At 38.3% G+C, this 288,358-nt stretch overlaps 2 protein-coding genes across 13 annotated transcripts; one reads left to right on the top strand and one right to left on the bottom strand.

Moving 5' to 3' along the window:
* The first annotated feature begins 71,297 nt into the window (after window positions 1-71,297).
* On the top strand, window positions 71,298-218,523 carry SNAP91 (synaptosome associated protein 91). Of its 11 annotated transcripts, none has more exons than XM_073893573.1 (29): window positions 71,298-71,351; window positions 72,746-72,905; window positions 128,437-128,579; window positions 129,213-129,288; window positions 130,059-130,161; window positions 131,871-131,964; window positions 132,891-133,002; window positions 141,509-141,615; window positions 145,766-145,807; window positions 151,599-151,669; window positions 155,986-156,013; window positions 159,722-159,831; window positions 161,895-162,013; window positions 171,195-171,209; window positions 171,357-171,524; window positions 177,415-177,522; window positions 178,155-178,394; window positions 178,610-178,687; window positions 178,860-178,931; window positions 179,370-179,453; window positions 180,725-180,808; window positions 188,907-189,041; window positions 190,686-190,835; window positions 194,758-194,788; window positions 195,693-195,804; window positions 207,730-207,813; window positions 208,457-208,561; window positions 212,780-212,882; window positions 214,755-218,523. In XM_073893573.1, exons 2-28 carry the CDS (start codon window positions 72,776-72,778, stop codon window positions 212,870-212,872), a joined length of 2,694 nt encoding a protein of 897 aa, XP_073749674.1. In that variant the 5' UTR covers window positions 71,298-71,351; window positions 72,746-72,775; the 3' UTR covers window positions 212,873-212,882; window positions 214,755-218,523. The 11 variants fall into 11 exon arrangements, with proteins under 11 accessions (XP_073749674.1, XP_073749677.1, XP_073749669.1 ...); XM_073893576.1 differs by having other exon boundaries at window positions 71,299-71,434; window positions 190,701-190,835; XM_073893568.1 differs by having other exon boundaries at window positions 71,299-71,434.
* Window positions 218,524-224,837: 6,314 nt separating this feature from the next.
* On the bottom strand, window positions 224,838-241,234 carry PRSS35 (serine protease 35). 2 transcript variants are annotated; one of them, XM_073893567.1, is made up of 2 exons: window positions 234,698-234,740; window positions 224,838-229,526 (listed from the first exon to the last, which is right to left on the bottom strand). In XM_073893567.1, exon 2 carries the CDS (start codon window positions 229,505-229,507, stop codon window positions 228,269-228,271), a length of 1,239 nt encoding a protein of 412 aa, XP_073749668.1. In that variant the 5' UTR covers window positions 229,508-229,526; window positions 234,698-234,740; the 3' UTR covers window positions 224,838-228,268. The 2 variants fall into 2 exon arrangements, with proteins under 2 accessions (XP_073749668.1, XP_025716555.1); XM_025860770.2 differs by lacking the exon at window positions 234,698-234,740 and adding an exon at window positions 240,877-241,234 and having other exon boundaries at window positions 224,839-229,526.
* Between the last annotated feature and the right edge of the window lie 47,124 nt (window positions 241,235-288,358).

The following is a 288,358-nucleotide window of genomic DNA, read 5'->3' as shown; positions in this document are numbered from 1 at the left end:
ATGCATTTGATATTAGAATATTTCATGACAGTGGAGGTAATTAGCCTTTGGGGGTTGTTTAGCATTTATAGAAAAGACAGACTAAAAATCTGTGCTTAAATTTTACTGGGTTAGCCAGGTCAAATGTCAACCCAGATGCCATAGTGTGACAGTTCTTTTTTTTTTTAATTTTTTATTGTTATGTTAATCACCATACATTACATCACCATGCTTTTATTTATAGAGTCTGAACATCTATATGATAGGATGTGACCTATGACAGGCAAGAAATTTATAGGAGGTAATTGTTATTGGATTAAGACCAATTCTTCCCCTGAGATGGAGTGCCTGTAAATTTCTGGATGACTGAATCATCATATAGTATTTTGTTTCCTGTGCTAATCTATATAGTATCCATTTTTAGCATGAATTTGTCAATTAGGGTATTTTTGAAAGCTTATCAGTTTAAAATGACTCATTTCCACCATGATTTTTTTTATAAGTTAGAGATAATAACTAAAGTACTTCTCTGAGAAGTGATCTAAATATAGAGTCTATTTGCAGCTAATTAAATGTAGAAACTTGATCTGGGTGTCTATATGGCAAATTCTTCAATTGCTCTTGGCTTGTGCCTTAAGATAGAACTGCCATGCAGATGATTAAAGCTTCTATAGTAAGCTGAATGCTACATAGCTTGGGCATTTTATTAGCATTGGGGGCGGGCACTTTACCAATCTCAGGTAAACAATATTTCAATATTTTTAATGATTTTTCAGAATTTGTTTTCTGTGTATACCAGAAACTAATAAAAATCATGTTACCCTCTAGCAACATACTTGATTTCACATGAACACGTATAATTTAGATAGCATTGTTTTCTTTTTTCTTAACTGACTTTGTTCTTGAATTAAATTTTATTTAAATTTTGATTACACGCTGTCAGGCACTATATTGACTAAATCAACCATTTAGCTTAGTATCAAGAAGTTAACCACAGAGCTCATTTTGTGAAGTTACAGACGTTAATAAAACCAAAAAAGAAATAAGGAATCACCAGAGTATGATCCTAGCATTTACATACTGCCCAGAGCTTATTAAGTATGAATAGCTATTATTTAAACAATGACTGAAGTTATGATTGAAATGCACTTAGGTAGTAGCATGGTGAGGTAAAAGCAAACCAGAATGGAAATATGTGTGTTATTTGTAGGATAAATTATGTACTCTATGTTATTTGATTTTTCAACCTTCCAGTGTTTTTTAATATTGTCTCCTGGACTGGAGGGTGGGGTTTGTAGAGACAGTTCAACACAGGAATGTTAGCACTACTCAGGAGGACTGGGGGACCTACTGGAAAGGGGAATTTTAAAACAGATCAATGTTCTCTTTCTGCCCAGATAATGTAGTAAATAAGTTTAGCTGTGGGCAAAGAGATGGACTTAATCATTTCTCAAGGATGTTTTCATACCCCAACATTGCTCCATTAAGCGGAATATATCTCTTGTATGAATTTTAAGAAGTAAGAATTGGAAATTGTTAGAATTTACATATATTTTAGTATGGCTTAATAAAAAACCTTAGGTGTATAGATATATTTAAATCCACATATGTTATATATAATATATATTTAATGCAGTATTAATAATGAGAAAAAACATGTGGACAATGATTTCCCATGCTAACCTGAAGATATAATAAGGACCCTGACAGAATCTATCTATACCTGTATTTGCTTATCAAAAACAAAAGCACCTATATTGCAATTAGGCATTCATTCTTGTTATGAGTACCATAAACCCGCCATCAAGTACTGAGTTCTAAAGATCCAAAAGAATGTAAGCATCATAAGCAAAAGGGAACACTCAAAGAACATTCTGTTGTGGTCCTTATTTGCCTGCATTATGTTAACAGCATCTAGTGTTCAGTTTTAACAGGGTTAAAATGACCTTCTTCTGAAGTGAGGACAGGACTTTAACATAAATATACTCTAAATATTCCACAGATTTTCCAGGGCCTTGAAAAATAGTCTTTCTACTTATGAATAATACAATCTTATAGGTAGCATCAACTCATGAACAAACCAGTAAAGTAATATTTGGCTGACCTCCCAAGTTTATAGATGAGAAAGTGGATACCCTGACTGTGGTTGGCTTCCCTAGTCTCCCAGCGGGCTAGGGAAAGGGCACAGACTAGAATGCAGATCTCTTACCAACCTCAGTCCTTTCTGCTTTGCATCCTTGCACAGCCTCATACCTGTACTGGCTATTGGTGTTTTCTTTCTTTAAAAAACACCAAGGAACCAATATGTGCTATTTTAAAAGAGAATTGAACTAGAAATATCCCATGCTGGACTGTCCCTGATCCCTGAAACTTATTGGCAGAACATGGCTATTTCACATGATCTCATGGTACTGCTTCATCCTAGAAGAGTTCCATTTTGGTTTCTCTCTCTTTTTTTTTTATTATGTTATGTTAATCACCATACATTAATTATCTGACTGGTGAAGACATAGTTATGTGTAAGTGGCTAGTTAGAAGTTACGATGTATCCAGTGGCCCAGGAAAAACTAATCATAACATCTAGTACCATTTCATGTACACAAAGCCATGCTCTGTAAATATTTGATGATAATGGCGTCTAACATCTATGTGAAATGTTCTCAAAGTGAACATAACATGCTTATGTGGAATGGTTCACATCCTCTCTCCTTCAAACATATGATTAGGGTAGAAATCTATCTTCTGGATTATCTTGGGTGAAATGCTAATTAGAGGCAATGGAAGGAACTGCATGTCTCCGTGTCCTTTCCAGATATATGCTTCTCTTACTCAAAAAGTTCTTCAGCTTTTTTCATCGTGAAACTGTCATAGCTTTTTTTTTAGCTTCTTTCTGCCTCTCCGAGTCATGCCCCACCCCCTCAAAAATGGTGGGAAAGAGTTGGAAACAGGACCATTTGTAATTCAAGTAGACCCCACTAGAGTGCACCATATGATCCAAAAAGCTAATTTAACACGTTTCTAAAGGCTTGGAATGGAATTATAACTCTAATCATTAAGGAATAATTTCAGAACATTTAAGCAACTATGCGCATTGACAAATAGTGGCTTGGAAGACTATTTAGAACAAGACTACAGAATTTATGTTTACTGAATTTATAGCTCTCTGCACCATGTGAGTCAGCTCCAAGGAATGCTCATGTTACATTTTTCAAAGGTAAAAAACATTTTAACGTTTTTGTGTCAATAATAACCAAGCACAGACTACATTCTCGAATGTGGGATACCACAGAATCTTACACTAAGAGTTTGATGGGCATCTGTTTTCTGTTCTGATGAAACAGTGAGGAGAGAAAAATTACCTCAGGACAGAGTAAACAAGAGCGAGCACCAGGAAACCTGAACATTAAAACAAAAATCATGGAAGACTAGAGCATCTATAGGGACTCAGCATTAAAACTTGGTTTATGGTTATAGATGGTCTTTAATGAGAAGATAAAGCTCCCAGAGCCCTTGAGGGAAAAGGGAGGGAGGGAAAATGAGAAACCCAACTGCATGAACACTGTCAGGATTGTGAGCAATGGGTACAGCTCAGGAGGAGCAGAGGCAAGGAGGACCTTGGAACACGTCATCCTCCGAGCTCTTAGAAACCTGTGTCATTCTCAATGTTAATAATGACAACAAGAAAATCGATATTGAGAAACTATGTCAGAGCAGAAAAAAAAGGGAGAGAGACATTTGACATTTGAACTTTAAATGCAAGAAAAAGATGGCTGCTACAAAGCCCAACCCAAGAGGTCTTTACACTCTTCATGTCTCTACCAAGTCACTGACATCCCGCTCAAGAGGCAAAGCATATGCCTGGAAGCTACTCCTCAGGAAGAGGCAGAGTGTGGTCAAGGCTCGGGAGGATATAAAGGGGAACTGAGAGAAAAGCCTCCCTGGCTACAACATTCAAAGGAGCATTAAAGAGAATCGTGGCAGCTAAATATACCAGTGCTGGAAAAATAACCAGAATTTATAAAGAGTATCAAAGAAATGAGAAGGATGAACATCACAAGCATAGGCCATTTAAGAGGAAGTTTGTGAGTACAGGAGTCATAAACTCATAAACAAGTATTAAATTAATTCTTATTTTAAAAATTACCTTTGAATGGCTGAGCCACAGAATTCACATGCCTGAAAGTAACCATAAATCCTCAAACCTTTGTGTTTATTCTAAAACACAGTGCAGTATTTCACTGCAAGGGGCTTTAGGTCAGTCATGTATGTAAGAAATAAATAGCCCAATTTAACTCCCATAAAGGTAGCAGAGTGATATATCACAGACGTTGAACATAGTCAACTGGCCAGGAGAATTTGGAAATATCGAAACCAAGATTGTATTAAGAAAAGAAAACATTTGGTATCTGGTAGGAAAAACATAATTTAGACAAGAATTGAAATGTTCCAGCAATATTTAAGAAGGTGTCAATAGAATTGAGTGAGGCTGTAGACATCTGCCTGAGCTTTGTGTTCTACTGAGAAAAGCAGTAATTCCACACCGGAAGGTGGGAGGCCCCATGGTCAGGATAAACTCCAGGTAAGGGCGTGGGTGGGAAACAAAACACAGCTCAAGAGGCCTTTTGTGTGGGAACATCTGCAGCAAATCTCATGTGGTGCATCCATCACAATGAGACTGACCACATTCAGTGGGCTTCACTGCCTGGAAGAACCATGAATGTGATTTCGGGAATCACTCTGGGTTACTTTACTTGGGCCTGTATTTTCACAGAATGCATGCCTTCTAGGTACTTCCTGCATATTTCACCCATAGGAATACAATTATGATAGCAATTTATGAATAATTGAAGTTGAATCAAAGTGCAAGTCTCAAGAGCTTATGAGACAAGTTGGGACCTGGAGTGGTTTATTTTTATTGCAAAATCAGGAAAACATTTCAAAATATATTAATTATTTTGTTTCAGGCTCAGACTTCTCCAGTCTCCGTCATTTTGCTTTTGCTTTCTTTGCCTGCCTTGACAATTTCTTTATAAACCAAATGAACTTAGTGTGAGGCTGTTCAAAACACACTTTTAAAAAACTGTATCAGATAATTCAAAATAACTGAATGTACAAAAGTGAAGAGCTGTCAGATCATTCTATGAAAGGAATAGGGCAAAAGAAAAGAACTACTTGAAAGTGGTTCTGTTAAAGAGATCTATGACATACTGTTGCATGAAAAAAAGCAAACTGCCAACTGTATGTACAGTCTGATCTCATTTAAAAAGAGATAGAAAGATAGATAGATCACATGTGTACGAGGTTTAAAGTATAAAAGATACACCAAAATTATTTTATATTAACAATACATATGTACAGGTGGTATATTTGAGGCTGATTCTTGTTTCCTCATTTGACTTGTTTGCCTTTTCCTAATTTTCTGCAATTACCATGTAAGAAAATAATACCAAACATATTTAAAAATAAAGCGACTCATTTTCATATAAATGCCCCTGGCATGGTTCAGGATGTCAGAATGGGTGACTCAGAAGGGTACCATTGGATGTGACTGCTGTATTTTGGGATTTTTTTTTTTCTTTTCATGAGTCATGGCAGTTGACTCAGAGTGAAATAGGGCAGAAGGAGCAGGGAGGCATTTGGCTGGTGGAGCTCATCACTTTAGGCTCTTTCCTCACCCTACCCAGATCCTCAAGGCTGAACCCAAATCATTTAAAAGACTCCTACTGGCCCGAGTCTTTCATCAGCTTGGTTTGTTTTGTGCAGAATCTGCTGTGCAGCCAGGCCTCGCCCCACCTCGGCCTGATCTGTCTTGACCCCCCTCTCCCAGCTGGGCCTAATCAGTTCCTGCCCGTTATTAGATAACCTCCACCTAGCCTTGACACCTCCATCTCTCAGGTCATGTCTCGTGTCTTCCTGGCTGGTTTGGTCATGTTCTAACTAGACGTTGCACCTGATATTCTGCTCTTTCTGAAGATTTCTGGAGCCCTCTTTCATGTGGCAAAGGATTGAAGGGATGCAGCTCCTGGCCTGGCTGACCTGTTTCAACAGCTCGCTCAAGCAAATAGTCAGCACAGGACAGTAGAAGTCTCAGCTGTAATGAGATTTCTCAGCAGGCTGATGGAGCTGCCATGGTGATGAGGACAGCACTGGTGGGGAATAGCAGGAAGCTTCACGGGTGGGTAGTGGTTCCTGGGGAAATGTGTCCACGGGACCGAAGCTCCAGCTACTGGGTCAGGCTTACAGGACAATCGCCAATCTTGAGGCAAGAGTCAAACGAGAGAAGGGCAGAGCCCTGGTACTCATCACGGAGCCGGTGAACTAAGCAGGTGAGTGGATGAAGGTCTCAGAATGGGGACGGATGCTAAGAACGTGGGCTATAGGTGAGCTCAAGCTCAGGACCCCCGCTCTCAGAATGCAGATACTACAAGAAGCAAGTTGCAACTCTAAAACCATTTCAAGAGCTTAGGAATTTAGTACCTAGTCTCACAGGAGAAATAAGGCAGATAGTTTTGGCTCAGGAGCTGGGAGAGAGCAAAGAGCAATCCCAGGGAGAGGCTTAGATAATGTGCAGGGAACCCACACTGAGACCCCAGGAAAAATTAAAAGTGGACCCAAATCAGAGAATTCTGAATGACAGTTATTGAACCGTATGAATTCATTAAGTACCCAAGTTTAAGTACCCAAGTAACATAAATATATATTTTTTGTAAAAATTCTAAATTATTACAGATAAGATTAAAGTCCTCTTTTGATGCCGTTCCAACCTGGTCCACTCCCCACCCCTCTTCAGTGATATCACAGCTATCATCCTTTCTGACTTTGTATGAATTTATATAAAGATTTTTTAGGCTAAAATTATCCCAAAGATCTTTCCAAATTCTTAGCAATTCAAAAGTGACAAAAAAGAAGTCAGCTCTTTGCCCCCATGTTGAATGGCCTTTTAAGAGGCTGTCTTACCAAAGTTGTCCCTAGAAAGCAAGCTTGTCCTCCAAGCCACGTGTGCTGTGCTGAATCGCCAAAGGCATCTTCAGAGATAAGCAGAGGCTCAAAGATAATGACAAACCATATATTTGAAAGTATTTACTATTGATTTTAAAACCGATTCAAGCAGAAACTATTAGAAAAGCCAGAACTTTGTTGAACTCCCTGCATTTGTTTTATAGTTTGATATTCTTATTTGGGAGGGCAATATTATTTCAGTGCTTAGAGTCTTGGAGATACAAATCTGCATACATGAAACAGGGGTCACTGGTATTATAATGTGATGTCATTGATCCACATACCCCTCCTTTTTGCACATGCGCACCACCCCCAACCAAACTAACTTGAGAATTTCTTGCTATAAATTTTGTCTATTTAGTTTAAAGATTGGGTTTTTATAAAATGCAAATACTTGCTAAGATGAGTTATATGATGAAGCATTGTCCCCCACAGAAAGTGGGAAGGGAGCCATGAGGATGCTGAGAAAGAAGCAGAGGAGAAAAGGAATGAGCCCAGAGCCAGAGATGAGAGCCCCAAAGACAAATGTGGCTCTTTTTCATGATTTGCCTATGACCAATTCTACATCTTCAGAATGAGCTTTATATTTCCTGCAATTTCTTTTGAAAAAGAAATGCCCAAATAATTCCTTTGGCTCCCCTGTGGCTTTGAACAACTGATCTCAAAATAATTTTACTTCACAAGGAAGTAAAACACATGATAGTAAGCAAGCAGTGAACAATTTCTTGCTGTATGCAGAGAGTGTTATCAGAATTTCCTATTTTAGAACCCATACACGAAGATACACATTTATGTATATATAAAAGCTAAGACTTGAGAATGGGGATATTTTAAGGAAAGAACAATGGGGAATTGGAGAAAATACTGAAATTCAGCATTTTCTTATTTAGCTTCTTAGTAAGAACCAAGGTTTGTGGGAGTAAAGGCATAGCACATTTTTTTTCTTCTTTTTTATTCCAAGATTAACTTAACGTGTATCAATTCATTACCTGTTTACATGTTTGTGTATAACTTGAGAGAGACTTCAATTTCTCTGTGAATTTGTTTCTTCAAGTTAAGAAATTACAGCATATCTTTGTCAAATGCAATAAATATTAATAGTCATTGTGCCAGCAAAGAGCCTTGAGTGTAAAATATCATTATGAAACTCAGAAAGGACATCCAACTGTAAAAAACATTGAGGGTTATTTTGGGCCAAGTATAAATCCTTCAAGGGTATTTAGGAAACATTACTTTACTTGTAGAATTACCAGCAGTAGCTATCAGATAAAATCTTGGGCTTCTGTGAAGAAAACCGATTCTCTCAAACTCTTATCTTTATTTTAAAATCGAAGTATGGAAGGTATGAAGGAGTATATTTCCACATGTGTTCAAGTGATCCAAATTTTAAACACACAAAAGTATACATTTATTAGTTATTCAACAATAGACTACCCTGTCTTATTTCTCAAAGCTCTTTTCCGCATATGGTTTTAAACTCTAATACACCTATGAATGTTCTTTCCATAAATCAATATGCCCCTGTATACACTCTTCAACTCAATAGTTGTCTCATCCATCTAAACAAAGTCCTCTGGTCCCTTAAGAATTAAATATGATTAAGAGTAACTACTCACAGGACTCTTATAAAGATTGAGATTAAATAATACGAAGAATTTAATGCAAACCCTTGAACTAACATCCTAATATAAACTTGTGAACCCTTGAATATGGCAATGTTGGGTTTTGCCCTATAATGAACTGCCTCACTCTTTTTTTAAGCTTATATTTAAATTCCAGTTAGTTAACATACAGTGTCATGTTAATTTCATGTGTATAATATAGTGATTCTACAGTTCTCTACATTACTCTGTGCTCATCATAACTGTACTTTTAACCCCCCTCACCTATTTCACCCATCCCCCCCCACCTCCCCTCTGGTAACAATCACTTTGTTCTCTATAGTTAAGAGTCTGTTTCTTGGTTCATCTCTCTGTCTCTTTTTTCCCCATTTGCTCATTTGTTTTGTTTCTTAAATGCCACACATGAGTGAAATCATATGGTATTTGTCTTTCTCTGACTGATTTCACTTAGCATAATACTCTCTAGCTCCATCCATGTCATTGCAAATGGCAAGATTTCATTCTTTTTTATAGCCAAGTAAAATTCCATTTTATATATTTCTTCTTTACCCATTCATCATTCGATGGACACCTGGGCACCATAATTTGGCTATTGTAGACAATGCTGCTATAAACACTGGGGCGCATGTATCCCTTTGAATTATTGTTTTTGTATTCTTTGGGTAAATACCTAGTAGTGTGAATCCAGGATTATAGGGTAGTTCTATTTTTAACTTTTGGGGAAACTCCATACTGTTTTCCACAGTGGGTGCACCAGTCTGCATTCCCACAAACAGTGCAAGAGGGCTCCCCTTTCTCCACATCCTTGCCAACACCTGTTGTTTCCGGTGTTGTTAATTTTAGCCATTCTGACAGGTGTGAGGTGGTATCTCATTATAGTTTTGATTTGCATTTCCCTGATGATGAATGATGTTGGAGCATCTTTTTGTGTGTCTTTTAGCCATCTGTATGTCTTCTTTGGAAAAATGTCTATTCATGTCTTCTACCCATTTTTTAATTGGAACTGCCTCAACTCTTAGTGACTTAAAATAACCACCAATTATTTAGCTCATAATGGTGAGGATCAGTCATTTGGACTGAGCTCTACTGTGCCATTACGTTGATCTGTGCAGTCTTGACTAATCTCTACTGGGGGGGTCCCTCTTGCATCTGCAACTGGCTTCCAGGTCATATAGCAGTCATAGCATTCCAAGACCAGCAATTGGAAGCTTGCCAAGCCTCTCAAGGCCAGGCTCAGAACTCACATGATATTGGTTCTGCCATATTCAATTGGCCAAAACAAGTCACAAGTCAGCCCACGTTTTACCTCTTGATGGGAGGAGGTGGGAAGGATTGTGGCCACTTTTGCACCCCACCACAGTCTTCAATTTTCATTTTTTCTCTTCCTTTTGTTATACTCTAGCAAGGCATATATATATGTATATTCTTCTCAAATTGGTGGATTAATTTGAATTTATTAATTTGAAACCATGCACTTCCAGGACATACTTTTTGCTTTCTCTTCCTGTATTTCTCCTTTTTTTCTTGAGATATATTTACATAACACTTTGGCATTATAAAGTTCATCTACCAAATGGGTCACTTTATGTAATGCTCACAGCAATCACTGAGGTAGACAAAGGAAGTATTTTAATTTCCATTCAATAGTAAGGGAATGAATGGTAACTCAAATAGGTTAAGTTGGGTATTTGAGCTGACTTGACTAGGCTTCTGAGAGCCAATTGTTAAATTTTTAGGAGTTTTGGGAGTCAGCTGTTAAGCACAGTCATTATTAAAAATTAAATTTTATAAATTTACAATTAAATAAACTATATTAAAAATAAAAGTAATAGATACTCAAAACACATCACTGTCTAATTGTTTTACCATTATCTTGAGGTTATTTACATCTGTTGTATCTGAATAATGGAATTACCATACAATGGTGTGCTACTTACTACGAATGTCTTTCCACCTCTGCATCCAGCAATCTTATATTGGTAGCTTGAAATTGGCTATGATGAGAGTATTTATACCATAAAAATCAATATTTATTTATTACTGTGTGGATTGCCTACACTTTGAAAAGTGATGAAGAAAATGCTAATAAAGCATGTTAAATTTAAAAATGTGTTATATCGGGGTGCCTGGGTAGCTCAGTTGGTTAAGCATCATGACCTGAGCCAAAACCAAGGGGTCTGATGCTTAACCAACTTTATTAACACACCATCGTATGGTAATCCTAATAAGGATGAGAAAAATACATGACAGGAGATGGAAAATTTAATCTGAGGAAAGGGTGCCTAAGAAGAAAATGGACGATGTAACTGTCAGAAGGGAAAAATTTATATATATATATATTTTTTTTCATTCTGCTATTATTACTGAGCTTCTAATAAAGAATTTCCTGGATATAGGAAATATGAGCTATAGCAGTTGATATTGTCTTGCCAAGAGTTAGCTAATTTGGGGTAAGTTATCATAATAACAAATGATGTGGAAAATAATAAGCAATATTCACTGCAATTAATTAAGGAAAGCATGTATTCTGTTTCTTTCCTAACATCCCTTAATTTAAGTTACAGGAAGAAAAAAAAGCATTTAGTCAAGCATGACTTACTCTGCATCACTGCTTTTCTGCCTCCAGTGATGTCTAAAACAGTGTCTATCCTTTGTGAGTGCTCAGTGCTTGGTGACTAAGTAAGCCCAGGGCTTCCCTGAGGCAGCATCTTAAGCAATTCACAGTACAACAAAATTAAATTCTTTCTCTTTTCAAAATATGATTTGTTTTTTGACACAAAGAAATGCAAGCATCTGGAGGGTGCTCTGGATGGGGGTCCGGGGACCTAGGTCCCTGGTGTCTGGCCCTTTAAAGAGCATCTGGTCTTGAGGGGCCTGGGTGCAGCTGAGTCAGAAGCTTCCAGAGGCACTGAACCAGTGAGGAGACAGTATAGCCCTAGCGCACTGGGCTTCCATTCGCCATATCTAGCTTGTTTCATCGTCACTGGCCTTGCCTTGCTCAAACCTCTTTCCAGCCCTATTTCTGTCTCCTGGCAGAAGGCTCTGGCTTCAGCTCTCTCAGCAATCCCTTCACCACTTTGCATGTGGTTGGTATCCGATTTTCCATTCTTGCCCTGTGTCAGAATGACTTTCTAATTCCTTCTATGTTTGACTTCTTTGTTTCAGGCCTGCTAAGCTCCTCAGATCCCATAGTCCACCTTAGCTCCTTCCTCCTTCCACTGTCCATATTCCCCCCAGCAGTGGTCTGGTGGTGGGCTTTTCTAAGGGCTCAATGCCCGTCTATTTAATAATCTATGCTAGAATTTTGCCAGGTATTGACCTCAAGTTCATTGATCTGTATTTCCAAATCCATGCTTCAAAATCTAACTTTTTAGAACTAGTGGCAACATTTTCCTATTTCAGGCATCTGAACTTTACACTAGGAACCCCCAAGCTTACCTACAGAGACCCTGTGATCATACCTCCAAGAATCTTGGGTATATATAACAATGACATATAGTTAATTATCTCTCAATAAATCTTGGGGTGTGGAGAATATGATTTGTGTATACCTGTAGCTTTAAACACATTCCAAGTAGCAAATTATTTTCAGTGATTACCTTCCTGAAGCTGGTCTTTTGTGTCCTCTGAACTACACTGACTTTATGAGTCCCAGTTTGAATACCATTTGCTTCACAGAGAAATAAAAAGAGAGTTCCAAAGTTCTGTCTTTTCTCTTTCATCTGTTAATATCATACCATCTGCCCCAAGCCTTGACCATGTCTCTTTTTTATTGTTCTTGCCCTGAACTTAGCTTAAAAAAAAGGTCACTGGAAACCCTTTTAGAAAGATTGTTAACATTTCCACAAGATTCAGCATATCCTGCCCTGGAGCCTTGCTGATATTATTCTCCTAGATTTATGTCGCTCTCACATATTGATCCTTGAAATTTTTAGATCGCTTTTATCTGTTCATCGAAATACACCCTGGGTAAAGGAAGTGGCAGGAGGCACAAAGGAGGATCTGCTTTGGCTTTGACTGGCCCCAGAGTTCCCCTCTTGGACATTATAAACAGGATTATAATGTTCTCCAAGATGGGTATCATTTTCATTTAACTGAAAGTTTTGTTGCAGCTTCATGATACATGTATATTAGAAGTTGCTCTTTTTTTTTAAATGATTTTATTTATTTATTTATTTATTTATTTATTTATTTATTTGACAGAGAGACACAGTGAGAGAGGGAACACAAGCAGGGGGAGTGGGAGAGGGAGAAGCAGGCTCCCGCTGAGCAGGGAGCCCGATGCAGGGCTCGATCCCAGGACCCTGGGACCATGACCTGAGCCGAAGGCAGACACTTAACGACTGAGCCACCCAGGCACCCCTAGAAGTTGCTCTTGTTGCTGTCTCAATCTTTTGTGATACTATATTGCTAATAGTAACAGATTTAGCGGATGTTCTTCATTGAATTTCAAGAGCCTCTCAGGAGCTGGCTGGACAGTTGTGGACTCCGTTGCAGTCATAGCTGCCCCTGTATGCGAATCATCAGTCTTTCCTCTTCTCCATCTAACTGGACATAGTGTGGGAAACTTCACCATCCCACTTTGGTTGTCTTCCTTTTCCTCTCTCCTTCTCTTTTCACCTCAATGCCGTCCAAACTATCACCCTTCACAATCACAGATTTCCACATGTTTATACCTGCCCCTTAGGTCCTCTCTGCTTCAGCTGAGCTGGCCATGCCCTTCCATTGTTTGATTTTGGCCTCAGGTGGCACTCTGTCATATTAGGTGATAATTATAAAATCATCTTTACCTCCTAGTGCTGATATTTCAAACCCTTGTTCTCCATTCTCCATGATCATACATAACCCTAGCCATGATGATAAATGCCCTATATACTGGTTTTATGACTCCTTCTTTCAGCACTTCACTTATTTGTGAAACATAAGGAATGGCATGGAGGACATTAGGAGAAGGAAGGGAAAAATGAAGGGTTGGGGGAAATCAGAAGGGGAGATGAACCATGAGAGACTATGGACTCCGGGAAACAAACTGAGGGTTCTAGAGGGGAGGGGGGTGGGGGGATGGGTTAGCCCGGTGATGGGTATTAAAGAGGGCACGTATTGAATGGAGCACTGGGTGTTATACTCAAATGATGAATCATGGAACACTACATCAAAAACTAATGATGCAATGTATGGTGATTAACATAACATAATAAACAAAATTATAAAAATAAAAAAGAATAACATTATATTTCTAAAAACCTAAATATTAATTACAGCCATACCCAAACCACCATTTTTGTTAAACATACTTTAGCATACTGATGAATGCTATCAAGCAATTGTGTTTCACAGATCAACTCGTTTCTCTGCTCAGTCTATTTTGTGGCTAATGTTCTCTGACACAGATACTAGCACATAGTAGTGCTCAAAAATGTCTATTGAATATAATAGGTTGGTAAGTTTACATTTCTGCACAAACAAATACACGAAGAGAGCTCTGTCAGGATTTAATCAGAGTAACCATATGAGGATATGAGTAAGGACCAGAGTAAGTCTTATGAGGTTACATGGACATTAAGAGAGCTCATAATTCCAATCTTCAAAATCTTCTGCACCCAAGACTTTTCTCCTCCATTTTTTAAATTTTATTTATTTATTTATTTATTTGACAAAGAGAGAGACAGGAGAGAGGGAACACAAGTAGGGGAGAGGGAGAAGCAGGCTTCCCGCTGAGCATGGAGCCCGATGTGGGGCTTGATCCCAGGACCCTGAGATCATGACCTGAGCTGAAGGCAGCTGCTTAACTGACTGAGCCACCCAGGTGCCCCCCTCTCCTCCATTTTATGATCAGAACCTTGGTCTTAAAATAGGTACCCATTTATAATTTTAAATAGACATGTGATTTGGAGGTGTGGCCTGGGAAAATTATATCCTTATATAGAGATCATTCATCTATCCTCTCCTTGTGAAGGTTGGAGCATGCCTACATTAATGTGAAATTAACCATGAATATCTTTCCCAAATTTTACTGTGGAAAATATCTTTGCCAACTAATGAACATCTTCTTCCCTTCAATAACATACCTATTTATCAAATATGATGATTGCTATATTTTATTAATGTCCTAATAAGGAGTTTGTCACAAGAGAGATTAGCTATTTCAATGTAATATGGGGCTAATTTAGAGGGAAATCAGAGGGTATTCTGTTGTCTTCCAAACACTAGTAAGTGAAGTCCACTTATGCACCCTCCCATGAGCCCTCGGGATGTGCTGATGTTCTATTATCAAGTTAAAGAGACTTAGGCTGTTATTGGGCCTTTTACAAAAGAAGCAACTATATTCAAAGCAAAATCACTTGTCAGATAATGTCATATCTAGTGTCTTTTCTGGGGAAGAAGTGAGAAATAGCAATGAACTCAATAAGCCCACAGTCCCCTAACAATTCCAAATGTATGCATTTCAAAGACACCTATGTTGGAGACATGCCATTTTTAGCCCACTTACAGGAAGGAGTCCATTTCCCTGCCCTTGGCCATCAGTTTGTCTCTTTAGTGAAAGGCCATGGTAAATGGCAGGGGATTTCAGAGCCTTCATTATCTCATCAGTTTTGGTGTCATTATTATCAGAGAGATAGATAAGATACTCCTGGGGAATATATCTGGACAGTATGCATAGGGGTAAGCCTCTAAGCTCTGGAAAACGACCGCCTATGTTTAAATCACAGACCAGCTGCTGAATAGATAGGCAGTCCTGAACAAGTCCCTTAACTCTGAGCTTCACTTTCCTCAGCTATAAAAGTGGTAACAATAATTGTATATATCTCATAAGATTATTGAAAGGATTAAATGAACTAACAGTCCTACAGTGCTTTACAGAAGTGCCTGGAAGAGCCAGTGTGTCATAAACATCAGGCATTATTAGTATCAAAACCACCCCACAGAGAGGGCTCACCACTGGGACATGTACTGCCACAGCTTGTGATAAGAGCTCACTCTTCCACCAAACTCAGAGAAAGGCTCCGGGTCATTCTGATAGAGCCCTAAACATAGGACTTCATCCAGCCCCTGCCATCTGACCCCGAGGAACCCTCCATTTCCAGGCATGGGCAGCTAGAAATAGTGCTCACTCGAGAGCACACCCTAAACATGCATTAGGAAAATAGTCAGCAGAAGGATTTGTGGTGGCTTTCACGCTGTGGGAGGCGAGCTGCCTGACAGAAATAGAGAAGGCAGGCTCCATTTGGCAGGCTGGGAGACACAGAACTCCTGTTTCAGGGGGAGATCTGGGTGCAGACGTTTAAACTTCAACAGCAATCATGTAAAATGCCTCCCTTGGATAAGACTGTGACTGGTCTTCCACAGAGGTTTTGTCTGTAAAACGATCCCCTGCACTTTACATCCTCCATCCCATGTCCTTACATGAAGCTGATTTTAAATCAGTTGTGATAAAGAGGGCACCAGGCTTTATACCCAGAGCCTTAAACAAGTCAAGACAGGAGACTTAGACACTATCCAGAAGATCTGAGAAGCACAGATGGGTAAAATATATTCATCAGCTGAAGTTCTCTTAGCATTTTCTTCACATCTGCAATAGGGCTACGCATGAGTGATGGAGAATTCATGCGATTTTTTTTTTTAAGAACAAAATGTTAATAGGTGAGGAAGATACATAGGCAAATGATTACAATAAATTATAATAAAAACAGGATAGGTTTGGTGTTAGACTAATTTTCAAGTAGATACAAGCATAAAGAGAAAAAGATTAAATGCACTTCCCAGAATTATGTAACTGGTTAGTTGCTAGGGTTGAGTCTAGAAGTAAGTGTCCCTGGCTTCCAGTCAAGCATCCGTGCCTCAACAGCACCTAATAATAATTTGATACCTTGGATTTACATTTACACTATCTTGTGCTGCAAACACAAATTGCTCTCACATAAATGATCTCACTGCTCGTGAAACAACTGTGCTTTTTCTGGTTTGGTTTGCTGGGTTGTGGGTATCTGCACACAATCTCCATGTAACTGCTTTAGTGAGGCATGCACATTGACCATCAGTGATAAGGAGAGGTGGTAGGATAATCATGAGTGTATGGAGGGGCGCCTGGGTGGCTCAGTCAGTTGAGCTCCTGCCTTCGGCTCAGGTCATGATCTCAGGGTCCTGGGATCGAGCCCCGCATCGGGCTCCCTGTTCAGTGGGGAGCCTGCTTCTCCCTCTGCTTCTCTCCCCACTCGTGCTCTCTCTCTCCCTCTCAAATAAATAAATAAATACATAAAATCTTAAAAAAAAAAGAATGTATGGAAGGAGAAATGATAAATTTTAGCAATGACCAATAGAATACAATTTTTGCCACCTAAGGGTTTTTCAAAGTTATTTGTATTCCTGGTGTAAATTCTTCATACAGAAGTATGAAGAAATGAGCGAATGCTCAGGGAAGGGCCCCATAGTTCAGCAATATCAGGGACAGTGACACCGAAAAAGAATGTTATAATGTTTCATCTTAAATGATGAAAGGAATGTTTACCTTTAGCATTGAATTTTTCAGATGTGATAACACACTTTCAAAATGCCAATATTAACTTACACAGAAGCAAGGGATAATTAGTGGGGGGAAAAGTCAATACGCTGCTTGCCTGTGCTACTCCATAGTGAGTATTGGTTCTAAAATCAAAGTTTTTTCTATGGAGGAGTTGTCAGGGGAAAAGTTAGAATTAGAATAGCTGTTGGAGGACTGAGCAAGAGAAAGAAATGTCATGCAGGTAGATTCAAAATATTTAAACAGAGTTCAAGTTAGGGAGCCTTCAGCGTTGCTTTTCCACAGAAATTTAAAAAAAAACTTAAGAGAAGTTCTCGTATCCATTTTATTACAACATGGGAAGTAAATCAATGAATTGAGTGTTGTGAAAACAACAATCAGACATGTGAAGAAAGTCATCTTAGGGGAAGGACACGTTGGAAAGCTCATGTACGGAGAATAATTTATGATTTGCTGGTCCCTGGTGAAGATGCATTCTACCTGTGAAAATTGATTTACGCACTGATAAAAATACCATTTCTCTTCTCTGGGACCACAAACAGCTACCATTTTGTTTATTCCTCTTCTCACAGCACTAATGATTTTGACGGGGTAGATATTACATACCAAATGGAACATAATGCACCAAATATAATCATCACTCAAAACAAACAAATACTACCTTCACATTGTGGTTTGGGAGAAACCACAAAACAGCATGTCATTAAATATTCAGCATATGTCCTCACTTCTCTTTGTCAGGAACTGAGTACTCTTTTGGAGTGTACTCAAAGTGTAAAGTCACTGTGTTTTCCCTAGTAACACACCTGTGCTCTAAATAGAGCTGGCTTCTATTTAAGTCATATCCTGCTATAAATTCTTTGTTTCTTTGAGTTATGTTATAGTGCATTGCTACTGCAAGCAAACGATACCAAGTCCAAGAAGGTTTGAAATGATGCCTTAACTGTTTTTGATCAAGTCAGTAATCCATATTGCTCAACATTTTAACCGGTAAAAGCTAAATTGGCAAATATTCTCACATTTCCTTTTTGAGACCAATGCTTTGGATTCTGTGAACTCAGAACTCTTTATTTCTGGAGTCAGAAAACTGGATTCTAGTTGCAGGTTAGCTGCTAACTAGCTGTGACACACTGGTCAGGTCACTAAATTCACTGCCACTCAGTTTCCTAACCCGTAAAGTAGGGTGTTTTATGAAATGCTCCCTAACATCTTTCCTACTTCCAAATTCCTGCTCAGTTCATGAAATTGTAGTAGAACACATTCGCGCAGCCTTTCTGTGACTACACAAACAATAATCAAATATTGATCAGTTAGAGGTATTTGCAGGTCTTGTAGTAGAACATGTAAATTGACAAGTAAACCATGATTTAGGTCTGGATCAAAAATATTTTGAGGCCTCTATCAGTGTCAGGGGAAAATAAATTTGCACTAGATTCAAAGACTAAATTAATGCTAAATCACTCGGTCATGATTTGATTTGAGTTGTTGAATTCCATCTGGTCCTGTGGAGGTTTTCTAGTGAAGAGTCTGTAAAGGACAAATTTCTGGTAATTAACATCAGCAAAATTATTGTGCATATGTGAAAACTGCTTGTCTAAAATTTCTCAGGACTTTTCTCCAAATTCCCTCTGTTAGAGCTAGTGGGGGAAGAGACAGGTTTGGAGACTGGGGCCTTGAAAATCAGCAAGAAAGGGACTGGTGATGGCAAGAGGGCTATTTTCCCTAGACCTGTTACAACATGTCATAGAAACAATGTGCTATCTCTCGTGCTTATTGAATAAAGGTCTCTAGTCAGTTTTTTTTTTTTAAGCAATGAACTTTATTTTTTAGAGCAGTTTTAGGTTCACAGAAAAATTGAGTGAAAAGTACAGAAATTTCCCATCTACCTGCTGCCCCCACATAACCACGCACAACCTCTTCCATCTGCAAGCATCCCACACCTGAGTAGTATATTTGTTACATTTGATGAACATATATTGACACATCATTATCACCCAAAGTCCACAGTTTACACTAGAGCTTATTCTTGATATTATAAGTCTATGGGTTTTGATAAATGTGTAATGAAACATATCCATCATTATAGTATCATACAGAATAATTTCACTAGAAAGCCCTTGGACTCTGACTATTCATCCTTCCCTCCTCACAAATTCTTGACAACCACTAATTTTTGTTTGTTTGTTTGTTTGTTTTGTTTGTATTTATTTATATGTCAGAGAGAGAGAGAGCAAGAATAAGCAGGAGCGGCAGGCAAAGGGAGGAGCAGGCTCCCCGCTGAGGAAGGAAACCGACATGGGGCTCAATCCCAGGACCCTGAGATCATGACCTGAGCCAAAGGCAGATGCTTAACCAACTGAGCCACCCAGGTATCCCAACCACTAATGTTTTTACTGGCTCCATAGTTTTGCCTTTTCCAGAATGTCACAAAGTTGAAATCATACAGTATATAGACTTTTCAGACTGGCTTCTTCACTTAGTCATATGCAATTAAGTTTCCTCTATGTCTTTTTATAGCTTGATAGCTCATTGATTCTTAGAGCTGAATGATATTCCATTGTCTGGATGTACTATGGTTTATTTATTTGTTCACCTATTGAAGAATATGTTGGTTGCTTCCACGTTTTAATAATTATGGATAAAGCTGCATGTGCAGATATTTATATGAATATAAGATCTCAATTCATTTGGGTAAACACCAAGGAATGCAGTTGCTGGATCTTATGGTAAGAGTATGTTCCATGACTATACCATTTTACAACCTCACCAGCAGTATATGAGAGTCCCTGTTGCTCCACATCCTCACCATCATTTATGTTGTCAGTATTTTGGATTTTGGTCATTGTAATAAATGTGCAATGGTATCTTGTTATTTTAATTTATAATTCTCTAATGACATGATATTGAACATCTTTTCATATGCTTAATTACCATCTCTATATCTTCTTTGGTGAGGTGTTTGTTCGAGTCTTTTGATCATTTTTTAGTTAGATTGTTCATCTTTTTATTATTGAGTTTTTTGTTTTGTTTTGTTTTCTAATTTTATTTTATCAGTCACCATACATCACATCATTAGTTTTTGATGTAGTGATCCATGATTCATTGTTTGCATATAACACCCAGTGCTCCATGCAATACGTGGACCACTTAATACCCATTACTGGGCTAACACGTCCCCCCACCCTTCTTCCTTCTAAAACCCTCAGTTTGTTTCTCAGAGTCCATAGACTCTCATGGTTAGTCTCCCCCCCCCGCCCCCCGATTCTGCCCCCTTCATTTTTCCCTTCCTGCTATCTTCTTTTTTTTTTTTTAACATATAATGTATTATTTGTTTCAGAGGTACAGGTCTGTGATTCATCAGTCTTACACAATTCACAGTGCTCACCATAGCACATACCCTCCCCAATGTCCATCACCCAGCCACCCCATCCCTCCCACCTCCCACCACCCCAGCAACCCTCACTTTGTTTCCTGAGATTACAGTTTGTCTCCCTCTCTGGTTTCATCTTGTTTCATTTTTCCCTCCCTTTCCCTATGATCCTCTGTCTTATTTCTCAAATTCCTCACATCAGTGAGATCATATGATACTTGTCTTTCTCTGATTGACTTATTTTGCTTAGCATAATACACTCTAGTTCCATCCACATCATTGCAAATGGCAAGATTTCTTTTTTTGATGGCTGCATAATATCCCATTGTATATATATACACCACATCTTCTTTATCCATTCATCTGTTGGTGGACATCTTGGCTCTTTCCATAGTTTGGCTATTGTGGACATTGCTGCTATAAACTTTGGGGTGCATGTACCCCCTCAGATCACTACATTTGTATCTTTGGGGAAAATACCCAGTGGTGCAATCGCTGGGTGGTAGGGTAGCTCTATTTTCAACTTTTTGAGGAACCTCCATACTGTTTTCCAGAGTGGCTACACCAGCTTGTATTCCCACCAACAGGATAGGAGGGTTCCCCTTTCTCCGCATCCTCACCAACATCTGTTGTTTCCTTACTTGTTAATTTTAGCCATTCTGACTGGTGTGAGGTGATATCTCATTGAGGTTTTGATTTGGATTTCCCTGATGCCCAGTGATGTTGAGCACTTTTTCATGTGTCTGTTGGCCATTTGGATGTCTTCTTTGCAGAAATGTCTGTTCATGTCTTCTGCCCATTTCTTGATTGGATTAGTTGTTCTTTGGGTGTTGAGTTTGATAAGTTCTTCATAGATTTTAAATACTAGCCCTTTATTTGATATGTCATTTGCAAATATCTTCTCCCATTCTGTCCGTTGTCTTTTGGTTTTGTTAACTGTTTCCTTTGCTGTGCAAAAGCTTTTTATCTTGATGAAGATGAAAAGATAAAATAGTTCATTTTTGCCCCTGCATCCTTTGCCTTTGGTGATGTGTCTAAGAAGAAGTTGCTGTGGCTGAGGTCGAAGAGGTTGCTGACTGTGTTCTCCTCGAGGATTTTGATGGACTCCTGTCTCACATTTAGGCCTTTCATCCATTCTGAGTCTATTTTTGTGTGTGGTGTAAGGAAATGGTCCAGTTTCATTCTTCTGCATGTGGCTATCCAATTTTCCCAACACCATTTGTTGAAGAGACTGTCTTTTTTCCATTGGACATTCTTTTCTGCTCTGTCGAAGATTAGTTGACCATAGAGTTGAGAGTCCATTTCTGGGCTCTCTATTCTGTTCCATTGATCTATGTGTCTGTTTTTGTGCCAGTACCATACTGTCTTGATGATTACAGCTTTGTAATAGAGCTGGAAGTCCGGAATTGTGATGCCACCAGCTTTGCTTTTCTTTTTCAACATTCCTCTGGCTATTCGGGGACTTTTCTGGTTCCATACAAATTTTAGGATTATTTCTTCCATTTCTTTGAAAAAATTGGGCTATTTTAATAGGGATTGCATTAAATGTGTAGATTGCTCTAGATAGCATAGGCATTTTCACAATATTTGTTCTTCCAATACAAGAGCATGGAATATTTTTTCCATTTCTTTGTGTCTTCCTCAATTTCTTTCATGAGTATTCTATAGTTTTTGAGTACACATTCTTTGCCTCTTTGGTTAGATTTATTCCTAGGTATCTTATGGTTTTGGGTACAACTGTAAATGGGATCGACTCCTTAATTTCTCTCTCTTCTGTCTTGTTGTTGGTGTATAGGAATGCCCCTGATTTCTGTGCATTGATTTTATATCCTGCCACTTGACTGAATTCCTGTATGAGTTCTAGCAGTTTTGGGGTGGAGTCTTTTGGGTTTTCCACATAAAGTATCATATCATCTGCCAACAGTGAGAGTTTGACTTCTTCTTTGCTGATTCGGATGCCTTTTATTTCTTTTTGTTGTCTGATTGCTGAGGCTAGGACTTCTAGTACTATGTTGAATAGCAGTGGTGATAGTGGACATCCCTGCCATGTTCCAGACCTTAGGGGAAAAGCTGTTTTTCCCCACTGAGAATGATATTCGCTGTGGGTTTTTCATAGATGGCTTTTGATATTGAGATATGTACCCTCTATCCCTACACTTTGAAGAGTTTTAATCAAGAAAGGATGTTGTACTTTTTTTCTCTACATCTATTGAGAGGATCATATGGTTCTTATTCTTTCTTTTATTAATGCATTGTGTCACACTGATTGATCCGTGGATGTTGAACCAACCTTGCAGCCCAGGAGTAAATCCCACTTGGCCATGGTGAATGATCCTTTTGATGTACTGTTGGGTCCTATTGGCTAGTATTTTGGTGAGAATTTTTGCATCCATGTTCATCAGGGATATTGGTCTGTAGTTATCCTTCTTGATGGGGTCTTGTCTGGTTTTGGGATCAAGGTAATGCTGGCCTCATAAAGTGAGTTTGGAAGTTTTCCTTCCATTTCTGTTTTTTGGGACAGTTTCAGAAGAATAGGTATTAATTCTTTAAATGTTTGGTAGAATCCCCCTAGGAAGCCATCTGGCCCTGGACTCTTGTTTGTTGGGAGATTTTTGATGACTGCTTCAATTTCCTTACTGGTTATGGGTCTGTTCAGGTTTTCTATTTCTTCCTGGTTCAGTTTTGGTAGTTTATACATCTCTAGGAATGCATCCATTTCTTCCAGATTGTCTAATTTGCTGGCATATAGTTGCTCATAATATGTTCTTATAATTGTATTTCTTTGGTGTTGGTTATGATCTCTCCTCTTTCATTCATGATTTTATTTATTTGGGTCCTTTCTCTTTTCTTCTTGGCATGTCTGGCCAGGGGTTTATCAATCTTATTAATTCTTTCAAAGAACCAGCTCCTAGTTTTATTGATCTGTTCTACTTTCTTTTGGTTTCTATTTCATTGATTTCTGCTCTGGTCTTTTTAACTTCTCTTCTCCTGCTGGGTTTAGGCTTTATTTGCTGTTCTTTCTCCAGCTCCCTTAGGTGTAGGGTTAGGCTGTGTGTTTGAGACCTTTCTTGTTTCTTGGGAAAGGCTTGTATTGCTATATACTTTGCTCTTAGGACCGCCTTTGCTGCATCCCAAAGCTTTTGAACAGTTGTGTTTTCATTTCATTTGTTTCCATGAATTTTTTTAATTCTTCTTTAATTTCCTGGTTGACCCGTTCATTCTTTAGTAGGATGCTCTTTAGCCTCCATGTATTTGAGTTCTTTCCAACTTTTCTCTTGTGATTGAGTTCTAGTTTCAAAGCATTGTGGTCCAGAAATATGCAGGGAATGATCCCAAACTTTGGTACCAATTGAGACCTGATTTGTGACCTAGGATGTGATCTATTCTGGAGAATGTTCCATGGGCACTAGAGAAGAATGTGTGTTCTGTTGCTTTGGGATGGAATGTTCTGAATATATCTGTGAAGTCCATCAGGTCCAGTGTGTCATTTAAAGCCTTTATTTCCTTGTTGATGTTTTGCTTAGATGATCTGTCCATTTCAGTGAAGGGGGTGTTAAAGTCCCCTACTATTATTGTATTGTTGTCAATGTGTTTCTTTGATTTTGTTATTAATTGGCTTATATAATTGGCTGTTCCCATATCTAAGGGCATAGATATTTACAATTGTTAGAACTTCTTGTTGGATAGATCCTTTAGGTAGGATATTGTGTCCTTCCTCATCTCTTATTACAGTCTTTAGTTTAAAATCTAATTTGTCTGATATAAGGATTGCCACCCCAGCTTTCTTTTTTTTTTTGTAAAGATTTTATTTATTTATTTGAGAGAGAGAGAGAATGAGAGAGAGAGAGAGCATGAGAGGGAGGAGAGTCAGAGGGAGAAGCAGACTCCTTGCCAAACAGGGAGTCTGATGCGGGACTCAATCCCAGGACTCCAGGATCATGACCTGAGCTGAAGGCAGTGGCTTAACTGACTGAGCCACCCAGGCACACCCCAGCTTTCTTTTGATGTCCATTAGCATCGTAAATGGTTTTCCATCCCCTCACTTTCAATCTGGAGGAGTCTTTGGGTCTAAAATGAGTCTCTTGCAGGCCGCATATCAATAGGTCTTGTTTTTTATCCAATCTGATACACTGGGTCTTTTGATTGGGGCATTTAGCCCATTTACATTCAGGGTAACTATTGAAAGATATGAGTGTAGTGCCATTGTATTGCCTGTAAGGTGACTGTTACTGTATATTGTCTCTATTCCTTTCTGGTCTATGTGACTTTTAGGTTCTCTCTTTGCTTAGAGGACCCCTTTCAATATTTCTTGTAGGGCTGGTTTGGTGTTTGCAAATTCTTTTAGTTTTTGTGTGTTCTGGAAGATTTTCATCTCTCCTTCTATTTTCAAAGACAGCCTAGCTGGATATAGTATTCTTGGCTGCATTTTTTTCTTGTTTAGTGCTCTGAATATATCATGCCAGTCCTTTCTGGCCTGCCTTGTCTCTGTGGATAGGCCTGCTGCCAATCTGTTTCTACTGTTGTAGGTTACAGACCTCTTGTCCCGGGCTGCTTTCAGGATTTTCTTTTTGTCTCTGAGACTTGTAAGTTTTACTATTAGATGTTGGGGTGTTGACCTATTATTGATTTTGAGAGGGGTTCTCTGTGCCTCCTGGATTTTGATGCCTGTTTCTTTCCCCAAATTAGAGAAGTTCTCCACTATAATTTGCTCCAATATACCTTCTGCACCTCTCTCTCTTTCTTCTTCTTCTGGGATCCCAATTATTCTAATATTGTTTTGTCTTATGGTATCACTTATCTCTCGAATTCTCCCCTCGTGATCCAGTATTTGTTTATCTCTCTTTTTCTCAGTTTCTTTATTCTCCATCATTTGGTCTTCTATATCACTAATTCTCTCTTCTGCCTCATTTATCCTTCAGTTAGAGCCTCCATTTTTTATTGCACTTCATTAATAGCCTTTTTGATTTCAACTTGGTTGGATTTTAGTTCTTTCATTTCTCCAGAAAGGGATTCTCTAGTATCTTCTATGCTTTTTTCAAGCCCAGCTAGTATCCTTATCATTGTCATTCTGAACTCTAGTTCTGACATCTTACTAATGTCCGTATTGATTAGGTCCCTGGCAGTCAGTACTGCCTCTTGTTCTTTTTTTTGAGGTGAGTTTTTCCATCTTGTCATTTTGTCCAGGGAAGAATGGATGAATGGGAAACAAAATGCTAAAAGGGTAACAACAACCCCAGAAAAATATATACTAAACAAATCAGAAGAGACCTGAAATTGGGTGGGGGGGGAGAATATAATCAGGCTGGTGAATGGAACAGAACCACACACTAGATTTTGGATGTGTTTTGGTCTGTTAGAAGAAACTGCTTCCCAAAATCTTAAAGAAAAACATATATATATATACACACACACACACACGAATAAGGATAAATACGATGAATGGATGGAATATGACTGTAAAGATGAAAATTTAAAAAGATTTTTAAAAAGGAATTGATAAGATAAAAAGTTGGTTGAAGAAAGAAAGAAAACATTTAAAATAAAAAAAAGGGGAGAATGTGATCAGATGGGAGACTAGAACAAAGCTATACACTAGCGATTTAGGGTATATTTTGGTTTGTTAAAAGAAACTGTATCCCAAAATTTAAAAGAGAGAAAAACTTACATATATACAAAAAAATAACGTTAACTACAATGAAGGGATAGAATATGACTCTAAAAATGTAAATTAAAGAAGTTTTTTACAAAAAGGAATTGATAAGATGTTGGTTGAAATAGGGAAAAGGGAAAATTTTAAAAATAGAAAAAGAAAATTCAAAAAATTAACTTTGAAAGACTAAAGAATCATGGGGGGAAAAACCATGAATTCCACGTGCTGTATTCCCCTCGCTGTGGGTTTTGCCATTCTCATTGATCTGTAAACTTGATCTTGGCTGGGTGTTCTCGCTAAGCTTCTGGGGGAGAGGCCTGTTGTAGTGATTCTCAAATGTCTTTGTCTGAGGCGGAATTGCACCGCCCTTGCAGGGGGCCAGGCTAAGTAATCTGCTCAGGTTTGGTCTCGGAAGCTTTTGTTCCCTGAAAGCTTTCCTACAGTTTTGGAGGACAAGAGTGAAAATGGCAGCCTCCCAATCTCCACCCCAGAGGATCCGAGAACTCGGGGCCCCACTCCTCAGTGTGCCCCCAGAGACAAGCAATCACTCCTGTCTCCCCGGTTTCTGGCTGCACTCCGTGCTCACCCTGCCTGTGACCAAGCGTTTCTATCTCTGGCACACGACCCCGTTTGGAGTCTCCAAACCCAGCAGATTCTGGCAGTGCACTCTTGTGCTGCTCCTCCTGGGGAAAGAAGGGGAGTCTCCCCTATCTGCCCCTTGTGGGGTCACTGATGGAAGCGCAGTGGCCCGACTATGCTGTGGATCATGGTTTATGGGAACCCCAAGCTGAGAGTCCACTCCTTGGCTCTGTCTCTGCAGCTGGCTTCCCCACTCTGATACCTGGGAGCTCTGCCACACACAGGCACTCCCAGTCTTTCTGTGACCCCCGAGGGCCCTGAGACACACTGTCTCAGCGAGGGTTCCACCCCCCAATTTAGCCACTGGAGCGACGTCCCTCAGCAGAGCAGACTTTTAAAAGTTCCGATTTTGAGATCCACTGCTCTATCACTTGCCAGTAGCCGGCTGATGGAGGCTCCCTGCCCCCGCAGTCTATCTTCCCAAATATCACCTCGGATTCACTTCTCTGCACGTCCTATCTTCCAGAAAGTGGTCGCTTTTCTGTTCATAGAGTTGATGCTATTCTTTTCTTCAATCTCCTATTGAGTTTGTAGGTGTTCAGAATGGTTTGATACCTATCTAGCTGAATTCCTGGGACCACACAAAATTTAGGTCTCCTACTCCTTCCTCATCTTGCTCCAAGAAATTATTGTTGAGTTTTAAGACTTTTTGTATGTTCTGGATAACAGTGCTTTGTCAGATGTTTCTTTTGCAAATATTTTATCCCAGTCTATGGACTGTCTTCCCATTCTCTTGACATAGTTTCTCACAGAGCAGAAGTTTTTAATTTTAATAAATTGCAGCTTATCAGTGATTTCTTTCATGGATTGTGCCTCTGTTAATTGTATCTGGAAAGGTGACCATACTCTAGGTCACCTAATTTTTCTCCTAGTTATCTTCTAGGAGTTTTATAAGTCTTGCAGTTTACATTTAGATCTGTGATCTATTTTGAGGTTTTATGTATGTGTGAAGGAGTTAAGGTCCATGTTTTTGTTCATATCTTTTTTTTTCTTTTGCTCATTTTTTTTTACATGTGATGTCCAGTTGTTTCAGCACCATTTGTTCAAAAGACCATCTTTGTTCCGTTGTCTTGCCTTTGCTCCTTTGTCAAAAGTCAGTTGACTCTACTTATGTGGGCCTATTTCTGGGCTCTGTCTTCTGTTCCCTTTACCTATCTGTCTATTCTTTTGCTAATACCATAGCATCTTGGTTACTATAGCTTTATAGTAAATCTTGAAGTCAGGTAGTTTTCGTCCTTCAACTTTGCTCTTCTTCTTCAATATTGAGTTGGCTTTTCTGGGTCTTTTGCCTCTTCATATAAACTTAAGAATCAGTTTGTTGGTAATCACAAAATGACTTACTGGGATTTCAATTGGGATTTCATTGAATCTGTAGACCAAGTTGGGACGAACTGACATCTGGACGATATTGAGTCTTCTTATCCATGAATATGAAATATCTCTCCATTTATTTTGTTCTTCCTTAATATCTTTCATCAGAGTTTTATAGTTTTCCTCCTATAGATCTTGTACTTATTTTGTTAAACTTATACATATGTATTTCATTTTTAGGGTGCTAATGTACACGGTAACATGTTTTTAGTTTTTCTTTTTTTTAAGATTTTATTTATTTATTTGACAGAGAGAGTGACAGCGAGAGAGGAAACGCAAGCAGGAGGAGTGGGAGAGGGAGAAGCAGGCTTCCCGCTGAGCAGGGAACCCAATGCAGGGCTCGATCCCAGGACCCTGGGATCATGACCTGAGCTGAAGGCAGATGCTTAATGACTGAGCCACCCAGGCGTCCCACATGTTTTTAGTTTTAAATTCCATTTGTTCATTGCTGGTATATAGGAAAGTGATTTAACTTCTGTATATTAACATTGTGTCCTGCAATCTTGCTATGATCACTTATTAGTTCCAGGAGTATTTCTGTCAATTCTTTCAGATTTTCTACATAGATGATCATGTCATGTGCAAACAAAGCCAGTTTTATTTCTTTTTCTAATCTATATATCGTCTGTTTTCTTACCTTATTTTAATCTGTTAGCTAGCAGTAAGATGTTGTAAAGCAGTGGTGAGAGCAGACCTCCTTACTTGGTTCCTGATCTTAGCGGGAAATCTTTGCCTTGTCTCACCATTAAGTATATTAGCTATAGCATGTTTTGTGGAGGTTTTGTAGATTTTCTTTATGAAGTTGAGAAAGTTCTCTATTCTTATTTACTAAGTATTTTTACCATGAATGTATTTTGGATTTTGTCAAATGTTTTTCTGCATCTATTTGTATGATCATATGATTTTTCTTCCTAGCCTATTAATGTCATTGATTATATTAATTAAATTCTGAATGTTAAACCAGACTTAGATATTTGGGATAAATCCCACTTGGTCATGGTGTGTATAATTTTATAGGCATATATGTTATTGGATCTGATATGCTAATATTTTTGTTGAAAATTTTTGCATCTATGTTTGTGAAGGATATTGGGCTGTCATTTTCTGGTAGTGTCTTTTTCTCATTTTGGTACTAGGGTAATGCTGGCCTCATAGAATGAGTTAGGAAGTATCCTCTCATTTTCTCTTCTGGAAGAGATTATAGAGAATTGGTATAATTTCTTTCTTAAATGATTGGTAGAATTTACCAGTGAATCCATCTGGTCCTGGTACTTTCTGTTTGGGAAGGTTATTAATCATTGATCCAATTTCTTCAATAGTTGTAGGCCAATTCAGAGAGTCTATTTCTTGTGTGAGTTTTGACAGATTGTGTCTTTTGAGAAATTGGTCCGTTTCAACTAGGTTATCAAATCTGTGGGCATAAAGTTGTTCATAATATTCCTTTATTATCTTTTTAATGTCTGTGAGATTTGTAATAATGTCCCTTCTTTCTAGTCAGTTTTTAAATGAGTGATTGGAACAGAAATGTTCCAATCTAAAAGAAATCAAGTCATTGTTTTTTATTTTTATATGACCCATAGCTGATTAACATTGAGAAATTAATGGCATTTAACAGAGAAATCAGTTCTTCACTTACACTTTCTATAAGCAAGAATAGTATATATAATTTGCTTTGTGTATACTGGCCATAGCCTACTTAATAAAGAATAATATAGTTAAAATGTTCCTGTAGAAAAGAGCCTACCTCCTTAATTCATTTCTTTGTTAATTAAAGAAACTATTTTTTTTATTTTAATTCCAGTGTAGATAACATATGCTGTTATTTTAGTTTCAGGTGTACAATATAGTGATTCAACAGTTCCATATACTACTCAGTGCTTGTCAAGATAAGTGTACTCTTAATCCCCTTCACTTATTTCACCCTTCCCCCCACCCACCTCCATTCTGGTAACTATCTGTTTGTTCTCTGTAGTTAAGAGTCTGGTTGTTTTGTTTTGTTTTATTTTGTTTTGTTTTTTGGTTTTATCTCTCTTATTTTTTCCCTTTGTTCTTTTGTTTTGTTTCTTAAATTCCACATATGAATGAAATCATACAGTATTTGTCTTTTTTTGACTGACTTATTTTGTTTAGCATCATACTCTCTAGATCCATCCATGTTATTACAAATGGCAAGATTTCATTCTTTTTTTTTTAAGATTTATTTATTTATTTTAGAGAGAGAGAGTGAGCCCAATGTGGCAAGGGGCAGAGGGAGAAGGAGAGAATCCTCAAGCAGACTTCCCACTGAGGGCAGAGCTAGACATGGGGCTCAATCCCAGGACCCTGAGATTGTGACCTGAGCCAAAATCAAGAGTCAGACCCTCAACCAACTGAGCCACCCAGGCACCCCAAGATTTCTTTCTTTTTTACAGTTGAATAGTATTCCATTGTGTATATATATACATATATATATACACACCACTTTATTTATATATTTATTTATTTATTTATATTTCATGTTTTTATTTAAATTCCAGTTTGTTAGCATATAGTGTAATATTAGTTTCAGGAGTAGAATTTAGTGATTCATCACTTACATACAGAACCCAGTGCTCATCACAAGTGCCCTCCTTAATACCCATCACCCATTTAATCCATCCCCTCCCACCCTGGCCCTCCTCCCCTCCAGCAACCCTGAGTTTGTTCTCTATAGTAAAGAGTCTATTTATGGTATGTCTCGCTTTTCCCCCCCTATGTTCATGTTTCATTCCTTAAATTCCACATATGAGTGAATTCATATGGTATTTGTCTTTCTCTGACTTATTTTACTTAGCATAATATACTCTAGCTCCATCCACATCACTACAAATGGCAAGATTTCATTCTTTTTTATGGCTGAGTAATATTCCATTATGTGTGTGTCTGTATGTGTATGTGATGTATTACATTTTCTTTATCTTTTCATCTACCAGTGGACACTTGGGTTACTTCCATAGTTTAGCTATTATAAATAATGCTGGAGTAAACATAGGGGCCAATATATCCCTTCAAATTCACATTTTCATATTATTTGGGTAAATACCCAATAGTGTGATTACTCGATCATAAGGTAGTTCTACTCTTAATTTTTTGAGAAACCTCCATACTGTTTTCCATAATGGCTGTACCAATTTGCATTCCCACAAACAGTGCATGATGGTTTCTTTTTCTCCACATCCTCACCAATACTTGTTTAAAAGAAACTATTTGTATCATATGATCTCACTGATACAAGGAATTCTTTATCTCAGGAAACAAACTGAGGGTTGCTGGAGTGTTGGGGGGTGGGAGGGATGGGGTGGCTGGGTGATAGACATCGGGGAGGGTATGTGCTATGGTGAGTGTTGTGAATTGTGTAAGACTGTTGAATCACAGACCTGTACCTCTGAAACAAATAATACATTATATGTTAAAAAAAAAAAAAGATAGTAGGAAGGGAAAAATGAAGGGGGGAAATCGGAAGGGAAGACAAACCATGAGAGACTATGAACTCTGAGAAACAAACTGAGGCTTCTAGAGGGGAAGGAGTGGGGAGATGGATTAGCCTGGTGATGGGTATTAAAGAGGGCATGTATTGAATGGGAGCGTTGGGTGTTATAAGCAAACAATGAATCATGGAACACTACATCAAAAACTGATGATGTAATGTATGGTGTTTAACATAACATAATAAAATTTTTAAAAAGACTTAAAAAAATAAAAGAAACTATTTTTAAAATATATTAAATTCCCAGACCTATGGAAGGGGAGAGAATATTTGAAATCATGTATCTGATAAAGGGTGAATATCCACAATATATAAAGAACTCATACAACTCAATAGCAACCCCCCAAAAAAACAACTGTTAATAAATCAGTTCAGAGGAACTAGATAGACATTTTTCCGAAAAAGACATAAAAATGACCAACATATACACGAAAAGGTGCTCAACATCACCAATCAAAGTAACAATGAGAGATCAATTCACACCTGATAGAACAGCTATCATCAAAAAGACAAGAGATAGCAAGTATTGGCAAGGATGTGGAGAATAGGGAAACTTTGTGCACTCTTGGTGGGAATGTTGGTGGGAATGTAAATTGGTGCAGTCACGGTGGAAAACAGTATGGAAGTTCCTCAAAAAATTAAAAAATAGAACTACTATATGACTCAGCTATTCCACTTCTGGGTATGTATTCAAAGGAAATGAAAAGAGGCTATCAAAGAGGTATCTGCACTCCCATTTCATTGCAGTATTACTCAAAATAACCAAGATATGGAAATAACCTAAGTGTCTATGAATGGATGAATGGACACAGAAAAAGTGGCATATGTATTAATGGAATTATTAAGAATTGTAAAATATTAATTATTAATATTAATAATGGAATATTATTCAGCCATTAGAAAGAAGGATAGCCTACCATTTGCAATAACATGAATGGAACTTGAGGGCATTATGCTAAGTGAAAGAAACCAAAGAAAGAAAAATACTGTATGATCTCACTTATATGTGGAATCTAAAACAAAAAAAAAGTCAAACTCAGAAACAAAGAGTAGAAGAGTGGTTGCCTGGGGCTGGGGGATGGGGGGAGTAAGGAGAGATTGGTAAAGTGGTACAAACCTTCAGCTCTAAGATCAATAAGTTCTGAGGATCTTATGTGAAACATAATGGCTATAGTTGATAACACTTTATTATAGAACTGAAATTTGCTGAGAGTAGAACTTGAATTTCTTACCCAAAAAAACCCCAAAAGATAAATATGTGAAGTGATGGATGTGTTAATTAATTAGATGGTGGGGATCCTTTCACAATGTGTATGTATATCAAATCACCACAATGGACACTTCAAATATCTTACAATTTTATCTGTCAATTATACTTTAATAAAGCTGAAAAAATATATGGAATTCCCCAAAGGACTCATTAGATTTTACACGGCACACTTTCTCATTCTATTTAGGAATTTTCTAGCTTCTGCTTTTTATAAAGAAAAAATTCAAGAATTAAATGTGAGTCTTCCTCTCATTTAACAGTCAAAAACACTTCTTGGAAATTTTGGTCCTTTCCATACAAATATGTTTGGGGATTTTTTTTCCCCAAGTCTTTCCATGACATCTTCACGTAGCTAATGAATTTCTGCCAACATCTAACACTTTATCATAAATCTTTAATTATTTCCTAAAAATTTATTAAAATATTAGTCATTCTCCCAACTATAAGCAAATCATTATTTTCTTCTATCCTATCAGTTTTTTGGAGTCTCACATAATTATATTAATTCTAATTTACCAACTAGTATCTGAAAATATTTTGGGAGTCCTTGCAAGACAGTCTTTCAAGATAATCCTTTTGAGAAATCCATAGAATAGTAAATAAGAACTCTGTTTCTTAGTATTATAGGTCATAGTGTTAGTTTTGCAACAATAAAACAATTGTTCAGATACGGAATTAGAAACAAAATCTTTGTCTTTCATTTATCACTTCACAACTTTTCCCTGAAAGCATTAATATTTGATATTTGCATATCTTAAAAACATTTAGTAATCAACTTGCTAAAGCCAAAAATGTTTCTTGGTTGCATTTACTTTTGCTCTTGAAGTTTGACTTTTATGAGTTACAACTGAAGTTCAATAGAGTATTTAACATGTTTTACCTCCTTAATTAATTTCAGCATGTCAGCATCAGGGATTTACAATGTTCCCTCAGACCTCTGTTCATTTGCACATAATTCCCAGTGACAATGCACAGAGCAGCAAGCAGGGTGGAGCCCACAGGAGGGAAAAGATGATGGCTATGTGGCCCCCAGGGTCTGGGCCAGTGGACAAAGGAAGAGTTTCCTTGTTCCTTTCTGGCTTGAACTAAATCCTGAAGCGAGCGGAGAAGCTTGGAGAAGAGGGAAGCCGGTGGTCTTGTTTTATTCATTTCTTTCCTTCCTGTAATTCTGGTCACCAATTCCAATGTGTGGGTGTTTTTCCCATACCTCCAAGCATGTCTGTAACAGCAGCTGAGTGTCCTACAGTTCCTCTCGATTCTGGCACACCCTACCTCTAGATAGTCAGATTCCATGGGGCGAGTCCTGCAAGACTAAGGCTGCCTCACTCCCCACCTCCACTACTGCAGATGCCAATCACAAATCCAGGCTGTCGCCTGTGCTTCGGACCCTACAGCTATAGGTCAGAGTTTCCAACCAACCCCTCCTCGGGTTTGATTCACTTGCTAGAGTGGCTCGCAGAACTCAGAGAAACATTTTACCCACAAGATTGCCAGTTTATTATAAAATATAATCCAGGTACTGCCAGCCAGAAGAGATGCCTAGGACAGAGTTTGCAAAAAGGGCACAGGCTTCCAACCACTCTTTCCACATCTCCATATGTCCACCAACCCAGAAGCACCAGAAGGAGGCTCTGTCTGCCCTTTCAGGTTTTTATGAAGGTTTCATTTCATAGGCATGATTGGCCATTGGTGACTGATTCACCAGCAGTCCCTCTCCCCTCTCCTCTAAGCCTGGGGGTTGGTTTTCCAGGCAACTAGCCCCCACCCTGAGACAAGGGCCAAAAGTCATCTCATTAACATAACAAAAGACACCTTTGTCACTCTCATCGCTTAGGAAATTCTAAGGGTTTTGGGAGCTCTGTGCCAAACACAGAATGGAGGAAGACCAAATATATATTTCTTATTATAAATCACAACGTCACATCTCCTCCCTTCCCCTCTCCTCTCCTCTATCTCTGTTTCCGGTTAGACTCTTACTTACAATGAACAGAATTTATTCAGATTAGTTCCCATAAAGATTTAATGTTAGAATACAGAGAATCCACTCCTAGTTGGGACTCTGGATGTAATAGGAACTACAGAAATCTCTTTGTCACTGTCTCTCATTCTGTATTTCTCTCTCTCTCTGGTTATAGGACTTCTCTCTCATGACATCTGTTTCTCTTTGTGCATCTGTTCCATTTGCATCTCTCTATTAAGTGACTTCTCATTACTATAAGTTCTGTATCCACCACGTCTGTGTCTTGACTCTATATCACACCTTCAGCATTGTTTCCCTTTCCTGATTCACTCAGTTTCTCATTCCCAACATGGAAGCCCCAGGAAATGAATTTGTTTGGCTCTGCTCATCTTTACAAGCCATACTGCTGATGGTCTTAATCCACTGGGGCTGAGGAATAGGATCACATGATGTGGAAGGGCTATGGGCAGGGTGGACAATGATCAACACTCTGGTATGGTCTCCTTCTAGTTTTCTCTCATTTATTTCTTTATTTTTTCAAATAGTTACTGAATACCCACTATGTGCTCATTACTGTTATAGGCAACAGGGTTTTAAAGACTCAGTCTCTGCTTTCAAGAAGCTAATTGTCCATAAGGAACGAAAAGCAAGCTAGCAACAGCTATTAGGGGTTGTCATAATGGCTACAATAAAGAGTGCTAAAGACGCACTCAGAAAGAGCACCCCAATGATGGTGATGCCAGAGAGGTTTCTCAGGTAAGATGATACCTGAGCTAAATGTAAAAGAATAAGTAGAAGTCACCCAAGTGATGGGAGTGGGAGGTCGGTGAAGGGGAAGAATGTCAGGGATACCTGGCAGAGGAAGCCATTTATACAAAGGCACAGTGGTCAGTGACGCTCTGTAAACTCCTGGGGCTGCAAGAGGTTTAGTAGTCCTGGGTGCCTGGCGAGAGATAGACTGAAGAGGTAGTCAGGGGCTAGAGCATGAAGTGTCTTGTGGGAGTTTGGGAGATAATGACACCACTGAAGAATTTTTAATAAGGAGGTAATACAATCAGATTTGTGTTTTATAAAGATGTCTCTGGTAGCAATGTTGGCAGTGAATTGGCAGGTGTTACTAGAAGCTGGAAGATAAGTTAGAAGGTCACTCTAATCTTCAAGGTAAGAAATGATGCGAAGACCAGAATTAAGGCACACCATTGGGGTGGAGAAGAAGGGATGGATTTGAGAATCCTTAAGAAAATAGAATTAATATATACATGCAAAGGGCCTAAAAGGAAAAGGAGCCAGGGAGCTTTACTTCCCTGAATACTCTCCAAAGTAGGTGGAACCCCTAGATTTTCTTCCATGTCTTAACACTCTTGTGCATAGTGGGTGAGAAGATGCAGGGAGGGGATTAGGCGTCCTCTTATACATCCAGGGAGAACATTTTAACAACTCTTCAACCCCCTTTTACAAAACCTTATTCACTTTCATCCCTTAAACCCCTTCCCCATCAGACCCCTCCACCTCCTAGCCCATTCTTCCATATTCTGTTTTCCTTCCTTGGCCACTCTGCTCTCCCACCCTCCCTTGACTGATATTGGCCAGAAATTCCTTATTCATCTATTCAATCAACATTTACTAATCTCCTGTTATAGTCAGAGAGGAGAGAGCGATCAAAGAGCAATCCTTCCATGACACCACAACCAATTCCTATAACTTCGAGACAGAAGATCAGGGTGGGAGTATGTGAATGTACCGGGATTAGCGATAAATGAACCCATCAGCAAGGCTTTAATGAACTCAGAGTGGGTCACACTTCTACTGGACTTCACTCTGTAGGAACCAGAGAGGAGTTGATATCAATTTCCAGATTTTACTATCTATGGTCAATAGCAAGGCGAGGAACAGATATAATTTGGAACTGCTTCTTTTAGAGGACCCTCTGGCCTTTCTCACCTCCAGATCTCTTAGATTTGTTTTCACTTTCCAGTGTGTAAGCAATAAATAAAATTACTGTTTAAGGATGAAAGAGCTATAACTTCCTCAGAGTCACCAGCAGTTACCAGCCCCCACCCTCACCCCCGCTTTAGAAGCATGGTCACTGTATTCTTCCAGTGAAGTTTGATCTTCAGTCATAATGACTCCCTCCCTTTTACACTAGAATGGCCACCCTGGGCTCAAGCAACATCCCTCTGTTTCATGAGGCACGATACCTCAAAAGGCTGAGCAAAGTATTTCTGGTTCACTCTGGAAAGGAATTGAAGCTGTGTGTAAATTCAGGTCAACCAATGAGGAAGAGGCCAGAAGAAGAACAATGGCAGAGCATGCTAGCATCTGCTTCATGATGACTAGCAAACAAGGCCGGGCAGGGTATCAGCCCATCTAATGGTCTGATGAAACGCTTCGAGGTTCCACTGAAGTGCAGTTGTGAACAACTTCACGTAGTTGTTAACAGCTGGGAAACACTAAGATCTGACTGAAGCATTCCGGAGGGTGATATCAGGGCCAGGGTTTTTCTGTTTGGGCAGTAGCCAGGCAGAGGCTACAAAGAAGGCAAAGCTGTAGATCTTGCTGTAGAGGTCCAGACACTGACGCGAGGTTACCCGTGGAATTCTCACAGCCAACCACATTGGACTTGCCGAGAAGCTTGGTAAATAATCTCTGTCTTGGCTGCTATGGTAGGGCAATACAGGGTGACCAAATGGTTACCAGAAAAGCTTTTTGCAGTTTCACCCAGGTTACCTTCTGCCTCTAACCCCCAGAAAACCAGATGTTTCCCCTGAAGAGAACTTGCCCCTTTAAGCATGATCCCTTCAGCTCTCCTACGGTCCTCTTCCGCAGTTGTCCATTCAGCTCTACAGAATACACAAACATTTCGCTACACGTAAGGCAAATGGGTTACAGCTTTGTGGATTTGTATCAATACATTCCTTCTGATGTGAGTTGACATATGCAACTCCATTTTACAGTCATTTCACAGGCCCCCTCCTAACTTGCCTGTACTTCCATCTTCCTTGCACACCAGAAACATTTCTTTCAGCTTCCTTGGTTAATGAGAAAGTGAAATTGCTTCTCTCTGAGCTTACAGATTCACCTCTGTTTCCAGGTCATATTCACTTACTTGCTTGAATCCACTTGAACTGTAACTTCATTTGCTTATAAAATTATCTCCAATTACATACTCCTGGGTCAGAAACTCAAAGTAACCCATGCTGTAACCACTTCTTCCTGTTTTAAAACCTTCTCTAAAAGCTCCCAAGATTTCTTCTAATTTTTCCAATGATTTTTTTTCATCATCTAGGGTCCCCTCAGAGCCCTTTTCCAAGGCCTACATCTGGTTTGCACTTTCTCCTCAATAACACATAAAGCATCTTCTGAGTACCTCTTCAGACTGCCAATTTGATTTGTTTTACTGTCTAGCCTTCCTTTGATTTTGTTGGGAGATAGGGGTTTATTTTGCATTACGTGGTTAAGCTGTATTGGCAAGATGGACGGGAGTCAGGGAGGTCCAAGGAGGTGAAATGTAACAGAGAAAGTCAAAGCTGTTGGAGAGGGGGAGAGAGAGAGAGAGAGAGAGAGAGAGAGAGAGAGAGTCTGTGTAGAAAATTCCCACCTGCTGCAGTTGTTAATACTTTCCAAGTCACTTAATATAGTGCTTAGTTAATGGAGGCATCAGTTTTTCCCTTCTTCCTATTAACAGTTAGTGATGATACTTGTTACAAACCTGCACAGCCTGTCTACTTATTCTCTACTTCTCCCCTAAACCAGACTACAGTCCAAAACACAGCTCTCACAGTTCAACAGAGCCAAGCCATTTCATTTGTTTAATTACAATGCTTATTTTTTACCAACACCCAGAGGCCTATTAGTGAAGGTACATTTTTGGAAATGTAACAAATAAGCAAACGCATCCTTAGATCACAGACACAGTGCTCCTATCTTGTTTTGTACAAAAAAGGAAAGCACTTATCACAGCTACACACTATTTTTTTTTCCTGTTTTCATCCACTTAAGTGTGTTTTCTGGAGAAATGACATCTGATTCCTGATTTTTAAAACCATAACTTGAATTTCCTTATTGGGCATTAATGCAAATAGCCTCTGAAAATGTTCTGTAATGATATTTAGTTTCTCCTTTCTGCTTTTAAATGGCTTTATAACAGAGCAAATAAGGAAAAAAAAAATTAAGAAGTCATCGGCATACTGGAGAATAACTGGAAAGCTATACCACTAACCCAGCAGGACTTTGATTTGGGGAACTCCCCAGATGGCATCACTGGTTAATTCTTTCCAACCTTTAAGAAAGAAATAATACCAATCTTACACAAACTTTTTGAGAGTAGAAATAGGAACCATTTCCCAAATTGTTTATGATGCCAGTATAACCCAGATAACTAAATTTGACAAGAACATTATAAGAAAAGTAAATCATAGCCTAACCTATCTATGAACATAGGTGCAAGAAAACTTTTAAATAGGGCGCCTGGGTGGCTCAGTCGGTTAAGCGACTGCCTTCGGCTCAGGTCATGATCCTGGAGTCCCGGATCGAGTCCCGCATCGGGCTCCCTGCTCGGCGGGGAGTCTGCTTCTCCCTCTGACCCTCCCCCCTCTCATGTGCTCTCTCTCTCTCTCATATTCTCTCTCTCAAATAAATAAAATCTTTAAAAAAAAAAAAAAAAAAGAAAACTTTTAAATAAATGGTTGGATATACATATGGGGAAAAAATGAATCTTGACTCTTAATTCACACTAATTCCAAATGGACTGTAGACTTGCATGGGAAAGCATTGAGAATAATAAAGCTGGGAAAGTAAAATGTGGACTATTTAATGGCTATAGAATAGGCAAAAATTTCTTAAATAGGACACACAAAACACTAATCATAAAGGACAACAATGATAAATTAGATTTCATTAAATTAAGAAATTCTCTTTATCAAAAGACAACAAAAAAATGAAATAGCAAGTCACAGAGAGGGAAAAGCTTTTTTCAATATGTATATCCAACAGAGGACTTGTATCCAAAATATATAAAGAACTACTATAGGTCAGTAAGAAAAATGCAAACAATCCAACGTTTAAATGGGCGAAAACCTTGAATAGGCCCTTCATTAAAGAGGATATTCAAATGTCCAATAAGAACTTGAAAAAAATGCTCAGCATTAATAGACAGTAGGAAAGTGAAATTTAAAACCACAATGAAATATCATGGCATATCTGCCAGGATGATTAAAACATTTTTTTTTAAATAGCACAGGTCAGGGACACCTGAGTGGCTCAGTCAAGTTAAGTGTCTGCCTTCGGCTCAGGTCATGATTCCAGGGTCCTGGAATCGAGCCCCGCATCGGGCTCCCTGCTCAGCCGGGAGCCTGCTTCTCCCTCTGCCCCTCCCCCTGCTTGTGCTCTCTCTCTCTCTCTCTCTCTCTCTGGCAAATAAATAAAATCTTTAAAAAAAATTGTACAGTTCAGAGAGCTGGAACTCTCATGCACTGCTGTTTGGAACAACCACTTTGGAAATCTGATTGACAATATCTGTTAAAGTTAAACGTGCAGAATCTCTATGAGTCAGAAATTCTACTTCTACATATCTACCCCTCAAAAATGAGAACACATGTGTACTCTAATACACAGACCAGAATTCATCATATCGCTATTACATATGGTAGCCCTCAACAAGAAACATCCCCAATGTCTATCAACAGAAGATGATAAATAATTTATGATATATTTATACTATGGAATGTTCTACAGCAATAATAAAGAATGAACTATGATAATTTCGAGGAAATAATACTAAACTTAAAAAAGTGGCACAAGAGTAAATTGCGTATTCTTCCATTTTATAAAGTTCAAAGGAAGACAAAACTAATCTGTGATGATAAATTTTCTTTGTAAAAAGCTCCCAAATGATTCTAATGTGCGTCTAGGTTTGAGAACCACTTATATAAAGAAGAGATAATTGAAGTCCCGGAAAGTAAGATGATTGGCCCAGTTCTCTTGATTCCTGGCTTTGTTTTATTTGTGGGAACAATACTGTCTCTGACATTTGGGAAAAAACAGATTCCACCAGAACTTGATTATGTGTGCCTTACATGGAATTCCAAATCTTAAGCTTTTTATACTCCCCTCAACAAACCCATTCAGTGTGGTTTCCATGGGCTGCCTGAGAGATCGCTTTCATTTAAGAGTAAGTCAATGTTTCTGTCTCCTCCCATAGAAACATCCTTAGATAATTTCTATTACTTTAAAATGACAAGTACATAAATGTATCCATTAACAATATGAAGGAAGTGGTATTTATTTCTCTAAGTGTCATTTTACCTCCCTACCTGGTACTGGTTAAACCGATGTTCTGATACCTCCAGTGTTTACATTTCAATTTTTTTTTTGGCTTTAACCTTCTGTTCATTTTAAAAATTATTTAGAAAGATTAGGGGCACCTGGGTGGCTCAGTCAATAAACGTCCAACTCTTGGTTTCTGGTCAGGTCATAATCTCAGGATCATGAGATTGACCCCGTGTTGGGCTCTGCACTCAGCGTGGAGTCTGCTTGAGATTCTTTCCCCCTCTCCTCCTCCCTCTGTTCATGAGCTTTCTCTTTCTCTCTCAAATAAATAAATAAAATATTTTTTTAAAAATCGCTTAGAAATATTCTTAAAAGGCTCAAGGAAATGAGAGTTTCTCCATCAGGAGATTGAGAAACACAGTTTTTGGTTCATTACAAAATGCTAATGAAGAATAAATTTAGAGGTATCATGCTTCCTGATTTCAAACTATTTTATAAAGCTATAGTAATCAAGACAGTGTGGTATTGGCATAAAAACAGACACATAGATGAATGGAACAGTCCAGAGAGCCCAGAAATGAAAACAAATATATACGGTCAATTAACTTAAAACAAAGAAGTCAAGAATACACAATGAGGAAAAGACAGTCTCTCCAATAAATAATGTTGGAAAAACTAGACAGCCACATGCAAAATTATGAAACTGGAACACTGTCTCAACCATACACAAAACCCAAGTCAAAATGGATTAGATACTTGAATGTAAGACCTAAAACCATAAAATTTTAGAAGAGAACATAGGTGGTAAGCTTCTTGACATCGGTCTTGGTGATGCTTTTTGGATATGACACAAAAATCAAAGGCAGCAAAAACAAAAACAAAAATAAAAAAGTGGTACTGTGTCAGGCTAAGAAGCTTCTGCACAGTAAAAGAAATCATCAACAAAATGAGAAGACAACCTAATGAATGAATGGGAATATTTGCAAATTATGTATCTGATAAGGAGTGATTCAAAATGTATAAAGAACTCATACAACTCAAGAACAAAAAGAATAGAAAACAAACAAACAAAAAACCAAAACAATCTGAATTTTAAATGGGCAGAAGATCTGAATAAATATTTTTCCGAAGAAGATGTACAGATGGTCAGTAGGTACATAAAAAGGTGCTCAACATCGCTAATCATCAGGGAAATGCAAATCAAAAACACAATGAAATATCACTTCACACCTGTCAGAATGGCTAGTATCAAAAAGACAAGAGATCACAAGTATTGGTGAGGATGTGGAGAGCAGGGAACCCCTGTGTACTGTTCGTGGGAATGTGAATTGGTGTAGTCACTATGGAAAACAGTGTAAACGTTTTTCAAAAAATAAAAAATAGAACTATCATATGATCTAGCAATTCCATTTTTGGTATTTGTCTGAAGAAAATAAAAACACTAACTCAAAAAGAAATATATACCCTCTGTGCATTGCAGTATTATTTACAATAGCCAAGATATGGAAACAACCAAAGTACCCATCAAAAGATAAATGGATAAAGAAATATTATATATAATATATAATCCTTATTCCTCTGAAACAAATAATACATTATGTGTTAAAAAAAAAAAAGAAGATTGCAGGAAGGGAAAAATGAAGGGGGGCGGAAACTGGAGGGGGAGACGAACCATGAGAGACGATGGACTCTGAGAAACAAACCGAGGGTTCTAGAGGGGAGGAGGGTGGGGGGATGGGTTAGCCTGGTGATGGGTATTAAAGAGGGCACGTTCTGCATGGAGCACTGGGTGTTATACGCAAACAATGAATCATGGAACAGCACATCAAAAGCTAATGATGTAATGTATGGTGATTAACATAATAAAAATATTATATATAAATTATTTATCTGTATAGAATTTATATATATCCGTATATATATGGTATTATTCAACTACAAATAAGATGGATATCTGGCCACTTACAACAACATGGATGGACCTTGAAAGCATTATGCTAAGTGAATTCTATATGACAAGATGATAAAGGCAGAAAAATGCTCGTATTTTTGCTTTTGGTGTGATCAGTGTAGAATGCATCCAGATAAATGAAATTCAAGAGTATTGCCAATATAAACAAAAGAGATATATTATCACTTTGCACATCTAGTTATTATCAACCATGACAAATAGCTTAATAAAGTTTGACACATTCATGTATATAAAGGATTTGAATATTCATAGCTGAAATTCACAAATGTAGATGCAGATAACTCCTGGAAAACACAAGGAAGTATAGGAAAGTAAGAAGGACTAACAAGGAGAGTGACCAACAATAATCAGCTTTGTTGCTACAAGTTATATTGGTGCAGATAACTTTTCACACTTTTTTCTTTTCTGAAATCTTTATCTAAACTCCTTTTTCTTCTGCTTCTCCTCCTCCTCTTCTTTTTTGACTTCCAGAGTGTTGTCACCTACACAAAACACTCTGTGGGCTTAGAAATATGTTTTCTTACCAGTTTATCTAAATCCTAACTCATTTTTTTTTTTGAGAGAGAGAAAGAGCAAGAGAGAGCGCACGTGCCAGGGTGCAGGAGAGGGGTAGAAGAAGAGGGAGAGAGAGAGGATCTTAAGCAATCTCATCCCCAGCACAGAGCCCGACACAGGGCTCGATCTCAGAACCCTGAGATCATGACCTGAGCTGAAATCAACAGTCAGATGCTCAATCCACTGAACCACCCAGATGCCCCAATCCCAACTCATTTTCTATTGGTGAAAGCACTAGTTCTTAACTTATAGCTTTTATCTTCTAGTACATCAGTGGTGCTAAGCGATAGCCATTCTGTGCTATTTTCTTTATAGTTACTATTTCCTCGTACTTTTCAACATGCTTGATATATTGCATCTACTAGTGAATTCCTTTCTAATAGTATACCATCCTAATTCACAACCAGAGCTAGGGGCTATGTTCCACTCATCACCAGTATTGGAGTCCTCATTGTCAGCTAGACATAAGTGATCCAGCACGGAAGCCGTATCTTGTTGCCTGTGTTCTAGAACCAGTCCTGGTATTGTCTCTGGATGCAACAATCAGCAGAGGTGTAAGGGAGGGGTGGGGGCAGACTGAGCATAGGGAAATGCCAAACTATGACACAGGATGACAAAGCCTCAGCCACTCCCCTGGGAAATTAGAACATATCCTGTTCATCATCGTGATGCCTCACTGGGCCTTTGTAAACCTGCTACCATCAGCCCCTGGATGTGGATGTCTAGGAAGGGTATGCCATTGAGGGAGGTACTGTCTGCAGCTGAGGCAAACCTAGAAAGGTGCTGATAGCTGGGGCATCATGTTCTTCCTGGAAGGGGGATGGTTTCCACCACAGAGATCCATGAGGACAGAATGCAGATTATGTCAGGTCTGAAAAAGATCCCAATCCTTCAAAATGACCCCAGATTTCACTTGAAAGACTATAGATTTCATTCAGGACTGATCTTATTTTGCAGCCTGGATTGTGTGCCAAAACTTCCCCATTTACTCTGGAAAATACTCTAAAATCTCACTGACCTGAGTATTTGGTGCACTGTTAAGGTCACTAGGAAGGCTTTTTAAATTGTACTTTTGAAAGAGAGTTCCAGTTTGGTTTTCAAGAAAGACTGAATATGAAAAAAGGTTTTGGAGGGAAATGATGTAACTCTAAGAAAAAGTGATTTAATATCAGCAGGGGAAGAGAGAACTCATAGAATCTCGTTAGAAGTATGTTCGACCTTAGGCCATGCTTTAGATACTCACTTCTGAGCCTGTAAATTTCAGCCAGATTCATTTCCCAAAAACCTCTTTAGCCTTTTCCTGTCTCCCTAAATTCAGACCAGGATATCATGAGTCTAAAATTTAAATTCCATTCAGGGCACTTAAAATCTTTAGCCATTAAATCAGGTAAACACTTTAAAAGTCCTAATTTGGGGGCATTAATCCTACTCTCCTTTAAGGGTTTTCTTTGCTCCGCCTTGAGAGCAGCCCAAAACAGAAGAAGGTCCACTAGGCAAAGTAAGAATGTTATCTAAGGACACCAGAGATTTGCTGTGAACTAAATTGAAATCAGTTTCCTATGCATTACGCTTCTGTGCATTTTTTATATCTAGCCAATAAAGGTACTTTCAATAAGTTACAACACTAGGAATGCTAAGCCCTTGTTTTCGGTTGCCTTACAAACTGTCAAACCAAATTCCTTTATTTCTCTGGTGGCCAATAAAAATTGTATCAAATCTATTCCTTGAAATAAAAAACAAAAAATAGTTTAGTATTATAAATTTAGAATTTGTGTCATTGATTAATAATCCCATTACTATGATTTGTTCCCATCAATGATGTACAAATGGAGTATCACCCTTGTCATATGAGTTCACATTTCATTCGGGAAAGGAATGGAGGGTTTCTTAGGGTCTATGTCTTGTAATGAAAATAAATGTTCTCCATCAGTACTAAAGGTATTCTTGGAACTCTTCCCTTTGTTCAATTAGCTTGATTAGGAACAATTCAGGTGCAATGTTTTCTCTTATTAAATTCATACCAACCCAAAACTTCCCTCAAATAAAGCAAGGTTAACATTATGTCCTTAGCCCATCAAAATGACAATATCCAGATTCTTCTCGCTTTTCTCTTATTGCTTCTTCTCCTTTTTTGTTGCCTCCTCAACCAGAGCGTAAGCTCCCCCACAGAAGAAAATCAAGTCTGCTTGTCTTCTATTGCCTTCAGTGCCTGGCACTAGACCAGTGGGTATAAGAGTCCCCAGGGCTTGGAAGAGTGGGACAAGTAAATGTAATTTTACAATGTGGCGGGGTTGAAGCTGTATCAGGTATCAGCCTGATGGGCCTATTTAATTAGTTCCAGTGAGAAAGCAGGAGAAGGACACAGCATCAGTAGAATAGAGCTCTGTCAGCAAATGTGACTCCTGTCAGCTCTCCTCCTCCAGCCACTGCCACCATTCAACCATCTTTTCCACCCTGATGGTCCCAATCTGGCAGGTGTCTCTTTCCCACTCTGCCCTCCAGCCAAGACTCAAGTTGATAAAATTGTTGGTAGGGAGAGGATGAAGAAGTGACCCTTTGCAGCATAACTCACCCCAAGTCCCACATTTCTGCAGAAACCACCATAACAGGAAGTGATGAACCATGGTCCTCTGAAGCCACTGGGGGCCACAAAGGTCTCTAGAACCCTGCTACTAAAAACAAGTGTTAGAGAGCAATGCAGACTCTCAGGCTCCACTTCCTTCACACTGACCCAGAATCTGTGTTTTGACAGGATCCCTAAGTCATTCACAAAAACTGTGAAGTTTGAAAAGCATTGGAACATCCTTCATTATGCGCATCAGAAAATGAAGCCCTGCGGAAGCTAAGTATCTAAACAAAGTGTGTCAGTAAAGATTGGCTGATCAATTAATTCATTGACCCTGAAGAAACAATACCTAATAATAACATTAAAATATGTAATAAACATTACCAAGAGAAGGGCTTCAGCTACCAACAAAAGATCCACCAATAATTGGAATGAGAAATCCAATTACATGACAATACAAGGGAGTATAACTCTGTAGTTCATTAATCTTTCTAAGCACCATCATAAGGACTACTCAGTGAATACTTGCATAAAATTAAATAAAAATATTACTTTTGTTCTTGCGTTTGTTGCATTGTTCTGTTTTTGCCTGGTCTAAGTCATATACACACTAAAAGGCAGACAAAAGTCTCAGTCATCAGGCAAGACTTAGAGGAGTTACTGGGACTTCAAAAGTTGTTACTTCCTTTATCCTTGAACTTTCTACCTGGTCTGTTATTCCACTCCAGCCACATGCAAATTCTTACTATTCATTTTTTTTTTTTGTAATTACTTGTTAATAAAAGGGAACACATGCTCTACACGGAGAACACAGCAGAGTATTTCAAAGAATACAAACTAAATTACCCACAATTGCAATCCAAGAGAAATAGAGTTAACATGTTCATGTATTTTCTTCCAATTTTTTTATGTAGTTAAAATGACATTGTATTTATAGCTCGGTAACTGATTTCTTTTAAATTATGACACAGTATATTATCATGTTATTACCTGGAATATCATCAAAACTTCATGTAATCATACTGTACTCTCAGAATATAATAAGATCCTTTATAATCATAATGTTAATGATTACATATTTTATTGGGTACCATAATTTGATTAGGGAAAATAAAATCTCATTGTTTAAATAGAAAATTGTATTTATTTATTTATTTATTTTTAAAGATTTTATTTATTTATCTGACAGAGAGAGAGCAAGAGAGGGAACACAAGCAGGAGGAGTGGGAGAGGGACAAGCAGGCTTCCTGAGGAGCAGGGAGCCTGATGTGGGGCTCGATCCCAGGACCCTGGGATCATGACCTGAGCCGAAGGCAGACGCTTAATGACTGAGCCACCTGGGCACCCCTAAATAGAAAATTTTAAATTTATATTGCATTTCTTCTTCTGTGAATAATTCATTTTTCCAATGCTCATTTATCTACTGAAGTTCACAGCATTATTCTCATTGTTTTGCATGTGATATGTATAATTACAGATACTGTCTTTATTTCAGTCTACGATAGTATTGTCTGTTTCTGGACTATATTTTTTGAATGAGCAACAGTTTGTATTCTTGTGGCTCTGTGGTATGCTCACATACCTGATTGGCAACTCTTTTCTTGCTGTTTTCCAAAGTTTTCTTATATATTTTCATATATAAGGGCCACCCAGGTGCCCCTGTTTTCCTATATGTTTTTGAGGTTTTGGCTTTTTAATTGTTCATTTCTAATAAACTGTTATAGTGAGAGAACTTGATGGGTATTACACTGATTTTTTGGAATTTACTGGAATTTCTTCTTGCCTTGAATGTTTTATAAATGTTCCATGTGGGCTTGAAAAGAATGTGTATTCTCTGATTGGGAAGTATGGTTTTATATGTATATCTATTAAATCAAACATGTTATTTCATCATTAGTAGGATATTCCATATCCTTAATTTTATGTCTGCTGGATCTATACATTTTTGAAAGCTATGTTAGATCACCCAGTATGATTGTGGACATGTCAAATTTGCTTATTATCTTCTTAACTTGTTTTTACATTTTTCATGGCAATTTGGTTAAGTACTTAACAAGTTTGTGATTTATGTTCTTGATGAATTTTTCTTTCTCTTATTATGCCATGGCTTTTGATCCCTAGTAATATCTTGGCTCAAATTCTATTTGTAGCCTTGATATTGCTATTAAAGTAGCAATAGTGTGTTTATCTTTCTCCATCTTTTGATTTTCAAATTTTCTGTATGTTTTTGTTTATATTGTGTCTATTGAGAGTAGTATATTATTGGATTTAAGAATCTAATTAGATAATTATTTTTCTTTTAATTTATGAAGTTTAATCCATTGGTATTTGCTTTAATTATTGATATATTTGGAATTCTTTATACACCTTATTTGGGGCTTTCTTTTTATCATTTTTCTATTTACCTCTTTTTCCCTCTTTTAGTGTCTCTTTTGGAGTTGATATGTTCCACATTCCTCCTTTTATCTCCACTGCTGATTTGGAGGCTATAGACTGTATTTCTAATTTTTTGGTGATTATACTTAAATGTTTATATATGTAAATATTTCTAACAAAGATTACTTTTTCTTAGTACTTCTGTCTTCCCCTCAAGTTCAATTTAACTATTTATTTATTTATTTTTATTTTTTTAAAGATTTTATTTATTTATTTGACAGAGACAATGAGAGAGGGAACACAAGCAGGGGGAGTGAGAGAGGGAGAAGCAGACTTCCTGTTGAGAAGGCAGTCTGATGCGGGGCTCGATCCCGGGACCCTAGGATCATGACCTGAGCCGAAGGCAGATGCTTAAGGACTGAGCCACCCAGGCGCCCCCTATTTAACTATTTATTTCAATTTATTCAACCACCAACCTACAATCTTGTTAATATTATCCAGAATTTTATTTTTCCATCTTAAATGCAAAAATTATCAATTAGGTTTAAAAAGTCAATTACATTTAATAGGTCCTTTTATCATTTTCCGAGCTCTCAGTTGTTTTCTGGATTCCTTACCTCCACTCTCCATTCAGTGTTATTGACACTTCTATAATATAGAAAGAGTCTATAGGGGGTAGAGTCTATAGGGGGTAAACTCTTCTTTTCTGCATATGTCTGACTTTCTTTTTTTAGTTTTACCCCACCTTCTCATACTACTTTCACAGTGTACATAATTTTAACTTGGCAGGTATGTTTCTTCAGCACTTTAAAGATATTATTCTATTGTTTTCTAGCATCTGTGGATGCTGAGGAAAAGTTTTGCCAGTCTCAAAGTATTTCCGTTCAACAAAATTCGCCTTTTTCTCTGGTAATTTTAATAATTTTATTTTTTCTCTGATGTTCTACAGTTTCACTATGATAACCATCTTGCTGTGAATTTATTTATCTTGATATTCATATTCTGTTTTGTTATGGGAACTCATATCTTTTTTCAGTCCAAAATGAAAACACTTTCTTCAAAGTTATTTTTCCTCCATTCCCTTCTTCTGGAACTTCATGCATTAGAGCTGCTTTACATATGTCTCAACTGCTCTTTCATGTCTCTTATCACCTTATCACTCTGAGCAAACCCTTCAGTACCATCTTTCAATTTGCTAATTCTCTCTTAGACAAGGTCCAGTCTATTTTTAGAGTCACTAATTTCAATGACTATCTTTCATTTTCATAATTTTTAAAGCATTTTTATGTCCATTTAACTTTTTTATTTTATCTTTTTATATTTTATTCTTTTACTACTCTGATTCCTTCATTTGTCTCTTTGAGCATTCTACATATCTTTATTTTAAAGTTTTTATCCAACTGATATAATACTATTTGAATCTGAGGCCAATCCATGTCCTATGGTTGATTTTGTCAGATAGAACTTCTAAAATTAAATTTCTTCACACAGTACAGAAATTTGGTCATATTTCTGAAATTAATTTTCTTCACATATGGTAAAATTTTCGTTTGTGAGCTCGTTTTGAATGCAAAGTTTTGTGGTTTTGTTTTTTTTTTCTCAGTCTCTCTTTTTAGCTATTTACTTGCTTTGTGTATTACATTTTATCTAGAATTTCTCTATGTTCGAAATGGGTGGGATAGGGAAATAGGTCCTAGTCAGTTAGTTCTGTCATATGTCATCTCTTTCATCGCTTTATCTACTTTAATATTGATATAAATTCCTCCAAATTTCACAGAGATTGTGTTCAGATATATTAACATTTTAAATTAATTTGGGAAGAATTGATATCCTATTTAGACTTCCCAACCAGAAACATAGACTATGTGGATTTCTGTTTAATCAGGTTCTCTTTTCTCTCTCCTTGTAAACTTTCATACTCTAATGCCTTTTGGAATAGTTAAATCCATATTTCTCAAAACAGGGTTCCTGATCAATATGACTAATTTAAAATTCCTTGACTTTAGCCAGGATGCAGGAACATTCAGACTCGATGCTATACTTCTCCTTAGTCCCTACAAGATCTCCTCTATCAATTTATGCCACTCTTTATTTGTTTCTTGCCATCAAAGGATTCCATGGGCAGTACTTCAGGCTCTGTAAGGACATGAGTGCACTTGTCTCCCTTGGATTGCTGGCTATTTTGATCATTTAGACCTACATCTTCTTGGACTAGTTTCCTACAGTCATCTGTTTCCTTTTTTAAGGACAATGTCAAGGCTCAAGGCCAGAAACACTTGGCTGTTAGCCAAGAACAGAATTAGTCTATAGGGTAGAGCACCAGCAGTTGTTGATATAAGGCATGTGTGGGTGTGTTTGTGTGTATTTGTGTATGCTAAGAGCACCTGTTTATAAATCTTTGAGAAAGAAATTTTATAATTGTTGAGCTCTACTTCCTTTACCTTGCATTTTGTTGATTATAAAGTATTTGTTCTGAGGGCTAATTATCTAGCTGGTGGGGGAGGGACAATAGTAATCTAATAAATAAATATGCCATATTGTTCATATTTAATCCATTTAGATTTGACCAAGCGTTTACTTAGCAATGGGAGCTTTCAAATGTTTTTGGTTACCAGCATGTTATACACTTGAACCTAATTAACTCCTTTCATTCTAATTTACTTATATCTGCTATCTTCAAAAGAAATGTTACTTGGCCTAGCACTCACCAAAGAAAACTAGATTTAAAATATACATAATCTGATAAAAAAATGTTTACAAGATAGAGTAATTTCTGAACTATTTCTTGAAATGACAAATAATGTATACCTCTATGTGATATATACATATATACATATGTGCATATATATATATATAAAATCTTTTCTTTCAAAATAAAGATCCAAAGTTTAAACCAAATCAAAGTTTCAAGATCTACAAAATTCTAATGACAACAAAAAACCAAACCAAAATAAAACAAAGCAAAATCTCATTAGACAGGAAGGACAAAGCCAAATTGTCTTGAAATGAAATGTGTGCTACATGGGTTACCTGTTTTGGAGCCACAAAATCAATTTGCCACAAGATAAAATAATTTCAATCAAGCATTTTTAATTAAACTAGTTTACTACGGCACCCCATTACCCGAATTAAAGAACTAAATACAGTATTTATAGACACTTCTTAGGAACTTCAAAAATAGATAACAACAATTATACTTAAAATTCCACGTTAAAACAAAATCCTAATACCCAACAGATTAAAGTAAGTTATTAAAGAAGGAACTCCACAATGTTCATTGTTTTTTGCTGCTTATACTGTGCAACATTTCAAGGGTCATGAGAAGACAAACCAAAGAGATTGAGAACATTCCTTTGGCTGAATTATGTCCTTGTAGTTTCCCACAGATCATTCAATTAAAGCAAAAAGCTTTGAAGGATTACAATAATAATCTGAATCTTTGACTCTGTTTATACTATTACTCCAAAGAAGTGAATGTTATCCTATGAAAATCAATGACATAGGAAGCAATAAATATGCTATTATTTTGGACATTTTTGAGACTAGGTCTTTAATAATCAATCACAGAAAATTCCTAGCTCAAAAACCATCTTTGCAAGAATAAAAAAAAAGATTCACTTTAAAATATGTGTTAAGTATATCTTTCATTCTCAAAGACCAGAAACTGTGAGTCCATAGCTATTTCTCCAGGTTCTGTAATGTTCCTTCAACATTCCTTCTGAGGATTTAAATGGATTTAATTTTTACTGGAATGAAATTTAATAAAACCATTCCTCATTGCAAAATGTCAGTTATTGGAATAGTGATCATAACACAAGCTTTCCGCTTTTCATCCAACTTTTTATTACTAAAGGATTTGATAGTAACACGTTTTTCAAGTCAGCCCTTTCATCCTTAAAGAGCAACTTTCCTCCTTTCAGCTGTCATTCTAACATCTCACCCAGCCCTTCCTCATTCCTAAGCATAGCAGCCCACTTAATCATAAGCATGTTACAAAAGAGAAGTAACAAGTAGGCTCTGCAGATTCGAAAGCATGCCAAGTTGTGGATTTATTGAGAAGACAATTTTAGTTATTGACCTTCAGAATTGGGCTAGGTCTTAACAAACATCGGTCCAGACTCTGACCTCCTCTGTAATATCCCCCACAGATCATATCAGCAAGCTAAACCAGTCTAATTCTAAGGAGTTCATCATCTTTCGTGACAGACCATTTTGCTTTGAGTAGTACGAACGTATATTATAAATTATGTTAATTCTATCAACTTAGATCTGCTTTTCCATAATGTTCACTGATGGGGACTCCTGGATCTACACAAAGAACGTCTATTCCATCTTCTCCAAGACAGCACTTAATAGTTTTGAATATAAATATGCTATCCACCCATCATCATGTTGCCTTTCCCTTTCCAAATTAAACATTGGCACCTTATTCAATTTCATTCCCTCACCCTTTCTTATGTAAATGTACTACAACTTGCCTATATCCATCTTAAAAAATGTGGCTTCCAGAACAAAAGAAGATTCAGACATAGTCTGATCAATGACAACTGAAAAAGGGCTGCCACCTCCCTATTGTAAATCCTCTTCTTGTAGTTTTGCTCCTTAATATGGGATTTGCTTGCTGAGGAATGATATCAATTTTGAATTTACAGTTAATTCAACTCCCTAGGCTTTTTTTTAATCTGATATGTTGTCAGTACAGTCTCTTTAATCCAGTATTTATTTTTTTGGCCCTATATGAAGAAATTATTTTCTTTTGTATTAAAATTAATCAAAAAAGAATTGGGAAAATGCTTAAATACCCACAATTTCACCAATCTAAGCATGTCAAGCCAACTCTTTAAATTTTTCCCTAAGTCTTTCCTATATGCTTAATAGTAACCATATCACAGAGGCCATCTTGAACTATTTCATTTTATATTATGTCATAAATATATTTCCATATTTCTACATGGATTCCAAAATTTTCATCTTTTTAAAGTCTTCCACAAAAATTTTCATCAAGTTGATACGTCCCAGTTTCATGAAGCATTTCCAGTTTTTATTATTATAAATAATTCTATTTCTTTCCTTAGAATAAACTCCCAGAATTACAAACTTGGATGAATCCCTCTATGAGTCTATAGTGCTACTGCTGAACTGTTTTCAAAATAGGAGATGCTTGTGCTAGTTTTCCCTAACTCTTCAGGAATGAACATTTAAGATTACTGATTAATAATCCCCCTCAGATTACTGAATGAATATTCTGGATATTGAGTTTAACTTCTTTTTTTTAAGATTTTGTTTATTTATTTTAGAGAGGGGGGGGAGCAGGGGGAGGGGCAGAAGGAGAGGGCAAGGCAGAGGGAAAGAATCTCAAGCAGACTCCGGGCTGAAGTAAAAAGCCCCACATGGGGCTGGATCCCAGGACTCTGAGATCATGACCTGAGCCAAAACCAAGAGTCAGATGCTCACCTGAGCCACCCAGGTGCCCTGCCCCCCATGAGTTTAACTTCTTAATGTTAGAAAATAAAAAGCCATTATTGTCCTTTTCTACTTGATGCCGAATTCCCCAGCAATGCTATGCAAGTCTCTGTTACAACCTGGCCTCAGATTACCATTCACCGGTCATCTCCTCCTGGCCAGGCAGGATTAATAACCTCCGCCTGCCTCCTCTGTGTTCTGGATAGCCCTTTGTACATGGACCATGGGTAAGAGAGCTTCAGTAAGCATGAGTAAGATACACAATCCATCACATCATTTCATAATCATTGTCTACACCTCTGTCTCTCACCTAGACTGTAACTAAGGTTTTCAAGGGAAGTCTGAAGTGTTCATTTTTCTTTTCTTTTTTTTTAAGATTTTATTTATTTATTTGAGAGAGAGAGAGAGCACAAGCAGGGGGAGCGGTAGGCAGAAGGAGAGGGAGAACCAGGCTCCCCCTGAGCAGGGAGCCAGATGTGGGACTCGATCCCAGGACCCTAAGATCATGACCTGAGCGGAAGGCTGATGCTTAACGACTGAGCCAGCCAGGCTCCCGGAGGTCTTTGTTTTTCTATCACCACTACCTACAAGTGTACCTAACAAAAAAAGTTAGTGTTTTATGACAGAATAGAGGAACATACCCATTCCATCTTGTCTACAATGGCCTTATTGTTATAATGGTATCCTGTTATTTTTTTCAGATGTATTTTACTGGTTATTATTAATATTGAGTATTTTCCCATGCTTATTCAATCATTGAATCACCTGTTTGTGGTTATCTATGTCCTTTGTCCATTTATATGCTGAGATAGGCCTTTGTATCTCTCATCAATTCGAATGTTCCTTTAATTTCGTTTAGCAAATAGTTACAGAGCATTGATTATTTGCCATGTATTGTTCTAAGTGCTTCACAAATATTAGTTCATTTAATCCTTGCAAAAACCCTTTGAGATAGCTGTTGTCAGAGGCACAGAGAAATTAAGTAGCTTGTCCACTAGTAAGTGATAGAGCCAGGATATGATTCTAGGAACTTCAGAGTAAGAAATAGTCCAAAGTGGGCCCCAGACATCCTCTATGCACTGACTCCTTCCCACCCTCTCCCCCCGTGCAATCCTGACTGTGGAAATTTTACCTTTGTTTCCGGAAAGTAATTTATTTTCCCTGCTCGGACTGACATTCACTTATCTATAGGACTGACTTTCTCCACGGCTTTTTCCAGCCTCCACTGCTGGGGATTATGCTACTCCGTCAGCTAGACAGCCAGCTTACCTCCTTCAGGCCACCTGGGTGCTAGTAGGTAGACTGTACCCTCCACTGGGAAACTCCCATGCCTTGTCCCAACTATAAGACAGAACACTTAGCGACAATAAAAACTTTCTTCTGATCCTGAGCCTACCTCACCTTTTGGGTGTCACAATCTTAAACTGCTGTTTACACCTGCAGAGATCACGGTGTCCCTTAGAGTGTTAAGGCAGACCCCCATCCTCCAAGGCACAGCATAGGGAGACACAAGCTTCCGCCCCCACCCCACCCCCAACTTTAGCATCTTCCGCCACTTCCTGGCATAGTTCCCATTGGCCATTGCCCTGGCTTGTTGCACTGAGAGAATTTATTGGTCTTTTTCTTCATGTTCTGTTCTCATTTTAAAGTTTAGAAAGTTGTCAAACCTTGAAAGACACTAGGATGGGAAGGCAAGTGTCATGTACCTCCTTTAAAGTTCAATCTCATTAATTTTCACTAATTAATCCACCTTTTGGCATTCTTCTGACTATGAATTCCGTTTTTCAATATATTCACATTAGTAAGTTTATTATCTAAAACTTGATAAAAATGTCTCTTGTGTTTTCATCCAAATTACTGGCTCAAAACTACCCAGGGTTTCCTATCTTATTGGAACACCTATGGGTCTATGCACCTGTCCTGTAACCCAGCCCACTCTTCTCTCTCCCGTCCATTATGCTATCATAAGAGATTTTGGAAAATGCCTTCCTGAAATCCAGGTAGATTGTTTCCACAGATGTGCCTGATAAAACTATATTTGTGTTTAGAAAGGAAAAAAAATGTCCCCAGGGATTTTGCGATCTATATGTTGCATTGCTTTATCTTAATTGTATTTCTCTTCCATATTTGGAAGCTGTAAAGTTGGTGTGGGATATCCCTAAATGGCTATTGATCTTCATTCATCCTAAAAGTCCCTGTAGGTTTCAGAAGTAGGGCTATCTACTTACTAAGGTCCCCAGTTTTACAGTTTCCCCAAGGTTCCTCTAAGTCTGGTAAATTTTCTCAGGAGAGCCATAAATATTTCACAAGGTAGAATTGACTGTTACCTTTTTTTTTTTTACTCATCAGATATTTCTTGATGACTAGATTTGCATAAAAATAGCTTTCCAGTAAGTATTATAAGGAGGCAGATTATTTCTTTACAGTCATCAAGAAATAGTAGGAATGATTTTGAGAAGAATACAATGGAGACTTTTTTGAGAAGAATTTGAGAAGAATACAATGGAGACTTTTCCTTTTTGTAAAAAATAGTTTTTGCTGCTTTCACAATTACATGATTTCAGTTGTTTATAAAAATAGATCTCTTTCCACTTGATCCAGGGGGCTTCTGTCTTCACCTGAAAGACCCTCACTATTTCCACTCCTTCATTTCATTGACCTCTTTAAATTGACATCAAGTAAAGCTGGAGGCACAAAGTTCCAAGTACATTTAACTAACAGATCAGTGGTCTAATCACTTACAGAATTCAATTCTGCCTCAGACATTACTTTGTATTATAAAATAATTTTTCAGTGGCTCAGATATAAGAAAGTAGTTTCACCACCAGATCTTAAAATTTAGAATGAAAGTCCTGAAGTGATTGCATGTAAAAAAATTCCATCTAATGTTAACCCTAGCAACAGGGCAAGCATAACAGAAATGAAAACCTTTTACCTCCTCTATGAAATTCTTGACATTTTCCCATTGCTATAGGGATTTTCTTAGCTGAATGCACACAAGCAACTTTAAAGTAGTGTTTTCCCTTAGCAAGCTCTCATGATATTTTTCTCTAGTGCTCCAGAACTAGAATTGTTAGATTAACCCCTCCCTTTTCAGAAAATAGAATCTAATTCAGATTTCTCCTTTTAGTCATATGTCATTTTAGAGTCACGCTTACCCTATTCGTCCTGACTTTTGGTAACCTCTCATTCCGCAGAACAAGACTGAAAAGAATGAATATTTTGTACTTAGGAAATTTAGTAACTACCCCCATGGACTACCAGAAAGCTTAAAATAAGAAAGCTAGCACGGGTTTTAGTTCCTTAAATGCAGTGTTGGGTTTTTTTTCCTGTTGATTCACTGGCAGGACCAAGTGAACAACTGTTTGCTGGTATGAAAGGCATCCTTTTACTTTAACATGTCATCAAAAGTAACATGTTCAAAATGCACTCTCTTGTTTTTAATTGTCAAGTACTATATCGTTTGTGTGTTTTCATGTATTATGTATTGTATTGTGTATTGTGTGTAATCTTGGCCATTTTCCTTCAAAATCCAATCATAAAAGTAAACTAGCAGCATATATGCCTAGCTCTGTTGTCACACCCATTCGAGTTCAGTTTAGTGATGCTCAGAAATGGGCAGTTAACACCTTTGCAAACTGAGCTAAAGAGCCAGTTTCATTGTGACATTAATCGCAATTTGTCATAATTTTATTTTAATGTAGGCATCAAGCAAAGAAACAAAATGAAACACACTGTCAAAAAGTTATTTGTGGACGCTTTAGAAAACATGAATGGTTCTATTTATATGCATGACAGTGAGGAGTGCAACAGAAAATGTTAAATCCCACACCGTAGTGCTGAGTACATTTTACCCTGTGGCAATACCAATGGCTGGATGAAACAAATGTGCCCTTTGCTGTGCACTAGCAAAATTACCGTGTCTTCATACGCCAGAATTAGTGACACTTCACACTCTTGGGAAGCTTAGAATAAGAAAGCTAGTGGACGAAAGAATATTATCTAATGTACCAACGATTCAAACGCACACGTGATGAAACCATTCTTGTTAGCGTAACACACACAGAATGAGATCTTCAGAATTCCGCAGTAGCAGGTGTCCAATATATAAATATACATCCAGAACTGTACCTTTGGCTTCTCTCTAGTTGTTTCCCCTTTTCTGTTACTCTTCTTTTTTAAGGCACTGACCTTACTGCTTATTCAAGAACAAGGTACCTGAAGTGACTATCGTGTTCTTCAGATTAGAATAATAAATGCATATTGTTTTGTGCTACTATGAAATCCATTTAGAATGCCTTTTAAGTAGATGAATTCTTTTTTCTTAAATAGATAGCTTTTTCCGCCGTAAGAGCTTCATCTATCTGATTATTTTGGATATAGAGTTCACTGCCTAGTATACAATCCTCTGATTAAAATAATATTTATTTTAATATTAAAAAATAAAAAAGAAAAATAAAATAATATATTAAATGTATTAAAAATATTAATATTAAAAATATATTTTGTGCAGTTGTACTTCTGACAAAATCGCTTATTGACTCACAAGGGTCATTGTCAGCTCCTAAACGGGATATTTTGCAAAAGTTGAGAAGTGTCATATGCCAGATAACCAAAATAAACATCTCCTCATTCATTTCATTTCGAAGACTTAGAATATCACTTTATGGTCTGTACTGCTCTCCCACATGCATACTGATTGGTAAGACTCACTTCAATGATTTAACACTGTTCAGAAACTTCCAAATAAATTCTGATTAACTAGCTCAAGCTAGGCTGCCGGTACCACAGAGCAGGACCAGATCTACTTACTTACTATATACACAACATTTAGGATAGGCTCTGGCACATTACAGGATATCAAGAAAGGTATTTGGTTTGTACACAAAAGTTACTTACTTATGATTGTAATAAGGATTGGGAAGGCAAAAATGCTGTGCAATGAGAATCTAGGAAGAGGAGATAGTTTGGGAGGTGGGATGGATGCCTAGTTGGGAAGTCGGTCAAGTAAAATAAATAAATAAATAAATAAATAAATAAAGTCCAGGGAATGGTTACATGCTGAGAGAAATGCCTGTAGGAAGGCCTGAAAGTGGGAAAGCCACCGGTACTTGGGAGGGAATTAAAATAAATCCAGCATGCCTGAAGCAGAATAAGCAAGAGAAAGAGGCAGGGGGCTAGAGGTTGAGACAGTGGTGACATCGCAGAAGTTGTCATAAAACAAATTAAGGACGGACATTATCCTAAAGCAACAGGAAGTCACTGAAGTTTTAGGCAAGGGAATGACATCATCCACATAAATATATTAACATATGAGGGCTGTTCAAAAGGACATTTACAAGAGTGATTATCAATGTATTGTACACCAGTGGGTCATTCACTTCTTCAAGTCTTTACTCAAATGTCCCTCTTCCATGAACTTCCCACCTTTGACCATCCTAAGAGTACATGACCACTCCTCCCATACCAGTTTCCAGATCCTGCTTACTCTTCTTTTTTCCTGTAGCACTGTCATATTTTAACATTTTAGACAATTGTCTTACTTATTAGTTTATTTTCTGTCTTCTCTTGCTAGAATGTAAGATCCACAATGATTGTTTTTTCTAGCAAGTGCCTGGCAGATGAGTTTTCAACAAACATTTGTTGACTTAATGGCACATCACATTATTATTTAAAGCTATACTGTAAGATGGTTCATCTCTCAGTGTTTATGATTCAACACACTCAGTTTAAAAAAACGGTTTCCTAACTATGCAGTCCTAGGCAAAGCGTATACTGTAATTTAATTCTTAAACATGAAAATTGCTGCTGCAGCAGAAATTCATCATGTACTTATTCAAGTTTATGGAAAAATGTTTTTAGTTGATTTTTTAAATTGAGCAGATTTTAAGAAAAGATTGTGAAACTTGGGTCAGGAATCATGAGTCACAGTGACAACTTAGCAATTTTACAATGTTGTTGCATATCCCTATCAAAATGTACAGCTATGCTGACAAACTTACAGTATTTTCACAACACAGCAGTGATTAACCCTTTAAACCTTTACTTTTGAATGATTGTAACCTTACTTGACCGTGTTCTAAGGACTGATATGCTGTTGGTAAGTTACTTGTGACAATGTCTAGAATTCTTTGGAGGAAAGCCAGTTGATTTGTATAAAGTGCCAGGCAGTCTGCCTTGAATTTCCCTGTGTGTCTGACCTCATCTAATCAGAAGAACCCTTAGAGTTTCCTGGCTTATTTCACAAATTAAAATTTTCTGAAAAATCCATTCTTTTCATCCAAGTCATTATTATCCATGATTCCCATCCATTCATTAAACTCATTTATTGAGCATCTACTATGTTTTAGGTACTGTGTTGGTTATCAGTCCATTCATTTGTTAGCTCACTGGCCACACTTATTTATTTGTATTGGGGGGAGACACAGATTTTAAGAGGTTAAATGGGACAATTACATAGTCAGGAAATTAATTTATCTGTAAAAATGTGAGAAGAGTTAAGTAAGTAGAGAAAGACATATTTGATTTCTATGAAAAAAATACGCCTCGAATTAGCTCCAGTTTTAAAAAATTATTTTGGCTGTAAACAAGGTTGAAAGCAAGAAGATGAGGTTATAATTGAAAATCTTCTTTGTATTAAACATATATAGATATATGAAACCAAATATAGAAATCAAAAAGTAATATTATTTCAATTATATGTTTAGCACTAGGAGGAAATATGTTCACATATTACTAATAGTCTGCTTTCTAAACCACTTGAAGACAACTTACACATGAAACCATAGTGCAAGATAATAAGACTAAAACAGGGCAGAGTTTTTGCTGAGCTTGATGTCTTGCCTCTGCACTCATTTTTAGAAATCGGGGTACTTTGTTCATATTTGCAAAATCAGTGCTATTCCAAGTCTGAATCAAGCCAGGTAGTATTTAAGAATGACTTTTAATCGCTGTTCTAGAGTTTCTCTTACCAGCTCTCCTACCAATATTAGAATCCTGCCTCTACCCTTGACCTGCTCTACCCTTGACTGGGCTCTGCTCTGCCCTGGAACACTTGTCTGGATAACCAAGTACTGTCTGCTTGGTCCGGCTCACCATGGCTAATAGACACTAGCATCTTCTGGCACATTGTTACCCTACTATGTGCGATTTGGGCTTAGGCACCTGTGTCTTGAACCCTAAAGGTCCCTATCCCATTTTTTTACTCTTCTGTAGCTGGAGCAGCCAATAAGACATCAGAATACGTGTTTTCAGCAACAGTTAAAGCAATCTATTCTACATAGACTTGCTCATAGTTGATAAAAATAGACATAGATTGTACCAGAACATCCTTCCACACCTGTAAGAAAATCTTTCATTCCATTAGCCCAGGATATCCTTCAGCATCATGAAGGTAGCTCATGTTCTTTTATTTCTCAAATAATTCTGCTTAAGTGCTGTTGTTCCCATGCAGAAGTTCCATGCAGAAAGAAATTTGCTAACTATGGCATGAGCACATCTCTACTGACCCAATTTCACACAAGCCTCTGCAAGGTAGCCTTATCACATTCAGGACCTCTCATCCACTCTGTGGGGCTGGAAGCCATAGTGTATTGTTTGATGATAGGTGCCTTGGCTTTCTAAATGGAGGAGGCCAAGATGAAGCTGGTAAAGTTTAAAACTGGCAAGGTATCAAGCTTCAGAGGTATCTGTCTAAACTCCTGGATGACAGTAACACTTAAATCTATCATAAATGTCACATCCAGCCTTTGAGATGGTCACAACGGAGAACAAAGTGGTAACCATGACTCTTGAGCAATGAGTTCCTTGACTGTGGACAGACCTCTGTCATTAAAATGATTCCTTATACACACAGCTGTCGGAAATGAAGCAGATGAGGGTGAGGATATGGAAATGCTGCCATGATTGCTAGCTGAAGCTCAGACAACTGCAACTAGAGAAAGCACACGAGATGTTTTAAGGACATACTGATGCCTGGGGGTAAGTGGCAAGGCTGTGGGCTGCTGGGGGACAATAGCCCCTGAAAGATGATGTACTTGAGCAGATGTAATTACCATCAAGGGCTTATGAGCAAGAGATTGTGTATCTGAGGCAGGGCTCAAACAGAAGCAGCCACACCAGCCATTACTGTAGTTGGAAATCAATCAACAATATTTATATACACAGTTCAGAATGGACTATGGCTCCCTAATAGGGACCATGTGGGAATGATAATCAATAACATCTCCAACTGCAAAGGACAGCAACCAGCAATAAACCATGCAGCTGCCAAATAATGTCCCTCACTGGATATCACCAGGCCAAGGACTAAAACTCCCAACAAAACTTCGAAGATGCAAACAGCCATATGTATATCTCCAATATGCAATGAAATATGTACATCTTCAAAATTTTGTGGTCTATTAATAAGAAATATTTTGATGATCCTAGGAAATAATGCTACATAAATATTAAGTGTATCGACTTACTCAGTTGATTCATATTTTATTGCTTTTGCCCTCAACGTGGAAGTTTTAGGGTTTTCTTCTAATGTCAATGTTCATTCTTACTTAACAGCAAAATCCTGAGTGACGTTAACATGGTTTGTAGAATAAAGTCAGTAACAATGATAAAAAATTGGCTGTCTCTTCACATCTAACAGATGTAAGAGATGCACCACTGACATTGATTCAGGTGTCATTAAACCAAATGTTCATCTTTGATAATGCCCGTTTAGAAACATCAATACAGAGACATAACCACATCCCAAGTCCATACGTGATAAGCGATGATGCCAGACAATTTCCTGAGTTTTGTTTTTATGACTACATCTAAAATCATTTGCAATGACAGTAGAATTAAACCACTTTTAGATTAAAAACACAAAATCTTAAGGGGAAGTTTTCCATTGGTCAAGTCAATAATGGCCATAAATTCTGGGAATTACAACAATCAACTCATCTCTAGTTTCTCCATAGGAAATAATTGGTACTCTAGCATTTTTTTTTAACCTATTTCCTACCTCAAAGTGAAAATGTGGGGATGGCTGGGTGGCTCAGTCAGTTAAGCGTCCGACTCTTGGATTTGGCTCAGGTCATGATCTCAGGGTTGTGAGATGGAGCCCCGCATCAGGCTCCGCGCTCAGCGGGAGTCTGCTTAAGATTCTTTCCCTTCCCCACTCCCTCTGCCCCTCCCCCCCACCCTGGCTTTGGCTGTCTCTAAAATAAATAAGTAAAAAAATTTTTTTAAAAAGGTGAAAATGTGATCCTCTCTTGAAAATTTGGTTCTCCAAACTAACATTTTTTTAAAAAAGGAAATTATGTAATTTATTTCATTACACTTTTATTTGAGGGTTAATTTGGGAACATTCTAGCATGAGGCTAACATAAGCATTAGAACAAACTATATATGTAGAGTCCTCTAATTTGCTAAACCTCCCACGACAATGCTCTGTCCTTTATAATGACTCTCAAGTGGCTAAAGTCTAAGTCCTTGGACAAAGAAAAATACTCAAGGCAAGTAGAAAAACAATATCATTAAATGGATTATGCTTTAAAAAGAGTAAGGCCTTCCTTGTTCCAGTCAAAATTAGTTTAAACAGTAACACAGCCGCTCATTCTCATCTGGTTATACTGAACATCAAATAGCCTAAACTTTCCATTTCTCTTTAATGTTGTCTTTACTGGAGACACAGAAATGGTTGACTGATATAATTATAGTTGATAATTATATAATTATGATTGTAGTTGATCTAAGTAATGATTTTTGCAAGAGAACTTTTAACACCGGCCGGTAATGCATATATTCTAGTTACACAATTGGATGAGTGTGAGAGTAGCAAGTCTTCTCCCGCACACTGCTGTGTTCCCAGAGCTGTATGGAGACAAATGCGTGGCCTTCTACACACTCATGCAGTGAATTATCAGACGGAGCCCGAGTCACTCACCCTAAGCAGCCCAGCACTCACCCTAAGCAGCCCAGACTGTAAATTGAGCTGTGGACAAATACAAACAACAATCAAAAATAGAGGAGAAAGTAAGATCATGAGAGGAAAACTTAAAGATGATACACTTCTGGAAGGTGAGGCACACTGGCTCAGCCCTCACATGTTTTTAAGTTAGAAGTTTATTTAGGAAACTTCCTTCCCTAGACAGGCTCTCATTTCTCAGAGAAAGTTCTTCTCACTCCCAAAAATTTCCTTGAAATTCTCTCTCTAGATTGGGAAAAGAGACAGAAGGAATGGCTGTTTGCTACAGCATTATTGCACAATGACTATGTGTATGTGCATGTGTTTTCTACTCTTTTTCTGTGAAAAATAGGAGCTCAGTCCAACCCATGATGATATTTGAAGTAATCTGGTTTTACATCTCAGGATCTAGATAAATTATTATTTTCTCACTTTAGAAATGATACTAGTAGAATAATGTATTTGTCAGAGAACTATATATAGTTCCAAATAATAAAATAAGATAATAAAAATATAATATAATATAACCTTAAGTTAACAAAATAAAAAAATTACTCCATCAACAACTACTCACTGAGTACTATTAATCACATTTATTGGACTTTCATTGTGTACTACACACTGTTACTGGCTTTATATGCCATTTTCACATTTGATGATAATAACAATCCTTCGAGGTAGATATTATGATTGTGCCCATTTTGTAGATAAGGAAACTCAGCCTTAAAGGCTGCAGAATTTGCCTAAAGTCACACACCTAGTGAGGGCCAATGCCAGGAACTCAAACCCGGACTTGTCCAATTCTAAACCTAAGATATTAGCTACCATGCTTTCTAGCCCATGCATTTTAAAAAGGGCTTTTCTGACTAAGGAGCAAATTAATATAATGAAATGAGAGTCTAGCATAACCTTATATCTTTATTAGAAGCAATGGGTACACTGCAAAGAACACTGGATTAGAAGTTTGACAACTAGAGTTTGGGACTGGTTATGCCATTACCTCAGTGTGACAGAGGGAAAGTCACTTAAATTCTCTAGTCTTAAAGTTCCTCATCTGTAAAAAGAAGGCTAAAATAGAGGATTTGGGAAGGATTTGCAGATTATGATATAACTTGCTATGAGGTCTTGAAGGATGAGTAGTAGTTTACCTGGTATGGGAGAGAATATTCAAACCAGAGTAATTAATTCATTATATTATTTTAATGTATGCTCAAGTCATTTTTTAAATCATTTTCCAATTATTTTTCAGTAGTTCTCAAGGAATCTTAACCTCATACTTCTGAGAGTACAGGTTTCTCCTTATAGGTTTTTCACAAAGTTTTACTTTTGTATATCACTATGGTCATTGGTCTTCCAATGAAATTCCCCATAATAGTCTCCTCTCTTTAAATCTGGGCTAGCTCTGTGACTTGCTTTCAGCTGAGAGAATATGACAGAACTGATGCTGCATGACCTTGGACTTAGGTCATAAGAAATCTTAAACTTCTACCAAGGTTTCTTGGAACATTCTACCTTGGGATGTTCCCTCTTGGAAGCCACTCACCATGTAATATATGTGACATCTCTGGACTCTCACATGAGGAGCCCAAGCCACATAGAGATGCCCTATGTTGGTGCTCGGCTCCAAGCCTCAGCTGAGCTCAGTGAGCAGCCAGCATCAACTGCCAGACATGTGAATGAATAAGTCATCGTGGGCAGCCCAGTAGAGACTTCCAATGATTACAGCCCTGGCTGTCATCTGATGGCAACCAAATGAAAGACTTCAAAGGAGAAATGCCCAGCAGAGCCCTGTTAATTCACAAAATTGTGAGAGAGAGTTAAAAATTATTTTTTAAGGGCACCTGGGTGGCTCAGTTGGTTAAGTGACTGCCTTCGGCTCAGGTCATGATCCTGGAGTCCTAGGATCGAGTACTGCATCGGGCTCCCTGCTCGGCAGGGAGTCTGCCTCGCCCTCTGACCCTCCCCCCTCTCATGTGCTCTCTCTCTCTCTCTCATTCTCTCTCTCAAATAAATAAATAAAATCTTTGGAAAAAAATTATTTTTCAAGACAAAATTTGTTATAGGTAACCAGAACAATAATAGGAAACCAGAACGGCCATATTAGATTTAAAACAGGGAACAAAATGAAAATATCATATTTAAATTATTTTCATTATTATACATTTAAAATGTACATGTTCCTTCAAATATGCCGATTGCCATGGAATTTATTTATTTATTTATTTATTTATTTATTTATTTATTTATTTTTAAATTTTTTATTTTTTTGAGAGAGAGAGGCAGTGTGCGCACACGTGTACAAGTGCAAATAGGGTGGGGAGGGACAGAGGGAGTGAGAGAATCTTATGTAGGCTCCATGCCCGACGCAGGGCTTGATCTCACAACCCTGAGATCATGACCTGAGCCAAGACCAAGAGTAGGATGCTTTACCAACTGAGCCACCCAGGTGCCCATCCATGGAATTTATTTCTAACCTGACTGTTAGGGGGAATAAAACTTAATAAATATGTTTGTCCTGACTTGGAATATACTGTCTCTTCATTTACTTTTATTCTTAAATAACTTGAATGGTTTCATGGATGAAATGTTATACTTCTCTAAGATAATCTAGTTGTTTGAATCTCAATCTTACTGACATTCTATGCAACCTACTACTTTCTTGCTACATTAGAATGTTCATCAGTTTTACAGTCTCTTTCATTTGTCTCCTTATAAAAGTGAAGCGATCTTTTCGTCTCTCTACAAATGCATTCAGGATATCAAAACTTGCTTTTTGTTGCCAGTTGCTTTTAAGTTTGGATAGGCCTGTCACATTTATGTTTGGGGATGGTATATTCCAATATAGTTATTTTTGGACCTCATGGTTTTTGTTTTTTTTTCTACTCTGACAGAAAATATCCCTGGAATAAAATCACCCTGTAAATTATCTTAAGAAGGACATTATCAGTTTTAGACAAAAATGTGAATTTTCCAACACCACCTAAGTTTGTTGCCTGAACAAATCAGGAATTAAAGTTTCTTTTACTCCTGTTGTATCTTACAAATAAACTGAAACCAAGAGCTTGAAGACATTTGCCTTCAGGTGTTGATATAAATTGTGTCTACATGTCATCATTGTTGGTTTGTTTTTTCTGTATTAAATCTGATACTCAGAAGAAAACATAGGTATTAAATCAGATTTAGAAAAAAATCTGGGTGGTGACACACATGTATATTGACTCAAAAAAATTTCAATATGTATTTTTAAAAGCATGTTCTGAATATCTGTTGTATATAATCTCTTCTGATCACTGAGAGAGATCAAAAGATTTTTCAGTTTGTAAAAATATTGAATGTCATTGCTTATTCCTTTTTTTTTAATAGACAGAGAGAGAGCGAGCAGGGGGAGGGGCAGAGAGAGGAAGAATCTCAAGCAGACTCCACACAGAGTGTGGAACCTGATGTGGGGCTCTGTCTCACAATCCTGAGATCATGACCGGAACTGAAATCAGGAGTCAGACGCTTAATCGACTAATCCAGTCAGGAGCCCCACCAATGTCCTGCTTGACTAAAATTTATTGAATGTTATTTATTGTGTTCCTGGGCCTTCAAAGGGAATATACTGATAAGGAATCATTTTTCTTCCTCTCGATGTATTTCTACCTTTTGATCAATTTTCTTTCCTTCAATTTCATATACAACATTCACGGTTGTATTTCTGGGTTTTCCTAGATAGAAGAACCTGGCATTTCATTTTTTTTAAGATTTATTTGATTTATTTTAGAGAAAGAAAGGGTGCATGCAAGTGGGGGGAGGGAGAGAGAGAATTCTCAAGCAGACTCCCTGCTGAGCATGGAACCTGACACAGGGCTTGATCCCAGGTCCTAACACCATGACCTGAGGTGAAATCAAGAGTTGGCCGTGGGGCGCCTGGGTGGCTCAGTCGTTAAGCGTCTGCCTTCAGCTCAGGTCATGATCCCGGGGTCCTGAGACCAAGCCCCACATCGGGCTCCCTGCTCTGCAGTAAGCCTGCTTCTCCCTCTCCCACTCCCCTTGCTTGTGTTCCCTCTCTCACTGTGTCTCTCTATCAGATAAATAAATAAAATATTTTAAAAAAAGAGTTGGCTGCTTAACCGACTGAGCCATCCAGGTGCCCCAAGAACCTGGCATTTCTTAATCTTTGCCACTGCAAATATGTTATTATTTTCAAAGCTCAGTAAGACCTTCTTCCAAAACAATCAATAACATTTCAAAAGTTGGTTCTACATTTGACATAATTTACTAATTTGTATATGACACTTTTATAGTTTGCAGATTTTCAAATATTTTTCTGCTACTACCCATGACAGAAGGATGTCCATGTGTGGGTTACCCTCCCATGCACAGCAGCAGAGACATGAGCAGTACACCAGCGATATACTATGGCTTCCCATACTTTACAGTGCTATCTGTACATAAGTAACCACATGTAATTTCAAACTGTTATAGAATTGACTGTGAATCTACTCCAATTTAATTTTGAAAAGTAAATCACTTACAGATTATATTATTTTGACCATTATTGGAAACATGTTACTTGCTCCAAACCTCTTAACTAATATCAATATATGTGACATGACATTACTATTGGACTATTGGAGAATCACTATTCTACACTATTTCCTTATTTGATGAAAATTGTCTAATTTATCTGCATAATGTTGTTCATAACATTCTCTTATCCTCTTAATGTCCATGGGATCTATTCTGCCTTTCATTCCTAACACTGGAAAATTGTGTCATCTCCTTCTTTCTTTGACTAGTCTGGCTAATATTTTCCTTGATCAATTTCATTTTCAGAAAAAACAGCTTTTGGTTTCATTGATTTTATCTATTATTTATCTATTTGCTTTTTCACTTTTATTTTTATTATTTCCTTCTTTCTGAAGGAAATTCTGCTGAATTTAATTTGTTCTTTTTCTAGTTTCTTAAGATCGCAACTTAAAGTTCTTTTTAGGTCTTTCTTCATTTTGAATGTAAGAATCTTCATGCTATATATTTCCTTCTAATCACTTCTTTACTGGCATCCTACAAATTTTGATATGTTGCATTTTCATTATCATTCAGTTCAAAAGTAAACTTTCCTATGGGAAAGTTAGGCGCATGGATTATTTAGAATGCATTGTTTAATTATCAAATATTTAGGGATTTGCAGATATCTGTTATTTTTAGTTAAATTCCACAATAGTAAGAGAATACAGTTTGTATGATTGTAATTCTTTTAAATTCATGAGACTACAGAATATAGTCTATCCTGGTGAATGTTCCATATGTTCTTGAAAAGAATGTGTCTTACCAATGTTGGGTGGCGTTCTTTATAAATGTCCACTAGATCAAATGTTTATATGGTTATTTCAAGCCATCTATACTCTTACAGATTTTCTATCTACCTGTTCTATCAATTACTAAGTGTTGAAATCCTCAAATATAATTGTGGATTTGTATGTTTTTTCCTTTTAAAGCTCTTAGTTTTTGCTTTAGCTTATTTTTTTTTTTAAGATTTTATTTATTTATTTATTTGCCAGAGAGAGAGAGAGAGAAGGAGAAGCAGACTCCCACTGAGCAGGGAGCCTGATGCAGGACTTGATCCCAGGATGCCGGGATCATGACCTGAGCCAAAGGCAACCATTTAATCGACTGAGCCACCCAGGCGCCCCTGCTTTAGCTTATTTTGAAGCTCTGTTTGTAGGTATATAAACATGTAGGATTGCTATATATGCTTGATGAATTTGTATCATTATGAAATGTGCCTCTTTATCCATACTAATATTCCTTCCTCTGAAGTCTACTTTATTAATATTGTCATTCCAGCTCTTTTTATCAGATTTATTGAGGTATAATTTACACATAATAAAATTCACCAATTTTAAGTGTATAAATTGATAAGTTCTGAGAAATTTATGGGGTTGTGTAACAATCATCACAGTTACGATGTAGAACATTTCCATCACTACGACAAGTTACCTTCTGTCCCTTTGTGGTCAGTCTCTTCTCCCCACTCCTGACATCTGATATGCTTTCTGTCCCTATTGTTTATCCTTTTTCAGAATGTCATATAAATGGAATCACAACATGTAGCATTTGGAGTTTGGGCTTCTTTGATTTAGCATAATACATTTTCATCCCCATTGTTGGTTTGTTCTTTGTTATTGCTTAGTAGCATTCCATTGTGTGGACAGACCACATTTTGTTTACCCACTTACAAGTAGAAGAGCATTTGGGTTTCCTTCAATTTGGGGCCATTCTATAAAGGTACTACAAAATTTGGGTACATGTTTTTAAATGGAACTATCTATTTCTGTTGGACAAATATCTAGGTGTCCTATTCCTAGATCATATGGTAAGACTAGTATCTGAAACCCAAGAATGGTGGTCTTAGGCTATCTTTCTTTACTCATCACACTTCTAATTAATGCTAGACTCAGTCCCAAAAGTTATGAAATCATGACTTCATAATGAACACTGTACCAGGTAAAAGGAGTACACCACAAAACTTTGATATCTATAGGTAGACATTTTAAGTCCATAAGGCCCAATAGAGGCCACCTGTAGCCAGAAAAAAAATGTCAAGAAAATTCACAGCTTAGTTCTGATCTTGATTCTACTTTGAGAATGTAAGTTTTTCAAGATTACAATAAGTAGCAATCTTTGAAAATGGGAACACCTGAAACTACTAATCCAGTCCAAATCCCCGTTTAAGAAATTCATGTATGCAGTTCAAATCTAAAGACATTCAAACACTATATTAATTGGTAGACGTTACTTTTTAAGGATACAAAGAGTTTTCTCTACACACCCAAATAATTACTGTGAATATAATTTGGGCCTTGATTGATGGCTTTGTTCATTATTCACACTTGGAGCAGACCTCTGTACCCGTTTAAGACCAACGTGGCTAGAGTTACCTGCCCACCCCGGCTCCCAACTGTAACTGAAACAAGTAAAGGAGCTCCAAGCTGTTGAGGCACAGGTAACGAACGGCACGGTTGGCTTGCAGAATCTGCCATTTAAATGGCCCTACCCTTCCCGGCCACGGCTGCCTTCGACAGCCGGTCGTGTCAGAGACAGAATGTAGAGGAGAAAGGGCAGGGCTTTGCCCGGCCGCGCGCGACGACGCCCTAGCCTTGGCCTTCACAGCAGCACTTGAAAAGCCCACTGGCAGGGCTGCTCCAACGCCCCCGCCGCCCTCCACGAATCCCGCAGTAGCCCGGCAGGTGTGCGCGGTGCGCGCGCACGCAGTGCGTGCTGGGTGCGGGTCTAGCCGGCGGAGGGGCTGCTGAGAGCCTCGCGGAGGGTGGTTGGCTGGTGGGTGTCGGCCTCCCTGTCATCCCCGCCTCCTCCTCGTCTCGCGCTGGCCGGGGATGCTAGCGCGCGGCGCCCCCTTGCCTGTAAGCTGGCGGTCCCGGGGAAGGGGGGGGTGGTAGCGTGTGTGAGTAGCTGGGAGGGGGCCGCGAGGCGCTCGGCAGAGAGCTCGCCCGGGTTAGTCCGCCGCCGTCACCTGACTCGTTGGAGCAGCCACAGCTGAGGTGGGGGCGGGGATGGGAACGCGGCGCGGATCGCTAGAGAGACCCGGCAGCGCTGGCGGAGGAGGCGGCGGCGGGCGGGTACAGGCTATCGGGGCCACGAGCGGCGGGCGCAGGGACCCCGGAACTGAGGGCCGGCGGGGGGGGGCGGCGTGCGGGCTAGGGCTGGAGGCATCTCGCGCCGGGACACCGGGTCCGCGCGCTGTCGCACACACCCACCCGGCGCGGCTTCCCTCGGCGGCCCAGGCTCCGCTCATCCTGCGGCGGGAGGCGCCGCTCCTGGGGCGGGGTGAGTACCCGCGGCCCCGGCTCGGTCCCCTCCCCCGCGCCGGGGCAGCGCGCGGCTCCGGAGAGGATAATCCTAGGGCGCAGAGAAGGGCAGCGGCTGGGTGACAGCTCCGCGGCGCGCTCGAGTGCGGGCGGGGGGCTGGGCTGGGCTGTCAGCCCGTCTCTGCTCCACTGCCAGGAAGGGCGAGGCGCCGAGAGACTCCGGCGCCTCCGCAGAGCCCCCGGGCGGCCCCTGCGGCGGGGATTGGGGGCGAGGGGAGGGGACTCGGGCGAAGGGCCTCGGCGGGGCTTGGGAGGCGGCGGCGAGGAAGGCAAGGGAGGCGAGGGCATAATATGGCGCAATGCTAGGATAATCTCCACCGCGCCCGAGGGAGGACGAGCCCACTGCTGCAGCAGCGCGAGGAGGAAGAGGGAAACGGTCAGGGCTTGGGTATCCGATTCAGACCCCGGAGCCTGCGGGCTACTGGGAAGAAACGCTGCGGCGGGCAAGCGAGAGGTGGGCACCCGGTGGGCGCGGCGCCCAGGGAATAGCCCCGACGCACGCCGGGGCTGGTCCAACACGCGGGGATCAGGTTGCAGGCGAAGTGCTGATTGACAGGGGGGTGCCGGAGGGGTGAGGCGGGCGGTAGGGCGAGTGGACCGGGACGGTGTCACGAGGCTGGGACCGGATCCGGTGCTGGGGTTCGGTGACGGACCTACTCTTGTTGAAGACCCCCTAGATCGCGTCTCACCACGGGGGTTTAGCGCGTTGCTGGCTCCTAGATACCCATCCAGGGCGGGGACGGAGGAGAAGAGAGCCGCCGTGCGGCTGGAGGAGGCAGGGCCGGGGTGCTCGGAGGGTAGGGTCTGCGGGTTTAAAGCAGGACCATCTCCCCTCCTTTCCCGCAGAAGAGGAGGTGATAGACGCGGCCGGAGAAGATGTCGGGCCAAACGCTCACGGATCGGATCGCCGCCGCTCAGTACAGCGTGACAGGCTCCGCTGTTGCGAGAGCGGTCTGCAAAGCCACCACTCATGAAGTGATGGGCCCCAAGAAAAAGCACCTGGACTGTAAGCATCTTTTTATATAAGTGGGACATGCGCACGGCAGAGACGCCCTGGATGCCGGCGTGCGGCCTGGGCTTGCTGTCGATAATGCTGCAGCTTTCAGAACTCCCAGCTGGGCTGCCCCTGAGCTCGAAATCTCCAGACGTGGAGGTGTTGCCTTGGGTCAACCCTGAAACCTTGTTTGTGTAAGAGCCATTTTTTTTTTTTCTCCTGTTGACCTCCAAGGTCTTGGTGGAGAAAAAAAAAATTCTGTATATATCAATAGTATAAAATACTGAGGAATTGTACATTCCGGATTAGACACGTTTCACCTCTTTTTTTTTTTTTTCCTTTCTCCACACACCACCACTTTGTCCAGGTTACAGGAAATCAGGGGTTGCACAGTCATACAGCCCCCCAAAGAAAATAATAAGAAAGGTGAAATCATAAAAGGTCAAACTTGTCACCCTAGTTTTATAAATATATTTTTGAGTAGTTTTAAAATAGTGTCTTCTTTTTCAGTGTGGCTGCTGAGATTTCGTGTGTGAGTGTGGGTGTATGAGTGTATGTTGTATGTAACCATACCAAACTGAAATAAATTCAAGCTATTGAATGAGGAAATTGGACTTCATAGATAATGGCGATTTCATTTCACACATCCTGGCACACTTCTTTGTCCCTTTCTCAGAAACTGGTGGGCAGAATGACTATGCTGTGGTCACAAAATGGATGTGCTTTCCCAGCATTCGAGATAGTGCACTTTTACAAGAAAACATTTCATTCATAATGCCTTTTCTTTATATTGGTTATTTGATGGGAAAAGGCTTTAATCTAGTTTGGAATCTATGTATTTCTAATATAAATTTTTCATTGGATTAACACAGTAAATATTTTGTTACTGAAGGACAAATAGGGACTTAGAAAAAGGCTTTCACTGGCTTTAGGTAGTGAAGCTCTTTATAGCTAAGGCTACATCAGAATATGTTCTATAGCTGCTGCTCAGTCTTTTTGACCTGCTTGGGACCCGCTCTGCTATGATGTTTGTTGGTAAAGGTCAGTGTTGGCATAAGAGACACAAGTTTAGCCATACCCATTTCCCATCTGGCTTCCTTTCCCCATTTTCTGGGTTTCTTTTGCTTCAGGCCTTCTCCAGTGTCTGCCTTTTGCAGCTGAGAAAATGGCCCTAGTGTTAGAATTGACTTTAGTCCTATTATCTGTATAAGCACAGCTTGATGAAGCTTACAACTGGACATTGTAAGGGTTATCCAGCCTTGTGAGGCTGTTGTGTCATAAAATTGAATAATTTTGCTTCTAGAAGCTTGTCTGAGGGGAGAACACCATTACTCCTTCCCTGAGGGAATTTTTAACAGAATTTGTTGATGTGGTATCATGTGTTATATATACAGTACAGGATGGAAGAGCCCACCAGGGCCAGGGCACCTAACAGAAGTGGAAATTATAAATTCATGACCAGTTTATTTTGCTGCAGCATGCTGAATCATTTAGCCATCTTTCCATCAGTTTCCCCAACTCTGGAAAGATGACTCATGTCTTAAAGGTATGTGTCAGTCTAGCAAATATTCATAATAAAAAAGCTATAGGTGATGGATTTGCTAAATGCTATGAAAGTGGTAGATCAATATATCGATACATTTCATAGAACGTTCACAGATTTGAGCATTTCATTAAAACATTATTCAAATATAGACTCTTCCATATCTAAATATTTAGTCGCCTTAATCTTTTAGATCTGGATGGTCTTTTAAAAATTTTCAAGGTGGGAGGTTTTCCAGTATTTCCAGCATGTTAGTAAGTGGGGTGATTTTGAAGATGTAGAACATAACAGGGAGATTCTGTATTTAGAAAGCAGATAAAGCAGGAATTGGTATTGAATTATTAATGAGAATAATAATAACAGCTAAACATTTATTGAGCAGATACTATATGCCAGGCACTGGGCTTTACATTATTAATTTATCGCTGCTTAACAGGTTCAGGGAAGGTAATTAACTTTCACAGCTTTTAACCACTGCACTTAACTGTTGTCTGTAGTTTATTTAGTCATATTTTCTATTGGAGGGGGGAAGGAACAGTATTAGCCTGAATGGTTTAATTTACAAAATACCCATCCTGTTTGTATGGCTTTGTGTGAAATCAGGCAGCACAACCCACATCATTATTGCAATCTCTATGATATTCATGAAGAATTTTAAATTCAGTCAATGAAAAAAATGAGCAAAAGATAAGCCGTGAAGAGTATTAGTTTTTCTTTTTGACGTTTTACTTTTTGAGTAAGTAATAAAATAAATTAACTGCACTTAAAAACAACCTTAGGGCAGAATTTGGAAAGACAGATATCACATTACTGAAAAAATGATATGGAAAATTTGAAAATAGAAATACTGTTGTGTTTATATGCATTGTAAGAGGGCATCTTTGCTTGGAATTCCTTGTGAAGTTCTTTGAAATAACAGTCGACTACCTTAGTAATTCAAAGGTTTTCAGTAACACCAGTTATAAAGTGAATCACACCCATTATTAGAACATGCAAACACATAACTGACTTTCCCTATAGGCGCTGAAGCATTCTTAAGTAATGTTTTAGTTTTGAAAATATTAAATAGTAGTTGGGAGGAAAAGAGCACAATGTAGAGTTGGGAATTTGAGACCAAAAAAATTTAATTTTTAATTTGATTGGTGTATAACTTTTGGGTTTGGAGTTTAGGTTGGAAGATTATAAGATTAAAGTTTATGGTTTTGTGATTTTTTTCCCCAGATATTGGGTTAACTGAATGGGCTTCAAATATTATTTATTTAAAAGGCTGGTTGAAAAGATTTTTTTTTTCCCTCTGTAGGTTGATAGGCCAGGAAAATTACTGTTAAGTCTGGTGATTTATAAAATTATGCTTAATGATATATGATTTAAACATTTACAGGAATGATTAGTTAACATCTGGGGGCAGAATTATATATGGTGAGAAGGTAGAGATAAAGAAACTCTAGACATACAGTCTCAGATTTTTTTCCCTTTTTTTTTCAATAACAGTTTCTTAGAGGAAAAATATATTCAGAAAAGCTTCACCATAATCAGCAGTTACATATTGAATTTAAAATAATATTAATATTTTTAATATTCTAAAAAATGATTATATATCTTAAGGTACTTTTGAATTATGTAAAACTTCTATTCTGTACTCTACTATAATAATGTTACCACTTGTACATGAAAATTAACAAACACCTGACCATTGTTAGTTTGACATTAGTTTCTTGGGGGCGCCTGTACATCCTTGTTTCCTTTTCCTTGTAACTTTGTATACCTATTTGGTAACACATAAAACATCCAGGATTCAGCAAGTATTTACCTTCTTGGTTACAACTGTTTTACATTTCAGTTGCTTTTTTTCCTTTTCTGCTTTGTAGCTGATGGCCTAAAGGATAGCCCAAGTCAAGTAATAAAGTAATAAGATCCAGTAACGCACCTAGTATCTACCCAAGTGCTGTGTCACCATTAAAGAACAACCAAGAAATAGAGTTGACCCAACATAACACCTGCAGAGAGAAACTTGGAAAGTTTGGCAGCTCTAGTATAAGATTCATTTCTGTTAGTAGCTTTTACCAACAATTTCTATATATGCCATATTGTTTAAAAACAACAACAACAACAACCTCTTTAACATCATCAAAATTCAAACTTAGACATTACTATTACTATCAGACCAAACCTTGTGAAAAGCCAAATTGGTTATCAGTAATGCTATTTTTTTCCCATTCTAAACCTCTTGAGGGTTTTTAAAAATGAGCTTATGCCACATAATGAGCAAATAATTCAAGTTCTGAATCTTATGTTTGAGGGATCCTAGCTGGTATTTTATAAAGGATTCCTATCCTCCCAAATTAAGAAAAAGTAAGATTTGGGGCACCTGGGTGGCTCAGCCAGTTGGGCATCCAACTCTGATTCGGCTCAGGTTATGATCTGAGGGCAGTGGGATTGAACCCCACTTCAGGCTTCACACTCCACAGGGAGTCAGCTTGACATTCTCTGTCTCTGTCTGCCCTTCCCCGTGCTTGCTCGCGCTCTCTCCCCCACCCCTAAATAAATAAATAAATAAATAAATAAATAAATAAATAAATATTTTTAAAAAAGAAAAACAGGATTTTATTTCTTACTAGAATATCTGGTAGAAGTAATGGGAGATTTGGACTGTGTTTTGATTGAAGGCAGATATTGGCCAATTACCACAAAATACCTGCTGTTTTAATTTTATTCATAAAATATCTGTAAAGCAAGAAATTTTGTGAGTAAACAATGTAAATTTAACCCTAAATTTTAATTAATTACAATAACTTTAAGTTTATTTTCTATACCTAAGCTTGCTTAGTATAAATAAAATATATTTTGATTTATAGAAATGCTATTTGCACACCAATTCAGTTGATACCATATCTATATTTGTGATAAGTTAATAAAGCTTTCTATAGTGCACAAATCCAAAAAACAGGCAGAGATTATTGAATAAAATTAATTGGATCAATCTATAAAAGTTTACTGAACACTAGAGTAACTTTCAACATTTCAGAAGTGTACTGATTTGTTGTAAGTATATTTTACTTTTATTCCAGTTGTTCTCATTTCACTATTTGTTATTGACTAAATATACCCTCTCATTCTTCTGTATGAAGGCATGCTCTGTTCCTTCTTGATTTCACCAGAAGACCCAGCACAAGCGTGAAGATGGAGATAGTATTTTTTAGGCAATCACGAAGAGCTGGGGGAAATACACTTTTGGAAAAGCATTTGAGTCCATGATCATTGATACAGCAAATCTGTAAAGAATCCAGTCTGTATGGTCCTGTGACATTCCCAGACAACACTCAGCATGCCAGAAGAGGGGGGCAGAGAGATCCTGTGAGGTTCAGGGGTTGGCAGGAGCATGCAAAGCAGAAGAGTGGCAAAGAGTCTCAAGTAACAGCAGGGAGCATGTTTGAAAATGACTTAAAATAATTAAGCAGACTTTATATCAGCTAGTGGAATAGTAAGGATTTTTTTCTGGATCTTTTTATTTCTATATTTTCAGAGAAATCTTTTTTTTATGGTATAATGTTAATTCTGTTTGGGTCACTTTAGATGTTTTTTTTTCTCCTTTGGTGATCGGTATGGTTAGCAGATACTTAACTTAGAACCAGTATAAAATTGGTAATTCAAATCAATTTTTTAAATGTTGTAAAAATTGAATATATGGAAAAAATATAAAATTATATACAGAGTAGGTAAATTCACATCTTAATTGTAATATTAGCTTGCAGCATTTTAGATTAAAATCTCGATTTTTGGTACATTGCCATATGAGTTTTAATGTTTAATAAATGACTGCTAAAGTCTTAATTGTAAATTTAATCTGTGCACTTAGTTGCTATGGATCCATCTCTTAGCTTTTCACAAATAAATATCCTTTAGATATCTTCCCACCTCCCTTCAGATTGATTGATGCTGGGATATGGTGTTTTTGGAGCTTATCTAGGTTTCAATACTTGGTCAAGAAGGTCCGAAGTGACATATAACCTTCTTCCCGGATGACCTAGGATGCTTTCTTTACAGAGGTTTGTTTTCAGTGACTCAACTCCTGAGCCAGTTGCTACTGACTAAGCCTTCAAATATAATCATAGTTAAGTTAAATAATTTGAAAAGCCACATTTCTTGCCATTAAAAATATTTATTCTTCAGTTCCACCTTGTTGGCAAATGTTTTTCTCTTCACTGAGAAACATTGTTTGCTTGTGAAGGGAAATGTTAGCTGTCTGTTTTTTCTTAGGTGTTTATGTAATGTGCTCTAGGTTTTGTTTCTCATAAAGGAGAGAATAGGAGAATGGCATACAAATGTCAGCTGCATGATGAGCTGTAAGACAGGATGGAGTCTTCCTAGGAGCAGCTGGGTGAAAGCACAGGCCAGAGGGAGAATTGTACCCCGAAGCCCACAGCCTTCTTAGAACTGGGTTCCTGCTCTCTCTTTGTTCCAAATGTGTGAGGATCCCTCCTGCCCTCCCATGTATATGTAAACTTTCTCAATTATGCATCTTTAAGAAAGATCTAATGTTTCCTAAAGGATTTTGTGATATGCCATTCCTGGCTACTCAGGAGAGAGAGAGAGAAGCTGCATCTTTGTCTACTTCGTGTGGTTTTGCTTTTTGGCCTGATCATTAATTATTTTCCCAAGGTTAGCACTTTTATTTTAAATGATAACTCTCCTTCTTTCTATATTAGCTATTCTGTCATCTGTATTTTTAAATTCTCCTTCTGTCTCTCTTATAAGCATTTTCAAGTATCTTCATTTAAAACAAACAAAGCCACCTACACACAACTCTCCTTGGACTCTGTAACCTCTTCCAGCAACCAACTATATTGTCCCTTGTTTTTCTTTCACACCCAAGCTTCTTGAAACAGAATTTCACCATTCCAAAGAAAACAAACACAAGTCTACCCTTCTTTGGATATTCTGTGTCTTTGGCTTAATCCGTGCATGAAGTAATAGGATTGCTCTTAGGGGCCAGGCATTGCCAACCCAATTGGGCAAGCCACTAATTTGAGAGTTATCCCTCATCTCTCACATCCAGTGGGTACTCAGTTGTTAAAAACTCTCTGAAATCTCCTCCTTAACTGTCTCTGCTTTGCTTTAGATCAGTAATAAACCTCATTTGTAAAAAGAAGTTTAGCAATAGTACCTACCTCATCTTTAGTGAGGAATAAATGAGATAATGCATGTAAAACACCTAGCTCAGAGCTTGATTCACAAATGTGCAATGAATATCAGTTATTACTACCACTGTTACTGTTAACCATTACTCCTACAATTGCTGTTGGTGCTACTCTTGCCCCTACTAGAATCGTTACTGCTACTCCCACCACTGTAACGACAGATATGATCACTAGTGCTTTGCCATTACCCCTTCTCCATGCTTGTATTTGCTTCCTGCTTTCAGTTGCTTCAGTTTTTTGTTGTTTTTGTTTTGTTTTTTTTTTTAGTTGCTTCGGTTTTTACATTAATTCCAACTTTCTCTTTCTACAGTTTGGAAGTTTAAAATCTATATTATTTCTGTTCTTTTAGTGATCACCTTGAAAAATTTAATATGCCTACTTGAAGTCTAAAGTAGAACAGTATCTTTTTATTTCCTCCCAAAAAAGAGAAACTTAGAAACTTTACTCCAGTCACCCACTTCTTACTTACATGCTGTGCTGTCTAGTGTTTTAATTCTACCATAGTTTTAACCCACAAAGCTAGACATTGTTATTCGATACAGGCAAAGTTTATGTCGGTAAATCCTCCTTGACTTCTTTTTTCACCATTCCTTCATTATGCCTAAGATTTTCCTGAACTGTATCCTTTTGAAACTCCTTCCTTCAGTGAGGTTCTTTAGTAGTCAACTCTGATTTTGTCTTAAAAAAAAAAAAATTATTTTGCCCATATTTTTGAAGGATAGTTTATCTGTGTACACAATTCTGGATTGACAGTTATTTTTCCTTTGAAGATAATTTCACTCTTTTGGCTTCTGTTATTCCTTTTAAGAAGTCATATATGAGGGGTCCCTGGGTGGCTCAGTCATTAAGCGTCTGCCTTCCCTTGGGTCGTGATCACAGGGTCCTGGGATCGAGCCCCGCATCGGGCTCCCTGCTCGCCGGGAAGCCTGCTTCTCCCTCTCCCACTCCCCCTGCTTGTGTTCCCTCTCTCGCTCTCTCTCTCTCTGTCAAATAAATAAATAAAAAATCTTAAAAAATAAAAAAAATTTAGAAAAAAAAGTCATATATGAGTCCACCTGCCCTTAGGTAATCTCTATTTTTGTGGCAGCTTTTATAATCTCATTTGTCTTGTCCTTCTTTAGGGTGTGTGTGTGTAGATGTAGCTTTCTTTTTTTATTTTCTTAAATTTTAATTTCAGTATAGTTAATATAACAGTGTTATATTTATTTCACATGTACAATATAGTAGTTCAACACTTGTAGACATTACTCAGTGCTCATCATGGTAAGTATACTCTTAATCCTCATCATCTATTTCACCCATCCCCCTACTCTCCTCCCCCCGGTAACCATCTCTGTGGTTCTCTGTAGTTCTCTCTCATCTCTGTAAGAGTCTATTTTTTAGTTTGTCTCTTTGTTGTTGTTGTCCTTTGTTTTGTTTCTTAAATTCATATATGAGTGAAACCGTATGGTATTTATTTTTCTCTGACTGACTTATTTCATTTAGCATCATACCCTCTAGATCCATCCATGTTGTTGCAGATGGCAAGATTCCGTTATGTTTTATGGCTGAGTAATATTCCGTTGTGTGTATATATACACCACATCTTCTTTATCCATTCATCTGTCAGTGGACACTTGGGCTATGTCTATAATTTGGCTATTGTAAATAATGCTGCAGTAAACATAGGGGTGTATATATCTTTTTGAATTAGTGTTTTCATATTCTTTGGGTAATTAGCCAGTAGTGGAATTACTAGATGATATGGTAGTTTTATTTTTTATTTTTGGGGAATCTCCATATTGTTTTGTATAGTGACTGCACCAGTTTGAATCCCCACCAACAGTGCAAGAGGGTTTCTTTTTCTCTACATCCTTACCAACACTTACTCTTTCTTGTGTTTTTGGCTTTAGCTGTTCTGACAGGCATGAGGTGATATCCACTATGGTTTTGATTTTCATTTCCCTGATGATAAGTGATGTTGAGCATCTTTTCATGTGTGTGTTGGCCATCTGTATGTCTTCTTTGGAGAAATACCTGTTCATGTCTTCTGTCCATTTTTTATTTAGATTATTTGTCTTTTTTGGTGTTGAGTTGTGTAAGTTCTTTATATATTTTGGATACTGACCCTTTATTGGATATGTCATTTGCAAATATCTCCTCCCATTCAGTAGGTTGTCTTTTGGTTTTGTTGGTTGTTTCCTTTGCCGTGCAGAAGCTTTTTATTTTGATGTCCCAGTCGTTTATTTTTGCTTTTGTTTCCCTTGTATCAGGAGACACATCTAGAGAAATATCACTATGACTGATGTCAGAGAAATTACTGCCTGTGCTTTCTTCTAAGATTTTTATGACTGCATGTCTCACATTTAGGTCCTTTAATCCATTTTTTAATTTATTTTTGTGTATGGTGTAAGAAAGTTTCATTATTTTGCATGTAGTAGTCCAGTTTTTCCAACACCATTTGTTGAAGAGACTTTTTTCCCATTGAATATTCTTGCCTCCTTTAGTTGGAGATTAATTGGCCATATAGTCATGGATTTATTTCTGGGCTCTCTATTCTGTTCCATTGATCTATGTGTCTGTTTCTGTGCCAGTACCATACTGTTTGATTACTACAGTTTAGTACTATCTTGATATCTGGGATTGTGATACCTTTTATACTTGTTTTTCAAGATGCTTTGGCTATTCGGGGTTTTTTTGTGGTTCCATATACATTTTAGGATTGTTTGTTCTAGTTCTGTGAAAAATCCTGTTGATACTTTGATAGGCATTCCATTAAATCTGTAGATTGCTTTGGGTGGTACAGAAATTTTAACAATATTCTTCAAACCCATGAGCATGGAATGTCTTTCCAGTTCTTGGTGTCATCCTGAATCTCTTTAATCAGTGTTTTATAGTTTTAGGAGTACAGGTCTCACGTCCTTGGTTAAGTTTATTCCTAGGCACTTAATTATTTGTGTAATTGTAAATGGAATTATTTTCTTAATTTCTCTTTCTGCTACTTCATTATAACTGCATAGAAATTCAACAGGTTTCTGTATATTGATTTTGTATCCTGTGACTTTACTGAATTCATTTATCAGTGCTAGTAGTTTTTTGGTGGAGACTTTAAGGTTTTCTTTCTTTTTTTTTAAGATTTTATTTATTTATTTGACAGCGAGAGAGGGAACACAAGCAGGGGGAGTGGGGGAGGGAGAAGCAGGCTTCCTGCTGAGTAGGGAGCCTGACGCGGGGCTCGATCCCAGGACCCCAGGATCATGACCTGAGCTGAAGGTAGACGCTTAATGACTGAGCCACCCAGGCACCCCTAGGGTTTTCTATATATAGTATCATGTCATTGAAAATAGTGAAAGTTTTACTTCTACCTTGCTAATTTATTTCTTTTTGTTGTCTGATTGTTGTGGCTAGGGCTTTCAGTACTATGCTGAATAAAAGTGGTGAGAGTGGAAATGATCTTGTTCCTGATCTTAGGGGAAAAGCTCTCCGTTTTTCATCATTGAGTATGATATTAGCTGTAGGTTTCATATATGGCTTTATTATGTTGAGGTATGTTCTCACTAAACCTACTTTGTTGAGAGTTTTTAATCATGAATGGATGTTGTACTTTGTCAAATGCTTTTTTTTTTGCATGTATTGAAATAATCATACAGTTTTTATCCTTTTTCTTGTTGATGTGATGTATCACATTGATTTGCAAATATTGAACTACCTTTGCATCCCAGGAATAAATCCTACTTGATTGTAGTAAATGATTTTTTAACGTATTGTTGGATTTGGCTTGGTAATATTTTGTTGAAGATTTTTGCATCTGTGTTCATCAGAGATATTGGCCTGTAGTTCTCTTCTTTTGCAGTGTTGTTATCTGGTTTTGGTATCAGAGTAATGCTGGCCTCATAGAATGAATTTGGAAGCTTTCCTTCCCCTTAGATGTAGCTTTCTTTTATTTCTCCTCTTTGGAACTTTCGGGTTTTCTGAATATGAGAATTCATTTCTCTTAATCAGGTCTGGGAAATTCTCAGCATTTCTTATTATTGATTGTGACCTACATCCATTTTCTTTTTTGTTGTCTTCAAATATGATTATATATACATTAAACTTTCACATCATATCCTTGTATCTCTAAATATACCTTTTGTAGTTTTAAATGCTTGCTTTACTGTTTAGTATGCTTTGTTTTTCAGATACTTCCTATTTATTAATTCTCTCTTTAGCTATGTTTTATCTGCTTTTACTCATCCTTAGTTTTTAATTTATTCACTTATATTTTTTATTTTTGAAGTTTTTCAAATTTGCTCTTTTTTTGGTTGGCATATATTTCTTACATTCTTGAGTTCCTCTTTTGTTTCTTCATTTGAAACGCAATTCATTTCATATTCTGTATCTCACAGATCTCCATTACATGAAGCTCTGTGTTTGCTATTTTTGCCTGATCCTCAATCATGAAATGTTTCCTTTTGTGTTTGTAATTTTGGACTTCATCTGTGGGAATCCTGAGAACTTAGGATTACCTAGAGAGGATTTGTATTTGCCTCTGCCAGATCCCACAAGTGCTACCGTCATGGGAGCACCTTAAGTTGATTTCTGCTATTGGAGTTTCCCCTCTAGTGCAAGTCTAGGTCCATAATTTCAAAGTCTAAAGAGAAGACCAAAATTCTCTTTTGTAAATCATTTGGTAGCAGAATTTGTACTACCTACCATGGAAGTTTTTATGTTGAACTACAGAAATATTGTTGTATTATGATATGCTGTCCAGAGTAGACTGGGGTGTTACTTAATATCTGGGGTATGTACCATATTACTTTTGTAAAATCTGAACAATCAAATTCTGAAACACATATGGCTCTGAAGGTCTTGAATAGAAAAGTGTGAATATGTAGTCTAAATATGAGTCAGAAACTTGGGCAAGAGGAAAGCTATGATTACAAAAGCTCTAGTGATTTCTTCTTTTCCCCCTTCATTTCCCCAGAACCTAGACTAAGTGGGACAAGCTTTTCTGTTGTCTTCCTTTGCTGGAAGGTGTTCTTTTTTGTTTTTGTTTTTGTTTTTTCTACTGATTTTACAAAGGGTTGTAAACCCTTTGTAAAGGGTTTGATGGTCCCTTTGATGGTCCCAGCTTTTTGTGAAGGTCTTTATTCCAACTCGCCACCTTGCTTAGTCTCAAAGACCTTGTTCTCTGTTCCCCGTAGGGCTGTTAAAATCTAAGCCTTCTGGCCACTCAAACTAACACCTGGTCTCAAGGAGCCTTCTCCTCCATATCACTTTACCATGTGTTTTTCTGTATCTTCTTTATGTTTTGGCCTTGAGGATCACCTTTTATTTTCTTGTGAGTTCACCCAAATGAGTAGAAGGATGCCAGTAATATTTATCTAAATTATCAGGTGTGTTTTTTTGTGTATGCAGCCTGTTTCCAATCCACTGTTCTTTCCTCTCCCTCCACTCCCCATACACACCACAGTTCATTCCTGAGAAACTGAAATTCATTAGGTTCACTATCCTCTGTATTACTTCTGGGCCTTTGTGCTGTGTCTGTGTTCTAATATATTTTAAAAATCTCATTTCTAAAACCTACCTTTAGTCATTCCTTCTCAGGACTTCAGTGGTCCCCTATGCATGTATCCCTGTCATATCATTCACGGAGCTTTAGTGGGATCCTATTTAGTGATATTTTTTTCCTCTAGTCTGCAGTTTAATTGAAGCTGCCTTATCCCTAACACCAAAATAGCATGGAAGCAGGTTTGGTAAACATTTGCTGAATGATTTTTTTTTGTTACAGATTTCATATTTCCCAAATTTCAGAACTTTTTGTTCTTGTAAACTTTTTCTTGCTAACCTTGCAGAAGAGCAAGGAGTTAAACTTGATCATTTTCTCTCAAGGTTTTCAAAGCCATAGAAGAGTAATATTGAAGGAAAACAAACAATTAAAGGAAACATTATATTGCTTAATGTACATAGCTGCCCATTTCTTGATAGTCTTTCAACACTTGTATCCTTGTGACATGATAGAAATTTCATCTTGGGGGGCCACCTGGGTGGCTCAGTTGGTTAAGTGTCCAACTCTTGATCTCAGCTCAGGTCTTGATCTCAGGGTCAGGGGTTTAAGACCTGCATTGGGCTCCATGAAAAAAAATTTCATTTGGGGAAAATTATATCCTTGATACAAAAAGTTTTTTTGGTTGTGGATTTAAAGCATGTGTGTATTTCTCTTGGTGCATATCATCAATGATTAGATTGTAAGTGATTATTAATATTAGAGAAAATTCTTCACTAGCATTTATTGTGTGTATATGTGTGTACCCATTTGATTTAGTTTGTTTTGAGTTGGATACAGTTAGGTAGCACTGTTTTTTAATATCTACTTTATAATTCACAAGTACATACATTGTGAGTGGTAGGGATAGTTATGGAAGAAAAACATTATTTCAAAGTATATACTCTTAATTTTCATTAAAATGATACTATATATATGGTGATGATATTCACTAACATGATAATATTACCATTAGAAACATGAGGGGTTTAGAAAAGCCCTGAGGAAGAGGGACAAGCTTAAGCTAAAACTTTGGGTTGTTTTGCCTTTGCAAAGAGAGCAATAAACGTTAGCATATTTAATTTGGCTTTTAATGACCTGTTTGTAGAAATTAGAAATTACTTTCAGTATTGGGGCTTTCAATAACTTATTTAGCACAGTGCCATTATTTATTCATTTAACAAGTATTTGGGTATTTACTAAATGTCAGGAATTGTTCCAGGAGGGAAGGATACCATGGTGAACAAGGTACAGCTCTTGGAAACTTAGTAGGGGAGACAGAAAATGAAAGAAATAATTACAAGTGGCTCAAAAAGAATTGAGTGTTAAGAGGGGAAGTGAAGACTCCAGTGGAGGTACTTTGCAGAAGTTATGTTTAAACCCCAACCTGAAGAACGAGTGGACTACCTAGGTTAGGTGCAGACAGGAGCTGCTGAACACTGTTCTAAGAAGAGGTTCAGAGGGGACAAGACACAGTTTAGGAATTTAAAGAAGTGAAAGGTTACTGGAAAACTGAATTTAAGAGGACCAAGAATGTTAAGCAAGACCTGAGTTGTGAACCGGGACCAGATATGGAGGGCCTGCTAGGCTGGAGATAATCTTCCTTTTCACAGATGAGGAATCTAAGTCCTAAAGAGGCAAAATCACACATTCTGTATGGGTTAATACTGAATAATTCTTATCTGTCTTCCTTGAGCAGGTGCCCTAACGGGTCATTGCCTTGGTCACCTAGTTCTGATTGCTGTATTGGTGCCAGGAAATATCTGGGCGAGTCATGTGAGAAATGTAAACATATTTAGGGGCGCCTGGGTGGCTCAGTTGTGAAGCATCTGCCTTCGGCTCAGGTCATGATCCCAGGGTGCTGGGATCGAGCCCTGCATTGGGCTCTCTGCTCGCAGGAAGCCCGCTTCTCCCTCTCCCACTCCCTCTAATTGTGTTCCCTCTCTCACTGTCTCTCTCTGTCAAATCAATAAATAAAATCTTTTAAAAAAATGTATATACATACACACACACATGAACTTTGTCTGAAGTCGAACTCACCATAAATGCAAACCAAACCCAGGGCACTTCTGACACAGTGGCCAGTCAGGAAGCAGTCCCTAATGGCATTCCAGGTTGCATCTTGCCAGCCTGACCTCTTTTTGTCTTTTCCTTCTTGTCTGTTGCTTGGTTCTTGGGTCATAGAGCTAACACCAGAGAATGCTGCCTATGCCGTTGGTGACAGTGAAGACTAAAAAGATTACAGACTCATGTAACTTAGTTGAAAGTTTTCTAAAAAGTGTGTAAAATGAACTTTAGAGGCCATTTAGTTTGGTCTTATTATTTGGTGACATAATTTATAACATTCCTTAACTATCACCACTGAAATAATAGAATTTTATAATCAGGCTTAATTGTTAATGCAAAACAAAAAACAAGAGTAACCCCCCCTCAAATCATGATATATACTAAGTATATCTCAGTATGTCTATGCCGTACTTCATGGTTTGTTAGCCTGTTAATGCCCAAGAAAAAAACATGTTAGTAAAATTGAGATTGAGAAAATAGCCAGGTAAAAAATTTTCTTTCTCCTCTTCTCTCCAAAGCTAGTAGTTGCCACTTATCATCCTCTGTAATTCTTTTCTTTTAGTATTAAAAATATCAGAAAATATCACTATTTTTTCTTAAAAACTGAAATAGAATTTTAGAAAACTTCCTATAATCCCATTCTCAACTTGATTAACTTCAGACTGTACACTTTACAGATCCTCCATCATCTGACTAAACACTGAGACCATGGCTTAACAAAGGTTTGTTATTTTTGTCTCCCTACCTCAATAGGGTTGCAGTGTGTTCATGTTTTTCTGGGCTCTTCATTAAGCATTTTAACATTTAACGTTCTGGTTTTTGTCTGCCTTGAGTGAGCATGAGTGCACCCTTGGAAGGTTCCATGGAAGGCTGATTTTAGGCTGTGCTAAGGACCAGGCCGAACCTACTGTTTACCACCTGCATCTCCTCATTGCTTTGTGGTTCTGTACTTTTTTTTCCCACCAGGGAGCTCATCATAGTTTCAGAGGAGTCACTTAACTTTTAGTTATACTTTATTGCATTTTATGAAGAACTGTGTACTGCAATAACATTACTCTGTCAAGGGTCTGTTCTCTATATCTCGGTGGAAGATAGGGACTTTGGCCTTTCTGTGGACTATGCTAATCATTTCATGCAGTAATGCTGTGAACTCAAAGAAGTGCTTCCTCGGTTGAGTTCAGCATTACTTTTTCAGATGGATGAAGAAGAGTATAAATTGGGCACTCAACTGGTAGGAGTATAAGTTGGTACAAATTTTTGGGAGGGAAAATTGGCAATATTACTTAAAACTCTTAAAAATCCCAGCAATTTGATGGCTATAAATTTATCTCTGATAAATAATTGGCAAACTGCCGAAAAGTATGCATCCAGAGGTATTTGTTGCAGCAATGTATGTAGGAATACAAAATTGAATACGCCTAAATACTTGACTGAAAAATTGTGGGGTATCCAAACAATATGATACTGGGCAACCTTGAAAAACGACATTGTTAAAGTCTATCTGACATGTAAAGGCAATTTATCAGATGTGATCTAATTTTCTTTAAAAAAAAAAAAAAGTACTGTACGTATATGTTCATGGTACATATTTTGGTAGAGTATATGCCAAAATGTTATCTGTGGTTTATACCCATATTAATCATGTTTTGATTATGGGTTATAGAACTATAGATCAAACTAGTTTGGGCAAAGACAGGATCATTTTGGCCCTTGTAACCAAGCTGAGGGAAAGGCAGGGTGAATGGGTGTCTCTGGTGCTTGCTTAGGATTCTCTCCCCACCTCCTATTTCTCTTGACCTAGAGTTTTACAAATTCATAGGGAAGAATTCTGATATGCCTTGCTCGGGTCATGGTTTATCTTTGTGAGTATGTGGCGTGATACTATGGTTGTGGATCTTAACCAGAACTACCTTGTTGGGCATCCCAAGAGCTAGTGACTTGAAACAAGTTTTATGTCTTGCCCACATCTCAGTCTGCTATGGATGGCTCCTTCCGTCTAGGGATTCTATCACAGGGATTCTTTCAGAGTCCTCCACTGGATTCTGTGCATCTATCTGACAGAGGAAAGAGGACAGATTGGGGGATGGGGTGGAGGAAGTATTATAGGGGAAGATTTACGTTCAGCCCTAGACATCATTTAGCCTGTATTCCATTGGCAAGAACTCAGTGGCCTCATGAGGAGAAGGTGGGAAATGAAGACTACCTGTGAATCCAGGAGGAGGAAATGGCATATGATCACATAGTGTTGACTCTACCATGCCCATGGAAAAAGAAATTGGATTATGGCCTGTCACCTATATCTTAAAACACTTATTGTATGCCACTTAGATGTCTAGGGATTTTGCTGCTATAGTCATGTGACCGTTACTATCTAGTAATCAGCTAGCTGTTAATTTTTCTTTCTGTGAGACCAGATGATTCTGGAAATGGATGACTAATAGCCAGCCAGTAGACTCACTGCATACTTCTCCGGCTTGGCAGACATTGCAGATTGATCCTGGCACAATTTTCTTCAAAGCTTTGATTTGGCCTCCTAGTGCATCCATAGACAATGCTTTGGATTTCTGCTGTCAATTATAGTTGGCACTTAGGATGAGACACATTTGCCATCCCTTGTCTAGGCAGTTTATCCATGCTAGATACTAAGGCAAAGCATTTGCTGGATTTACCTAGAACTCCAGATTGGCATTCAACTTGGATGTTTCCATGCCCAGAATTCATCAGACAATGACCTTGTCTTTAAAATCTAGTAATTCAGTGATTTGTGTGATAGGCCATGGGGAGAAGTTCTTCTTGCTCTATTTAATTGCCAAAGGGTGTTGTTCCTGGTTTTATATTTTGCATTAACAGAGAATGTTATAGCTAATGTGAGACAGGGAAAGGATGCTTGAATTTTTGCATTTAAGATCTAACCTTCTTTAGGCATCAAGTCTGAAATTAATTGCCTTAAAATATGTTATACAAAGCATATTTGAATTTTAGTACCAAGAACTTTTCTTTGAGTTCTTACTTAGGTACCTACATGAATATGGTTTCTTTTTTAATGTAAGATGTTTCTTTATTCACTTTCTGATGTGTAGTACATTAACTGTCTGTCTTTTCCTGTAAGATTTAAATGAAGAAAAATAAAGGGGCTCTCTGGAGTGAAGGAGAGGCCCACACATGAGCATTGTATGTTATCGATTGCTGCCATCCTCACAAACCCCTGTGAGATAAATACTCTTATCCTTACTTTACAGAGAAGGAAAACAAGGCCTGAAGAGGTTAGGGAGCTCACCCAAGGTCCCACAGATAATGAGGGGAGAAGTCAGGATTTTATCAGAGGTTGTAACTGTAAAACTTATGGGGGTATTTTCCTTTGTGTCATGTTTTTTGCTTGTTGTCTGTGTCTCTAGTGCCACAAGTAGCAATAATCCAAAACAAAACCAGTTAAAGCACCATGCAAATGTTTTAGGGAGAAAAAAAGGGGGTGGGATATAAAGGCGGTTCATTAGCAAATTAGCTAGATGGGCAAAACCCCTGCCAAAAGCCACCCTCTGGCTAATGGGAAAAAAAGGTGAAGGGGCTGAGTTCAAATGACTGTTCTTGTCCCAGTCTCACTCCTTATCAGTTAGGTCTTTTGATGACTTGCTACTGAAGCCTTTACTTTATCATATGTGTTAAGTAAGGACTTTGGGAGGTGGTGGAAGGTACAGCAGAAGGAGCACTGATTTGTGATCAGAGCACCTAGTGTAATACTGGGCTCTGTTGCTTTCTGGCTATGATCTGGCTACTGTCCAGATTAACTTCGTTTCTTTGGGCCTCAATCTCTTTTTTTCTAAAGCATCCTGGGGATATGGTAACACTTAAATTAATAGATTTGTTAAAAACAGGAATAACAACAACAAACTTTGACCTTAAATTACTCTACAAATTATTGTTATTAGAGGCAAAAACCTTTTGGGTCCTAACAGTTATCTTCCTAAGTACCTTTCAGGTCCTGTATGCAGCAGTAAATATGCCAAAGGAGCCCAGCCTCCGTTGCTCTGTGCTGATCTTGCATTACTTGAGAGATAATAGTTTATTCCTAGAAGATATGAAAAAGAAATGAGGCAGTTAAACCCTCATTATCTGGCTTCATGATCTTGTTTTGCTCTGTTGACAAATGTTAATACTAATTATAAAAGTATTAGTGTAACTTATGTTTGATTAAAATAATCTGAAATATATTAAGACCCGGTGGTATAGGTTTAGATTTAGCATTTTTTAGATATTAAACTTCTCAAATACAGTCTTTTAGAAAAAGAGGATTTAAAAAAAATAAGGGTAATTGTCCATGGAAATGTTCAAGAGCTAGGAAATGATAGAACTAAAATATGTGGAGTGACTTTATTGTTGGGCCTACATTCTTCATGGTTAGCAATTTGCACTGCTCTCGGATTATGGTTGAAGACTTGAGTAGAAATGGAGAGACTCTAGAGAGACTTTTTTGCATTAAGCATTAATGAATTGCCCTTGAGGAAAGATATTTTTGGGTTTAAAGATTTATTTATTTGTATTAGAGCACACACGTGCACTAGAGTGAATGGGGGAGGGGCAAAGGGAAAGGGGTGAGAGAGAATCCCAAGCAGACTCTGAGCTGAGCTCAGAGCCTGATGTGGGGCTCGATCACACAACCTGAGATCATGACCTGAGTTGAATGTTCAACCAACTGAGCCACGTTCCCTGAGGAAAGAGTTTTTTTAATATTTAGAAAAAAATTTTTGAATTGATAGTAAAATTGATTTTAAAGTAAGATCAGGGGGCACCTGGGTGGCTCAGTCGTTAAGCATCTGCCTTTGGCTCAGGTCATGATCCAGGGGTTCTGGGATCGAGCCCCGCATCGGGCTCCTGCTCCGAGGGAAGCCTGCTTCTCCCTCTCCCACTCCCCCTGCTTGTGTTCCCTCTCTCACTGTGTCTTTCTCTGTCAAATAAATAAATAAAATTAAAAAAAAGTAAGATCAGTTTTCATGGTGAATCTCAGCTTATATTGTATATACTAATCGTGAAATATATTTGAAGGACTTAGACAACTTTTAATACTAATAGGTGAACAGGACTTAGTACTATGCAGCAAAATTTAATAACATTTAGGATATTGTGTTCATTTTTTGAATTGACATTTTGGAAAACTGGTAGCTGAATAATTGAATCATTTAAAATTTTGCATGTAAGAATTTCATCCTTCTAGCTAACAGTAAGTAAGCTGTATGGTTGTGGTTAAGAATTTATAACTATTAATAAACTAATTGACCAGATACATAAAACTTTAAGGAAGTTATAGTTCTTAGAGTTTGTCAAAATCTTAAATAGATTATAAATATGAGCTATTTTATTTTTAAACATTTTTTTGTGTTTTCTGTTTAATTTCTTAAACTGCTAAACTTGGCCAGCCACTATGAAAAGTGTGAAAAAGGCAAACATTTGCCTTGACTCAGGAGTACCATTCTTATTTATTTATTTGAGAGAATGAGCAAGGGGTGGGGGAAGGAAGGCAGAGGGAGAAGCAGACTCCCCGCTGAGCAGGGAGACCCAGGATGTGGGGCTTAATTCCAGGTCTCCAGGATCATCACCTCAGCCAGAGGCAGCCGCTTAACTGACTGAGCCACCCAGGCACCCCAGGAGTACCATTCTTGAGTTAAATCTAAGAATTAATTATCAGTAGTAGAGTATTGGAATTCAAATGCATAAAAAAAGAATATTAGCAATTTTTACATCATAGTATGATCCATTATGTATATTAAATACTGGTTATCTTATGTAAAAGTCAATTATATTGTAGTTTAAGTAGTTTTCTTTATACTATGTGAAAGTTTTTAGAAGAATTAATGCCTTTCCCATACTAATTTAACAATTATTTTTGGACTTAATTAATATGGGAACCAAACTACTATCCATCTCAGTTTTCTTATAGTGCATACAGAATAGATAAAATTGAAGGGTGTTAGGGCATGAGATATAAGAGAAGAAATTGCCAAAATTGTAAGACTTACTTGTCCCTCTTGAGCTAAAGATTCACTATCCCTATTTCCAAACTTCTATGAAAATACATAGGGTTTTATAACATTGGCCCTCTCTTTCTTTGGAATCAACATCAATCAATATGGATATAACCAAACAAAACAACTTGTTCAGTGTATCTATTGCTTTAATAGAGAATTGAGTATTTTATTATTAATGTATAACTGAGCTGAATTGCGTTTTCTTAGACCTGCAAACCTTCATTCAACAAGTGCTTCCTAATTTTGGAAATCTCAAAATATGTTCTAGTCTTTTCTGAATTATACAGCAAAAGAAAGATAATGAGATGACAGGTCTCTTAAAAAACTGTACTAAAGGAGAGGTACTTTAGAAATGTGTTGCATTTGTTTTGAATAACGGTATTATTTATTCCTCAAGGAGAGATTTGTTCATTACAGTAATATTAGGAACCATTCCCTGGAAAAAATTAAAATTATCAAATTAAGTTATTGTTCTTTGTCCATAATCATTGGAAAAACCCTCAATATATGAGAGCCTATTTTCCCCTTATGTATGAGAAAACTTACCTGAGAGCATTTTTATATTAATCACAAATGCAAATAAAATTTTAATGAATTATTTGGAGGTAGGGTAGAGGAGATAGGAGGAAACTGTTAAGATTAATAAAAAATTGTAATATATTTGATGACAATAAAGTAAATGATGAGAAATGGAAAGGAAGTAAAAAGGGAAAAATGAAGATAGTTATAGTAAATCACTGAATATAAAATTTTATATCCTGAAAGAAATGTGGGGAGTTAAGTGTCAGAATGTATAGTACAGAAAATAAAGGTGAAGCACCTGTCATGAAGAAATGGGAGGTTTGGAGACAAATATTTGACATAGTTTAATAGAAAATCAAACATTTGATATTTATATCCATACCTTTTTGAGGATTGATGTCAAAAACTATTTTCCAAATTTGAAACCTCATTTTTTTCCTGTCTCCTCTCTTGATCTTAATTTTTTTAAAAAATTTTTATTTACTTGAGAGAGAGAGAGAACACAGGGGGAGGGGGAGAAGCAGACCCCTACTGAGCAGGGGGCCCAGGTGGGGCTCAGTCCCAGGACCCTGGGATCATGACCTGAGCCAAAGGCAGACGCTCAACCGACTGAGCCACCCAGGCACCTCATCCTTTCTTGATCTTTAAACTTAGAGTAAAGGGAGCCCCATCATATGAAGTTAGGTTAATATTTGTCATATTTTTAAAATATTTATCCCAAAGTTACTTGGAAATTTCCATTTTTAGTACTTGTTTTGTATTTATTTTTTCTGGTAATTGTTTTTGTTTTTACCATTTTTTGAAATTTTTTTATTATGTCTAGTACATTTTTATTGTTATGTTAATCACCATACATTACATCATTAGTTTGTGATGTAGTATTCCATGATTCATCGTTTGTGCATAACACCCAGTGCTCCACGCAGAACTTGCCCTCTTTAATACCCATCACCAGGCTAACCCATCCCCCCACCCCCCTTCCCTCTAGAACCCTCAGTTTGTTTTTCAGAGTCCATCGTCTCTCATGTTTCATCTCCCCCTCTGATTTACCCCCCTTCATTCTTCCCCTCCTGCTATCTTTTTCTTCTTTTTTTTTTCTTAACATATATTGCATTATTTGTTTCAGAGGTATAGATCTGTGATTCAACAGTCTCGCGCAATTCACAGTGCTCACCATAGCACATACCCTCCTCAATGTCTATCACCCAGCCACCCCATCCCTCCCACCCCACCCCCACTCCTGCAACCCTCAGTTTTTTTCCTGAGATTAAGAATTCCTCATATCAGTGAAGTCATATGATACATGTCTTTGTCTGATTGACTTATTTCACTCAGCATAACACCTTCCAGTTCCATCCACATCATTGCAAATGGCAAGATCTCATTCCTTTTGATGGCTGCATAATATTCCATCGTATATATATACACCACATCTTCTTTATCCATTCATCTGTCGTTGGACATCTTGGCTCTTTCCACAGTTTGGCTATTGTGGACATTGCTGCTATAAACATCGGGGTGCATGTACCCCTTCGGATCCCTACATTTGTATCTTTGTGGTAAATACCCAGTAGTGCAATAGCTGGATCATATGATAGCTCTATTTTGAACTTTTTGAGGAATCTCCATACTGTTTTCCAGAGTGGCTGCACCAGCTTGCATTCCCACCAACAGTGTAGGAGGGTTCCCCTTTCTCCACATCCCAGCCAACATCTGTTGTTTCCTGACTTGTTAATTTTAGCCATTCTCACTGGTGTGAGGTGCTATCTCATTGAGGTTTCGATTTGGATTTCCCTGATGCCGAGGGATGTTGAGCACTTTTTCATGTGTCTGTTGGCCATTTGGATGTCTTCTTTGGAAAAATGTCTGTTCATGTCTTCTGCCCATTTCCTGATTGGATTATTTGTTCTTTGGGTGTTGAGTTTGGTAAGTTCTTTATAGATTTTGGATCCTAGCCCTTTATCTGATATGTCATTTGCAAATATCTTCTCCCATTCTGTCGGTTGTCTTTTGGTTTTGTTGACTGTTTCTTTTCCTGTGCAAAAGCTTTTTATCTTGATGAAATCCCAATAGTTCATTTTTGCCCTTGCTTCTCTTACCTTTGGCAATATTTCTAGGAAGAATTTGCTGCGGCTGCGGTCGAAGAGGTTGCTGCCTGTGTTCTCCTCGAGGATTTTGATGGACTCCTGTCTCACATTTAGGTCTTTCAACCGTTTGGAGTCTATTTTTGTGTGTGGTGTAAGGAAATGGTCCAGTTTCATTCCTCTGCATGTGGCTGTCCAATTTTCCCAACACCATTTGTTGAAGAGACTGTCTTTTTTCCATTGGACATTCTTTCCTGCTTTGTCAAAGATGAGTTGACCGTAGAGTTGAGGGTAAATTTCTGGGCTCTCAATTCTGTTCCATTGATCGATGTGTCTGTTTTTGTGCCAGTACCATACTGTCTTGATGATGACAGCTTTGTAATAGAGCTGGAAGCCCAGAATTGTGATGCCGCCAGCTTTGCTTTTCTTTTTCAACATTCCTCTGGCTATTCAAGGTCTTTTCTGGTTCCATACAAATTTTAGGATTATTTGTTCCATTTCTTTGAAAAAAGTGGATGATATTTTGATGGGGATTGCACTGAATGTGTAGATTGCTCTAGATAGCATTGACATCTTCACTATATTTGTTCTTCCAATCCATGAGCATGGAACGTTTTTCCATTTCTTTGTGTCTTCCTCAATTTCTTTCATGAGTATTTTATAGTTTTCTGAGTACAGATCCTTTGCCTCTTTGGTTAGATTTATTCCTAGGTATCTTATGGTTTTGGGTGCAATTGTAAATGGGATCGACTCCTTAATTTCTCTCTCTTCTGTCTTGTTGTTGGTGTATAGGAATGCCCCTGATTTCTGTGCATTGATATTATATCCTGCCACTTGACTGAATTCCTGTATGAGTTCTAGCAGTTTTGGGGTGGAGTCTTTTGGGTTTTCCACATAAAGTATCATATCATCTGCCAACAGTGAGAGTTTGACTTCTTCTTTGCTGATTCGGATGCCTTTTATTTCTTTTTGTTGTCTGATTGCTGTGGCTAGGACTTGTAATACTATGTTGAATAGCAGTGGTGATAGTGGACATCCCTGCCGTGTTCCTGACCTTAGGGGGAAAGTTCTCAGTTTTTCCCCATTGAGAATGATATTCGCTGTGGGTTTTTCATAGATGGCTTTTATGATATTGAGGTATGTACCCTCTTTCCCTATGCTCTGAAGAGTTTTGATCAAGAAAGGATGCTGTACTTTGTCAAATGCTTTTTCTGCATCTATTGAGAGGATCATGTGATTCTTGTTCTTTCTTTGGTTAATGTATTGTATCACGTTGATTGATTTGTGGATGTTGAACCAACCTTGCAGCTCAGGGATAAATCCCACTTGGTCGTGGTGAATAATCCTTTTAATGTACTGTTGGATCCTATTGGCTAGTATTTTGGTGAGAATTTTTGCATCCATGTTCATCCAAGGATATTGGTCTGTAATTCTCCTTTTTGATGGGGTCTTTGTCTGGTTTGGGGATCAAGGTAATGGTGGGCTCATAAAATGAGTTTGGAAGTTTTCCTTCCATTTCTATTTTTTGGAACAGTTTCAGGAGAATAGGTATTAATTCTTCTTTAAATGTTTGGTAGAATTCCCCTGAAAAGCCATCTGGCCCTGGGCCTTTGTTTTTTGGGAGATTTTTGATGACTGCTTCAATTTCCTTGGTGGTTATAGGTCTGTTCAGGTTTTCTATTTCTTCCTGGTCCAGTTTTGGTAGTTGATACATCTCTAGGAATGCATCTATTTCTTCTAGGTTTTCTAACTTGCTGGCGTATATTTGCTCATAATATGTTCTTATAATTGTTTGTGTTTCTTTGGTGTTGGTTGTGATCTCTCCTCTTTCATTCATGATTTTGTTAATTTGGGTCATTTCTCTTTTCTTTTTGATAAGTCTGTCCAGGGGTTTATCAATCTTGTTAATTCTTTCAAAGAACCAGCTCCTAGTTTCGTTGATCTGTTCTATTGTTCTTTTGGTTTCTATTTCATTGATTTCTGCTCTGATCCTTATTATTTCTCTTCTCCCGCTGGGTTTAGGCTTTATTTCCTGTTTTTTCTCTGGCTCCTTTAGGTGTAGGGTTAGGTTGTGCATTTGAGACCTTTCTTGTTTCTTGAGAAAGACTTGTATTGCTGTATGCTTTCCTCTTAGGACTGCCTTTGCTGCATCCCAAAGATTTTGAACAGTTGTGTTTTCATTTTCATTTGTTTCCATGAATTTTTTTAGTTCTTCTTTAATTTCCTGGTTGATCCATTCATTCTTTAGTAAGGATGCTCTTTAGCCTCCATGTATTTGAGTTCTTTCTGACTTTCCTCTTGTGATTGAGTTCTAGTTTCAAAGCACTGTGGTCTGAAAATATGCAGGAAAAATCCCAATCTTTTGGTACTGGTTGAGACCTGATTTGTGACCTAGGATGTGCTCTATTCTGGAGAATGTTCCATGGGCACTAGAGAAGAATGTGTATTCCGTTGCTTTGGGATGGAATGTTCTGAAAATGTCTGTGAAGTCCATTTGGTCCAGTGTGTCAAGTCTTTATTTCCTTGTTGATCTTTTGCTTAGATGATCTGTCCATTTCAGTCAGGGGGGTGTTAAAGTCCCCCACTGTTATTGTATTGTTGTCAATGTGTTTCTTTGCTTTTGTTATTAATTGCCTTATATAATTGGGTGCTCCCATGTTAGGGGCATAGATATTTACAATTGTTAGATCTTCTTGTTGGATAGACCCTTTAAGTAGGATATAGTGTCCTTCCTCATCTCTTATTACAGTCTTTGGTTTAAAATCTAATTTGTCTGATATAAGGATTGCCACCCCAGCTTTCTTTTGGTGTCCATTAGCATGGTAAATGGTTTTCCACCCCCTCACTTTCAATGTGGGGTGTCTTTGGGTCTAAAATGAGTCTCTTGCAGACAGCATATTGATGGGTCTTGTTTTTTTAATCCAATCTGATAGCCTGTGTCTTTTGATTGGGGCATTTAGCCCATTTACATTCAGGGTAACTATTGAAAGATATGAATTTAGTGCCATTGTATTGCCTGTAAGGTGACTGTTACTGTATATTGTCTGTGTTCCTTTCTGGTCTATGCTGCTTTTAGGCTCTCTCTTTGCTTAGGGGACCCCTTTCAATATTTCTTGTAGAGCTGGTTTCATGTTTGCAAATTCCTTTAGTTTTTGTTTGTCCTGGAAGCTTTTTATCTCTCCTTCTATTTTCAATGACAGCCTAGCTGCATATAGTATTCTTGGCTGCATATTTTTCTTGTTTAGTGCTCTGAATATATCATGCCAGTTCTTTCTGGCCTGCCAGGTCTCTGTGGATAGGTCTGTTGCCAAACTAATGCTTCTACCATTATAGGTTACATATCTCTTCTCCCGAGCTGCTTTCAGGATTTTCTCTTTGTCTCTGAGACTCGTAAGTTTTACTATTAGATGTCGGGGTGTTGACCTATTTTTATTGATTTTGAGAGGGGTTCTCTTTGCCTCCTGGATTTAGATGCCTGTTTCCTTCCCCACATTAGGGAAGTTCTCTGTTATAATTTGCTCCAGTATACCTTCTGCCCCTCTCTCTCTTTCTTCTTCTAGGATCCCAATTATTCTAATGTTGTTTCGTCTTATGGTATCGCTTATCTCTCGAATTCTGCCCTCATGATCCAGTAGTTGTTTATCTCTTTTTTTCTCAGCTTCCTTATTTTCCATCATTTGGTCTTCTATATTGCTGATTCTCCCTTCTGCCTCATTTATCCTAGCAGTTAGTGCCCCCATTTTTTATTGCACCTCATTAATAGCCTTTTTTATTTTGACTTGGTTAGATTTTAGTTCTTTTATTTCTCCAGAAAGGGTTTCTCTAATAACTTCCATGCTTTTTTCAAGCCCAGCTAGTATCTTTAAAATCATGATTCTGAACTCTAGGTCCGACATTGCACTAATGTCCATATTGATTAAGTCCCTGGCAGACGGTACTACCTCTTGTTCTTTTTGTTGGGGTGATTTTTTCCGTCTTATCATTTTGTCCAGAGGAGAATAGATGAATGAGAGAACAAAATGCTATCAGGGTAACAACGTCCCCAGAAAATATACTCTAAACAAATCAGAAAAGACCTGAAACCAGGGGAAAAGAAAGGGAAAGAACGAAAAAAGAAAGAGAGAAAAAAGAAAAAGATAAAAACAAACAAAAACAGAACAAAATAAAAAAAAAAGAATATGATCAGATATGATCAGGCTGGTGCATAGATCAGTGCCACACACTAGATTTTGGGTGTATTTTGGTCTGTTAGAAGAAAGTGCCCCCCAAAATTTTAAAGAAAGAAAGACTTGTGTATGTACAAAATAAGGGTTGATACGATGAAGGGATGGAATATGACTGTAAAGATGAAAATTATAAAAAATTTTGTAAAAGGAATTGATAAGTTGTTTGAAAAAAGAAAGAAGAGGATTTTTAAAAAAAGAAAGAAAAAAAAGGGGAGAGTATGTGATCAGGCAGGAGACTAGAGCAGAGCCATACACTAGAGATTTAGGGTATATTTTGATCTGTTAGAAGAAACTGTATCTCAAAATTTTAAAGAGAGAACAACTTATATATATATGCCAAAAATAAGGGTAACTACTATGAAGGGATAGAATATGACTCTAAAAATGAAAAATAAAAAATTTTTTTAAAAAAGGGATTGATAAGATGTTGGTTGAAAAGGGGAAAAAGAAAAATTCAAAAAAAAAAAAGACAGTTAAAAAAATTAACTTTGAAAGACTAAAGAATCATGGTAAAAAAGCCATGAATTCTATGTGCAGTATTCCCCTAGCGCTGGGGTTCTGCCATTCTCATTGATCGGTAAACTTGTTCTTGGCTTCCTGGCTGTTCGTGCTGATCTTCTGCGGGAGGGGCCTATTGCCATGGTTCCCAAATGTCTTTGCTGGAGGCGGAATTGCCCCGCCCTTGCCGGTCCGGGCTAAGTAATCTGCTCGGGTTTGCTCTTGGGAGCTTTTGTTCCCTCCAAGCTTTCGGTACAGCTATGGAGGACGAGAGTGAAAATGGCGGCCTCCCAATCTCTGCCCCGGAGGGGCAGAGAACTCGGGCCCCGCTCCTCCGTGCGCCCCCAGAGAAAAGCAGTCAATCTCTCCTGTCTCCCTGGTCTCCGGACCACACTCGGTGCTCACCCGGCCTGTGACTGATCATTTCTATCTCTGGCACCCGACTTGGTGTGGAGTCTCCAAACCCACCAGATCCCTGCGGTTCGCTCCCATGCCACTCCTCTCTGGGGGAGGAAGGGGAGTCTCCCCGGATCTGCCGTTTGTTGGGTCTCTGCTGGAGGAGAAGTGGCCCGACTGTGTCGCCGATCACAGTTTATGGCACCCTCGAGCTGAGAGCCTGCTCCTTGGCTCCGTCTCTGCAGCCGGCTTCCCCTTTGTGATACCTGGGAGCTCTGCTGCCTGGGAGCTCTGTCGCACTCAGGCACCCCTGGTCTTTCTGTGACCTCAAGGGTCCTGAGACCACCCTGTCCCACAAGGGTTCCACCCCTGGCTTAGCCACAGGAGCGACATCCCTCAGCAGAGCCGACTTCTAAAAGTTCCGATTTTGTATTCCGCGGTTCTATCACTTGCCAGAAGTGGCCAATGGAGGGCCCCTCCCCCGCCGTCTTTCCTCCCGAATATCGCCTCAGATTCACTTCTCCGCATGTCTTACCTTCCAGAAAGTGGTCGCTTTTCTGTTCAGAGAGTTGTTGCTACTCTTTTCTTCAATCTCCTGTTGAGTTCGTAGGTGTTTGGAATGGTTTGATCCATATCCGGCTGAATTCCTGAGACCAGACGAAATCCAGGTCTCCTACTCCTCCGCCATCTTCTGTTTTTACCGTTTTTTATGTGAGCAGAATGTATTAAGGTTCATTTATCATTGCTGTAAATGTTCAGTAAAGACCGTACTATAATCTGCTAGGGTTTATAATTTGGTAGGAGAGTCAAAATGGAATTTTTAATTTCTAAGATTTAAGTGGATGATTATTTGAAAGCTGTGCCATGTAGTCTCATAAGCATGTACTAAAGACCACAATATATTCAAATATTAAAGGCTCGCTGACAGTTTGTTGCCATGATGGCTGCTTTGTCATCAAGCTGTTTTGCGCTGCTACCAGCTTCTCTTTCTTTGGACAGTCCTAAATGTCTTCATCACCAATGTTGCAGATAGAATGGGAGAGGATGTTCCAAGCCCCACCCTGAGCCATGAAGGGTGGCACACTTGAAGTTGAAAGATCTCAAACAGGTACCTTTGAGCAACACTTAATTCCCTCAGGAGCTCAGTAAGCAGAGGGTGTAAATTAGTGAGACGTGGAAAGCAGGGATAAGACAAGCAGCCTCTACTGAGAGCCTCATTGGATAGCCATATAAGCAAACCAGTAATGATTCATCATTAGAAGTGATACAATGAAGGTATGGTGGATATATTGGGAGAGCACAGAGGAGGGAGTGGCCAATTTTGCCTGAAAGTTGTTGGGAAAGGCTGTTCTGAACTAATGATGGTTAGCTGGATATTGGGCGATGAATAGGAGTTTGCCAGACAAAGAAGCATGACGAGGCAGGACATTTAGTGTGTAGTGAAAAGAAAAGACAAGTAGGGTGGAGCAATGTAGTAAAGAATCACAGAAGCCAGCCCTAAGTCTTATTTTATATGGTAGTGAGAAGCCAGTGCAGAGTTTTAAATAGGAGTGTACCATCATCAGATATATTTTTTAGGAATATACATCTGATTATGTAGAAGACAGCCTCCTTAGGAAGAATCAAGATCAGATAAAGGTACTGGAGGGAGTCAAGTGATAATGAAGGCCTGCACAAGGACATTACCAAGGGAATAAGATGGAGAGGCTAGGGGGCGTCTGGGTGGCTCAGTCAGTTAAGTGTCCTGGGATCGAGCCCCACATCGGGCTTCCTGCTCAGTGGGGAGCCTGCTTTTCCCTCTCCCTCTGCTGTTCCCCCTGTTTGTGTTCTCTTGCTTCCTCTCTCTCTGTCAAATAAATAAAATCTTAAAAAAAAATAAAGGAAAGGCTAGAAGGGAAAGGAATTCTGCTACAGAAGCTATGATGTGGGAGATACACACACACGCACACACACACACACATACACACACACACACAATGGAATATTACTCAGCCATCAGAAAGGATGAATATTTACCATTTGCATTAATGTGGATGGAACTGGAGGGGATTACGCTGAGTGAAATAAGTTAATCAGGGAAAGACAATTATCATATGATTCTACTCATATGTGGAATATAGGAAACAGCATAGAAGATCATAGGGGAAGGAAGAGAAAACTGAATGGGAGGTCATCAAAGGGAGAAAAACCGTGAGAAACTCTTAACGGTAGAAAACAAACAGGGTAGGGGGATGGGGTAATTGAGTGATGGGCATTAATGTGGCACACATTATCACAAACACAATAACGTGGGCACATGATGTGATGAGCACTGGGTGTTATACGCAACTGATAAATTGTTGAACACGACCTCTGAGACTAATGGTGTACTATATGTGGGCTAAGTGAATTTAAATTAAAACAAAACAACAAAAAAGAAGCTATGGGCTTGTATCTGAAGGGGAAGGAGAGCTAGGAGACCAGGATAACCTAACATTTTTAGCTGGGCAAACTATGGAGGCAAAATATATGAGTTTGAAGACATTTTCAGACTCTTACACTCAGCACATCCAAGACTGGACTCTTCATCTTGCCCCCAAACCTGGTTAATCTCAGGTCAGTCATCTGAATCTCAGCTGACAGCAACTTCATCCATCAATTTGTTTGTCATTAAAGTTATTCTTGACTCCTCTTTCTCTCCTACCCCATATTCATTTAGTCAGGAAAACCTGTTGGCTCTGCCTGTCTGCAAAACATATATAGATCCAACCACTTGTCATCACCTCCACTGCCACCATCCAATCCCAGCCATTTTATCTTACCAGGATTACTACCATAGCTACCTAATTCTGCTTCTGTTCTTCCCCCACCCCCAACAGTGTATTCTCATCACAATAGCTAGGGTGATCCTTTTAAATGTAATTCCGGTCATGGCACTGCTTTGCTCAAAACCTCCATTTCACTCACCCCCAAAACTAAAAGCCATTGTAATGGCCTTCAAGGCCCTGTAGGATCTAGCCTCTGTCCCCTCCACCTCACACTGGGCTCTAGACACATTGGTGGCCTCTTACTGTTTCTGAGCAAGTCAGGGAGGCCCCTATATTGTCACCATCTCTTCCCTCTGCCTCAAATGCCCTTTCCCCAAGTATCTTCATGGGATAAGCATGATGGTCTCTGCCTGAGACGAACTAACAAAATAGTAGGAGAAAAGGAAATATATGTAGAAAAAATATTATTAACCATATTATTATATTTAAGTTCTTGGTCTATTTACATTATTGGTGATACAGGTATGATTTGGAAGTTCTCACCACAGTTACACTGTAGCTGAATTTCAAGTGAACTTTATAACAGACATTTGACCCATTTAGGATATTATTATTTCATGAAGGGCATGGAATAATTTGCCTTTTTTTTTTCTTAAAATGATATCTTTCCTTGTCACAGTTTAGGTAAAAACAGCTAAATCCATGCAATATACATGTTCACTTGAAGAGACTGATATTTTACCATAGATCCCCCAGAACATTTCACTCTCCTTATATTATGAGAGCTCATCAAACTCCAGTATGAACTCAACAAGCTAAAGAGTTAACAGCTAGGGGCGCCTGGGTGGCTCAGTTGGTTAAGCAACTGCCTTCGGCTCAGGTCATGATGCTGGAGTCCTGGGATCGAGTCCCACATCGGGCTCCCTGCTCAGCGAGGTCTCCTTCTCCCTCTGACCCTCCTCCCTCTCGTGCTCTCTATCTCTCATTCTCTCTCTCAAATAAATAAATAAAATCTTTTTTAAAAAAAGTTAACAGCTAGCTTAAATGAAGCACAGAATATTTGGCTAACTACAATCAAATCAGTCATGTGAAATCCATTCTTCAGTATCAAAACTTGATAAACTTGACCTTTATCGATGACTTAAGTGTTTACATAAGAATTATTATCCAAGGGCGCCTGGGTGGCTCAGTCATTAAGCGTCTGCCTTAGTCTCAGGTCGTGATCCCAGGGTCCTGGGATCGAGCCTCACATCGGGCTCCCTGCTCTGCGGGGAAGCCTGCTTCTCCCTCTGCCTGCCGCTCCCCCTGCTTGTGTTCCCTCTCTCGCTATGTCTCTGTCAAACAAATAAATAAAATCTTCAAAAAAAAATTATTATCCAAGAAAGCCAAAACCTAGTGAACATACTTTATTATTAAAGCAAGACACTGTATGTATCTAAATGGACTTTTATGCCCACCAACAAAAGGAAAGACATTATTGTTAATTAGCCAAATGTGCAGTTGTGAACATGCTGGTAAAAGTGCCTCAAGTTATTTCTTTTGGGGGGGGGGGACTAACACACCCTTTTAATACCTTTTTAAATATTTTTAAGGTTTAAAAAGTGTTTAAAGTTTGTAATTCCTAGTAGGAAAACATTATCTGAATGAATACCCTAATGGCAAACCACTATAGAATGTTTCAGTTGCATGTGGGGCAGAGGGGTAGAGATTCTCTCCACAGCACCTCAGCTTTCTACATGAGAAGGTTAGAAGTACACTGGTTTGTATTATTGTAACATCCATTAGGTGATTGTTGCTTTTCCTTCAGCAAGGGCTCTATTTGTCAGAAGGGCATTATGCTTGACCTCCAAATTTGGCTGACAATTTACTGATGAGATTCATAACCTTTGGATTGCTCTATATTTTGACATATTCGCTGGATTCTGGGCCATATCCTAGAAGGCCACCATAACTTCTGGATCCTGCATGGCTGCGAGAACCTCTGGATCACTAAGAATTTCATTTAGCCCAGGCATTCCTGCCATTCCAGGCATTCCCCCTGCCATTCCAGGCATTCCTCCAGGAAAATTACCAGGCATTCCCCCAGGAAAGCCACCTGGGAAAGAGCCATACTGAGCTCCTGATTGTCATCTGGCTTCTTCCTCCCTCTGGGCTCTCTCATGTTCTTCCTGAGCCTTCTTAACCCTTTCTATTCTTTCTTTGATCTCTCACTCTTCATGTTTTCACTCATACTTTCTCCGCCTCAAGTTATTTTTAATCTCTATGGAAATTGGCTTTCATCTCATCTTTACTCAGTTGTACCCACATGTTCAACAGCACTAAAGAAAAGTTTGATTAAGCTCTACTAATTGAAATTAGAGTTGGTAAATTTAGTGTCAGCCATTGAATCATTCCATTAATCCAAATGGTTGTAGTCATTGTCCTAAAGGATGTTTAGGCTCTAATATATTATGCCCGAAATTCAACCAGGCTACCTAAAGACAATATAAAAGTAAAGTATGAAAGTGATTTTACCCCCACTTAATGGCCTGGACCCAAATTGGGCTCTAAATTTAAGTAATTTATTTGCTGAATTAGTCACTAAAGACCTACTAGCCACAGTTTAAGCACAAAGCTTTGTCAGTTCTTTGAACAAGAGATTCTTTAACATTTAAATTCTGATGAACTCATTACACTCTACCCCTGTTGTTAAATACCTCTGTGGCGAGTAACTTTTTAAAAACTAAATGGTGAATTTTGTTATGAGTTATATAAATATGACCACCTTATTCCAAAGAATACTTGATGTAATAAAAATAATGGTTAAGTAGTTGGCTTATACCTGAGAGACTTCACCTGATTTTGAAGAACTTTCATAGGCCTGATACAGGAAGAAACTAAGCAAAAGGCCTAAGGAAAAAAAATCAGTGCTGACTATAGGATATGAAGGAAAGCTAGAATAGGGCAGTTGAAATCAAGGCAGAGTGCATTCCAGGTTCACAACAAATATTTAACGAATACGTCTACTCTACATTATTTTAAATGCCTAGGGGTATGTCTGTGAACCAAGCAGATGAAAATGCTTTCCTCGTAGAATTTATATTTAAGGTGGGAAGTAAGATAGTCGATAAGCAATACACATAATAGGTAAATTGAGCAAGATGTTAAAGACAAAAAATTCTATAGAAAAAGAGAGAGATGAAAGCACAGATATAGGGAGGGGTGCCTGGGTGGCTTAGTCGGTTAAGCGTCTGACCCTTGATTTCGGATCAGGTCATGATCTCAGGGTGATGAGATGGAGCCCCGTGGTGGACTCTGTGCTCAGCGGGGAGCCTGCTTGAAGATTCACTCCCTCTGCCCCTCACCCCACTCGCATGCTCTCTCTCTCTCTCTCTCTAAAATAAATCTTTTAAAAAAATAAAAAGAAATCACAGATGTAGGAGTTCATTAGGTGAGGCCTTGAGTGTAAGATAAAATTGATTCTCTCTCTTTGTCTGTGCCAAGCAATACACATTAGGCATTGCTCCAACTGCTTATAGCCTCTGCCAGAAATAAGATGTCTTCCAACATGGAATGAGCTGGTGCAATTCTCTGTATTTGGGGATGGCCAGAGGGGTTTCCTCCCCACCAATAGTCATGCTTTGAGGGCTTTGAGGGCATGACCAGGCATGTGTCCCTGTTGGGTGTGTTCTGATCCTTATTATAGCTTTCTTGAAAGCATAAATTTTGGGCTTCTGGCATCCAATCATAATTCTTGCCTTGTTTACACAGCTAGGGACAAGTTTTGCTCCTTTTTGTAATGGGAACTTAGAGCAGCAAACAGGTATGATCTTTAAAAGGAATTATAGCAAGGCCTATGCAGATATTACATGTCCTCCCCCCCCCCTTTTTTTTTGCCACATGTTAGTTATGTTCTGGAAAAGAGGCACAGATCTTGGTGTAACTCATTTTAAGAATAATTGTCATGGGTTTCTCCCTCCATCTGTTCATTTGAGAAAGAGGAGTCATTACATGGTGACTCAAGGGTTTCTTGTAACTGTTTTTAACATCAATGTGATATTAGTTTCTTATTTTTTTTTAAATAATGGATAGAGCTCCAAGAATTTGAGTATCTAACACAGGTTTTGGAGTTAAGGAGAAAAGAAGCATTTATTATGATTCTCTCAAAAAAGTTTTGCTTTATATCCACTATATTTCAGGAATTTTGCTGGTGATGTCTTCCAGAGCTCACATTTTAGTAAAGCACACAGATACGTGAATAAACCTGCATGATATCATAAGATGAGCTCTAAAGGTGGGTAAAGAGACCATGGAAAGGCCTGTTTGGCAAAGTCCAAGGAAGCTCACAACGAAAGTATTGTGTGAACATCCAGCATGAATGGGAGCTCTAGAGTAGACAGAAAAAGAGAACGCCAAGCCTGAACAACAGCATATGCAAATACAGACAGGTGTAAAAGAGTGCAGGGGTCTCCCATTTTTGGAGGCAGTCTATGTGTGAAGAAGTAGCAGGATATGATGGAGGTTGTACAGCAGGAGCCTGTGTCAGCCTTTCTCAACCAGGGTTTCTCATCTGAACTACAGAACACAGATCATGATTTAAGTACCTATTTCCTCAACTCTCCCAGTGATGGTATATAACTAATACCATTCCAGATGCATGAAAGGTAAGTCGGTTTGTCATGTTACAGTGGCTGCTTTAGAATATTGAGGAACCTGGTTGAGAAGGACTTGACTATGCAAAGCTTATTTGTTTCATTAGTAGAGTGACGTGCTCGCATTTGCATTTAGGAATATACTTTGAGAGCCAATTAAAAAAAATGCACTGCATCGAAAACTGGTGAGGTGTTGTATGGTGACTAACATAATATAATAAAATAAAATTTAAAAAAATAAAGAAAAAATGGGTATGGGAACAAGTTATAAGATAAGTCGGATAGTGTTCCAAGGAGAAGATAGTAAGACGATTAAGGCAGAGCAGAGAAAGTTTCAGAGACATTTACAAGGCAGGATCTGTACGACTTGGTAATTGATAGAATATGGAGGACAAGACAGAAGAAGGGAAAGTGCTGAACTAGAAAGCTGAGGTGCCTTTGTGAATGGTGGTGCCATTTTCTGGGCTAGGCAAAGTAGGTTTGGAGAGAAGGTAATGATTTCCATTTTGTGTTCTGGTCTCTTTTAAATTATCCAGGTCTCGTGGAAGTAGAGGCATGGAAAAGGTTGCTTAAGAAGAGAGTCTTGACTGAGAAAGGAGGACTGAGGAAGTAGTCTTGGGGACACCCATTATTTAAGGGATTGGAGGAAGAAGAGCCTTGATGGAGACTGAGAAGAAAAGGCAGAGAGGAGGAAAGGGCCAGAAAAGGGTGGTTCTCCCACATCCCAGAAATACAACTTTGAAAATGAGATCAGTATTGTCCAGTGGCACTGAAATGCATTAGGATGGAAACTAGAGACTATCCATTGGTTTGGGCAGTTTAGTGATCACTGCTGACCCTGGAGCAGATTCAGTGAGGATTACCGTCATTTCATGGAGGCTCGTAGGAGCTGACCAAGTTGTAGTGGATTCCAGAGGTGAATGAAGAAACAGAGAAGTTCTGAGTTTAGGGAGTCTAGAGTATAACTCAGAGTCAGGAGAGGGATTTCATGTTTCTTTCTCCTCAGAAATGGACTATATTAAGCAGTGTGTTTAAAAGAGACAGAGGAGGGGCGCCTGGGTGGCTCAGTTGGTTAAGCAACTGCCTTCAGCTCGGGTCATGATCCTGGAGTCCTGGGATCGAGTCCCGCATTGGGCTCCCTGCGCAGCAGGGAGTCTGCTTCTCCCTCTGACCTTCCCCCCTCTCGTGTTCTCGCTCTCACTCTCTCTCAAATAAATAAAATCTTTAAAAAAATAAAATATACAGAGGAGAGGGTATAATCAAAGAATAAAGATGTAGGCAGTAAGTAGGGAGAAAGGCCTAGGAAGGTGGGAGCCCAGAATGAGCTGTGGCTAGAAAGGAGGAGGGAGGGCTCATCTTTCTCCAAGGCTGAGGAGAGAGAACAGGGAGCTGTCATGTCACCAAATGGAAGGGAGGTGTAGAGGGTGTCAGAGTTCAAGGGAACTTTGGTTATCCTGTAACTTAAAAGCACATTGCGGTGTGTTTGTTGCTCCCACTTCTCTGACTCGATAACGGGAGCTTTGTGACCCATAGAGCTCCACAATTAAAATCTGTATCTCGAGGATTTTTGAGTCCAGGATTCCTGCCACTACTCCCTCTTTTAGACATTTTGGGGGAGTGGTAGACCATAATTAGTCATCTTTGGGACAAGTTACTGGTTTCAGAGTTGATTGTTGATTGATGGATAACCCTCTAACCTACCTCACAACACTTGCTGTCATCTGTGATAAAAATTGCTGCTCAAAGTGTATGCCCTTCAGTTATCTGTTTTCTCTAGAATTTTTCACCTCCAACAAGTGCAATTCTTTTTTCTTTCCTCATCTGTTTTTCCTTTGATGCTGTGTGTATGTGAGAGAGAGAGAGTTGGCCAGTAATATTTGTCATATTGCCAACTATAGATGAATCTTCTGTCTTTTGTATATACAAAGACTCATCATTTTTCTTTATTTTGGGAATCTACACAAATAGGAGAAAAGAGCTGAAGAGAAAAGTGGGAAAATAGGCATCTCTGTCCTTGGACTGCAGGATCAAAACAGTTCTGAGGCTGTGTGCATATCGTTCCACAGGGTCTGGAGAGGCGTAGAGCCTCAACAGAAGCAGTGACTGCTCTTGGTGAAAATGAAAATGAATTCAGTAGTACCCAGGGACCTCAAGAGAAAAAGGAGACAGCAGGGTTAGAATATTTCAATAGGATTTTGTGGGAACCTACCATTGCTACAGAAAGAAATTACTAGGTTGAATTATATGAAATTGCTGATGTTGTTAAGCCTTTTTTTTTTTTTATTACTGAGACAACAATGGCAATTTTGGATAGTTCAACTGAATGTATTCTTGATTCTAAATATACTTGTAAACTTTTGGATCATAACCCCTTCAAGAGCTGGGGACTGCCATCCTTGATTAAGTGTGAGTCTCTTTTCTATAAATATTATTTGGTTATAACAGTAAATGCTAACAGTAAATGCTGTATATTCCTTTCTTATAGACTGTTACTCATATAGCATGGTCATCTGCCCACAACTGAAACTGAAGAAAATATTGATTAAAAGCTGGGACAGCTTTTCTGGGGCCCTACTCTAGCCTGACCTGATCTCCTGAGATCTCCAAACTCCTGTTCTAGACAAGCGGTCCTCAACAGGGGGCAATTTTGTCCCGAAGGGGAAAGTTGAGAATATCTGGAGATGGTTTTGACTGTCTTGACTGGGGGAGGGAAGGTGCTACTGCCATGTCATGTGTAGAGGACAGGGGAACTGCCAACCATCCTGCAACACACAGGCTAGCATCCTCCCCACCCCTCTCCAACCAAGAATTATCTAGCCCAAAATGTCAGTAGTGGCAAAGCTAAGAAACTTCTCCTAGACTGAGCACCAGGGAACTTAAGAAAACACTTGCAAAGTTATATATCATATTTCTTGGTGGTGAGCCTAAAAAGTTTATAAGGAAATGGACCAGAACTGAGAAGAATTAAATTTGGAGAGAAAGGAGCGAAACTGATGGCCAGCATATCCTACATTTGGGAAGCTCCTTGTCCGCAGAGCATGCTTAAAGCATTTAGACATGGAGAATTTTAAGGAGTTGGACCACCAAAGAGTGAATTTTCGGTGATAAATAACAGGGCCAGATTTTTTATACCATATGAGTGAAGGGAAATGAAAATGAGATCAGAAGTTATAGAATAGGATAAGAAGTAGCTACAACAGAAGGTTTGAAAATTTAAAGCCTTACTTGTTCCTTTTAAATTGTATAGTGATGTGTCTGTTACTGTGGTTACTAATGTGCATAAAGTCCTAAACACGGATTGTGGTACAGGTGTGAATGGCAAAAAGAACTGTGGTGTGATAAACTCTTTGGTCCCAAATTTTTAGACTTTACTGACACACATGAGAGAGGTTTAGCTTTTTTGTGACATAAATTAACTGTGTGACCCAGAAGATTTTATAAATATATTTGACTTGGTTGCTCTTAGCTCTGAGTGCTAAAGAGATGTTAACGTGTCTTTATAAAGAGCTATTAAGAATGAGTAATAATAAAGCATTGTCTGTGTAATGGGAAAGGTGGTTCTATTTTGATTTAGCTTATCTAAAGAAATGGACATGAGCAGTATATAACTTTTTGATGCCAATTATGACATTGAAGCTTTGTAAATCCTAAATAACACCTTCCTGTAGAACAGTGTTCTGGTTAGTATTTAAGTTCCCTAGGTGTCTCACCAGAGCCTGTAGTAATCATGAGGTACCTGAAGTATAGTGAATCATAGGACTAACCTACCAAAGAAACTAACTGTTGCAATATTTTTAGGGTTAAAGATAGTGAATTCCACTATGGGTCATCAGAAAGATATTTCCTTCCTGGCCCCCTCATCTGTTGTGGAACCAGGGACTTAATTCTTTCTTTCTGGCCACTGAATGGAAGAGAGTGGTCTCCATTGGCCTGGTGGGGGTTCTCTGCGATTCAGGGCTGGGAGCAAAAGAGATAGTGAGAGGACCCGGTCTTTCAGGAGTCAGCTTACTGATTTACCTTGCTGCTGCTCCCATCTCTTACATCTGAATTTCTGATCATTCATTACTTCCCCCCCATATCCACTAATCAGTAAATGTAGTCTCAACCAACTCCTGTTCCATGCCTCTAAAGCAAGCGTAGAACCCTTTTGCAGTTTTTCCTCTTATTTTTTTCCCTTTGGAATTAAGGAATCTGTATGGAGGAGAGGCTTACATATTCTTTTCATTTCACTTTAATATTGTTTTTCTTTCTTTTACTGCAGTAAAGATAAAGTTTTATATTTATATAATAAACATGTATTAAGAACTAAAGTATTCCTTGGTATTTCAGAAAGAAAATAGAATTAGGTGTTTTTTGGACATTTCGTTCTAGGAAATTTGGTAAAGTGTTCTGAAAAATAAAAGTAAGACTTTGGGTCAGGTCAAGGAGATAGGATAATGTTGGGAAGTGTTGCCAAGGAATCCTGCCTAGGGGAGGAGCAGGAATGGAAGGTGGATAAAATCCAGCCTTGTACTAGCCATGGAGTGAAAGATGGATATGAATTTGGGAGACATTCTAGAGGGGAGGCTATAGCTGCAGCAAAGGGGAAAAGTCTTGAGTGTCTGCAGCAGGAGTTGCCATTTTGGGATACTGTTTATTTTTAGGAAACATAAGCTGCACATATGTTGGTAGGGAGCTTGATTGGAACAGAAAACCGATGCCTTCTTTCTGCTGTTTGGGTCCTAACTATGAAATATTGCTTTTCTTAGTGGCCTGAGAACACTCTAAAAGGAGGTGTTGAATATAAAGAGTTAACTGAGGATGAAGTGGCTCATCCTTTCTGAGGACAGAATAGGAAGTGATGGGCCATGGTCAGAGCATGAAACTTAAGTTAGATATTTAAAAAGACATGCAGGGTTGATGAGTGTTGGGATATGTAAATTTACTAATGTGGCAAATTCTTCTCGAGAGACCCCTCGAATACTGTTCTGTGGTCATTTAAATGTACACCCCTTGTGCTTATTTTTGGACCTAGGCTCTGTGAAAAAACAAAAACAAAACTTAAGGTCATGAAGTAAATGGGACTTGAGTGAATTTACCTGACGCACCTGAAGACTAGACACAGGTCATTGATCATCGTGTGGCAGTAGAAGGAAATGAGAAATCCACACCACACGTATCTTCTAAAATCTCCCTGGCAACGAAGTCAGCGAAGGCCATCCTTCCAGCAATTACTGCCAGCTTAGAGAACTGGCTTGAAATTCTTTGTGGATTGCCCAGAACACCAAGATCTTCTGTTTCAGTGGCCTGTTACCAATGTCATCTTCCACCTCTATAGTGCTACCTGCTTTTTACATGTCCTTTTAAAGTTCTGTTCATCTAAATTGTCATCTGGTTCTTAAAGCATAGAGTTCTTTTGAGCACCACATGGTGATTTATAAGAAAACATTAAGAAGAGAATGAAATGTCAAAGCAATGTAGTATGATGGCTAGTGGACATATGTGATTATTTCTACCTCATGGATGAAGACTCTAGGCTAAAGAAATCCAGGGACTTACTTAAAGGTTACATTGTTAATGCCAGAGCAGACTGTGTATGAATCCTAAAAGACAAAAGTATAAACTTCCAATTTTTGTCCTAATGATTTTCTTTTTTCAAAAAGATTTTATTTATTAGAGCACGAGGGCCTTGGGGGTGGGGAGAGGAAGGGACCCCCAATGCTGGCCAATCCCAGGACCCTGGGATCATGACCTGAGCCAAAGGCAGACGCTTAACTGACTGAGCCACCCAGGCGCTCCCGTCCTAATGATTTTCTACCACCAGAGTCTTAACCAGAGTTAACTGAGGATGCAGTATTTGGCACATAGACTGCTTACCTATTTCCCAGCCTGCATGCAAGCTCACACAATAGTGTGGTACATGGCCCTAGACTCAGATTCATGCAGGCAGGTGGTTGGGCACTTAAGCTGGCTCCCTGAAGCTTTGTGACTCATGATGCTACACTAGGGAGGGAGCATGGTCAGTATCTCCTCTACTCCAGTGGGTCAGAAGAATCATAGTAATTTATAACGTTCACTGAAAAGTTGCTGATGCCTGCCCCTCAAACTGACCCATGTTTAGAACACTTTTGGGTATAGTTTGCCATGATACCTAAACGATTGACATAATTCTGTGGACATCCTTTTATGTGTTCCACAAACAACAGACATACCTTTGGGTGTAGTTCAAACATTACCCAAGTCAAAGCAGAGAATGTCAGAGTGGGGAAAGTGGTAGAAAGAGAAACAACATACATACAAGCACATGTCTCCCCTACACTGCTTCTATTTCCTTCCTTGCTGCGTTTAGGTCTCTTTAAATGTTATTTCCTTCAGGAGGCTTTTTCTGGTCACCCTATCTGAAACAGTACCCACTATTGTTCTCTATCCCCTTATTTTATTTTCCATCACAGTACTTATCTCTCCTGGGCACGTGATAAGCATTCAGTGAATATTTGTTAATGAGTGAGTTAAATGAATTAATTAACAAAGTATGCCAGTTCTTTTTTGATATAGGTAGCCAAACAGTGAATCTAATTATAATTGTGTATATATGTATCCATCTCTTTTAATGTACACTACTATGTGTATAGTAGAGTATGTATATCTCTATATAAATAGGTACTATTTATATACTGATGGATTTATACCCATTATATTGTTATATGTATTAACATATGTATTTATATATTATATATAGAATATATATTTATGGATGCTTTGATATCCATCCCTTATGTCTCAGGCTCTGTACTAGATATTTTGCTTGCCTTACCCACTTTAATAAAACAGCTGTCAGATAGGTACCATTATTATCTCCATCATAGTAATGCAGAAATGGAAGTTAAGAGAGGCAGCCTTGCTCAAGGTCACACAGTTACTAAATAACAGATGGTAATTGAACTGGATGGATCTGGTCTGGCTCCAAAACCTTAAATGAGTGACTTAACTATGCGGTATACTGCATCTCCTTATTTCGAATCTGCCAGAATCCTATAGAAGAACAAACAGCATAAGAAGGAGGTTTCTGTAGTACACATTTCTACAAAGGACTACAAAAACGTTACAAAGTATACATGTTTTTCTTTGAGATGAAAAAAAAAAACCAGTTTAGAAATAGTTTACCTGGTTTAGAAACTAGGTTACATTAAAGTTCACATTGTAGTAATATAAAAATACAAAGTTTTTATGTAGCTATATTGACTCAAGTGAAAAAATTTAAAAGCTCACTCACATTTTGTACCTTTTTATTTAAAGGAGAATTTCTTTGAAGAAGGATACTGTTGTTAAGTTCTGTAAATACTGTTCATCATATAGGGTACATTTGCAAGCTGCCCCCCCCCCCCGCATTGATTTCTGTAAAGCCGCGGGTATTTATTCTTTTATTTCCTGCCGTATTCAGCCTTGTTGTCTACACTTAACAGTTGAGGGTCATCAATTCTCACGCCTGCTCTCCCACCTTTGCTGCCATTTATGCAGCTCTCAGCGCCTCCCCGGTAGGCATCACTTCCACTTCAGCTCTCACGAGGTCATTCCATTCTACATGCCCAGCCCTGCCTAGACTGGCCGCAGTTCTCCCAGTGCCTCTCCTCAACCTTGGGGATGTCCAGCCACCTCCTTCATATTTTCGTTCTGATTATTTTTCAGTCTTCCCCATGTCACTTCAGAAGTTCTATCTACAAAATTTGTATTTCATACAATTATTTCACATTGTTAGGTCTTCTTTCTGCATAGGAGAAAGATATTCTCTTTCTCTTTCCCAAAATGTGATCCTTTCATCCATGCTCTTTATCCTAGTTCCTATAACCCAACTCACCTGAAACAGAGCTTCTACACAAAGGACCCCTTATCTCAAGGGAGGGCACTGCTGGGGGTTGTTGAACTCTGTAAAAGGGCAGAAACAATATGATTCTGAGGGGCAGGGAGATGCTCCAATGATATTAGAGCTGGTAGACACTGTAGAGGTCATGGGCCTGGTTCCTTGGTTCCTTTTGTGTTTTGTTGTAGTTTGTATCACTTAGGATTCTTTTGGGTGCAAGTAACAGAATACCCCAAGTTCAGAATTAATAAGCTAATTTACCATCTTCTTTAACAAGAAGTCTGGAGCTGAGGCAGTTCCAGGGTTTGATTAGCAGCTCAGCAGCACCACCACAGACCCAGGTACTTTTCATGTTTCCCCACTGCTGGCTCCAGCTTGCTGAAGTCTATCCTCCTGTCTCAAGATGACCGTGATGTCCCATGCATACACAGCTGCATCCATTGAAGGAGAGGAGGCATGTGTCCACTTTGTTAATTATACAACACTGTTTATTTCAAAGGACTGCCCTTCGTATGTCCATTTCTAGCTAAAGGGAAACAGGGATGGCACATATCCGGCTTTTTTTTTTTGCTTTTCTGATGGGTGGGCCAGGCAGGGGGAATGGGTGGCATTTGCTGGTAAGGAAGAAGAGAGAAGGAACTAGGTATTGGTGAGGAACCATCAATGTCTGCCATTCATTCTGAGCCCAAACAACCTCAGACTATCGGCATCATTATCTTTTTGTATTGCCCAAATTGGAAAGATTATCTTCTGTTTTCAAATGTTTGAACTCTCCAATGTTGTTAACTAGTAGGAGGGAAGGGAAAGAGTAGAGAAGGAAGAAAAAAAAGATACAAATTTAAAAGAACAGTTAATAAATTTACATATAAGTTCATGTGGCAAATACCCTGAGATGTTAATGTTTCAAATCCGTGTATTAATCTATCGCACTGTCGCTTCTCATTTTCTTTTTTTTTTGGGGGGGGTAAGTTTAGAAGATGAATGTAAGATAAAGGAACGACCAATCTTTGTTCCCCTTTCTGGCATTCAGTCTAAGGAAAATTGCTGTTCCATTAGGGTATGACAGAATCTTGTAATTAAACTTAGGGAGAGACTTAAAAATGGAATATAAGTTCCCTTTCTAAATTTAAGCTGCTGATAAAAGTATATATAAATCAGTGACATAGAAAGTAACTCTTTCTGTCTAATTTGGTGATTCAGTTGCATCCAGTAAGAATTATGGAAAGAAATAGACCTTTAATACCAACTATCAGTTTTAGTATGAAAGTACTTTATATTGAGGCAGAGAATGCTAGCCCAGTCTTAGCCGTCTCATTCATTAAGTGTCTTTTATATGCCAGGGCCTGTGTTGGGTACCAGGGACCAAAAGATACAGATAATGACCTCATTCCTACTTACTGGATCTTGAGCTCCAATAGAGCAAAAACGTATGTAAATTAACAATTATAATTTTATGTAATAAGGACTATAATGAAGATGTGTAAAGATTAGCACAAATGACAATGTCTGTCCTGTAAGGCAGTTAATATTACTCCCATTTCTAGGTGAAAATATAGAGCCATAGAGTGGTCAAGTTAATTTGTCCATAAGTAGCAGAGTTGGGTTGTAAACCAGATCTCTGGCCCCAAGTCCAGTGTCCTTTGCCCCACTCTGCATGGAAGAGAAAACTATGGCCTCTTCTCCATTTGAGGGCAATATTAGAAGAGACTTCTTGGAGGTGATAGTATTTAAGATTGCCTTAAGAGATGAGATCTCAAAAGAGTGAAGGCAGAGATGTTCTAGGCAATAAGGGCAGCATGAAAATGTATCAGTACCATAGTGTTGGTGCACAACTCACAGCAAAGAGTAGGAAAGTAGCTGTGCCTTCTGATAAAAGGCCTTTTACTGAGGGTTGAGGTAATTGTGTTTAATTCAGTGGACAGCAGGAGGCCCCAGGGGGGTTTTGAGCAGGTGAATGCCAAGATCAGAAGTGTACACTTGGGCAGTTATTTTTCCACAAGTATATCTAGTTGGGCTGGAGGTGATCCAGAGAACAGGTTACAGAGCAGTCAAGGTAAGAGGTAACAAGGGCCCTGTGATGTGCTACCTTTCCACATGGTTGAAGTGGTTGAGAGTCTCATGTAGTAGCGAAAAAAGACATAGGTGATCAAGAATTTGAGAGTTAATCAGGTTTGTTGCTATTTTCTTATTTTAGTGAGCAATTATTTACAACTCTCAAAGGTTAAAGTTCTTTTTCTACTTGCATCTATTTCTTTTATTCTCTTATTTTTGTTATATTATCTTTCTTCAGAGGAATTTTCTAATATAGTTTCAATTGCTTAAAACTACCAAAAAGATAGACTTATACTTTGTGGCAAGATGGAGTAACAGGGTCTATGTTTACCCTCCTGCCTGAAACAACTGAGAAACTGGGCAAAGTATATCAAAGAACTGTTTTCAATGTATTGGACATCAGGCGGTAGAACACAGTGATCCCTGAGAGATGGAGAACAAAGTGAGTTCTGGGATTATCCCAGCTTACCGTCAAGAGAGAGGTTCCAGGCTGTAGCATGAGGTGGAGGAGCCCACCTGAATTGGAGCTTCCTCTGGAGCTTCCTCTGGAGCGGAGTCTTTGGGGAGATTGATACAATTGAAATGACTTTACCCAGAGTGATCAGAAAGAAAAAAAAAGACATAAATTACCAGTATCAGGTAATTTTGAGATGACATCACTACTGGTTCAATAGATGTTAAAAGGACCATATGAGAATACTGCTAACAACTTGATGCCAATATAACACCTTATATGAAAAGGGCAAATGTTTTGAAAGGGACAAACTACCCATGCTCATTCAAAAATAAATAAATAACTCAGACAGCCCTATATCTATTAAAGAAATTTAAGTTATGGTTAAAAATATTCTATCAAAGAAAATTCCAGGCCCAGAATACTACCAAACATTTAAAAAAGAAATAATCCCAGTTCTACACAATCTCTTCCAGAAAATTGAAGATGAGAGAATACTTATTTTATGAGACCATTACTCTGATTGCAGAACCAAAGATATTATAAGAAAAGAAACTATAGGCCAATATCCCTAATGAACACAGATGTAAAAATTCTTTTTTAAAAAAATTTTATTTATTCAAGTAATCTCTATACCCAATGTGGGGCTCGAACTCATGACCCTGAGATCAAGAGTCACATACTCTTCTGACTGAGCCAGCCAGGTGCCCCTGGATGTAAAAATTCTTTTTTTTTTAATTTTTTAAATTGTATTATGTTATGTTAGTCACCATACAGTGCATCATTAATTTTTGATGTAGTGTTCCACGATCCATTGTTTTCATATAACACGCAGTACATGCCCTCCTTAATACCCATCACCGGGCTAACCAATCCCCCCTTCCCCCTCCCCTCTAAAACCCTGTTTCTCAGAGTCCATAGTCTCTCATGGATGTAAAAATTCTTAACAAAATTTTAGCAAATCAAATCCAGTGACAGATAAAATATCATGACCAAAGGAGTTTATCCCAAGAATGCAAGGTTAGTTTAACATTTGAAAGTTAATCAATGTAGAGGCTTCTGGGCGGCTCAGTTGGTTAAGCAGCCGACTCTTGATTTCAGCTCAGGTCATGATCTCAGGGCTGTGGGATCGAGCCCTGTGTCAAACTCTGTGCTTAGTGCAGAGTCTGCTTGTGCTTCTCCCTCTGCTCCTCCCCCACTTGCACAGACTCTCTCTCTCCCCCTCTCAAATAAATAAAATATTTACAAAAAGTCAATGTAATCCACCATAATAACAGACTGAAAAGGAAAAACCATACGATCATCTCAATAGATAGGGAAAATATATTTGACAAAATCCAACATCCATTTATGATAAAAACTCTCAGCAAAGTAGGAATAGAAAGAAACTTCCTTAATATGACATTGGATATCTGTGAAAAACCTACTGATAACATCACATTTACTAGTGAAAAACTGAATAAACTGAATGTTTTCCCCTTATGATCTGGAATAAAGAAAGGGATGTCTTTCTCACCGCTCTTCAAATTGCATTGGAGATTCTGGCCAGGACCAATACCATCAAGCAAAAAAAAAAATTTTTTTTTAATTTAAAAAAGAGGAAAAGGTATCAAGATTGCAAAGAAGTAAAAACTATCACAGATAATCTATGCAGAATTTATGACAGAATCTACAAAAAAGAACTGATGAGTTAAGCAAAGTTGTGCGATATAGTCAATATACAAAAGTAAGTTGTATTTCTTAATACTGGCAGTGAACAATTAGAAATGGAAATTAAAAAGAAACAATACCATTTACCATATCATCAAAATGTGTGAAATACTTAGGAAGGAATCTGACTAAATATATGTAAGACCTGAATACTGAACACTGTACAACATTGCTGGGACAAATTAAAGCAGATCTAAATACAGGGAGAGACAGACCATGTACATAAGTGGGAAAACTCAGTATTGCTAAAATGCCAGATCACCCCAAATTGATCTATATATTCAACATAATCCCAATTAAAATCCCAGCAGATATTTTTGTTAAAGTTGATAAATTCATTGTAAAACTTATGGAAATACAAAGGATTTAAAAGAGCAAAAACTACTTTGAAAAAGAACAGAATTAGAGGGCTACCACCACCTGATTTCAAGAATTATAAAAATTTATATTAATAAAGATAGTGTGGTATTGGTATAAAAGCAGACAAATAGATCAGTAGAACAGAGTAAGTCCTGAAATAGACCCCAAGATATGTGGTCAGTTGATTTTTGACAAGGTACAAAGTGGGAAAGAATAAAAAGTAGGAGAGAATAGGTTTTTCAGCGAATAGTGCTGGAACAATTTGATATATGCAAAAAAAAAGACCCTATATCCATACCTCATATCAGTTATAAAAAAACTAATGTATTATAGATCTAAACATACAGTCCTAAAACTATAAAACTTCTAGAAGAAACACAGGAGAAAATCTTTGTGACTGACTCAAGCAAAGATTTCTTAAGTACGACACAAAAGCATGAACCCTTAAAGAAAAACTTGGTAGATAGGACTTCATCATAATTGAGAATTTCTGTTCTTCAAAAGACACTATTAAAAGCATGAAATGGGAAGCCATAGACTTGGAGAAAATATTTGCAAATTACATATCTAATAGTGGATTTGATCCAAAACAGCTCAAAAATTAGAAAACAAACAATCCGATAAAGAATTTATATCTATGGCAAATAAAGTAACAAAATGTACATGAAAAGTATGTTCAACATTAGTAGCCATTATGGCAATGCAAAAAAAACCACCATGAGATGCCATGTCACACCTGTTAGAATGGCAGAAAATAAACTGGAGTGCTGGTACACTGCTGGTGGGAATATAACATGATACAACCATTTTGGAAACAGTTTGGCAGTTTCTTAAATATTTACTTCGAAATGATTTAAACAGTCTACTCCTAGGCAGTTACCCAAGGAATTGAAAGCATATGTCCATGCAAATCCTCGTACACAAATGTTCATGGCAGCTTTACTTGTAATAATCAAAAACTGGAGTCACTCCAAATGTCCATCAATAGGTGAATGAATAAACAGTTTTGCTCTGTCCATATAACAGAATATACCTCAGTAATAAAAAGGCATGAACTATTGGAACTCTTGATACATGCAACAACCGGATGAATCTCAAAATAATTATCCTGAGTAAAAGAAGCCAGACCTCTCCCCTGCCTCCCTGTTCCCTGCAAATGTATGATTCTCTTTATTAGAGAATTTTTATTGTATTAGAAGATACAAACTAATGTATATTGGCTGACAGCATTTTGGTGGTTGCTAAGGGACAGTAGCAAGTGAAGGGTAGGAAGGAGGAATTATAAAAGGTATCTAGGAAAATTTGGGGGGTGATGGATATGTTCATAATCTTGATGATAGTTTTATGGATGCATGTTTGTCAAAACTTATCAAATAATATCCTTTAAATATGTGCAGTTTTTTAATGTCGGTTGTACTTCAGTAAGCTATTTTAAAACCTATCTTTAAAAAAGATGCCAGATCTGGGACCCCTGGGTGGCTCAGTCAGTTAAGCATTTGCCTTTAGCTCAGGTCATGATCCAAGGGTCCTGGGGTCGAGGCCCGCATCAGGTTCCCTGCTCAGTGGGAAGCCTGCTTATCCCTTTGCCCTGCTTGTGCGCGCTCTCTCTCTCTCACTCTCTCTGACAAATAAATAAATCTTAAATAGATACCAGCTCTGTCTCCCCAAATTCAGCTAATGCTTTTGAATTTTAAGGAATTCAAATATGGCAGATATTTAACATTTAGATTTTGTAATTTTCAAGAACATTTTTTCTGTGTGTTTATGTCTATGCTTTGTTTTCATTTTTTGAAATTCTTTAAATGGAAACCCTTTATTTGGTGAGCAGGTAAAGCAGTAGATACTTATATAAACTACTGGCGAAAATATAAATGTTACAACCACTATGTAAAAACATTTTGTAAAGTTAAAGATTTTATTTATTTATTCATGAGAGACAGAGAGAGAGAGAGAGAGAGAGAGAGAGAGAGAGGCAGAGGGAGAAGCAGGCTCCCAAGGAGCAGGGAGCCTGATGCGGGACTCGATCCCAGGACCCTGGGATCATGACCTGAGCCGAAGGCAGACGCTTAACCATCTGAGCCACCCAGGCGCCCCAAAACATTTTGTAAAGTTAAATATGTGGATACCCTACAACCTAGCAATTCTCTTTTTAGATATATACCAAGAATAGCAACTCTCAAGCTGTTTGGTCTCAGGATACCTTTAATAATAAACCTATGGACATATTAACACAAATAATACTTTTAGAGAAAATAATTATTTTCCACAGCAAAAAATATGGCAAGAAGAGTGGTATTGTTTGATATTTTTATACATTTCTTTCATGTCTTGCTCAATAGAAGACAGATGTTCATATCTGTTTCTATAGTCAGTCTATTGGGATATATTGTTTTAGTTGAAGTGTATGAGGAAAATTTGTCCTCACACACATACACAGTTGGAAAGAGGAGAAGTATTTTAATAGCTTTTTCAGAAAATTGTGGATATCCTTCTTTGATACTATACTATAACTCTTTAAGTGCTGTTTTCTTGAATTTAAATTGCAATATTGATTCTGAAACTACATAAGTGGATTTTTTTGGACTCTGTTACATTAAGATCTTTTGGCATTGGTCTGTCTTTACTTTGCATTAATTGAATGTATTATTTTGTAACATTACATACTAGTCATTTAAAAAATATCAGTTTGGGATGCCTGAGTGGCTCAGTCGGTTAAGCATCTGCCTTTGGCTCAGGTCACGATCCCAGGGTACTGGGATCGAGTCCCGCATTGGGCTCCTTCCTGTGCAGGGAGCCTGTTTCTCCCTCTGCCTGTCACTCCCCCTGCTTGTGCTTGTTCTGTCTCTTTCCTCCTCTCTCTCTGACAAATAAATAAAATCTTTAAAAAAAATTAAAAAATTAAAAAAATTAAAAATATCAGTTCAATGAGATACATCTTCCAAAACGTTTTCATATTTCATTATATAATATGAACAAGTGTCACCAACAGTCTTATCAGAGAACTGGAAAATTGTGAAGCTTACTGTGGCCAACACAAGTTTTCTAAAATTCTGATTTTTACTCAAAAGATTGAACTTTATCATTGGCAACAAGTACTGTTTGTTTTATTTGAAGTAACAGGCTCACTTTATTGTTGAGAAAGTAACTGCTGAATACCAAGTCAGAATCACCGTGGTTTGAAGTCTATCAGTTATTCTTTCAAGTAAAAAATAGTAGTTTACACAAGTTGTTAGTTCAGCTCACAGTTCAAACATGCAGTTGCTTTTCCTTGAGATAGCCGTTAATCTCTGTTGTGCCTCAGAGGTGCTTTATAGACACTTCCCATTTAGTGACAGAACAGGGTCAGCAAACATTTTCTGTAAAGGATCAGAGAGTAAATATTAGACTTTGTGGACCACTGAATTTAGTTTGAGTGTTGTAACTATTCAACTATGTCACTGTAGCATGAAAGCAGCCTTAGACAATATGTAAACAAATGGGTATGGCTGTGTTCCAGTAAAACTTTATTTATAAAACAAGAAGCAAGCCAGATTGCCCAGCAAGCTGTAGTTTGCCAACCCCTGACATAGGATATTAAAAAGATGAATATTTTAAGGTCAAGATTTTTTTTTAAGATTTTTATTTATTTATTTGACAGAGAGACACAGCGAGAGAAGGAACACAAGCAGGGGGAGTGGGAGAAGGAGAAGCAGGCTTCCCGCGGAGCAGGGAGCCCAATGTGGGGCTCGATCCCAGGACCCTGAGATCATGACCCGAGCCGAAGGCAGACGCTTAACAACTGAGCCACCTAGGTGCCCCAAGGTCAAGATTTAATAAAAGTTATAACTTCTCCTTCATCAAGGACATGCCTCTCAGTAGCATTTTATCTGATCATTCTTCCATTTCCACTCCAGCACCCATCCTTACCTCTCCTCCTGTGTGACCTTCCTAAGGCTAACTCTGACATCTGAGCCCTGAATTCTAGAGCTCATTCTGCCTCTAGACTTTCCCATAAGTCATGTCTATTCTCTTTGTGCCCCCACCTCTTTTTGCCTTTTCCTACTTGGTCTTAAACATACTTAAATGTCTCCCATCTTTAAACCACAAAAAACCTTCCTTTGGCCCTCTCCCCCTCATACCTAGTTTATATTTGAGCTTTATTTCCTTCATATGGCAGCAGTCCTATAGTTATACATATTCTGTTCTTCAGGTTCAGCTTGTGAGGACTCTGTAGTAGTTGACATTGGTGACCCATAATCACCTCATGAATTTTCGAAGCTCTTTTCTTAATTAGCTCTCACTATTTCACTTTCCTGGGCTTCTGTTTACCATCTAACTGTTGTTTCACTCACTTTTCTTCCATTCATCTCTTAAATGTTGGTCTTTCTTAGCTCTGATTATTTCTTTACTTATTTATAACATAATTTCCATTGTTTTTTTGTAGGATCTTTGGGTTACCTCTTCTACTTACATGATTTCAGCTCCCATTTCATTGCTGATGACTCCCAAATTTGTATCTAGGCTAAATGTTTGTCCTGAACTTTAGAACATGCTTCCAGTCCCTTATCAGACATCTCAACATAGATCTCCAGCAGCTACTTCAAATGTTTATGTTCAAAATAGCTTGTCTTCTTTGAAACCAACTTTCCTCCCCTTTCCAGTAAAAAAAAGCATTTCCTGGACTCCAAATCAGAAATCTGAAATTGTTCACAATTCTTTTTCCCTTCCCCTCTATTATCCATTTGCTCACCTGGAAATCCCATGAATTGAGCCTCCTGAACTGAGTATCTTTCTGCTGCATTCATTATCTCCATTTCCACTGCCTGTTCATTAGCCAGGTTGACCTCATCTGACTCTCAGCTGGGCTTTCTAACTTACTTTTTTCCTGTCTTCTAGTATATCTTTCCAGGCAAAGGTAATTATTCCTTATTCTATGCCTCTGCTTGCAGATAGAATTTAGTAGTCGCCGAATGATGTTGTTGACTATAAAAGTGAAATCTTATACCTCTCTGCTAAAATATTTCCAAGACCCCTGTTGGTCCGTAGAGTGAAGTCCAAACTCTTCAATCATGTGTAAGATCCCTCAGTGGTCATCCCCTAGCTCTTTAGTTAAGTTCCTCCCACCACCTGCTCACACATACCTAGCCCCCAGACCACCACAGTTCTCCAAGGACACACCACCTCTCAGGGCTCCCCACTTTGCACAGTTTTGTTTTTTTTTTTTTAGATTTTTTATTTATTTGAGAGAGAGACACACAGCGAGAGCGGGAACACAAGCTCAGAGAGTGAGAGAGGGAGAAGCAGGCTTCCTGCGGAGCAGGGAGCCCGATGTGGGGCTCGAACCCAGGACCCTGGGATCATGACCTGAGCTGAAGGCAGACGCTTAACGACTGAGCCACCCAGGCGCCCCCCCCCCCACTTTGCACACTTGGTAAAAATGTCTTTCTCACTCCTAAAGGCAGAGCTGACTTTAGGATCCTCCCTATGAAGTCTTTCCTAGTCCCACTCTGTTCTCACAATGCAGTGTGTGTATAACAGTATTTACAAACATTTATTTTGGGTGCCTACTATGTTCAGACACTTTACCGTCCATGTAATAGTTCTGAAAGGTAGTAATTATTACTTCCCATTTTAAAGATGAGGGCCTAAGTCAAAGAGACATTTAATTTGCCAGAGTTGTACGTCTAGACAGGGGCTAACGTAGCCCCTGTACCTGGGCTCTCTTTACTCATTTCATATAGGGCTTTCTTTATTATCTGAACAGGTATTTGTCTCCTCTGACCAGCAATATGTTTCTGTATCCCCAGAGCCCAGTTCAGTAAATAAATGAATAGAAAAGTTTGTGACTGACACAGAATTTCAAGTATAAAGTAGTCCCATTATATAGTCTTAGAAAACAGTGTCACAGCTTAGTGATTTTTCTTTTTTAAAGAACTGTTTGCTTATATTTTGGGTTAAAGTATGGGGGGTTTTGCCCATTTTGTTCAACAATTGTTTATTGTGCACAGTGCTCTGCAAAGCTCTGCACAGAAAACAGACATTGATGTGACGGTTTCCATCCTCAAGGAGCTTTGGTATGGTAGAAACTATGGCCCATACACATCTAACCTGCATACCCACCTGAGGAACAAAATGCCTCAGGTTTTACAGCAGCGGGAGGCAACATGGGGCTGCATTTAAAAGGGACCAGGAAAGATTTCCTGAAGGATGAGTAGAATTCTAATAAAGGAAAAACATTGAGGGAAGGTGTTAAAGTAAACAGGGATGATATCTGGAATTTAAAATAAAGTAAAAAGTAAGCCTGGTCTGGTCCATTTATAATTCAGAACAGTTATTGATACCCTCTACTCTAGAATTTATTTCCGACATGGAGTATCAACTTCTTTAAACCTTATTTTTTGTAAAATGGAGAAATGCATAAAGTAAATGTATAGTTTAATGATACTGAGTGTGGATTTTGAATAAGGAAAAGGATGGGTCTGTTTCTCTGCATTTGTTGCATGGGATTCTCTTATAACTGAGTATCATATGCAGTTCTCTGCAAGGTGGGTGTGGCCTATGAGAGAAGTCTTGTAATATTGTCCTGAGGAGGTCATACTGTGCTTTAGGAAGTACCAGTTGACCCTTGAACAACCCTCAGGGGGCTAGGGGGTGTCAACCACCTGCACAGTCAAAAATCTGAGTGTAACTTTTGACTCCTCCAAAATCCTTACTGGTAACATAAATAATTAACACATTTTTTTTTATGTTACATGTGTTATATACTGTATTCCTTACAATAAATTGAAAAAAGTTATTAAGAAAATCAAAAGCAAGAGAAAATACATTTATGGTACTGGACTGTAAAAAATAAAATCTGTGTGAAAGTGGACCCTTTAGTTCAAACCCATGTGGTTCAAGGGTCAACTGTACTGCTCTGAAGTCTGCCCCAGTGTGACTTAGCTTCTGTTCCTTAATACATTGATCTTTGATTGCCTCAGGTAACTTTTTGACAACACTCGCCACTTTTTCTAAATGCTGGGCAGCCCATCTTGGCCACTATATAAAAAAAATTTTTTTCCTCTGAGGTACAGCTGGAATCGTACAGATAATATGTAAATTGGACAATGAATGCATTTTAAAGATTTACTCTTATAAACTCAGGTCACATAATAGTAATTTAATGCATGCACGGTATTTGGAAACTTAGGTAAGTGTAATGGATTTTTTTTTTTTTTTTTTTTTACTCTTTGTTCTCATTCTGCCACTTAGGTGGCAAGAATATTTATTAGCACCCATCAAAATTAAAATCTAAGTGAGGTATGCATTTAGCTGCTTAATGTTTCAAAGAAATACATTTATGTTATTGCCTTCAAATGGTGTATAGAATAAGTGTCCACATGTTTGAGACATTATACTAGAAAAGAATTAACATGAGACTTAGCTTTTCCTGGAGTTTGTAATTTGAAAGAATGACGTTGGTACCAGAAAACAGATAAAATTAGAAGAGGATACAGAAGAGAATTCAATGGAGAAAAAACATTGGGTAAATCATGTATTTATGTGTGCATGTATAAAAATATTATAGCTTAATTTTTTTTAATGTGGTTGTTAGCTATTGTCAGAGCATTTTGGGGCTCCTGTTTTAGTAAACAGGTTTAAATGTTTAACATTTGAAATCAAGTTTCATATGTAATGATTAATATTATTGTTGGATTTCTTCTACTTTCATAGATTTGATTCAGGCTACCAATGAGACCAATGTTAATATTCCTCAGATGGCCGACACACTCTTTGAGAGGGCAACAAACAGTAGCTGGGTGGTTGTATTTAAAGCTTTAGTCACAACACATCATCTCATGGTGCATGGAAATGAGGTAAATGAAGTGAACTTAACTTTTCTTTGGTGGGGTAAGGAGGCATTTATGGAAGGCTCTTCTACTTTCCATCAATTAGGAGAAAAAGAAGAGGAAATATATGGCTCAAAATTACCAAAAGTACAATTTTAATCTTCTACTTAGCTATTTAAAAAAAATGTTAAGTTAGACATTCTCTTGGGGACATTGAAATATTAAATATTACTGGGACCTAAAAGGTATGTACCATATAAATGTATTAATGGGCAAAAATATTAGGAGAAAGGAACAATAAAATTATTTTTCCCATTAGGAACAGTCTTTTGCACCTTTAAGTGAAAATTGCTTTTACAAAAATACTTAATTTTGGAAAACATTAATAAAATAAAAATTGCCCATTTTATATGGGATGCCTACTGACTCGGATTAAATTGCAGTGTTTCTGTTATATGAAAAATGAAAGATCATAAAATTTAATTCTAATTCAGTGAGTACTTTTCAGTCTTTTTCCTCCTCAGAAAAAGTCAGCAGACTAAGAAACTTTATAACTGAGTAAAAAAAAATAATGAGAATTTGCAATATCCTTTAGTATCCGAAATTGTTTAAAGGTATGATTTGGGAATATTGGTTATGATTCTAGTTTTTGTTTTTCAGAGATTTATCCAGTACTTGGCCTCTAGAAATACACTGTTCAATCTCAGCAATTTTTTGGACAAAAGTGGATCCCATGGTGAGAATATTTATGTTTTCTAATTTTTTGGATAATGCTTTGATGCAGGGTTTTGTTTTTTTGCTTTTTTGTTTTGAAGTGAGGTTCATAATCTATAATTAGTATAGTTGGTAGTTCTGTTGGGTATTTAAGAAAAAATGTAAAAGTAATTATTTAGTTACTTTGTAGAGCTTTAAAATATTTGTTAGAGAATTCAGCATATAAATTACATATTAATTTTACTTTTTGTCCTTTTCAGTATTTACCTTAACAGTCAGTATTCTAGACCCACAGTTGTTTGTTTATGAAAGTACAAAAGGCAATGAAATGAAAGATACTTTCCTAATTTAAATAAAAAAGATTCCAGCCTTAAACATTCTTTGTAAATTAGTAGAATTTAAACTGTAGTCATATGTTCATTCATCATACTTATTGGTTGCCTATTATGTATAAGGCAAGCACACCAAGCAAGTGGATAGTTTTCAGATAGCTGCATGTATTAAGCCTGAAACAGCCTGTTATTTGAAATGGTGAACAAAAATGCAAGGAAAAATCAGAAAGGACATTCTGTACAAGGATGGTAGCATAATGAAATTGAAATGTCTTAGAATGTCTCATGCCTACAGTATTTTTGCTTGCAGTAGGATTTTAAATGAGGCTTTTCTGGTGCCTTTATTGACCTCATTCTAGCATTATTTACATTTGGAGAGTTTTTTAAAAAATGGTACTAAGCAAAGCACAAAGGAAGGTATTTTATTAATTAGTTTTACTTCTTCTGCCCCTCCCCCCAGGTTATGATATGTCTACCTTCATAAGGCGCTATAGTAGATATTTGAATGAAAAGGCTTTCTCTTACAGACAGATGGCATTTGATTTTGCCAGAGTGAAGAAAGGGTATGTTTTTTTCTTTCTCATATTTATTTGAGCAGAGTAAGTCTTTGAGGCATACTTGACTTACCTTAACTAAGCTTAAATGCCAAATAATTTTGGTCATGAAGCCCCAGGTTACAATCATCTGAAAAGAGACTCGAAAGTATTATGGAAGTTAGCCTGGAAGTTGTAATATACATTACTTTATTTATATTTTCATGCAAAAAAAACCTGATTTGCTGCTCAGAATTGACATGGTATAACATTTTATTTGTTAATTTCAATTCAAAATTCTTAAGCACGTTTTTCCTTTAAATAATTTTAAATGGAGAAAATTTAAAGTACATTCAGAGTTCAAAGAATAGTGGCTCTAGTTTGCAATAGTTATTTCAGTGTGTTTTGATTGAAGTAAAACTGAACTGTGTATATGGTGGAGATCTGTTCTTGGGGGGTAATAATGTCCTAGTATCACACACACACACACACACGCACACCATAATTGAATTGATTATTAATACTAACCATTGATTAAGAAAACCTCACTGAAACAGAAACACTTACATTTTAATTCATAATTATCATTTACTTCCCTCTAAATAGATGTGGAATTTAATCAGAAGTGTTCAGTCATAAATTTGTGCAAATCTTGTATCTGTTCTTGACTTGAAATAATGGCAAAGTATTGTAGAAGGTTTAATATTTTAGTCTCAAGAATTCACACAAAAAGACAACACTCAGTTTTTCTAATAGTGACCCAGCCTTAGCTTTCAACTATGTTTTAATCATGGTGCTGAACAATTTAAACTTGTCTGTTCAAAATAAATTAGTTTCTTGTGGGTGAACATTCTATAAAATTAAGGTTTTTACTTCATCCACTTCTCATTATAGATGATTCTAGTTTACATGTCTTCCTCCAACTTCTTACATGGCCCTGGGCAACCATAGCTGATGTGTCTAGCTGCATTTCAGCCTTTCTGCAATAGGTCCATAGCCTTCTTAGAAACTTCTGCACCCTTTATGTGCACATAAGGATACTTTGGGATGCTTTCCCTACCCTTGAAGTGGGAGAGATCCTGAAAGTTGCCATTTTTAGCCCATTGACATAAGCTGGGTATTTTCCTCAACTACTTCAATATTGCCACACCTGGGCCATCACTGGATGCAGGGGCTCCATCAGAGTCCTCTGGGCGGGCATGGGGTTCAGTGCCCTGTCTGATGTACCCTCTGGCATGAACCTCCAGTTGTGTCCTCAGCAGCTATTTAAACTCTATCTCCTTTTGGCCAAACTGTGCATATCAGCTTGCATTTTTCTTCCCTTGATAGTTAATAGTATATACTCTGCTCTCCCAGTCCTACAGGTTTTGAAGACTTCTAAGACATGTGTTCTCTCTCTTTCTTAAAAACAAACTGGCATTCACAAAACCTATACCTCTGTTATAGATTTGGAAACGTCCATCTAGTAATTCAGCCAATCTCTTTTATACAGACACACTGCTTTCTTCTTGAGGGCAATGCAGAGAGAAAGAAAGCACTGCCCATGTGCTTGAAGAACAAGAATGGGGGAGAGGAAGTGGTGTAGAGAGGGGAATCAACTACAGCCTTTTAATATCTCAAAGTCATCCCACAGGATTAATAAGGACATGGAGGGGGTGCAGTTTGGAAGAATGCACGTGGTCTTGAATTTTCCACATACAAGGAAGTTGCATCTTTTTCTTTTTTAAAAACAATTATAGGGCCGACGGTGTAATGAGGACAATGGCTCCTGAAAAGCTACTGAAGAGTATGCCAATTCTGCAGGGACAGATTGATGCACTGCTTGAATTTGATGTATGTATCTCCCTAGAAAATGTGCCCTACACAATTAGTACTGTCTTCTGTTTGAAGGTGGGCTACAGGTAAAGCTGGAAATCTACTCAGGAACAGATTGAGATCTCCTTCATTTTGATGAGCTAGATGAACACTTCATGTAGGCTTTTAGCATGGTAGAGTTGACTGTGGTTATCCAGATTGAGCAGTTTCCCAGGTGTTTACTTAAGTCATGGAAAAATACGAATAGTGCATTCTTGGAACCCTGTGTTCAGAGTAGAGTGATGATCTCCTGTGGTGTTTGACAGGGTGAAGTAGCTGCAAGATGTACCTTTAGCCTCAGTAACTAGTTAAATACCTTAGCCTGCTTTTAGAAGCCATTTTATATAGACTGCTTAAATGACACCACCAAAGAGAATTGTTTTTGTCTCGTCATGGTCCTTCCTCCTGGCAATATCAGCATGACATCACTCTTGACATGACATCTCTCATGACATCTCTCTTAAAACCATACCTGTATCTTGAGTGTGGTGGTAAATACACTGGCCTACACATGTGGTAAGATTATATAGAAAAGCTCCCCCGCCCAAGGAGTGTAAGTGAAACTTGGGAAATCTGAATAAAACCTGTGGATTGCAGCAATCTCAATATCCTGGTTGTGATATTGTCTAGTAGTTTTGTAAGATGTTACCATTGGGAAAAACTGGGTAAATGGTACATAGAATCTCTATATTTTTTACAGCTGCATGTGGATTTATGGTTATTTCAAAATGAAAAGTTCAGGTAAACATATCTGATTCATGAAAATAAAATATTCTGACATGTAAGAAGATTTGTAGAATGTGAATTAATTTCTTAGTAATCACTTGAGACATTTTCATGTGCTTTGAGAAGAATTGCCATTTGATAACATGTAATTAACATATTAAATTTTTATCTTTTTCTAGGTGCATCCAAATGAGCTAACAAATGGTGTCATAAATGCTGCATTTATGCTTCTTTTCAAAGACCTTATCAAACTTTTTGCTTGCTACAATGATGGCGTTATTAACTTACTTGGTAGGTAGAACTGCTGAATGGTATCTTTGAATAAAGACTGCATCAGAATGCAAAGATTTGGATACCATAGCCTTATTAGATAAAAATCTAAAAAAAATGATTCATTCAGGTCACATTTCTCTATTCTTATGTCAGTCAAGGTTAAGTGCAAGAAACAGAAAGCACTCTAGATGTTTTAAGCAGGAAGGGATGTCCATACAGGGATTTTGGTGCTTACAAAATACTGGAATGACTGAAGGATCTAGGCTTTGCCTCTTAGAATAAGTCCCGGTAAGTCCTGCTCCACTGTGCTAACAGCTACCTCTGATGCCACTCCTAGAGATGTATAGGGAATAAGAAGCCACTGCCACCTCATTAAGTATAATAGAAGAGCCACTCCAGCTCCTAGGTTTCTGGACCCACATACTCTAGCTGTGGTGAACAATGGACCATACACTGACCAGTGGTTCAGAGCATATACTAGAATCTCTAACTCTTAAGTATCTTCTTAGAGTGGGTTTAAAATAGTGTCTTCTGTAGACCATTCCATCATTATGTAAGGTCCACTATTTCGGGACTGAAGGGATTCATCCTAAGACTGACAAATCCTTTGGGGTGCGTCATTTGTCTCACTTCTTGTGCAGCAAAATAGTATTGTGTAAGATACCATGAAGGGGAGTAAGTCCCCAGATGGTGGTACTGGCAAAGCAATATGAACAAAGGTGATAAATCTGTATCCAACATAAACTAACTTCTGGAATAGATCACTGCTCTTTTCCCTGGTAAAAGGAATTAATCCTTAACTTGTCACTTGGTGGATGACTCCATACTCCCTGGATTATGATGCCATGGTAGAAGCTCAGAGTTGATCTTGGGTATTGACAGACTGAGGACTTAGCAATGACACAGATATATCAGACTATGTTCTTGGACCTATTCATAACTTCCATTCTGATATAATAGTATGTTCATCAGCATATGGAGTCCTTTTATCCCTTGATCATTGCTCTTTAGTCTCCATTTGTATGGAATGAAAATAGTCTCATGCTCTTTATCCATTCTGAGAGGTCCATCCACCACCTCTTCTCCAGACCTTGTTACCAATCTTCCAATTTTATTTTTTCCAAGTCCCTGGTCATCAAGGCCAGCAGTTAGTTACTGCTCATATTTTGATAGAGTTCCATTTGTCTCACCATCTTTTTTTTAAAGATTTTATTCATTTATTTATTTGAGAGAGAGAGAGCATGCATGGGGGAGGAGCAAAGGGAGAGGGAGAGGAAGGGAGAGAATCTCAAGCAGATTCTGTGCTGAGCCCAGAGTCTGATGCGGGACTTGATCCCACAACCCTGAGATCATGACTTGAGCTGAAATCAACGGTCGGATGCTTAACCGACTGAGCCACCCAGCTGCCCCAACTAACCATCTTTCCTTTGACATAAAGTGGAAATCGGATAGATATACTGCTTGAAGTTTGACCTACAGTAAAAGATTTCTTTCTTCTCTCAGAGTCACCCCTTTGTGGGGATATAATGACTTAGCAAACCACTTTTATAACTAGTGCTGGCAACGGGTACCTGGGTGGCTCAGTTGGTTAAGTGACTGCCTTCAGCTCAGGTCATGATCCCAGGGTCCTGGGAACAAGTTCTGTGTTGGGCTCCCTGCTCTGCAGGGAATCTGCTTCTCCCTCTGCTCCCCCACTTGTTCTCTCTCATTCTCTTTCCAATAAAGAAATAAAATCTTTTAAAAAATAAAAAATAATAATAATAACTAGTGCCGGCATGAGAAACCATCTCTAAACCAACCTTGAATTCTTTTTCTCCTCAGACCACTGGTCATGGAGAGCTCCCCAGAGGACATAGGTATGATTGGAGGGAGAAATGCAGTACAGAGGAGTAGGTGCAGTGGGACTATGAGCCATCTGTTTGTTCAGCCCACATGGGGTTCAGGATTGGCTTGAGGCTGACTGCTTCTATACCACTTTCATTTGATGATAGAGTGTTCTTGCACTTGTCCAACTCATGGGTATGTATATTAGATAACACTTGAGGTCTTATGATCACTTGATATTCTGTGGTTAGAATCTCAGTCTCTATAAGCAAGCCAAGAACAGTTTTTCCAAAGGAGATTAGTTACTGTCTGAAGAAGACACGGCTCTGCTCCAAAACACTAGAGGCTTCCACTGTGTTTTCCTTGTGGAGTGTGCCAGATGCATTCTGCAGCATTTGGATCTACTGCAGGCACTTTGAATACTTTTAGGTCTGTGGGAACAAAGGCCCATGTGGTTCTGGTTTGGAGCAGTTGCAGAGCCTTCTCCTGATCTGGATCCTACTTCTTCCTGACACCATACCTGATACTCTTTTTAGAGCAGAACACATACATGTTGTATATGTTACCTCTAAAACTAAAAAAGCTCAGCAAACTTTGGCCTCCATTTTTAGTTATAGGGGTTACAAGGTGAAGCAATTTGTCTTTCACATGGAGGGGACCTGTGGACCCGAAGACTTTGTTGATGTAGCAGGTGTCTGAGCTTTCATAAATTCTCTGTCCACCTTGTGACATACATGTGACTTATGAAGGCACATAGCATAACGGAAATTCTTGCCCACTGGGTACAATCAGCTTGATGTCATTAACGTGATAACACATGGGATTGTGACAGCCAGGGCAGTTGATATCCTTGAAATAAGGCAGCTAGTATATACTGTCATCCCTGCCAGATGAAAGGCAACTACTTCTGTTGGGCTCTGTTTATTGAAATAGGGATAAAAGAGTTCACTAGTTTGATAGCTGCCTATCAGGTGTCAAGAACGATGCTGATTTTATGCCAGTAAGAAGGACATGTCTGGAAATCTGCGAGTCAGGGTCATCACCTGATTAGGTTCACAGTAACCTCCTGTAAATCTCTACCTACAACCCATTTCACAAACCAGATACTCAAGTTAACTGAGGAAATGATGGAATTGCTACCCCTGTATCTTTCAAGACGTCAGAAAGCCAGTGTGGGGACTCTGCTAGTTTCAAAGTATTTCTGTTCCAACTATATATTCGGGTAACTGGGGAAACAGCCACAGAAAAGTTACATACATCCACTGGATCTAATTTTCTTTTATCACCTAATCCCCAAAAAGCTTCCACTCAAGTTGGTAGAACATGGAGTGACATTTTGGGTCCCCAGGGAGTAACATCAGTTTAGAGTTAGTGTTTCTGAAAAGTTTGGGTATGTCTCCTTTCCCTGGCCCTACTCACCCTGATAAAGGTCTCCTCTGCAGAAAAGGAAAAAGTGCTCTTGACTGTGTTTCAAGGACATTTCTCAAGAATATTTGGAGAGCTTATTAAAATTCAGATTGCTAAACCTCAACCCAGAGTTCCTAATTCAGTAGGTCTGGGTTTGAGACTGAGAATTTGCATTCCTAATAAGGTCCTGAGTGGTGCTGTTGCTACTGGTCTAGGATTTCACTTTGGGAATCACTGTGTTAGAGCCACTTCCAGATGCTCAGGCTAGCATTTTTGAATCGATGATTTTGGCATATTCACCCAAATTGACAAATTATCAATTATATCACAAAATCTAATGTAATATACTTTCCTTCCTGTTCAGAACCTTTACAATCTATACCAACTGTCTACATTTTTATCAATGATGGTTGCCAGATTCAGAGGGTAAAATGTAAGATGCCCAGTTAAATATTAATAAGTCCTATGCAATATTTGGGACATATCTATGCTAAAAAGTTATCTATTTACAATTCAAATTTAACTCAGTATCTTGTATTTTATCTGGCAACCCTGCTGCCAACAGAAATTTGCAAGAACTTGTACTTCTTTTAGCATGTGTATTTTTTCCTCTTGGGTCAGACTGTACTTGTCTCCCTAGAGCGTGCAGAGATTGCTGCCTTCTCAATCTCATTCTAGGTATTGAGGCAGTTGGCAAGGGGACAGGGGCAAGAAATAGATGGATTGGGCATGAGAAAACTTTTCATTCCCTCATGAAAGGTGGCTTGATTACAGGATCACTAAGCAAGGCAGGACCAGCCTCTTCAGACTGAGAAGGAAAAGCTTTTACTAGCAAGAATAGCTCACTTTGGTTTGAATCTATCCAAGCAGTCTCCTTTCTAGTTTTTCTTCTCAATAAACATCCTAACTCTCACAAAGGAGACCGTGGTGAGGCTGGGAATTTAACTTAACCACGTATGTTGTAATTCAGAAACTTACAAGATTAGACTCTTTCAGCGATGACAGCCCTGTGTCTGCAAGAGATAAGATTATTTGAGGGCAGTTTTGGAGTACCACTGTCTGACTGGTGCCTTGAGCCAATAATTTAAAATCCTGTGTTGTCATTTCCTTTGGAGTCAGAAGCAGCTATCCACTGTACATTCTGCTTGCCTTATTCCCATCATGGTGGTCTCTCTCAGCAGCTGCTTGCTCTGGTAAGCTTCATTTTAGCTGCTCATTTCAGAAAACCATAGGTGATGATTTATGTAAGCATTTTGCTCCTATATAGCAGACTGTGAGAATCCAATTTCCCGATAGTTGCGGGTAGTCATCACTACCTTCGGATCCAGCCAGTTACATATCTAATCCCAGATTCCCATCCTTTTGACATTTTTGAGGGTCTGATTTCTACAACCACTTCAAATACCCAATACTGTGTTTATTCAAGAAACAGAAACCACTCTCCACACTCTAACTAGAAAGGGATCTAAAGTAGGGAGTTGGGTGCTTAAGTAATTATCAGAAGCCTGCAGGAAGTGGTTCCTGAATGACTTATAGAATAATAAATTCTTAACATGCCGGGGAAGCTTCTACTTCTGAGGCCACCACTTTACAGTACACTAAAAGTAAGAAGCTGCTGCCACCACCTCAGCTGCCTTGCGGCCCTAGGAAGCTAGAAACCAGACCCCTGAAGCCATAATCCAGGAAGTAGGGAGTCACATCAAATAGGTGTGACTATAACCACTACCCCTCAAAACTGGGGAAGCTGGAGGGTGGACAGTAGAATGCTGCCAAAGGATAATCTTACACTTCTAAGTTTAAGATTCTTTTCTTGTCACAGAAATAGCTAGAGATGTACAGGAAGATGGCTTCCGCCTCAGTTTTACTTTCCAGATCTCTCACAGGTCCATCTGATTTACAGAACTGAATTTGCATCTGACATCCTGGCTTCTCATGAGTTTAGAAAGAGAGAGAATGGGGGTTGGGTAAGGCAATCAAACACAGTGCTCTTAGAGAGCCTTATTGGGGAAAGATACCTGTTCTTAATATGTAATCCAACACTGTATTACCTTTATTTCAGATGGGACTGTTCATCAGTAAACCAAACAACAGATCTTCCCGTTCCCCTTTGTGGGTATATCTTACTCTTCCTTACCACTCATAATGTGTTTTTGTTAAGGTTCATTTCTAGCCAGTTATTTTTCTGCTTTTTGTGTATATTTTTCACTGGAAACCCTATGGTTTCCTATGGAGATGTCCTTATGATGAGTCCCAGGTCTATTATTTCGGTCCATGACCTTTCTTTCGAGCTTCAGTTTTGCAAGTCTTATTTGTAGACACTTAAATTTAGATATATAAAATTCAGCTATCTCCAAAACCGAACTCTTGAATTTGCTCTTCCTAAGCTCATTTCTGTTGCTATATAATTAGTCTTTTAAACCTGAAGCCTCAGTTATCTTTGAGTTGCTCCTCTTACTCAACTCCATTGCCGTCAGAAATGAAGTTCTGTTGATTCCTTCTCACATCCTCTCACTAGTGTACCCTTGTTTGTTTCCTGCTTCTGCTTCAAGAACATTGAACTTACTACCTTTAAAATTCATTTAGCAGTTAAACACGTTAAGCCATGTGTTTCTCCTCTGTGTCTTGAACATCTATTTAAATGCTGCTCTGTTTTACTTTCTCTTTATGTTGACTTCAGAGATAAGATTGTGGTAAGAATGCATTTTCTCTGTATTTTAAAATAATAACCATGCAATGTATATTTTTATTTCATCTAATTTGAAAAGGATAGTCTATTGGCTAACATTAGGAACAGAAAAGGAGAGTTGTATCTTCATATTAAAGACCTGACTTCAAAAGTGGTAGAGGCGTGCGTTCTTGCCTTATCACATTCTGGTGTTGAGTGGCCTTCATTCAGCGTTGCTGTCAAATTGCTCTTGTGAAAGTAACACTCTAGAAGATAAGTACGCTTACTATCCTAAGTGTTTTGAGACAGGTGTGTTTTTTGTTTGTTTACTAAATAGTGTTAGGAATTAACTATTATAAATACATTATGGGTTAGTTTTAATCAAGGGCTTCATGAGCAATTCTCTGCATCTAATATTGGAATCAATGTTGGTGCTACAAATCTTTGCAAACATTTTATCGCTATAATGAAACTGATATGCGAGTAAGATGCTTTCCTTCTGACTAATGGGCATTAGTAATAGTCTACGTACAAAGCCTCGATTTGTTTCACAGGAATGAGATTTCTTTTCATCTAGTTCTTTTCCTTAGGACAGTTGTTCTGTGAAAATTAATACCAGTATGACAAGGGAATTTATCAACACGTTAAAAAGACTCACATTACAAAGGCCAAATTTAAAATTTCGTTTCAAATACTGAAAATCAATATATCTTATCTTTTGTTCATTTCTGGATGACCCATCCCCTCTGTTAAAAATATGAATTGTTCCTGGCCCTACCCTAGTCTCTAAGAGGACAAGGGCACCTCACATCTCCCCCCTGTAACAGTACATGTTGCTTTTCTGTGCCATTACCACTGTTACAGAAACAGGAAATTATAACCTAAAGCCATAAAATTTTCATTACTTTTGTTCCTGAATCCTAAATTACCATGAAAGATATGAACAATTTAAAAAGCATCCAGAAGAGACAGAGAAAAATTGCTTAAGATTCTGATGCATTGGTTCTAAAAGGAAATTGAGATTATTCAGTTGATTTCTCATTTTGTGTTACTGCTGAAGATCTGATGCAAAGAAATAAACTTAGATTATAGTAAAGAAAAGTAATTTAGACATTTGGAAGAAATTATTTATGTGACGATTGTTTAAAAAGAAAGAAAGAATTATATTTTACCAGAATAAGTCCTTTTTTTCAAAAGTTTAAAAAAGATTTGTTCCCTTATAGCACCAAGATTCTATCTGTAGCATTAGAAAACAGGATAGAGATGATAAAGATTAGATTTGGCCATTTTTTAAAATTGAAGTGTAGTTGTCATACAATGTTATATTAGTTTCAGATGTATCAACATATTGATTTGACAATTCTGTACATCATCCCTCAGTACTCACCATAAGTGTACTCACCATCTGTCACCATACAGTGTTATTACAGTATTATTGACTGTGTTCCCTATACTAGCTATACTTTTCATCTCTGTGACTTATTTGTTTTATAACTGGAAGGTCATACTTCTTAATTCCCTTCTTCTATTTCACCAATCCCCCCACCCCTTCCCTCTGCCAACCACCAGTTTGTTCTCTGTATTTAAGAGTCTGTTTATTTTTTGTTTGTTTTACTTTTTAAATTCTATGTCTAAGTGAAATCATATGGCATTTGTCTTTCTCTGACTTGCTTCACTTAGCATAATACCTTCTAGGTTAGATTTGGCCACTTCTTAAAAGATTCACTTCCTTCTCAAATCTTAAGTGGAGAACAGTATGTGTTTGTTTTCTTGATTTTTTTGCTTCCCTTGAATGCCCTACAGGGGAGGTCTGTGTTAAATGTAAAATTACCCAGCCTGTCAACAGAAGGTAATGAGTAGCTACCCTAATAATTAGTTCTTTGTGTAATTATATATTATTAAACCTTTCTTGAGAAAATTAAAAATACTTTTAAGGTAGTAAAATTACATGCTGAATGAAATTAAGAACTTTAAAGTATGAGAGAATATAAAAATAGCATGTGTTTCACCATGTGAAAATATAAAATAATGAAGAATACTAAATCATCTTCAGTTATGATCCAGAGTTGCCTGGAAGCCATTGTAGACCCTGGTCTTCTCTGTCTCCATCATCAATGTCAATAATTATTGACTGAATGAATTGATAAATGACTGGCTGGCAAAAATACTGATAAAGTGCTGGTTTTCTTCCAAACACATACGGAGAAGATATACTTGTAATGTAATTATAATGGAGCTATAGCACCTAGTGATTGTGAATTCCAGTCTTGGGAGTGCAGCAGAGAGCAGCAAAGGAATCCTCTGTTTTTCTGTTTGGGAAGCTTGAAGGCTGAGAAAGGATACAATTATGGACTAGAATGCCATGATGAGTTTGGTAAACCAAATATTTTTCACAAAACTCCACTACTTTATAACTAAGAGACACATTATAATGTTTGAAAGAAATCATTTATGGCCAACAAAAGTATCAATTTATAGAGTGTAGACAAGGTGCTTTAGAACCTCATATAGGTTTTAGTGCCTAGTGTTTTGATCCAAACATTCAAGTTTTAATTAATAGTATTAACATAAGCTTAGAAGAAAATTGAATATAATAGTCTTTTCAAAATGCTTATCTGTCTCTTCCAGAAAAGTTTTTCGAAATGAAGAAAGGACAATGTAAAGATGCCCTAGAAATTTACAAACGATTTCTAACTAGAATGACGCGAGTATCTGAATTTCTCAAAGTTGCAGAGGTAAGTAATAATAAGTAACTTATGTATCTGGAGTCAATAATAAGGCTTATAATCTGGCAAGACATTCTGTCCCAGAGTCCCAGTGTATTAGGGTTGGAAGTGATCTCCTCCCAACTTCTCATTCAGAACTGTACTCTACACTCCTGCATCCCAATTAGATGATCATTCTGTGTTCAAAAACAAGTTTCATGGGTACTGAGCAGATTCACAGCTTTGCAAGGTGGTTCATCCTTCCTCTCCTCTTAATAGCTATTTTTGATTGTAAGGAAGGGCTTCCTTTTTATTGAACTCTGAAAAAAAAAAAGCCCTTAGGAAAATCCATTTATTGTTCTTAGTGTGTGGAAATCATAAATACGACCTTCTTATTTTGTTAATGATTTAAATACAATGAAAAATTAAAGTATTAATTTTATGAAGTTTATAAATTGTTTCTTAAGGATGTCTGTTTGTACTTAATCACAATAACTGTGTTCCTGCAGTAATCCCGTAAGTTGGTGTTTTCTCTTACGAAATCCAGTTATTGATTCATACTGGTATTGGAAGTTATGACATTGTTATTACAGTCCTTTGGCAGGTTGGCCAGTTGATTCTTATCTTACATTGTCAGTGAATGAATTGTTGGGCTGACTGGAGTGCCATGTGCGAGAAGCGTTCTGAAGCCCAACAGCAAAGCATACAAGGCCTTGGGCATGGGATGTTTGTGCCATGTTTTTGCTGTTTTTGCCATTTTGAGAATATAGCACAAGAACAAGCATTTTATACACACAATTCCAAAAGCACTCTAGTCCGAACATTATCTTTCAAATTTCATTTATTCGCAGGAATAATAATTATCACATTCAAATTAGGAGACTGATACTGCAAAATGCTGTCTCTTGACCTTTGGTCCATATAGTTTGTAATCAGAACAGAAGTCTTTTTTTATATATAATATGGGAAACAAAGGGCAAAGAATAGTTTATAGGAATTACATATACTTTAAAGCATGTTCATGTGTATTTTTCTTGGGCTTATTGATACTGATTTGTCTTTATGAAAGGATAGAATTGCTTGAAACTTTTGCTTTGGCTGCTACACGGTTTTACTTTTTGTATTTGATAGGATTTTCCTGTGGTTTAACCCTAGTTATCAATACAATCTAGTAAAATGTGCCTGACTTTTTTCTGTGGAAAGATCAATTATGCCTAAGCATCCAGAGCTGAAGATCCTTTCATTGTTCCATTAATTCCTTATGCATGTGCTGCCCAGTTCCCCCATCTCTTATTGCGTATGTTAGATAGGTAAAGAGCTGGACAGGTGACAGTCTGGGGTATACATTTCTCGAATCAGCACTGTAAGGCTGGATCTGAGGTCTTCATGAGAAAGGGGGTACTTATTTATTAACTCATTTTATTTTTAGATGTAAAAGTTTACTTCATGTCTCTTGATCACCTCATGTTAGCACGGGCCCATTTCAGGCTGTTGAGAAGGAAATACACAGAAATTAGATGTTATTTTGAGAGTCTAAATAACTGAATACAAATATTCTACTTTTATTTGAACACTATGACTAAGACTTTTTTATAGAAAGATACTAATTTACAAAATTATTTTTTAATGGAATAAATACTAACTCACAATGGGCTAACGATAACTGTGTTTTCTTTAAGTAAATTACATTGTTCATAATTTAGACATTAATTGTTTGAATACCAGTGTTGAGTGGTTTGTATTATTGGTAAATACAGAAATTTCTTAACAAATGTACAAAGCTTCTCTCTGTACCAAACAGCTCCTGTGTGGTGTACATATGTATGGACTCATATCCAGTAGCTACCCATTTTCCTGAAGAATGTGTAGAAGACTTCTAGAATGCTATTTTAAAAATACAACTATATATATATTGGCTATTTGGTAAATGTTAATAAATTGTCTGCAATATTAAAAGAAACAGGGTAGTTGAACAACTGCTATGGAAATGTTCAAATATCCCAGAGGAATTGCTTGAATTGTAGAAAACTTAGCATGTTTTGAATTCTTACAATGAAGTCTCCTAAAGCAGGCAATTGAAACTTTGTAAAATGGTTATTTTTTAGGTAATAGGCATTTCTGCTAAACACACTTCCCTTTTTATAGAACTAAGTTATTCTTAGTTTGCTATTCTAAGATAAATACCAAGTCGTAGGAGTTACGTCTCCCAGAATATTTGCAGATAGAAAGTGATGAGATTTCTGTAATATAGTCACACCTCAGCTCAAGCCTCCAATTATATTATGGTTCAGAAGTTCAGGTTAGTGAAAACAGCAGTGTCAAGGAAGAATTCCTAAATTATGTCTTTCTGTTCAAGAAATTCTTTTAACTCTCTATTTAAGAGAAACACATCATCTTTTATCAAGATGATCCTAATATTAAAAATCCATAATACTTTAATTTCAAAAATACTGACTTCATTCATATTAATATTTTTAATGGATCACCTAAAGAGATATTAAAATATGGAAATAAATGGAATGGAATGAAATTACCTTAGTTTGTAATTTCCATAATTTATAATAGTTAAGTGAATTTAGGGAAGCAACGATAGCTTCCCTAAAGCCAGAGTGGAGTCATTAACAGGTAATGCCTGTACCTCTGGGAGGAATCTGCAGCCTAATTTGCTCTAGGAGGATGAGGGTCAGTGCTCTACATCAGTGGTTCTCCACACTTGACGATTTTGTTCCCCTCTCCTCCCCAGTGTCTGGAGACATTTTTGGTTGTCACAACTGGAGGAAGGGAAGGTCTACTGGCATCCAGTGGGTAGAGAAGGATGTTGCTTAATATCCTACAGTGCACAAGACAGACCCTACCACAGAATTATCATCCTAAAACATTAATGATACCAAGGCTGAGAAACCCTGCTGTAGACATAGAGAAAGCCAAAGAAAGAACTTAGCTAAGAGCATTTGTCAAACAAGTGGATTTTCCAATTTCTAGTTTGCCTTGTCTTTGTAGGAGCCCAACACTTATGCTTCAGGTATTTGCTTCTGCAGTTTCATCAAAATAAGCAAAGCAGTTCATTTCTCAGAGAGACTTGATTTAACCCACTTTGTTTCTTTGAGCCTTAATTTCATCATTTACATAAAATGAGAAAATTGAAGTTACGGATTTGTATTTTTCCCCAGGTTTTTATTTTGAATAATTTTTAAACCCACGAAAGAGTTGACAGAGCAGTACAGGGAACACATATATACTCTCTTCTTTGGTTCACCTTCATTTATATATTCCCATATTTGTGCTCTTTCTTGCTCGCTCTTTCTCCTTTCTGTTCCTCCTCCTTCCCCTACCTCCCTTCCCCAAGCTACCAACGCTAGAAATTCAATGTGCTTTTACCTAGTAATTCCATTTCTACAGATGTGTCCTACAGATGTGTCCACACAGGTGCAAAATGCTCTCTGCAGCATTGCTTGCAATGGCAGGAGATTGGAAGCAACTTCAGTGTTCGTTAATACATGACTTGTTAAATAAATAAATCATAGGAAAAGAAGCTGTTTAAAAAATAAGGAAACTCTGTGTGTTAATATGGATATAGGTCTGAGATATATTGTTAAATGAAAAATACAAGCTCAGTGTATATAATACATTGTTGTATAATAATGTGGGAAATAAATATGTATTTATATATTTCCAGTTTCCTTGGATATACATTAAAAAAACTCTGGAAGGATATGTAAGAAACAAACAAAATGGTTCTCTCTGTGGAAAGAGAGGTGGATACTACACCCTGAACGAGTTATTGAAACTAAATAAACATTCCCTGTCCGGAGGATTTACTGAGCATTTATAACAATTTAAATTTAGGCTAAGCGTTTTTTTTTTTTTTTTATACTTTTTAGCTGCCATTAGCCATGGAGGAAACCTTAAATTTTATACTTCAATTTCTTAAGTCTTTTTTTGGGTTCTAGTAAAATTCTGTACATTTGTTATATTAAACTACATTAACAAAATTATTGTTCTATTATATTGAGTGGAAAACTACACAAAGCTTATTTTCAAAGTGAGATTGACAACTTTTTTATACCAAGATTGGGCTGTGGTTTTAACTAATTCTGTGGGTGATCTTCTGTTAAATGCAAAGAAATTAGTAAAAAAAAAACAAAAACCCATTAAGTAACTTATTTTTTTTAATCCGCAGCAAGTTGGCATCGATAAAGGTGACATTCCTGACCTCACACAGGTAAGTGACTCTCTGAGTGAAAAGTGTAGTATGCATGAAATATTACCCCATAGTTTGCCATAAAAGATCTTACCTAGGGCACATAGTCTTATAAGCATTTAATGCATTTTTAATTTAGGCCAATCAATTTTCTTGGAGTTTATTCTAGCTTGCATATTTTTTCTAGCTGTTGAATGTATTTCTGGAGTTACTATGAAGATTTACCTGCCCTCATAACATAGTTTCTTCTTTAAAGGCAATTGAATTTACTGTTTTGAGACCATCTTTTCATTCTTGAACTTGATTCAAAATGAAGCCTTAATTAATGTTTAAATAGTGCTTTGTCTATGAACAGTAACTTGGTAGGCATGTAGTTGGAAAACTTGAAATGTTCTTTCTGCTTGTTCTCCTAGTTTTCAACATTTCCCAAATACAAAGGAGGGACATGAGAGAGGAGCACTCTGATATCATAGTTCTACTGCACTGATTCTTGTCTCCCCTATGGAGTAGAGGAATTTCTACTATAAAAGAGCCTTTTTTTAATAAGTTGTAGTGGTAGATAAGTGATTTTTCTGGGGAGCATCTAGTAAGCAAAAACACTAGTAGTGCTTTCTTATCAATCCTTTTATCTGTCAAGAGGGTACATTGTAGGGCTCCTAAGATGTAGAATCAGGAACCATTCACATGTGCAGAATTACTGTGTGACTTTTCTCATAATTGGCAGGAACTGTTTTTATTTCATCAACTCTTTGCTATGGTAAATTTCTACCCCAAACATGTCCTTTAACTAGAGATCGTGAGATGATAAGAGAGAATATAGAGCTTCCATCTTACATACCAGTAAGATAATGTATGAGTTTTCTGTCTTTGTAAAGAAAAAGAGTCATTATAATAGAGAAAATTGTCATAATAAAAGATGACCCACTTTTTTAATAATATCAAAATGCATATAATGATTGACTATCTTTATAATCCATTGAAATGTTTCTATATTTAAAATAATATTAACCTTAAGTTTTTATTAAAAATTAGGATACCATAAAGTAATGGTCTCTGTATTTATATTATTAAAATACCAGTTAAATACCAATAGTTTTTCATAAATAAAAGTCATAGAATAATTCAGAATATGATGGCATTGTATTTTTTGGCTTTAAAAGTTGGGAGATCACTGCTTCTAGTAGACAGAATATTAATATAAAATATTTTTGCTATTGTGAGAAGACAGCTGTACTTTGATCAAGTACATACCTGAATAAGATACTGGTATTATTTTGGACATGGCTTAAATATTAAGTGTGTGCAAAGTACTATTAAAAATCTTTTTATTAGATATAGATTTATGAATTTGATAACCCTGTAATAAAAAGTGAAGACAATCAGTGTGCTTTAATTTTAAATTATTTTATGATAATATTTACATTGTAGTTTGGTAAAATAGCCTAGATAAATAATACATATTAACCTAAAAAAGGTAGATATTAAATATTTTGCTCAATAAATAGCTTTTAGAAATGGTAAATCATCTTTATTTCAACTGTATAGACTGCTCTTACTGTGGAATAAAAGTAAAACTAATTATCAGAGAGGCTCCCAGTTAAGAAGAAAATAGGTCTCATTTGTCTCAGTTTGTATAATGTCTGAAAGAGACAAAGAAAAGTCTAAAAGAATACTTAAATATGTTTTTGTTTTGGGGCCCCTGGGTGGTTCAGTTGGTTAAGCGTCCGACTTGATTTCAGCTAAGGTCTTGATCTCAGGCCCTGCTTGTTCTTTTTTTTTTTTTTTTTTTTTAAGAAAATTGTAGTCTGTCATTGAAAGAAGGACTCACATACTTGGGTTTAATTTTGAATGTTACTATAATATTCATTACAATTTATAGAATCTCCTTCTCTGAAGAAGTAGTCGAGAGACCTACTATTTAATGGTGTACGTTGTGTTATCATTATTTGGTGAACAGAGATCCTATCCTTAAAGAAGGTAAAATCTTGCCCTGGGTCTTCTGTGCTATACATTAGAATCTAATATCATACTTTTCTCTGCCTTTTTTTTTTAAGACCTTCAGAGCCACATAAACTTCCATGTTAACATTTATTTTAAAACTACCTCCTCATACACACACAAAGATTCTCTAGTTCATTTCTCCAGTATATATTTAAATCTCAGTATGAAAGTATTGTGTGCTTTTGGAATTTGTTAATGAGTAACCAGATTGTGATTTCTATTGGGATTGTGAGTGACAGAGCTAAATACTCTCTCTAATTCTTATTTACAGCCCCTTCCACAGGTCTAGTGGAGGCTTCTCATTGATCTGGCAACTTAGACCCACTGTGACAATATGATCAGGTCTGAGCTGGAATGGGAGCCGCTCTAGGGTTAGTCCTTTAGACAGTGTTGGGCCACGATTAATCTGGAGATGGGTCAGAGTTGCCAGGTTGTGTGGACTCAGTTTAACATCTTTGAGATTAGAACCTAATCTCTGCTCTCTCTGGCCACCACAGCCACTGAATCTAGCTGTGGCAATGAACCAAAATACCCAATATGGATGAGGGTTAATGAGAAATGGAGACCAGGAGTCTTCCTAGCAACTGGGAGTAAGAATAAGCTGCTTGTAACTGAAAAGAAGATTAGAATTCCTCTTGCAGCAAGGCAGAAAAGAGGAATTTAATAGATGTCATATTGGTTGGAAAATGCACAATGTAAAATACCAGGGTGGTCATCTATAGCCCTCTTTAAATAATTGTGCATATCATATCATCATGATTGCATTTAAATGATTTATGAACATCAGTGAATTTTTAACAAATCATTCAAAAGGGCTGTATTGCACGAGAAGTGGAATACAATATCAAAACCAAAATGTTTCTCAGCACTTTCAAATGGTTTCTTAGATCTAATGATCAAAAATTCAAATGATCTTTTTGTTGCTTTTTTTTTTCCTGTTTGGTTTAAATGATGCTTTAGAATCTAAAGCATGTGAATTATAGATGGATGCTTCATTTTCAATCCCGGACTCACAGTCAGCTTTGAATTTGTTCCAGGAAAAGGATTTTCAAAATATCATTTCCTGTTTGGCGTGTGTGTGTGTGTGTGTGTGTGTGTGTGTGTGTGTGTGCACGTGCGTGCGCGTGCACTTGCACACATGTGTGAGCATTCCAAATTTAAAATATCTCCATTTATGAAAAACATCTTAGGTTTTGATGTTAGGAATTCTGGTTGACCTGAAAACTATGGGTAAAGAAAAGATTTTTTAAAAAACCTGTATCGCTAATGAATCAGGAACTGTGATACATTGCTGTTACCTGTTAGCTTCCACAGAATGACTCTTGATCTTTGGGTTGGTGTTTCCATCCAACTCGTCTATTGACTTGGGCATTTTTAAAATCAAACAACTAAAGATCCTGCTAATTATGGTTTGTTCTTTAAGTTCCTTTTACAACAGCAAGGGTATTCTCAAAGTTTTGCTCATTGGAAATTTGAGACAGTTTTTGCTTATTTGTCTACTACATGCCAAGATAGACTCAGTGCCATAGATAAGAGTCAGGAGGCAGCCAGTATTCCTACATTTGTGAACATTACTATCAAAATAGGGGTTTTTTTCCCTCCAAAAACATTTGAGGAATTTATTTCTATTAGATTTCACATGTCCTGATAAGAAATATAAATGATGAAGTATTTTAAACCTTTAAGATGAAATGCTCCAAACTTAATTTTAGGTGCAATTTATCACAAAATAACTCTCCTTAAAGACAAAAGTCAGTTTTGTAGTCTGTGCTCGTGGTACGATTTTTTTCAACTGTTGTTATTTTTGTGACTGCTACTTTATTTTAAACTTTTCATCCACGAATTGTTAAGAAACCTTGCAAAAAGAATGAAATTGTAAACTGTCTTCCTGGTTTTTGGTTTGTTTGTTCTTTAAGATAACTAAGGAAGTTTATAGGAGAAAACACCACCTCTTTTTTTGTTATCCCTTATTGTTCTGTTTTGTAACTGTAAGTAGGATTTGTCCTTTTAAACAGTTTTAACACGGAATCACATTTTCTTTACATTGCATTTAACATTTAGAGGACCTATGTCTTGTAACCAGAGAGAGGTTCTGTGGCTTGATGTATTTTTTTCCTTACCATGACCCCAATGAAAAAAAAAGAAATATGAAAATTTTGAAGTTATATGTCCAGGCTTCCTAAGTTACATTATTATGACAGTTATAGTAATTATTATTATTATGACAATTAGCATGATAATTTTGAAGTTACCAGGAGTTAATTCACCTAAAAATTATGAAGCCTTTTCTATTTTCTTGCTTTTAAGAATACAGTGCCTATTCAATTTATTAAATGAATACATCTTTGTAGTATGCTATTTGTTCTATGGAGCAAAATTTTCCTTATCTCTTAAAAATTTATTTTTTTTACAACTTAGAGTTGTACTCTTAATTGCAGTTTATTGGAATTTGTTGAGTAAGTCTATTTTCACCTGAGTTACATTTTTAAATTCTGATTTTTATAACTTCTAAATTTATTATATCCCCCATAATCATTACTTTTTCTACTCTATAGGCCATAACTTTTTAGATAATGCTCATAGGGCTGACTCTATCCTACCTCCATCACGTTAAGCAAGTTAATATTTTTGTTCACTTAGTAATTTATATTTATAATAATCATATAATTACATATAATAATCACATAATTGTTCATGAATCTGTTAGTGAAGTGAAAAATGATATTAAATATCCTGAACTTTTAAAATTGAAAATTCTTAATAAAAATTCTGCTTGATTTTGTCATTATAGGTATAATGTAAAATGCACAGTTATATGAATTTCCTTGAATTCTGTGAACTATTTTAGCAGTTAGCATAAAGGTCTTCAAAATTAATTTCATATTAATTTGAAGGATAATTGTTGGAATTAAATGTATCTCTAAATGTAGTTAAATATTTCATTCATGGAATGCTATTCTTTGAATGCTTACACTGCTGTTAAGGTCTAATTTAGATTAAAATTATTTAAAGATGACATTAAATTTCTAATGCTTGAGGAATAGTTAAGGTGGAATATATGTATGAACTTATTATTTCTCTTTCTAATATACAGTAAAATGCCATCACTTTGTATTGCCTAAAATGTTAATATAAAAACAAACATTCAGGTACCTTTTAGTAAAAGAGTTGAAATATATTAAATCTTCTAATACGCAGTAGTTTAACATTACCACATTTGCTAAAGTATTTATTGTGTATATAAATTAAATAGCTCAATAATAGGAAAATCTTAATTGTTGTTGACTATTAAAGGTGTGGCCTTTTCTCCACCACCATCCCTTACACCCTCCAACTTTTATTTACTATAGTAGCAGTTTTTCCTAACATTTCAGTCACATGTAGATAAGTGAGATTTTACTGTATTTTCAAACTTCTATAAGTTTCTATTTGGGCACTTAAGTTTTTTACTTGGATACAAATACCTGTTCCTTTTTCATGTGGTCTTGTGGGAACATATGGTGGACTTGATTTGAGTTTACTACATATTAAGTAATATCATAGAAAAAGTCTATCCAGTGTAATCTGTACACTGAAACCATTCTGTAGTGCCATTTGTTGCGCAGTGGAGTTAACTACATGTAAGATGGGCCTGTCTGAGATTCCATGGTATTTAAATACTTAAGTGCCAAAAGAACCTGGAATGAAATTATCTCACATCTGTAGTGGGGTCCACCCACAGAACTCCACCATACAAAGTTACAGTGATGTTCTAGTGTATTTACTTTGAAAGAAAGCAATGCAGACATTTATTTTTACTTTCTTATTGTAGGCTCCCAGCAGTCTTATGGAGACCCTTGAACAGCATCTAAATACATTAGAAGGAAAGAAACCCGGAAACAAGTACGCATTAGTTGTATAATTCTAAATAAGATGAAAAATGTTGCAGTCGTTCTTCATAAGAATGAGATGTATCATGGTACCGCTTTTACTCCTACAGTTTTAGGGTATGCTTTACTGTAATTCTTCTAGGTTCCCTCAAAAATCCCATCCGATTAATTTATGACAATGTGGCCCCATGTATAGGCAATCTGTCTGCAGGCTAATGCAGCAAATTAGTAGGTTGTACTTAGGTTGTCTGAACTTGCTGATGTATATATTTGCCCTTACAGGGGATTCACAATATGCCGAAAAAGAGTTGTTCATGTTTAAAAATCGAGGCTGTTATCATTGGGCATGAGTAAAACAAGCACAGGTTTCACAGGTAGCCTTGAAGATTCTGTAACGTTATCAACCCTGTTGTGAAAAAAGCAAAGCCCACTAGTATAGTTTTCTGCATTTTAGAAATTCAGCATGGCATGCTGCTGACATTTTGCTCAGGGATCTTTTTTATAGAGTGAATAGCAATCAATCAGCAATAAGTGCAGTTTTACTGGATTTGCATACCTTTGTGCTTGGGCATATACATTTTTTACTATTTTTCCTCATTGCATGCAAAAATATGCAGGTTCCATTTCTTGTCTTCTCTCTAGCAAGTATCAAACTTGTCTATTCATAGGTCCCAGTGCTTTCCGGTCTTTGTGCCTTGCTCAAATTATAATTCTGCTAGTCTTGGATGCCTACCCTCCTTGTCTCTGTGTGTGTAAATCTTACCCCTCCTGGGAGGGCTGTCTCATTAAACCTTCCTTAATCATGCACTGCCCTGTGTTGTGGCCATTTTTTCCCCACATATGTGGTTTAGTTAGGTTTTCTGATTCTAAAGTTCAGGGACAACTTTATACTTCATTATCTCCATCTGTAGCTGTCTCTACAGAGTTGGTTTGAAATCTGTCTGTTGGTCCCAGCCTTATGTTTATTTCGTTTAGATTGACAGCAGAAGTTAACAGAGACAACCTATGAACTGATCATTGGAGGGCTGTATGCTGACCGTGGATTTTGCCTATGATACAGCCATCAAAATGCAATTCCTTTCCTTTTCCTTCTCTCTCAGTGTTTGCCCAGAATCTATTCGTCCTGATGTTACTTGTTGCTTGTTGTTCCATTAGCTAAGCATCATTTCTGTCATCTTTTCCAAGTTAGTATAAAAATTATTGCATGTTTTAAATTTTCAACGATGAACAACAGTATAGGAATCTCTCAGGCAGTTATGGTGGAGCTATTTGGTATGATGCATGACAGGACCTCTCAGGAGCTCTGTTAAGATTGTTAACACAGTGAAAGAGCAAGGTCTACCCCCGCTTCATTGTGGCCATGGGTGGTCAGACTTTTGTGGATAGAATGATGCCAACTAAAAAGACATGAGAGTGCATTAAGTGACATGGAGTACATTAAGATGCCCACTTCCAGTGGTTGCTGGAGCTACCCTGTATTAGAGTATCTAAGAAGCCAAAGGAATTGTGTGGGATTTACGCAAAAGGGGGCAGGAAGCCTAAGAAATGTCCCTGCTCCTGTGGTAGAAGGACCTCTTCGGCAAAGGAAATATGCATATCCTCAGGACTTAAAGCCTCTCCCTTGGCAAGGCAATGCAGGATGCTTGGTGAAAAGGCAGCTTCTCCGTATTCTTTTCCCTTCAGGGTCCCCCTCACCCTGCACAGAGCCACACTTTGCCCCTGTTACATCTGCCAGTACTGCAGTCACCAGAAAAAGCAGCCTTCTGGGGTAAATTTCATTAGCCTTAACTTCATGTGTAAATTCGCCCCCTTGTGGCTACTGTAAACTATTTTTGGAAAACAGTTTTGTACCCATAGTTCTTTCTAAGAGTAGGGAAATAGAAACCCAGTGATCTTCTGTTTTGAATTACCTTTGAGCATAATGTTTCTCTCTCCTTTAAAATCATTTTATGCTTGTCATATTTCTTCTCTGAATTGGCTGAGACCACATATGAACTTGTCTTTTGCTTATTCCCTATTTTTAAAATAAATGAACTATAGTAGTTAACTGTTTTCTTCTTTGTATGTTTGTGCTTACCTGGGAACTTAAGTGAAGGGTGAGTACTACATTGAGTGACTTTTTTGCATTTGGTTATTACTAAAAATGCAAAAAGCACTCTTAAGACTCCACATTTGGTATTTAGAACATTTAAAACTGATTTCTGTCAATTTTACACATCTGTTTTTTCATTATACTTTTTTATTTGTCTCCCAAGGTGACTGGCATAAATGGTTTTACTTTATTTTGGTCTTCTTAAATCAAGACTAACAATCTCTCTTAGGTGTATGGACATTCCTCTTAGATTTTGGAAATCAGATTTTTTTATTTGATTAGTGGCAAAAGACAATGTGATAAAGAAAATTAAAGTTGTTTGTCTTTAATTAGCAGTATAAAGTGATTCTAATCTCTGAGGCAATGAAGCGTTTTCAAAGGTCTACTATAAAAATATGTATACTCCTTATATTTAATGGCTTTTATTCACTGATATTCATTTTTGAAGTTTTATGCAATACTGTGCAATATATTTGTATATTGTGTGTTTCTGTGATTCCATAGAACAAAAGAGAAATTGATTTTATTTTTCATGTGGGTTTACTAAGTGCTGAGGGTACAGAAAACCTGATGAGTCGATTGTAATTAAAATTACTTGGAAGACAGGTTTTTCACATCTGTATTTTGGTTTTTTGTTTGTCTTCTGGCTAGCATTTATAGCCAAAATTATTATATTTATATTTATTATTTATTCTGTTTATTATTATTATAGAGATTATTGTTGTGGATAAGACATAACAAAATTTCCTCTTTTGATGACTTATTATTAACATCCTGGAAGTAAACCTTGGCATTTTCTATGTTCATCATAAAAACCCATAGATTTATGTGTAGCAATTCATTCTCTTTTATAAAATTACATTCGTGCTTTATTCTTTCCAGCGCACTTCACTATGTACTAGATTTCTCTTGCTGAAATCATTAAAATAAGTATTGATTTTTAGTGTCATTATCAATATATATAAAAGACTGTAGCATTTTCTTTTATAAAGGGCAAATGACTGATGGTAGGGTAGTAAATCAATGAAGAAACAGGTAAAAGGAAGAGAGGAACATGCATGCCAGGCCCATCTGAGTAACTAGAAGGCTCGTTTAGTAATGGTGCTCGTGTAGGAGCTTGGCAAACTGATTCTTGTTCCAGTTATGATATTGCTACTTAGGTTTGAGGATGATAATCTTTAATACAGGTATTTGCCAATAAGTTTGAACACAAAAGGTTATTAATGTGATGTATATTATTAAATCTGTTTTGCTACATTCAATAAAACAAAAATTCATGATACTGTACAAAATTTCAGTTACTAAATTTCTGCTAATTTTGTTTGGCTAGTGCTGCTTGTGCTACTTTCTCTGTGGATGAGTAGAAAGCCATCCCTGCCATCCTCTAAGACTCTGACAGTAGGCTTCCTGTTGAAATGTGTTTTTTCTTCATTTTGTTTTATCATTAATTTATTTTTCACCAACCTGGGTTGGTAAAGTGTAAGCTGTTTAAGCAGTCATTTCTGAAGCACTTTGCTAGAAATGATGTACAAGTCAGTGCTAGAAATAATCTCACTAAAAAAAAAAAATTACTCCTTTCTAATTTTCCCTCACTCCCTTAGAAACGAGCATTGAGGTTACTGTTCTTTTTCAAGTTGCTCCTAGTTCTAACAGGATAATGGGAATATTTTCCACAGATAGTTTTCATTACAGCCATGAAAAAAACAAACCGGGAGTATACATGTGGAAGTTGAGACACATTTCAGGCACACGGCTCATAGGGATTTTTTAAATTCTGGTGTTCCTTTTATGCCTCACAATTATGTTTAAATGAATCACAATGTACCTTAATGAGTTTTCTCACTTTTTAAAATAATAAACCAGAGGGGTTTTTTTTGTTTTGTTTTGTTTTGTTTAATTCTGTGAGGTCTTATTTTCCCTGTCTGGGCAACATTTTTAAAATTCCAATTTTATTTTTGTTGGATGCAGGCAATAATGATCAACTTGAAGATTTGAGTTGCTAGAGAGATTGATTGGGTTTAAGAATTTCTAATACTAGAAATTAAGTGAATGGAAAACATTGAAAGAGGGTGTCGTAATTGAATGAAGGATAAATTATTTTTTAAAAAAATAGTTTATCCATTGCTAAAACATCTGTATATAAACCAGTTAATGCTTGTCCAAGTGATATCAAACTTCAGTGCTTCTGCAAATATATTCATGTATATTCAATTTTAATTTTTTTGATTGCCTTTTAGATCTGGTGCTCCCTCTCCATTAAGTAAGGTAAGTTTGTTGTTTGTTCTGTTTTGACAGTTTTAGGAATTTTTGAGTGTACAGGCCAGTGACATTACGTACATTCATATTTTTGTGCAACCATCACTATCATCCATTTCCAGAACTTTTGTCATCAAAACTGAAACTCTGCACCCTTTCAATACTAACTGAACATGCTTCTCCTCAGCCCCAGGCAACCACCATTCTGCTTTCTGACTCTATGGACTGGACTACTCTGGTTACCTCAAATAAGTGGAATCATCCAGTGTCTGTCCTTTTTTGACTGGCTTATTTTACTTAGCAAAATATCTTGGGGGATTTATTTATGCTGTAGCATATGTCAGAATTTCCTTCCTTTTTAAGTCTGAAAAACAATCCATTGCACCTGGGTGGTTCAGTGGGTTAAGCATCTGCCTTCGGCTCAGGTCATGATACCAGGGTCCTGGGATCAGGCCCTGCATCGGGCTCCCTGCACAGCGGGGAGTCTGCTTCTCCCTCTCCCTCTGCCTCCTCCCCACCTCTCTCTCACTCTCTCTCACTCTCTCTCAAATAAATAGATAAAATCTTTAAAAAAAAATTCCATTGTGTGTATACACCACATTTTCTTCTTCCATCCGTCAGTTGGTGACTTGGGTTGTCTCCACCTTTTGAGTGTTGTAAATAATGCTGCTGTGTGAACATGGGTATATTAAAATACCTGTTTGAGTTCCTGATTTCAATTTTTTCAGGTATATACTCAAAAGTGGAATTTCTGGGTCTTATGGTAATTTTATTTTTAATTTTTTGAGGAAAGGAAAGGTAAATTTTGTGTATTCTACTTTATATTAGTTTCTCAATCTCATGTGGTATAGCAATGTCTACTTAGTCCTCTATTTGGACTAAGTTTTTTTTAAGTAGGAGAAATTTTCATACATTTATATGACAACTGAAAACAAACTAGTTACAAAGCACATACATATTCTAAATCCCAGCCCTGTGAGTTAAAACACATAATTTTATATGTGTTTGAATGGTAAAGAAGTCAGTTGTGGTTGAGTGTCTTTCTGCAGGCATGCCTTTTAGACACTCCACTGTAATAATTTTAATAACTCTTTCTCCTCCCTCTTTTTTTATCATTGAAGGACAGGATTAGGGTTATCAGTGACAGTAGCACTTATTTCCATAGGTCTGTAGCTCACATTTGCCATTGTATTTTTCAGACAAAAATATAATAAATGTGCTCTTTCCTCTACGACAAATTTCCATTATGTGATTGCTATTATTACAGAGATGAAGGATGTCATTATGACTGACCTGGTGGTTCCCAGACACCCTGTACTGTATCAGTACCTGGCTGGCTGCCTAAGATTCCCTCCAGCAGCTCAAGCCAACAGAAAGCTCCCTGGTGATTCTGATATAAAACCACGTTTAAAATCATTATGTTTATGTGAAAAATTCCAACATACGACTGCAGAATAGAGTGTGGTAAAAATTACGGAACCAATTGTGGATGGTCTGTCTCTACATTTTGGCCAAATCGAATTTTATTGACATTTTCTTTTTGTGATAGGATTATTCTGGTTCTGTTTCCCTAGCTCTATCATTTCTTCAGAGCTTATTGTTACAGAGCAGTTTTTAATGAGCCTTTGAAGACCTTCATTTTACATTTATGTTGGTAGCTTCATTGTTGTTTTTAAGTTCTCAGTGATATCTTCGTAAACATTACTTTTTTTTTAAGATTTTATTTATTTATTTGACAGAGAGAGAGGCAGCGAGAGAGGGAACACAAGCAGGGGGAGTGGGAGAGGAAGAAGCAGGCTTCCCGCGGAGCAGGGAGCCTGATGAGGGGCTCGATCCCAGGACCCTGGGATCATGACCTGAGCCGAAGGCAGACGCTTAACGACTGAGCCACCCAGGCACCCCTAAACATTACTTTCTAACCTTATTTACATGTATTGGCTTAAAAAAAAATCCACTAATTTCTTTAAGAGGAGTTGTCAGTGTTCACAGTGAATAACATACAAATTAAGTTTGATTGGTCCTTTCTATTCCCTTGATAATCTTTCATATTCCATTTGACAATTTTGAATTTTGGTGAAGAGAAAGGCTTGAGTTGACGTTTTCTGAGCAGCAGTTTCCATACTGCTCATGCATTTGTCTTTCTTGATATGCTGAATGCTTAACACTTGTGTATCTATTGAATTTTGATTTCTTGATTCTTGAACAAATTGATATTAGACAAATATTACTTAAGTCTGAATACCCCTGAACATTATCTCCTCAGTCCTTTTTCTTAATTTATACTTTTTAAAACTTTCTTTAAGTTTGGTCTATTTGAAATTAGGTGTCCATTTATAGCAGTATCTGATAGCCTTTGGTTGGTCTTAGTCTTCATGTTTTACTTATTCTTTATCACATTTCCACTTACATTATCAGTGGACTGGTTTGAGATGCCCCATTAATCTTTCTCTTGTAAATACATGGAGAATTAAATATACCAAATGAAGGGAAATAGAATTAGGATAGTTACCTCAAAAAAATCTTAATTTTTAATATGTTACCTGACTATTAAGTTCTCTTTTTAAAAATAAACCAGTCCAGGACAATAAATGTTAGAATTTATTTCACTTTTTTAGTTTTATCTATGTCATATTAGTGATGGGATATTGTCATGATACCTTTAAACTGTCAGTGACTTGAATCTTGTTTATAAATTGTTCTCTGCCATCTGTGAACTATTTTGAAAGTTAGATTTCTAGAATTTAAAGACACCTGAAAAGACTTTATATGATGACTGGTTAGGATGCAAAGGAAGAATGGTCTTGGTTTTTTGTTTTTTGTTTTGTTTTTCGTTTTTTTTTAAACATATAATGTATTATTTGTTTCAGAGGTACAGATCTGTGATTCATCAGTTTTACACAATTCACAGCACTCAACCATAGCATATACCCTCCCCAGTGTCCATCACCCAACCACCCCATCCCTCCCACCCCCCACCACTCCAACAACCCTCAGTTTGTTTCCTGAGATTAAGGATTCCTCATATCAGTGAGGTCATATGATACATGTCTTTCTCTGATTGACTTATTTCGCTTAGTATAATACCCTCTAGTTCCATCCACGTCATTGCAAATGGCAAGATTTCGCTTTGGTTTTATAGCAGTTATCCCAATTGATAATTGTTTTCATTTTTAGCAGCTGGTAAGAGCTTTCCTGCTAATTTTTTTTTAAAGATTTTATTTATTTATTTGACAGAGAAAGACACAGTGAGAGGGAACACAAGCAGGGGGAGTGGGAGAGGGAGAAGCAGGCTTCCTGTTGAGCAGGGAGCCCGATGCGGGGCTCAGTCCCAGGACCCTGGAATCATGACCCGAGCCGAAGGCAGACGCCAACGACTGAGCCACCCAGGCGCCCTTTCCTGCTGATTTTATGTTTAGGAAATACCAGTTAGCCTTGACTTTAAATACATGAGTAGAAATCATTGCAATGTTAAGCCAAATACTTTAAACATAATTTTATATAAATTGCATTTAACTTTTTTAAAATTTGAAACCTGTTTTGTCCAATATTGATTACTTATTACAGTTCTCCATTTCAAATTTTCTTGAGTTTTTTCTCCCACAAGGAGTTACCAAAAAATTGCTGTGAATGTCAGAAGTCTGCAAAGTGGAGGTCCTGTTTCCCTGTGTCCTCTAGATTCGCACTTGACTAGAATGTGTTGTGCATCTTCACTTTCAGTCGTCTCCAGTCACAACTGTTACGTCTCCTAATTCTACACCAGCTAAAACTATTGATACATCCCCACCGGTTGATTTATTTGCAACTGCATCTGCGGCTGTCCCCGTCAGGTTAGTTAATGAGTATACACTGAATATCCTGAACTCTTTATTAATATTTTGATTCGGCTTTTGTTTTATTTTTATGTACTGAACCCAGATGTTTTCACAAAATCAAATCTAGTCCTAGTAACATATGATAGTTTGGGCTATATTTAGGTTCACAAAGTAATTTCTTTTACGTTTTCTACAGTTCCCTAGGCCTGTACTCTCAAAGCATCAGAAAGACGTAAGCTGTAGAAATCACCTTCTTGCTCCCACATTTAAGGAAAGGAGGTGGAAGAATGGTACACACACTTCAGATTCTTCTGAAATTGTGAAGATATGGAAAATGATTTCAAAAATTAGCTTCTTCTTGTGTGAAATTTAAAGGGTGTCTTAGGCACTTAAAAAACAACAACAACAACTTTGCAGTTGTAGGCCAGTTAGCTGGTGCTTATGAGGAACTCAGACTCTGGTGGTAGGAAGAGACCATCGGAATCTTCCTAATAGCTTTTATAGCACCTAAAGGTCAGAAAGTAGTGAGAAAGGTGGAGATGGCTGTGCATTGGGTAAAATCTCAGGGCTGCCTCAGATGAAACTCCAACTCAAAGAGGCTTCCTCAGATCATAATTTTAGGTCTCCCTTTGTTTGGTTCTTTTGTCTTGAGAGGATTTATAGTATCTGTGACTGATTATGAATGCCCTGTATTTGAAGACCTGAATTTTGAACTGAGCAATAAATCCATGTCATGTACCCATGTTAACTATGTGTGTTACCCCTACTTGCTTAGTTCCGCTTTTTATAATCACCAGTTTGATAAAACCAAGTCCTTTTTGCCTCTATACTAAGATAAATTGCTTCTTCTAAAAGTTTTGGTTCAGGTCTTAATCATGTTTCCCTATCCTGGCACTTAGACCAGTTATGTTTATGAAATGGAAATCAAACCTAGGCAAATTTCATGTGCTTTGAAATTAAAAAACAAAACCAGCAGAATCCTTTCTTCAAAAGAATATTACCTGGAAATCTAATATGTAAAAAAAGGCTAAGATGGAATTGCTATTTATGAAGAAGGGTGGGGAATTTGGCACCCTGGTGGCTTGGTACCTGGTCTGGTAACCTGTAGGACAGTGTGTTTCAATCCTGAATGAAACACCTGAGGCCATGTTAAAATGAAGATTCTGATATAGAAGATATGGGGTAAGCCCAAAATTCTGTACTTCCAACAGTATCTCAGGATGTTACTAGTTTGAAGACCACACTTTGAATAGCAAAGATGGAGGAGCTTTGAAAAACACAGCCCTAACTGAATGACAATAAAAAATATAGAAGTATTTTAGATGAGGCCTCTTATAGGCAAACTTGCTACGTTATAGTTTAACTTAGAAAAAAGGGTATATTAGTGATTATTCATTTTAGTATTCTTTGCTTTATAAATAAATTCTTAAGGCAAGAATTTTTTTCCATTCAAAAAATTTTAGAAAATAAAGGGGAAAAACTCCCCATAATTCTCTTACTATAATACCTTTAATATTTGGAGCATGCTTTCTTTTATCACAGTCCTAACCAGCACTTCAGATGCTACCCAGTGGACAGTAACATATTTGATAAAATTCCCCCTTAATTTGAGGCATTTAGGTTTGCCCCTTTAATTTCTGCTTTATGATTTGTTGAGTGGCCCAATGCTTGAAGGATGGTTTACCTGTGTTATTGTGTATAGAGCGGGAGTTGGCAAACTATGGCCTATGGGTGAAACTAGCCCACTGTCTGTTTTTATAAATAAAGTTTTATTGGAACAAAGACACATTCATTTGTTTATATATTTTCTGTGTCTTATTTCATGCTATACTGGCAGAGTTGAATAGTGATAGATCATCTAGCCCACAAACCTAAAATATTGAGCTTCTGGCCCTTTACAAAGTAGTTTGCCAACCCTTGGGATAGAAGAACATATGCTATACTTTCCAAAATATTATTCTCTTATTGGATTTAAAATATCCAAAATCTTTAATGCTTTTGGCATCAGTCTTTATTTAAAAGCATCGCTATATTATAAAATTTTAAAATCTGATTTTAAAATTGTATTTTCCTTTCAGCACTTCTAAACCATCTAGTGATCTCCTGGACCTCCAGCCAGACTTTTCTTCTGGAGGGGCGGCAGCAGCCGCAGCACCAGCGCCACCACCACCTTCTGGAGGAGCCACCGCTTGGGGAGGTGAGTGAAACCAGCCAGCCATGCCATTTTTCTATTTAGTTGTTTTTATTCAGGTTGTTATTGTTATACTTACCTTCTGATTGTCCAAAATGTTGCTAGAAACTTGGAGAGAAAATGCTAAGAATGGCACCTATTGATTTAAATATATGTTGAGAGAGAGGCAGAGAGTCTCTCTGTAGTTGTCATATAGTTTTTATTTTAAGAGTTGAAACAAAGGCAGTATTTTTCTTTGCTATTCTAAAATTCTGACTATTTTTAATGATTGGCCTGTAGAGATTCAGGCATTAGAGGACTGGGTGTTCCTGTGAACTTCTGAGATTACTCAAAGGCAGCACTTCTAATTTGATTTGTTCAGGTGTAGCCTCCTTCCTGGATTCCTTTATACCTAAATTGGTTTTAGTTCATATTGTATTTGACTTCAGACAGTTGAAATCTGGGATGGATTCTTGTTTATGCCAGAAAAGATCCATACTAAACTAACTGAGAAGAATCACATCTAAGTGCTTGATTCCCATTTTTATTCATGGATCTTGAAAAAATAAAAATTTTATAAGCATTTGATTTAAAAAGCGTATTAAATAATAATATAAATATAAGTTAATTATTTTTAGTGCTGCACTGAGTTGGTTTTAAATACCTTGTCCTATTGCACCAAAATATCAAAATAAAATTTTTTAAGTTTAAAAATGATTCATACAACTATAGAAACAACACAGAGGGAACAACATAAGCAATGTGGTAGAATAGAAGGTGTCCCATCATAGCTCCCCACAGCAAAAATAATTTTGGCAGCCATTCATGGACAAAGTGCCTTTGTGGGAGCTTTGGGATCCAGGTAGGAGGTTGTAAAACCCCAATGGAGCCTGAGATCAAGAAAGGTTGTTTTGAGATGGCAGGCCTATGCCCAGAAGGGAGACTCACCAACCTTGTCCCTGGCTACAGATCTGGAAATACCACCTGTCCCTATGGATGCATTTATAGTCCTGTTTGGCCTTGGTCCTGCCATCAGCAACATCTACCAAGGGACCCAGAAGGAGCCATGCTTGCCCTTGCCTTGGGTAACAGGTCTGCTGACCTTTGGTCTCAGCTGTGAATTCTAAAATGGCCTATGACCCAGCTCCAGCCTTTCTCAGTCATGGTCTGGGAGCAGTCCTGCCTGCCCAGGAATCCAGCAAGAAACACACCTGTCCATGCCCCTAGAGGCAAACCCGCCGACCTTTGTCCCAACTATGGACTTTAAATCAGCCCTCTGACTTGGTCCCAGCTCCATTCAGCTATGACCCAGGACTAGACCTGCCTACCCAGCAACCCAGTGAGAGCCACACCTATCCATGTACTTGCTAATCAGCCCACCATCTGTGGACTCAACTGCAGACCCTGAAATGGACCCTTGTCCCAGTTCTAGCCCTACTGACCAAGGTCCTGAAGGTCCACCCAAGGATGAGGCAGATCAAAACCCATCCAAGCCCCTGGCAAGAGGCCCACCAACCATGGGCATCAAGCATACCCAGCAGGTAGCCAAATGACCTAGCTCCAACCCCTCTCAATTGTGATTCTGTTCTGATACTCTGGGCAGTATCATTAGCACAGAGCAGGTGAAAGTCTTTACCTGCCAAAATGAGTCTTTAAAGACTGGAAGAGTTATTTACTTCTTCAAATGCACAGACACCAACACAAGGCTACATGGATTACAAAGAATCATGGAAACAAACATGATACCACCAAAGGAAGCTAATAATACTCTAACGACCAATGCCAAAGAAATGGAGATCTATGAATTGCCTGACAAAGAATTCAAAATAATCATCTTAATGAAGCTCAGTGAGATGCAAGAGAACAGAAATAGACAACAAAACAAAGTCAAGAAAACAGTATGTGAACAAAATGAGAAGTTTAATAAAGAGATAGAGGACATAAGGAAGAACTAAACAGAAATCCTAGAGCTGTAGAATATAATGACTGAACTGAAAACTCAATAGAGAGCTTCAACAGCAGACTTAATCAGAGAGAATAAAGAATCTGCAAACTCAAAGATACATCATTAGAAGATATCAGTTAGGGGAACGAAAAGGAAAAAGAGAGAAGAAAGCACATGCGCCCTGTGGATGCTATCAAATGAATGAATATATGCATCAAGGGAATCCCAGAAGGAGAAGACAGAAAAAGAAGGGCAGAAAGCTTATTTAAAGAAATAGTGACTGAACACTTCCCAAATTATACAGACATGGATATGGACATTCATATTCATGAAATTCAAAAGTCCCCAAGCAAGATCAACTCAAAGAAGACACAGTATAATCAAATTGACAAAAGTCAAAGACAAAAAGAAGATCTTGAGAACAGCAAGAGAAAAGCCACTTGTCATATAGAAAAGAACCCTGATAAGGCTATCAGCACATTTCTCAGCAGAAGCCTTGCATGTCAGGAGTAAGTAGGATGATATACTCACAGTGCAGAAAGGGGGAAAAAAAAAAAACAACTTCAACCACAAGTACTGTACCCAGCAAAGTTGTCCTTCAGAAATGGAAAGATGAAGATATCCCTCCACAAATAAAAGCTAAGGAAGTACATCACCACTAGACATGCCTTGTAAGAAATGCTAAAGGGGTTCTTCAAATTAAAGCAAAAGCATGTTAAGTACCAACATGAAAACATGAAAGAATAAAGCTCACTGGTAAAGGTAAATATATTGCCAAATTCAGAATACTCTAATACTGTGGTGGTGGTAAGTAAATCACTTTTAACTCTAGTATAAAAGTTAAAAGACAAAATTCAAAATAACTAAAGCTACCATAATTTGTTAGTATAAACACGATATGTAAAACTTGTGACACCAAAGCATAGAATGTCAGGGGTGAGGAGGAGGAGTAAAAGTGTAGACTTTTGGTATATGATTGAAGTTAGGTTCTTAGCTTAAAATGTACTGTTATAACTATAAGCTGTTTTATATAAGACTCATGATAAATACAAAGAAAACACTTCTACTAGATGCTCAAAAGATAAAGAGAAAGGAATCAAAACATACCACTAAGGAAAATCAACAGTAAACAAAATGGCAATAATAAGTCCTTACTCATCAATAATTACTTTAAATGTAAATGTATTAAATTCCCCAAATCAGAAGACACAGAGTGGTTCAATGAATATTTAAAAAAAACAAAAACACAAGATCCAACAATATGCTGCCTATGAGACTCACTTTAACTCTCAGGACACACATAGGTAAAGTGAAAGGATAGAAAAAAGATATTCCATGCAAATGGCAATCAAAAGAGAGCAGGATTGGCTATACTTTTATCAGACAAAATAGATTTTTGGTCAAAATCTATTCAAGACACAGAGAAGGTCACTATATTATATAATGATAAAAAGATTAACCCATCAAGATGAAATAACAATTATAAATTAGTATATACACTAAATATTGGGACACCTAAATATATAAAACAAATATTAACAGAACCAAGGGGAGAAATAACCACACAATAACAGTAGAGGACTTTTTTATGCCACTTTCAACAATGGATAGATAATCTAGGCAGAAAATCAGTAAGGAAACAGTGGACTTGATAACTTTATTCTAAATGGGCCCAACAAACATATACAGAACATTCCATTTAACACAGAAGAATATACATTCTTCTCAAGCACACATGGAACACTCTCCAAGATAGATTGTAAGTTAGGGCACTAGACAAATCTTAGCAAATTAAAGAAGATTGAAGTCATATCAAGTATCATTTCTAATCTCAGTGGTATGAAACTAGAAATCAGTAACAAAAGGAAAACTGGAACATTCACAAATATGTGGAGATTAAACAACATACTCCTGACCAACCAATGGGTCAAAGAAGAAATTGAAATGAAATCACTAAGTATCCTGAAACAGATGAAAATGGGGGCACCTGAGTGGCTCAGTCGGTTAAGCGTCGCCTTTGAGGCCTGGGATTGAGCCCTCCATCAGGCTCCCTGCTCAATGGAAAGTCTGCTGCTCCTTCTCCCTCTGCCTACCACTCCCCCCTGCTTGTGTTCTCTATCTCTCTCTCCCCCCAATAAAGAAATAAAATCTTAATTTAAAAAAAAAACACATGAAAATGGAAACATAAAATACCAAAACCTACAGGATGCTGCAAAAGCAACTCTAAGAGGGAAGTTTATAGTGGTAAATGCCTACATTAAGAAGAAAGATCTCAAATAAGCAAGCTAGCTTTATGCCTCAAGGAACTATAAAAAGAACAAACTAATCCCAACATTAGCAGAAGGAAGAAAATAAGAAAGATTAGACCAGAAATAAATGAAGTAGAAACTAGAGAGACAATAGAAAAGATCAGTAAACTAAGAATTGGTTTTTTGAATATAAACAAAATGATAAACTTTTAGCTAGACTAAACAAGAAAAGAAGAGCAAGAACTCAAATAAAATTATAGATGCCAGAGGAAACATTACACTTGATATTATAAAAATACAAAGAGCCATAAGAGACTACTATGAATGATTATATGCCATCATATTGATAATCCAGAAAAATTAATAAATACCTAGAAACATACAACTGACTGAGACAGAACCATGAAGAAATAGAAAATCTGAACAGACCCATAATGAGTAAGGAAATTGAGACATGAATCAAAAACTCCGAACAAAGAAAAACCCATGACCAGATAGCTTCACAAATGAATTCTATCTAAACATTTAAATAAGAATTAATGCCAGTCCTTCTCTAATTCTTACAAAAAATTGAAAAGGAGAAAACACTTCCAAACTCATTTTTTGAACCAGTATTACCCTCAGACCAAAGCCAGATAGGGACCTGCAAGAAAAGGAAATTACAGACCAATAACCTTGATGAACAAAAACACAAAAATGCTTTGCCAAGTATTAGCAAACCAAATTCAGTAACACATTAAAAGGATCATACACCATAATCAAGTGGGATTTATCAATATGTGGTTCAATATATACAAATCAGTAAACATGATATATGATATTACAGAATGAAAGATAAAAATCATATCATCTCGATCGTGTGCCTGGGTGGCTCAGTTGGTTAAGCATCCAACTCTTGATCTTAGCTCAGGTCTTGATCTCAGGGTCGTGAGTTCAAGCCCTGTGTTGGGATTCATGCTGGGCATGGAGTCTACTTTAAGAAAAAATCATATGATCTCAATAGATGCAGAAAAAGCACCTAACAGATTTCAACATCCTTTCATGATAAAAATTCTTGGCAAATTATAGGTAGAAGGAATGTACCTTAACATTATAAAGGCCATATATGATGAGCCCACAGCTAACATCATACTCAATGGTGAAAAGCTGAAACCTTTTTCTCTTAAGATTAGGGACAACACAAGGATGCCCACTCTCCACTTCTATTCAACATAGTGCTGGAAGTCTTAGCCAGACCAATTAGGCAAGAAAAAGAAATAAAGCACCTGATAGGCTAGCAGAACCTTGGCTCAGGGCCTGATGGTCACTTTTTGATAATCAGACATCATTAGTCTTCTGTCTCAAGAAAATATCTATAACTGTACTATTTCATAGTAGTCGAAGGTCAGCTAGAGAGAAAAAATACTCATAAATTCTCTAATTCCTAAGCAGAATAGTAAAATTTATAAGCCTTAAGAAATTGAAGTAAAGTTGTATAATATGAAATCGAGAAATATTCACTACCTTCAGTTTGTATTTATCCTATAGATACCCAGTAGGGGTTGAACATGATGCTAAGTTATAACAAATATGTTTCGGTCATTTGACTAAGCAAAAATAAATAAAATCACTTTCTCGATCTTGTTTGATAAATTCATGCCACTTCTATTATTGAAACACATTTTAATTTTGCATAACCAGACAATAAACTATAAACCTTAAAACTCTGTAGACTTATTTAGATATTCTTATCTGACCATAATGCTAGTAAGAGGATTCATTTTCCAACAACTAAGGCCATTTCAGGTGTTTATGAATTTCTCATGGGGGTTATGGGTACTGATAAATATTACCATTTTAAGGTACATATTGTAAATGATAGTATTTTTCCTGTTGGCATAACACAACCACATTTTAGCAAATTCATATTTTAGTAAACCTAAGTTAAATAATGCCATATAAGATTTTCATTCTGTGGGCTGATAATGAAAATGTTTGACTGAAAGATGACAGAGCGTTTTTTTAATCCCTGCCATTGGCCCCATAATAAGGAGAGTATTTTTCTCTTCATAATAAATTCCTCTCTCAGCACAAACAAGTGAGTCTGTGTGTTGTCTTTCTGTGTATCTTAGAAGTGGGAAACAGATCATTTCTTCTTATAAATGCTTGAAGTGAAATTTCTCTTTTCTGAGAAATACAGAATTCCTATTAGGCTTTTATTAGTTGACCTAATTAGGGTTTTTGTTAGAATTAAGAGACCTAATAGAAAGTAATTACCAACATCCATTTGAAGGCTCACCATTATTATGCAATCATATGACTTTAATAGTTTCCATGGGGAATATTACCCACAGTACAAGCAATTTTAGTGACATATTACCATTTGCTTGCTAATTAAATCTGGGGGCATATCTGTGGGCTATTTTGGAAACATGCATGTGTACACACACATACACGCAGAAAGATTTATAGAAGCTTTGAAAGTCATAGTTCTGTAATGAAAATTATAACTTGACTTAAATGTTAGCTCTTGCTATTATTTATTAGCAAGCATTTGATATGTTCCAGGTAAGGGTGAGCACTTAAATATATTAACACATTCAATCTTTATAATAACCTAGGAAGTTTAGCTTCATATCACTGCAAAATATAGATTTCCTTATAAATTTAGTTGTAGTTTTGTTTCCTCAGTTACAGTGAATATTTTCTAACACACAAAAATAACTCTGATTATGTACTACTTGCCAGTGAATTGAACTCTGCTGCTGTGGGTTATGGGGAGGAGCAGTTTGTATAGTTTAATCTTTTATAAACAGTGGCAGCTTTGAGAATAATAGCTGTTCCCATCATCATAAAGTAGGGCTTTCTTTTATACTAGGGAGAGTTTTGCATCAAGCAAGAAATAAGTAACATAATTGTATTTCATCCAGAAAATTAAGATTTTTAGAGATTAACACCTGTAGCAAAAGTTTTCAGCATCAGTTATGCACCATGTTTAGTTATCATACATTTCCCTAGGAAATTTTACTTTCCATCTTTCATCATATTGCAGCAAGTCTTATGACTCTCCATCTGAATAAAACACTAGCCAAAAACATGGAACTAGTATTTTAATCTTTCATACTTTTTAAGAATATTTCTATTTCTCTCTCTTTCTAATACACGTGAATAGTCTTCTCCTTTCTCGCTTACCAAATGTACGAAATAAATTGTCCATTCCCTGTCATAGACAATAGCAAGTCTGGAAACTGTTAAATCACATGGTTCTTAGCTCTTCTGCTATCACATTGTTTCTTGAACTAGCCATTGATAAAGCAAGACGAGAGAGAGTCCCACCAATGCCAGGAGAATAGAGAAACCAAGTCTGTCTGGCTTCTTATGACCCAGTTTGGTTTCTAATTAATATTTTGGGATGTATGAGTATAGAGTAACAGTTGTATTGGGCGTGATACTGTTGGTTTGAGGAATTATTGGAAGTACCTTCTGTTTCTCAGGATTTGGGACCTACCTTTTCAGCTTACAGCCCCAAATCAACATAGCTCCTTTTTGCCTGCTGTTAATTACGCATATGTTCCAAAATTAAAAAACTGTTTCTAATGTGAAGTACCCTGTGTGCTATAATTTGTTAATACTGTTATGAAATATATAAGATTTGGTTAGAAGGGCCTTGATTACCTTAGTGTGTCTGTAGAGTGCTTTATCTAATATTTATTGGGTTTGTAAATTGCATAGTTAAATGAATATGATTATTTTTAGTGTCAAATTTATGTTTCTCAGTTTTTTAAATGTCTTCTGGAACTTTTAGTTTACTTAGTTCTCATATTGTTTCTAAGGCTCTTAAGAAAATAGCTCCCTAATTAGTTCTGATAAAATTTCTTCATGATTAAAATAAATTTCCAGTAACATTCATGAATTCAAATATGAGCCCTGGGTTATATCACATGAGTGGGAATACAAGAATACTATTGGACTCTCTAAATGTTTAACCTAAAGTCATAGTATAGTTAAGAATTACCCTTCCTGGGCTTTTTATTTAGGATGCCAACTGTAATCCCACTGTTGAACACTAAGAAAGTATGCACCTCCTAAAGGAGTGCAGACCTCAGAAGGCCTGAAAAGTTTGGATGCTACACAGTCTTGTCTCATTCATCTTAAAAATAATTCTCATATGTTGTCACATAATGTTTATAAATGGAAAGATTATATATAGAATTGAAAAACATCCAATAGTGTGAAATTTATGAAGACAAAAATCATGGAGCTGAGGGTTATTTTTTTCTAGCCCCTAAACTTGGACTGTTCTTTGACTGTGTTTGGTATGTTCTACAATCAAACTGCAGCTACCAGAAAGCCTGTATTTATTCTATGGTATTCTGGACTGAAGTGACACATCAAATAGAGGATTAATAAAGTTTCATCAACTACAGTTTCCTTAGAATTGATATTTATCGTGTAGTGAAATGCATCAAAGCAGATGAAATGGTAAATCTGGTAAGAAATAGAGTTTGTCAAAGTTATTTATTTATTTATTTATTTATTTATTTTTTAAAGATTTTATTTATTTATTTGAGAGAGAGAATGAGAGAGAGAGAGAGAGCACATGAGAAGGGGGAGGGTCAGAGGGAGAGGCAGACTCCCCGCCAAGCAGGGAGCCCGATATGGGACTCGATCCTGAGACTCCAGGATCATGACCTGAGCCGAAGGCAGTCACTTAACCAACTGAGCCACCCAGGCGCCCCTTGTCAAAGTTATTTAGAGCTGACTTCAGGTAAGTCTCTTGACCTTGCTTGCTCTCTGTTTTCCCATCTATAAAATTGGAAGCTTGATCTAGAGGATCCCACAGTCCTTTCCAGCACAAACATTCCATGATAATAAGAGTTAATACACTATTTCGTGATTACGAATGGTCCAGAAAGGTGCATACAGCTAAAACGTCTTCAGTTAGTACCTCGCCCTGCTTGGACATTGGTGTGGTTGCATGTTTCAGCTTTCTCTCTTATTTCTTCATACGCTGACACATACTGGACATCGGTAGACCTTTTGGGAGAGGGTGAGTAAAGCTTTATTTTAAGCTTCTGTTGTGAGAGACCTCCGTCTCTGAATAACTGTCCCTATTTGGTCCTATGGAGTCTGGTATATCTTCTCTCCTTTTCCTCCTCTTCTCTCCTGTTGGTTCTCTGTCTGTGGTGCAACGTAGATTCTCTGGCTGCACTTTCCTCTGTTCCCTCTGAAGCACAAGTTTCAGATCCCTTTGCACCAGAACCTACCCCTCCTACCACAGCTTCTGAAACTGCAACTGCTTCAGCCTCTGCCTCAACTACTACAACTGTCACTGCTGTCACTGCTGACGTGGATCTCTTTGGAGGTTAGTCAGTCACATCACGGCTTTGTCCCTTTCCTGCCGGGTTTGCTAAAATTACCTTAGAGGTAAGGTGCTTAAAAATGTTTACATCATATAACAGCACGTCATAGTGTTCCACTACTTTTTACATGTTTATTAATATGCATTTATCTTCGCTAACTTCATAACTTTATCTTCACTTAATTTTAGTGGCTTTAGAGCAAAGGTTGCAATACTTTGGGCCCACTTGATTTTTCCATTTTTTAAAAGTGAGGATTTAAGTTGCTATTAGAACCCTTGTCCCCTATATGCTCCTGCTCAGCAGTATCTATTTGAAGATGGTACCAGACCTCTCTATCATATTTAGGTGTGACTTTTTGACCACATTCACACTAGGTGAATGAATAGTGCTTGGAGAATATGGAAGGGGAAGTCCTGGCTTAAGTTATTTTTTAAGATGTAAGACAAAAAATCATCTAAGAGCAGTTCAGATTTGGAGGTCTCTGAAGAGAGTTTAGTGATATGCCCATTTTTGTAACTGTAAGCTTGTTCTGTACAAGCAAAAACTTGGAGCATCTTTGGCTTTGGAACTTTGAGAGATCATCTGCTACCAACACTCAAAATGCTGATGGAAAACAGGTTTAGGTCAGGCTTTGAAATGATTGCCTGAAAATATACTTTACGTGAAAATGTAAATTCTGACAGAGTTGATTTACAGCTGTGAGCTTGAGTCAGGTATCCTAGACTCTGGCAGCATAATATGCCTGGACCTGAGGAACCATCTGCAGCCATTTACACATTCCCATCTGAGTGGTGCTGATGTCCACACCTGGAGAAGTGCTGATGTCAAATACATACATCGAATGGTGTTATAGTCATCATAGTTTTGTGTTTCTTCACTACCATATAACATCTTTCCCAGGGCCTTTTGAGAAAATGGTAAAGAAATTGGAGGAGGTGAGTGACGGGGAGAGCAGGAGAGGTTTGGCAGGCTCTGGTGGAGTCAGTACATTCCCCAGGGAAGGTACGCTTACACACTGCCACTTAGCGCTGTGCTCCCCACCATGGCCCAGTCGCTGAGGCTGGCTGACACTGTCCGAGACAAGGAGCACTCAACTGGACACAGCACTGTGGCAAGCGTTTCACACGAGGAAGTTGCTGCTGTCTTGCCATGCTGCCGTTCCTATTACAGGAGAAAACCATTTTTAAAAAAATAGGGGAAGGCTCTTGAATGTTTTATTAAAAATAGTCAACCACTAGCAAAAGTTAGTTTTTCAGGTATGCCTCTATAACTTCTGAGACCAAAAATTAAATTTTTAGCTTAAATTTATAAAATCAACTTCTTCACCCCCTTCTACTCCCCCCACAATTAGTATGGATATGAGTGGTTTCTCATAGGCTTATGTTGACAGAAAAACATCAAGGAAAATATGGACACGATGGGTAACTCTTGTGTGCTTGAACATTTCCACATCTTTAGCTCTTTAGATTTTTGTTTTTCAGTCCATTTGTAAGGAGCTTAATTGCCTTTATGAAATCAGTCAACTCCAGCTTGCTTCCCTCATGGCTCTCTAGAATAATAAAGCCTAATATATTGCTTTGAGATAGTCTTTGTGCCATCATGCTGTTTGTGTTGATCACTTATTACTGACTTTTCTGCATTCCTCAAGCAGAAAAATCTGTATATTTGTAAATATTGTCATGGCTCTTTCTAACCTGAAATACAGCTTTAAAAGACTAATGCTTCAGAAAGCCCTCTAACTTAATGCCAAAGAATGGAGCCCTTCTTGGGATTTTACCAGTATCTTTTCTAGACATTTGGCTGTAGGTTTAGTGAGTACATCTGTAAATCTCATCACAATCATTTTTATTGATCTGGATAGTCCCACAACCTGTCCCCTGACCTCTGACAGCTATAAAGTCTCTATCATTTATGGTCAGGAGTCTATACGTGTCACTGTTATGTAGTTTTCAAGGATATTCCCTAATTTCTTTCATGCTCTTTATTGATTTACAACGAATCATTTAGAGATGGGCCATGTTGTGTGGCCATTTTTTTTCTTACTCTATCACTAAAATGGGCAAGTGATAGAACTCTTTAAATACACAAGGGCACCAGATATTTTGTTTATATGACTTTAAAATATGTGCTTTCAAGGTTTTACCTAGCTTGTACAGCAGTATTAAATAGGTATCTTTAGAAATAAGTTAAAGAGCTTTAATTTCTGAAAAGTAGCTAATTAATTTCATGAGTATGAAATATTAAAACATTGAAATTTTCTATGCATTCTCATTACAAATTTGAAAAATAGGAAATGTTATCAGTTTTAAATATCCAGATTGATACCCACATAACATTTTAGTTATTTCAGTGTAAGTCATTAAAATTTTTTTTTCAGAAACATTATACTTACTAAATGCTTTATTTTTTAAAGTGAACTTTAAGAAAAAAATCTGCTTTCTGTGGTCATGCAGAACAAGACTGCAAGATAGTATTGTGCTTTTAAAAAATCAGTAAAATTTACAGATACTGATAAAAATAAAAGACAAACTTCTTTAAAATATCCTATTTTTCACTTGAAAACTTTGCTAACAGCAACACATTAGTCTGACACAACACAGGGTTTTTCTAAGCACCAGAATGCAAAACTGATACTAATTCCTCTACACATTCGCCAGGGTACCCTTTCATTCACCTGTGTCAGTATGTGAGCAAGCCTTCATGAGGATGTAGTCTGTGGGCATGAAACCAAGTGGCTGGAAAACCAGAGAACTTAGCTCACAAGACTGCTTTCATTTGCACAAGTTTGTTGACAAACTAAGTTAATCAACCTTCCTTAAAACCAGAACTTAAATACAGCACTTAAAAATAGATTTCATATAAGAGTCTTACAACCTGGGACCTTTGGGGAAGACTGGAATGGTGACTTCCAGGCTGTTGACAATGATTGAAACCTTTGTGCCAAGTATGTGATTTAAAGATGGTTCGTGTGACTGGAGAACATGGGGAGAGTTCAGGTGGGGAAAATTACAGCTAAGTAAATTTCAAATGAAATAAAAAAATTTTCAAATGAAATTTTTAGAAAGGCAGTCACATGCTAAAAAAATTAAGAGAAAACTCTTCCTAGATTGCTAGAAGGAAAAAAGGCTGGTCTATATCGGCAGTATCAGGGAGATGATTTTGCTGGGGAAAGTCTGGACTGGGTCCATAATTGTAGAACAGCAGGCACATGCATTTCCAGGAAATAGCACTGTTTGAAAATAAGCGGAATGTAAAAATGAACTGCAAATGGGTAACAAGGGAAAGAGAACTTGATTGGGAAGAGCTTGAATTTTCAGAACTGGAAGGATAATGCTGCCATTGATAATGAAAGAAAGGTAGTAAAACAAGTTTTGTTTTATTTACAACAAAAAAATCCTATTACCTCTCACAGCTCTTGAGCCAACTGAGCTCTGCTGGACTGTTCTCATTCAGGGTCTCCTTCCTGGCTAGTCAGGCAGTGGCTGGGGCTGGGTTCGGCTGCAGCCTCACTCATGCAAATCTCTCCTTCCTGGCCTGGAAGACTTATCAGACAGGACCTGGAGCAGCTGGGCTCCTGTCCTTAAGAGAAGTTCTTTTTTTTTTTTTTTTTTTTTAAGATTTTTATTTATTTATTTGACAGAGAAAGACACAGTGAGAGAGGGAACACAAGCAGGGGGAGTGGGAGAGGGAGAAGCAGGCTTCCCGCTGAGCAGGGAGCCCGATGTGGGGCTCGATCCCAGGACCCTGAGATCATGACCTGAGCCGAAGGCAGACGCTTAATGACTGAGCCACCCAGGTGCCCTTTAAGAGAAGTTCTGATGGGACTAGAGGAGTTTATAATGTTTAGTTTTAAGTAACAGGATAAAAGGAGATGACAGGGAAGAAAAAAACCTCTTCTGAGGACATGGTTACAAATAATGGGTTTCACCCACTTACACATGGGTGATAATTGAAGAGGTCAGCCCATGGATATTTACTTGACCCCCAACACTGATATAACTGGTGTTTATTCCATCCAACAAAGACGAAATAGTAGAGTGTGGCATGGCTCTTGACAGTGCGACATAGTATCTGAACACACAAACCTCCGTCAGTTTACGACCAAATCCTGACACTACCATTTGCCTGTTTGGTGACCTGTTTGGTCAAGTCACTCAGACTCCCCAAGCTTCTGTTCTTATCTACAAAGTGGAGATAACAGAACCTCTATTGTGAGATAGTTACAGGGATTAAGTTTAATAATGTCCATAAAGTATTTACACAGTGGCACATACTCACTAGTGACCACTATTACCATTTTTACTAGTTCTCCTGTGTTCTGCCCCAGCTCTTAAGGTTTTCATATTGCTCTAAGCCCCCTATTACAGTGTCCTTAGCATTGCATCTGGGAAAGCAAGCCTGGCCTAGCCACACTCCAGTATTATTTGGCTTCTCCCCTGACAGACCTTTGCTCCAAAAACATATTCCCTTGTGTAGCTGAGGGAAGGAAGCAGATCAAATAAATCTGTAAGATATGAATAACTGATTGTCTCATTGTGTCTTCTAAGGATATTTGTGTTCTTGTAAAGGACCTTTCAACCCAAGTGACCAATTTATTGTTTGTTGTTCCACTTAATGCTGGGCCTCAGGACAGAAAAGGAGGAAAGTCTGTTTCATACTAAGATCAGTTTGGAACATACTGGGTTAAACTCCAAGACAAGTGCCTTCACTATAGGACTTCCTACGGCCTAACATATACTACGTAAATCTCCAAGAAAAGGGATATACTGTGTAGCATTTCACAAGCATATATAATAAATCCTTAACGGCCAGAGGAACAGTGTTCTAGGGGACACTTGTAGATATTGTGGAAGGCAGTATTTTAGGATGAAAAGTCTAGCAGGTAAGTGGCAGATTCCAGGAATTTCTTCTCAGCAAATCATGCTAATGATAGCTTCATTCTTTTGTACTTTCGAGCTATAGAATCTCTTTGAAGACTCCAGGATTTTTTTTTTTTTTTACCAAATTAACACGGTTTACTGACAGAAACACATTGGGTGCTGTTTGTACACATCAGCCATTTATATATTGGGCGTTTATAAACTGGGACTGCCTGTATGTAGATGGATTTTCTGCTATAAATAGTAATACACTTACAGTCTTAAAGCATGAAACTGTGTTTTTAGTTTGTTAAAAATAGATCATTTTCTAAATAATGAGAGGAATACAATATTTTAAAACAATAAATTTAAGTTGAAATAAAGGCATTATAGTGTCATCCCCTAATTTTGTTATTTCCTTAAATCCTTGGTTGTATCTGAAAATGTTTTTCAAGGATAACAAAGACTTAACTTTCTTACGAATACTTAGTAAACCTTTCATGTTAACAGTGTAATTATGCCTGTACTAGGCGATAAAACTTTTTTAAACTATAATTGTTTACATTACCATCATATGTTTAATTTTATTGCCATTAAAGAAGACATCTATGTTTGGTAGAAACCACCAAAGAGACATCATAGTAACATAGTGAATAAGTGTTCACCGGTCATGAAAGACTAATGTCTTAAATCACGTAATAAAGTTATTTTTGTGTTTTAATTTTCACATCCATTAATTTCTAATGTTATGTAAAACATGCTTCTCCGAGCCCTTATACAATGGGAATCTTGTTACCTGATGGATCCTAATAGGCCTCAGCAGTATGAATCCTGTACCACTTGCATGTAACTAACACGAAGGAGTGCAAAGAATCACTATTTTGTGACCGCCAACAGTGCATGGGCCATAAGAATGCATTTGAAGAAATTCATGTATAAGGGAGCCTTTTCTGCAATTTAACTTGGTTCTTTTACTATATTTTCTTCTCTTTTTATTCCTTTAATTTGTGTTGTTTTAAAAACCGCACCCAAGATGCCTTTGCAGCTTCTCCCGGGGAGGCCCCTGCAGCATCCGAAGGGGCCGCCGCGCCAGCAACCCCAGCCCCCGTAGCCGCCGCACTTGATGCATGCTCAGGAAATGGTGGGTCGATAGTCACGAGCAAGTCTGTTGTTTTCTCTGTCCCGATGTGAAACTCCCGTTGTGAGATGTGGCCATATGTTTTTCTGACTTTAATTTCTTCTGAGTATAAAGGATCATTCATCATAACTGAATCAGTAGCGCCGGCACTTAAAACATTAAGACGACCAAGTGCATACTTATCAAAATTGACAATTTCTCAAGATTGACAATTTTTGTCAGTGCAAGTATGCTCTCTTAATGTTTTTTTTTGGTCCCCTCCTGCTGGATTGTACTCTTCTGTAGCGCTGAGTTCTACTATGTAGGCATGTTTTAGTGAATTTTCAAAGCTACCAAATTGCCCAGATTGAGGATTTGAAGAACAATCTCTAATCCTAGACTGTAGGCTAATCTTACATTGAAGCATTTTAGTTTTTCTTTTTTTTTCTTGTTTAGAAAAACATCCTAATCACTGACCATTGCTAATAGGATAGTAGTTCAGTCCAGGCAGCCTAATGCCTAGCTAGTGTGTGAATATCTGCATAAGATGTCTCTTACCCATAGTTATGATGCCTCTCTCTCTCTCTCTCTCTCTTTCTCTCTCTCTTTTTCCTTACTGATGCTATATGTGTGTCTCCACCTTCCTTTTCCAAAAGACCCCTTTGCCCCGTCTGAAGGTAGTGCAGAGGCTGCACCCGAGCTGGACCTCTTTGCAATGAAGCCACCTGAGACCAGTGTTCCTGTAGTTACCCCTACAGCTAGCACAGCCCCTCCGGTTCCCGCCACTGCTCCTTCTCCTGCTCCCGCTGTCGCAGCTGCCACCGCGGCCACCGCCGCCCCCGCCACCACCTCAGCCACCGCCACCGCCGCTCCTCCTGCTCTAGATATCTTTGGTGGTAATGATTTGTTGTTGTTGAACTCTCTCCATCGGGTGGATTGAATTCTGGTACCCGAGATGCCCTGCACACACAACTGTTACTGCATGACAACTGGGTCAACCCCATGCTGCTTATTTCGGAATTCTCCCCCGTGCTGATATACAACTGGGAGGTGATGCTGTGTCAGGCTGGTCTGTCCAGTAGAGTAAAGGCATGTGTGTTCTTGGTCTTAGATTTGTTTGAGGCCCCTCCGGAAGTCGCTGCAGCGCCTAAGCCAGATGCTGCTCCTAGCATAGACCTGTTTGGTACAGGTAAAACCAAAGCCACCCCTTTTTTTTTGAACATTAGTTCCCCCCCTCCTCCGATGTTTTGATGACTGAACTCTTGATGCTCCCCTGTGATAATGCATTTGTTAAATACTGAACTTTGATTTCCGCTTTCTACTTACCTCTGCTTGGTTTTGGTTTGTTTCACTTTGGGAAGACGCTTTCTCCTCTCCACCACAAGGGGCCTCTCCTGTGCCTGAGAGTTCTCTCACTGCTGACCTCTTATCCGGTGAGTGCTTCTGCCAAGGCCAAGCCTTCTGAGATGTCTGGTGGGGGTTGTGTGTGCAGAGGCGGACACGAAGACGTGCAGGTTTGTCTGGAGTTCTTTTAAACTCAAAATTCACTTGGAAAAGAAAAAAAACAATCTCATTTTGGCCCATCACTAACTGATGAGGTTCATAATTTCCAACCTAATGCTGGTGAAAAGAGACAACTTCCCCCCCTGCCCCACACTAAAACCTCTGAGTTCAAGAAGTCAAATGTTATTTTCTTTGGGAGAGTGTATATTTTTAAATCCATTTGCTTTGTCTTAACTGTTAAGACTGTCTGCGATCTTACTGCCCGCTGTTAAACACGAAATCCCAGGAAGCCATCTGTCAAGGCTCATGCATGGCTTTATTTTCCCTTGGGTGACGTGCGATTTTTCCTGTTGTGTGCTTCACTGCAGTGGATGCATTTGCAGTACCGTCTCCTGCAACCACTGCCTCTCCAGCAAAGGTGGATTCTTCAGGCGTGATAGACCTTTTTGGGGGTGCGTACCTCTCCTCCTTCAACATGTAAACAGTCTTTATTTTTTTCCTCCCTCAGAACAGTTTCTACATCTTCTCTTTTGTTATATTCCATCATTCTTTCTTTTGACTCTGAAGTTATTTCCATCTCTTAACTGTAAACTTAAGTTTTTAAGATCTTTCCCATTGCTTTGCCATCATCATCTTCATCCTCATCAGTTCGTCACAATTTTCAATGCATGGCCTAACAGAACCAGATCATTTTTCATTCAAAGTCTTTGTGTTTTTAACTTTCTGTGCATCCTAATGTAGAATCAGCTGGTTGGAATTTCCTTCTACTGTTCTTCCTTGGTGAACCTGATCTGTTGGCTAAATTGGCATTTCTAAGTTCTTAAAAGCAATATAAACGTTAACTAGATAATTTAGAATTGAAAACAAGCCAGTCGAAACTGAAAACATAAGCTGTACAGCCATGCATTATTCTGTAGGGTTTATTGAGCTTAATGTTTTAAAATCTTTCCAGACGACTAGAAGATGTTTCACTGGTTTAAATGTATTTTCCTCTTACTTTATATGTTATCTGAAGGCAGGGAGATGTACTGAATTAACTCTTGCACTACTCATTAGGGTGATGCATTTAAAGTCATTTAGTAGCAGTAAATTTATAGGGAAAAGTACAGGTTTGAAGTGATTTCTTCATGAACATCCACAAATGTGCATGCCACAGGCCAAAATGCCATTCTTAGCAAGTTAAACCACACTGAGTACCTTACCTACTGTACATGGAAGCATCATGGTATGTGCCATGAGGGGTACAATGGTGTCACAGTCTCTGACATTCAGAGCTCAAAACTTGTGGCAAATAAACACTGAACTCTGATAAATGGGTACAAGTGGAGCTGTTGCTGCTGCTTGAATTAAGTCTGTTAATTTTTTTTTCTAACTTTAATAGAGTTCTAAATGGGAAAATTCCATTGTAATTGCCTTCGGGCAAAATTTTTTAAACCTTGGTCCTATTTTAAGAGATGTCAGGATTTAGTCCAAAACTTTTATTTTTTAAAAAAGAATTGTCTTACAAAGGGGTGTTAATCTGAAATATTCTAGAACTCTTTTTTGAGAGAATAAACTGGTCAGAGCATAATTCAGCTCACTCAATCATTTCAGTTATCCCACAGGTGACAAGCTCACCACACAGTGTCATGTCTATGCATTTCTTGGCAAAACACTTAATTTACTTACTGTACTTACTGTTTACATTCTTTTACTTTTTTGCTGCACAATGGATAATGGGTAGATGCATTTGGAAGTAGTGCTTCTGAACCCCAACCTGCACCTCAGGCTGCTTCTAGTTCTTCAGCGTCGGCAGACCTACTAGCTGGTAATTAAATTAAAATAAAATGGTATTTTGTGGAAGTTAAGTTTGGCTATATCTTTATAAGTCATATATGTAAATTTCACAGTGCATGTTTTCTTTCCCTTTTGAGACATAAAATTGAAAAACAAGACACTGTCTGATAGAAGGTTACTTCCTAGGATTTTATTAAATGAGTATTAAAGTCACAGTCATATACAAGTCACCCCTGTGGTTCCTTGGATGCTCCTAAATGCCTTACTTTTGGTTAGCCATTTCTTTTTGTTTACTAAAAAAGTAATGTGCTTATGTAGCAAATTTTATCTTGTATTGCCTGTGCCCATTTTTTAAGGAATTTCTGTGGAAAGATACCATTATGTTTGACAATTGATTCTGTAGCATGAATCACTCTAGGAGAAACTGTCAGATTTCTACTGGGGTTGAAGTTGCTGCTACCTGTGCCACTTTTTAACTAGTTGGGGTTTGTTGTGTTTTTTTGTGTTTTGGGGGTTTTTTTTGGTTTTTGGTTTTTATTTTGTTTGTTTTTTTTAATCTGAAAACCTCTAGAGAGAGATCCCAGTTCAACAAGGACATAGTGTGGTGTAGTCTGGTACAAGATGCCTAGGATTATTGCTTATTGCCAGGATGGGATAGATAAAATAAAAGGGAACATTTCAAAGACTCAAAGATAGTAAAAGTCAACTATCAGTCTTCCCTGGAGGCTGGGCAAAGAGTGCTTGATGATAGCCGGATTGAGAAATTACTGTTTTTACAGGCAAAGCATTTGCCATTTGCAAGACCACAGTTGTACGTTTTCAGGCTCAGGTTATCAGTCAAACTCACAAGACACTGCTGGCTTACCTCACCCTGACTTTACTGAGAAGGGGACGCAGCAGGAAGTGCGGCGGTGGCCTCACAGAGGCCTCAGATACTCAGATGCAGCTTCCAGTGCCCCTCCCTAGTCACCACAAGGGATGCATTTTGGTCATAAGGTTGGCAGGGGACTGATGAGAGTGTGGGTCACGTCGGCACAAGGAAGTTGTCATGTTTGGAGTCTCGCAGTTTAAATTTCCTGCTTTTCATGTTACCCTTGAAAGAATTAGCGGCCGGGTCTTATTTTTTCATGTAATGAACGGTCCTGGCCAGCTACGGCAGGCACAGAACATTCATTCCTGGATTAGTAATGCATGATGGCCTCACAAAAGGACACTTGTCACCTTTCAGTAGTGTAGGAAGTTTGGTATGAGGTCCAGTCTTCTCTCAAGAGGCCGGCAAGGGTAAGCACAGCCCAGCCGCTACCCTCCCCTTCCATCGGTCATTCAGACTGGCTGTTTGGCTGTCTTTTTTTTGAAGATTTTATTTATTTATTTGACACAGAGAGAGAGCACAAGCAGAGGGAAGCGACAGGCAGAGGGAGAAGCAGGATCCCCACTGAGCAGGGAGCCCAACTCGAGGCTCGATCCCAGGACCCTGGAATCATAACCTGAGCCAAAGGCAGACGCTTAGCCAACAGAGCCACCCAGGCGCCACTGGCCATCTTTCTTAGGGGCAACAGCGGTTCGTCTGTGTCTGTCCTCTCCTCTCCAGACTACCCTGGCTAAATATGACACTCCTGGTTGTTGAATCCACTTCATACCGGTGACTGCCAGCTGGTATTTTCCTGAATGGTGAAGAACCAGGGTTCCACTGTAATGTCGCTGTGGACTTTGGAAGCTGCAAATACGATAAGAGGCAGGGCACTTAACACAAAACACAGTTGGTTATTTGGAGAAAAAATACTAGCTTGCCTGGCTTTTCTCCTGGCCTGGGTGTTCTTCGTCGCGGCTTCAAATTGATCACAGAAACCTTCAGGCTCTTACAAAACCAATAACCTTAATTCAGGTTTTCAAGATTCAGCAATAGGTTTTTAACAAGCCACAGAAATAGCATAGTTTTAAATGGCTATTTGGGGGAAATGACCTTGTCAATTTCCAAAATGAGATTACTGATTATAAGCCTTTGGCTTTGCAGTTATAATTAAGGTTGAGATGGCATATGAAATCAAATGTTCTGGCTTTTTGCAGAGTTCTAAGAAGTCTCTCTTTCTCTCTGGGTTACACAGACCCCAAAGAGGGGTTGTAAGCCTATCAGACACAGCCTGGAAGGAGCCTGGTCCACCATGTTGAGCATTTTCAGGGCTGCAAACCTCCCTGTGCTTCCAGGGCTGAAACCTCAGATCTTGTGTTTCCAAAAAAGCCAAAAACAGTGGAAGTAGGTGCAGAGAGGCCCGTCAAAGCCTGTGGGAAAAGACAGTGTTCCCTTCCAATTCAAAGTCAGAAGTCAGTGGCAGAGCCAAGAGATTTGCTCCTGGGGGTGAGATAGGGTCTAAAACACATCTGGAACAAACAGAAGAGTTTTGTCACCTACTGCCAAGTGCAACGTCAGGGACCTGAGCCTCAGCTGCACAGCTTTGAGGTCCAAACAGGGAAGTACACAAAAAGTATAGGTTAGAACACTTCACCAAAAGCAAGCTTAAAATTGCTCAATTGTGTTGTCCATCCTGAAATCTTAGTAAAATGGGAGAGAAAAGGAGAAAATTAGTGATGAAAGTGACCTTGTCATTTACATAGGTTTTACTGACTGTACCCTTCCCATTTTTTCCACCACATCATCTTGTGACTTTTTTAGTGATGGGAAAGTATTTTGTGCACCTTTTCTTCTTTCTCTGTTTTTTTTTAATTTAAATAAATTAATTTTAATATAAGTAGGAGTGAATGGGTTTAATGTCTAGCTTGCTTTACAGACAATTTTTATAATTTGTACATATCTGAGTCTGATTTACATGGCACGAGGCCAACTATTCTTTTACCTTATATCCTGATATAAGAGATTTTAAATTCTAATTTCTCTAGGTCTTAATTATTTGGGCTAGTTTTTCATACTTCTCTCTGTTCTGCTTATAGAAGAATATTTCTCATCCTTGTTTGGGTAACAAAACAGCAAGAATCCATGTTCTCATTGAAGAATATCATGGAATATTAATATAATCTTATACTATGAGCTAGAAGCAACTTTCCTAGCCAGAAAATCCTGCTAATGTACACAGTATAAAGTCCCAGTCACATTTATATATTTAATCTAGCTGACAGTGGCTATTTCATACATTTCTGTTGAATGAATATCAATGGTAGAACAAATATTTGGTGCACTGTGCTATGGTAATTTGCAATGAAGCTTAACGTGTCTTATACTTTTGTGTGTATCTATAGGGAGAGAACAGTTAAGTCCACAAGCTGTTGAAATAAAGAGGAAGTTGTTTTTTTGTTTTTTTTAAGATAAATGAGCCCAATCATAGATAAAAAGGAAGTCCACAAATATCAGGTTCAAAGTAGGAATTTGAACTGAAAAAGAGAGAGAGAGAAAGTTATATTCTGTGAGTCTTTAAAGTCTTCTGTTATTGGCTTTTAGTAATAAGACTATTTTGTGGGAGAATAAAAAGGAAAAATAATACACATACACAGTAATGGAAAGTATAGACTCTCTATAAGTAATGTTGGTTGCTGAACAGGGGCTCTTTTTCCTCAAATTTTTTTGAGGGAATAAATTTACATATATGTAACAAGGGAAATATGATAAATTGATTTTTAGAGGTTTTCCAACCAAAAATTAAGAATCATCTCAAAATTGGGGAAGAAAGCTTTGTCAAAATTGGTATAATTTAACTAGAAAACAAAGACTAAATGGATAGTCTTTTAAATTGGGCATATATCTCATAAAAACTGGTTATTCTTCTTTATTCAAATTTACTTCTAGAACTGTCAAATAATACCAATTCCAGAATTGAACTGTGTATGAAATATCATCTTAGTCATCTTCTACCCCTTGAGTAAAAATTTCACGTTCTGTTTGGTGTACCCAAAGTGGTGAAACTAGAGAATATTCTAGAAAAGACATCTGTTCTGGCTAATGAGAACAGACTCAAAGAATAATTCTCTCCAAGTCTTTGAGATTATTGGTAGGATACAGATATTCTCCATATCTCAAGTGAAGTCTGACTAGAAACTTGAAAGTTAAGTTTGTGTCAAATAAAAGGAAATACTATTTCATACAGTGAAGAATAAAGCTCTCAAACTTCTCTTCAGGTACACCAGCTAAAAACTTAGATGTTTGAAATATATAGATTACTGGATGACAGATGTAAAAATGGATTATTAAGGGAGATTAGATGTATTATGCCTAACTTCTGAGGTTGACATCAAACAGGAAAACCATGTTTTTCAATAATAGACACAATTCTGGGGTGACTGCACCATAGGTTTTTACTAGTATAGGAATGTGCCACATCCTATCTTTAATTCCAAAGGCAGGGAATAATATGGGCCAGTCTCATGAGGCCCTTTGTAGTTTTGCATTCTCTGTTAACCAAATGACACAGGTGACTTTTTAGCAGAGCCACAGAGGTCTTTGAACTGATTTAAAATATAAAAATGATCAGTGTGGAGTTAATAACTAATAATATCCACTGAATGGGAAGATCTACAGAGAACCAATTCTTTCATACTCTGGGGTGGGGGGAGCAGTTTGAAATGTGTCAGACAAAAGGGTATTAGTTCTAGAAATATTGACTATCTCAGATTGATCTTAGTAAATGGAGTGTATTAACAGCGGATTATATTACAGAGCAACTGAGATGACATCATCTTTTACATAATAGAACGAATCTGAGTGTGGAGGTGGTATGTGTGGGAGTGTGTTTATCTACCAGTGGTTTCAAAATTTCACCTTCCTGACCCAAGTGATATGTTATATCAACTATGACTCTCAGTTTTGATATGTCTGTTAATAGAACTTCCCTAAGTGTGTCGGCTGTTACCTTTAGGAAGATAGATTCATAAGACTACCTGTGACAAAAGGCAGTGTATCTGTAGATGGTTGAGCACTTGAAGGGAGATGGCGATTTAGTTACAGTGTGAGACAGTCCAAATATGCCTGTAGGATATCCGGAAGCCTACTGATTGTTACCTTCAATTCCATAGAACATCTTCCTTAATATAATTTAGAACCATATAGAAAGAAAGAAAGTAGTGGTTTGGGTTTTTGTATTACTTACCTCTATTCCAGGACTCTAAAACTTTTCACTTAACAGGAGGAGTTTACCTTATTAATGTCTATAATTTTCTTATTTAACCCTTCATTCAGAGTATAGCAATAGGTTTTTTTTCTTTAAGACACAATCAGTTGGTTATTTTATATCACTTACAGCTTTTTAATTAGTCTAGATTTGTGAGGGAGGCACCTACTTCATAAGAACTGAGTATAATGGGAAAAAGTCATCTTTCTAGATCTCTGTCAGTTTATAAGCCTGCAGGAAGAGTACAACTCTGGAGTCATCCCCGGCTATGGAAAAGAGGCCATGCAGAATTGTGGTGAAAAACGCAAGCTCTGGAAGATTGCTGTGTGGAATCCTCGCTCTCATTTGCCATCATTTGACCTTGGGCAGATTATTTAACTTCTCTAGCCTCAGCGTTTTCATCTGTAAAACTTCACAGAGTTGTGAGGATTAAATGAGCTAATATATGTTTTGGTTTGAACAATATAAACCTGCTGTTTTTGTGGGACCAAAATGGTCAAATATTAGCAATCCATATGGTTCATAAGGTTCAACCTAAAAAAAAATGCTTAGAATTGTGACCCTGGTGCTACGTGGTGAGCCTCATGCCAGTGTTGGCTTTACCCTTCACTTTCTTAGAGAAGTCACTAATTTTTTTTCATTATTCACCTATGGACATGATCTACTTATCTTATGAAACTCAGTAGTACTAAGCAGATGAGCCTTGTGTAAATGCTTGTTTTTCTATCACTGAATCCTGGGTGGATATGTTACCTTCCCTTTGCATCGCATCCCTTTTTCCAGTCATGGAAAGATAGGATTGAATCAGATGATCGGAAGGCTTTTTCCAACACTAATATGCTGTGATTCTAGAATAAATTGTCTCTTCTTGGTCAATTTTTAAGAAACTGAGAGTAAAGAACAGTTGTCTCCACATTCACCTATAACAAAGAGAACCACACCATAGAAAAATTACCTAAATTAACCACAGCCATATTCCAACTTGAGGTGTGGGATGTTTCCCAAAAGTCAGCTTTAACACAGCCATCAGTCTCCCTAAAACCAAACAATCCCATCCACAGAAATACTTCTAGCCCATTTTTGCTTCATAATATTAGTTCTTAAAGATCTGGAGAATGTCTTTTCTTCAGTTAGGAAAGTTACATAATGCCTATGTCACTAAAATACTAAAATCACTTCAGGGTAGCCACTGTGAACTTTAAAGACCATCCTCTATAAGGTAACTTTTCCAGATTGCATTTTTTTTCATACATATACAAGAAAAGCCTAAACTTGTGTCATTATCAGTGTCTGGGAGCAACATGACTTGAACATTATTGCCTGCTTTAGAAAACAGTAGCTGGAGAATTTCAGTGGAAGTCATTTTCAGGCTTATAAATGAGTTCTATAGAATAAGGATTTTTTTTTAAGCATTCTTTATGTTTTTGCAAGCAGTTTGTGAACAAGAAGATGTGGGTAGATTAGAAAGGAATATTTATACCCAAACTGAATATAGAAAAGACTTCTGGAAGTAACAAATTCTTTGGTAATAGAACATCTTCTACTATCTTACTGAGAAATTGCTGCCTTCACTGGTTGCGTGTTTTATACAGGAACAGTACAGAGTGAGCTTTGCTTCTGCTTCTGTCTGTCGTTTGAGAGAAATTATTTGCTTCCAGCCTTCAGAAGGTAAATAATTTGAAGGCTGGTTACTTTACAATGGCATTTGATTTCTCCCCACCTTTTATATTTAGAAGTATCTTTATTCAGTAAATATTAATTCAGTGTTTTAGGCATTGTGCTGAATCTTAGTTAAAAACAGGAGAAGACACAGTTCCTGACACCAAAAAGCCATCCCTGGAGCAGAGGCTGGGGATGGAAATAAGGACGTGTGATGGGAATGGGATGGAGACGTGTATCAGATGCGGAGGACACAAGAGCAGAGCATGTAACTCACACATATGTGCAGTGGGAGGGGCGGGCAGAGCTGTGGCTAATAGCAGTGGGTGACAGTTTCAGTCCAAGAGGCCCTCCTGGAGTGGGCATCTGACTCCCCGTGATGGTGTTAGGGATGCAACCTAGTTTCCAGGCAGGGGAACAGAGACAGAAGAACTTGATTGCTATACAAAGGAATCTGTACTATATGAATCTGAAAGTTACGGAGAGCCAGTGAAGGACGTTAGAGAAGTAACTTTGCCAACGTTTTCTACTCAGATCACTCAAGCTGCACGGCAGAGACTAGATTGGAGGAAGTCCAGACTAGATGCAGGAAGCCCCTCTGGGTAGATGTTTATAAATCCTGAGAACTGATCTGGGGGAGCCCACATTTAGCAGGAGCAGCAATGGGACTAGAACATGTATGAAAGTTATTAAGGAGGATTTGGTGGCAAGGTGCATGCATATTTTTCTGATTTGTATTTTATTATTATACTGAGCCAATGTGTACAACTAAGCATTTTCTAGCTATCCAGTATTGTGCTTTGAAGAAACAAAATTTTGATATAATGAAATTATCTCAATTTTAACCCTAGTGAGACTTTTTAGCTTTACGTAGCTAGGTCCATTGTAATAATAGACTTGGTTGCCACAGGTTCTCTTAACAAAAGTATATATTCGTAAGTGCTATCTTGTTTCTAATGAACTTCGATCTCATTAAAGCATGACAAAACTGGCCGTTCCCAGAGGGGAGGTGGGGGAGGGATGTGAAATAGCTGATGGGGATTAAAGAGTATTTATCATGATGAGCACTGAGTCATGTATCGAGTTGTTGATTCACTGCTGTACACCTGAAACACTAGTGTAACACTGAATGTTGTACTTGATTTTGAAAACTAAATGAAAATCTTTTTAAAATACATGACAGATACCAAGGCACATGACAAACTCTTAAAAAACTAACTTCCCAGTTTTACTGACTTCTCATCTATCTACATGCATTCAGTCCCTCCTCAGTCTCCTATAATTCGTCCTGTTTTCCTGGCCTTTACCTACCTTTAGTTGTTTCTGCTTATATTTCTGGAACTGTGTTTTTCCCAGGATTTGGGGCTTCTTTTATGGCCCCTTCTCCATCACCAGTGACTCCAGCTCAGAATAACCTGCTACAGCCCAACTTTGAGGCAGCTTTTGGAACAACACCTTCAACTTCTAGCAGCAGCTCCTTTGATCCATCAGGTGAGGCAGTGATTTTCAAATGTTCTTTTCGTTTTTTCTGATTGTGCAATAACCCACCTAAGGTTAGTATGGTATCAGGAAGCTTACAAGCAGATATTGAGTGGTGACCTGGTTTTAAAACTTTAGTAAGTCTCTTATTCTGTATTTTAAGTAAATATTTTCAGTACATTTTGGAAGATTTAAGGATAACCTGTAATCCTTTTCTGTGTTTCTGTTTTAATTTTTAGCAGAAATCTAACACCACACACACCATCTGTTTGCATGAGCTTCCATGCACATCGTTTAGAGGTGGTTAAGGGAAAACAAACACTTTATGCAGTATCTGAATGTGTGGACACTCCCACTGCTATTGCTTACACCCTCTGAAGCTTGCATGGCCCTCGGTTTTATGAAGTTGGGACACAAGTAGTATTCTTTGCCTGCCTTTAATCTTTCATCCTGCTGTCATTTTGTTTGTATTCTCTTCCATTCTACTCTTCCCATGCTGGGTCCTTACTACAAATTTTCAATTGGTGAGTTTTTGGCAATTAAATGTGTTTCAGAAAACACCCTAAATATATCCCCCGCCTGACAATTTGGTTGCTTCTATTGCCAGTGCTGTCTTTTTCCAATTTAGAATTATTGTACAGTAGTGTTGATGATAAATGTTCAAAATTTTTTAATGAAAATTAACCACAAAAATTTTGACGTGGATAAGATATTAACACCAATTAATGCAAATCCTCTGAGTCTGTATTTTGAATGGTCTTTCTGTATTCTAGGAACTAAGCAAGTTGGTAATTGGTTATATAGTGATCAGGAACCATCAATAACAGCATGATTCCCAATAGTTAAAAGAGTTTTCCCTTTAAACATTCCTTTAAAGTTAGAACCAAAATTGACTGCTAATAATGAAGGGGGGGTCAAAATTTTTACTTCTAAAATATGGTCAACTGTTTTTCAGATACTTATTACTACATCCAGCCCATTAGATCAGGTTTTATTCCAACACTGACTTCATAGGAAACCAGGAGATCCAGCCTTCTTTTCTCATTTAAGAATTGTTTTTAAAGATAAGCATTATAGAGAAAAAAGATAAGCATTGTAGGATCTGAGAATAAATTACTTGGGCTTTGCTGTAAATTACTACCATTTTCAATAGAAAGTATTTCGGCGATTGTTTTTAATAAGCGTATCAGTGGCTACCACTTACTGACTGCCTGTATAGAGCAAGCATTATAATAAAGACATATATATTATCTAATTTAATCTTCACAACAAAACCATGTGGTAGTAGTACCCTCCCCATTTATACAGATAGAAAACTAAAGATCAGGTGGTAACTTTCTCAAAGTCACATAGCTAGTGAGGCATGCAACTAAATTTGAGCCTAATTCCAACCCCAAAATCTGTGCTCTTTCCTGTACATTACACAGATTTTTTTTCCATCTTTGTTTACTAGTATTTCTGTACTTTATGAGTAGACATAGGTAGAAATGTTCTTCTTGGTGTTATAGTCATAAAAAAGTATGGATTACATACCCTCTTTTGTAAGATTATATATTTACTTGTTTTATCGTTTTTCAGAAGATAATTTCCCTTTAATTTTGCATATGGCCTTTTTTTTCCCCCAGTCATTCTGAACCTGGTCTATTTGATTTCCAGTGTTTGATGGTCTAGGTGATCTACTGATGCCAACCATGGCACCAGCCGGGCAGCCTGCACCCATTTCAATGGTACCCCCCAGTCCAGCTATGGCAGCAAGCAAAGCCCTTGGGAGTGACCTTGACTCATCTCTTGCCAGCTTAGTAGGCAGTGAGTAATACAGTTTTTGTTTTGATTTGTTTTCTACTGCATCATATGCGATTTTTTTTCTCTATGTCTTTATATGTATTTTTTTCTGGATTCACTTGTGGGTGAGTATATCAAGGAGTGGACAGAAATTCTTAGTGCCTTACCCAGTACAGTTCCTTGGAAGATGAACAGTTGCTGTGCCATTGTCTCACAAGCTGTCCCCATGCCATTTTTAATCTAAATTACTACAGGTATAATAAGCATATGAAAGTGTGAAACCAAGTGCATTATGTATAGTAAGTACTTAATTTTTCATTTCATTTGGAAATAAGAACATAGAGTAACTTAAATATTGACAGTTGAGCATCCATGTGAATTTTTTTTAAAGATTTTATTTATTTATTTATTTGACAGAGAGAGACACAGCGAGAGAGGGAACATAAGCAGGGGGAGTGGGAGAGGGAGAAGCAGGCTTCCCGCTGAGCAGGGAGCCTGATTCAGGGCTTGATCCCAGGAAGGCAGACGCTTAACCGACTGAGCCACCCAGGTGCCCCCATCCATGTGAACTTAAGTTACTCACTGAACAAGTATTTATTGAGTACCAAGCACTCTTCCAGGTTCTAAAGATAAATCATCAAACAAAATAGGTATAAATTTCTGTTCTTAGGGTACTCAGCAAGGGGAGAGACAAACAAACATTTTCAAATAAATTCTATAGTATGTTAGGTCATATAAGCACTATGGAGAAGAAACAGACCAGGCAAGGAGGAATTGGGAATGCTGCAGAGTGGGAGGTAGAGTAGGTCTCACTGAGAAGGTACAATTTGAGCCAAGATTTGAAGATAAACGGATGAGCCACATGGATATCTGAAGGAGAATATTTGCAGGCAAAGGAGACAGCCAGTGCAAAGGCACTGGGGCAGAAAACTGCCTGGCATGTTCAAGGAAGAACAAGGAGACCAGAGACTGGAGATGGGCAAGTGAAGGAGAGAGTCCTAGGAGATGAGGGCAGCTGGTATAAAGATTGACCTTTTCTTTTTAACTCTGAATTTGATTCTTCATTAAGGTGAATGGGTTCACCATTGCAGATACCTTTCACTTTTCTCAAGGCTTTAGAAGGTCCTTGATACAGACTTTTTTTCCTGTGAATTATCCAGTGGACATACTTTTGCTTCCCATTCATTGTTCCTTGTCTGGGCATCCATGAAAATGCTTTGATGACACCCATGGAGAGGTTATTTGAGTATTTGTTCCTACTTTAAAATTTCATCTCACTGAAGGATGGTTGCCAGTGGTAACTGCTTTTGCTGGCACTCCAATGTATCATCCTGATTCTCCTTTAGAAATAAAGGATTTATACCTCTAACTGCTGAGAGTGCATTTTTTATTGCAAATGGTAGCAAGAGAGAATATTTCTGAGTAATTAAATTGCTATGTGTCCTGATTATAGTGATGATTACATGAATTCATGTATTTATCAAAATTTATAGAAATGTAACAACTCACCTCCCCCCCAAAAAAACACTGATTTTCACTATAGGTAAACATTTTTTTAATGAAAGTATCTTCTGGGGCGCCTGGGTGGCTCAGTCAGTTAAGTGTCTGACTCTTGATTTCAGTTCAGGTCATGATCTCAGGGTTGTGGGATCAAGCCTCACGTCACTTAGGATTCTTTCTCTCCCTCTCTCTCCCCTCCCCAGCCCTCCCTCTTGTGCTCTCTCTCTCTCTCTCTCTAAGATAATAATAATAATAAATAAAATAATAATTAAAATACCTTCCAAAACTGAAAAAAATTATCTATATACTCCCAATATTCTAGTTTGCTTTTTTACAGAAATTGACAAGCTGAACCTAAAATTCATATGGAAATGCAAGGAGGTCAGAAGAGCCAAACACTAAATAAAAAAGCATAACCTTGGAAGACTCACACTTAATGATTTTAAAACTTACTACAAAGCTATAGTCATTAAGTGGTACTGCTGCATAAGATAGGCATATACCCCAATGGAATAGAATGACAGTCTAGAAATAAACTTATACATCTGTGCTCAACTGATTATCAACAAAAGTGCCACGACAGTTCAACGGGAAAAGAGTTGTCTTTTCGACAAATGGTGCTGGGTCAGCTGGATATCCACATGCAAAAGGATAGAGTTAGCTATCTTGCCTACTCTAAAATAATTAATTCACAGTAGATGAGAACTAAATGTAGGAGCTAAAACTATAAAACTCTAAGAAGAAAATATATTAGTAAATAAATCTTCATGACCTTGGATTGGATAATGTTCTTGATATGACACCAAAAGCACAAGCAACAATTGATGAAAATGGATAAATGGAACTACGTTAAAATTAAAAACTTCTATGATACAAATGACACTATCCAGAAAGTGAAAACTAACCCACAGAATGGGAGAAGGTATTTGTAGAACATATATCTGATAAGGAACTTATACCCAGAATGAAGAACTCTTACAACTCAATAATGAAAAGACAAATAACCCAATTTTAAAATGGTCAAATGATTTAAATAGGCATTTCTCCAAAGAATATAGACGTGTGGCCAATATGCACATGAAAAGAGGCTCCACACCGGTCATCTGGGAAATGCATATCAAAACTGCATGACATATCACTTCTCACCCATGCAGATGGCTGTAGTTAGGAAAGACAATAACTAGTGTTGATGAGAATGTGGAGAAAAATGAAACTCTCTAACATGGCTGGTGAAAATGTAACTGTGGAAAGCAGTTTGGCCGTTTCTCCAAAGTGAAACAGACTTACCTGTAGGCAGAGAGTACTGCACATAAGTAGCCTAGAAAGCTCTTCCACCACACCTCTGCTCAACTTTGCTCAAATCATACCTTCTCCATGAGGCTTCCCTGAGCACCCCCTTTAATGCTGCCTGCCCCTCACCCTCATCCTACCTGACCAGATCCCTCGTACCCTACCCTTCCTTTGCTTTTTCCCATGGGCTTTCCTATCACCTTCTAGGGACCTATGTAATTTATTATTTTATTGTTTTATCATCTATCTCACCCTATTAGAATGCAAATTTCTCCAGGGTTGGGGTCTTCATTTTCCTCACTAATATATCCCAAGTGCTTAGAACAGTGCCTGGCATTTGTAGAGGTATTTGCTGAAGTAATACATAAACTGAGATTAGAGTAGAATGAATAAGCCAGTTCTGGGGTCCCCAACACAACTTCACTCAGAGATTCGCTAGGACTCACAGGACCCAGCACCTGGTTGTACTCACAGCTAAGATTTATTATAGCAGCATAATAAGGACACGCAGCTGGATCATCAGGGAAAAAGACACGGCAGAGCTTGGATGAATCCACCTACCGACTTCCTTATGCTCTCCCCTTCCCGTGAGGGGAAAAGCATAAGAAAATGTGGCAACACGCCTGATGTTCCTGCCCGTGGAAGCCCTGTAGAGATTCCACACCCAGGGGTTTTGTTGGATGCTGATCATGCAGCTCCTCTGTGCCTAACATGTCCCAAAGTCTCAGTCTCGCAGAAGGAAAGCAGGTGTTCAGCACGAACCACATTGTTTGTACAAACAGTTTAGACACAGTAAGCCACCGTTATCATTAGGAAAAGTATTCTCTCAGGATAGAGAACAGTTTAGTAAGCTAGGTCCCAGATGCCAGGCACATAGGCCTTTCTAAGAGAATAGTCTCCAGCCTGCTATGTTTATTCTTTCCTAGACACCAGTTGCCATTAAATTGTGATCCTTAAGTATAACGTGAAGTAAAAGAAAATGTTAGATTTCTGAACATGTTTCCTAACATAGTTTCTCCTTTGTAAAATTGAATACAGTCATTCTTAGGCAAAATATGGACATTTTCTAGACCTCTGACTCTTTGATCTTTTAAATGTCATATCATTTAAGCTGAGTATAGAGGTTTAAATTCTGTTTTCTTTTATCCTTTTATAGATCTTGGAATTTCTGGTACCACATCCAAAAAGTAAGTGTTTTTGAAGTTATCTGGCTTTTTTGTGACAATGTATTTGTATTTGAGACTATTAAATTCATTGGAGCAATAACTCACTCTCAGGCTAGGTAATTTCAAAATTCGTTTTTATTACATTCTGGATTTTTGTTTTTGTTGTTATTCTACTAGAACTTCCAGACTCTTGGCTCTGCAATGAAAAAGGACAATCTATTTTAGTCTCCAAGATTACCACTAAGTTAGGCTAGAAATACTTGGGAATTATGGTTTGAGTGCTTTAATAGCTTTAAATTCTAGAAGCTTTAAATTCTAGAATCATTACACTATTCCTAGCTAACATTGGTTTAAAAAGTCTCTCATGAAGGATCAATTTTAAGGAGCATAGTAAGAATAATAAACAATTTGCCTTTTCTTTAGATGCACTTTTCAACATTTCTAAAATGGGGATGTATTTTACAATAGATGTATCTTACAATTCACTGTAAGGCAGGTTATAGTCATGATATAGTTGTGTGAAACCTTCTGATGAGCCCTCTCAGATCTAGAAGTGCCATCATGTATGAAACAAAATATAGGTATTTGACAGAGTACAGGTATATAGTTTTTATAATACATTTATTTGGAATTTTTTATAACCAGTGAGGAATTCAGTTGAATTTTGTGACACATTCTTCTATTGGAAGTGATAGGAAATTCCTGTTACCACTGAGATGCAAACTCTAAATGATTTTTTTTTTATCAAATGCTTTTATGCTTTCTTAAGTATAATATGATAAGACTCCTTTATAATTTTTAACCTGTTCTCTCAATAACTCAGACTGCTTCTAACCCCAAATTAAAGCATCTAATGAGCCACACACACTCTTTTCTGATTAGCGTCTTTTAATACTTTTGTGTGTTTTTGCCCGCTTGATTTTAGGGGAGATCTTCAGTGGAATGCAGGAGAGAAAAAGTTGACTGGTGGAGCCAACTGGCAGCCGAAAGTAGCCCCCGCAACCTGGTCAGCAGGCGTCCCACCAAGTGCACCTTTGGTACGTAGCCACCTGAGGCCAGGGTGGTGCTGACAGTTTGCCACTTTCCTGGTGTATAGGGCCGAGTGCACTTTGTTTAATTTTGCTACTGACATTTTATTTTTTCACCCACATGGAAGGAACCTAAGCCATAAGCAATATTTACCAAAATGCAACTTGCATTAACTTTCTATTTAATAAAGATTGTGACCTATTTTTTATTTTCATTATTTCAAAATAGTGTTTAAGCTTCTTTAGCTATCAGTTCTATATTTACACGATTATGGAAACAACTTTTCAAAAGTCTTGAACATCATTGATCATTATCTATATTTTTATCTGCTTTCTTGCCCAAGTTACGTGATTGTCTTAATAAGTAAGGAAAAATGTTTTTTTTCTTACCAGAAAGATAGGGCAGTTTTCTATTGTGTAAGTGGACTTTCATTTTAAAACCCTATTAATTCTGCTCGCCATTTTTTTAAATTGAAACTACCAACACCATCTTTTCTATAACATGTAAATAGATTTCATTTTTGTGTATTAAATCTCGATTAATATCATCATTCACTCTGGAAAGAGCATCTCACTGGAATTCATTATTTTGTGAGATTTGAAACCACAAAAAAGACATTTCCAGGGTAGGAAAATTTACTGTTTTCCTGTGTATGCCCCATTTTTAGCAAAAACAATGCTAGTCACTGTTTCCCAAGCTTATTTGTAATTTTACCTTGGCTTACTCCCTGCCCTTAACTCACACTATTCTCTAAGGCTTTCTTGATGCCATCTCTCCTTGTTGCCTGAATTAATTCCTAACTATCACCACCAACCCCAGCCAAACACATGGAAGTAAATTAATATAAATTAGAATATAAACACTTTAGATGCCATTAAAAGTAATCATGCTCCACAAATTAAATACTTGAATTTTAGAATTTAAAATGTTTTCTTTTAAATAACTTGATAAATAGTAATGTTTTATATATAAACAGTTTTATTACAGTTTAATAAATAAAAATAAGTTTAAACCAATCGGAAAAAGACCTTTTAAACTAAAATTTACCACTAAACAATACTGATAGTATTAATCGAATTACAATTTATACCATAGTTTCTATAAGAAAAAACATTCTGCGCTCAGTATTGAGTTTTCAAAACCTCTAGTCTCCTTACCCAACCCCATGGTTGTTAGTTAGAATGAAGGAAATTTAAGGTCTAATATTCTCTGCCTTTGGTGAGCTCAAAGTCTGAAAGATCTTAATTTTAAGGCATAATTTCTAACAAATAACCAATGAGAAAATTGCCTATTGTATCTAGGTATTTATCTCTTTAAATATTTCTTTGGATTATCTTAAAACAGTGTTTAAGATGACCATGTTTGGCTATAAAATAAGGAGTTCCGTTTTAATTTTACAAAGGATACTTAGTAAAAAACTATATATCTCTTAAACTGACCTATGCCTAGGACGACCATATAATTTATTGGCCAAACCAGGACTCATTTTGAGGGTGAAAGGAGCATAATTGTTACCCTGGACCTCAAGTGTTTACCTGTAGCTGGTGGCCCAGAGAAATGCCGAGACCATAAGCAGATAGTTCTCTGTCTTAGGGGGCTGCACTGCGTTCTCAGAAACAGAAACATTGAGAGCTACTATCTTGTTGGGGATAGAGGGAAAGAGAGTTAATAAATGTAAATAGAATCCCTAAAGAAAGAAAGGGCTTCTTTAGAACTGATCTTATAAATCTCTGAATACCACATATTGACATCAAATCTCACAATTTATATTATCATTACCAAATTAAAGGAACTAATTTTCCTATTCTCTTCTATGCAAACTTAGAGAGGCACCATGTGTTCTGAGAAGTTTATACTTTAGTGGTGTCACCCTTATCAGCAGGATAATCTTTTCATTGCTTTTTTTTTTAAGATTTTTTTTTTATTTATTTGAGAGAGAGAGAATGAGAGATAGCACGAGAGGGAAGAGGGTCAGAGGGAGAAGCAGACTCCCCGCTGAGCAGGGAGCCCGATGCGGGACTCAATCCTGGGACTCCAGGATCATGACCCGAGCTGAAGGCAGTCGCTTAACCAACTGAGCCACCCAGGCGCCCCTTTTAATTGGTTTTTAACAGGTTGATTTCAGAACAGTCATGGTGATAGGTGCTAACAGAATCTAAGGTAGACTGGAGGAAAGGCTGGTGAGAATATGGGTATTTGGCAAATCAAATGTAGGCTTAAAACAAAAAGTGGTTGAGAGCCTGAACTGAAGGTGGAAAGGAAGACAAAAAAGAAAATTTCAGGTAGAATCCACACTACTGGTGATCATTGTGAATGAAGCCAGAAGGCAGTGGTTGTCCAGGTTTCCTTATGGGGCAGTTCACTAAGCAATGAGGCCATTTAACCAGGAAGCAGACAAAGGAGAACTACTTTAAAAATAGTATTCAGGGACCCCTGGGTGGCTCAGTTCATTAAGCATACAACTCTTGATTTTGGCTCACATCATGATATCAGGATCGTAAGATGTAGCCCCACATTGGCCTCTGCACTGGGTGTGGAGCCTGCTTAAGATTCCCTCCTCGCTCTTCCCCTCCTCTTTCTCTCTCTCAAAAAAAAAAAAAAAATATATGATTAAGTTGGAGAGCTTACTTGGTCAACACATTTCCTGAGATCAAGACTGTAACCATACAAGGTTGGGAATTTATCAGATATTTAACAGCTGTTTTGCTTCTTCAGGACAGCAAGGCCACTAATTATCTGATTGGCAGGCACCATCACTGAGAATGAGATTAATATTCTCATTGTTTTTAAAACTCCAAAACTCCTTATTTTTATTTATGAAGCAGAAGGCTTTAAGTTGTTTGTAATTAAACTCGAGAGGAACAGACATTATGCTTTAGCATAAAGTATCCACAACAGCTGTGGAAAGAAACTAGAACAACAGAAATAATTTATCAGGAGGGCAGAGTTAACGTGTAGTTCTGTTTCTTTTGTTTATTTTCCTTGACATTTTAGGCAACAATATAAAGGCGGTCAAATGCAGAGTTATTTTATCTTTGTTAAGATAAAGTCTTAGATGCAGTCTATGTAAATTCACTGCCCTTTATCCCATTAACTGCAAAGCTCTTCTTTAACAAAGCTCTGGCTTTGCTTTTACTTAGAGAAATTATTCTGGCTTAATTCTGTAAGAAGGCCTCTGGCTTCTTCCCTCCAGCCAGTTCTTTCATAAAAGGTCTCTTCTACTTTCCTATTCCTTAAAATATGTTTGAGTCTTCTTTTCTAAGAATATTCAAGAAAAAGAAGAGAGATGACTGACATAAGACTTTGCCTCAGAAGCAGCAAAGCAGTGTTTCCATATTTCCTGGTAATCTGTAGACCTCTCCTTTCAAATAGGAGATGAAAGGGCAGGTGTGAGGATGAGCATCCTTCTGCTGCCTTTTAGTTTGTCCTGATAGACAAGAGCTGAGGTTACTTTTCCCAGTTTCTTTCAAATTTCCCTCAGTTGCTGTTTGGAGGTGCAGCTATAGAATTTGTCAGCGCAGAACTCAAGTTAGATCTAAAAATTGTTAACAGGACTTGAACCCTTGAAATATGTCTGCTGGCAGGGCTCAGTTGTCATGGCCATCAAGGACCCTGTGTTTCCACGGCTACTTCTTCCTGTTTTCCAGTGCACAACAGACCTCTTAAGTTTTCATCAGACAAACTGGGAAGATACTTGAAATTCAGAAATATATGCATTTGGCAAGAGACCACAGAATCCACAATTTTTTCCCTAAAAACAACATTTTCATATGCCTACAGAAGAAACATTCAGTTGAACATTGAAAAAGAAAACAAAAAAAAATTAGGATAAATAATATTTGGGGAGTAAATTATTAAGAGTTAATCTATTTGGGCAAAATAGCAAACTAGACTATCTTTAAAATATTTGACCCATTTATTTGCTCAGGAATTTCTACAAGTTCATTTCATTTTGATAACTAGTAAAAACCTTTTTTCTTTCATATCCTGAAGTTCTAATGATAACAATTCTGGTAAATAATACAGTTATCACTGTATGATACAATCCTGGTAAATGATAGGATTCTGGGTCTGGTGAATAGTCTACCACCTAACCTATTGAAATGATGAGTAAAGAGTGAATCTGAAAATATAAGACCTGTAGCATAGGGGAGGAAAAATAACTTGCCCTCTAACTTTCTGAATTCTTGGCTGAGACTCCTATAAAGAAAGACAGGTTAGCAAGAGAAAAACAGTTTATTAATATGTATATCTCATATATATATATGTATATGTATATATATGTACGTATGTATGTATAGGGGAGCTACCCAGGAAAACATGAGTAACTCCACAAGGTAGCCTAAGCCACTGACTTCAGCACCATCTTCAGCTGAAGACAAAAGCAAGCAAGCTGTTCAGTGGCCAGGAGGGGGAAATTACCAGGAAAAGCAGGGTAATTGAAAGGTAAGATTTGTTTTGTAGATTTCAGGCAGTGTCTTCTCCATTGATAAGATCCTCTTGTGATTTAGTCAACCTTCTCTTCCTGCTACAGTGGGAGAGATCCTTACAAACGGAAATTTCCAGAGATTTCCTTTGTAATATAAATGTCCCTTACAGAAGTTTAACTTCTACTCTGTTTTCAGAACTTCTCCTGCATCTGCTGTTTCTCAAAATAATATTATGTCAAAGAGGCGTACTTAGGGATGGCATATTCTGCTACCCTTCAATATGTTCTCTTTTTTTATTTTTTGAGATAAAATTTACATAAACACTAAATTCGCCATCTTCACAATTTTAAAGTGTACAGTTTAGTGATTTTCAGTACATCTGCAATGTTGTAAAACCATCACTATTATTTAATTCCAGAGTATCTCCATCACCCCAAAAAGAAACACAGTCCCTTTTCAGTTTCCTCCTCTCCCTATACCCTAGCACTGAATAATTTACTCTGTTCCTATAGATTTGTCTATTCTGGGTATTCAATATCAACAGACTCCTGTAATATGGAGGGTTTTGTGCCAGGCTTCTTTCACTTAGCACAGTGTTTTCAAGGTTATCCATGCTGTAGCATGTATCAGTACTTCATTCCTTTTTATGGCTGAGTAATCCATGGTTTGAATATACCACTTCATCAACTGATGGGCATTTGTGTTGTTTCCACTTTTTGGCTATTATGAAAAATACTTCTATTATTTGTATAGAAGTTTGTGTGTGAGTATATGTCCTCAGTTGTCTTGGGCATATACCTAGGAATGGAATTGTTGGCTCATGAGTAACCCTCTGTTGAGCTTTTTGAGGAACTGCCAAACCTTCCCACAGCAGCCAATTCATTTTACATACCCACCAGCAATATGTAAGATATCATTTGTGGTTGTGATATGCATTTCCCTAATGACAAATGATGTTGACCATTTTTTCATGTGCTTCTTAGCCATTAGTATATCTTTTTTTTTTTTTTTTTGAGAAATGTCTTCATATCCTTTGCCCATTTTATGTTTGGATTGTCTTTTTATTGTTGAGTTCTAAGAGATCTTTATGTACTCTGGATACTAGATACTTATTAAATACATGATTTGCAAATATTTTCTCGCATTCTATGAGTTGTCTTTTTATTTTCTTGATAGTGTCGTTTGATAAATTTGATAAACTTTGATAAACTCCAGCTTATCTATTTCTGTTTTTGTTGCTTGGTGCTCTTGGTGTCATATTTAAGAAACCATTGCCTAATCCAAGGTCTTGAAGATTTACACTTATGTTTCCTTCCAAGAGTTGTATAATTTTATCTCTTACATTAGCTCTTTCACTATTTTAGACTCATTTTCATATGTGGTGTGACATAGGGGTCCAAATTTATTATTTTGCATGTGGAAATCCAGTTTTCCCAAAAACATTTATTAAAAAACTATTCTTATTGGTCTTGGCATCCTTGTCAAAAATCAATTGACCATAGGTGTATGGATTTATTTCCAGACTCTTTATTCTGTTGTACTGATTTATATGTCTGTCCTTATGCCAGACATTGTTTTGATGTAGCTTTGTAGTAAATTTTGAATGCAGGAAGTGTAAGTCCTCCAAATTTGTTCTTCTTTTTCAAGATTGTTTTGGCTATTCTGGATCTCTTGCATTTCCATATAAACTTTAGGTTCCAGTTGTCCATTTTTCCAAAAGAAGATGAAATTTTAATAGGGATTGTACTACATCTATAAAGCAATTAGGAAATATTGCCATCTTAATAATAAGTTTTCTAATCCTTGGACACAGGATGTCTATCTAAGTTTTGGATGTCAGCAGTGCTTTAACAAATTGTTTAACAATATCTCAACAAGTCTTGCCCTTTTTTTGTTTGTTTATGTTTTTTTTTAGTAATCTCTATGCCCAACATGGGGCTTGAACCCACAAATCTGACATCACTCTTCCAACTCAGCCAGCCAGGTGCCCCAAGTCTTATATTTTTTTTTCTTAATTTTATTTCTAAGTATTTTACTTTTAGTGCTACTGTAAATGAATTGTAATTGTATTTTTTGATTGTTCATTGATAGTGAACACTACACTGAGTTTTGTATATTGATGTTATATCATGCAACTTTGCTGAACTTGTTTATTAGTTCTGATGGTCTCTTTTGTATATAAATTCCTAAGGATTTTCTATATATAAGGTGATGTCATCTACAAATAGAGATTGTTTAATTTCTTTTTTTCTTTCTGGCTGCTGTTTCTTTCTTTCTTACCTGATTGCCACAACTAGAACTTCCATTACATCTTTGTCTTGTTCTTAAGGAGAAAGCTTTTAGTCATTCACCGTTAAGTACAATGATAACCATGTGTTCTTTGCAGATGTCTTTTTTCAGGTTGAGGAATTCCCTCATAATCTTAGTGTGTTGAGTGGTGTTTGTTTGTTTTGTCATGAAAGGGTGTTGGATTTTGTCAAATGCTTTTTCTGCATCTAGTAACATGATTATGTGGGGTTTTTTCTTTTATTCTGTTAATATGTATTACATTGAGCAAACTTTACATTTCCGGGATAAATCTCACTTGGTCATGGTATATAATTCTTTTAATATGCTTCTGGATTTGGTATGCTAGTATTTTGTCAAGAATTTTTGCATCAGTGTTCATAAAGGATATTGGTCTGTAGTCTTCTTCTAATGTCCTTGTCTGGCTTTGGTATCAGGGCAATACTGGCATCAAAGAATAATTAGAAAGTGTTCTCCCACTTTTTTTTTTTCTTTTTTTGTATGCTTGAGAAGGATTGATATTAATTCTTCATTATACACTTAATAGGATTCACCAGTGAAGCCATCAGGTTCTGGGCTTTTCTGTGGTAGAAGTTTTTTATTGTTGACTATATTGCCTATGCTGTACTTTTTTTATAACTAGAAGTTTGTACCTCCTGACCCCCTTCATCTATTTTGCTCATCCCTGCCCACCTCCCCTCTGGCAACTACCAGTTATTCATATGTAAGAATCTGTGTTTTTGTTTGTTCATTTGGTTTGGTTTTTAGATTTCATATTTAAGAGAAATCATGGGGTATTTGTCTTTCTCTGATTTATTTCACTTAGCAGATACCCTTTAAGTCCATCCATGTTGTCACAGAGGGCAAGATCTTTCTTCTTTATGGATGTATAATATTCCATTTCATAAGTATTCCACATCTTCTTTATCCATTCATCTCTTGATGGATGCTTAGGTTGTTTCCATATCTTGGCTATTGTAAATAATACTGTAATAAACATAGGGATGTGTGTATCTTTTTGAATTCGTGTTTTCATTTTCTTTGGATAAATAGTAGTGGAATCACTGGATCATATGATATTTCTACTTTTAATTTTCTGAGGAACCTACATACTGTTTTCCACAGTGACTGCACCCATTTACATTCCCACCAACAGCACATGAGGGTTCCCCTTTCTCCACACCCTCACCAACACTTGTTATCTCTTGTCTTTTTTATATTAGCCATTCTGACAGGTGTGAGGTGAGATCTCATTACAGTTTTAATTTGCATTTTCCTGATGGTAAGTGGTGTCGAGCGTCTTTTCGTGTGTCTGTTCACTGTCTGTAGGTCTTCTTTGGAAAAATGTCTATTCAGGTCCTCTGCCCATTTTTTAATCAGATTGGTTTTTTTGGTGTTGAGTTGTGTAAGTTCTTTCTATATTTTGAGTATTAATCCCTTATTAGATATGTTATTTGCAAATATCTTCTCTCACTCACTAGGTTGCTTTTTGTTTTGTTGATTTTGATTTTTTTTTTTTTTTTGGTGTAGTCTCAAGTTTATTTTTACTTTTGTTTCTCTTGCCTGAAGAGACATATCCATAAATATGTTCCTAAGGCCAATATCCAAGAGATTGCTGCTTATGCTTTCTTTTAGGAGTTTTATGGTCTCAGGTCTCACATTTAGGTCTTTAATCCATTTGAGTTTATTTTTGTGAATGATATAGGACAGCGGTCCAGTTTCATTCTTTTGCATGTAGCTGTCCAGTTTTCACAACACCATTTATTAAAAACACTGTCTTTTCCCCATTGTATATTCTTGCCTCCTTTGTAATAGATTAATTTCTGGTTTATTTCTGGGGTCTCTGTTCTCTTCCATTGATCTGCGTATCTCTGTATCTGTTTTTGTGTCAGTGCAATACTGTTTTGATTACTGTAGCTTTGTAGTGTATCTTGAAATCTGGAATTATGGTACCTCCAGTCTTGTTCTTATTTCTCAAGATTGCTTTGCCTATTTGATGTCTTTTGTAGTTCCATACAAATTTTAGTATGATTTGTTCTAGTTCTGTGAAAAATACTATTAGTTTTTTATAAGAATTGCATTGAATCTGTAGATGGCTTTAAGTATTATGGACATTTTAATAATATTAATCCTTCCAATCCATGAGCAAGGTCTATCTTTCCGTGTGTTTATATCTTCTTCAATTTCTTTCATCAATGTCTTACTGTTTTCAGAGAATAGATCTTTCACTTCCTTGATTAAATTTATTCCCAGATATTTTCTTCTTTCTGGTGCAACTGTTTTCTTAATTTCTCTTTCTGATACTTCATTATTAGTTTAGGGAAATGCAACAGATCTGTGTATTGAGTTTGTATGCTGTGACTTTACTGAATTCATTTATCAGTTCTAATGTGTTTTGGTGGGGTCTTTAGGGTTTTCTCTGTATAGTATCATATTTTCTACAAATGCTAAGTGTTTTGCTTCTCTCTTACCAATCTGAACACCTTTTATTTCTTTTTATTGTCTGGTTGCTGCAGCTAGGATGTTCAGTACTATGTTGAATAAAAGTGATGAGAGTGGACATCCTTTTCTTGCTCCTGATCTTAGAGAAAAAGCCTTCAGTTTTTCACCATTTAGTATGATGTTAGCTGTAGGTTTTTCATATATGGTCTTTATTGTATATATTATATATATGTATGTATGTATATATTCTATATATGTATGTATGTATATTATGTATATTCCCTCTAAACTTACTTTGTTGAGAGTTTTTATCAACAGGTACTATATTTTATCAAATGCTTTTTCTACAGCTATTGAAATTATCATATGGTTTAGGGCTTTTTTGATTACTGATGGAAGTTTTTTGATTACTGATACAGTCTTTTTCTTTACATCTATTTAGATTTTTTTTTTAATTTTATTTATTTATTTGAGAGAGAGAGAATGGGAGATAGAGAGCACGAGAGGGAAGAGGGTTAGAGGGAGAAGCAGACTCCCTGCTGAGCAGGGAGCCCAATGTGGGACTCAATCTCGGGACTCCAGGACCATGACCTGAGCCGAAGGCGGTCGCTTAACCAGCTGAGCCACCCAGGCGCCCCTCTATTTAGATTTTTTATGACTTATTCAATCAGTTTTTGTTGTTTGTCTCTACTCCCATATTTATTAGTTCCTTCTTCTGCTTACCTTGGGTTTAGTTTGTTTCCTTTTTTCTAGTACCTCAATGTAGAAGTTTAGGTTATTGATTTGAGATCTTTCTCCTGCATATGGGCTATATGTTCTTGTTTCTTTGTATGCCTTAGAATATTTTTGTTGAAACCTAGACATTTTGAATATTATAATGTGGCAACTCTAGAGATCAGATTCTACCCCTTCTCCACAGGTTTGTTTTGGTTACTTTTTTGTAGTTGTTGTTTTTTTTTTTGTTGAGTGACCATTCTGAACTAATTCTGTAGTCTCTGTTCTTTATTATGTGTGACCATTAAGGTCTCTGCTCCTTTAGCTAAGTGGTCAGCTAATGATTAGATAACTACTCCTGAAATTCCTTGAACCAGAATATCTCCCAGTCTTTGTAGAGGGGCTTCGAGTTGTGTTGAGGCATGTCTTCAGAGTCAACCAGGCAGTTTGCCACTCTGCCTTAGTGATCACCATCACATACTGCTTGCTCAAAGCCTCAGGGTCAGCTAGAGGCCTTCTCATGTCTTTCCTGAGCATGCACATGCATGTGCATGAACTTCTGAATTCCCAGGAGTATGTCTGAGCTTTTTAAACTCTTAATCCCCCAAACATCTCCTTCTCCAGACTTTCCTCCAAGCTTTTTGTTTAGTCTACTATTTGCCCTGTTATCCATTGCTTCAGACAGCAACAACTGAGACATTTGCCTGTAAACGTTTTCCACAAGTGGCTTCAGGTAACAACTTTAGCACTAGGTGCTTTCCCAGTTTGGTGAGACAAAGACAAGCCTTTTGGGCCAGTCTTTCCAGGGAGCCACCCAGACAAGACAAAATAAAGAATTCAATATATTCTACTCCCTCTGGTACTATTACTAAGAATGTAAGCTGTTATTTTCAAGACTACAGCTGAGCTGGAGAACAGTGGATGACACTAGGGTAAGTTAAGATGCCACAAAGCTCACTATTCTTGTCAAGATCCAGCTGATTTCCTTGAGTAAGTACTTTCTTGGTTGCTGCAAGCTTTGTTGGTTTCCAGAGTTCTAAAATAGTTGGTTCTAATAGATTTTGACTGTTTTTCCACTGATTTTATGGACTAGGGAGAGTTTCAGAGTTCCTTCACCATTTTTGCTGACATCACTATAGTATTTTCTTTTTTCATTAGGATTTTGCTTTAATGGTTAAGTTAAGTTTAAGAGATTGCAGTAGGGTTAGTTTTAAACATAAGAGAAATATTAGGGGCCCGTTGTATGACTGAAAACTGTCAAACCTGTACCTGAAATGGGATATTTGTGCTTTGTTATGTGTAGTCTTCTAAATGCTTCCTAAAACTTGAAATTAATTTTGGCTCTTGTGCAAATGTATAGCAGTCAAAAAGTCAGAGAGAAGTATAATACAGCAAAGGAGAATCTAAAAATGGGGGAGGGGGCAAGGGGCACCTGGGTGGCTTAGTTGGTTAAGTGTCGGACTCTTGATTTCAGCTCAGGTCATGATCTCAGGGTTGTGAGATCAAGCCCCGCAGTGCTGGGCATGGAACCTGCTTAAGATTCTCTCTCTCTCTGTCCCTCTGCCCCTCCCCCACTCTTAAAACACACACATAATAAAAATGGGGGCAAATAGAAACCAAGCACTGATATGTAAATGAAGACACATTCTTTAGATGTCTACCCCAGTACCTGTAGGAAGATATAATGATAGGAAAAGACAAGCTTGGAGAAATTTGACTCATTTACAGTGAGGGTAGAGGAGAAGCTTATAAGGAGGTAGAGAGGAAGCCCAGTGCTGTCAGTAGGCTGCAAGCTGGGGAGCCCAAATAGCACCATAGCCATGAACATCAAGTTAGTAACCTTGTTCATATCACTGGCATGGTGCTAGAGCCATTTTTTAAAATTTAAACTGAAATATTTTTCTTTACATAGCCACACATATTTAAAGGGGCATACATTTTAAAATTATATTCTGTCATTTTAAAACCAAATTATGTTGGTTCTTTTTGTTTGTTGTTGGTGGTGTGTGTGTGTGTGTGTGTGTGTGTGTGTGTGTGTGTTTTGTGGGGTTTTTTTGGTAGCAAGGAGCTGTACCTCCAGCCAGTTCGGTTCCTCCTGTTGCCGGGGCCCCGTCTGTTGGACAGCCTGGAGCAGGGTTTGGAATGGTGAGTGGCCACCTGTGCTAGAAATTGTAATTGACATTTCTGAGGCCTTTGCCAAATCCCAGATTAACAAATACAGCTACAGAATATAATTCTGCCCCAAATGCTGTAATGTATAACTTAAAAAATTAAGTCATCTGTATTAGACATTAAGAAGTCTACACATGACGTGATAAAGTCAGCTATAAAATACTTAAATTCTGTCATCAAAATAATTTCTGTAGCATATAGTTTTGTCATTTGGGGAGTAATATTTACCAAACACATTCTTAGCTCAATCATCAAAATCAACTCTTAATCACTGTACTTGGACTTTCCACTTACCACTTTTATCACTAGCAAATTTTAGGGCCAGAGTCCATAAATAAACAAGGTTTTATCTCTTCAGAATTAGGCTCACAGAAGACAAATAATCACCAGCAAAGCCTGGTTGGGAAAAGGATGCCACGTAGCCAGCCAGGCTTCTACTATACCTCGGTGATTCTCTGCCCTCTGTCAGCCTCACAGCACCCATCATTCAAAATTACAAGTTATACTTTCTCACAGACCTGCTTTCCTCACAGATTTTCAGAAACATTGAAGACTTAAGTGTCAGGCATTCCCCTAGTGGATTCCACTCATGCTGTGAACTGCTCTTCCCTTTCAGCCTCCTGCTGGGACGGGCATGCCCATGATGCCTCAGCAGCCAGTCATGTTTGCACAGCCCATGATGAGGCCACCCTTTGGAGCTGCGGCTGTACCTGGCACACAGGTCAGTTTTTTTTAATGTCCTTAAAATAATGACATTATAAAACTGCCATGTGGCAAACTCTTTAAAAATGTTTTTACCTAAGATAATTCTCATATCTGTTTCTGCAGAAGTAAAGGAGGAGGACCCCTGGGTGGCTCAGATGGTTAAGCTTCTGCCTTCAGCTCAGGTCATGATCCCAGGGTCCTGGGATTGAGTCCACATCGGGGTCCCCGCTCAGCAGAGGGAGGCTGCTTCTCCCTCTGCCTGTCTCTCTCTCTCTCTCTCTCCCACTCATGAATAAATAAATAAAATCTTTAAAAAAAAAAAAAAAGTAAAGGGTGAACATGGGAGACAGATTAGCAATAGTGTGAGGTTTGGAGGAAAATGATAGAAGTAACTCACTCTCCTAAGTCCCTCCATTCCTCTCCTACTTAATTCAGAATAGTTCCTGAGGACAACTAGACATTTAAAGTATCTGTGCATTTATTTCAGAAAAATGAGTACTTCTGATCCAGAGTTTTATCATGTGTTCCCAGAACTAGCTAAACTCAAGGTTAGGGACTCCCTCCTCCAGGCTGTCAGTTGTGCCCAAGAATTGTGAGGCTAACAGCAACAGGTTTGCCAAACTGCAGAGTCTAAGGGAGCAGTCCCTACAAGACTACGTGCACCTCAGACACCAGCCACAGTTTGGGAGTCCCAAGAGCTACCCCTTCACTTCAGACCAGCTGCCTACAGATTTGAAGGTTCTCAATATCTTAGAACAACTTACAGAACTCAGGAAAGCATGAAATTTATTGCAGTTTTATTATAGTGAAAGGATACAAATTAGATCTAGCCAAAAGAAGAGATGTATAGGGTGAAGTCTGGAACTGGGAGGGTTCTAAGCATGATGCTTTTTTGTCCTCAAGGATGTGTTACTCACCTGACATCAATGTGTAGCAATATACGTGCAGTGATGCCAACCCAGGAAGCTCACCTGCACTTCAGTGTGCAGACTTTTTATTGAAGTTGCCTTATGTAGGAATGATCGATTGAATTATTGCACATGTGGTTGAACTCACTCTCCAACCCCCCCAACTTCACTCAAAGTCAGGGTGATATCATGTTCCCCCAAGACCTGATGCTCTCATCACATTGTTGGTCTTTCTGGTTGGCTAGTCCCCACCCTCAGTCCTCTTGTTAACATAAACTATCAGGTGTGGTTCCAAGAACCCACTTTGAATAACAAAGGCATTCCTGTTACTCAGGAAATTCTGAAGGTTTAGAGGTTGCCTACCAGGATCCAGGACAGAGGACAAACCTCCCTTTAGATGAGGCCAAATTTCTTACTACCAAGATGGTAAAACACATACACTTTGTTGAAATGTTTTGCTGCCAATAGTGATAGTCATGTTGATGAGTAACCAGTTCTTGATTCCTTTTGTATATTGCCTGGCCAAGGTGGAGGTATAGGTTTTTACCATGAGAAACTGACATGGATGGAGTCAGAACACCATGTTATGACTTTACTAGCACCGTGCCCAGCAAACCAAAACAAAAAGCTCAAATATATTACAATGGTATCAGTAAATGGTTTCACTTCTATAATATTTTTTTAAAGATTTATTTTTTATTTTGAGAGGAGGGAGCAGGGGGAGGGGCAGAGGGAAAGAATCTCAAATAGACCACCTGCTGCACAGGACTCGATCTCCCAACCCCGAGATCATGACCTCAGCTGAAATCAAGAGTCAGATGCTCAACCGACTGAGCCACCCAGGTGCCCCACTTCTGTGATATTTTAACTCACCAAATGGATGTTTATATTGTTATCCATACGATTCCTACTTTGAACTTTCTGAGTATACTTTAATCCCTTTTGCTTCCTTTAATCATCTCCAAAATCTATTATCTGCCTCTTCCCAAATTTCACTTTCAGCTTCTTTAACCCTTCAAAAGCCACAGTGACCAGAAGAGAGAATGGTGGGTGTTCAAAGAGATAAATTTAGAATGTGAGAAACCCTAGCCTTCAAGGCTATACTCAAAGCACTGGCTTCATGAGTAATTTTCTAGTCTGCTCTGAGACTAATGAACTCTGCCTCATATTGTTTCTGAGGGGAGTGAGGAAGGTTTAGGGGGTAATAGTTGGGCTTAAATTTAATCTAGACATATTTAAATTCTAAGAAGGATCTCATTTATTATGAATGTTTCCTTGATGGTTGAATACATCTATGATTATTTAACACCTTTTTGAAAAAAGGCAGGACATTTCTATTTTTATTAACTTGAAAGAAGAATCTTAAGATTTTAAAAACCTTATTGTATTTTATGTGCTAAAAGCTTTAGAAATAAATTAACACAATTTTATTAAAGTAGCTGTTTTTCTTGCATGATACCAGTGTTACATAGCATCAGTTTACTTAATTCAAAGAATAAAAAATAGATAATATGATGAAAATAGTGTTTTAATCATTTAATTGAATTTATAGTGATTTAGGAAATGGTATGCCATATTTATAAAAGTTTTAGATTGTAGGGGCACCTGAGTGGCTCAGTCAGTTAAGTATCCGACTCTTGATTTGGGCTCAGGTCCTGATCTCAGGGTTGTGAGATCAAGCCCTGTGTCAGGTCACACTCTGCCCTGGGTGCGGAGCCTACTTAAGATTCTCTCTCTCTCCCTTTCTCTCTGACCCTCCCTCCCTCTCAAAAAACAACTGTGTTATATTTCCTTTATCAGAGAAGCAGCAGAGGTGATTATACTAAATAGTAAAATAAATATGATTTTATAAGTTCAGAAAACAAAATACTGTTTTCCCTTACTGATTCCTGGACTATTCCACTATGTCTCAGTTGGTTGGTATCATCCTTCATGATGTTGTCATCTCACCAAATTATTAACGATGAATCAACTCTTACATTTCTTTTTTTTTAAGATTTTATTTATTTGTCAGAGAGAAAGAAAGGGAGAAACAGAGCGGGAGAGCAAGAGCACGGGGAGCGGCAGGCAGAGGGAGAGGGAGAAGCAGGCTCCCCACTGAGCAGGGAGCCTGATGTGGGGTTCAATCCCAAGACCCTGAGATCATGACTTGAGCCGAAGGCAGATGCTTAACAGACTGAGCCACCCAGGCGCCCCTCAGCTCTTGAGTTTCTTACCTTCCAAACAGCTTCAACCCTTGCATTTATCTTTTCTGATCTTTCTATGAAGAATGATTCCTGTTTTAAAAAATGGAAATTTGATTGATAGGTAATGCAGTCAGTCAATAGTTTCTAGACATAGGAACAAATCTAAAAATCTTTATTTCTGGAGCTTTATTTACCAAACCAATAAAAACATACATCTCTACCCCCATAATCCCAGATTTTTGAGATTTCTACCAGGCACAAGCATAAGAGAAGAATTAGACTCAAAGAATCCATGTCAATTATTACTCTATACAGATCACATGACCTTTTTCAAGGCTTCATAGCCTAACACTCCTGCAAAAGCCTGCTTCCGCTTATGTCTGTCACATAGTGAAATAATTTAGGTATTAATTAAACAGAAACAAGGTAAGTTAATTCTTTGTTGCTTTTGCTAGCAAGTGCAATATGGTTCTTTCCTATAGCATTTAGTAATTAGTCTTCTCTACAAGCTGGACTGGCAGTATTGGAATTTTATGACATTCACACCTGGGAAACTCTTTTCCATCTGAAACAAACAGTGCCCCCAGACTTGACTGGTTTTCATTTAAAGTACTTCATGTGAAATTCTACTATATTTAGCTAATAATTTAAAGTAATTTCTTAAGTGATTTTCTGCAAGTTATTTCCTTTTAGTTTTTCCCTCAAACTCACTCTCACTATAAGGAAACGTCATTAAAATTCCTTTATTAGTTTAGTGGTACTAATAACTCAAAGTAAAAATGCTTTTGTGTAGAGCAATTGATTGTTGTGTTATTGTATTCTATATTCATAATATCTGAATATGACTGGTTTTCTACATCTTCCCTAACTCATATCCATATGGTTGTACCAGAGTCCTCAAATATTACTTTGGCTAAAATGTCAGAGAATTTCAAGAAAGCCAAAGATCATTTGAAGTGTACTTTATGAAACCAAAATTAAACAACACTGTGGCTAAGTAGAACGAAGTAGATTTTGTAAACCTTTAGCCATCCGATCTTCTGCATGTTTGTTTTCTGTGGTATGTGCTCTGCTTAATGCTTACCTGTCTCTCTGTTTGATTTCTGTTTCTGCTGTCTTGGGCTGGCTTTTCCCCACTAGCTTTCTCCAAGCCCTACACCTGCCACTCAGAGTCCCAAGAAACCTCCAGCAAAGGACCCATTAGCGGATCTTAACATCAAGGATTTCTTGTAAACAATTTAAGGTATCTAATATTGAGCTTTTCCTGTGGGCTTATAATGACCTTGTAATGCTTAGCTATTTCAGGTATGATATTTGTACTTCTGTTCTTTGAGCACATGTAAATAATAACAACAACTTGAGTGTTTTTACTTTTTAAATCAGTATTAAAAGCTGTCAATGAATTATCAATAAATTTTTTTAAATCTTGATTAATTTACAAAACTAAGAGAAAAGCCTCCAAGTTGTCCTGAGAAGCACAAAGATTTTACTGATAAAGCAAAAAGTTGCCCAAGCTACTTGGTAAATTAGAAAATTACCACTTTATTACCTGATGACAGGAATTTATAGAAAGCTAACATCTATTACATTGCATTTAGAAACCATCTAAGAATATACTTGGCTACAAAATTGTATTTTTTTATTTGTTTATCCTTACTTGGCCTCATCAAATAAAGCTTAGATTGTTACCCTTTGCAACTTCTGCACTTAAGCAGAATTTTAAATTTCTAACATTCTAGTTTTAAATTTCTAATGTGATTTATGACATGATTAATAATGGACTTATGGAAGGAAACTGATAAAGGAAAAAAGTTTACTACTAACCCCAGCACCTAACACAGTGGGTAGATTCTCAACAAGTACTTGCAGAAAGGGGATATACAATAATAATGCTGCTTTTCCTTTACACAGTACTTTTCATCCCCACTTCCTAGTCATGAACTCCTTTGGTTGTCTCAGTGGGAAATCAAACCCTGTGACATAAACTAGACAGATACTTTTTGTCTCCATTTCGCAGCTAAAGGAACTGATCCTTGGCATTGAGTGATTTGCTCAAGGTCACACAGTGGAGGGAAGTGTGTCTACGAGTGTCAAAGTTTTGGGACCACTGTCCAATGTAATTTTTATTATGCATTGTACATCCTGTACATAAATATATTTTTAAACTTTCTCTACTGCATCCTAAGATTTTTGTGGATTCCTACTTTATGATTTGTTTTTTCTTATACAAGGTTAATGAGTTTATCATTTTGAGGCTTTGACATCTCAGTCAAGTAATTCTTCCTTGTACCTGACTTTTCTATTCCATGTTGGGTTGGGTTGGACTGGGTTGGTGTAGGCATAAGTGAGACAATGAGCACTTCTTAGCTACTGAAGGTTCGGGGCTGCCTAAGGCTACTTCAGGGAGCATCCCTTTACCCACCTCTCGTTCAGTAAATACGCTGTCCTGGTGTGCCAGGAGCTCTGAGAAGCACCTGAAGCAGAGATGCTTGAGAGAGCGCTCAGAGGTTCACAGTCAAAAGGGAGACAGACACAGACTAATTTATGAAAACGAGTTCCTCACGTGGCTAAGCCTTCACCCCAGGCAGACTCCCTGGCAGGGATGACTGGTGAAGCAGGGACTGGTGTTCCTGGGAGTGACGTTCCCCAAGAGGCAGTGTCACCACGGATTGTCTCCCTCCTCCTCTCTTCTGTTACTTGTTCAACCGTTGAGTGACTCACTGAACACCATAACTGAAAAAAAAAAAAAGCCAAAAATAATGAAAATTGCTGTCATTCCTTTCCCCCATCTGCCCTTTTTAAAAGGCGAACTGTTCTTATTTAATAGTAAATGTCTCACTACGGAGATTTCTAGTAAGTATCCACATTTCAAAATTTTGCTGCTACAATTTTTATCTAAAATGAAACCTTACGTTAAAAGTTTTCCTAAAAATCTCTTCCCGGCTGAAACTTGAAGCAAAGAATCATGAAAAGTGTATAAATGTGAATTTGTTATAAAGAAACCTTTTGCATGAAGATTTTTCATAGTAACTGTGAGGTAAAAATGCGAGGGAGGTAATATGTTTGAGGAATGTGTCATGTTGTTTTCTAATTCAAGTGCTTTTTATCTTTACAGCTGCAATTTTTGTGACTGAATAGGAAAAAAAATAATGAGTTTGGAGACTTCAAATAAAATTGATGCTCAGAGTTTCAAAGTGAGCCACCAGTACCAAACCCAATGCTTACTCGTAACTTCTCTTCCAAAATGTGTAGCACAGCTGTGAAAGTGAACATTAGGAATGTGTACTACCTTAGCTGTTATCCCTATCTCAAAATTGTAGTGTATTTGGGTTCTTTGTGTGTTGTACGATGTAAAAACAATGAATGGATGTTTCTGATGCCTTTAGTGCTTTTCTGGACCTCGCCCATGGACGGATGATGCAGCTGTTGTGTGGTGAGCCAGTTGGAAAGATGTGTCTGTGTCTTTGAGGGTTTTGATGTATATATGACTTTTGGACAAACCTAAACTCTCCCCATAAATTCTCTGTATCTCTGTTACAAACATGGTGTGATAATATCAAATAGTAAGGAAAACACTCTTAAATATACAAAACTTTTTTGGTGTGGAGTACATTTTTCCAATCACAGGAACTTCAACTGTTGTGAGAAATGTTTATTTTTGTGGCACTGTATATGTTAAGAAATTTTGTTTTAAAAAAAATATAAGGGTAAACGTCCATAATAAATATTTCTCCTTGAAGCTACCTTATCAAGAATGAAAAAATCATATGGAAAGAATTCCATATTTAATCACTGCTATATTAAAATGTATATTTTGATTATATTTGACAGGTTTTGCATCTAAATTGACCTATTTATTCATTCTTGATTAAATGCACTGAAAAGTAAAGGGTCCGTTTCTATCCCGTCCGTGAAAATGCAATTAGAGATGTGCTATTCAAATGATTATGAAGACACCCCAAGGTATATGTGTAATTTAAAGATTACTGCAAATATTTTTATTTTATTGTGGGTTTTATGTACATCTGTTAATTTAGTATTTCTTTGTGTGTTCTGTAGACTAGTGTTCTTCCATGCCTCAATTGAGCTCAAAGTAGGTTTTGTTGTACCATTGTGATTAGAATTTAAACTAATTCAGAGAATTGTATCCTTTACTGTACATACTGTATTCTTTCATTTTTAATTTGTTGTCATACTGTATGTGCTGATGGCTTGGCTTAAGATTTTGATGCATAAATGAGGTCACTGTTGATCAGTGTTGCTAGTGGCTTGGCAGCTCTTTGTAAAAGCATATTGGGTTGGAAAGGTGTTTGCCTATTTTTCAAATTATTTAATAGATGTATGGTACCATTTAAAAGTGGTTGTATCTGAATTTACTGTGGGGATAACATACACTGTAATGGGGGAAAATTACCTAAAACCAATTTCAAAATGGCATTTCTTTCTATTTCAGTTTAAAACCCAGTGCATGTACGCCCTCTGAGATGCAATAAACACCTTGAACAAAGAAATGCAAACATAATCTTTCTCTTTTCGATTATTTTTTAGAGAAAATGTCTGTTTCAAATGACACACAGCATATACAAAATATTGAAAATTTAAAAAACATTCACAGTGAGAAATGCTGTTCATGCCAACATAGTTCTGATTATTTTACAGTGAGTTAAAAATAAGGGGGAGAAAAGAACACTTTAATTAGCTGTCATTAAACTTGGGACTCTGGTTGCTGTCAGATAAACTGAAATTCCATATTTCAAAAAAGAAAAGGATGAACTTTCTTTTAAATTATGCAACTCCTATAATAGTTTTGTGAGAATTCTCCATGAAAGTTGAAGAATAATAAGACTTTAGATTATAGTTTAAACACACACCTGCCTGCCCATAAACTCAGACACACAAACCTAGAAAACGGGCTGACTTTATGCCTATAACTCGATTGTGACCATGATTCAAAAACTAGTCCAATCTCAAATAGAAGTATTTCTCAGCTACAAGCATATCCTTATTTCTAAAACTCTCTTGCCCTTCACTATTTAGGATTTCTATCTCGAGAACTAACTTTCAGAAGCTAGTATCTGATTATCTATTATGATTTTTGTAGATTACATTTTGGTCATATATTACCCTGTAGGCATATTGTTACAGAAATGTATTTTAGACTTTAAGTAATTTTCAGTTTAATACTGTATTTTTTAATAAGCTTTTTCTCTTCATTGAATGGCCCATTCAGTGGTATGAATTCTCAATAGGTGAAACTGCAAGAGCATTATTTTTAAATCTGACACTTGAACCTTGCCCCATTGAGGTTCTTGGTGGTCCTTGTACAATTGTCACGTAGATGAGATGCTGAATGAGGTTCTCTGGGCACTTAAAAAATGAGTCTCTCTGGATAATTTTCAACACAGGTCCAGTTTAGCCATGATATTCTTCCACACATGAGCCTGCCTCTCTAGCCTCACCTCCAGCTCAGCCCCGTCCTCTGCATGCATGAGGATATGGGCACAGGCACACTGTTCTCTGCATCACCACACCACTCGTGAGGCAAGGGGACACCAAGCACTTTGCTGGCTCACACAGGGCCCTCTGCCTGACATGACCTCACCAGCTCCAGCAGTGCAGCTAAATCCTACTTGTCTGTCATGGCTCTCCACCCTACTCTTATCAACCCTTATGGCACTTAACATATTATATTATAATCATCTGTGACACTGGCATCCTCTGGCCAGTTGTGAGCCTCAAAGGCAGGAAAAATCTCCTGTTCATACCCTCAGGAACTAGCACGTCAGTGGGTGCCGGGTAAGTGTTTGGGATGAACACAAGTATATTAGTTCTTAGAGGTGTCCTCACCTACCTGGACACTGCTGAGCTAATACCATATTTCTAATTCCTGAAGAATAACGCTCCTATGGACATTTATTGTCAAATGTTAGAGTTTTAATAGCTGTCAGCTCATCCTAACAGAAGAACTAATATCGATTAAAAACTCATCTTGAGTTGAAGATTTTGAGTCACTTTTTATTTGGTATAATGGTTACAAGTGGTTCTCTCTATATTAAGTGTCTCCTTTGTTTGCTTTTGTGTTATTTGTTGTACCTTAAAGAAAAAGAATAAAGACCAAAGACTTTTTTGGAGGAGTCGTGGGGTTTGCAAGAGGAGGAAAGGAGTAAAACATAAAAAGAGAAATGGAAAGTCACAGAAAGATAAATTGTGTGAAGGCCTCCTTCTGCCTCTGAGGTAGACACCTTTAATAACATAGCCCCAAATTTTTGTTGGCGGAAGAGGGGCAGGCTCTGGTGGCAGTGATTATCATAGTGTTTTCTGTGTGGAAGTACTGGTTCAAAATAAAAATCAGGGTCATCTTAGTTGAGAAGTCACACTGGTCTCTATTTTCAAGGCAGTGGGTTTTGTGGTAGTTTATTGTTAATCCTCTTGGGCTTTAAGAAAATTTCAGTTTCTCATAGCCTTGCTGACAGATTTCACTACTGCGCACGTTATCTGGATCCCGTCTGTGAGAGGAAACACGAGGGAGCTGTGTGTGAGTTAGTGATATGGTCATTAACCTTAGCTAAAGCCTCAAAACAGCAACGCTGCATCACCTGAATTCATTTCCGCGCATGCATGCTCAGACAGTTCTGAGACAGAAAGGGCTTCTATAACTGACTCTGTAATAGGTGCCCTACAACTCATTTACAGACGACGGGTCTTCAAACTGGTTTTGCTCTGCACCTTTGCACTTGTTTTTGAGGCCCTCAAAAAGCTCTCATTTATATGGGTTATATCTGTCAATGCTTACTATGTTAGAAATTAAAATTGAGAAACTTTCAAATGTCTTTAATTCATTTAAAAATAAAAATATTAAGGGCCACTTGGGTGGCTCCATCGGTTGAGCGTCTGACTCTTGATTTCGGCTCAGGTCGTGATCTCCGGGTTGTGAGAACAAGCCCTGCATCGGGCTCCGTGCTAAGGGGGGGGGTCAGCTTGAGATTCTCTCCTCTGTGGCCCCGCCCACCGTTCGCTCACTCTGTCTCTCTCTCAAAAAAAAAAAAAACAACTCACAATTCAATACAGAGCTGGGGGATGAGTGTGTCAGCTGGAAAGGGTGTCCAGGCAGGACACAACACCCACCAGAGTTCGACTCAGTCACCTAGAGAATCCTTCTTAGAGTTTCCAATACGTAATGATACTTTTTAAGAACATAAATGGAAGATGATGACATGATAAATGCTTTATAATAGAATTAAGTCTTTCTATCTGGAGATCAAGAAGTTTAATAAATATACTTTGACAGTGATTTTAAAAAAAAGCTAGAACTATTTAGTGATGATTGGAGATGGAAGATACTGTCGAAGTTAAATATAACCAGAAGGAACACGACATGTGCAGGTGGTAGCCATCAGGGCTGAGAGAGCAAGACAATTTGGATTAAAAACCTATGGCCGCAAGAGATGGTAGCCTGCAACAGAAGCCAGGCCTGCAGAAAGCAGCACCCAGAAGGGTCAGGACCTAGAAGGATACCTTCCCAGCCAGGCGAGGGGTACACAATCATCTTTTCATGATGGTCTCCTCTGCTGTTAACCCAATCTTAAGTACTAGATTCATCTCCAACCCACCCAAACATCCCATGGTTCATTTCTCTCTTTCAGAGTAGAGAACATCTCTGGGGGGTAAGTCAACTAATTTCATAATTTATAAACAGGAAGTAAACTTTATAGCCTGAAAAGACTTAAAAGTATATCCCAAGGAAATTTGGAGTTGTTTTTTAAACTCTCTGCTGTTTTGGATCACGTGGATTTGGCACTCTATTGAAAACAGGAAATGGAGTTGTGACTGTGTACGAAATATTTCAGATGTAAATTCAGGGCCAGAGTTTTAGAACACCTATCCCTTCTCAGGGAAAAACAAAGCTATGTCTTCAAAGCTAAATTAAAAGGAGCATTTAGTTTTTAGAACAGAGACAAAGGTGTGGTTGCTATGTGATTGGGTTCAGAATAAAATATAGCTAAATGACTTACTGGGTGGTTATGTGTTAACTAAGGATTAGTTCACTAAAAAACCATGTATGTTTGTAACCTAACTCTCTTGGCATTGCATTCTTTGTGTATGGATGTTCTCAACCTTACTGATAAACAGTCTACAAAAATGTTAAAACATACATGTCTAAAAATGAACTCAATCTTTTTCCTCAAGTCTAGTTTTCTGTCTTGCTTGGTGGTCTCACCATCTACCTAGGCTCCCAAGTCTCCCAGCTGTGGGACATGACACCCTCAATTCTCTCCTGCGTTCAGTGGGCTACCGAATATACTGAACATTCTGCCTGACTTGCCCTCTCCTACCATTCCCACTACCACTTCCTTAGCACAGCAGCTCCAGCGGCCTCCACACAGGGCTCTTTGCCTCTAGTCTAATCCCCACCCAAACCCCCCTGAATCCAGCCTAAAGGGTATTGCCAGGTTTCCTTCCCCAAATGCCCATCTGATCACATTTCTCTAACTTAAAAACCTGCATCAATTCCTCGTCAACTAAAGGTTAAACTCAAAACTCTCTAACATTGCATTCAAGTCCAAAAATCTTTTCAAGGCTCTCAGTCTAGCTTGGTAACCTCATTTCTTGCCATTCCTCACCAGTAGGCGGTGCTAATCTCCTATAGCAACAATCCTTAAATACTCACGGTAGCCTAAACACACCACTTACATACTTTGGCACCCCTCCCATGGATGCCCTCCTCTCCCCCAAGTTCCCCACTGATAGGTTGGAAAACCTCAACTTCTCCTTCAAAACCCAACCTAGGCATCACCTCCTCTAAGAAATATTTCTTTATCATATCTGCCCACCCTGCGAGAGCCAATCCTTCTCAAATGTGTTCCTTCAGCACCTTATACTGAACCTTTTCCACACTATTTTTTTATATGTCTGACTTCCTTAGTATGTTATGAATTCTTTGAGGAAGGGTAGAATCTAGGACTTCACTCTATATCCTGTGTGCCTAAGATTGGACTCAATAAAAGTTTGTTGAATTAAATTGATCTGACCTACTTTGTGAAATGGATTATAAATAAAAAATATATATATAGTATCTAATTTTCAGGAAGTATGTAAAATTGGATTTTGTCACAAATTGTAAAATGATTGCATATGCTCAAGAGTTTTGTAAATTTGACTCATTTCTTACCATCATAAAACAGTATTATAACAATGTTATTGCGAAAATGTATTTCCACTTTAGAAAAATACTGAAAAGAATACTCTCTATGTATTTGATAGTTTACCACCACTTTCATTACCAGCGTCCTTGAGGTAGCTTACAAGAACATGTATAAAGGCAATTGAAGCCGAGAAAACATTCACCCTGGAAGAAAAAGACAAAACATCATCATTGTGCACAGAGGGAGAGCTGTGGAAGGTGGAAGAACAATTCATTTAGGAAACACACTATGACAGTGGGTCCCACACCTGGATGATCATCCAGTACTTGGAGAGCTTTATCAAATATAGATCTCTGGGCCTCACTCTGGCGGATTCCAGGGTAGATCTCAGGGAGACCCTGGAAACAGGCTTTCTAAAATAATTCCCTAGGGCATTCCGATGAGCAGCCAAACTTGGAAACCACTAGGCTAAGGAAACCACTGAAAACCCAGAGATCCAGTGGAATCACAGTGAGTAGCTCTGTTTAAAACTTATGGATGATTCTGGGGAATTTTCTAAATACTTCAAAATAGGAAAGCCACAAAGAGTATTGTGTTTCAGCTAGTCTAAAAATTGAGACGTTTAGTTACTAGTCATAAAAAAAAGTGGTCCATATTGCATTATGATACAGTAGTTTCCACCAAAACCCAAGCTTTAATTTGAGGGTATGCACAGGAGAGAGATGCTGCCATCTGTGGGCCTACGACTGCCCAGGACAGTGATGTGGAGCCACATCAGTCATGTGGCCGTCTGCATGAAGAGGCACAGCTGCCCATTTGGTGGGTACAATAGTTTCACTTCGTTTCTCAGGCCACAAAGAGAGCCTTTTAAAGTAAGTGTTCTAAGTACAGTGGCAAAATACTAAATTCAGGTCCTGTCTCCCAAACAACATGCTTTTATTTTTAGGCAATTCCTTGATAAGGTGGTACTTTTGTTTGGCAGTACAATCTTGGCACCAAGCCCATAGTGATTTTTTAAAAGAAAAAATAAGCAGCATGTTTGTAGGTATCACAAACATTTTTTGAAAAATTTAAAGCTGTATCTTCGAAGATTTGCTAGCTGCAACTTTTTCTAACAGTTGATCCATTCAAAGTGGTTTTGAGGGGAAAAAAATTCATGTGTCCTCCCAGATCTCTCTACTATGCACTAGTACATTCTTTTCTCCTATACCCTGAGATTTATGTTGTTTTGTGATCGGGTATGTGACTTCATTAGCAGTAGTTTAAACTCTAAGTAAAGCAAAAATTGCAAAGTCTTGCCTCCTGCCAATTAATGGGAGGAGAAGGGCTGGTAGCGGGGAGGTGCTTGGAGCTCAAAGGGACTTCTCCTTACCATCCAGAAGCCTCAGTACTGTAAGGATTATTTTAGGAAATCCCTGAATTGCTTATCTGGTTTATAAGCTCCTTGATGGGCAGTTTTTAGAAAAACATTATGTTGTTAGCTAAACCCCAGTAAGCTGGAAGCTTGGGAGTAACATAATGAGGGGGGTGGGGGCAGGGAGGACGAGTTTCAGAGAACAGAGGCACATTACCCTAAACCTCCCAGCACACGCGCCACAGACAAACTCCCTGTTTGTCAGGAGAAATGATTGTTGGCCTCTGCTCATGGGAAATGCCAGTCTTTCTTTCAATTATATCAGGGAATTTCTATAATCTTATAAGACTAACTAACTATCAGCATATTTGCTGAGCATTAACTTTATACAAGGCAGTCTAGTGTGGTTAGACCGTTAAAGGTATTTTATTCCACATGCTGAATGTTTTCCGTCACACCAGAGTCGCTGTACCTCTCTGCTGTAAAGTGTAGGCATTCATCGGCGGCAGCCATATGACAGTTTCTGAACCTGCAATAACACATTAACGTTCACAATGCACAGATATTTTAACTGTGAAGGAGGTTGGGGGTTCGATAAAATATTTGGGAAAGATATTTTTCTTGACTTTTGAGATTAGAATTCGTTTGAGTATAAAACAAGTCAATTATGTAGTCCGCTGATGCTTCTCTTAAAACTTTTTGGAAGTGTTTAATGGGGCACCTGGGTGGCTCAGTCGGTTAAGCATTCGAGGCTTGATGCTGCTCAGGTCATGATATCAGGGTCGTGAGATGGAGCCCCTACCACACGCCCCACGCTGGGCATGGAGCCTGCTTAAGATTCCCTCTCTCCCTCTCCCTCCACCCCTCCCCACACCCCACTTACGTGCACACATGTGCACACGCACACACATTTGTTCTTTCTAGGAAAAAAGAAAGTTAAAGCTTTTTGGATAAAAATTTTTCTATGATGTAATGCCTTCCAAAACTCATACTGAACATAACTAAATTTAATATTGATCATGTAATCATTATAAACACGACATATTGGCATGCCTCCACAGGCCAGTGTGGTTCACGTAACAGCACCAAAAACAATAGCTCCAAATGACTATAATTTTGTATCTTTATACCTTTTTTAAAAAAGTCCTTTAGTGATTTGCCTGCATCCTCCTTTTCTGTCAGGCTATCACTTCTTGGGATTATTGTAGACTTCCCTTGGCAGCGAGCGACCGTCTAACTGTAACTTGAGAAATTAGATCACCAAATTTGTTAAGATTATTTCTACAGCAAAAGTAATTTCATGTCACTCATTTTGGGCCTCATATTTTTTGTTGTATTTTGGACATTTGAAATTGCCCACAAGGGAAATTCTAGGTAGCAGATCTTAATTGCATGGCATAGTACAAATTGCTGATGAAATTAGAAGTAAAATATATAGAAGAATAAGGAAATGTGTGGTCATCAGGCTGAGCAAGAGCCTGGAGGAAGCTTCCAAACTCTGTCTTCAGTTGTGGGAGCAGTTTCTGAAGTATTCCCTTTATCTGTGCCCGATGGGTGAAAGTGTACACACTTTTTCAGCTTACGAATCGATACATACAGGATTTCAATGACATAAATGCGAGTTTCTGTTTTAGTAAAATGTTTACAAACACAGATGGGAATGTGACAGCCTCAGTTTGGTAACACCACACTGGAATGCAATCATGGATCATGATCACGTGGACTGCAGTGTAGATTGCAGTAGATGTGCTAAGTAGCCTACTTGCCCCCAGGGCTTGATGAAAGTAAGTGGATTTTAAGATGTTATTGGAAAATTTTAAATATTACTAAAGCAAAAAGATTTTAGGGGCCAATTTTGAGGCAGAGATGATCTGATTACATGTTTACGTGGTAGATGGAGAGGATGGGGGTACTACGGGGGCCTGGCTCCATCAGTTTGTAGGCCCTTTTATCAGAAACACACACGAGTTGGGAGGGAATATTGCAAACATCTGATTCCTTGAGTGCCTTGCTTCAGTATTCCCATGATAAAATTCATTACAAATATTACCATTATTTAAAGATGTAGATGTAGCTTTAGTGCAATATACAATTAAGACAATACCTCTAGCATTTCGGAGCCTTGTCATGTTGCACAGAATTAGTAATGCCCTGAAAGAGGAAGCCTCAATGTTTACTTGGTGATATTTTTTAGCATGTATTGGCCACCTCCTCTGTGCCAGATACAAGCACTCGAGGTAATGATGACAGAAGTGGTGAGAAAGAGTTTGGTTGCCGGGAGCTGCCATTCACAACCTTCACCTTGTTCCTCTGTTGGCTGCTGTGTTTGTGAGGTTTCCTGGGCCCGGCGCAAGGTACAACTTCTGGCTTTTGAATGGGCACCTGTTGTGGACCGACTGTGCTCCCACCCCCCAAATGCATACCCCCAGTGTAATGCTATTTGGAAACGGGGTCTTAGCAAGGTGTGTGGAATCAGATGAGGTCATGAAAGTGGGGCCCTTATAATGGGATTATCCCCTTATAAGAAGAGACACCAAAGAGCTCATTTGCATTCTCTCTGAATGTTCACAAAGAAGAGGTCACATGAGTCTACAGCAAGATGGTACCTAGCAAAATTTTGGTTGTTTAAGCCCCCCAGTCCATGGTATTTTCTTCCGGCAGCCCAAACTAACGAAGACAGCACCTTACCTGGAGGTAAAGCAAACTAGCCTAGATTTGGATTACAAGTTAATTTGGCCACCGTGCTCTCGACAGTTGAACTAACTGAATCAAACTGCCAGTTATCAAACCCAGAAAGAAGTAGACAAGGAATTTCCCTCCCTAGGCTTTATTTGTAAGGAGAAAAGAAAGCCACCCAAGACGGTTTTTCCCCCTCAGTTAAATGGTGAATCAATAAAGAGTCGTGAATCCACCTATCTACTGACCTCATCTGATGAGAACATGATTTCATGATCAATTAAACCAAATCTCCTAAGTATCTTGGAGCCTTATGATTAGGTCATTAAAGAAAGAGCAATTCTAGCTGGGGAAAAAAATCAATTTATTAGAAATATTCTTCCATTAATTAATTGGAGATGTTTACTAAACACAAAACTATTTTTTAAGCCTTGGCAGGTTATCTTTAAAATCAGTAGCGAAAATATATTTAATTGTTATAGTGACACCACATAAAAGAATATATGATCCTATTTCCAGGCTATTTCCGGCTAGAGAGCCACATCTTTGTAATGCTCAGTGTTTGCTTCTATTGCCTTACCCCAATATTCTTAATTAAGGATCCCAATTCATTTTTGATAAGAGTAAACACCCAATTTGCTAGCAGAAGGCCAAAGAATTATGAGTAATTGAAATGTGGAGATTGGGATAAAATGCAAGATAAACAATGTAATTTTTGCAGAATGTAACAAACTGATCTAATAATTTAAACTAAAATAGTAAGTTATATTCCTGAATTAATTTTAATAACTAACCAATATTTAAGTGGTGAAGTTTTTATTACTGGAAAACCACTTGAATGGAATGTGATGGAGGGAAGTTAAAATCTAAATTTTGGAGTTAAGCTAAATGATCTTTATGGTCTCTTCTAATCCTGAGATTCTTTCTATGAAAAAATAATTTCAAAGTATTTTTTGATCTACAAATAAAAAGGCTAAACTCTGATCTTGCTCACATATGCATTTAAAACTTTTTTTGAAAAGAACATTTGGGATTTAAGTAAGCACATCAAAAAAGAAAAAAAAATGTTGTCTCTTCTGCCCACACACAACCATTTGAGCAAGAAAAAAACATAAATAAAATGAAACACATTATTTGAGTAAAGAAAAAAAATCACACAATTTTAAATTTCAGTTGTTTTGTAAATACTGTAGTTATTTGAATTCAAATCACTGATAAGTTTCTTCAAGCAGAAACTCACTATAGACCTTTGCACGCAAAAGACATCAAGAGTGTATTTCTTCAGCTACATGAAGTCAATTTCTATTTCAAATCTGGTAAGTGTAACAGGAAAAGATTGTGAAATAAAACTTTCTGAGTAATACAGCATACTTTAGTGGTCCTAAATAGGTCATATAAGATTCATGATTCACTTGGTAAAGAAAAGAGAACGACAGAATAAAATAAACCCCTGCAAATAAAATAGGCTAAATTTTATATTTTCGGAAAGTTCAATGACTTTAAGGAAATCATATGTATTCAGAATTTAAGCTTCAGCTCCAAACTACTGACACCAAATACCTTAAGTTATTCTGAATTTACAGAAATCCCAGGAATTATTTTCTAAGAATCTAAGATGAAGATTGTGTGCATTTGCAAGCATGCAAGTGTGCAAAATTCATGTCAAAGCACTTTCAGTTGCAGTGATCATACAGATGTTTCCCCCAAAAAAATCTGATCAAAAGTTTAGAGTCAATAGCCCGATCCCACTAGCACCAATGATAAAATACTGCTTCGTGAAATGCAGTTAGAATTAAATAAAATCATTTTTTTAGTAAACTACAGTTAATTTAATATTCGCTGAAACCCTGTATATAAAACATATATGTGGATATAGTAAGAGTTATGATTGATTTATTTTTTTTATTTTTATTGAATGATTTTTAAACAGATTCACACTACAAAAGAATGTATACTTGTACTGAATTCCAGCTATTTTGGACAAGATATACAAAATCACTTTTTATTATAACCTAATCAAATGTTCCTTTGCATACTAATCAAGGGTATAACTCCCCATTCTCTCAAAAAAAAATAATAAGTAAAATAAATTTGAACTCCGGCAGAATCAGTGATTTAGTGAGAGAAAAGAATGTGTGCCCTAGAAACTGCCAAAAATAGCAGACCAGAAATTAGGCTTGCAATTCCTGAATTTTATGGTACACTCAACTGCAAATCACTAAAACCCTTTAGACATAATGGCCTGAACAAACTCACTTTTACTACCATCCAGCAAATATCTGTTCATTCAAGAAATGTGTGAGAAACGACTGTGTTTTGCCTGAAGACAGCCATTGGTTCTGTCTGCTGGGGCCGCCATGACGGCCTGAGCGAGTGTGCAGCCTTGGCCCGTGATGAAAAGAATCAGAACCTTCTTTTAAAAACTGTATGTGTAAATTATATTCATTTTTAGGGATTTATCTAAAACTGCTTGTCAGAGAAATTGCCAAAATAATATGTGTGTGGCCCTATTAAGAAAGCCGAAATCTATCAAGGGGAAAAAGGCTCTCTCTTGAGAAAGACTAAAATTCTTGGTCCTAAAACTCTTAACATCTCATACATAGAAGACTAGCATTAAATGAAGAGGCTTTCAAAACATGACCATTTATAACTTGTGAACTGTCTTCCTTCTGCCTTCATGAAAAGTCCACGTTCCGAACATTAGTTAAATAAAACCTTGAGATCTTAAAATATCTCAGCTTCCTTATTTTTAAACTAGATTCATTTCATAGAACAAAGTATTTCTCCCATTTTTAAATAATACACACTTCAGCTGACATTTTTTAAAGCAGTAAAATAGTTGTTAGCTTTTTTATAAAATTTGCTGTATCTTGTAATTCTTAAAAACACCACCACCAACAACTAAACCAAAGCTTCTCAGACCCAAGAGAAAACACTATATAAACATGGAGGGCATGAGTTGAATGGGTCCATCTCCAAGTAACACAAGCTGTTGTAAATTATTGTCTCTACCCTGACGCTAATCATGTCACTGTCTCTATGTGTATATGCAGTTTCCCATTTAATATGCAGCCAGCACCCTATTAGATTCTTGATAGAGTAGGACCCTGAGAATAAGTCCCTTAAGAAATCACATATTATTTATGGTACCAGTTTGAAGTTTTAAAGTGTCTAATCTTAAGAAGGCAGAAAGAAACAAAAGACTTCCCATAAATGATACTTATCACCCTATAAAGGATATATACTTGACACTGAGGTGCCCATCTAGTTTCAGTTATTTATACCTAAGTATTTTTTAAACAGATGAAAATCTCCTAATTTTGAAACAATAAATTTATAAAAATGTTGTTGATAGCGTTCGAGTCCAGGCATAACCTAGGAAGTGATCTTGCTACAATAATCATAACTGGAGTGCTCTGCGATTTAAATAATCCATTGACTCACTGCAGGTTTTTGTTAGCCGTAAGTACAGTTGGCGTTATTTCCATGAATCCAGAGGCAGATCTGGGCGTACTTGAGGGGAGTGATGCGCACCGCCACATTGTAGTCCTTCTGCACACCGTGGACATCGACCCACTGGTGGCCTGAATAGACTGCAATGATTTTGCGCTTCCAATTCTTCTTGTCTGGCTCTTTCAGACGCAGATAGACCCCAGAACCAGTGGAGCCTGACTCGGCATCACAGTATTGATAGAGGAGATCACTGGATTCGTCGGACACACTACAAAACCTGTAGACTAACTGATCGGCCCTATCATGATCAAATCCTGAGAAGTGGATCATTCCCCCAGGCAGCTTCTTGATGGCTGGACTGATTCCTAGTTCCATGTATTTCTTTTTGTGAGCGCGCTTCAACTCCAGAAGAGCATAGTCATAGTCCAAAGCAGCATCCCCCTTCCCTCCTCTGGCCCAGCCTTTGGGAATGTGCGTATTCTTGACCCGGGTCCACTGGAAGGAGGGCCTCCCCTCAGGGACTCTACGACCCCGACCAGATTCCTTTCTTCTTCTTCCAGCCTTGGCTCTCTCCAGATTGTCTTTGGGATCCTCTCGCTGGTCGCCACCATTGGCTTCTCTCCTGCTCCTCTTAGAACCCCTCCGTTTCTTGCCACCACCCTTATTTCTCATCTTCAACAACCCTACCCTTAGCTTTTTACTCCCTTTGATGTAGTCCTTCCCATCATGCACACAGTGGGCAGCTGTTAGAACGTGGCTGGGGGAAATGAGAATACCACTGCAGCCCGTGGAGAGCTTCACGGCTGTGTTGAAAGGGAAATTGGTTAAGAACTTTTTGTCCAAGATGCTGAACCTGCTGTCTGTGCCGTACACCTGTCTCTTCCTCCTAACAGATGCCCCTTTCACGCTGACATTTTGAGTGGGCTCAAGGACCACATCTTGGACTTTCACTCTGGTCAAGGTTCGGGTGCCATTCTCAAAGACAGTCTCAAAGGAAAGAGAATCTTCCAGATCAGAAAGGCTGGGAAGTGGGAGTTCTTTCTGGCATTCAATGCCACACACTCTATTGAGCACCATCTTAGCATCTGCCTCAAAGCTGGGGCTGGTGAGATGGAAAGTCCTTTCACTGACAATCCGGGGGATTTTTTTTAAGTGCCACATAAAATCCTGTTCCATTTCGGATCCATCAATGAGGGTCCACCCAAGGGTGAAAAATATCCAACAAAATAACATATTTTCCATTTTGTTCTTCTCTTTTGTCCTTAAAAATATAAAAAGAAAGAGAAGCTTTATAATGTTCTCTTTTTAACTACATTACTTATCATTTCATTTAGGCATTGAGTCCTTAACGTACCATCACCACAAATAGGAGTCTTTATTAGATTTTACCAAGATTAGAGAAACACCCTGCTAAGTAGGCTCACACAGACTTCCAAAATTAGTAAATTGTATTTCACCCAATCTTCCTTCCACCAGCCCTAACCCACCATCCCCCACCCCCACCTGCCATCTCTGCCTCTACCTCCCCAGACAACCCAACACATGGGAGGGTTAGATGGGGTGGTGAACCGGGGTCCCCTATTGCCTGAGCCACTCTCCCTTCCTAGGTCTCCTACAACCTTATTTCTAAGTGATTTAGAAATAAAGATAGCAGCAGATGTCTAGCATTTTCCCCTGCACTTAGCTCTTCAAGAGCAGGGATCATAAATTCCTCATCTCTGGAGCATAAATGCCTAGCACGGAGCTCAGAAATGTTCATTATAATACAGTGAATTTCCTTAAACCATGGTTTGCAGACCAAGCTGGCCGATGGTGCGATGTACCATGCACTTTCCTTAAAACCAAGTTGTGCTTGGAACTATCATCTAAGCAAAGCAACATACAAAATGCCTCATGGTAGAACTTTACTGTAGATTAAAATTAGTTGTAAGAATTTAAGGCTGTGGTTCTGAATTTGCCACTTGGGAGAACATGATCATGATTAAATATAGTCCCTTTCATCATTAGTCTCCTCATCCAAGAGTGGTGTTTTTGTTAAATATGCTTTCAGTTGCCAGTGTTTGATAAATTATGTAATACCCCTTGTATTGTTTACATCTTCTTGCCCTCTTCTCCAGCTTCTCTAGGCTCACTGGTATGTAAAGCTATTTCATAGAATTGATGTTTGCCAGTTTTTGCTCTGTGTGGGTAGGGGACAGTGGTAGTATTCTTTGGAGCAGCAATTTTGAACTTCCAGGTCACTGCTGTTTGTGAGCTCTGCTCCAAGTCTCTTAAACTAATAGTTAAAATACCAACGCTTAGCATATGCTATTCATTTTATAGAAAGCTGAGACAATTCAAGGTTAGATTATTCCTACAATGCCTTTACTCGCAATGTTTTCTGAGAAGGCTAGTTTTGGGTTTGGGTTGGGGGTGGTGGTGGTTGGCACGGAAAAAAAGCTAATGAGAAATGTTAGGAAGGGCCCACAACCCAGTGTAAGGTCCTGTGCACTGTCATGAAAAGCAAAAGTTGTCTCCGAGGCAGAGCTGAACATGGGCATCTCTCTCTCTCTCTCTTTTTTTTAAGATTTTATTTATTTACTTGAGAGAGAGAGACAGAGAGAGTGAGAGAGAAAGAGCACTAGCAGGGTGAGGGGCAGAGGGAGAAGCAGACTCGCCACCGAGCAGGGAGCCCGATGTGGGGCTCGATCCCAGGACCCTGAGATCATGACCTGAGCCGAAGGCAGACACTTAACTGAGCCACCCAGGCACCCAAATATGGGCATCTCTTGACACAACAGAGTTCATTTGGCCCATATACAGGTAGATAAGTTTGTTAACAACACTAATGGCATTCTTTTGATAAAACAAAAACACATACTACATGAACCACTTTATTGTTTAAACAAGATATAGTCACTGAAACATGATGTAATTTGTATCATAATGTATTTGAAAATTATTAAGTAAATTCAGAATAATCTTTACCATGATTTGCATTAGCAAAATTACACAGAAGTTTTGCAGTTTCCGTTTTTTATCTACTCATACTTGCATGCAGAGCAGTGGTGATTCTGGTTAATATTAGACTGTCTTATTTGCTAAATAGCTTGTAATTTGTTTTACTTTGGAGACAGGGCATTCTTTTGTACAGAGTGATGGAATGCTCTCTCTCTCATCCTTTCTCTCAAATAAATAAATAAAATCTTTAAAAAAATCAATAAAAAAAATCCACACTCATGTCACAATATTTTCTAATCATCACCATAGCAAATGTCACTTTATACAAAGCTGTAATTATATTGGTAATGATGTTGTTGAGCCAGTTAGTATTTTCTTTTGTTATCTCCAATGAAATTTTCACAATGACTATTTCATTAATTTTATTTAATTGAATTGGAGTGAAAAAGGCTAACAACTCAGTAACTCTATTGAGGCCTTGAAATCATGTTTTAGTGGGTAGTTCCTAAGATGAAAAATTATGTCTTTGTAAAAAAAAAAGCTGAAATCAGAGTTATTTGCTGCCTCTTAGCCTAAAAACAGGGCAAAATAGATTATTTTTAAAAACATATGTGTGTGTGTATTTGATGTTATCCGCTTGATTCTTAGCAAAATTTCAATCAAGAAAATTTTTTGTGTGTGGGCAACAAAATGTTTAAAAAATTGATTTTTTTTATTTAGTCCTTTATGACAACAGCTGTCCATTGTGAACTAATAAAAGAATACACCAAAGGGGGTCCCTGGGTGGCTCAGTTGGTTAAGCATCTGTCTTTGGTTCAGGTCATGATTTCAGGGTCCTGGGATGGAGCCGGGGAGTCTGCTTCTCCTCTCCCTCTGCCCCCTCTCCCCTGCTTGTGCTCTCTCTCTCAAATAAATAAATAAAATCTTAGAAGAAGAAGAATACACCAAAGAAGGGCCCCTGGGTGGTTCAGGCAGAGCTGGGCAACCAGCTCTTCATTTTGGCCAGGGTTGTGATCTCGGGGTACCTGGGATAGAGCCTGGCAATGGGCTCACCGCTCAGTGGAGAGTCTGTTTCTCTCCCTCTTCCTCTGCCCCTCCCCCTGCCACTCCCACACACTCACACGCTCTTTCTCTCTCTAATGAATAAATAAATCTTAAAAAAAGTACACCAAAGACTGAAAGTCAGCTAAATATCCATGTTGAGAAATGCAAAGAATCACTCTGTACATTTTGACACTTGATACTAATGATCCTTGGAGTAATCAATGTGTGAAAGGCATTCCTAGGCAAAACAGAGGACATGTAAATCATGGTACTGTGATATTGTTTCCCTGGTTAGGTTTTATTTTTTTTTCACTGCTATTTAATTTAGCCTTACAACTAAAGCTAGTTAGGGATTAGAAAGGCAGAATGCAAGTATTAAATGGTAACTGACAAGATGATCTGTTGCTATACAAACCCCTGACTGGAACATGAATCTCAAATACAGAAGTTCCCCCTACTTTTTACCAAATAAAACATTCACCCTGTGCCATAATTCTCTAGGTAGACTTTGAAGAAAGCCCCATGTCATGGTTAATTTTTTGTGTCAACTTGACTAGGCTGCGGGGTACCCAGATATTTGGTCAAACATTATTCTGGGTGCATCTCTGAGGGTGTTTCCAGAAGAGAGTAGCATTTGAATTGGTAGATTGGTAGATTGGTAGATTGTGCCAACTTCCTCCTGAATGTGGGTGGGCCTTGTGCAGTCAGTGGAAGGCCTGCATAGAATGAAAAGGTGGACCCTCCTGTGAGGAAGGGGGAACTCCTCCTGCCTGCTTTGAGCTGGGACATTGGGGTTTTTTTCCTGCCTTTGGACTCTAAATGAAACATGAATAACTCAAAAGAATGTCATTAGTATGTTAATAAAATTCCTAACCTGTGTATGGCAAAATAAACCCTGTTTATTAAGGGATGCCCAGATAGCTGTCCCAGATCAGCAGGGTCAGCATCACCTGGGATCTTGTTAAAAATGCTAAATCTCTGGGCCCAACCCAGAGCTACTTTCCCAAACTCTCCATAATGGGGGGAAGGGGGGCATGGGAGATGGGGTTCCCAGCTACCCATGTTTTAACCAGCCCTCCAGGTGATTCAGATACTCAGTACAGTCTGAGATCCACGGCAGCAGTAAAGGCCCTGGGGCAGCATCCTGAGCCACACCCCAGAAGGCAGTTTATCCAGGAATGATTGCTCAACCAAGTTCCAAATGACCTCTGCTTCTTCTTTGGGTACAAAACAAATTTATTCTAAACTTTGCTCTTTTACGGTGTTAGCAACTGCTAATATCAAACGGTTCATCCATTAATAAAGAAAAAACATACTTTTTCATAACTATGTTAATAATACATCTGAAAAGATTCAAATTCAGGAGGCGGGGTGGGGGTGGAGGTGTGGAGAGTGAGCAAAACGGGTGAAGGGGGGTGGGACCCAAAGGCTTCCAGTTATGGAATGAGTCGTGGGAATCAAAGGTACACCTGAGGGAATATGGTCAATGGAATTGTAATAGTGTTGTCTGGTGACCCATGGTGGCTCCACTGTGGTGAGCACAGCCTAACCTGCAGAATCAACACGTCACTGTTAAACGCCTGAAACTAACGTAACATTGTATGCCCAGAAACTAATGTAACATTGTATGCCCACCACGCCTCAATTAAAAAAATTCAGTAGGCTTGTATGTAATGCTTCCAGCATCTGATGCTACAAATTCTGCACGAGCGTGGGTTTGCCAGGCCCGTCCGGTGCCCTTTGAGGGAGTTCCACAGCAGTGCACCACAGGAATAAAAGCTATGCCCACATCTAGCCTTGGGCAGGGGAAGGGCAGAGCCTTATCATGTGACCTCAGAATCACAGTAAGAGGACATGAATTTAGTTAGCCTAATTTGGCCTGTAATTTAAAATTGGACAAATGTTTAAGGACACTTGCTTCTGGGAAATCTAAGTTTGCCTTGTGGGAAACTGTCAGTGTAAGGTAAATGATAGCTTTTACTGATAGAGCAATCCACGGTTCAGTGGACACAGCTACACGTGCCCAGCATCCAAAAAAGCACCAGCTCATTGATCTAAAAAGAGACACAGTCCCAAGTGGCGGGGCAGCCGTGCCATTTTGAAAGCTTTAATGTCCCGTGTCTTCCCTCCTGCTCCTCCTTTTTCCTGTTTTCCATTATAATTGTGACCTTTGCTGTCACTTTCCAGATGCCTTGGATTTGGGGCTTCAAATTCCAATTTTGGTTAACAAAAGTGAGGCTGCAGTCATCGGTCTCCACCATGAGTCAGTGTACACACAGTTGATGGGTTGGCTCGTGGAGACAAATGGAGTGGAAGGGAACTAGGGAAGAAGAATCAGAATTTGTAGATGAATTCTTACCAATGGAGTAGCCATTAGCCATTATTTCACCTTTGTACTTGGTCTATAGTAATAGAAATGACCACACGAAACTACAAGAGATAACTTACTGTTTGCTTATGCTTTCTTTAGAGGTGTGACTGCTGATAGTATTTAGAATATTGGAGCATCTGTACCAATGTAGTGGTTACGTGTATTGACCAGGCAGTAGGAATATTTGGGCTCAGTCTCATCTTTACCACTTATCGGGCACATGAATTTGGGCGATTCATTAAGTTCGGTTTCAGCATCTTCATCTGCAAAGCAGGGAGAAGAGTAATCTCTACCTCGGAACATAAGCATGGGGATTAAGTAAGATGATATGTCCAGAGAATTATCTCTGAGCCCAGAGCACAGTAAGCAGTCAATAATAGGTTCTTTTATAGTTATTATTCTACTTTAATGGGTGAATTAATATCACTTTAAAATAGTTTATTACTTAAGCCAAAGCTATAGCACTTAGCTTTCTAAAACTTAACAGCCAAATATTTTTATTTCAGGATAGTCTCAGACACACTCTCAAACTCCCTTTTTCTTTGTTTTGTTATGTTTTTTGCTCAAGGACAGCTACATTTTAGAGACTTCCCAAATGAATGCTTTCCTGATTACTCATGCCCATGAATATCTGTGGCTTTGTACTATATTTTTCTCAGAGCTATTAAACTTAAGTGTGACTAAACGTTACCCAGCCACAGAACACTCGAATTGCATTTCCTGTGTCTTACTTATAGCCTGGATCTACATTAGGAATTCTAGAACTGCATCATGCCCTCAGCCTAAAAAGAAACAGAGTCAATGTCAAAATAATTACTCCAAGAGGAGCGGTTTATAGTGAAATAAAAACCTAAGTTTTTGAGTGGGTCTACCTAGAGCGTATAGAATTTTACTATGGCACGACTAATTCTATTCTAAGACTCAGTACCGCTTCTGTTTTTTGGGGTTTTTTTACCCTGAGAAGTGTATTGCTTAGCTTAAATAGGATAGACAGACTAAATAAATGATTACTCATTCTATTAAATATTTCAAATGAATTATTTTTCCTGTATCTGAAAACAAGAATGCTGACTTACCATCAAGAATCTGCACTATGTGAGGTGATGGATATGTTAATTATCTTAGTTGCAGTAACCATTTCACAACGTGTATATATACATACACACACATATCTATGTATATTTACACCTATGTATCTAAAGATATACAATGTGTATATATTTATATAAATATAAACAACATGATGTACACCTTAAATATACATAATTTTGTCAATCATACTTCAATAAAGCCGGAGGAAAAAAAAGGAATTTGCACTGAGATGCTCTCCCTCGCCAGGTGATAGACTTGCACTTACTCAGGCCTGTCTTTGCACCGGGTCCCTTGTTATGTATCCTCAGGCAGTTGTCCAGATTCATGTGTATACCGTGCTGCCATAGAACCTAATTCTGCATGAACCTGTCACACGATGCCCAGGGGTGGTGTGGGTCAGGGACTGCTCAGATCAATGACCTTGGAGGGCCAATGCCAATTTCTACCTCGGGTGTTTGTTAGGACACAGAAATGACTGGCACAGCCACTTCTGCCAACACGCCTGTGCTTTATTTAGCTATCCACGTTTCCAGCCCCCTGCCCCTCCCAACATAATCTCCTCATGCAACAATTGTTCACGAAATCACAGGTGCAGTCTCCCTCACCCTGTAAGGAACGTATGCACAGGTGCTGGGGATTCAGGTATGGCTTTCTTCGGGAGCCATGTTTTGGGGCATACCACAATGAGGTGTACAGCCGTTAGAGATGTATGAGATCCCTTCTAAATACCTACCTATGTTTTGGTTCCTGTCGTTTGATATTAATAGTGATAGCGGTGGATTCCACACCTTACGTGCGGAAGCGCGCACAGCCGTCTTCATTCCTCCTCCTCCTTCAGCCTCCACCTGCCCGGGAAAGATGGACACACGGCGGGTGGACACTGTGGCCTGGGCCAGATAGTCTCAATCACTGCAGACACAAGGGCTGGTTTGGGCAAAAGGCCGCAGCAGGAGGGGAGGAGCATGAGCAGGGAGAGGAGGCAAGTGTGAAGCGAGCGTCACATGGCTTAGGTTGTGAAGAACACTTCGAAAAGCTTTAATAGTCACCCTCACAACCTGGGAGCGGATGCAGGGCAGCGTGGGTGTTTTACAAAGTCTAATTCCCTGTCCACTTGAGCCCTCACCTAACATCACTCACTGACTGGAGTCCTGCATGGAGACAGCATTTAAGTTAAAAAGCGTATGGGATCACGGTGATGGGAAAGTAACGGTAACTAGTAATTAGTGATGGAAGGTGTTTCGGGGCTTCTGGAGGCAGTGGGCTTGGAGGGCAGTATGATTTTCAGGAAGGTTACATAACCTCTCCCAACATTATTTCCTAGTATCATTGGCTAAACAGGAATGATATTTTAGAGTATTTTGGTGAGAAACTAATATGCTGTATACAAGCACAATGCCCAGAGCCCAGCAAACACCCACAAATGACCGCAATCACTATTAATATCAAACGACAGGAACCAAAACATAGGTAGGTATTTAGAAGGGATCTCATACATCTCTAACGGCTGTACACCTCATTGTGGTATGCCCCAAAAAATGGCTCCCGAAGAAAGCCATACCTGAATCCCCAGCACCTGTGCATATGTTCCTTACAGGGTGAGGGGGACTGCACCTGTGATTTCGTGAACAATCGTTACATGAGGAGATTAGCTGGGATTATCCAGGTGAGGCTCCTGTAATCACCGGGATCCTTATAGGAAGGAGGGTCAGCCTCTAGAACCTGCAGAGGGCAAGGGAACATAATCTCTCCTCCAATTTCCAGAAGGAATGCAACCCCGCGGACCCTCTTTACACCTCTGGCCTCCAGAACTGTAAGATAATGTATTGTTTTTAAATCTCTACGTTTTTGATCATTTTTACAGCAGCAGTAGATAAAGGTAAGAGTCTAGGGCGCCTGGGTGGCTCAGTTGGTTAAGCGACTGCCTTCGGCTCAGGTCATGATCCCAGGGTCCTGGGATCAAGTCCCGTGTCGGGCTCCCTGCTCAGCAGGGAGTCTGCTTCTCACTCTGACCCTACCCCCTCTTGGGCTCTCTCTCTCACTCTCTCTCTCTCAAATAAATAGATAAAGTCTTAAAAAAAAAAAAAGGAAAGATAAGAGTCTAGTTTTTACAACTGTCTGCCCTGGATGTTTAGAAAGAAAGAATAGTGGGGAGTGACATAAAGTGGAAAAAGAAAAGTTTGGTTCAGAGACTTAGACATAAATGAAAATTTTCACTTTAAGGAAAATTACACAGTCCCTCAATTTTCAAACTAAAAACAGAAGATCGTGTTAAAACTTTTTGGTGGCTGTGGTAGAGAGAGACAAGAACTGGAACAGGGTAGATAAATTTGTTTATTCAGCAAACACATACTGAGTGCTTACTATGTTAGGCACCATTTCAAAGTTTCTTTCCTTGTTTAAGAACCTCTGTGATAATCCTCCCGACCTGCCGAGCTGGAGTAAAACACTTCTAAGATACCTCTCAGCTCTAAAGTCTCAGGCTAAACCACAAACGAGAAACACGTCACTTGGTCAGGAGTGATCCTCAAGAAGTTTAAATGCTGGTCCCCGGGGTAGGAACTTGCCTGCTGTCCGTCCGTCCTACCACCACTAGATGGCAGCGCGAGGCTGCTGATGGCAAATCTAACGTCCTGCACTGAAATTGTTTACATTCACTGAGCTATGATACAGAATTTATGGTGGCTCAGTTGGTTAAGCGACTGCCTTCGGCTCAGGTCATGATCCTGGAGTCCCTGGATCGAGTCCCACATCGGGCTCCCTGCTTGGCAGGGAGTCTGCTTCGCCCTCTGACCCTCCCCCCTCTCATGTGCTCTCTCTCTCTCATTCTCTCTCTCAAATAAATAAAATCTTAAAAAATATAAAATAAAAAAATAAAAGCATGTACGATTCAGCAGGGGTTAAAATCCAACTGGCTAATAACATACTAAATGGTTGTCACATATGGAATTTATCACATTTGAAAACCCATCTACAGGCCACAGAGCCTTAACCTGATGAACTGAGGGCTGATGATGCTGTCTACAGCCAGACAATTTTCTGGCAGGTGGATTTTTCCAAAAACCATTATAGCGCCAGGACTCTTCCACTCTGACCTACAGCACTGCTAAAGAGTCCCCGAAAATGTGCTGCAAGTCGTTTCAACACAAAGAAAAATCTTCAACTTGCCAACTATTTCACATATGTTTATCAAATACTTTATATAATCCATTACCAAAGGAGAAGCTCTCCACTGACTCAACACTGAAAAGAAATGGCAAAAAAGTTCATTGACAGTGCGCCAATTTCTATTCAAAACACCATACCGTAGCACTATTTTCAAGTTTAGTTTCAGGAATGGGGACAAAGTAATGTCTGCTTTAAAAATTTGGCAGTACTCGAGGGCAGGAAGATGGTAAAGTGACACAGTTAATTATTTTACAGTAACCCACAACTTCTGTTTCTCATCACAATAAAAACTAAAACCCCCTTTGTTTTTTGGCTATTTTTCCAGGATATGGACATTTCAATTTATGTAATGGATATGTTGTGTGTAAATCAACTTTGGGGTGAATGGCACTAAGGGAGCCCCAGGGGAACCCTCTGCTGGCTCGCTCATACACGGAGATAGGAAACTCACAGCATATGGCTCCTGACTTAGTTTTTCTCTGGCAAGTTGGCCTTTCAGAGCGAAGAATATATGTAAATGTATGAGCTTCATGACTCTGCAGGCTTTAAAGCCTCTTAGGATCACAATGTTGTTGGCTAATCGTGGGTCGGTTTAACCTATTTGCAGCTCTGGGGGAAAATAACTTTTATACCACTCATTTGGCTATGCTGTTTCCCAGCCTCTCATCTCAGATTTCTCATCTGCAAAGTTAACCCAAGGCCAGCTGAGGTGGCTTCAGCCTCCAGAATTCCGAGTCTGATCCTACTGTTCAAACGCCATATGCTGGACTTGGACATTAGAGCACCAGTCAGAGAAAGATAAATAATGGACTCGATAGGGAAAATTAACTCACATTAGCAATTGTTTTTTTTAACATATAGCGAGCACATCCCATATGCCAAGCTCCAAGCTAAACAATCTCACATTTAAAAACATGAAAAAGTCTCAAGAGTGTACGGGTTTCTGAGTTGTCTGCAAGAAAAGTGGGCAGAGTATCCATGCTCAACCTCCTCTCGCACTAAGGGGTCTCCTCTAATATCTCCTAGTAAAAATAAAATTCCATATACTTGGTCACTGCTTTCAAGCCTAGATGTCTTATTTGGCTGGAACTGTTAACATTCTCTCGTCTAAATTATAAACTAGATTCTAGGCACAATGCTCCAGGATTATAGGACTTTTATAACACTCTGTAGAGACAAATGTACTGGGATAAAATGAAAATTAATTTCAGAAGTGAGAAGGGTTAATAAAAGGGGGGACTAACTAGATACGAAAAGCAGCTTCTTTTCAAATCAGTAACAGTGTAAAAAGGCCAAATGATGCTGGGGGGAGTGTTTCTACAACTTTTCAAAAACTGTTTAATTATGGAAAATTTCCCGACTACACAAAAGTAGAAGAGTAAAAAAAAAAAAGAGAGAGAGAGAGAATATAACTCCGTATGCCCATCACCCAGCTTCAATAATTACCAAGATTTTGCCCATCTTGCTTTATCTATCCCCCTTTACTTGTATTTTAAAGCAAGTACAAGACTGTTCAATTTCATTTCACCTTCTCATTTTTAAAAATGTTTTTCGCTGCTCCTTTTGCTGACCCGTGCAGCCAAGCTGATGAAAGACAGACAGGCAGAAAGTCAGAGAGAGAGATTCCTGGCTTTCATAGTGACCCTGCCAAGGAGGCTTTCAACCAGAGTAGACTTTCCAAGAATGGTTTTACACCTTTTTCAGTGGCATCTGTTAATAATCATAAAATACAGAGGGTCCCCTCTGGTACTGCTTAAGTAGAAAGAATTCCATTTAGAGTCCAATGCAAACACTGTTACTGTTAATATTCAACTGGGCAGAGGCCGGCATCCAGGGCTGCCTATTGGGAGAGTAGTTTCTTTCAGGACTTAAAGTGCTAAGTTCGATCCCTATCTTTGGAGCCCTTCAAAGAAGCTCTCCTCGGGTGGGTCTGCCTTTCTCAGGGAAACGTCCAGAATCTTGGGTTTTGCCCTGTCTGCGGGGGGGGCTCCGTCCTTACCTGCGAAGCTTATTCGGCGCTCGGGGCGCTGCCCAGCTCGAATCAAAGGCCCCCGCGGTGGTCAGAGCGCTGGCCAGGGCGGGCGGGGGTTGCTGCCGCGAGCTTCGCGGACCCGCCCGCACCACCAGCGGCTGGTGGCGGAGACTGCGGAGGCCTGCGCCGAGCAGTGCGCGGGCCGGCACATGGGAGGGGAAAGGGGGCGATGACGCGGGCGGGCGGACGCAGAGGGGGAGGCGAAGGAGGGGAGGAGGTGGGCTAGAAGAGAGGCAGGGAAGGAGGGAGGGGGAAGGAACCCGGACGCCGGGCTGGGCCGAGGGAGGGGGGTTCCTCGGACGTGCGGAGCAGACGGGCCACCACCTCTCACCCCAGTATCTTTGTCCCCAGAGTGAAAGAATGAAGCACGAGGAAAAATTCATGGGTCGATTCACAAGAGAGGTCTGTCCCCGTGATAGTGTGCATCCCTTGCACGCTATCTCAAGAAGACACTTGAAAGTCTGCGGAGGAAGGGTGATGGGAGCGTGTGGGAGTTGTTCTTTTGAGTCTCACTACCCCCGGCTCTGTCTCGACCCCAGCCATCTAGAAGAACCAGAGCTGTTTCCCCACCCCCATCCCAAGCCGTCTCTGTCGGGGATCTCGCTTCTTGGGACGTATCCCCCACAGGGCAGATCCCACTGGTGCGGGTGCCCAGGTGCCCCGTGTGAGGGCTGCGTCTAACCTCAGGTTCCCACAGGCGCCCACGCCGGGGCTGGGCTGCGGGGTCCCTGCGAGCATCAGGTGCCGCCGCCAGGGGGAGAGCGTCAGTTTCCGTCCGTCCACAGCCTAGTTGGCTTTTTCTATTTTCCAAGAGTTTCGGATTCTTGCCCACCTCTGTCTTACCAGCGTGCTAACCTCGTCCTTTCTCACGCTCTTACTCTCCTCTTAGCAGACATACTCCTTTGGAGTGCGGACCACCTTGCAGAAGGGAGTCTCACTGATTCAACATCTACTAAACTGCTACTGGGTGGCAGGTCTGGGGCAAGATGCACCCATACCAAGTACAAAAACTGGGTCCTGGCTCTCAAAGTAGGGAGATCAAAGAAGTGCACAAATATTTATAACACCAGGTCTTCGCATATTCCATAACACTTGGCTCATTAGTGGGTTATTGCATCTCTCAAGTTTCTCTGTATTTTTTTAACAAAATGAAATCAGAATATATATATAATTTTGTTTCCTGGTTTTTTCACTTAGCATTTCTGTATATGCACTTGCCCATATAATTAAAATCCATTAATACTTTTTATCTGGTATAAAATAATTAGTTCTGAAGCTCTCTGTCTCACTAATTAGGTCACAATCTTCATAGGCATCTTTGAATCCCCACCTTCTGCCACAGAAACTGGCATATAATAGATGTTGAGTATGTATCCCATTGAAAAAGTTTGCCAGTGAAATTGAGTGTGGGGTAGTCCTAGAGAATGCCCAGAACTCAGAGTGGGACGTCCCATCTGACACTAAATACCTGTGCCCGGGGCCTCATTTTCTTCAACAATAGATCCAGAAGGTTGAGCTGGATTGGGGGGGCGGGGGGGGTCATCCTACAGTCTGCACTTCTCAAACATTAGGGGATTCTAACAATGCATAAATCCAGAAGGATTTAGTGCGAGCCCAGGTCTGACTCCTTTCATTTAGTCATCGCCCCAGGTGAAACTGACTCCACGTGCTCTCACACTTTCAGGGCCCCCTTCCCGAACCTTATACCCTGAGAACTCTCCCCCCCCAGGTTTACTGAGATATAAGTGACATATAACACTGTGTTAAGTTTAAGGTGAACAGTGCAATGATTTTTTACACACAAGCCTTGAAAAATGTTTACCACAATAAGGTTAGTTAACACATTCTTTACCTCACCTTATTGTCATTTTTAAGTTGTTATGGTGAGAACATTAACGCTTTATTCTCATAGCAACTTTCAGAATTACGATATTGTTAACTATAGTCACTGTGCTGTTCACTAGATCCCTGAAATGTAACCATCTTATAACTGAAGGTTTATATACCCTTTGACCAGTATCTCCCCATTTCCTCCCCACCCCTCAGTCTTTGGCGACTACTCCATTCTACTCCGCTTCTGTGAATTCAATGTTTTTAGATTTCAGAGCTCTCGAGTCTATCCACGTTGTCTCAAATGGCAGGATTTCTTTTTTATGGCTGAATAATATTCCATTAAATATATAAACATATATATATTTTTTTATTTTAAGTATATTTATATATATAAAACCTTTTCTTTATCCATTCACCTGTCAGAGGACACTTAGGTTGCTTCCATGTCTTGGCTACTATGAATAATGCTGCAATGAATATGAGTGTACAGATCATCTCTTTGAAATAGTGATTTCATCTTCTTCACATATATAACCAGAGTGGAATTGTTGGATCATAGGATAGTTCTATTTTTAATTTTTTGAGGACTTCCATACTGTTTTCCAGAGTGGCTGCACCAATTTGCATTCCCACCATCAGTGAACCAGGATTCCATTTTCTCCACATCCTTACCTTGTATCTTTTTGATAACAGCCATTCTAATGGGTGTGAGATGATATTTATTTCATTGTGGTTTTGATTGCATTCCTCTGATGGTTAGTGATATTGAGTTCATTTTCATGTATATTTTGTATATCTTCTTTGGAAAAATGTCCATTCGAGTCCTCTACCCATTTTTCAATCAGATTATTTGGGGTTTTTTGGTATTGGATTGTATGAGCTACTTATATATTTTGGATATTAGCCCCTTATCAGATACATGGCTTGCAAATGTTTTCTCCCATTCAATAGGCTGCCTTTTCATTCTATTGATGGTTTCCTTTGCTGTGCAGAAACATTTAGTTGGATGTTGTTCCACTTACTTATTTTTACTTTTATTGTTTGTATTTTGGTGTCAAATCTGAAAAACTGTTGCGAAGACCAATGTCAAGTAGCTTTTTCCCCCTCTGTTCTCTTCTGGTATTTTTATGGTTTCAAAGCCTACTTTTAAGTCCTTACCCCATTTTGTATTAATTTTTGTGTGTGGTGTAAGATAAGGGTCTCACTTCACTCTTTTGCATGTGGATATCCCGTTTTCTTAACACCACTGGTTGAAGAGACCATCCTTTCCTGAGTATTCTTGGTTTTCTTGTCATATACTGGTTGACTCTGCATGTGTGGGTTTATTTCTTGGCTCTCAATTCTGTTCCATTGATAAATGTGTCTATTTTTGTGCCAGTACCATACTGTTTTGATTCCCATAGCTTTGTACTATAGTTTGAAATCAGGAAATGTGATATTTCCAGCCTTGTTCTTTCTCCAGATTGCTTTGGCTATTTGTTTTTTTTTTGTGTGTGTGTGTGTGTGGTTTCATAAGAATTTTAGGATTCTTTTTCTATTTCTGTGAAAAATGGCATTGAAAACATCATAGGGACTACATTGAATCTATAGATGACTTTAGGTACTATGGACATTTTAACAATATTAACTCTTCTGACCCATGAACACAAGATATCTTCCCATTTATTTTTGTCTTCAGTTTCTTTCCTCAATGTTGTATAGTTTTTGATGTATAGATATTTAACTTGATTGGTTAAGTTTATACCTAAATGTTTTATTGTTTTTGTTATTATAAATGGAATTGTTTTTGTTTTCAGATACTGTGTTAGTGTATAGAAATGCAACTGATTTGTGTACATTGATTTTGTTTTGTTTGTTTCAAGTTTTTATTTAAGTTCTAGTTAACATATAAGGTACTATTGGTTTCAGGAGTAGAATTCAATGATTCATCACTTACATATATAACACCCAGTGCTCATCACAAGTGCCCTCCTGAATCCCCAGCACCTATTTAGCCCATCCCCTACCCACCTTCTTCCATTAGCCTTCAGTTTGTTCTCTATTGTACATTGATTTTTGTATCCTGAAACTTTACTAAATTGCTGTATTAGGTCTAATAGTTTTTTTGGTGAAGTCTTTAGGATTTTCTATTTACAAAATTATGTCATTAGTACACAGAGACCATTTTACTTCTTCCTTTCTGATTCAGGTGCCTTTTATAATATTTTTCTTGCCTAATTCCTCAGGCTAAAATGTCCAGCAATATGATGAATAGTGTGGTGAGGGTAGGCACCCTTGTCTCATTTCTGGTCTTAGAGGGAAAGTTTTCAACATTTTACCACTGAGTATGATGTCAGCTGTAGGCTCGTCATATATGACCTTTTATTATATTGAGGCATATTCATTCTATACCCAATTTTTTTAGAGTTTTTATCATGAAAGAATGTTGAATTTTGGTAAATGCTTTTTCTGCATCTACTGAAAAGACCATTCGATTTTTGTCTTTTATTCTATTAATGTGGTATATCACTAATTTATTGATATGCATATATTGAACCATCCTTGCCTTCCCAGGATAAATCCCACTTGAACATGATGTACAATCCTTTTAATGTGATGTTGAGGGGTGCTCAGTTCAATGGGTGTCCAACTCTTGATTTCAGCTCAGGTCATGATCTTGAGGTCGTGAGATCAAGCCCCGCGTCAGGCTCTGTGCTCAGCAAGGAGTCTGCTTGGGATTCTCTCTCTCCCTCTCCCTCTAGCCCTCCCCCTCCTCTTTCTCTAAAATGAATGAATAACATCTTTTTAAAAAATAATGTGATGTTGAATTCAGTTTGCTAGTATTTTCTTGAGAAGTTTTGCATGTATATTCATTAGAGATCTTCACCTGTAGTTTTCTTGTGGTATCCTTGTCTGGTTTTGGTATGGGGTAATGCTAGCCTTGGGAAATGAATTTGAGAGTGTTCCCCCTCTTCAATTTTTTTGAAGAATTTGAGAAGAATTGGCATTAATTCTTCTTTACATGTTTGGTAAAATTCACCCATGAAGCCATCTGGTCCTAGGCTTTTTTTGTTGGGAAGATTTTAATTACTGCTTCAATCTCCTTACTTATTATTGGTTTGTTCAGATTTCCTATTTTTCATGATTCAGACTTGGTAGGTTGTATTTTCTAGGAATTTATTCATTTCTTCTAGGTTGTCCAGTTTGTTGGCATAGTCTCTTATGATCTTTTGTATTTCTGTGGTATCAGTTGTAATATCTCCTTTTTCATTTCTGATTTTGAGTTCTCTCTCTCTCTTTCTCTCTCAATAAGTCTAGCTAAAGTTTTGTGAATTTTATTTACCAACTAAGAAAGCCAACTCTAAATTTTGTTGACCTTTTCTATTGTTTTTGTATTCTATATTTCATTTATTTCTACTCTAATTTTTGTTATTCCCTTTTTTTCTACTAACTTTAGGCTTAACTTCTTGTTTCTATAGTTCTTTGAGGTGTAAAATTAGGTTGTTTGAGATCTTTTTTCTTAATGCAGACATTTATTACTCTTAACATTCTCCTTAGCACTGATTTTGCTGTATCCCATAGGTTTTGGTATGTTATGTTTCCATTTTCATTTGTTTTAATATATTTTTATTTCCCTTTTAATTTCATCTGTGACCCATTTGTTGCTCAGAAGTGTGATGTTTAATTTCCACATATTTGTAAATTTTCCAGTTTTCCTCCTGTTACTGATTTTTAGTTTCATACCATTGTGGTCAGAAAACATACTTTATATGGTTTAAATCTTAAATTTGCTGAGACTTGTTTTGTAACTAACATATGATCTATGCTAGAGAATATTCCACATGCACCTAAGAATGTGTATTCTGCTGCTGTTGAATGGAATGTTTTATATTTGGCTGTTAGATCCATTTGATCTAAAGTGTAGTTCAAGTCCATTTTTTCCTTATTGATTTTACGTCGGATGATCTGTCAATTGTTAAAAGTGAGGTAGAAGTCCCCTGCTATTATTGTATTGTTTTCCATTACTTCTTTCAGATCTGTTAGTATTTGTTTAATATATTTAGGTAATCCTATGTTGGATGCCTATGTATCTACAATTGTTATATCCTTTTGATACATTGACCCCTTTCTCATTACATAATGACCTTCTTTATTTCTTGTTACAGTTTTTGACTTGAAGTCTGTTTGTCTGATGTAAGTGTAGCTACCTGCTCTATTTGGTTTCCATTTGCATGGAATAGTTTTCTTTTCCATCCCTTCACTTTGTGCCTATGTGTGTCTTTGAAGCCGAACTGAGTCTCTTGTAGGCAGTATATGGTTGGGTCTTGTTCTTTTATGCATTCAGCCATTATATGCCTTTGGATTGGAGCATTTAATCCATGTACATTTAAAGTAATTATTAATAGGTAAGGATTTACTACTGCTATCTTGTTCATTGTTTTCTGGCTATTTTGTAGTTTCTTTGTTCTTTTATTCCTCTTTTGCTCTCTTCGTATGCAAACTGATGAAGTTTCTGTAGCGGTGTACTTTGATTCCCTTCTTCTTATCTTGTATGTATCCGCGATAGGTTTTCATTTGGGATTACTCTGAGACCTACCTGGAACATCTCATAAACATAACAGTCATTTTTAAGCTGATAACAACTTAACTTCAACCACATACCCTCTACTCTTTTATCAGCCCCCAACACTTTTTAAGTTTTTGATGTGACATTTACATCTTTTTATATTCTGTATCTATAACATAGTATGATAGCTATAGCAATTTTTATTACTTGTGTCCTTCAACCCTGATTCTAGAATTAAGTCGTCAACACACCACTGATACTACAGTATTAGAGTGTTCTGGATCTGACTATATACTTACCTTTTCCAGTGTGTTGCTTATTTTCATGTTTCTAGTTCTTATCCTTTCATTTCAGCATTTGTTATAAGGCAGTTCTAGTGGTAATGAACTCCCTGAGCTTTTGTTTGCTTGGGAAACTCTTTATCTGGCCTTCACTTCTGAAGGAGAACTTTGCTAAATAAAGTATTCTCAGTTGTGTGTTTCTTTCTTTCAGCGCTTAGAATATGAACCCATTTTCTTCTGGTCTGCAAGGTCGGTGATGAAAAGTCCACTGAGGGCCAAGTATAGAGGTGGGTGGCAGCACCAGCTCCAAGGGAGCATGTGGCTCGTTGCCTCAGGCCGTGGCCTCAGGGTCCACAGCGTTGACAACTGCATGGTCCTGGGTGAGCACTGCATGGTGTCCACTGAGAGTGCAAGAGTTGTTGGAGTCCTCAGCAGCACCCCTAGGTCCAACAGCTAAGGACTAGGGCGAGCACTGGTAGTGGCCAGAGCCGGTGGTATGCACACGCTCTGCTGTGGGGGACAAGTGCAGGAGCCTGTGTTGTGGCAGGGGCTGGTTTCAAAAACACACGTAGTGGTTCGGGCCAAGGCAGGTGGCAGGGGCCAAGGCCCACTATTGGTGTACTGGCAGCTCCAGGGGCCCTAGCTATTGGCATGCACCACTGTGTCTTGCCATGGGCACACAGCAGTGGAGGCTGGTGATGGAGGTTGGGCTGGGGCATGCAGATGCACAGCTGGAGGGGTTAGCTGCAGGTAAGCACAGTGGTGCAGGCCTGTGACAGAAAACAGGGCTTGACCGGGGCCCATAAGCAGCTGCAGAGATTCTGGCTGTTGGCATGCTTTCCCATAGCTCCAGTCTTCTCCCTGGGCACACGTACCTCAGTGAAGGCCAGTGATGGGTGTCAGGCTAGTAATGAGCAAGTGCTCAGCTGGAGGAGCTAGCTTTGACCATGCGCACAGTGGTGGGGGTCAGCCACCGGGATGTTCTTTCTTTCCCTGCGAGGGGAATTCTGTTCTTTTCTTTTCTTTTTTTTAAAGAATTGTTTATTTATTTGAGAGAGAGAGAGAGAGAGAGCAAGGGGAGGGGTAGAGGGAAAAGAGTCCCCGAGCAGACTCCCTGCCATGAGATCATGACCTGAGCCAAAACCAAGAGTTGCACACCCAACTGACTCAGCCACCCAGCCTCCCCAGGGGGAATTCTTTTTTAGCCTGGAAGGTTCTTCTTGGTGTGGAGCAATGCTGGCTTAGGAGATGGGATGATGCAGGCAAAATCAAGCTGTCGTCTGCTCTGTTTGTGCTGTTTGTTTCAGCATGTTGCTGAAGTTTCTTAACTGACTTCCAGAGCTCTTCCAGATCTGTTTTATTCACGGAGAGCTGCCTAGTAGTTGATCTTTGTGGGGGAAATAGAGGCTAGGGTCTCCTACTCTGCCACCTTGGTGACATCACTTCTCAGTCTATCCCAAGCCCTATTGCACTTTATTTCTGCATCTCTTTGAGGTTGTCTTAGCATCAACTTAACTTTTTAAAAATCAATTAATCACTTCATTTCTAGCATTCCCTCCTCTGGCCCTGATGCTTGATAACTCCCACTTCTCTGGTTCAGGATTCTGGCTTAACAAAGATTCTTTCTCCTGGACTCACACAGTCCCTCAGCTTTCCGGTAGCCTTGTAAAAGCAATTGAGCACCCACATCCAACTACATCACAAATGGGCCCCTTCTAACTCCTTAAGTTCCCCGTGCTCGTCCTGTTATGAAGATCTTCCAATTTTCCACTACTCTACAACCAGTTTTCTACATAAGAATGGACACTTCATACTGTCCGACTCCTACCATTTTAGTAAATAATGCATTGTAGGGAATGTTATCAGTTCTTTTAAAAACACACACACATATTGAGGTTGCTAGCCTTTCCGCCCAACAGTCCTAGACTTGATGTTCCAATATTGTGACTATCATGACCAACAATTTTATGAAATTACTTTTAATACAACCCAACCTCTCCAATAATGCACCAACAGAATTCATAACTACCCATCCTTTGTGGGCCCCTAGCTTAATGGGGACTTTGGCATAAACTCTCCAGAAATGAACCAAAATGCTTGGATACATCTCGTCACATTTTAGGGCATTGGGAATATTGTGATCTAAGGAGAAATCGTGATCCCTGTCATTCCTGGTCTTGATTAAAGCTTTTTTTCCCTAGGCTTGATTTCCCAAGAGATTCCGGACCAAAATAGAACAGCTCCCTAATCCAAAGCTAAATCTTATTTGTTATGGAAATGTACTTGGAAAGTTTTAGCAATGGAAAGACAGGAAGAGGAGATGCTTCATGGTCTATGGTCAAGGTCTAAGTGATGACTCAACTTTGTAGAGGGAGCATGATGTGCTGTGACTGGAAGCTTTTCTGTTAACTTTTAATCCCAAAGTTTGATCAAAACCCTTTACCCATTAGGGAGTATGGATCTGCATGTTTACAAACCCGGGGACTTTTGGTTAAGACAGACTGAGTACATTAAGCAAGTGTAATGGTAAGACAAAGTAAAAGATAAGATGGCATTTGTCCTCAGATTAGATATACTCTGACAGGAGCTACCCACAATCTGCTCATGTGAGGAGTGGTTGCTGGCTTTCCACACACCTCAGAACCACTGACTCTCACCATCCTTCTGTGTGACCTGAGGAGAAGCAATGATGTGTTCCCAAATGAAATCTGAAAATTGGGTCCTTCACTGAAGCCATGGTGTCCCCCTTCTTCCATATGGGACCTGCTCTCTCAGATAGGCAATGTTGTTCTCTTCCTCCTTTGTGCCAGCCCGGGATCTGGGTACTTGCCACACTTTTTTGGAATTATTTGTTCCCATGTCCCCCAAACTGGATTGTGAGAGCCTCAGGGGCAGCAAAACTTTTATATCTCCAGCACTAAGTGCAGTATCTGGAATTTAGATGCTTAATGAACAGGACTGAGAAAATGCGAAAGTCTCCAAGAAGGGACTGGCATTAAGGATTCTCTGCCACGCTCATCTGTAGTTTAGAGAGCAGAAAAGATTATCAGAAGAAACTGGATTTCCCACAGAAATCACTGAGACTTAACCTAGAACCAACACAAATAAGTATGAATAAAAAACCTGAAGAGGACTTGAACTCCAGGCAACATAGCTAGGATGAAAGCATTGGGCCCCAACCAGAAAGTGTCTCAGAAACAGGATTTCACAGGACACTGCTGGAGCATAGAGGCTCTTGTAAAGCTAAATTCATAGGAATGTAAATTGAGGCTAATAGGGCACAATCATTTATGCTTCAAGCTTGGATGCTCATGGTAGCATTCTTCTATTATTACATGTGTTTTTATTTAGGAAATAGTGATAAATAACTAATGGACATGAGCAAGCTTTCAGTAAAGATCTTTATCAGGGTCAAAATGGTCCTGTGCAAACCACACTCTTCATCGTGTATCCAATCAGGAAGAGTAAAGTTCCTCCTCCTTCTGCATGGCCCCAGGATATGGCACTGAATCCGTCTTGGGCTTGTAACAACAATGCTCTCAATGGAAATGTAGTTGAAGTTGGAAGACTAAGATTCGAAACTGAACACTACCCCTTATTAGCTATATGATTTGAGGCAAGCCACTTAACCTCTCAAAGCCCATGTTCCCTGTTCAAAAAGTTGGCATGATAAAACTTGCCTGGTTATGAGGCATAAATGCAGGAAGGTATGTGAATGTCTTCAACTGTGGCCTGGCACACGATGGGCATGCATTAACTAGAGCTAGAATTCCAACTCCGTAGATCCAGAGAAGAGGTCCCTGAATACAGTTGTATGGGTGACATCTGGCCGAGGTCACTACTTCACTCCCAGGGGCCAGCAGGAGCTGATTTCCGCGCCTCCACATGACTCCTACGAGAGGTAATAGACCAGGGACCTCCAATGTCAGCTCTTCTCTCTGTTATGCTTTCCCTTCTGTTGTCATGCCCCAACACTCTGACTAGATCCAAGGACAAAGCCTCAGTTAAATCCAACAGCCTTCATCACACTGAAGTTACCTCCCAGAGGATGAACACACAAGGAGTGACCACCAGAGGTCAGAGTGAAGGGGCATGAGGAGCCAGGCAATGGGAGATAGGAATAACAAACAGACCGAGCCCCGTTTGATTCTTAGGGTTTGTTTCTGATTGCAGATGTTTTGATGTAGCTAGTAAATTGGAAGGTTACCATGAAAATTCTAATGTCCAGTTTTTGTGTGTGAAAAATTAGATCAGGCGAGTCTGGTCCACAATCCCTTTTGGTGATAACTGAAGCTAAGTAGGAGCTACCAATTCAGATGGAACAGGTCCTCTTGAGTTTGACAGTTTTCTCCATGCCTTACTGTCTGTCCTGTATCCAGTCTAAGTATTGGTTTCCATTTGTCGTCTCAAATGCATTACCATTTCTCTTAGCCAACTGAATTATTTACATGGTAGGAAGCTTCCTAAAAAGATGAGGTCAGTTTGCATAACACTCCTTGAAGCAGAAGCCTTTGTTGTTAGGAGAGAGAAATGAAGTGAAAGAGAACTTGAAGTAGAAAGAACAGCAAAGAGGTATTAAATGGTTCAAGCTAAACATTACAGAGGTTCCAGCTAGGCAGGAACCCTGGAGATGGGGAGAGGACAGAGTCCAGAGATATGTTGGTGATAAAATTCAGTGAGTCGGTGACTGAACATAGAGAGTAAATGAAGGGAAAGGATGATTTTAGAGTTCACAGTAGGTCAAGGCTATGTACAAGGATATTTATTGCTTTGGTTTTTATACAGTAACAGAAAAAGAGAAAACAGTGAATGCCCATCAAAGCAAAATGGTACCATGGTGTACCTGTACTCTGGGACATTATGCCATCAGGAATAAGTCAGATCCAAACCAGCTGCCTTGGAGGGAGTTCCTCAAAGTGTAAGTGAAATACACTGAAGAACATATGTCAATGATCCCATTAATATAAAACAACAATCAGAAGACCGAAATGTGTATATATATGCACATATGTATACATCCACAGACATGTACGTGTGTGTAGGATTATGTGAACGAAATGGGGGAGGCAGAAAGACAAGAGCAAGAAAATCTATATTATAAAATGTCTTTGAATTGTTAAAGAACATGTATGATTCCATTTTTGTCAAATTGCAAATGTAGGTATAAGTGTACAAAAGATGCACACGCGAAATGGTAATATGGAGTTTGAGAGACTCCAAGTGATTTCAATTTTCTTGTATTGTTATAGATTATTTATAAAATTGGTATAAAAAACCCACCCTCTATGAACATAAAACTGCTTAAAAACAAAGTTTATTAATTTTTTACAAATCCACAATAGACCTATTTTCATCATAGACACACACAAATCAAGGTACAGTTTCCAGTCATTCAACATTCCTCTTCTCTTAGGTGTAAAGCCCACCACAGCTGTTTACCAGCTAGACGAACTCAGGCAGTGTACGTAATCTCTCTCTCAGCCTGACTTGTCTTATGTGAAAAATGGCAGTGATTATCCCAACCCTGAAAGGCCATTTATAGGATCAAATAAAAGAATATTCGGAAGTGCCTGGCCCCTAGTAGGCTCTGCTCAGATGACAGCTACTCTTTTCAGTGCTCTTAGAAAACACTCTCTACCCTGCTCTCAAGGGTAATGTGACTCATTTCAGCCATGGCCTTGAGGTCCTCCCTAACCTCCACTGATACTTTTCTGTTCATATCTAGGGGTAACGGTTCCTCCCTTTTTCTTTAGACTTTAGTCAGTGACTTGAAGGCAAGGAAGGAATTCTTGGCCGCTGGTCAGTGAGCAGGCATCAGGGCTCACCCGTAACTTCCTCCTTGTCCTAGTTCTGGTTGATCTGACTTCTTAGCTTAACACTTACCATTAAATTCAAAGTAATTTTTGAAACTCCTGTCCACATTTAACGAGTAAAAGCCCATGTTTGCAGGTTTTGCAAGTTTTATTTTTGCGAGTTTTGCCACAATGTAAAGAAAAAGACTAAAAACAAACGTGGGACTTAGGCGCAACAGCATTACTAAGCACTCAAGAACGAACCAATGGGTTTACAGAGCTGCCCTCCCTGCCAGCCCCATCCAAATAGACTAGAAATCATTTGAACTTTTGAGGCAACTATGGTTAAATCACTTTGGAAGAATTAAAATTGCCTTATTTTTGCATATTTGTTCAGGTTCTACACTTGGAGAAACCAGAGGTACTGAGATATTCCAGGTAAAGCTGCACTGTGTTGGCTCTGAAGTTGCCTAAGAATTTCAGATTTTTTTAGCAAAGAAGTTACACATAAAGCTGGATAAAACCTAACCATTCAATTTTCTGCATTCTCTGTTTTATTTCTAAAATATATCATTGATAGATAAAAAAACATATAAACAAGTTTATAAATGTAAATCCCAGTCAACTGAAAGTTTCCCTCAAAATTTGCTTCTGTAGCGTACCATATATTAGAATGAGTCTGTCCTGGCCCAGAGTTTTCCAAAAGGAACAAGAGGGCCCTTTTTATAACCAGGAATTTGGACTTTTGGTATTTCTTGATTTCGTTCATATTTTATTTGTGAGAGAATTCTATTTCTGAATGGAGTCTCCTTTTTGTCTCTAAATTACACTTTGGTCTGCTTTACAGCAGAATATTTTAAATATTTTAGAAAAACAAACCTTCAGTTGTGGCCACTTATGGGTAAGTATTCCATTTGATTTACCATGATTAATATAAAGACAGAAACCAACATTTACTGTTTTTATAATGCCTTGGACATTGTTCTAGACCAGGATTTCTCAAACTTGGCACTATGATATTTTGGACTGGATAGTTCTTTGTTGCTGGGGTGGTGAGGGTGTTGTCTTGTACACTGAATAAGGTTTAGTAGCATCATCCCTGGCCTCTACCCACTAGACACTTCCACTACCACCCCCTACCGCCAGTTGTGACAACCAAAAATGTCTCCAGTTATTGTCAAATGTCCTTTGAGGGGCAAGATCACCCCCAGTTAAGTAACCACTCCCTCTTCCAGATGCTTTTACACAAATAATTTCATTTGCTCTTTACAGCAGAGACTGTGTGTATTCACTTAATTTTCCCACATAGGTCACATAGTGGGTTAGTGAGTGGGTCTCTAGGACTCAAATTTCAGTTGGTATGATTCTACAGCTCTTCCTCTTTTAGAGATCATGCTGAAGAAAAAAAAGAAAGAAACCTGACTTAAGTTCAGCATTTCTTAAAATATAAAGGTTATTCTGAGTACTATTCCTTATATTTTCTACATCTCCAAATCCCATCCTTGTCCCCAAGGGTGTGCTTTTAGTTGCCAACGATCACCAGTCTTCCTGCCAACAAATCCCTCATTTTTCTCTGAGAGATCAAAGTTCTCTGACATGAGGGTTTTGATTTTTTTTTCCCCAGCTTTTTCCCCTTCCCCTCAAAATTCTTTTGTGATGGTTAATTTTATATGTCAATGTGACTGGGCTGTACTACTCAGATATTTGGTCAAACATTCTAGATATTTCTATGAAAGTATTTTTTTAGATGAGATTAAGTCAATAGACTTTCAGTAAAGTAGATTGCCTTCCATAATGTGGGTGGGTCTCTGGAAGAAAAGGGGATTCTGCCAGCAGACCACATTAGGGCTTGAAATGCAATTCTTGTCTGGGTCTCCAGCCTGTCTGCCAACCCTGAAGATTTTGAATTTGCCAAGCCTCCACAATCCCATAAGCCCATTCCTTAAAGTAAATCTTTTTCTCTATATGTACATCCTATTGGTTCTGTTTCTCTGGAGAACCCTGATACATGTCCCTTTCTGAAAAGCCCTTCCCCTGAATCTGCTTTGCATCTAAGCCCAAACACCCCCTTCTCCACAAAGTCAGCACTACCAGCCTCTCTCCCACTCCTGCTGGTGTTGTCCTTACCATAGGATGTTTGAAATGTTGGGATTTCTGCACTGGGAAATAAGGACCTTCTCTATTTTGTTGTTACATTTCCAAAATATGTCTAGCACAATAACTTGGATATTGTGGATAATTAAGCTTATTCATTTGAAATGTCAAAGTTTTTCTCTAAGGTTGAAAACATCTGGAAAAATGCAACAATAAACATTTCCTTTTGATACTGCTGGACTTAGATGTTTGAATTTGAACACGGTTTATTGAAAACATCCTTTTGCGGGGGGTGCCTTGCTGGCTCAGTTGGAAAAACATGCAACTCTTGATCTCGGGGTCCTGAGTTTAAGCTCCACGTTGGGTGTAAAAATTACTTATATAAAAAAACTTTTAAAAAATTTTAAAAAACCCACAAAACATCCTTTTTGGGTAATTTAGTCCTCTTTTCTCTTAAAGTTTTTCAGAGTTGCAACAAAAGAGCAACCCAAATGCAGAGACCTGTAGTTCTGTGTATGGAATTCCAAGATCAGAGAAATCATTCCCAAATCCAAGTGGTGATGAATAGACGTGTGGTGAGTGGCTGGCAGACCCTTTTATACTTTACTACAAGTTTAACTCCTTCACTCCTGCCCATGATGCCTAGTATGTCCTTATAAAATTTAGGACATTAGAAAAAAAAATGAATCGGGCACCTGGGTGGCTCAGTTGGTTAAGCGACTGCCTTCGGCTCAGGTAACGATCCTGGAGTCCCGGGATCAAGTCCCGCATCGGGCTCCCTGCTCGGCAGGGAGTCTGCTTCTCCCTCTGACCCTCTTCCCTCTCGTGCTCTCTATCTCTCATTCTCTCTCTCTCAAATAAATAAATAAAATCTTTAAAAAATATATTTAAAAAAAAGAAAAAAATGAATCAATTATGTGTTTAATTAGGTTTTTTTAAGTCAAAAAGGAAAGAAAAAAGCACCCGAGTGCAAGGGGAGGAATATCTCTGCTGTTGGTGAAAAAGTTATATTGGGTAGAATTTTGACCTTTAGGCTAAAAACTGAGAGTGAGTTTTAAAATAGATATATTTTTACAGAATTAAAAGGAACTTTTAAAAACTCAGTAGAGGGGTGCCTGGGTGACTCAGTCAGTTAAGCATCCGAGTCTTGATTTCAGCTCAGGTCATGATCTCAGGGTCATGAGATCCAGTCCTGAGTTGGGCTCCCCACTCAGCGCACAGTTGGCTTGAGATTCTTTCCTTCTGCCCCTCCCCCCTGCTTGCTCTCTCTCTTTCTCTCTCTCTCTCTCTCTCTCAAAATAAATAAATCTTTTAAAAAAAATCAGTGGAGATTTGCCACTGATGCTTCAAAAAAGTTTTTAGCAACATTCAGAATGCCCTAAATTAAAGAGAAAAATAAATTTCTCACAATAACACAAATACCACAAGTCATATCACTTTCATTTTTATATTTATCTCTGGTTCTGTATTCCTTGTCTATATAGATTTATAATTTTTTCTAATATTTTGTTATAAAATCTATCTCTATCCCTCTTTTTTAAAAATACATTTCAAAATAAGTTTCAGACTTCAGTATACTCTACCAAGAACAAATGGGATTTATTCCAGGTATGCAAGGCTGGTTCAACATTTAAAAACCAGCTAGTGTAATCTATCACATCAATGGTTAAAAAAGAAGTTATGTGATCATATTAATAAATTATAAAAAAGCATTTGACAAATTCAACACCCATTCATAATAAAAATTCCCAACAAACTAGGGATATAGAGGAGATTCCTTAACTTGGTAAAGAACACCAAAAATGCATTGCTAAGATCATACTTAATGGTGAGAAATGAGATGCTTTTTCCCCTAAAATCAGGGACAAGACAAGGATGTTTCCTCCCACCTTTCTCTCTTATTCAACATCATACTGGAAGTTCCAGCAAATGCAAAAAGACAAGAAAAAAAAATAAATGGATTAGAAAGCAAGAAATCAAGCAGTCTTTGTTCACAGGTGGCATAAATGTCTATGTAGAAAATACCAAAGAATGAATTAAAAAAACTAAAAACTGCTGGAACCAATGAGCAATTACAGCAAGATTATAGGACATAAGATCAATAGTCCAAAATCAATTATTTTCCTATATGCCAGTGATAAACTACTGGACTCTCAAGTCTTAAAAAAAATCACCATTTACATGAACACTAAAAAATGTTTTAAAATAAATACTTAAGTATAAATCTAACAAAATATGTATAAGATCTATACACTTTCTATATGAGAAAAACTATGAAATTCAGGTGACAGTAATCAAAGAATATCCAAGTAAATGGAGAGATATCTTTTTAAAGATTTTTTTCATTTTTAAAGAATCTTTACACCCAATGTGGGGCTCAAACCTACAACCCCAAGATCAAGAGTCACATGTTCTACCAACTGAGCCAGCCAGGCACTCCATGATAGTCTATGTTCATGGATAAGAAGGCTCTGTATTGTCAAGATATCAGTTCTTCCCAACTTAATTTATAGATTCCACACATTCTCAAAATCCCAGAAAATTATTTTGGTGGCTATGAACAAACTAATTCAAAAATGTATATGGAAAGGAAAAGACCCATAATGACCAACACATCACTGGCAGGGAACAAAGAGGAATGATACTACCTGACTTCAAAACTTAGCATAAAGCTATAGTGATTCACACAGTTAGATATTGGTGAAATAACAGACAAATAGACCAATAGAATGAACAGAGTAGATAGTCTAGAAATAGACCCACACAAAATAGTCAACTGATCTTTGGCAAAAGAACAAACAATCGAGGGGAGAAAGGGATTATTTTTTCAATAAGTGGTGCTGGAATAAAAAAAGTAAGTGGTGCTAGAGCTACTGGATATCCACATGGAAAAAAAAAATCTAGACCCAGACCTTATACCCTTCACAAAAATTAACTCCAAATGGATTACAGATGTAAAGTGCACCATAAAACTTCTGTATGATAAATAGGGAAAAAATTTAGGTGACTTTGGGTTTGGTGATTACTTTTAGATACAACACCAAAAGTATGATCAATGAAAGAAAAAATTGGCAAGTTGTATTCCATTAAAATTTTAAACTTCTGCTCCGTAAAGGGACACATTCAGTAAGGAAACAACCAATTAAAACATGGGCAAACAACTTGGATAGACACCTCACCAAAGAACACATACAGATGGCAAAACATATGAAAAGATGCTTAACATCAGGAGTCATTAGAGAATTACAAATTAAAATAACCACTACATACCTACTAGAATGGCAAAAACCCAAACCACTGACGATACCAAATGCTGATTTGGGTGTGGAGCAACAGGAACTCTGTCGTTGCTGGTGGGAATGCAAAATGGTACCACTACTTTGGGAGACAGTTTGGCACTTCCCTCTACTTTTATCAACTGCTCCTATGCTCCAGCTTTCAATACCGGTGCTGGTCTCTCAGCTTCCTTTTCTCCCCCTCTCTGTTAGATTCTGTATAACTTTTCTCCAGTACATCTTCCAGTTTATTTTGTATCCTTTCTTGTTAAACCCATCTACTGATGTTTTGGTTTCCCAAAAACTTTTTATTTTGGAGAATTTCAAAATTCTCCAAACATACACAAAAATAGCAGAATAGAGGGAATGCCCACATCCCCACCACCTGCTTCAACCATTGTCTTTTTTCATCTACACTCCCACACATTTTCTCCCCATCCCAGATTATTTTGAAGTGAATGTGGTAATCTTAAAAGACTACTTCGCACATGTTGCTATCTCTCCTCGCTAGTCATTCTCTGGCCCCTGCTTGTTTGTTCAACCTCAAGGAGATTGAATAATAATAGGAAAAGAACAGAAAAGTATAAACTGCCCAGGCAAAGAGAAGCTGACATCAGAGGTCTCCAGGGCTTTCCTGAGAGTCACGTGACACCACAATCAGCTCGGGAATACAGTGCGGTAGTGATAGCTGTCATATTGCCACCTGTTTTACTCTGCTCCTGTGGCCAATCCTCTGGATCCATGGCTTATGGCTCAAGAAGTTGGGAGTTCTGTGTTTGTATTGCACTACTTTCAAGACAGACCTCACATAATTCTTTCAGACACATTTTGAGGAATGGGAGCTCACCAAGATACAAGACACACGAGCAAGATTCAGGAGAACTAGCTCTACAAAGATTGCAGATACTGGAATTATAGGACAAATTTTAAACAAGTTTGTTTCATACATATAAAGAAATAAAAATTGGAAATATGCATAAGGATGAAGAGATTGGTTTTTTAAAGACCAAGATATCTGAAAAAAGAACCAAAGAGTTATTCAAAATGAGATTATGATAACAGAAATGAAAAGCTCGAGAGATAATGTCAAAGACGAGATAGTCATGCTAAAAACATTGAACCTGAATGTGATTAAAGCTCTAATTTACTATCAGTTGACAGGAGCTAGAGGAACTAAAGCAAGATACGCAATTGGCAAAATCCAAACTGTAGGAAATTCTACAGAACAAACAACCCACTTTCTTAAAAAATAAATTGCAAGGAAAAAATAAAATATGGAGGAGAACCTATTGGTTAAATGGCAACTTAGAAGGTATTTACCTATTGCAATATTCATACTTTATTTGGATTCTGATTCAAAGAACTTATTTAAAATATGACACTTATGATACAATTAGGAATTTGAACTGTTACTGGGTATTGAGCCTACCATCAATGCATTAACTTACTGCACAATTTTGAGCAGAATTCAGCCATTCAGCACTCAAAATTCAATTTTGAGGGGAATACAGCTTCAGTGTATTTCTTACAAGTTGAAGATCCCACTTTTTTCTTTTTCTTTTTGTGTTTTAGGTAACAATTTGTCAAAATTTTACAAATTTATATGGCTTAAAGATTATTTTATATACAATTAACGTGCAAGTTACTTATTATAGTTTACATAGAGTAAAATACACAAATCTTAAAAACACCACTTGATAAACTTTTAATACTTACAAACGCATATAACTACCACCAATCATAATGTAGAACGTGTCTATCTTCCTAAAAGAGTTCCCATGGTATCTTTCCAGACAATAAAACCAACCCCGAAGGAGCCACCATGCTAACTTCTCTCACTGTGAAAATAGCTTTGTCAGTCCTAGCATTTCATGTAAGTGGAAATCATACAGTAGGCACCGCTTTATGTCTGTTCTATTTTGCTCTTACCATGTTTTTCAGTTTCATCCATGTTTTTATATGTTTCTTTTTTATTATTGTGTAGCATTCCATTCTATGAATATACCGTGACCTGTTTGTTCTTTCTTCTTGTGATGAATATTTGGATGTTTCCTGATTTTTGACTATTATAAATGAATATGCAATTGAATAGTCTAGCATAAGTCTTTTTATGCACATAGTTGTCATAGGCATTTGTTTAACTTTGAATAGAAACAGCCAGAGAGCAGTGCATGAGAGTCTCAATTACTCCACATCTTGTCAACACAAGTAACTGTCAGTTTTTTTAATTGTAGAACTATACTGAGTGTATATGGAAGGATCTCATTGTGTTTTTAATCTGCATTTCCCTGATAAATATTGTTGTTAAATATTTTTCTAATGCTTATTGGCTATTCATACGTCATCTTTTTTTAAAGATTTTATTTATTCATTTGAGACACAGAGATACAGAGAGAGCATGAGCAAGAGGAGAGGTAGAGGGAGAGGGAGAAGCAGGCTCCCTGCTGAGCCAGGAGCCCGATGTGGGCCTGGATCCCAGGACCCTGGGATCATGATCTGAGCCAAAGGCAGATGCTTAATGACTGAGCCACCCAGGCGCCCCTCTTTATACATCTTCTTTTGTGAATTATCTCCTTAAATCTTTTGCCTTTTAAAAAATGGTTTGTTTGCTTCATTGTTATTGAATTGTAAGAGTCTTTCATATATTCTGGATACAAGTCTTTTGTCAGGTATATGTATTGTGAACACATTCTCCCAGCCTCTGGAGTGCCTTCTCCACTACCTAAATAGTATCTTTTGATGAGAAAATGTTGAAATTTTGAGGAAGACCAATTCGTCAATTAAAAATTTTTTCGGTTTGTGCTGTTTGTGTCCCATATAAAAACTCTTCTCTCGAGGTAGTTTTAGCTTTCAAGTTGACATCTGATCTCCCTAGAATTGATTTTTGTGTATGGCATGAGATAAGAGTCAAGTTTTATTTCTTTTCCATATGAATGTCCAGTTGCTCTAGCGTCACTTATTAATAACACCATCCTTTCTCTTTGAAGAGTATGAATGTCCTTTTAGTAAATCAAGTGAACATATATACCTGGGTTTACTTCCAGACTCTCTTCAGTTCTATTGATCTGTTTGTCTGTCTTTATGCTAATATCACACTGTCTTAATTACCAAAGCTTTAGGGTAAGTTTAAAATCTGTTAGTGTGGGTCTTCTAGTGTGGTTCTTCTAAAAAATTTTATTTATTTATTTGAGAGAGAGAAAGAGAGAGTGCATGTGCATGTGAGCAGGGAGGGGCAGATGGGGAGGGAGAAAGAATCTGAGGCCGACTCCACACTGAGCACAGAGTCTGATGCCGGGCTCGGTCCCACTACCGCAAGATCATGACGTGAGCCAAAACCAAGAGGCGGACACTTAGCCAACTGAACCACCCAGGTGCCCATCTTTTTTTTTTTTTTTTTTTAGATTGTCTTGGCTAGTCTAAGTCCTTTGCATTGCCAAATAAATCATAGATTCAGTTGACCGATTTCTACACACACAAAAATTAACCCTGCTAGGATTTTGATTGGGATTGTGTTACATCTATGGATCGATTTGGGAAGACTTGTTATCTTAATACCCCATCATTGATGTGTCTCTTCATTTATTTAGGTCTTCTTTAATTTTTCTGAGCAATGTTGGATACTTGTCACTGTATAGATCTTGCATACTTTTTAATTTTCTTTTTTAGCTTATTTTTTTCTTTTTTAGCTTCTTGAAGTGGAAGCTTAGATCATTGATTTTAAAACTTTCTTCTTTTCCAACATGTGTTTAAATGTATAAATTCCTACTAAGCATTGTTCTAGTTGTATCTCACAAGTTTTGCTAATTTGTATTATTATTATCCATTCAAAATAGTTGAATTTGATTTCTCTTGTGGTTTCTTCTTTGGCGAATAGATAATTTAGAAATATAGTCGCTTACTTTCTAAACATTTGGGAGATTTCTAAATTTTTGTTACTGACTTCTAGTTTAATACCATTGTGGTCACAGAACATATTGTGTGACTGTGTGACTTTGGTCCTTTGAAATTTATCAAGACTTGCTTTATAGCCCAGAATATGATCTATTTTGGTGAATGATCTATGTGCACTTAAATAGTATGTATACTTTCCTCTTTTTCATAGTTGTTGGCTGTAATAATCTATACTATACAAATGTCCATTTAGGTCAGATTGCTCATGTCTTATATATTGTTAATAATTTTTGTCTGCCTTTTCCACCCATTACAGAAAGAAATATTTTAAAATCTCCAATTCTAATTATGGATTTATCTACTTATTTCTGTCAAGTTTTACTTTCTGTTTGAAGGCATGCTATCAGGTACATACCCATTAAGGACTATTATATCTTCCTACTAAATTGGCCCTTTTATCATTATTAAATGCCCCTCTTTGTTCCTGGTAATATATTTTGCCTTAGAGTCTACTTTGATCTTATATTTGCAGCTATAATTTTTATAAATATAACCTTAACTTTAAGCTTTCCTATGGTTAGTGTTCACATGGTTTATGGTATTTATGTTTTTTAATCATTTTACTTTTCAACTGTTCTATGGCTTAATATTTGAAGTTTGTGTCTTATAAAAATATTGTTGAGTCCTTTTTTAGTCAGTCTAGTAATATCTGCCTTATAGTGGGAATGTTCAGACTTTTCATATTTAATGTAATTACTGATATGATTTAAAGTCTACCGTCCCAGTATTTGTTTTCACTTGTCTCATATGCTTTTTTGTCTTTGCTCCTCCTTTGCTGCCTTCTTTTGGATTAGTCAAAATTTCTCCCCCTCTATTTTACCTATTCTATTCTATTAACTTGGGATGTTCTGATGATCTAGGGAATGAATTACAAACTCAAAAGCCCTGTGCACCAAAATTCACAGTCACACTTCTTACCTTTTTGCTTTTGCATTGTAATTACAATTTTTGCTATGTGACACTGTTTGGCTTCCCACTACAAAGTCCGTGGTCCATATGGATAGATACGTATGTGTGCATTGTGTGAGTGCGTGTATTGTGTGTGTGCGTTTGTGTGCACAAACGTGTAGGCATGTACATGTGCCTGCATCTAGAGCGTGGCATGTGAATATTGCCTCGAGTCCTAAGTAAATAAACGATGAATTTTAAGAACGTATTTCATAATTTCATTATATCTCTTCACTAACTTCTCAGTACAGTGCAGTAATCCATTAAATGACAACATAATGGTCTATCCAAATGAATGGTTCTGTCAAACTGTTTTAACTTGTAAGCCGAAATTTAACTCAGGTGTTCGAAGAAAAGAGTTGCATGTTCATAAAATATCTCCAGGAGCAGGTATGAATGATGTCCTAATTTAATTCAGTATATATTTCCATGAAATTCATGAAAGCCACGGGAGGGTGACATTGTCAGCCACTTCTGTCACCAGAGAAACATGGACTGTTTCATTTTCATGTGGACTTTTTCTTTTCTCACTGATTTCTTAAGAAAACACCTTCCTCTCTCTCTGGTGATGTGGTCAAACTTCGTTTGGAATGCTTCAGGGGAAGAGAGACTTTAGGAAAGGTTTGGGGCCGGAAGCCTAGAACTTGGTGATGTACACGATCAAGCGTGGCAGCACACAGGTATGACGCAAGGCTGTGCATGTGTGGGGACTGTGTTTAACCAAGGGTTTGTTTGCTGAAATGGTGAAGTTAAACTTCGGGGAATTTTGAGAAATAATTTGTGAAATGTAATTGTAATGAAGGTCTATTTGTTGTGGCTGAGGTCTTCTCTAGAAGCAGGAATTATATCAATTTTTTTTACCTTGATTTGGCACTATGATATAGACAAAAAGATATATGCTTCAATAGATAAATCCACAATTTTTAAATACTTGTGGTGCTAGGTATTCTGCCAGGTGACATGGGTAATCTGAAATGAAAGAGTCCAGATTACTACTGCACAAAGACACGGTCAAGTCGATAGAGCTACAATATGAACACAAATAACCATAGGGTAAGGTAGGAAGTGGCATGAACCTGAATTTCTGGAAAAGATTATTTTCACCAGAGGCTGGGATAGATCAAAGAATGCTTCTTGAAGGAGGTGACATTTGAGATGGGCCCTAAAGGACCAGTAGAATCTGACAGGTGTTATCAAATTTGATAGAATTTGAGGGCGTTGAAGGTATTATCAGAGGTAGACACATGGCCAAAGGTATAGTGATGAGTATAGGGAAAAAAGAACAATTCTGTTTTGTTGGTACATAAGGTACAAATGGGAAAGTAGTAAAACAAAAAAAGAAAAGATAAGATGGGCCATATCAAAGAATGTTAAATGTCAAGCTGTCATTATTACTAATTAAACAATCAACTTTTTCTAACTTCCCTTACAATGTGTTTAACATAGGAATAGCTGTGATGCGGAAATACAGAAGAATGACCATTCATGGTCTCTATGTGTATAGGAAATAAAATACCATTCCCCCCAGTTTAAACTGTCTCCATTCTTTTCAACTTTATAAATATTTTGGTTTTTAAAAATGCTTTGTTTCTACCTATATTCAGTTATAGTTCTATTTAACTTTGTATTTATATTGGATTTATATTTACCTATCATTTACAATCGCATTAATTAGAAAGCTGCTTCAAATAGCAAGATCGTTTTCCATTTCGCTGTCTGTGGCTACCTTTGTCAGTAACACCTGCCTGTGGTACCTCTCACTGACTGAGCTTCAATCTGCCAAGATCACAGAGATTTCCATGGCCCTTGTTTTCTTCCCCTAAGTCTTAAGCATTCAGGACTTCATGAGCCAGATATACTAGCTCATATTTAATATTAAACATCTAGGACATATATGGCCACCATGATATTCTATTCTATATTCTCCCTAGTTCCAGTCTGTGGTAGGTGGAATTTGGTTCTCTAAATCCCTGACTCCTGGTACACATACACTCTCTTCCAGTTATTCAATAAAGCACTAATCTAAGGGTCACTGGAAAAGAATTCTGTAGATGTAATTTAAGGTCCCAAAGCAGCTGACCCTAAGATGGAAAGATCGTCTGAGTGGGCCTGACCTAATCAGATCCATCCTTTAAACCTGGCTCTAGAGGTAAGAGAGCAAGATTTTAAATACAAGAGGAATTTAACAAGGGAGAAAATCTCAGTTGCTGGCTTTGAAAATAGAAGGGGTCATATGACATGGAACAGCTAGGAGCTGAGAGTAGCCCCTGGCTGGTAGCCAGCAAGGGAAAAGGGGATCTCTGTCCTACAACCTGAATGAGCTTAGAAGAGAATTCTTCGCCATAGCCTCCAGACATGAACTCAGTCTAGCCAATATTTTGATTTTAGCCTTTGAGATCCTGAGCAGAGAACCCAGCCATGCTGTGCCTGGACTTCTGACCCAGAGAACTATGAGCTATGGGTGTTGTTCAATGGGTGTTTAATGAAATGGGTGTTGTTTAATTTTGGGGGGGCTTTTATTTTTTAATATGTATTTTATTGAAGTATAATTAACATACAGCGCTATATTAGTTTCAGATGTACAATGTAATGATTCAACAATTCTATATATGACTCAGCTCTCACCCTAAGCAGCAGTCACCATTTGTCACCGATGTTATTACTATATTATTGACTATATTCCCTATGCTGTACTTTCATCCCTGTGACTTATTTATTTTATAAGTGGAAATCTGTACTTCTTAATCGCCTAATCTATTTCACCCATCCCCCACTCACCTCCCCTTTGGCAACAACCAGTTTGTTCTTTGCATTTAAGAGTCTGGTTTTTTTGTTTGTTTGTTGTCTCTTTGTTCATTTATTTTATTTTTTAGATGCCACATATAAGTGAAATCATATGGTATTTGTCTTTCTCTGCCCGACTTATTCCACTCAGCATAATATCCTTTAGATCCACCCATGTTGTTGAAATGACAAAATCTCATCCTTTATAATGGCTGAGTAATATTCCGTTGTGTATCTATACCACATCTTCTTTGTCCATTTCATCTGTTAATGGACACTCGGGGTGCTTCCGTATCTTGCCCATTGTAAATAATGCTGCAGTAAACAGAGGTACATGTATCCCTTTGAATTAGTGTTCTTGTATTCTTTGGATAAATACCCAGTAGTGTAAAGCCTGGATCATAAGGTAGTTCTATTTTTAACCTCTTTTTTCCATTACCTCCATACTGTTTTCCAGAGTGGCTGCACCAGTTTACATTCCCACCAACAGTGCACGAGGGTTTCCTTTTTCTCCACGTCCTTGCCAACACTTGTTATTTCTTGTCTTTTTGAGTCTAGCCATTCTGACAGGTGTGAGGTGAGATCTCATTGTGTTCTGACCTGTAGAACTGGGAGCTAATGAATGGGTGTTGTTTTAAACTGCTAACTTTGTGGTAATTGATTATGCAGGAAAGTGGCCCATCTCTCCTATATCTTCACCTCCTCCTCTTTATTCAGCACTGACTATTGCATGTACATTGTAAGAGAAACCAACTTGCTTGCAGACATGTTCATTTTTACCAGGAATGTTCTATGGGTACATTTTTCAACTAATGTACACCAGCAAGGTAGAGTCAGGTTTCTAAATTTTTCCTTTTTATCTTTTTTCAAAAGCTTGAAAATACTTCAAGCATAAGTAGAGAATATAGCAAACCACTTTGTATGCATTATCAGGGTTAAGAAATAAAATATTACTGACCCATATAAAACCCCTGTGTACTCTTCACCCAGTCCTGTTCTCATTTCAGATAATCACCGTCTTGAATTTGATGTTTCTCATTCCACATGTGTTTTTATACTTTTAAAAAACATGTATGTATCCATAAATAATATATAATACTGTTTTGCATGATATTTAACTTTACGTAAATGACATCATGTTGTCTGTGACTTTCTGCAAACTGTTTTGTGTATTTTGTGGGTTTTTTTACTCAATATTATGTTTTTGTGAACAGTTTCATTTTATTTGGGTACCTAATATTCCTGGCTGAATGCTAGACGGTGCCTCACCCAAGAACTTATAAAGACACTGGGAGGAATGACACATAGGCACCAATGGATATGAAATAAAGTTTATTACTCACACAGAAAGGGCAAAAGGGGTCCCTAAGGAGAAGGTGTCAGGTTCAGTCAGAAGTGAAGAAAGAATGAAGCCAAAGGAACAGATTGGGCCCTTGTGTTGGGTAGGAGATGAGCCTAGGGAAGAGTTCTTTTGTACAGGCTGGGCTTTGTAAGGTCTGAACTGCCCACTGGTACAAAGGGTGAGTGGTGTGCCCTAGCTGTCTTATCTAGGTTATCTAGATGTGGAACAGACAGAGAAGAGGGGTCGGGATCTAAGCGCTGTCAAAAGTCAACCATCAAAAATAGAGTAAGTCTCCAGCTCCTGGGTGACTCAGTTGGTTGGGCATCCCACTCTTGGTTTCGGCTGGAGTTGGGACCTCAGGGTCGTGGGATTGAACCCTGTGGCAAACCCTTTGACGGGCTCCATGTTCAGTGTGGAGTCTGCTTGTCCCTCTCCCTCTGCTCCTTCCCCTGTTCACACACTCTCTCAATAAATAAACAAATAAACAAACAAATAAATAAATAATAAATAAAAATAAAATCTAAAAAAAATAGAGTAAGCCTCTTTCTTACAGCAATGTTGGGAGATACAGTTCTTTTTTCTTTTTTAAAAGATTTTATTTATTTATTTGACATAGAGAGAGAGAGACAGAGTGAGCACAAGCAGGGGGAGTGGCAGGCAGAGGCAGAGGGAGAAGCAGGCTCCCCACAGAGAAGGGGGAGCCCGATGCGGGACTCGATCCCAGGACTCTGGGATCATGACCTGAGCTGAAGGCAGTCACTTGACCAACTGAGCCACCCAGGCGCCCAGGAGATACAGTTCTAGTTAGCTCATTTTCACTGTATATTTTGTGATTATATCACTGTCAGGTCCTCTGTTCATGAATATTTAGGTTGATTTTAAAGATTTATTTATTTGAGAGAGAGAGCTAGGGAGAGAAAGCATGAGTCGGGGGTGAGGGAAGGGGCAGAGGCAGAGGGAGAAGCAGACTTTCCACTGAGCAGGGAGCCCAACAGAGGTTCCATCCCAGGACCCCAGGATCATGACCTGAGCCGAAGGCAGACACTCAACCGACTGAGCCACCCAGGCGCCCCTGAATACTTAGTTTTTTTCTAATCCTTAGCTATCTCAAAGAATGCTGCAGAGAACATTTTTTTACATGACTCCAGGTATATGGGAGAATTTCTCGTTCATAGGGAATGTATATTTTCAATTTCACAAGATACTCTCCATCGCTCTCCAAAGTGGCTCTAAAGGGAGCATTCTTGTTACTTGTGTAGGCAGTGCTCGTTTCTTTACCTCCTTCCCAATACTTGGTATTGTCAGACTTTTAAATTTTTGCCAATCCAATGGGTGTGAAATAGAAGCTTATTTTTTATTTCATTTCTTATTTACCAATTACGAATAAGATTAGACATCTTTTCCTATATTGTTCATTCAAGTTTCTTATTCCATACATTGATCCTCTGTCCTGCCCTTTGATCTTTTATTCTATATTTTTAAATCTTATTTTTTTTATATTTTTAAATTGTATCTGTAGGACCCCTTTTACATGTTTTCAATACTAGTCCTTTATCAATTATATGCTTTGTAAATAAATTCCTTCACCTTGGGGTTTATCTTGATCTCATTTATGGTGTCTTTTGGTACACAGAAATTTTTAATTTTAATCTGGCCTAATTTATTCATCTTATTTCTTATGGTGTGTAATTTTTAAATCTTATCTAAACCATCCTTTCCTAACCCAGGGTCATAAAGACATTTTTCCAAATTTTCTTCTAAAAATTTTAAAGTTTTTCTGTCCACATTTACATTTTTATTCACCTGAAGTGTGTTTTGGGGAAAGATATGAGGTAGAGATTGAGATTTTTTTTTTCCCCAGTATGGAAAGCTAGCTATTCCCATCCTATCCCCCCTCAGTTGCAACACCTCCTCTGTTACATAACAAGCTTCCATATGGAAGTGGGACTATTTATAGGCTAGGCCTTCCATCTGTCTGTTTGTTTTGCCCTTGAGTGAGTCTTACCTTGTCCTAAACTACACTGTCCTAATCACTGTAGCTTTAGGGTAGAAGATATGTGATATTTTGAAGAGTGAATCCCCCTTGTTCTTCTTCAAAATTATTTTGGCAAGTCCCGGTCCTTTGCTCATTCAAAGGGACTTAAGAATAATACTGGTTACCTTTTATCAAAAAAGTCTGTTGGACTTTGGATTTGGGGAGAACAGATGTCTTTGTGTTATTGAGACTTCCCATCTGTGAACATTTCTTTCTTTAATATCTTTCAGAAGATTTTTTTAAATTTTTCTTTTATAAAAGCCTTACATACTTGTTAAAGATTTATTTCTAGATACCATACATGTTTTATTGATATTATAAATAACATCTTTAAAATTATATTTTTGCACTATTTGTTGCTGGTTTGGGGGAATGTAGTTGGTTGGCATAACCATTCATCTGTTGGTTCCTTTGCATATTTTGTGTAGAAAATCATATAAGTTGAAAATAATGACAGTTTTGTGACTTTTTTGCATACTTATATCCCTCTTAACTGTATAATATTACTATATATCGTATAGAATATGGTAGAGTATATTATATGGGATATCGAACTATATATACAGTTGGCTCTTGAACAACATAGATATGAACGGGTCCACTAATGTGCAGATTGTTTCCAATAAATACATTACAATACTATAAATGTAGTTTCTCTCTTTTATGGTTTTCTTAATAATATTTTCTTTTCCTAGCTTTATTGTAAGAATACAGTATAAAATACGTATAACATACAAAATATGTGTTAATTGACTGTTTATGTTATTCATAATGCTTCCAGTTAAAAATAGTTAGTACTTAAGTTTCGAGGGAGTCAAAAGTTACATGCAGATTTTCAATCACATGGGGGTCAACACCCCTAACCTCCATGTTGTTCAAGGGTCAATGGCATATAGTATATGATATAGTATATATATATATATATGGTATTACTATAGCCAAATTATATAATAACATATCAATTTTATAATTATATATACTAATTATGTAATGTAATTTTATCATACATCTATAGTACCACCCTGACACTCTTGCTGACAGATCCTACAGAAAGAAAAGATATCTAACCTATAAAGGGCTCTCTGTGATTATTTTTTAGTGATAAGTCCAGGAGCTGATTAAGTAGCTCTATTCAATGGTTCACTACGAGAATTAGGCCTATAAATACATTCCAATATTTGCCTGAAATAAAATTGAATATACTGTTTATCAGGATCCATTAGTTTAGGCTCTGCACTTTAAGTCAGTTCTCTAGAAATGGTAATAATTTTGTATTGACCCAATGAACTTTGCTGTTAAGTGTTCCTCAGAACCAAAGACATAGTGTTAAGTATAAAAGGGTAGTACATTAGTCTGTTCAGACTTCCATAACAAAATACCAAAGGTGGTTTAAACAAAATACCACAGACTTGGTGCCTTGAACAAGAGAAATTTATAATCCCACAGTTCTGGAGGCTGGAAGTCCTACATCCAGGTCCACAGGGTAGGTTTCTGGTGAGGGCCCTCTTCCTGGCTTGTGGATGGTCACCTTCTTGCTGTGTCCTTGCACAGTGGAGAGTAAGTAAGGTCTAGCATCTCTTCTCATAAGGATGTTAATTCTTTCTGATCAGGGTCCCACCCTTAAGACCTCATTTAACTTTTAATTACTTCCTTACTCAACATGCAGTCACATGGGGGTGAGGCCTTCCACAAATTTTAGGGGGGTTGGCCTTCCACATTCAGTAAACAGATAACTATTTCAATAACCCCATTTAACTTACTTTTCAGGTTAATTGGTCTTCTCCATTCCCTTTGTAAAAGGTGTACATACTTATGGCCTGACAACTGATCATGGCTAGAAGCCTACTCGCTAGTATGCTCCACACTTTATTCCCATGTGTTGATTGGTGAGTGTCTTAAGAATCCGTTGTGTTGGGGGCACCTGGGTGGCTCAGTTGGTTAGGTGTCTGCCTTCAGCTCAGGTCATGATCCCAGGGTTCTGGGATCAAGCCCCGCATCCAGCTCCCCGCTTGGCAGGAGCCTGACTCTCCCTCTCCCTCTGCTCCCCCGGCTTGTGCACTCTCTCTGTCAGATAAATAAATTTTTTAAAAATCTTTAAAAAAAAAAAAGAGGCAGTTGTGTCGATTCCCAAACTTGTTCATACCTGTTGAACTTGTTACTATAATTACATGATGTAATCTGCAAACTAGTAAGTACAAATGTGAAAAGAAAAAGTTACTGTTTCTATGAAAACTAAATTGTCAATTCCTAGAAAGATTCAATAGTTTAAAAAATTGTGGTGAAAATACTTGACAGGACAATTATAAAAGATTAGAAAACACTCAAAATCCAGGATCTGCGCCAAGGGTGTTTCAGAAGTGGCTTTAGTTCTCATTCTACTTTCGAGAAACTGAGAGTGGATAGTGTGACAAACACATTATGCGTGTTGTTTATGTAAACGTGTGGTCCTGGAATCCCTCGCATTAGCAGATTCAAAGAATAGATGTCAGTAAGGGCTGACAAGTCATGTGCATTTACACATTTTATGATAAAATAAAATGAGAAGGCATGTTTTTATTATTCTGAACTGCCTTCAGCAACCGACTGCTTTTCCCAATCACTCCAGTAAAACTTCTTTTATACTTGGGACACCTGGGTGGCTCAGTCGGTTAAGCGTCTGCCTTCGGCTCAGGTCATGATCCCCCGGTGCTGTGATCGAGTCCCATGTTGGGTTCCTTGCTCAGTGGGGAGGCTGCCTCTCCTTCTGCCTGGTGCTCCCCCTGCTTGTATTCTCAAGCTCTCTTGCGCTCTCTCTCTCTCTTTCTCTCTCTGGCAAATAAATAAATAAAATCTTAAAAAAAAACCAAACTTATCCTACTGACCAGGGCTAGATTGGGGCATAATTAGTGCATTATTGACTGACTCAGAGTCTAAACCACAGACAGAACCGCAGTCTTCAGCACCGGGTCTCTTGCTGGCGTATATCAGTGGCCACCCACTGACGTGTTTGCACGGAGGAGGCGCATGCATGCACCAGCTGTCAGAAGGCTGTGCCTGTCAATCGTGCCATTAATTTTTGAAGCGAGAAGGTAACGTGATGAGTGTGCTGACAGATATTGCTCCACAGAACCCCGGGACAAAGGATGCCAGGGAAAAATCATCTCCTCTAGGATACTGCTTTGTCCTTGAGCAGTAGTGATGGAAAAGACCTTAATTTCTCAACCTTTGCACCTGTGGTGTGTCAAGTGCAGCATGATGGTAAATGCCAACAGCCCTTTAGAGGAACGCACTACCTTTCATCCAAGAAGTTCACATTTTTCAACAGATACTTGCTTTGAGGACAAAGGGGTAAATAGGAGCCGATTCACATTTTCATTTTCCAAAAGAGACACCACACTCAAGAGAAGCTCAATTGTTTATGCAGATTCCCTGATGATTCTACCAGTTCCAGTCTTACTTAATCTCCTCCAGCAGGCCCACAGAGTCAGACAACTCTCAGAGTGGTCAGGTTCACCACACCCTGCTCGTGACTCTCCACAGGTCTGCCGCCTGAGCTCTCTCTTCAGAGACACTGTTAAACAGCTGTTGGAGAATTGCTTCTCGGCCGGTGTCCCTACTCCCATGCCCTCCTGGCACAACTTGCAGTTAATTCAAACAGACAGAGGTTGTGAGAGTGGGGGGAGCCACGTTAGCTCAAATCTGACAGGGCAATGATTGCCGGGAACTGCTACAGGGTAAAATGTTTTGCTGACTGTAATGTTTCCAGACTTTGTTCTGTTATCAGCATCACAGTGACAAATGCATTAAGTTGACTGAAAGGGCTCTTTGAATTCTCACCAGAATGGGCAAGTTATAGGCAATAGGGAATGATACGAATTTATGTTCATTAAGATTAATCTCTGTGACTGGCTCCACTGGATTGCCTAAGTGAAAATGACATGGGCTTACAGCAGCCGTAATTAGAGGGAGCGGAAGACAGCACTGAGAACTTTCTGAATCAGTGTGAAGACAGTGGTAGAACAAAAGATTCTTGGAGCTGGGAAAAACGCTGGAATCCATTTAGTCGGAGTGTTTCTTTTATAGATTAAGAAACAGCCAACATGTTTCTCATCAGGAACACCATTAGCATTTGGGTGGGACGGTTCTTTGCTCTGAGGGACCATTCCACACGTTGTGGGATGTTTAGCATCCCTGGCACCTGTCCACTAACTGCCAGCCACCCCTACAGTCATTATGACAACCAAATGCCCCCACAAACTTGCCAATGTGCCTGAGGGAGTTGTACCTCTCCCTGTTGAAAAGCTCTGAGCCAAGTGCTCATAAACAACCAGGAAGAATGTGGTAATACAAATGATTCACTGATAACACCTTTTTAAAGTTAATGAGCATGAGAATCAACCAGAAATCTGGTTAGAAACGCAGACCCTGATTCAAAAGTTCTAGGATGGAGCTAAGATTTTGCATTTCTAACAACCTCATAGGTGATGCTCAGATCCTTAGTTCCTGGATCCCACTTTGAGTAACAAGGAACCAGGGATCTAATTAAGAGGATGTCTAAACTGTCTTGGTGTCCTTACTGGTTCATTTCCCACCCAGAGTTGTGGCTAAGGAATGCCACAAAAGGGTACCGGCTCTTTGTACGGGCTTTTCAGGAGGCCTGCTCTGGCTTTGCCTTGGAGACTCTGCCTTAATTTGCTCCTTCTCCTGGGTGACCTGGTGATGTCAGATTGTCTTGGTCACCCTGCACAGCAGCCTTCAGACTTTTTGTTTCCGGAGCCCGACGTTCTGTAAGACCCTCTCCTATGGTCACATGCCCTCATCCATCCAGCTACAGCTCCTAGAAGCCCAGGTGAGACCAAAACCATGGCCCCTGCTTGTTAAGTGAGCTGGCCAAGGTGGATGGGGCCTGGGAGCGCCTCTGCACTGTCACATATCTTGGTGACAGAGCTGGCCAGAGTATTTCCTAACTCCCTGCTCAGAAATCCTCCCCAGTGGCCTCTGTTCTTGTTTCCTTTCTAATCCTAGCATTAAGGGAAACTATGTATCACGCAGTCCACATATGTAACTTACCAGGAAATGGCCACCCACTGGTTTCTCATGGGTTCATTTCCTGGTTGAAGCTCAATGTAGGGAAACACTCTTGCAACAGGTAACAAATGGCATACTGAAAATTAAGTTCCCGTGGGGCACTGTTGTCATTTTTTTTCCCCCATTCCTGCCACTTCTGTGCATCAAAGAGCAATCCACATGGCATATTGGAGAAAATGGCATGGAGAAAATATTTGTAAGTCATGTATCTGATAAAGGATTGGCATCCAGAATACATAAAGAACTCCTACAACTCAACAACAAAGAAACCAACAAGTCATTTTGAAAATGGGCATAGGTCTTGAATAGATAGTTCTCAAAAGATACACAAATGACCAAGCAGCACATGAAAAGATACCATTAAGGACATGCAAATCAAAACTGCAGTGAGCTACCAACTCACACCCATCAGGATGACAGCTGTGTTAGCTTGCTGGGACTGCCACGACCAAATGCCACAGCCTGGGTGGCTTAGACAGCAGAAATGTATTTTCCCACGGTTCTGGAGGCTAGGAGTCCCAAGGTGTGGGCAGGTACGGTTTTTTCTAAGGCCTCTCCCCTTGGCTTGCAGGTGGCACCTTTTCCCTTGTGTGCTCACGTGGCCTTTGCTCTGTGTGCACACATCCCTGGTTTCTCTCAGGATAACCTAATCTCTTCTTATAAGGACACTAGACAGATTGGATTAGGGCTTAGTCCTTATGGCCTCAATTTAATTACCCCTTAAAGGCCTTATCTAAAAATATGATTACATTGTGATTTACTGGGGTTGGAACTTGAACATATAAATTTTTTAAAAGATTCTTTTTTAAAAAAAGATTATTTGCGAGTGGGGGGGAGGAAGAGAGAGAGAACGCACAGGTGGGGGGAGGGGCAGAGGGAGAAGCGGACTCCCCGCGGAACAAGAAGCCAGATGTGGGACTCCATCCCAGGACCCCAGGATCATGACCTGAGCCGAAGGCAGATGCTTAACCAACCGAGCCACACAGGTGCCCGAACATATGAATTTTGGGAGACGATAGTTCAGTCCATTACGGCTACTATCAGAAAAACAGAAAATAACAAGTGTTGGTAAGGATGTGGGGAAATTGGAGCCTTGGTGCAAGCTGATGAAAATGGAAAATGATGCAGCTGCTGTGGAAAGCAGTACGGCAGTCTTCAAAAAATGAAAAATAGAATTACTCTATGACTGAGCAACTCCATTTCTGGGTATATACCCCAAAGAATTGAAAGCTGGATCTTAAAGAGATACGTGTGCACACATGTTCACAGCAGCACTATTCACAGTAATTCAAAGGTGGAAGCTGCCCAAGTGTCCATCGAGGGATGAATGGGTAAAGAAAATGTGGTGTATACACACAGTGGAATATTATTGAGCCTTAAAAAGTATTATTCAGAAAGAAATTCTGACACATAGTTACAACATGGATGAAGCTTGAGGACATTAGGCTGGTCACAAAAAGACAAATACTGTATAATTCCACTTATATAAGGCCGTCAAATTCCTAGAGATGGAAAGTGAAGTGGAGTTGGCAGGGGCAGGGTGAGGGAGCAGAGACCAGGGAGTTGTGTTTAATGAGTATAGAGTTCCCCTTCTACACATTGAATGAGTTCTGGAGGTTGGTTGCACAATGATGTGGGTGTACTTAACACTGTTGAACTGTACACTGGTTAAGATGGTAAATTTTATGTTGTGTATATTTTACTGCAATTAAAAATAAACAAAAAATAGCTATGGAGGTGATAGAGGAGGAAAGCCATCAGAAAATGAGTGAGGGGGCACCTGGTGGGCTCAGTCAGTGGAACATGCAACTCTTGATCTCGGGGTTGTGAGTGCAAGGCTCACGCTGGGTGTAGGGATTACTTAAGAATACAAAAAAAGTCTTGAAAAAAAAAAAGAGGGGCCCCTGGGTAGCACATCTGACTCTTGGTTTCGGCTCAGGTCGTGATCTCAGGGTTGTGAGACTGAGCCCTGTGTCACACTCTGCACTCAGTGTGGAGTCTGCTTGAGATTCTCTCTCTGTCCCTCTGCCCCTCCTGCTCATGCTCTCTCTCTCTCAAATAAATAAAAAGAAAATGCTTGAGGAGCTAAATAAATGGATGAATGAGAATGAGCAAATACAGAATTTTAAATCCTTATAAAACCATTTCATTACTAAATGGAGATGTTTTAAACTACTAAATTTTGCTGATACAAATCTATCTGTGAAGTGTTTCTTTTTGGTTACCCAGAAATCCGCTGCAAGGCAGGAATGGACTTTGTCGGTCCCGACCTCTTCCCCAGGCTTTGCTCAGTAGGCCACACAGCATAATACCTAGAATTAGACGCTGCCCCAGTGACAAGCATCCCTAGGGGCTCAGAAGCTTCTCTCACTACTGCTGCACATCTGCAGGATTCTCTTTGGGAGCTTCTGGCACAGGATCCTGAAGAGTTCTGTCCAGCTGTACTTAAATTAATAACGAGAACAGCATAGGGATGTCAGCTTGCAAGCTGTTCAATCCAGAGATGGTTACACCGGTCGTAGTTGTCGACACACTGTCCTACCTCCAATGCTGTGTGTTGCTTAACAAGCCATCATCTTTGACATCCACCAGAAACCGAAGTCATCGCTTGTGTAAGGCCATGGGGAAGTAGGAAATACAAAACCCTCACGAAATTGTTTTACATTCCGAATAGACCGACTTTTCATTTGGATTTGGCTGATATTCCTACCATCTGCCATTTGCCCATACCATGTTATGGACGCTCTATAATCTTCTCCAAGACATAAATGAGGGAGTATGGAATTCACTTTAATTACATACTATTAACTTTTAAATTAATCAATTAATTCAATTTTATAGATATGATCAGCAAGATTTTTTCTTAGCGACAAAGTTACTTTATAATAATTATCACAATAAATGTTAGCATTTATGAGGAGTCTAAAAGAGATGACCAAGCTCAGAATGAAGAGAATTTATTTAAATGACAAATTAAATTTATTTAATGGCAAAAATTTGAGTTCCTACTACACCCTTATAGGTGTTGCTAGGTTTTAAAGCAGTTATTCCCATTATTTTAAATGTTCTTTAGCGTCAAGAAAGTTTAATCCCATTTAGCAGAATACAATTTTTGTATAAAATGCAAAACCCAGTTTGATCACTGGTCTTTAAGAGAGACAGATAAATATGCTTGACCATGTACAGATAACAGTAAGTGTAATGGAAGGGTCTAGAATCATTTTATGTGATAAATGATTAATGAACCTAAGAATACTAACTTAGAGAAAATCTGAGAGATAGGATTTCCATTTTAAAAAATTTGCAGAGTTACTGGGTAAAAGATAAGGTATATTTGGGGCACCTGGGTGGCTCAGTTGGTTAAGTGCCTGACTCTTAATTTTGGCTCAGGTCATGATCTCAGGGTCCTGAGATTGAGCCCGGCGTGGGGCTCTGCACTCAGTGGGGAGCCTGCTTGGAATTCTCTCTCTCTCTCTGCCCCTCTCCCCACTCATGCTCACTCTTGAGCGCTCTCTCTCTCTCTCAAAATAAATAAATACATCTTAAAACAAGTTATATTTCCATAGCATGGCGGGAGGGGGGTAGAAATATGACCACTGGATTAAAAGCAGAGTGGTATATTAAGCATATTAATATTTTGGTTGATATAAAGCTAAACATTCCTACAGCCAGTAGGATTTGTAAGTCAAACACTAACATCTGCAAAACATAATTTTGTTTTTTTCTAAGTCTATCAGATTTTTATGTCAAGTCTCCAATTGCAGGGACAAGGCCATGTTAGGGTAAACTAGGTCAGTTCAAGATTCCCCAGAAGGGGGGCCTCTTCCCCTCCCTGAGCACAGCAGGCCGTGCAGCAGAGCAAGGGGCTTAGGTAGGAAGTCACAAACAGCTAACCCTGCGTGGCAGCTGCTGGTGGTGCGGGGAGGCGAGGTGGGCGGGGTCTGGGGACACGTAGCCACACGCTCCTGCTTCTTCTCTAACTCCGCCTCTTGAGTCCCTCAGTTCAGAGGATCCTTGTATAATACGAGGATGGGAGGAGGCAGGGTAGGCAGGAATTGGGTCACTTATTCGTCCAGGTCCTTCTTGACGAATGTGACATTTTGAAGTGGTGTTTTATTTGAGGCAATGGAAGCTTTAGACTGCAGTTCCAGTGGCCAAATGGCTGAGAGTCGTGAAGAGGGAGGAGAGGAGAAGCCTTCACGTGGGGCAATAGCGTCTCACCTTACCACCACTTACAGACGCTCTGCACTGCCAAACCTTGCTCCAGGCGCTTCACATTGAACGCTTATGACAGGTAAGGAGATAAACATTTCAGCTGCATTTTACAGAGGCTGAAAGTGCAAGATTTACGCCTCCAATAACACGGTTTTAAAGACTAAGAACTGAAATCTGAAACCGTATCTGCTCCAAAGCGTGTGAGTTCTTTTTATCTGTACCAGCCACTGCTGTGTATACCCGAAAACAGGCCAGCTTTAAACCGCCGCCGCGCTCCCTTGGAATACACCGAGTCGGAGAATTGAACGTTCTTGTTCACCAGAGGCATCTGGGCGAGACTAGAAGACCATGTTGCCGAGGTTGTTTCTGTTGAACAGTAATCTGTGGCATTCATTTCAAATAAACAGAACAGTAAAGCTTGAAGAAAATAATCATTTCCTCCAACCACCCCATGAATTTAAAAGCATCATTTTTCCTTTTAATTCCACAAAATGCTTGTTAAACTTAGGGTGCACGGTAATATTTAAGGAGCTGCAGCGTGCTTAGACTGCCACAGAAACGGGGCGTGGTTATGCTGAGGCTGAACCCAAAGCCGAAGAGAAAGACATCTTTCCCAAGGAACGTCTCCCATATCCGAAGTGTTGACAGAATTCTGACCCGCTGCAGGACAATGTACAATCTAATAAAAAGAAGAATTTATTGAAATTATATGAGCAATGGGGACTAGGCATAAGCAAACCATGGCCTAACTGCCTACTGGTTGCGACAGGCCCAGGCTGACACTCTCCGGGGCTGTGTCATGAAAAGCTTGCTTCAATCGTGCAGTAATCATGGGTGGCACCATGAGCCAGAGCCTCGGATGGGCCGTGGGAGCAATTCGGTTTGGAGCTCTTCTGCTCCACGCTCCTATTTCCAGAAGTGAGTGACGGCTCAGAGTCACTGCATTTACTACCGTTGATGCATAATAACACAGGAATGCACCAGGAGATAATGACTGGCACTTCTGCTCTCTGCCTTTATACCAAAGAGTGCCCTGTTTTAATTATTAGTGCGTGGAGCACTGTTGACTTGCAAAATTGATATATGCTTTGAGGATTCCTGACACCATAAAACATAATGGCAAAGTCTCTCTCCCTTCCCCCGTGATATTTTTGAATGTGCCTATGGGTACATTTAACATAGAGCATACAAAATGCACATTTGCAAGACATGGTAACAACTACTATTAAATGTAATAAATAACATAAACAACTACATTTGCTTCTTCATCTGCCCGTTTGGCTAAAATGTTCCCACTTTGTGTTCTGTTTTGTGCTCCTCAAATCCTAAATATGAACTTTAAGTAGATGAGTCCTTTTTATTTTCTTTAAAGATTTCATTTATTTATTTGAAGAGAGAGAGCACAAGCAGGAGGGCGGCAGGCAGAGGGAGAAGCAGACTCCCCACTGAGCAGGGAGCCCGATGTGGGGCTCGATCCCAGGACCCTGGGATCATGACAGGAGCTGAAGGCAGACGCTTAACCCACTGAGCCACCCACGAGCCCTAAATAGATGAGTCCTAAATATACATCTCAAGCTTGAACCCTTGCCTGAATCCTAGATTCATATATGCAATGCCTGATTGACATTTCCTTTTAAACTTATCTCTTATCCACTTCCCCAAACCTATTTTCCCCCCAATATTTCCCTCAAGCCATAATCTTTGTGTTCTCCTTGATTTCTCCTTTCCCTACATCTAATCTGTTCATAAATCAGTTCACCTCTCAAATATATCCTTAATCTGTTTGTGTCTTTCTGCTCTCTGCTCCTGCCACCATACCGGCCTAGTACAAACCACCATCACATATGCTCCAGATTTTCCTAACATCTTCAGAACTGCTCTCCTACTTCCACTCTTGCTGTCTATCATTGTTTTTCACATCAACCAAAATTATTTAAGAAAAAAAAATATATATGTATGAAATGTTCTCACAATCATCCCCATTTAAAATCCTTCAGGAGGGTGCCTGGGTAGCTCAGCCCCCTGCTCATGCTCTCTCTCTCTCTCTCTCTCTCTCTCACTGTTTCTCTTAAATAAAATCTTTAAAATAAAATAAAAATAAAATCCTGCATGTTCCATTACACTTAGAATAAAATCCAGACTCCTCACCACTGCCTGTAAGATCCTATGTAACCTGGCTGTCCTTCTCCAGCCCCATTTCAGTCCATTCCCTGCTCACTCATTATGCTCCAGCTACTCCTTTCTGTTCTGTCAACTCAACAAAACTATTTTCACATCAAGGCATTTGCCCATGTGCCCCCTATCCAGAATGCTCTTTTCCCAGATCTTTGTATGACCTTAGAACCACGCAGGTCTCAATTTAAATGTCTGCTCAGAAAGGTTCCCTGACCTCTATATCTAAAGCAGATGTCCCCAGCCCATCTCTATCCCCACTCTATCACATGACCCCATGTGGATTATCCTAGAGCAATTTTCTATAAAATGTTTCAACTAAAATGGTCTTATTTGTTTACTAATCTATTGTCTGTCTCCCACTATGAAAATACAAGCCCCCTAAAGATAGTGATCTATCTGTCTAATTCACCATTGTGTCCTCAGTTCCTGGAACAGAGCCTAGCGTGTGGTAGGCGTACAGTGAATATTTGTTGAAAGATTTGGCTTTACCTTAGAGCACGAAGCATGTTTCAAGGTAAGATATCTAGGTGGGGTATGGAGTGCATTTGCTTACTTACGATAAAAGATGCAACCCAAAGATTCAGAGGTCACCTAGTTAGCTGTTCTAATAAACTCCTTCCTCAGCCTCATTAATATGAATTAAATTTCTGCCTCTTGAACATGAGTGATAATAGACATTGCCAGTTCATTGAGTCTGACCCCTGCTTGTCACAAAAGGCATACATCTGGACTATTAGGTATTTTTAAAATAGTGAAAAATTAACACCTGTCATTTTATTCTTTGAGAACATTGGTGTCATGGGAGGAACTTTATATTAATTCTTACAGTCACTGACAAAGTCTCTCTCCTTGCCTAAACTTTCGTTAGACTCCTCTGAGTCCTGTTCCTAACGAGGCCTCAACTTTTGCCTCTAGAGAACTTGTAGCTGTCAATACAAATGACTTTGTCCACCTCCCACACTAAGACTTGAACAAACACAAATATAGTTTTTACCCAGCTCAAGTCTGTGTTCCTAGCATGAGGACCTAAGCCCCTTCAAAATGCCATGCCTGAGAAAACTCAACATTGCCTAAAGAAATTTATTTTTTCTAGACAAAACCTGCCTATAGGCCCCTGACCTCCCTTTTCTTGGAGCATTTACTTTAGGAAACATGTGACTGTAAATCTCTTCTCTGTCTTTGAGATTGTGTATTCTACATCCAGGAATGCCTTTCTCAAGGATATGGGACCATCCTTTTGAAATGTAATCATCAAGAAGGATAAGGCTTTTGTCTCCTGGGCTCTGTGAGAGAGTAGGAGCCTAACTTTGACCCCCATTAGCAGACACAGATGGGCTCACCATATTGACCACGCACCTCCCAACACACACAGTGTCCTGTAGTACTTTTTTTTTTTTTTTTTAACACACCCAGGACTTAAAAAGATTTTGCCTGTGTTTTGCAGAACTTACCTCAGTTCTATCCTGAAATCTCTCTCCCATACTGCAGCAGCTCGGGTAAAATCTGTCTTGCCCCTTTTAATAAGAGTCCAGTGAATAGTTTCTCTTTAACATCACGAGCTAGCCAGTTATTATGTGCGGCATGTTTGGCTCTATTTTAGTGTAGGTAATTTCTTATAGATGGTGTACTACATCTAGCTAGCAATTCCGGCTCCCCAAGATGATGATAGTCTTCAGGAATAGTCCTTTTTTTCCCCTTTAATCTTTATTCTAATTCCAGTTAGTTAACATACAGTGTAATATTAGTTTCAGTGTATAATATAGTGATTCAACACTTCCATACATCACCGAGTGCTCATCACAACAGGTGCACTCCTTAATCCCCATCAACCATTTAACCCATCCCCTACCCACCTCCCGTCTGAGAATCTGTTTGCTGACTTGCCTCTCTCTCTTTTTCTTCCCTTTGCTCATTTGTTTTCTTTCTTAAATTCCACACATGAGTGAAATCATGTGGTGTTTGTCTTTCTCTGAATGACTTACTTCCCTTTGCATAATACTTTCTAATTTCGTCCATGTCATCGCAAATGGAAAGATTTCATTCTTTTTGATGGCTGAGTAACATTCCATTGGGTATATATACCATTTTTTTATCCATTCATCAACTGATGGACACTTGGGCTGCTTCCAGATCTTGGCTCTTGTAAATAATGCTTCAGTAAACAGAGGTGCATGTATCCCTTTGAATTAGTGTTCTTGTATTCTTTGGGTAAATATCCAGTAGTGTAATTGCTGGATCATACGATAGTTCTATTTTAACTTCTTTTTTTTTTTTTCCATTTCCTCCATACTGTTTTCCAGAGTGGCTGCACAGGTTTGCATTCCCACCAACAGTGCACGAGGGTTCCTCTTTCTCTTCATCCTTGCCAACACTTGTTGTTTCTTGTGTTGTTGATTTTAACCATTCTGACAGGTGTGAGGTGATATCTCATTGTAGTTTTGATATGCATTTCCCTGAGGATGAATTATGTTGAACAACAACATGTGTCTGTTGGCCATCTGTATGTCTTCTTTGGAGAAATGTCTATTTGTGTGTTCTGCCCATTTTTTAATTGGATCATTTGAATTTTTGGTGTTGAGTCTTAGAAGTTCTTTATATATTTTGGATACTGACCCTTTACTGGATATGTCATTAGCAAATATTTTCTCCCATTCCATAGGTTGTCTTTTAGTTTTGTTGATTGTTTCCTTCACTGTGCAGAAGCTATTTATTTTGATGAAGTCCCAATAGTTTATTTTTTCTTTCTTTTCCCTTGCTTCTATAAAGAAGTTGCTATGGCCGGGGGCACCTGGGTGGCTCAGTTGGTTAAGCAACTGCCTTCAGCTCAGGTCATGATCCTGGAGTCCCAGGATCGAGTCCCACATCGGGCTTCCTGCTCGTCAGCGAGTCTGCTTCTCCCTCTGACCCTCTCCCCCTCATGTGCTCTCTCTCTCATTCTCTCTCTCTCAAATAAATAAATAAAATCTTTAAAAAAAAAAAAAAAGAAGTTGCTATGGCCGATGTCAAAGAAGTTACTGACTGTGTTCTCTTCTAGGATCAGGAATGGTTCCCACCCTGATGGGAAATGGGCTCAAGGAAGGTCCTAGGGATGAATCTCTATCTAAAAAGAAAAGAAAATGGTAGTTATGCCCTGAAGTAATGCCCAGACACCTACCTCTCCAAGCCTGTCTTTATCATCTGAATTCAAGCAACCCTGAATTCCTTTTATTATCTTATTTTCATCTTGCAGTTTTAACTGACTGTGGGGACTACAAGTCCGGTAGACAGTTGGCTATTGGGCCTGGGGCTCAGGGGAGGAATCTGAGCTTGGAGACCCAGAGTTGAAGTACTCAACCTTCAGATGTATATTGAGTAGATAAGATTACCCACCAAGAATGGGTTAACTAAGAAGAGGGCTAAGGACAAAACCTCCTAGGAAACACCAATGTGCTCAGGAAGGGTGGAGGGCCTTACTGCCCAACTTCTTACATATCAGAGCACATACAGAAAATAACATTTGTATGGCACAGTGCAGGCAAACTGTAAGAGATTTAAGGGTTGTCTATATGGGCTTGGTGAAATTTTTCATTACTTTCTGTATTCATTTCCTAGGATGGCCACAACAAAGTACCACTAACCGGGTGGCTTAAAACAACAGAAATGTATTGTCTCAGTTCTGGAGGCTTTAAGTCCAAAATCAAGATATTGGCAGAGCTATGTTCCTTTTGAAACCTGTAAGGGAAAGTCTTCCTCTTCCTTGCTTTTTGTGGTTTACCAGCAATCTTTGTGTTTCCTTGGCTGGAAACGGTCCAACTCCAATACCTGCCTGTGTCATTACAGGGCATTCTTCCTGTGAGTCTCTCGGTCTTCACGTGACCATCTTCTTTCATGGACACCAGTCATATTGGATCAAAGAATCCACCCTCCTCCAGTATGACTTCATCTTAATTAATTGCACCTGCAACGACCCTATTTCCCAATAAGACCATAATCTGAGGCATGGGTGGTTAGGACTTCAACATATTTTTGCGGGGGGGGGCAGCACAATTCAATCCATAATAATTTATTTTTATTCCATAGCTCTAACAAGAAAATAAATTAAAAGTATGGGTGCTAAATATTGATTTATATTTATATCAGCTGAATATTGAATGGTATATATTATCAGCTGACTTGTTAATGTCAGATTTTATGTTTGCAATGAAATGAATAAACTTTCTAGTAATAATAATGAATAAACTTTCTAATAACCCTTCAGATTTTTGTCTCTTCCAAATTGCTTTGAATGAAGCCATGGGCAACAGAATATGCAACATGACTCAGAACATAGCATAGCAGGGCCTAGATAAGAAGATCTTTTTCCCAACGTCTTGGGGAAAGAGGTGATTTGTATTTCTTGATAAACGCTATCTTAAAGATGTAATTCCTCATAACGTTCTCCAGGAGCTGGAGCACAAGAGAATGCACTGGGGACTGCTCATCATCTGATGGGACACCAGAGGCAGTCTCTAGGGAGAGGTAGGGAGTCTCCCCACAGCCAGCAGAACTGTGGTAGCACCTGCCTCTGCAGGAATGTCAGGCAGTAACAAGCAGCAGTGAGGGGACAGAGGGAATGGCAGCAAGGTCTGGCAGCTCCTTTTGCATCTTCATCACAAATATTTGGTAGGATCCAGTTGGTGGCATTGTCACTGGGGCCAGAGAGGCAGAGGGAGCCTTCTCTTCCATGGGGAAGAGAGTGCACCTCTCTGCTTGAAGAGGGAGAGGAGGGGCAATGGGGAGCAAGGAGTGAGGGAACACAGGACTCTCACTGTCCTGGCGACCTCAGCTGGGCCACAGCTGGGCATCGTGAGCAGGTTAAACCCAGCCACTTTCAGGAGGAGGATGCGGGGCTCAATCACTGACCAGTTTTAGAAGTTTAGGTTCATATCTGTTTCAAAGCTTTTCTCTAGCAACTTACCATCGCAGAAAAGTTCTGAGCTGGAGTAGAAAGTCTGGTTGAAAGTGCTTTTGCACCCACAACAGCCAAACTATGGAAAGAGCCTAGATGTCCATCAACAGATGAATGGATAAAGAATATGTGATATATATATATACACAACGGAATATTATGCAGCCATCATAAGAAAGAAATCTTGCCATTTGCAATGATGTGGATGGAACTGAGAGTGTTATTCTAAGCAAAATAAGTCAGTCAGAGAAAGACAAGTATCATATGAGCTCACTGATATGAGGAATTTGAGAAACAAGACAGAGGATCATAGGGCAAGGGAGGGAAAAATGAAACAAGACAAAACCAGAGAGGGAGACAAACCATAAGAGACTTAATCTCAGGAAACAAACTGCGGGTTGCTGGAGTGGAGGAGGGTGGGAGGGATGGGGTGGCTGGGTGATAGACATTGGGAGGGTATGTGCTGTGGTGAGAGCTGTGAATTGTGTAAGACTGATGAATCACAGACCTGTACCTCTGAAACAAATAATACATTATATGTTAATAAAAAAATAAATAAATGAAAAATAAATAAATAAAAAGCAAGTGCTTTTTCAACCAATTTAGTACTGCTGCTCTAGGCCAGGACACTGTTGCTCTTGGAATCTATGGTCCTCATGACCAGCACAGTACTGTTGGAGCTAAACACTGCGGGCACCATGACTTGTGGCACACTGGCTTGAGAATCAAAGTAGTGAATAGGTAGACAGAAGTGTTACAGGCTTTAAGGCATCTCAGCTGGTACATGGGGGAGTCAGGGTTCTAGACACCCACATGCCCTGTCATCTTAAAACAGATGTGGTTATTTTCCTCTGTTCAGAGAAAATTGATTCTCAATTCTTGATCATCACTATTGGTGAGAAATTTATTTAAGTAATAAAAAAAAGGGGGTGCCTGGGCTCAGTCGGTTTAGTGTCTGACTCTTGATTTTGGCTCAGGTCATGATCTCGGGGTGGTTAGATTGAGCCCCACATGGGGCTCCATGCTCAACTGGGAGTCTGCTTTTCTCCCTCTTCCTCTACCTCCACCCCTCTCCTGCTCAAGTGCACTCTCTCTCTGTAAAATAAATAAATCTTTTTAAAAAGTAAGAACATTTTTATAATCACTCAAAAATTTATGATGGTTGAAATTATACTTAAAGATGCTATCAGCTCATTTTTTAATTGACAAAAGTAATAGTAAAGTTCTCGCAAAGATGAGAATGGATTTTGAATCCAATCAAATGTTCTTTTTTTGAATTTTTTTAAAAGATTTTATTTATTTATTTGATAAAGAGAGAGAGAGAGCGCACAAGCAGGGGAGCGGGAGAAGGAGAAGCAGACTCCCCTCGGAGCAGGGAGCCCAATGTGGGGCTCGATCCCAGGACCCTGGGATCATGACTTGAGCCAAAGGCAGCCGCTTAAGCAACTGAGCCACCCAGGTGCCCCCAAATTTTCTCCTTTAAAGAAATATATTGATTTATTTATTTGAGAGAGAGACAGAGACAGAGACAGAGACAGAGACAGAGCAGGAGGGAGGGGCAGAGGGAGAGAGAGAGAGAGAGAGAATCTCAAGCAGACTCCTCACTGAACATGGAGTCTGACTCAGGGCTCGATCTCACAACCCTGAGATCATGACCTGAGCTGAAACCAAGAGTTGGTTGCTTAACTGACTGAACCACCCAGGTGCCCCCCAATCAAGTTTTCTCTTGATGAACAAGAATGCATTGTAAGGATTGTCATCCTGCAGCTACCTTGGAGACTACTGAAAGTGTAGTTGGTGCTATATTATCTGAAGACAGAATTTGGTCCTTTGACTGCTGCTCCAATGGGAGGGAACCCCTTCTAGTCTCCCCACCACAACCAGCTGTGGATTATGCTTTTTGGCCTTGTCAACCTAAATAAAGTGATAAACTGAGGCAAACTCAAAAGTGTCAAAAAGATGAGTTTTTAGGAAATAGCAGAAGAATTGCAAGTCAGGACATGTAAATGGTAAAAGCAAACTGCAGGCAAGTCCCTTGAGGGTTTGGGGAAGGACTGTATTTATGGGCAGGATTGTAAAGAGAAGAGAGCTCAGTTAGAGTCTGTGAAAATCAAAACAAGTGGAGACCACCCTGGAAAATTCCTGAGCAGACAGAACCAGTCCAGTCACACAAACAAAGCTCGA

The sequence above is a fragment of the Callorhinus ursinus genome, unplaced genomic scaffold (assembly GCF_003265705.2).
Source record: "Callorhinus ursinus isolate GAN/ISIS: 27379988/994484 unplaced genomic scaffold, GSC_fseal_2.0 scaffold6, whole genome shotgun sequence".
NCBI lineage: Eukaryota > Metazoa > Chordata > Mammalia > Carnivora > Otariidae > Callorhinus > Callorhinus ursinus.
Note: the sequence above shows the minus strand (reverse complement) of the source record. Positions and strands in the feature narration are given on the sequence as shown.

Excerpts from the sequence above, each read along its gene's own strand:
- SNAP91 (XM_073893573.1), top strand. The coding sequence starts at position 72,776 with ATGTCGGGCCAAACGCTCACGGATCGGATCGCCGCCGCTCAGTACAGC. Across the intron at positions 131,965-132,890 it reads ATGCACTGCTTGAATTTGAT|GTGCATCCAAATGAGCTAAC; the intron begins GTATGTATCTCC and ends ATCTTTTTCTAG. Across the intron at positions 178,932-179,369 it reads CACTGCTGACCTCTTATCCG|TGGATGCATTTGCAGTACCG; the intron begins GTGAGTGCTTCT and ends GCTTCACTGCAG.
- PRSS35 (XM_025860770.2), bottom strand. The coding sequence starts at position 229,507 with ATGGAAAATATGTTATTTTGTTGGATATTTTTCACCCTTGGGTGGACC.